Raw genomic sequence first — 208,281 nt, forward strand, 5'->3', positions numbered from 1 at the left:
AAGATATGACATGTAGCATTCTGCCATTTTACTAAGAAGCAACTTTGAACCACACACTGGTGTGCGAAGGCCAGTCATGAAGATGTGCCTGGTGTGCGCACTGAGACAGGGCTCACTGAGAAGGCAGAGTTGGCTTTTTCTGTAGAAAAACTTTATCATTATCTTTGTAATGACTCCTATAAAGTTGTGAAGGAGAGGTTTCTTTGTGGAAAAGTGGGCTCAAAAAGTCAGCCTACAAAGCTATAGCAGTATTCATAAATTTGGGAATTCAAAAAATGATTTGGGACAAATCCCGAGTAGATATTAAGGCTATACCATATAGAATGTGATAACTGTGAAAACTAAAATCAGGTCAAGTTAAAGCTACCCAGTTGGAAGACCAAATGAATTGCCAAAAAATTCTGGTGCAAACTTTCAAAACCTAGTTCATCTTTATCTTGTAATTTTTCTAAGTTGTGTTATGTTCATGATTTTCCATTTAATTATCTTCAGAAACTTTTAAAAAACTGTTACAACATTTTTGCATTTTCCAAAGTAGTACAAGCAATCTGATGTCAAACCAACTATAATAAAGGATTTAAAATGTGCATAAAGAAAATATGAAATTGCTTTGCATTATAACATTAACTTAACCACATTAGAGAGTAAATATTGTGTTCTTTGAACATCATAAGAGTAAACTAATGGCTCAGAAACAACATGTGTGATCTGACTAAATTAGTGTAACTATGGAAACGTGATATTTTCAATTTCCTGACCCTTAAGATTGATTTCAACACTGCAACATGCTGTGTTTTCCATTTTGCTGCTATAGTTTAGGACAATAGAAATACATACTGCAAATCAAAGTTATTAAAGATTCAGTTTAAGCTGAAACCAGGAAATAAAAGTAGGAAGAACTATATTCTTCTCTTAAAAAGTTCAGTCATATGTCATCTATGGTTTATTCCATAACCCAAGTCCTCATCCGGCTTGTCTTTATTTTTCCCAACAGTTTGCTGGCAGATTCACAAACTCAAAATAAATAGAATTTTTCCACTATCTAATTCTGAATTTGGCAGGGTAACTCAATGATGAATCTATTCCTACCTCAAAAAATGTTTTCTTTTATACATTTCACTCACCCATACTCAAGTCTGTAGACTAGAGAAATAACACAACTTTATCGTGGGAGGTATTTCCATCATGTTTCTCAGGAATAAGTCAAATGCGAATTAAATCTTAACATCTGAAATTGCAAATAGGAATAATCCATTTGTTCCACCATTTTCCATCTTGGACATATTCCAGGCCATCTGAGGAGAAATCCCATAGGCTTTATGACTACGAAGAAGACATTCCTCATATCCCGAACTAGTAAAAGCCATTCACGATAGAAGGTACAAAGGCTCACAGCTTCACTTATCCCACAACCCAATTCTTTTTGAAAGTACAGATATGTTCACAGCTCACACAAACTCTTAACCAGCTAACTTATGTAGGGATTACAGTAGTAAAATAATTTAAACAATATTTTTTATTATTTCCTTCACTATACACAGGTAAATGAAGGATTGTTGTTATTCAAAAATGCTTTCTCTAGTAATTTTTTCTTACTTTTCCTATTTAAACTTGGTCCCAGTCACTCTATACCTACCAAGTCTACTTTTATTTCAAATCCTTTCAAAAGAGTCTTAAAAGCTTATTCATTCTAGTTTGGAATTAATACCAGGAAAGTGACACAACATGAACCACCCTGTTTGTTCCACGTAGGTCCCTGGAAACAACTTATAATTTCTATTTGGAAAGAGACAAACCTGGGTTATATACATGGACTTTTACTGTGGAATCTCTTAGCATTTCTTCTTCAAGCATCACTTTCAGTTTATGTAAGGAAAGTTGTCCCCAGGGTGTTATTTTATGGGAATTTATGGATTCATGCTGTATAGAGCCTCCAAATTAAGTTTACCAAAGCAATTTTGACCATGTCGCTACCTTACTCTAAAACCTTCAATGATCCTCTTTCTTTCCTCCATAGCCTACAGGCTAAATTTCCAAAAGGCCCTCCACAATCTGGCAGAAATTAATGACCAGGTCCCTACTTTCTACACTCTCCATGCAGACTCTGTCTTCCAACCACGGCAGGGAGAACTTACAATTCCTATCCAGCAGAATATGATGTGTGCTGTGGACCAAAGAAAGCTGTGCATTGTATTGTATTCCATCTACTCTTTTTCCAATGGGAGTTTTATTGAAGTTATCCTGTTCTTTCTTCACAATTCCATATTGGTTGTGTAGGAAGTACACTCTTGAAATCATTAGACTGTGAAGAGTTGTATCCAGACACAATGAAGAAGAAGGGAAAAGACCCAGAGAGCCTAGGCTTGGAGCTTGAATTAACTTTAGATGGTCTCCCTTTGGAGAAGGGTTGCAATCCATGAAACAGTGTTCAGGTAGGGAGGAGGACAGGCATGGAGGCTGAGTAACCTGAGACAGACTGTAGAGGACTCTGTGGTTGCCTCCCCAACACACTGTCCACTCCTTCTGTGGAACAGCTATGCTGCTTGAGTGGCAGCAACACAAATCTCCAGCTCTAGGTGTACCCTCGTTTGTCTAGGCCAGTCATTGTCATCCTATCCCCCTTGCAAAAGACATTGGCTCCGTAACCTAAACCTAAGCCGTTCAGTAGCTGTTATTCTTCCAGTCCCTGTGGCTTAAGGATGGTATAATCAGAAAAAATCTGAGAACTCAGTTTAATGGCTAAAAGAAGCAAATTTCTTCTGGGTACGAACAAGGAATCATGTGGCCAGGTGTGGCAGCCAGCCTCCAAGATGGTCCCCAAGGGTTTCCAGTCTCCTGAGATTTATACATTTGAATAATCCCCCTCTCAGTGTATCAGAGTTGGCAGAGTTGGTCTGTATGATCAATAGAAAAGGGTAGAACTGACATAGTGTCACTTCTGAGATGTGTTACAACATCTCGAGAGAGAGAGAGAGAAGCCAGCTGCCATGCCATGAGAAACCACATAGAGAGGCCCATATGACAAGGAACTGAAGTCTCCACTACAGCCATACAAGTTGGCTTGGAAATGGATCCTCCAGCCCCAATAATGTTACAGATGATCTCAGCCTGACTGGCATCTTGATTGCAGCCTCACAGGAGACCTGACACAGAGCCACTCAGCTAAGCTGCACCTAGATTCCTGACACACAGATGCTGTGAGATAATCAATGTTCGTTGCTTAATCTGCTAAGTGTGGGAGTAATTTGTTACTCAGCAATAGGTAACTAATACACCTCGGGAACCATCTCACAACCAAGAACACCAGGCTGAAGGTATAGAGCGAGCCGTGAGGCTCACAGAGAAAGGGAGCAACAACCTGAGTTAACCCACTCCTGCTCACTCTACCTCTAGTTCTCTTTGGTTACATGAACTAATAAATGCCCTTGATTTTTTTAAGCAAGTTTGAGTTAGAGTTTCCAGTACCTGCAAAGAAAAGTATACTGATGCAGAATTTGGGTGGGGGGACTCAATGTCCCCAGATGTAATTTCTAAACTACCCTGATCTCTGCCAGCTTGCTCATGCCAGAGTCCTTTAGTCTCTGCCCACTTATTCTTACCCATCCTTCATGGCACCATTCAAGCCTTACCTTTTCTGACCTGAACCAGTGCCAGAGGGTCGCTAGATAATCTAAAATCATACAGCACTTTTTCTGTCACTCCATTTATTTGGCACCTGTCATACACTACTCTATCTTTAATGAGCATATGTTTATCTAGATTGTCACCTCCTTAAAAGTAGGAACACTTTCATATACCCTTCAGTGATATTTACCATAGAAGGCACTCATTAACTACTGACTGTTTGAATCTATCGGTCAGGACTTCTTAGTGTCCTGGCAGGTCAGATGCCAAGACACCTGCTGCGGCAAAAGAAAAACTCAGAAGAAAAGGGGGGTTACCTTTTTGTTCATTGGCTATATTTTCTCAATTTCATCACTTGCGTATACAATAATAGATTTTTTTAAATGCTACTTGTTTCCTGACAATATCATCCCATAAAACCTTCTACATATCTGAAGAAGATGCAAAGCTGTCCAGGTAAGCTACAGTTGAGAGAAAGGAAGGAGAGAGGGATAGAGAGACAGGTAAATGTAATAGACATTCTGAGTAGCCTGAATTCAGTAAAGTAGGAATACAAAATGTCCTTTCCTCCCATTTGTTACTTTAACCCTGCTCTGCTGAATCTCCCTTTCCCATCCCTTAACAACATTCTAAGCAGCTCCCACAGCTTTGAAATAACTACATTACTACAAAGTCCAATCCAATTTAAAACCTCAATTTCAGCTCCTCCCTCCCCGAGGGTGGCTCAGGCATGTGTGGCCAGGGCCTGAAATAGAGAGGAGGCGTGGTCTCTACCTCTCTTCCCTCTCGAGTGGTAGGCTTTGAGGTGGGAGATAGCAGAGGAAGAGGTAAAAGGGACAAATGTCTCACTTCAGTGCTGCAGTTGTGGTCTTCCCTTGGCTAATGCCGTCGGTGGGTCTCTGTGTGATAGGCATCTCAACACTGGCTGTTCCATGAGGTACATCTGTGAGAGTTTGTTAGCGACCCATGGGAACCCCCCCAGGGGATGGTTTTCTGATGTGGGAGCTCCCTCCACCTTGCTCTTCTCCTGCCCCCAGGTGTTACCCCTAGCATGACCCCCACCGCCTCTTGAGCAGGGTACCGCAGGTCAGCTAAGCCTGGCTACTTCCCATGGTGGCTTCTTGACCCCTGGGAAATCCATATACATTGCCATGCTACAAGCGGGGTGCAGGCCACATCACTGCCTCACTGCTTTCTGCCTCACTTTGCTTCTCCGTTTCTTGACCCTCATAGGCACTGGGGTCAGATCAGCTGGTCTGTTGACTATGAAATAAAATATCATTCTCCTCTTTTAATCCCATTCTTTGTCGGTGGTCCTTGGAGCACCCCTGCTTTGGTTTCAAAGGGGGAGCCACTGTACTTCTCACTCAGCCAAAGACTCACGACTCTAACCATATGTCTGTCTCTCTGTCTCCCCTTGCCTAGTGAAAAGTTTAATGGATTGGGCATGAGGAGTGGTTCAGTTTCAGATGATGATTAGGGGAACGCAGAGTCAGTTTGTCTGACTCTTACTAAATCCTGGAGGCGGTTCCTCGTCTCCAACATTCAGAATATGAGGGACCTGGTGCCTCTCTGTCCTTAGCTTTGGATCCTAGTCACCCATTCTGAGACACACATCACAGAAAGGGAACCTGGTGTGGTGGAAAGAGCGGATTCTTGACTCTGCTTATCAGGGTCAGCTAGCCCAGTACTACTGTGGCAGTCTTTTCACTCTCCATGTCTATATTTTCTCATCGGTAAAATGAGAGTACCTGTTACTTGACCAATTGGCTTCACACATACACAGGCTAAATACATAGAATCACTAATTGTATTCAATATTTAGATTGTGTATATAGCAGAGCATTCAGTAAAAAAATAAATCAGTGAAGCCAGTTTCTTAGCACTGATTTATAATCCTAGCTTGTCACATATTATGTATGAGGTAATAAGACTATTGTGAAGATTAAATGTGATCATGCATGAGGAGGGCTTGGCACAGATGAGTAAGTGCTCAATTAATATTATCCATCATTATTATTTTTATCTCTGTGACCTTAGACAAGTCATTTAAGCCCCCAAGTCTCCATTTCCTCATTTATAATTGAGGATAATAATAGAGTTCTGAAAATTCTATGAAATCATTTTATCTGGAAGCAATTGTAAACTTCTTTATAAATATTAGATAGTATTTATGAACAAGGACATTGAACTTTTAAAGTATTTTCCTCTTCTAAAATGCTGTGCATTTACTGTTTGGTATTTATGAAGAAAGAAAAGAAAAATGTTTCCTTGTCAACAGGGCATGTTGGAGTCATTAATAAATAAAATCAGCAAACACTGCCTCATTTTATCCATGAACTCACAAATTTCCACAGAGAGTAAAAGACTGCTCTTCCCTTATATCATACTTTCAATTCTTATCTGTTTTCCAAAATGTTTTACTTCCTCAATGTATACATTTCAAGCACCTCCACATAAAACAGAAAGGAAATTATTTAATATACAAGGAAAAACTACCAAACAATCAGCCAACAAAATTTAGTTATGGGGGTTACTTGTTTTAATTTTTGAAATCTAAGATCTTACTAAGAAATTTTCTTTCTTCCATCCTCCCTTTAAATATGAACATTAATCATATCATGAATATATTAGCTCCATTTTGGAAATCCAAATTTTACCATATTCCTTTCCTGTTTAGTAAGGCTTAAAGTATATTTTTTTAAAAACTGAGGTATTTTAATTTGCATTCATTGGCCAGTCTGTCAAAAATATCTTGACTGCATCTGCCAATTGAAATTTGAAAGAGACATAAATCTAAGTTTATATTGTCACAACATACCATAATTATTTATTGCAATCTTTAAGTACAAAATGAAACAAACTCTCCAATGTCTGCCTTTAAGAAATAAAGTAGCAGGTATGTATTTGGGCTACTTAAGACATTCTGACTCACAATTATTTCTAATTATTACGCTTTGAAAAAGGAGATTTGTGAACAGAATCGATTTCACGTTTGAAAGTTGGAGCCTCTGTGCAAATTTAATTTGCAAGTGGCTCTATTTTTCCATCAAGCAAAATATCTTCTGAAAGGCCTTCCCTACATATCTATATGGTCCTTTGCAATTTGAGGAGGGTTTTCCTGTGCATTATTTTATTTGATGTGAGATTTTTGGGGAGAGAAGCAGAGTAGATAAGGAAAATGAGGCTCAGTGACTTGTTCCAGATAAGAGGAGCTGGTAGAACAAAAAGGAGAACGTGGATCTCTTCATTCCCAGCCCAGGAATCTTCCCACCATAGCAGGCTGCTTCAGAAATCCATGAAGTTATCTGAATCCTGAGAGAATGTCTCATCTATCACCTGCCGTCAACCAGTTAAAATCATGCCAGTTAAAAATCAGCCATTTAGGGGCCAGGTGCAGTGGCTCACGCCTGTTATCCTAACACTCTGGGGCGCCGAGGCAGGAGGATCGCTTGAGGTCAGAAGTTTGAGACCAGCCTGAGCAAGAGTGAGACATCCATCTCTAACCGCCCCCTCCTCCAAAAATCAGCCATTTAAAATCATGCCCCCCAAAAAGTAATAATAAAATCACATCCAGCATTAAAAAGTTCTCACATTTTTCATGTATTTATTCACTCATTCAAAAATTATTTGTTGAGGGCGCACTATGGGCCTAGGCTCGCACTGGCACTTGGCATGCAGTGGAGTAAACCAGTTCCTACTCCCTTGGAGCTTACAGTTCATGGAGACAGAAGCTACTCACATCATCCACAAGTCAACAGATAATTCCAAACCGTGAGGAATGCTGTCCAGAATGAGCGCAGCATGTTTTGAAAGCATCTGACAGGGAGACCTCACCTTCTCTAAGTATCAGGGATGGCTGGGATATAAGGAAGCCATAGAGAAAGGAGGCGCATCCCAAGCCAGAGAAAGACAGGCCAGGCCAAGAGAATCACATCTAGAGAAGCCCTGAGGCAGGAGGGAAAATTGAACATACTTCATGATAGCAATTTTATTTAAGCAAAGGGGGGAAAGTCCAGTAGGAAATACACCAAAATAATAATGTTTTCTTCTAGAAAGGGACCAGCAGTGTTCATTTCCTCATTTATGATTTATTGAATGTTCCAAATTTTCTACAATAAAAATTTAAGCTTTGGGATCTGGAAGGAGAGAGTCAGAATAGAAAATCTGGCCGAAAAGACTCCCACGTGAGAAAAGAAGGGGAAACAGAACCCTCTCCCCGTCACTCCAGAGACCCAGGGGCCAGAGCAGGAAGCTGGAAGAAAACAGCACAAGAACACAATTTGCTTTGACACTTTAAAAGCGCCCTGAATCCTCAAAATGTATTAAGCTGTGATAGAAAAGGAACTAATGTATCAAGCCCTAGTATATCATAAGCACCACACTACATTCTTTATAGCATTTTCTGGAATAGTAATATACAGATAACGGTGCCTATTTCCACAATTTACCCTCCAATTTTATTCCTTTCTCTCACACTGACCTATGAGATTATAATTATAATCCCCATTTTATAAATGGAAAAAGACAGTGAAATTTAAGAGAGTTTAAGTAATTTGCTCAAAGTCAGACACCTATTAGGTGGAAGAGCTGAGATTAAAAGAAAAGCTCTGACTCCACAGGAGCTCCTAGGATTCCTGGCACCTGGGTAAACGTGATAGGGATTGTTTACATTAAGTTATTCCTGTAAGAATTGGAAAAAGCTATGATTGTGGTTGCTTTGTTGTTGGCCAAAAAGGATAGGATTGTGCTGGTAGGATGGTATGAGGCCTGTGCAAAGCACAGTATTTTTAAACACTTATATAGTGCCAGGGATCATTCTAAGTGAGTTAAAAATCTGATCTGATTTACTCTTCATAACAACTTTATGAGACAGGCATTATTATGTTATTCCATTTGCAGAAAAGGAAACTGAGTTATAGAGAGGTAAAGTAGCTTGCCTAATACCACACAAAGCTGTTATTCAAAGTAGGCAAGCTGACGCCAGAACCTGTAAACACTAAGCTATACTTCATCTCCTAAATTCTTAACCGACTCTCTTGGTCACCTCTATATGTGAATGATCTATTTCCAAAACTCCTTCCATGGGCTGGTACCCCTGCTGAGACCAGGGAAAGATAAGTTTCCTTTAGAAACTTGAAGCAGAGCCAGGCAGTGAATCACAGCTGTAATCCTAGCACTTTCGGAGGCCCAGGTGGGAGGATTGCTTGAGGCCAAGGAGTTCGGAACCAGCCTAAGCAACATAAAAATACCTCCTCTCTTCGAAAAATAGAAAAATTAGCCAGGCATGGTGGCACATGCCTGTAGTCCAAGCTACACGGGAGGCTGACGTGGGAGGATTGCTTGAGCCCAGGAGTTTGAGGTTGCAGTGAGCTACGATGACACCACTGCACTCTAGGCCAGGCAACAGACAACAGAGTTAAGACTCTGTCTCAAAAAAAAAAAAAAGAAAGAAAGGAAGGTGGGTGGGTGAAATGGAATGAAACTTAAAACAGTAGAAACCACCTGACCCTGACTACCATTTGCCTAAGGGTCTGAGATCTAGCCGGAGGGAAGTCTGGCTCCTGACTCTGAGTGGGGAGTAACCAATGAAACCTGGGCTCTGATTGCCCAAAAGAAGTTTGCCTTGTGAAAACCAATCATCTAGCCTAGTGGTTCTCATATGGTAGCTATTACATCAGAATCCCTCAGACGAACTGTTAAAATGCAGATCAATGGGCCCACTCCAAGAAGTTCTGATTCAGTAGGTTTGGGGTGGGGCCCAAGAATTTGCATTCAAACAAGTTCCCAAGTGAGGCTGGTTTGCTGGTGGAGGAACCACACTTGGAGAACCACTAGCAGGACAGTCCTGGGAAGCAGGACTTACAAGAGGGTCAGCACCTTGCATCAAAGCCCTGAAACTGAGAGTACATCTCATCCTAACTCCCTGACCCCATAACCTGGTTCTAGAGTAGGTGAACGATGGAAAAGAAACTGTGGCTCTCAAACCTGCCATGAACCAGGATTGGAAGTGTTTCCTGAAAAACAAAAACAATCAGTTTTGGGGTGATGGAAGTTTGAATGTTTTTCTTTTTTCTTTTCTTTTTTTTTTTTGTTTCCTTTTTGGAGGGAGTTCTGATTGCTATGCCATTTGGGTAATTATTTTTAATCTGAAAGGAAAAAGATTTACCCAAGCTTTAAAATGTTGGAGGGAGTTACATTAATCCCAAAATCTCTAATTAAGTTCACCTACAAATATAAAAAACAATTCCATTTTACAGTTTGAGTAGTCCAAAAAAAAAAAAAAAAAAGTAAAGAAGTAAATTAAGTAACACCCGAGCGCCCTCTAGTGGTAACCGAATGCTCCATTGTCCAAAGGTTGCATACGTGTGTCCTACGCTAAACAATAAATGAGAACTCCATTAATTTTTTTAACCCTTTGAAGTTTATGAGTGTTTTTTATATTAAGGACAAACATAAAGAAAAAGAGTGGTGGGAAGAGGTATTTTAGAGAGCGCTATTATGAAAACAGAGGGAAGTTGAATGTTAGATCATATAAATATGTCACTCCTCAAATCACCTACTAGTTTTAGCATCCATTGATGATTTTGCCAGAATGAACAATTGCCTGAATCAATTATTACTATTACGGCAGAACATATTTTTATTTACATGATAGGCTCCAAAGCACTTTCACAATATGTTGCTATACAAATATAGAATTCTAGCAAACTCTTGAGATTATCTTGTTCTGCTGGTCTCCCTTGAAAATGCCTAAGACTTTTATTGAAGTCACAGGCCTTGTGTCCAAGTACTTGACATTTTGCAAAGCTACATTTTGCATTTTGTAAAGTGCCCTGACCCACTGCATGGACCTCTCTGGATTCAAATTAGTATAGCACATACTTAGATGTTCAGAGCCAGACCAAAGGGTGTCAGCATAAACCAGTTTATCTATTAGATTCCTTTATTTCTATACAAGCAGTACCATCTTCTCAATTCCTTGTCTTCCAATCATCTATAACTTTTGACCTGAGCCCCACCCTCAAATGCAAGGGCTTGCCTACTCTTTTTCGTCACTGGTCCCTCCTCCCCATTCCTGTTTCTAGCATCCTGGTGCAGTGTCCTCACTCTTCTCTGTCTTCAATCTACCTCTAATTTATTTTATATAAATACCTGAGAATATTCTTCCCAAAGCACAGCTCTGTTCAAATCATTGCCCAATGCACATTACAGACAGAACCCCAAGGCTTCTTACGACCTGGCTTCAACTTACCTGGCTTTTGCATACTCTATTGACACACAGGAACTCCCAGTTGTTCCCAAACAATATCCTGAGGGTGTGTGTGCCTTTGCTTGGACATTTCCCTTTCACCATATCCCTGTATCCAAATCTTACCAATCCTTCCAGGCCTAGATGTAATCTTCTTTATGATTCTCTCTCTCCTGACTCTGCAAACTGGAAATTATTTCTCCTCCTCTGAGTTTTGTATTTATTTTATTCTTCTGAGTTGTTTTTATTTCATTTCAAAGTACTAGGGGAATACAAATGTTTTCGTTACATGGCTTGAGTCATGGCTATAAATGTGCCCATCACCTGAATAGTGTTCATTGTACCAGTTAGGTAGGTTTTTGCTCCTCCCCTTCTCCCCCCAGCTTGATTTCCAATGACTTTTACTTCACTCGTTGCACTTGTGTGCCCATCAGTTAGTTCCAATTTATTATAGAGTACATGTGGTGTTTGTTTTTCCATTCTTGAAATATTAATACTTCACTTAGGATAATGATCTCCAATTCCTTCCAAATAGCTGCAAAAGGCATCAATTCATCCTTTTTTATGGCTCAGTAGTATTCCATGGTGTACATACACCACATTTTGTTAATCCACTCATGAATTGATGGGCACTTGGGTTGATTCCAGATCTTTGCAATTGTGAATGGTGCTGCAATAAACATTCAAGTGTAGATGTCTTTTTGATAAAAATGACTTCTTTTTCTTTGGGTAAATACCCAGTAATGGGATTGCTGGATCAAATGATAGGCCTACTTTTAGTTCTTTGAGAAACCTCCATACTGTTTTCCACAGGGGTTGTACTAATTTGCAGTCCCACCAACAGTGTATAAGTGATCCTTTGTCTCTGCATCCATGCCAGCATTTATTGTTTTTGGACTTTTCAGTAAAAGTCATTCTAATAGAAGTAAGGTAGTATCTCATTGTGGTTTTGATTTGCATTTCCCTGATAATTAGCGATGTTGAAGATTTTTTCATGTTCATTGGCCATTTGTCTATCTTGTTTTGAAAAACTTCTGTTCGTGTCTTTTGCCCACTTTTTAATGGGGTTTTGTTTTTTTCTTGCTGATTTGAGTTCTTTATAGATTCTGGATATTAACCTTTATTGGATGTATAAATTTTTTTTTGGATGTATAAATTTTGAACATTTTCTCCCATTATGTAGGTTGTCCATTTGCTCTGTTGATTATTTCCTTATCTGTGCAGAAGCTTTTTAACTTAATCAAGTTCCATACATTTATTTTTGTTGTTGCTGTAATTGCCACTGGGGTCTTGTCTAGACAAATATCTAGGAGTTTTTCCTATATTTTTCCCTAGAACTATTATGGTTTAATGCCTTACATTTAAGTCTTTTATCCAGCTTGAATTAATTTTTGTGAGTGGTGAGAGGTACAGATCCTGTTTTATTCTTCTGCATGTGCCTATCCAATTTTCCCAGAATTATATGTTGAACAGGGCTTCTTTTCCCTACTGTACATTGTTGTCTGCTTCATCAAAGATCAGTTGGCTGTAGATAGATGGTTTTATATCTGGGTTCTCTATTCTGTTCCATTGGTCTATGTCTCTCTTTTTGTACCTATACCCTGCTAATTTTGGTTACTATTGTCTTGTAGTATAGTGTGAAGTCTTATAATGTGATTCCTCCAGCTTTGGTCTTTTTGCCTAGAATTGCATTGGCTATTTGGGCTCTTTTCCGGTTCCAAATGAATTATAGAATTATTTTTTCTAGATCTATGAAATAGGCTAGGTTTTTTTATTTCGAAATACTAAGGGGGTATTGCATTGAATCTGTAAATCACTTTGGGTAGTATGGACATTTTAACAATGCTGATTCTACCAATCCATGAGCATGATATGTTTCTCCAATAGTCTGTGTCATCTGTGATTTCTTTCCTCAGTGTTTCATAGTTCTCTTCTGAGTTTTATTTCTAGTTCCTCTGTGCCACTTATTATTTTCAACCCTGTGTTACAGAACAAGGTAGTTAACAAGTACCTCAGACTTTGTGTCACCAAAGCTGACATCATCTTCTCACATTACAAATCTCTCAAATACCTGGGAGTCATCCTAGAGTCCTCCTTTACTCTCGCCCACTAATTTAATCACCGACCTAATTCTGTTCTCCCTGAACATCTCTAACATTCATTCCCATTGGACCCTCTTGCAATGCTGTAATTCATGTCTCCTCATCAACCACAGAACTACAGCAACTAGCCTCTTTCTTGTTCTCTGATCTTACCCCTTCAAATTCACCCTCCACACTACCACGTGAGACATCTTTTGGAAATTCAGATCTCCATGTCACTCTCCTGCCTAAACCTACAGGAAAACCTGCAGTTTTCCACTTCCTACAGAGTGTAATCCAAGATCCATAGCACGGAATCACCCATCCTCTAGTTCTGCATTGTACCATTTCCACCTTCATTCTACAGTCTAGGTAATAGCAAGCTGATTCCAGTTCCCTGAACAGACACTTATTTTCCAATTCTCTGCCTGTGTTCTGCCTGGATTGCTCTTCCTCTCAGTCCCCCTCTTCCAGAGCTTCCACATTGCATTACCTCTGGGGCACCATTCATGCAGGTTACAATGAGTTGTGACAGCAGTGGCCCCTGATACCTTCAGCCCCACTTCTGTACCTGGTGAAGTCATACTTCATCCTTGTTCCAGTTCAAACTTCACCTTTCCCAGGAAACTTCCCTGGAAATCTTCAGTACTCTGTGCAGAACACTTCTATCACAGCACCTTGCCGTATTTTTTTTTTTAAGTTATCTGGCTGTGTATTACCAGACTTGAGGGCAAAGTCCATGATTTATCTTTGTAGCTCCAACTCATAGCTCAGCACATCATCCATTCAATAAATGTTGGTTAAACTGAAATGTTATGTTCATGCCATCTCACTTTCAGGACAGTGATTTGCTAGAGAGGAGGAATTCTGGCTTATAGTATGTATTTTTACATTCCACAGTCATACACAAAGCTAACTGATATCAGAATCTCTTGAAGAGGTTTGTTTTTAAATACAGTTTCCTAGAATTGAGCATATTACAAAGGTGCCATTCCATATCATGGGGGAATGGATAGCAGCCATTTCTCTAATAGTGTTAATTTTATTAATTTTCTTAGGATATGTGGTCAATTCTTTGTCAATAATTTGATTGTGATTAGTGAGCTAATGCTGAGTAAGTAAAGACGATCTGTAAAAAGCGTAGGACACAGAGCCACTTTGCTGGAATGGGCAGATACTCTGCTGGCATCTCCTATTTATTTATCTGGGCATGTGTTTGCTCTAATGTTTACCTTTTGTGTTTGTGAGATGTGCTGCAAGTAAAATTGCCAGGTCAAGATCCAAGTTTAAAGAAGAGAATAGGGCTCTGGAGTGAGTGGAATGTAATGAACATGAAGAATTTTGTCAATTTTAATATAATTTATTATTTTTAGCATTAAATAACTAAATACATTTATATTCAAAATTCCTTTATTATTGAAATCCCTGCAGCAAAAATAACTTGGTTATTGCCTATCTAAAAACTCTCTAGTCCCTAATTTCCTCTTTCTACTGAAACAATAGTTTTGATAACGTACTTTACATAATGAGAAGTATCTTAGGAATGATACTATTGAGTTATAGCAGAATAGATTATATTTAATAAATGGTGTTGGCTAACTTCATGGAACTTACAGATGAGGGGAGAAGGAAATCATTAACATCAATAGGACTAAACCCGAACTCATCTTTTTTTTCCCTTAATCCGTCCTTCTTCACACCTGAGAGAGGAATATCCTGTCTTATTTGACTCTTCCCATTCCCTCTTTCCTATGTTCAATGTATCACCTAGTGCTATTGATTCTACCTCCTAAGCATCTCATGAATCTGCCCTCTTTTCTCTAATGAACTTCCAATAGCTCAAGTTAGACCCCGATCATCTCATATCTGAATTTCTGCAATAGCCTCCTAATGAGTTTCTCTCCCTACATTCTTGCACTTTTCCAATCCATTCTTCCAAACCATAGCCAGAGTGATCCTTCTAAACACAAATCCAATCAGATCATTCCCCGGCTACACTCCTTCAATGGCTCCCATTGAAACTCCTTAAGGAGGCTCACAGAACCCTGACTTTTCTGGCTCCTGCATATTGCTCCAGCCTCATGTCTTGCCACTTTCTCCCTCAAGCATTCCTTTCCAGATATAATGAAGTTATCTCAATTCTCTCACATCCTAGCTTTCGTATATGTGTTGCCTTTGTGTTAACCCCCCTTTTTCTATCCCTTTATCACTTGCCTCCTTACTTCCTTGAGAAAGCTTGACCTGACACCCCTCCCTGCTGGTTTGTGTTGGATTCTGATCTCTCTGCTCCTTAAGGCATCTTATATTATGCCCATTACAGTTGCTACTGCCCTAAATGGTATTTATCTGTTTACTTCTCTCTTTTCACCGACCAGGATATAAACCCACTGATGGTAAGTATTGTGCCTCTCATGTTTACTCCCATACCTCTAGGCTTAACACAATTCAATAGTTAATTGGTTGAACGAATGGATGGATGAATTAATAAATAAATGAACAGTGTGATAAGTGTTATGATAAAAAATTATCATAGACCACCCTCAGGTTTAATGATGCACTAGGCCTCACAGGACCCAGAAAAGCCATTATGCTTATAGTTATAGCTTACTACAGCAAAAGAATACAGATTTAAATCAGGGGGAAAAAACGTTCATCCGGCAGGGTCCCAGAAAAACGAAGTGCAAGCTTCCAGTTATCCTCTCCCAGAGGAGTCTCACAGACAGCACTTAATTTCCCCAGTAGCAATGTGTGACAATACATGCAAAGTGTTGCCAACCAGGAAATCCCACCTAAGCCTTGGTTCCAGGGTTTTTACTGGGGGTCAGTCACAAAGGTATGGAGCATGTGCATGACTTATCTTACTCAGTCTCCTGCCCCACCGCCCCCCACCCAGAGGTCATACTGATACAGTGTGGTCCAGGGCCCCAGGTACATAAAAACAGACATTCACCACAAATCACATTATTAGCAGAAACTATTCGGTATGGCCCAAATTCTAAGGTATAAAAAGATACTCTTTATCAGAAAGTATATTTCAAGGGCTCAGAGGTCATCTCCCAGAAGCCATTCAAGGACCAATCCTGAAGACCCCTGGCATGTGCAGGGTTTGGGCAACCCGGGCCTCCTGAGTTAACCCCTTACTTATTACAGAAACTCAGTAGACTATGGTGGGCTAAGAAAGGCCTGCCAACAGAAGTAACATCTGAGCTGTATATTAAAAGACAAGTGTTAGCCAGAAGAATTGGAGATGGGAAACACTTCAAGCAAATGTAGAAGCAACATGAGCAAAGCCACTGAGACATAAGTGAACATGGCTCTTTAGGGAACTGAAAGTAGCTCCTGTGGCTGAAGTCCCCTCTACTCACAGATTCTCAAGCTTCCATGAAGTTCCTATTGTTGCCCCTCCCCAATCCAAGTTTATCTTCTCTTTAGGCTGTCTTTTCTTTTTTTTTTTTTTTTTTTTTTAATTTTTTTTTTTAGAGATGGGGTCCCTTGCTCAGGCTGGTCCCAAACTCCTGACCTCAAGCAATCCTCCTGCTTTGGCCTCCTAGAGGGCAAGAATTATAGGCATGATCCACCACACCCGGCCAGGCTGTCTTTAAAAAAAAAAAAAAACTGGAAAAATAATTCCTACATAATGCCATATTTTTTCTAATCTTTTTAGAAAATTTTTTCTAATCTCTAATCTTTTTATCTAGTCATGAAGATAGAGCCATGCAGAACTTTATACGCTCAGTTTCTCAAATAGTTTCTTTCAAAATATGATCTACATTTATTTTGAAACTCAAAAACTAAGTATCATTTTCTTTCTTCTTTTTAAACAATCTCTCCTATAGGTAGTTAGATCAATGTGCCCTAGTTACTTCCTGAGTGGGAAGAATGGTAGGATAGCAGAAAATATCAGGAAAGAGGAATAAGCTAATATCTCAAATATAATCTCATTACATTTATGTATGTCCCTGCCAATTTCTCAAGAGAAGACAGAGTCTTCCATATCATTTGAATTCCCAATAGCACGTTGCTCATGAATTTATACTAGGCCAAGTCTGCATGGCATGCTCTACTATTCTACAATTAAATAAAATGATAAATGTGAAATCAGCATATTGCCTATACCCAACAGACTCAATAAATTATTGTTGAAACAGAACCCCAATACTTTAAGTACCATTTCAAATTTATCTCTTCATCAGAAAGGGTAACAACTTGAGTGTATATAGAATTCAAGGCTTGAATGAAGTATACTATCTTACCAATGTTTAAAAAAATTAATTAGGGCCAGGCTTGGTGGCTCACACCTGTAATCCCAGCACTTTGGGAGGCCAAGGTAGGAGGACTACTTGAGGCCAGGAGTTCGAGACCAACCTGGGAAACATAGTGAGACTATCTCTACAAAAATATTTAAAAATTAGCTGGGTGTGGTGGCTCGTGCCTGTAGTCCTAGCTACTTGGAAGGCTGAGGCGAGAGGATTGCTTGAGCTCAGGAATTCAAGGTTACTGGAAACTATGAGCAGTTCACTGCACTCTAGCCTGGGTAACAGAGTGAGCCTCTGTCTCCGTAATTAAAAAAAAGGTGCATGGGCAGCATATGTAGCCTGAACTTTTGTACCCCCCATGATAAGCTGAAATAAAAAAAAATTAATTAGGAGGTCATTAGGCTGAGACAACTCTAGCACCCTGGATTCCTACTAGCAAACCAAAACCCAATTCAATTATAAACAGTAAAATGAAACTTAAGCTTAACCAATCAGAACTGCCAACTAACCTCTAACTAGGGACTTTCCACTTTAGCCAACCAAATATTTTGTTTGTCTTGCTCCCACAAACACCTTATAAAAGTTTTCCCCTAATTCCCCCTTGGTGGAGACCTGGACCAACCACTTGAGGTCTGGCACTGCCCAATTCATGAATCTCTGCCTGTGCAAATAAATTCTTTAAAATTTTAATGTGCCTAAATTTATCTTTTAACAAAAGCAACCAAACTTTACAAAAGTTAAAAACTAAAACTAGACTCAAACTGTACAAAAGGAATTCATATAACCAAAACGTTGGTACCCCCATAATATTCTGAAATTTAAAAAAATAAAAAGAAAAAAAAGGGAGGAGATCCTGCTATTTGCACACATGGATGAACCTGGAGGACACTTTACTACATAAAAGAAGCCAGATACAGAAAGAAAAATATTGCTTGTTCTCATTTATATGTGAAATCTAAAAGAAAGAAAAGTTCAATATACAGAGATGGAGAATAAAACAGTGGTTACTATGGCCGGATGGGGGAGAGGAAATGAGGAAATGGGGAGATCTAGGTCAAAGAATACAAAGTAGCAGATATGTAGGATAAATAAGTAAATAATAAGTAAAGGACAGCAGAGGACTATAGCTAATGCAGGCAGACCTCATTTTACTGCACCTGGCAGATATTGCCTTTTTACAAATTGAAGGTTTGTGGCAACCCTGCATCCAGCAAGTCTGTTGGTGCCATTTTTCTAACAGCATATGCTTACTTCTTGTCTCTGTGTCACATTTTGGTAATTCTTGCAATATTTCAGATTTTCTTTCATTATTATTATATCTGTTGTGATGATCTGTGATCAGTGATCTTTGATGTTACTTTTGTAATTGTTTTGGGGCTCCAAGAGCCTCTCCCATATAAAATGGCAAACTTAAAAAAAAAAAAAAAACCTAAAACTAAAATTTTCCTTAAGAAAATATTGGGGTGGGCAGGGGTTGGGGGTGGATGAAACTAGGCTGAATATCTAAGGCCAAAACCAAATTAAAGAAAGCCTAATGAGAATCAAGCAGAGGCCTAAAAGAAATCTCAAATATCCTCTTCACCCTGATATTGCTTTGTTTAGAGTCCATGGGAGTCTGTATTTAAGGGGATAAAATCTGAATGCATGTGCTAAAGAAATTGCTGGGTTTTCTCATGTAATGGTATAGGCTCTGTGAATGGTTAGTGGTATTGAGAATGATGCATATGGAAAGCAGAAAAAAGAGATACGGATTGCTAAAAGACAGAGAAACTGCAAATGTGGGTGCTGGAGCAGAATTTGTGTGAACTTAATAATTTTTGAAAGCTGTATAAAAGACTGAAAATGGCAACCAAATATTAAAGTTAATATTACTCCTCAACTTCAAAGCCTTCTCCCTCGTAAGATGGATGCACATGTATAACCACAAAGAGAGATTTTACTTTAAATGTAAATATTTCAAAGAGTATTGTATGAGCTTGAACGTCATTTCTTTGAAAGAGAATAAGCTGTGCAAAGCTGAAGGTTTGTGATTTTACTGAGAATTAACGCTCATAATGTAGAGCTACTTTGCAAACAATAGTCCATTTATTTAGCAACAGCTCATGCCTGTCTACAGAACCACCTGTTTCATATCCAAGACACAGTAAGTGTATTTTAGTACAAAATATTTAAGTTACTCTAAGACATTCTAAATTTGGACCAACATTATCATCTTATGCAATGAGCCGAAACTCAGATGTGTGGATTGCTTCTCTCCTGATCAGCTTTGTATCAATTGTCAAAGGGAACCAGAGAAAATTGGTGGAAAGATGGTGTCTGCGTTGCTCCTGAGCTAACATTAAAGTTGGCTTATTCCAAAATCAGATAATAAAGACATAATTATTCCGTTACAAAAACACAGAACAATTTTAAGGAGCAAGAGAAAATGTTAATGTGGTCTGAAATTCCCGCTAGCATAATCAACCAAAAACAACTCCAAAAGTCTCCTCCAAATTTTAATTCACATTAATTACAAATGACAAACACAGTTAATAGAAGCCATAATGGTCTGAACTAATTTAACTAAGCATGCAATGCAATGTTGGCAAGGTCAGGCTTTTGTGCTCAATTACTGCTCATTCATGCTGACTTTACAGAAACTGTTTTATTTTGTAAGAAGGAACAATGATCCCACTATCCTAAGAACAATTAACCAACATGAAAAGCTAAATAACAACCCAATGGGGAGGGGGGTTCCTTTAGTTACAATCCTAAAGACACACAAACAGACACAAAAGTCTATTTGTAAATCGATTCCGTTTATCACAAATCTGTAAAACTTTCCATGAGACAGTTTGTGACAATGTATGAAGGCATCAAGAGTGTAGTCAATACAGGAAAATCCATCCACCAGGAAAAACAACAACAATTGGTGGTGGCAGAAGTAACAAATAACCAAAATGGCGATTGGAGTTAGCACAGCACAGAGCAGCATCCGTGAAACTTAGGGTCTGGACTCTGGATACTGAACAAGACTGTTTTAAGATCTGGAAAAATTAGAGGGGATCCCCTCTTTGGGACAGACCCCTTTCTGATTCTCTTTTATTAGGATGAAGGGAAACTTCACCACACACAGGCTAGGCTGAAAGGTTTTTACTATCACTTATTCTCAAAAAAAAAAAAAAAAAAAAAAAAATGCTGCAGCAAGTGTCACCCAAGCATTGTCTGACCTGGTGCTACCCTCTGCCTTAAGGTGGGAGTTTGTAGTTACCCTAATGGTCCAGAGCCCCAGAACTGTTCAGTTGGCTAGTTCCTGGGGAAGGTACAAAAGAGAAGTCTGCTACCTGTACCAGCAAGGCTGGGTGACCACTCCAAAGGAGGGAAATGTTCTCGCCCCTGTTACTGCTTTCCTCACAGCAGAAGCCGTGGGCCGGTGGTGCTGTCTCACAGCTTTCTTAATGAATCCATGACAATGAGGAACAGGTGTTTTCATTTCTTAAATAACAATATTTAAAAGGAACAAAAAATTGAGCAAGCATACTTTTTAGATAAACGCTTACTTTTCACAGACAATGTGTGAACATGCTCTGCTTTGATTGTTCCGAGTACACGGTCTATATTCTGGGCGGTGCAGCACAGTGTCCACCACACGTACAATCCTTATGAAAACTCTGTGCAACTGACATTGTTACAGACATGCACATGCACCGTGTATTATTTGGGACTTTCTTAACTGTAAATGTCAGAAGTCCAACACAATTTTTTTAAAAATATGTCTGTTGATTCACATTTCTGGAAACAACCCAAGTATCCACTAACTGATAAATAGATAAAGAAAATGTGGCATATCCATATGATGAAATATTATTCAGCCATAAAAAGGAATGGCACACTGATACATACTACAACATGAATGAATCTTGAAAACAACCACCATCTTTTATCCCCACTGCTGCAATTCCACATCCAATCCATGGATCCCACCATTTCTCACCATTCATCAACTTTCTCCTGGTTTTATATCCTGAGCTCCTTGTCTAACCTAGATTTCACAGTCCCATCTTTATAATCACTGTTATGCAAATATCCATAACGCCTTTGCCCTCTTGCCCTCTGTCATCTTTGCCTAGTGCGTCAGCTTGGGCTGCCATACCAAAATACCATAAACTCAATGGCGTAGACAACAGAAATGTTCTCACGGTTCTGGAGGTGAGAAGTTCCAGATCAAGGTCCAGCAGGGTCGGTTCCTGGTAGGGGCTCTCTTCCTGGATTGTAAATGACTGCCTTCTCACTGTCCTCACGTGATGAGGAGAGAGAGAAAGAGCCCGAAAGCTGGGAGGTGTCTCTTCTGATATGGATACTAATCCTATCAGGGCCCTACCCTTATGACCTCATTTAATCTTAATTAGTTACTCTAAATGCAGTCACTTTGGGGGTTAGAGCTTCAACATATAAATCTGAGAGGGGACACAATTCTGTCCACAGCACCTAGTAAAACCCGAACCTTAGATGAATCCTAACCCCCACTTATTTCCATGCCTGCATCAAACAGTTAAACTTTGCTTGAAAAAAATTCACCCAACTGAGTAGTTTCCCTTGAAGTTCATGATTACAAACCTCAAAGGGCATGCCGCAATGCACCACTGTCTGGGCATGCCCTGGTGTTTACTGAGTAGACTTACTCCTCCATTCCCCAAAATAACTTTTTTCCTAAACTTCACTCACCTTCTCTTCCCTACCTCCCCTACTCTCAGCTGCTGCCCTTGCCTCAAACTTCATTAGAGATTGAAGCTAAATAAATTTCCCCGATCCCCCCTTAGGCAAACCTTCCAACTCACCTGCATCTGTTTCCAGCCTCACATTCTCTCCCACTACAGGGACGGCAACTTTCCTCCTCCTGGGTGTATACCAGGATGTTGAATGAGGGCTTTTCATATAATATCAAAATTTGAGTTAAGGCTCCCAAACTGAAAACAGTGAGTGATAATTACCCCCACAGTCTATAAAATATAAGATAGCAGAACGAGTCCATAATTATCAACTCCCATCACCCATTCCAGACAAAAAGAACACTAGAAATTTGGAAGTGGGATTGAAGAGAGTTACTGAGGTAGAGAGTTACCGGCCTACTTAGAAATGATGTGGCATTTTTCTTCCCGTCCCTGTGGAAGAAGACACTCCCCCTTGGCCATCCCCACCCTCAGCCAAACCAAGCAATGGGAGCCCAGGAGAACCACCGGTAGAGAATGAGGAAAAGATTGGCATCTCCCTCCCCAAACAGACATTCAGTAAGCCGTGCAATAGTCCTGTGTTACCATGAAATAGGAGCCAAGCCCAGGAAGCGAGTTCTCAGGAAGACCTGACATATGTCCCCTAGAGCTAGAGGACCTGGTAGAGTTTAAATCCATTTTTTTATGTTTGATTGCTGAGCACTTTAAACCCCACCACTTTGTCTTCCTTGTGTGCCCAACCTAGATCTGAGCAAGCTGACGAGAAAGCTCAGGTGCTCCTTCCCTTGGCAGTGGTGGGAGAGTCAAACCACGGAAGCTTCTGCCCACCCTCACACACGGCCTCTCAGCTTAGCCCCACCCCATAACCACAATAAAAACTCCAAGCCAGTCTCCTCTTCCTGCTCTCTCAGGCCGTCTTCAGACCAGGTTGTGAAGCCTTTCATGCTCTCCCAAAAAGCCTCATTATGTCAGTAATAAGCCTTTCTGTAGTCTCTCTCTCCATGTATGTGTGTATGTGACATCATCAGTCTTCACATCCAAACCAAATTTGGGGTGAGAGTCCGTCCTGCTACTACAAAGTTGCCATAACAGGGACACTTAAGATATAGACACTAAGGCCTGCTTCCCACATAGAGAATTTGGAAGGCAGAAGTTGACTGGAGCCACCTGAAATGTCAGAGCAAGCAAAGAGTTCACTAGTTGAGACAAGCCACAATTCTACCTGTTTGCGGGGCAAGGATGTATGAGTCTCCAGGCCAAGAGAACTTCAGAAATCCATGTGGAAGGTACCTCACCCAAGAGGGCTAAGAGCCAAAACAAGAGGATCTCAGCAGTAAGAAGCTGTGCCACAGACCACGAGAAGCAGAAGTTGGGAGGTTAAAAACGGTCACTCAGAGAGCACCCACATTAGAAAACTGTGCAGTTTGCTGGACCCAACAGAGGTCACCCGAATAACTCACACCTATATCCCACATCATGGCCAACTTTTAGATGTCTGCAGCAATGGCAGAAGAGCCATAAAGATCATGGGGGAAGGTCAGGCAGGCAGCTCACACCTGTAATCCCAGCACTTTGGGAGGCGAGGTGGGAGGATTGCTAGAGGCCAGTAGTTCGAGACCAGCCTGAGCAACATGAGACCCCCATCTCTACAAAAAATAGAAAATGTATGCGGGCATGGTGGTACTCACCTATAGTCCCAGCTACTCAGGAGGCTGAAGCAGGAGGATCACTTGAGCCCAGGAATTTGAGGTTGCAGTGAGCTGTGATGATGCAACTGCACTCTAGCCTGGGCAACAGAGCAAGACCCTGTCTCTTTTAAAAAAAAAAAAAAAATTATGGAGATAAAAGGAGGCTAAAAAATAGTGAAAGAACAAATTATACCCTTTCTTCACCTCTCTGGAGGTGGAGAGGAGTGGTCTTGAATCGCATGTGAGGCCTCTGGCTTCTGCTTAGGCTGTAGAAATCTGGAAAGAGTATCCCACCCTTACAGCAATAACAGTAACAACAAAACCAGACAATCTGAAAATTCACAACTCTTCTTGACCCCATGAGAGAACTGAAGTGATGAGGCAACCAACTAGCTGGAAATCTTAAGAAAGATGGACGCCTCCAAAGAGAGGTGGGACATGAACTCTTACCTGGCACAGTCACCACTAAACACCTTGGCAAGAAGAAGAATTCTACCACATATTTTGACTAATTGCTAACTGAGGGTGAGATATTGCTATGGACTAAATTGTGTCCCTCAAAATTCATATTTTGTAGCCTTAACCCCCTATATGATGGTGTTTGGAGATGGGGCCTTTGGGAGGTAATTAGATTTAGATGAGGGCACGACAGTGGACTCCTCATGATAGAATTAGTACCCTTATAAGAAGAGACCAAGGAACAATCTCTCTCCCTCCTTCCGTCTCCCTCCCCTGTCTTTCTCTCTGACACGTGAGGACACAGAGAAAGTGGCCGTCTGCAAGACAGAAGAGGATTCTTACCAGGATCTGAATCAGCCAACCCCTTCATCTTGGACTTCTCAGCCTACAAAAGTGTGAGAAATAAATTTCTATTGTTTAAGCCACTCAGTCTGCCCCAAGCCAACTAAGAAAGCTGCCTAGAGAATATAGAACCCCCAGGGGACCCAAACACAACAGGAATTTGCAACAACTCACAAGCTCTTCTTCATGGACCTCGTTGGGTAAGGGCTGAGACAGTGTGTCTCATGGCACAGGCCTGAAGAGGGAGGACAGCAGTCACCATGGGAAAGGCAGAAGCCCCACTGGACTCCTTCCTCCCTCCTTCTTCTCCAAAGGAACAGATGCCTTAGAAACTGTGGGGAGACAACAAACTCTGATACCTTTAAGACACCAGGAGAACCCATTGCAGCTGGGGGAAGAAACAGAACACAACCCTCTACCCCTTAGGAAGGGCAGAACACAGACTCAGAGCTGGGAGGGGCATGAGCACTAAAAACGCTACCCCCAACCACGACCCCAGGACAGGGTGCCTGCCTGAGACTGAGGGCTAATCACAACAGACAGCAGCAAGCCTCTTACCTCCCAACTCCCGGCTAACAAGCTTCTAGTAACAAGTAACAATGGTCTACTGCCAGGAGAGAGGCATGCAGGAGTATGGAGAGACCGTTTCTGAGGCACAGTGCCAAGGGAAGCAGGAATCAGAGAACACAGTCAGGTGAATTCTAAAGAGAATTTAATGAAAGGGCTATGTACAGAGGGGAGGACAGGTCCCACGGCTAACGAGCAATGCTGCAGCACTGAGGGACTAGCAACAGTGGGAAACTCTTATGGCCTGAGCAGCAAGGAGGAGAAGCAGTAGAATTGGAGTGAGAGCTGGAACCAGGAAAGCCGGGCTGCCTGGTAGGCACTACAGCAGCAGAGAGACAGCCATTGCCATGCCATAAAGAATTATGGCTCCTCATTTTTAGTTTCTCTCTCCTCTTGCCCTCTGATCTCCTGCTGGTACATCCCATTGGCTGACCCAACCAAAGCCAGAGGACCAGGGAGCTAGTGCATTGCAATCCATAATGATCAGTGCTCTGGGGCACAGAGCAGAGCCAAGAAGGGTGGAGAATTGATGGAGGGGGCAAACGGAAAATACCCAGTATAATGCATCTTAGCGCTCCTCCTGCATCAATGCTGGCTCCAACCCCACAGCCTTGGCAGCTTCTCTCTCCTCATTTCTTTTCTCTTTTCTCTCTACTCCCTCTCTAAGTGATGTCAAGCATTTCCATGGTTTGTGATGTCAATGGCATGATGGTTACTTTTATATTTATATTACCTTAGTCCTCTCCTCTGAGTCCTACACTCAGATCCTACTAGCAGTTGACAGCTACTCTCAGGTGCCTCAAACATTGAATTTCTGACCCACCTGAGCCCAATAGTCTTAATTCCTCCCTCCTTGTATCCAATTCATCAGCAAGTCCTATCAATTCCACCTCTAAAATATATTCCAAATGCGTCCATCCTTTCTCCTTGTCACTCCGTGCCACCACTTTACTCCTGATCGCTACACTTCTCCCTCGTCCTCCTCCAATCCATTCTAGACTTAGCAACCAGATGGACCATCTCAAAATAAGTAGATCATGCTGCTTCTCTATTTAAACTTTCCCGTGCTTTCCCACATCCTGTACCATGCTCTGTCTTCCTCTACCTCATATCCGCCACACTCCTGCTTACAACTCTACACCTACACTGGCTTTTCCACATCCTCACAAAAGCCAAATTCTGTCCTGACTCAGGGGCAACCCTTCCCTCACAAGTCACCGCTCCCATGTGACCCCCATGTTTCAGAAGCTGTCTTCCTCTCATCCTTCAGTTTGGTTTAAATATCTCCTCCTTAGGAAGGTTTTCCCTGATCACCATATTTGAAGTTTGTTTTTCCTCCATCCCATTATTCTCTCTCTTTTATCTCATTTAAATCCTTCTTAGCATTAACCACATTCTAATTTATCTGCTTATGTGTTTGATTGTGTTTTTGTCCATCTCTCACACTATATTGCAAGCTCCATAGAGCAGGGATTGTGCCCTATGACTGTCTTGACACCTCTGTATCCCCTAAGCCTAGCAGAGTGCCTGGCATAAAGCAGATACTCAATAAATATTACTACACCTTATCATGTTTTCCACGTGCCAGGGACTATGCTTAGTTCCACAAAAAATAAGATTGTATTTAAATATAGGAGCCCTAGGAGGTAGGTATTATCACTCTCATTTACAAATGAGGAAACTGAGACATAGAAAGGGGTAAGCAACTTACCAATAGTCATGTGTGTAGGAAGTGAAAGAGGTAGTCTGATGCCAGAGCCAGCACTTTAACTACTATGCGATACCTATGCCCACATTCACTTCCACAGATGAATTAATGACTATATAAATAATTAGGTCATTAAATATGAAATGTCAGATTTCAAATCAAAAGTTTAGTTTATTATATCTCAAACAAGAAGGAGTACAGTTAATCAAAGTATGCACCTACACTATCCACACAGTTTTGCCATCTTAACAGTAGCTTGTTTATGCCAGCAGTGAAGAAGTCTGGAGAGCAAGTGGTGCTGAAATCAGTAAAGGTGTTTTCCACAGCTTGTTGAGAATCTAATATTTTTCCTTGCAACAAGTGGTCTAAAGCCTGGAAGAAGTGGTAGTCAGTTGTTGCAAGGTCTGGTGAATACAGTGGATGACGGAGAGTTTCCAAGTCCAGCTTCTGTAGTTTGTCCAGCATCGTTTGTGCCACTTGTGGTTGAGCGTTGTCTTGCAGGAGGATTGGCCTGTCTCTATTGACCAATCTCAGCTGCTTCATCACAAGCATCCTCATCATTTTGTCCAGTTGGTTGCAGTAGACATCCACTGTAATCAATTGACCAGGTTTCACGAAGCTGTAGTGGATAATACCAGCACTGGATCACCAAATAGACACCATTAGCTTTTTTTGATGAATATTCGGTTTTGGACTGTGTTTCAGCACTTCATCTTTATCAAACCATTGTGCCCAACGCTTGTGATTGTCAAAAAGAATCCATTTTTCATCACACGTAACAATACAGTATAGAAATTGTTCACCTTTATGTTGTGACAGCAAAAAAAGGCAAGCTTCAAGAGGATCTCTCCTCTGATACTTGTTTAATTCATGCGGTACCCATCTATCCAGCTTTTTTTACCTTGCTAATTTGTTTCAAATGCTCCAATATTGTTGGATAGTAACATCAAACCTTGCTGCTAATTCACACGTAGGTTGAGATGGATTCGCTTCCACTACAGTTTTCAGCTCATTATCCACCTTGGTCTCAGGTCGCCCATGTGGCTCATGTTCAAGATTAAAATCACTACAATGAAACTTCTCAAACCATCAATATACAGTGCGTTCATTAGCCACATCCTTCCCAAACATTTTATTGATACTTCAAGCTGTCTATGCTGCATTGGTTCCACAACGGAACTCGTATTCGAAAATAATGTGAATTTTTGGCTTCTCCATGGTTTCACAAAAATTGCTCTAAAAATAAATTTTGAAAGATAATCACAAGCCAAAACATACATTTGCAAGACTGAGGATGTACATTCACAATAAAAACAAAACAAGAAGTGTCAAAGTGAAATGTCAGAGATATCAATTGTCAAACTTAGTACTTAAGGAAATCAGACATTTCATACCTACTCTAAGAATACAGTGGAAGGACAGACATAGATTGTACCCATAGGTCTGCCTGGGGAAGTCAAAGAGGAGAGTACTGAAGACTGAGTTTCCAGATCGACACATGGGAGGAGTGTGTGCCAAGCACAGAGAATCATACATGCAAAGGCACCGAGGCAGAAGAAAGAGTGGCATGTTGCAAGGGAACAGGAAGTTTAATGTACTTGGAGTATGAAATGAGAAGATGTAGGCAGGAAAATAGGTAGTAAATAGAAGTTGATGAGGTTAAGTAGGAAAGATTTACTCTACGCAAAGCAGTTTAAATTGTATCCTATAAAGACTTAGGAAGCCACTGAAGAAGTTTCGTCAGAATGGAGACACAGTTACATTTGTGATTTATAAAGATCTCTCTGATAGTAGTGTGTAGAGCTTAAAGTTGAATAGGCTACACTGTTTCAGGAGAAAACATTCTCAAGGACTCCTCAGTGTCTGTGATACTTTTAATTATAATGTTACTATATAACTATATAACAAGATATACACTCCATGTTCTTGTAGCTTTCAGACAATCACAAAACTAAAATAAATGTATAAACTGTCTAAACCAAACTACAAACCAAATTAAAATTTAATGAAACATAATTTCATGCAATGATGATGTTTTACTCCAATGAAATTGCTTACTCAGCATGCAATGGTATTAACTATTTTGATGCAGGTTCATTGCAGTTTGAAGAAAAACAGAAAAGGATATCAGAGAAATACTGTTGGTAGATATAAGTTAGATCACTTTTAATGCCCTTTAACAGTCATAGATAAGGAATTCCTTTTAAATTATATTTTGGCTATCAAACCACACTTGGTGTAACTATACTTCTAGAATGTGACATCTCTTAAACTGAACTTCATGGATCACAGTAGTAGTAGTTACAACCTCAAGAATTTAAATTTTTTATATTTTTGCTTCTGTGCTAACCTAAAAATGTTTACTATAAACATATTCTGTATCACCTGTATGAATACTTCATAACAAAGCTCTGCCACAAGATTTTAGTGCCAATGTCTGCTATTGAGTTTATGAGCTTAGTACTACTATTTCAATTGTTTTGGATTTATGTGAGGAAACAGAGCTGGGCTTAAGATGTGAATGCTGCTTTCCAGCATTTCTAGCTGGATGAAAGCTAATTGATTCAAGGAGTTCTAAAGGAAAAAAAGGTGTTCAATATTCTGAACAAAGGAAACTAGAGGAAAAATTAAGAAAAGGCCGGATCAAAGCTGAATCTACGATTTATTGAGTGCTGACAATGTGCTGTGCTGAGTACTGTCATATCCTCTGTTCCATTTAATCCTTACAAAAAACCTGTGCGCTTTATATTATTGCCCATTTTCATGAAGACACTGAGGCTCAGAAACATACGATCACACAACCAGCAAATAACAGAGATAAAAGATTGGAACCATCTGGGACTGACTCCAAGTCTATTCTCTAGCTATAATATTAGGCAATACTGTGTGAATGAAAATGATTATATAGTACTTAAGTGCATTACCAAAAGATAATTTAGTATTCTTGCTCTATAAATCCGAAGTCATGCTGAATTTTGGCAAGTAGATTTTCTGAGATTTGTCTTTATGAAAGGTATCAATGGATTAATTTTGAAAACACTGTGGCAACTCAAGGTAAAGTCAAATGGAGGAAAGGCAAAAACTAACACTAAATACCTATTAAAAAAATTTAATGGTAATACCTTCTGTAAGCATGGAAATCCCAAACCAGTAATAATAGCTCATGAAAGCAAGGTGTCAAAAATCTGCTTTGCCACCAAATCACTCGTTGGGAGCTCAACATTTTTAAATTCTTAAAACTATGGTTGAATGTGTGTTGGGTTTTATTGCTGTTTGGTTTTCTTTGGGGAAGTCGGTTATGACCTTAAAAGAGAAATATATATCCTAATACAAAAATGATGATTCGTTCATTCAAGGAACAAGAATTCCTAACAGAATAGATTAGAAGGGGTGGAAGAAATTTACATACTCCCTAAAATTTATCAAATTCAAATTCCAAAAACTTTTTTATTTCACAAAACATTTATTTTAAATAGTAGCTGACATTTTGCATTTAAGAGTTGGTTTAAAAAATATGAACGTTTGACCAAAAGTGGCAAAGAACTGAATTGCTAGATATCAGAAATAAAAATGAATCAGAAATGACAAAAATTTGTAAAATTATGATGTAGGTCACTGAGAAATGAATAAATTTACTAGATATCAGTTAACACGAACCTCTGCAGTAACATATTTATGTGAAATTTATGAAATAAAAGCCAGGGCGGAGGAGGGAAGAGGGTGATCTCTTTCTATGGCCTACCACACAAATTCTCCTAATTCTTAGTTCATAGAGCCAAATAATAATAATGTGTTGCCCTGTGACTTCTATTATTAGAAATGAACATAAATTTACGCTACTTATTAAACACTTCCATTAGTCTAGGACTTTCTTTTAAAGTACGATAACACACAAAAAAGTATTATTTATCTAATTGCCCTTCGCTAGCGGATAGAGACAAATGACAACGCAATCGCGTTCTGACAAGTTTGACCCTCTCTGGGCTTCGTACAAAGTGGCCAAGGGATCCGCTTCCCCGGCTTCCCTCAGGCACTGGTGAAACGAAACCACATGAAGCTCCGCCCCGCGGCCTGCGCAATGAGCCAATCCGGGAACAGCCCGGGCTGATCGTGTGCCGAGTGTCATGGCGGCCTGCAGGCGCTGCTGCTCTTGCCTCCGACTCCGGCCCCTGGGCGAAAGTCCCCTCCGTCTGCCAGGGCGGGATCGGGCACTCACCCAGTTGCAGGTGCGAGCACTATGGAGTAATGCGGGGTCTCGAACCGTGGCCGTTGACCTAGGCAACAGGTAAGGAACAGCGTGCCTTCCTTGTCTTTTCACAAGGCATCCTGTCCAGCCAGCTCGGGTACATTCATCTCCCAGGGTAGAAATCTGGCAGCCCAGGTCTCTTTAATCTCACTTGACCTCAAACCAAAATTCCAAATTTCCCTTTCCGGGTTTGGAGTCTGTCTTCTCAGACCCTCCCCCTTCCCGCGCTGCCTCTGTGCCCTTTGCTTCTTGAACCTCCCTCTTGCTGTTCCGGGATTCCTTTCTCCAGCTGATTCTGTCTGTCCACTCGACTTCGTTCTCCTTACTTTCAAGGACCCCTAGGCTCTGAAGTGGGAAACATTCAAAGTCGGGAAAACGAGTTGAGTTGACAGTGTGTGCTCACATCATCCAATCCAATGGATTGCCCAAAACTGGCCACTATAACCCTGGGTAGGAAGGGAAAGGAAATGTCAGTTTATTGAATGCCAGGTTGTTTGTTTAGACAGGGTCTCACTCCGTTGCCCTGGCTAGAGTGCAGTGGCATCATCATAGCTCACTGCAACCTCAAACTCCTTGGGCTCAAGCGATCCTCCTGCCTCAGCCCCCGAGTGCCTGGGAGTACAGGCACGTGCGACCACTCTGAGCTAATTTTTCTAGTTTTTTGGAGAGATGGGGATCTTGCTCTTGTTCAGGCTGGTCTCCAACTCCTGGCCTTAAGCAACCCTTCCGCCTCCTCCTCTCAAAGTGCTAGGATTACAGTGAGCCACCCCGCCTGGCCCTAAATTTTTTACATGTAATTTTTAAAAATTTTTGACCCCAGTTAATACAAAAAGCCAAAAAATCTGGCTTTGGATCCAAGCCTTGGTCCCTAACTTAATTAGTGACTGACCTTGAACAAGTTACTTCATCACTTTCTTGTGCAAAATGAGGAAATGAGATTGGATTCAATCAAGGGACTGCAAACTTCTTCTGTAAAGGGCCAGATAATAAATATTAAGTATTTTAGGGTTTGTGGGCTACACAGTGTGTGTGTATGTATGTGTATTTACATACCCTTTAAAAATGTAAAAAACATTCTTAGTTGAAGAGCTGTACAGAAACAGGCCATGAACTGTTGATTGCTGACCCCTAGACTAGATGATCTCTAAGACTCATTCCACCCCTGGCATTCATTCATTCTGATTTGGGGGCGGGGGGGAAGGACATCTTTTCCATTCTTCAAGTACTGCACATTCTTCTCTGAAGAAGTGCCCCAGAACATTTCATTCAACAGACACCTACTATGAGATGGGCACTGGGTACTCAGAACAATGAGATGCAGTTCCTACCTTCCATATTTTCCATAAATAATCCATTTTGACTCTCACTTATTAATCAAGCTGGACATCTTTTGTAGCTAGTTCTTTTTAAACCTGCGATATATGTTGAAATAACTAGATGCATAAATGTCATATCTGCCAGATAAGTCAATTCTTTCATCTTTAAGGTTGTCATATGCAAAATTTATTGAGTGACTACTATGTACCAGGCACTTTATATTTGTTAGCATATGTATTCTTTACCACACTCTGGGAGGTTGTATACTATTGTGGTAGGCATTTTTCAGATAGTATGTTTAATGCTTACAGCATATTGAGCATCTAGTATGTGCAAAGCACTGGGGATACAGGGGCTGATGAGGGAGTGAGAAAAACACACATTCAGTGCTGGGAAGATTAATGTGGGAAAGATGTGGACAGGACACTAAGGGAGCACAAAGGAATACTTATCCAGTCCTAAAGCTTGCCATGGGAGATGAATCTTGAAGGATAAGGAGGAATTTACAATGATTCAAATAGTAAGGACAGAGCAGAGAAAGTAGCAAGTGCAATTGCAGAAAGGTGAGAGTGAATTTGAGAAACTACGGGTAATTCACTAAGAATTTAGTGAATTTGCAACAGACCAAATCATGAAAGTCTTTTTTTTTTTTTTTAGTTTTGTATTACTGAATATTTCTTGGTGGAAGCTGGAGAATGGTGGCTATATTCCATATCACTCTGCAAATGTTTCTAAAATGTTCTTTAAGCATCTCTCCCTGAAGTTCTACTTTCTGTGGCAGATGGCTCCTGTCTTTCCTCTCTCTCTCCCTCAGCTACCCTCTTCTACTCTTTCCACCAATAGGATTTCCCTGTTCATCTTATCATCCTTTTTATTATTTTTTAAAAGTATTTTTGATTAGGTATTTACTCATATGTTTCAACATTTTAAAAGTTCAAAAATCTTCCATACATTTCCATAGCCACCCAGTTCCAATCCCCAGAGGCCACTGATGTTTTATCGATCTTGTGTGTGTTAGGAGGTATTTTATACATATAATATTGGAGAGTAAATTGGTAAGGTGAAAATCAACCATGAAATATAAAAGTAATAACATGAGCCAGGTATCATGGTACATACGTATAATCCCAGCTACTCAGGAGGCTGAGGTGGAAGGATCACTTGAGCCCAGAAGTTTGAGACTAGCCTGGGCAATATAGTGAGACCGCCTTCTCAAAAAAAAAAAAAAAAAAACTTCTCCAAAAAAAAAAAAAAGAGTAATACTATGTTTTTACCAAAAACAAAACTGAAAGTGCATGGACAGAAAAAAATTACATAGGTTAGTTTAACATCAGCTGAGATCATGACATATAATGGAAAGCAATCACCTGGTTCTTTGTATAATGTAGATTGCACATACCTGGAAGAAAAACAGGTTGAATTTGGGCAATAACCAAGATGGGACCATAGGGCTATCTAATCTAATGGGTAACCTAGGACCCCAAAAAGAGAAACTGGTTACAATTCTGGGTAGGTTCAACAGAGGGAACAGAAAGTAGGAGGATTTGGTGTTTGAACAAATATATAAATCCAGCATACATATTAGTGTTTGTGAACATCTGGGGTACAATAGACTTGTTTGTTTTTCTCAGTGATGCAGTCAGTTGCCAGTGTAAATATATAAGCTTTGAAAGCTTTACAGTGCTTTCCTGGCTCTAATTCCCTGCCTGTTGATACCATTGGGAGGCCTGGTTCTTAGGGAGAGGATAGTAAACTCGTTGGCTTGTGCTTGTGAGTACATGTGCTCTCTTCTTCTCTGATACAGTGCTAGTCCTTACATTTAGATGGGGCCATGTAACTGATTTTCATTAGTGAAACCTGAGAAGTAATGACGTATGTCATCTACAAACTAAAGTAGTCCCTTGGAAGGACTTTATTCCAATGAAGCCTACCATTATTCAGAGAGAATTCATGTTCTTGACCTCTGTATTCTACTGCCTTCTCTTGGTTGCCTCTACAAATCATATCACCATTAAAGAATAAACATTTGCCATCAATGAGGATATTCAACGGAATATGCCAACATGGGCAAAATGCTGAGACAGTAGCCCCATTAGTGGAGTTGAACTTTGGCTTTCACAGCTCTTCTTTCCTGTGTCTTAGGACCACTTAGATCTAGTTAGAGATCCTACATTCCCCTTCACAGGGATCACTTAGGTATTCAGAATTCATGTTAGTAGATGGAATGCCAATTCCTGGTAGGTCTCGAGAAGTACTGGTATCATATTCTTTATTCAGTATTAAAATTTCAAGACACCAAATTTGCATTTTGCCACATAAAACCTTAATACTGATTTCAGCTATAGGTTGATGGGGGTCTTTATGATGCTATATAGTATGACTGGCTCTAAGCATCTCATTCCTTTCATCTGTTCCACCTGTTAATCCAGCCTTCTCTCTGCACTTCATCATTCCCATCAGTCGGGGAGACCCATTTTATTATAGGCTGTCAACATTATAACATCTGTGTTGAATAATAATAGAAACCCAACTAGAATTTCTCAAATATTTCCTGCATTTAAAAAAAATCCTCATATTTGAAGGTCAGGGCTGATAGTACAAAAGAATTGCATTTATTAACATACATGCATTAAATGTACATGCTTTGTTCTGACTTTGAAATTTAACAAAATGAGTCTGAGTAGGTAAATATGCCTTGCATTAACTCAGCCTCTGGGAGAGGTATTTAATGGGTGGAATTATTAAGGGTTGTCTCTTCATCCCCTTGGTATGTGAAGGACAGAATAATCTTATTTGGAGCAGGGCATTGGGGGTGTCTGCATGTGTGTGTTTCGTTTGTGTATTCTTAGCACCAGAATATGATAGAATGTTTCTGAAGCTGAGCTCATGGGACTAGAGCATCTTCCTCAGTATCTTCAGGGGTTACTGACTTGCTTTTGTATCACAACACCCTGTGATGAATCTTGGGCTCTTTGACAAGGAGTTTTGCTGGTCTGTTTCAAGACTTCAGTAACCTCTTTTTGCATTCTCAGCAGAAACGGTAATAGAGCTGACAGTGCTGCCTATTTTACATAACTAAAGCAGCTTTATTAGGGTATAATTCACATACCATACAGTTAATTCATGTAAAGTGCAAAACTCCCTGAGCACAGTAGCTTATGCCTGTAATCCCAGCACTTTAGGAGACTGTGCTAGGAGGATCACTTGAGCCCAGGAGTTCAGGGTTACAGTCAGCTATGATAGGTCTACTACACTCCACCCTGGGTGGCAGAGTGAGACTGTTTTTTTTTTTTAAAAAAAAAAAAAAAGAAAGAAAGAAAGTACAACTCGATGGGGCATTAGTATATTCACAGAATTTTGCAACCTTTACTACAATCCATTTTAGAACATTTCGTCACCCCAAAAAGAAACTCACTAGCAATCACTTACCATTTCTCCCTAACCTCCACAGCCCCAGGCAATCATTAATCTATTGTCCTTCTCTATGGATTTGCCCATTCTGGAGATTTCATATAAATGGAACATATTTATGGTCTTTTGTGACTGCCTTTTTCTAGATAATGTTTTCAGGGTTTATTCATGTTGTAACATGTATCAGTACTTTATTCCTTTTTATGGCTTAATAATCATCCATTGTATGGATTATACCACATTTAGATTATCGATTCATCAGTTGATGGACATTCGGGTTCTTTGCATTTGGGGGCTATTATGAATAATGCTACAATGAACATTCATAATAGTTGTGAAGTAGTACTTCATTATGATTTTGATTTGCATTTCCCTGGTGGCTAATGATATTGAGCATATTTTTATGTACTTCTTGGCCATTTGTATATCTTTTGGAGAGATGTCTATTCAAATACTTTGCCAAGTTTTAAAATTGAGTTGTCTTTGTTGTAGAGTTGTAAGAGTTCTTTACATGTGCTAGATATAAGTCCCTTATCAGATATATGATTTGTAAATATTTTCTCCTAATCTGTGGCTTTTCTTTTACTTTCTTGCTATTCTTTGAAACATGAAGGTTTTTAATTTTGATGAAATCAGATTTATCTATTTTTTCTTTTGTCACTTACACTTTTGATGTCATATCTAAGACTCTGTCTAACCCAAATCTATGAAGATTTATTTCTATGTTTTTTTCTAAGCATTTTATAGTTTTAGCTCTTAGCTTTAGGTCTAGCATTCATTTTGAGTTAATTTTTATTTTTACATGAAGATTTATTCTTCTTTTCATATGAATATCCAGTTGTCCCGGCACTGTTGGTTGAAAATACTGTTCTTTCCTCATTGAAGACTAGTCTTTCCCCTATTGTCAAGCATGAAGGTCCTTGTAAGCAATATTTAGGGTTTTTTTTGTTGTTGTTGTTTTCTTTTTAGACAAGGTCTTGCTCTGTCACCTGGGCTAGAGTGCGGTGGTGTCATCATAGCTCACTGCAACCTCAAACTCTTAGCCTCAAGCCATCCTCCTCCCTTAGCCTCCCAGGCCTGTAGTCAGTTACTACACGTGGCTAATTTTCCTAGTTGTTGTAGAGACAGAGTCTTGCTCTTGCTCAGGCTGGTCTCAAACTCCTGGCCTCGAGCAATCCTCCCATGTTGGCTTCCCCAAAGTGCTAGGAATACAGGTGTGAACCACTGCACCCGGCAAGGGGTGATAGTTTATCCTAAAAATAATGGGAGAAATTTTTAAGTAGGGAAATGACCCTGTTTGTTTGCTAAAAGGTTACTGTAGTCAACAAGGCAAGGGGTGACAGGAGACTACACTAAGACAGTAAATGTGAATTAACATTTAGGGAGACAGTTAGCTTCTGAACCCCCAAAATACTTTCTCTATAATTCAGATTAATGCTGTGCCTTGGTTTCTGTATTCCTTAAGCAGCTCATAAATTCCCCTTGTACTTTTGATAATGATCATGAATTCTATCCCTTATGGTTTGTTTGTTGCTGGAGGTTAGTAAGAGGGGACTCAGTAGCCTTTGGTTCTTCTGTTAGAATCTTTCATTATTTTATGCTAAGCTGGAATTGTACTGATGACCTAAGAGTTTTGTATTGCTTTTTTATTTTTAAACAGAAAATTAGAAATATCCTCTGGAAAACTGGCCAGATTTGCAGATGGCTCTGCTGTAGTACAGGTAAAAAGTCCAGGTTTTTAAATTTTCATCTTAAAAATGGTTATGGAGTCTATTATGGAATATCTTTAGAACATCATGTAACTTCTTAGAATTGTGGTACTGGAAATTAATTTAGATATTACTAAGATCATTTCAAATGTCAGAATCATTCCAGACAACCACAGAGTCAGAGAGCTGGATGGCCTTTAAGATCCCTTCCAAACTTGGGGTTCTGTTTTATACTGTTAATAAATCCTGTTGTGCTTTTCTCGAGAAAGTGATTTTGGTATTTTCTTCAATAGTAATACTTGGAAACTTTTTTCTTTATAGTGTAAATTTTCTCATAAGAAATAGAAAATATGATTCAATTCATTGGATGTGACTAAACTACCAGTTAGCTTTTTTTCCTTTTCATTCTATAGTTTTTTAAAAGCTCAGGGATAAAGACTGGATTACTTGTGAATAATTATTTTCATTGTAATCATGTCATAGAATAACAGGTCTGTTTCCTTGAGTTTAATTGGAGTAAGGATTCATTCAGTTGCTACTTATATACTAATATCTGATTTCAAAGGAATTTACCAATGTTGTTCATGTTTAAGTCGGGTGATACTGCGGTGATGGTCACAGCGGTCAGTAAAACAAAACCTTCGCCTTCCCAGTTCATGCCTTTGGTGGTAAGTATTTGCTGATTTATTTGAACTGTAATGTAATATATATGTAGAATTTGTAATCTTTTTATCTAGTGTCTAGTGAGTGAAAAATATAAAGTTTGCATAACAAAGGGTTTTTCTTAGTTGTATGACATTGAGTCATTAGAAGAATGTAAATTGGTTACTTCAGAACCTATTGTCATACTAGTGGTGAGCATACCTTAGAATTTGTAATGTCCAGGTACGTAAGTTGATGTGAACAGTGGAAGTTTGTCAAGTACTTTGACATTGAATAAGCCTTCATAGTTTCCCTTCGGTATGAGTCTGTAAATACAGTCTGCCCTCTGTATCTGTGGGTTCTGCATCTGTAGATTCAAACAATGGTGGACTATAAATATTCGGAAAGACCGGGCGCAGTGGCTCACGCTTATAATCCTAACACTTTGGGAAGCTGAGGCAGGAAGATCGCTTGAGGCAAGGAGTTCTGAGTCCAGCTTCAGCCGGGCATGATGGCATATGTCTCTAGTCCCAGCTACTCTGGAGGCTGAGACAGGAGGATGGCTTGAGGCCAGGAGTTTGAGGTTGCAGTGAGCTATAATGACGCCACTGCACTCTAGCCTGGGCAACAGAGGGAGACCATGTCTCAAAAAAAAAAAAAAAAAAAAAAATTATTTTTTTCAGAAAAAAACAATTGTACCTGTTCTAAACATGTACAGACTTTTTCTTAGTCCCTAAACAATATAGTGTAACAACTATTTATATAACATTTACATTACATTATTTACATTGTGTAATATTAAGTATTACATGTAATTTAGAGATGATTTAAAGTATACAAGAGGATGTGCATAGGTTATATGCAAATACAACACCATTTTATATTGGCAATTTGAGCATCTGTGGATTTTGCTATCCATAAGAGGTCTTGGAACCAATCCCCCACAGATACCAAGAGATGACTCTATGTGTTTAGTGAAGAGTTCCTTAGGATTTTATGCCTTCTTTCCATTATGAAAAGGAGAATGCAGTTTTATCAGAGTTGATGCAAAAAAAGCAATGTTTGACTTGATCAGAATGAGCAACTGTGGGGAATAGTGAGGGTAGGTACTCATCTGACTACTAAGTGGGAGACTTTTTAAATTAATTTGCTGAAACATTTCTGTCACCTCTCCTTCCCCCAAGAGATACAAAATGCTTAAAATAAATAAAATATTCTCTACTCTTAGTCTAGAATATGTTGTTAGCAACCTCAGGAATATGTAATATTATGTATATAATATGTAAATATTATATACATATTAAATATAATATGTAAATATTCGTATTTACATAGTAGTTCTTGGGGTATAGTTTGTTACTTAAAAAAAGAATCATATGGACTTCATTTTTTTATTGCTACTTCAGGTTGACTACAGACAGAAGGCTGCGGCAGCAGGTAGAATTCCCACAAACTATCTGAGAAGAGAGATTGGTACTTCTGATAAAGAAATTCTTACAAGTCGAATAATAGGTAAGATATTAACAGAGGCATTAATCCTCTCTGATATGTCTGTGTTAGCATCTCTTCTTTTCCATCTGTGTTCAAAAGCATTATGTTTATCAACTACTGAAATATGTCTATAACATTCCAAATCTTTGACATCTCTAAATATTGTGGGATTGTTTGTGGTTTTTAGCTGTTCTACCCAGAAATTGCTGGTTTATGTATACTTATATGCATTCTTCAGACACAAAATACCAAGGAAGAACTTTCTTTTTAGTCTGCTATTGGTCTTAGGTCTCTTTCCTCTACTTCTATATGTAAATGATGCCTTTGGAACCAGAAGGAAAAGTTGCCCCGCAATCTTTGCACTTAATGTGCTGCTACCCTGCTTGTTTTTTGTTGTTAGGGCATGGTATGTATTAACTGAAGCACTGACATTTATCTATGTCCATCTTAGTAAATCAGTCCAAGGGGATTTTTTATTTTATTTTATTTTATTTTATTTTATTTTATTTTTGGTGTATGGAACAGCTACCTATATTAGTTCAGAAGTTTTGAACTGTACAGCAATGCTGTCAGTACTATTTAATGTCTTTTTTCTTTCTTTTGGCAGATCGTTCAATTAGACCTCTCTTTCCAGCTGGCTACTTCTATGATACACAGGTAGGTTCTGCTTTAGTTTTATTAGTTTCCAGATCAACCAAAAATTACTTAATTAATCTCTGTAATACTTACTAGGCTAAACATTATAGAGAATATAAAATAAGAATTTTCGATGATGCTGTTGTATTTTACATTCAGTTTTTTAAAAAAGATAATACTTTTAAAAAGCTAACATTTATTCAGTGTCAGTTTGAGCTGACATCTGAATTATGAGTAAGAGTTAGCCAAGGTGTGTCAGGCAGGTGGATGGAAAGTGAGAACACCCTGCGGCCAGAAAGAAATTGGTGAGTTTGAAAGGTCAGCATGATTGAGGTGGGTGGGGACCAGATCAGCCTGGGCCTTGTAGGTAAGTCATATTAGTTATAGACTAAGACAATCAAACACAACTAAGTTTTATTACCTATGTTTATTACTAAATCCTCCAAACCTACTGAATCCTCTGAATAATATACTTTATTATATTTTAAAACTTCCTAGGTCAGGCACGATAGCTCATACCTGTAATCCCAGCACTTTGACAGGCCAAGATGGGAGGATCTCTTGAGGCCAGAAGTTCAAGACCAGCCTGGGCAATATAGCAAGACAGTGTCTTTCCAAAAAGTAGGAGACATTAGCCAGGCATGGTGGTACTCACCTGTAGTCCCAGCTGCTCAGGAGGCTGAGGCAGGAGGATGGCTTGAGCCCTAGATTTCAAGGTTATAGTAAGCTATGAATGAGCCACTGCACTCCAGCCTGGGCAACAAGCAAGACCCTGTCTCTCAAAAAAAAAAAAAACTTTCTGAATATTATTTCATTCAGCATAATGACCCATATACTTTAATTGAATAACCATTTTATTTGAAATAAATAAATATGCCTTGTAAATACATCTTTGCAAGGATGTCACAGCCTCAAGGAGATTATTTTCTTAAGTATATGACATAGGCACATCATTGTAGTACAAAGTAATTCATTGGTTTGTTTCATATATGCTTATAAACAGAAGACAATATTTTTACATACTAGAAATAACTAACCTTTACTGAATACTTGCAACATGGCCAATATCATGGTAAGTATTTTACATACAATATTTCTGTAATTCTCACAAGAATCCTTTAGGAAGATGCCATTATTTTTCCCTTTTAAAGATGAGGAAACTTTTGAGGTTTAGTTTAAGTAATTTACCCAATATCAATGAGCATTTAGTTAAATGATAACCAAAATTAAGGGGTTTGACTAAAAAGCCTATGCTTTTAACCATACAGTGCTCTTACATTTTAGGCCAAGATATTAACCTAAATGATAATTCTCCCAAATCAAGTAGATTTTTTTTTTAAGTGCTTTGAATTTTTTTCCATTATACCAGGTCCTTTGTAATCTTTTAGCAGTAGATGGTGTTAATGAACCTGATGTCCTAGCAATTAATGGAGGTAAGTATAAAAGCAGAGATTAAAATTATCACTGATTTTATAAAGTAGGGAAATATTTTAATGTCAGCTTTTATTTTTCTCTTTTTTTTAAGCTTCTGTAGCCCTCTCCTTATCAGATATTCCTTGGAATGGACCTGTTGGTAAGTGAGAATTTGAAAATAAGAATGTTTTTTCAGTAAATGATGGTGGCATGTTAGAGCATTGGCATTCTATGACTCTTTTTGGGTCTTTCAGACATTTTCATCCTTGCCCTGGGTTTGTTTCTAACAGCAATATGTTTTGATGTTATAGATTTTTTGTTCCTAGATATTTTGACTTCTTAATTGCCTCTTTCTGTTAGAGGACCTTTTTGTTGGACTTGGAAATTGTCAGAGTACATACTCTTTCAGGATAAAACAATCATATATGTAACTTATAGCTCCTACAAGTTGTAACCATGCAACATAAAATGATTCATTGAGTAAATAATTACTGAGTGTCCTAAATGCTATATACTGAGGCGGGCACTGAAGGAACAGGCAGACTAGGCCCTAGCAATACAGAGAGGAAAAAGGCAGTGCTTGCTTTCAGCATAAATAGTAGAGACAGGTAATTATTTACAAATAGTACTGTTATAAAAGCATAGTCAAAGTGCTAAGAAAATGATAGAGAAGAGCAGGTTTAGTTTTGCGGGGTCAGGTTGTCAAGGAGGCCTTCTCAGAGTAGTCCACATTTAAGCTGAATCTTAGAATCAGATGTTAAGCATTTGCCTTGAAGAGAATACAGTCTTGACCAGGAGATGTACATGAGCAGAATTACAGAGGGATGGAAGAAATGGTATATTTTGAGCAATTCAGAGTGGTCCAGTGAAGCTAGAAGGTAGGGTGGGGTAGGATGGTCTGTGGGTCTTAAATACCATGGTAGAAATATGGATTTTGTTCTGGGGTCACAATTAGAGATAGGGGATTGAAGCCATTGTGGGTATAATGTCTTGAAAACTAGGAGTTTTTATTAAATAATTGCCAATTGCCATTTTAGGGGCAGTACGAATGGGAATGGTTGATGGAGAATGTGTTGTTAACCCAACACGAAAAGAAATGTCTTCCAGTACTTTAAATTTAGTGGTTGCTGGAGCACCTAAAAGTCAGATTGGTAAGTAGTTTAAATACTATATTTGTTCTGGATTTTACTTACAAGTTTGAGCTTCTTAAAATGAATTTTAAGGGTTTTTTGTATGTGAGTTTGGTCAATAGCCATAAAGATTTTTGTTTTATCTCTCTCCTATTTTGGTAGTGTTTTTTATTTTATTTTATTTTCAGAGATAAGACCTTACTCTGTCTCCCAGGCTTGAGTGCAGCTTCAAATACCTGGGCTCAAGCAATCCCCCTACCTCAGCCTCCTGAGTAGCTGGGATTATAGGTGCTAGCCACCATACCCGGCTCAAATTTTGATGGTGCTCTTGCTTCGTATCAACCAGTACCCAAAATTATAGAATGTTATACAACTTTTAATTGAAGTATGTAAAAATCTTTATTTACCAAGTTAATTTCAGTAGTTATTTTTAGACTAATAACTTATTTACTAATTTAAATAACTTAGTCTAAAAAGTTCTAAACCTGGTAATAAATTAATTGTTTTATTAATTTAAATATTTTAATTTGGCGAATTCAGTGATTCCAAGCCTGTTTGGTGTGCTCTGACAAAGAGGTGACCTATTTCTGGCAGGTGGAAAACTAACAATAAAATAGAAGAAATGCACTGACCATTTCTTCACTTATTCCTTATAATAAACATGTCATAATTCCATGAATGAAAATCGGCCTCATTCTGTGGAAGGACAATGGGCTTTAGCAGTCAGAATGACCTGGGTTTGAAACCTGGCTCTGGCACTATAACCGTGTGACCTTTGGTAAATTATATAAGGGCTCTTCTCATCGGTTTATTTTACTATGTGACATTTGATGTTGGGGACTTTTTGCCATGAGATGTTCTGATGTGGGAACATTTTGATGAAACATAAACTATTAAACTTTTAGTGCTTTCTTGCATAAATAATGTATGAAACACCTCATTTCCAGCTTCTACATCTGGTATGTTGGTCAGTAATGGAGTTAGAATTAGGTAATATATGATATACAAAACACATTTAACAGGAGTTGTATGTTATTCATCCCTTAGTTGGGGATTGTGTTGTCAAACCAAATAACAAGGCTTACACAAGATGGAAATTTATTTTCTCTCAGGTAAAAGAAATTAAGAGGTAGTCCAGGACAGTAATAGTGGCTCCATGATGTCTTAAGAAATCCAGATTCCTTCTAGCTTTCTGCTCTGCTATACTCAAGGTATGATCTCATCTTCACACTTATGAACTGGCCACCAGAGCTCCGGCAAACTCATCTGACTTGTGGGCAGAGGAAGAAAAGAAGAGGAGGACAGCAGAATAGCACGTGCCAGCTGAGCGAGTCTACCTCCCTTTTAAGGATCCTCCCCAGAAATCCCCACATAGCAGTTTCCATTTATATCTCACTGGGCAGAACTGTGACACACAATTGCACCCATGACTGTAAGGGACCCAAATTTTTAACTTTATATAATTTTAATTAATTTCAGTGCAGATAGCCATATGTGGCTAGTAGTTACTATATTTGACAGTACAAATCTATAGACAAAAAACTGTAAGGAATTTTCTTATGAAGTATTTTTAAAAAAGAATTGCTTTAAAGTTTAATTAGTAAAAACAAAATTTATTTGGGGAGTAAACACTTTTCTTTACCATATTCTTTTCACATTCTGTTTTTAAAATCCATTTATTGAGATATATTTTACACACATTAAATGCAGTATTTTTTTTAAATCTTCAATTTAATTTTGTAAAAGTGAGAGAGGATGTCATGGAAATACAGATGAGAACAAGAATATAGCCATCTCAGTATCATGGTATCAGAGGAAGTTTCTTTATGCCTGGAGTGAAATATTGAAACTTTACCTTCCTTTACCATCCCCCATTTGTAATATAATTGTTTCCATATTCCTCCACCTTTAGAACCACATCAGGCATTGTTATAATTTTTGCTTTTGCTTCAACTGTCAAACATAATTTAGAACTATGGTCCCCAACCCCTGGGCCACAGCCCAGTCCCTTACAGTCAAGAGCACAGTTGTGTGTCACAGTTCTGCCCAATGAGATACAAATGCAAACTGCCATGTGGGGATTTCTGGGAAGGCTCCTCAAAAGGGAGGCAGACTGCATCACTGCCTGAGCTCTGCCTCCACCACCACCACCCTACCCATGCCCCACCCCACCACCATCACCACCCCCCAGTCTGTGGAAAAATTGTCTTCCATGAAACTGGTCCCTGGTGCCAAAAAGGTTGGAGACTGCTGATTTAGAAAGCCCAAGATCCATTTTTATATCTGTTTGGTGGTCCAGCGCTGGTATTATCCACTAGAGCTTCATGAAACTTAGTCAGTCAGTGGATGTCTATGGCAACGAATTGGACAAAATGATGAGGATGAATTAAGCCGCTGAGATTGGTCAGTAGAGACAGGCCTTGACAATCCTCTTGCAAGACAAGGCTCAACCACGTGTCACACAAATAATGCCACTCAAACTACAGAAGCTGGACTTGGAAACTCTCTGTCATCCACTGTATTCACCCAGACCTTGCGCCAACTGACTACCACTTCTTCCAGGCTTTGGACCACTTCTTGCAAGGAAAAATATTCAATTCTCAACAAGCTGTGGAAAATGGCTTTCATGATAGCAGCACCACTGGCTCTGCAGTCTTCTTTGCTGCTGTCATAAACAAGCTATCATTAAGATGACAAAACTGTGTCCATAATTTGGGCGCATACTTTGATTAATTGTACTGCTTATTTGAGATAGATAAACTGCACTTTTGATTTGAAATTTGACATTTCATATTTAATGACCTCATACAATGGTAAAAGCCCAATTTTGGCACTTCCCTACTTTACACAGGAGTTTTATTGTCATAAAACCATAAAAGCAGCTGTAATCACGCCTGTAATCCTAGCACTGTGGAAGGCCGAGGCAGGGGGATTGCTTGAGCTCAGGAGTTTGAGATCAGACTGAGCAAGAGCAAGACCCTGTCTCTACTAAAAATAGAAAAAATTATATCAAGCAGAGTCCTACAGATGGTAAAAAACAAAAAAATAGAAAAACTTAGCTGGGCGTGTTGGCTCGCTACTGGAGTCCTAGCTATTTGGGGGCTGAGGCGGGAGGATCCCTTGAGCCCAGGAGTTTGAGGTTGCTGTGAGCTAGGCCGATGCCACGATACTCTAGCCTGGGCAACAGGACGAGACTCTCTTTAAAAAAAAAAAAACAAACATAAAAGCAACCTTTTTATGATGGTCACTAGGGTCCTCTATTTAGTTGTCTTATTTGAAATAGGATGACTGTGAAGATTTCCCCTCATGTGCAAGCATTAGACAAATGTGACAATAAGTCACAGTTAAGTGGGACATCACGTCAAATAATTGTTAAACAGGAGAGATTTATTGAATTCCTACTGTGTTGCATATTTTTACATTTTATTTAAAATACATATTAAAAGTAAAATAAAATACATATTAAAAATAAATGTACTTGTATACTTTTAAAAGTTGAGTTTTATATTATGTGATTTACACCTAAATAAAACTCTTATTGGCCATGCCAGGCTCATGGGAGGACTGCGTGAGCCCAGGAGTTCAAGACCAACTTGGGCAATAGTGAGACCCCGTCTCTACAAAAAAATTTAAAAATTAGTTAGGCATGGTGGTGCACACCTGTAGTCCCAGCTACTTGGGAGGCTGAGGCAGGAGGATTGCTTGAACCCAGGAGTTGAAGGCTGCAGTGAACTATGATGACGCCAGTGCACTCTAGCCTGGGCAACAGAGCGAGACCCTCTCTCTAAAAAATAAAAATGTCACTTAAAGTATGTGCATAATTTAATTATTTTTTCCTGTTTCATTTTCTATGAGAAATCCCTCATTAAATTTAAGGAGAATATAAACCTAAATTCTAATATCAATGTTTCTTTATTCATTTACTGCTGTTTATGTTTTAGAAGTATGTTGATTCTGAGGAAAGAAATCAAGGTGGATGTATCACTAAGAAATAAAATTGATCTATACTATTTATGTCATATCATGGTATTTTAAAATGTTATATTGGTAAAAGATTCAATGACAGTCATTATTTTTCTTTTCTTCAAATAGTTATGTTGGAAGCCTCTGCAGAGAACATTTTACAGCAGGACTTTTGCCATGCTATCAAAGTGGGAATGAAATATACCCAACAAATAATTCAGGGCATTCAGCAGTTGGTAAAAGAAATTGGCGTTACCAAGAGGACACCTCAGAAGTTATTTACCCCTTCACCAGAGATTGTGAAATATGCTCATAAGTAAGAACATCTGTACAAAAGAAAATATGAAATTGTCACCAGATTTAATTTTCTCTTGGGGGAAAAAACCTTCCCATGGAAGCATTGCCCATGCATTACTTCACGAACAGCATTTTTCTATCTTGTCATTGTCATAAGTATCTATTTAATGCCTTAAAAAGAAGAAATCCACATCCCTCTTCTAGGGCCTAACTTTGAATCTCAAATTAAAGTTAGAATGTGTTTATTGGTTAAGATACAGGTAATCCCCATATCTTTCTTTGTTTTGGAAAAAAGAATAAAGCATAAGATACTTGAATATCTAAGAAAACTATTAGGGTTCTCAAAAAGATATCAGATATAATACCACTACATGCCAAGTGGTTAGAGCAGTGCCTGGCACGTGGGCACTCAGTAAATATGAATCAGTCACTAGAAAATTATTTCATTTTATTGGAAATAAATTGCAAAGATTTGGCCCGGTGTAGTGGCTCACGCCTGTAATCCTAGCACTCTGGGAGGCCAAGGCGGGAGGATCACTCAAGGTCAGGAGTTTGAGACCAGCCTTAGCAAGAGTGAGACCTCCATCTCTACTAAAAAAATAGAAAGAAATTACCTGGACAACTAAAAATAGAAAAAAATGATGGGGTGTGGTGGCACATGCCTGTAGTCCCAGCTACTTGGGAAGCTGAGGCAGGAGGATTGCTTGAGCCCAGGAGTTGGAGGTTGCTGTGAGCTAGGCTAACTCCATGCCACGGGCAACAGAGCAAGACCCTGTCTCAAAAAAATAAAAGAAAAAAGAAAAGGTTAATATTTTCCCTTAATGTCAGTCTCACATTTATCAGTCAGAAATTAAAGAACTGTGTAAACTGTCCCTAACAAAAGAGTTTCCTGTGATAACTGAGCCGAAGTGGACAGAATGGAAGAAAGCAATAGGTTAAAAACAAAGTATGTGTGAAAGGAAAAATCTAACGTGGGAATAACTGAACGATTAAATATAAGAAGAAGGGTGGAACATAGCACCATGTGTGAATGATTCCCCCTGAGAGGTGGGAAGAAAGAAATTTGTGTTCTCAATGAGTGCATTGCGTACCATTTGGGGAATGGTAACACTTGAAGGTGCTGACTCAAGAAGGGGGGGTGGGGAAGGGAGGGATATATACCTACATGATGGGTGCAACGTGCACTACCTGGGGAACAGACACGCCTGGAACTCTGACTTGGGGGGAAAGGCAGTACATGGGCAACGTATGTAACCTGCAATTCTGTATCCCCCATAACAATAAGATAAAATAAAAAAAAAAAAAAAAGAAATTTGTGTTCTATATCATGAAAAATAAACAGTAGTGATAAACAGGTGTATATATAAATATTTTTAATTATTTGTGAAATGGTTATTAAATTTTTCACTTATTATTAAATATTTCAGTTTTGTTTGTTATAGAAACTGCCTCATGTTTCCAAATATTGTTATGCCTAACATTTATTTTGTGCTTAATATAGACTTGCCATGGAGAGACTCTATGCAGTTTTTACAGATTATGGACATGATAAAGTAGGTATACTTGAATTTTGTCTTATATTGTCCTAGGAATACTTTTTTATCATAACTTATGTAATTTTGCTTGTGAATGTTAGTCCTATTTTTATTAAAACTCTAAACAAAAAGCTGAATAAAAGCCTAGTTGTTTCTCCAATTCTTTTGTTTATTAATACAAGTTTTAGGGAAGTGTGCAAATATATTTGAATGAGTTAAATACATAATATTTCTCATAAATCAATGACCCATTCTAATCTTTTAAAGAATATTACCATTAGAGAAATCTGAATACTCTTATAATGTGTTAATTGTATAATAATTAAAAAATAGAAATGCTAAATTTTGCCATTTATATATGATAACTGAACCTCAACTTTCTTTTAGATTTCCAGAGATGAAGCTGTTAACAAGATAAGATTAGATATAGAGGAACAACTAAAAGGTGAATTTTATTTATATTTTTTTACTTAAAAAATTTTAGAACATATAATAGGTTTTTTTTAAAACTTTTGGTTGTAAGGTCTCAAAGAAATCAGTTGTTCTCATTGCTTGTCAGTTTTGTCTTTAATAAACTTGCAATGATACATCACAAAGTTACTGTTAAATTAACTTCTATGAATGTGGCCAGCAGCACTACACTTGATACAGAGTAACCTTGTAAATGTGGAATGTTCCTAATCTTCTGGATCAGACTCTTACCCTCCAAGATCTGTAGCCTTGTATCCTGTCTTTTGAAACCCCAAATATATTGTTAGAAATTCCTGAGTTCTTGATTTGTGAAATAGCAATACTAATAATACTTTGTGAGGATTTAATGAATGAATCATTTACATCTCTGCCTAGCAGGCACATAGTTAAGTTTTCAGTAAATGTTAACTGTTGCTGCTGTTACTCTTAATATGATATGGAATTATAACATATAAGTTTTAGATAATTTAGCTCTGCAGAAATTTTTAATCAAGGGATCTTACTGTATAATATCAGTCTCACAGAAACTGAATGTGAATGAAGCATGACATACAGATCTTGTTAATTTTTCTTATAGACAAACATCCTCACATGAATATCTTTTTTCTAAGATTGAAAATGCTGCTGTTAGCATTGATATTAAGGCCATTATTTGCAATTATCATTGAAAAAGTTTAGTCATTTCTCACTACATTTCATCCTATTTATTAAGAGGGAGAAATTGTATAGCACACGTTGCCTTATTTAAAAAGAAAAGTGACTTGTATTTGTATTATGCATAGACTCCCTGGGTTGATAGGATAATATTTTAAATGTTTTGTTGTTTTCCCTTCCAAGGTCAACTCAGTTAAAGCATAGTAGTTCATATTAAAGTATAATATTAAAAATTATTCTTGTGTGATAGAGATACAATAGTTAATATATTTCTGTGGCCATTTCTTATTGTTATTTTAAAGATATGTTTAGGCTGGACGCAGTGGCTCATGCCTGTAATGCTAGCACTCTGGGAGGCCAAAGCGGGAGGATCGCTTGAGCTCAGGAGTTCAAGACCAGCCTTAGCAAGAGTGAGACCTTGTCTCTAAAAAAAAAAAAAAAAGATTTGTAATATATAAAAAAAATTGTTCCCCAATTTGCAGAGTGAGATAAAGATTCCTAAGGCAAAAGAATGAGGACAACTACTCTTAAAATTGTCAGACCTTTTCATAAAGCTTGGCTGGGTTTGTCAGGTAACATAATACAACAGGGAGCTGATTTCAAAACACTATTGTTCTGGTAGAAAGCAAACTAAGTTCCCAAGAACACATTTGAGGTACTAGGTGTTCCTCACTTGCTTGAAAATGTTTTGACTTCTCTACTTTGTTTACCTGAGAACTAAATGTTCAGAGTCAGCTCCCTTGGTTTATTCCTATAATTAATTGATTTTAGGCTGTGAACTTTAGAGAAACTCTATCTTCTAAAAAGAGAATACCTTTGTTTTGGTTTGTCTTTTTTCTATAGAAAAATTTCCAGAGGTCGATCCATATGAAATAATAGAATCTTTCAATGTTGTTGCAAAGGAGGTTTTTAGAAGTATTATTTTGAATGAATACAAAAGGTAAATATAACATTTTTGATGGAATTGAAGCGTTTGCTGTCTCTGCAAGTGGGAATTTACTCAAAAACTGGCTTTTTTCAAGTGAACAGTAAAGAATTATATTTGTTTTATGAATGGGCACCTATTAAAGAAAGAGTATGTGGCCTGTGTGGATGTGTGACCATCTCTCTGGGCCTTGTGTGCAGAGCAGTGCTTCACAGTCTGACTGCACATCAGGATTACCTGCAGAGCTTTTTAATAACACAGGTATACAGGTCACAGCTCCAAACACACTCTGATTCAGTGGGACTTCAAGTGGTACCCAAGTATCTGTATAATTTTTTAAAGTTCTGCAGGGGATTATGATATGCACCTGCAGTTGAGAACTTTGAGATAAAGAAATGATGTGATTTTTCTGATTTCCAGCATAGCTTTACGTATTTATTTCCTTTATTACTGTAGGTGTGATGGTCGAGATTTGACGTCACTTAGGAATATAAGTTGTGAGGTAGATATGTTTAAAATTCTTCACGGATCAGCATTATTTCAAAGGGGACAAACACAGGTAATATATGTAAAAAGTTACAATTAATTACTGAATTAAGATCGCTTCATTAGATCTAATAGCAGTATATTATGTAGATGCTATGGGGTTTTATTATATGGTGTGCATTATTTATTCAGATCAATATCTGGGTTTTTTTAATATACTTTAACAAGTATATTAAAAGGTAAAATTGTATTTTTGAGGTAAAATTGCCACACAATAACTGCACATGTTTTAAGTGTATGATTTGATAAGTTTTCACATGTATACAACTGGGAAACTGTTACCACAGTGAAGATACTAAACATACCAATCACCCCCAAAAGGGTCCTCATGCCTCTTTGTAATACCTTCTTCTTGCTCCCTTCTTCCTCTAGGCAACTACTGATCTGCTTTTGTCTCTATAAATTAGTTTGCGTTTTCTAGAATTACCTGGTATTTTTATTGTAGTTTTCTTTTAATATTAGGTGTACAAAATTGAGTCACTCATATTCTGCAGTTTATGGCATATTATCATCATGGGTCTGTTAATGGCCCTCATTTGTTTTCTCTGTTTAGCCTGTAACTCAGTCCTGTTCTTTTTCTTTACATAGGCACCCACTCTTTTATATTTAACATATATTATTCTAGTTCACCTTCTGTTCATTTATTTACCTATATGTTTATCCATGGTTTATGGTATTATACTTTATACCTTTGTTTTTATTACATTAATCACTGCTTTAAATTCTCTAATCTGATAAGTATAAAGTGATATCTTATTGTTTTAATTTGTATGTCCTTGATTACTAATAAGGCTGAACATCTCTTTATATGGTAGCCAGTCAGCATGGTCACTGTATAAACCATGCTCTGGAGGGACTGAACACTTCTGGGCACTATTTTCGCATAGATGGTATCCCCTAGAGTGATACAGGACGGTGGCCCTGCTGCAGGTTTGCTCTTTTGTCAATTTTCTGTTCACATCTTTTGGCCAATTTTTTTCTTTTGTTAATATGGTTTACTGTATTTTACCTGCTATTTTGCAGTAATTTCCTGTATGTTTTAAATATTTATCCTTTTCAGTAACAAACCAGACTTTATATAAATGTCTGCCTCTTTGTTGTTTGCCTTTTAACTTTGCCTGGTAGCCAACTGTATGTCTACAGTAGACTTGAAAGCTTTAGTTTTGATATAGTTAAGACTTCCCCTTTTCCCTTTTGTGGTTTGTATTTTTAATACTTGTTTTTGTTTTTTATTTTTTTGTTGTTGTTGTTGTTTTTGATACAGAGTCTCGCTCTGTTGCCCAGGCTAGAGTGCTGTGGCATCAGCCTCCCTCACAGCAACCTCAAACTCCTGGGCTCAAGCGATACTCCTGCCTTAGCCTCCCAAGTAGCTGGGACTTCAGGCATGCGCCACCATGCCTGGTTAATTTCTTTCTATTTTTAGTAGAGACAGGGTCACACTCTTTTCAGGCTGGTCTTGAACTCTTGACCTCGAGCAATCCTCCCGCCTCAGCCTCCCAGAGTGCTAGGATTACAGGCGTGAGCCACCGCGCCCAGCCTGTGGTTTGTATTTTTAAAGTTTTATTTAAGAAATCCTTCCTTACCTCAAAGTCACAATATTACCTACCTCCTTTTTCTTTTTATTAGCTTTCTAGTTTTAGCTATCAAATTTAGACTGTCAATCTATCTTGCAATTTATTCCTACACGTGGTGTAAAGTGGAAAACCTCCATAGTGATCCAATTTTACATCATTTACTAATAATTTATTTTTCCCACTAATTTGTGATGTCACCTTATAGTCAAAGTTTATAATACATTTTTTTACTATATCCTCTTCCACTGTTTTGTGAATTTCCTGGGCCAATGTCAAACTGTTTTAACTATTATGATTTTGGGGTATAATGTCTTAATGTCTGAGAAGCAAATCTTCCCAATTTATTTCCTCCTCCCCAAAACTGTCTCACAATTTAGGTACATTTGCTCCTTCACTGGAATTTTAATATTATATCAAGTTCTCAAAAAAAATCCTTCCAGGACTTATGTTGAAATTGCAGTGAATTGATTAATTTGAGGGAGAAATCATATTTTTACTGTTAAAATCACAGTCTTTACAATGAATATAGTCTATGTCACGTTTGATTCAGGTTTTCTTTTATGCCCTTTAATGAAGTTTTTTAAGTATCTTTATTAAGATACTCTGTATACCTTTGTTATCCATTCTGACAGTCTCTGCCTTTTAACTGGAGTACTTAGTTCATTAGCGTTAAATTTAATTATTGTTGTGATTAAATTTAGATCTGTTTATTATTTGTTTTTTTATTGGCCCCTCTATTTTTTGTTTCTCTATTCTTACTCTCTGCTTCTTTTTGGATTAATTGAATATTTTTTAGAATTTCATTTTTAGACATATTCAAATCATTGTTTCTTGTATGTTATTTATTGTTTTCATATGGGTACTTTCAAGATTTGCTCTTTATCTTTGGTTTTCAGTGGTATGACTTGAAAGGTGTGATTTTCTTTGGATTTATCCTGCTAAAGTTTCCTGAGCCTGAATCTGTAAATTTGTGTCTTTCATCAAACTAGAGGAGTTCCAGCTATTATTTCTTCAAATATTTTTCCCTACCTCATTCTCTCTCTTCTCCCCTTTGGGGATTACAAGGGCACATATGTTAGTTTTTTTGATATTGTCCCACACATACCTGAGATCATGTTCTTTTCCCCTCTTCTTTGAATTGGGCAATTTCTATTAATTCATCTTCTTGTTGATTGACTTATGTTCTTTCCAGTATGAGATAACAAATTTTTCAGTTCTAGATTTCCACTGATTCTTTTTTATGTCCGTGACTATAATTATAATGGCTATTAAAAATCTTTGTCTATTAATCCAACATCCTAAGCAACTCAGGGTTGGTCTTCATTGTCTTTTCTCTTGAGAGTGGGCCTTTTTCCTGTTTCTTTTTAGGTTGTATTCTGGATCTTGTGAATGATACATTTTAGAGAGTCTTAATTATGTCTCTCTAAAGAAGTTTGGGTTCTTGTTTTTTTGTTTTTTTTTAATTTTAAGCAGGCAGTTTTATTGTCTGAACTTTTATCAAGGCTTCCTCTATGGGCTAAGACATAGTATTTCTTCCTCTTCCTATCTTCCTTCCCCAGAACTCTTAGTGCAGTGCTTTACATATATGTAGTCTGTATGATGTTAAACCATTAGATTATTGAGGTTTACATTTAGCCTGAATATATATAAAATGAGTAAATATTTATAATATTAAGTACCATGGCAAACTTTGTATAAAATGTATTTATCCCATTTGTTAAGACCAAATTGGATTCTTCAAATACTTTTAGTTTTCATCTTTGTGGTGAGTATTTTAAAGGCTAAGTAATTTTTTTTCTTCTTTTTTTAGGTGCTTTGTACTGTTACATTTGATTCATTAGAATCCAGTATTAAGTCAGATCAAATTATGACAGCTATAAAGTAAGTTATGTTTTTCTGATGTTATGTTTTATGATGTTCTGGTATATAATTAAAGTTCATGTGGTATGTTATTAGTCATTCTTACTTTTTTTAACCTATATTTTTGTACTCATTTTTCTATTTACATAGTCATGATTTCAAGGGATTTTTTTGTGTAGTGTGTGCATATTGTCTTCTAGATCATTGGTTTGGAACAAATATTCATAAAGCATTTAATTCTTTAATATGAGTACATTTAGCTTATTCTTTGTCTCTAGAATCATTTCTCAGCACAGATTTTCTGGGTAATCTTGAATGATTAAGTTTTTCTTTTAGAAATGAGAGCAAATAAATACATGAAAGTCCTCGTTGCTGAAAATAATTTGGAGGCTGTTAATGCAAAACCTTATCTAATCCCAAACCACATTGTGATTTTGTGTTCAGAAATACTTGGCTCCCCTTTCTTTCTGAAAAGTCAGGCCGGGCACAGTGACTCACACCTGTAATCCTAGCACTCTGGGAAGCCGAGGGTGGGAGGATAGTTTGAGGTCAGGAGTTCGAGACCAGCTTTAGCAAGAGTGAGACCCTGTCTCTACTAAAAATAGAAAGAAATCAGCCAGGCATCTAAAAATAGAAAAAATTAGCCAAGTGTGGTGGCGCATGCCTGTAGTCCCAGCTACACGGGAGGCTGAGGCAGGAGGATCACTTGAGCCCAGGAGTTTGAGGTTGCTGTGAGCTAGGCTGACACCACAGCACTCCAGCCCAGGCAACACAGCAAGACTCTATCTCAAAAAAAAAAAAAAAAAGGGAAAAAAAGAAAAGTCAGCAATAAACTCATGTTGATCAGTTTTGATAACAAGGATCTGTATTGCAGTCCCCACTAGCATTACTACATCAGAGTCCTGAGACTCACAGCCAGTTCTTTCTTTCCCCAGTGCCCAATATGACTGCTTGCCTTTCCCTGGTTAAGGGTCTCAGAACACCATAGGACTCCACCTCCTTTTTCCTACTGCCCAACTAGTGATAATCCCCAGTATCTTCTAGGTAGCTACTCTAATTGTTTTTCATGGGTTGAGAAAACTGACAGTGCAGCTCTGTGTTTAAGGATGGACTGCTCATCTTAATAATTCTCTTTTGGAAGTTCTTCTACTTTGTCTATAGTTGCATCTGGGCCAAAACTTGGTTGCTCTGCCCTTCTTCACTTTAACTCCTGTCTTTTCTAGAAGGCAACACAACTCAGTAAGAAAGAGCACTGGGTTTGGCCAGGGTTCCTCCATATTCTAGTCTTAGGTCTGTAACTTCTATAAATGAGAGGGCACACATCACCCAACCATGCTAGCCCTTCGTTTCCATTTCTTTACAAAAATGCAGGTATTAAGCCATGGATGCCTATCTTCCTCTCTGGCCCCCCAAATCTTTGATTCCTGTAGTCTTCTGAAGGAGTTTAGCATTTGGATTTCTTTTTCCAAGGCTGCAGTTTATGATTATGCAGATTCTGCCCGACCCCAGGCCTTTTTCTAAATCCTCTTCACAGAGAAATTCCTTTATAATTTCACCCAAAGGGCAGCACTATTTGTGCTAACACCCTGTTATATACCTGTCTTTTCATAGGTAAATCTGGTTTCTTGCTTTCACGAATTGTGTTTTTTCTCATCCTTAATTTTTTCCATTTTTCTAGACACTTTCACAGCAATTCTCTTTCCAAACTCTGAAAAGAACTTTGCCTTTCAGATCTTCTGATTGCTCTCAGCTATGTCATTTCAGTTACTGATCTTCATTTTATATGTTGACTGTGAGAAAGAATGTAACTCTGAGATTTAACTAATTGTGGTTATAACATTTAGGATTCTCTCAATTGTTACATATGTTTTTGTCTTAGTATTAAAATCTAGATTTTTAAGGGCTTGTATTTGAAGCAAAATTGATTTTCTAAATCTGTATAGAATTCATTCATAAGCCACAGAAAAAAATATCATCTCTCATTCATCCTTCTAATTCTTCTGGTTTTTAGTTTTAGACCAACTCTCATTAATGCCCAATTGTTTTTAAAAATCTCCTGAAATCATTTTTAGTTGTTTATTGAAATAAATTTGTTTGTATCCATATAATGTTTTTAATATTATGCCTTTTGTTTGTAGTGGGATAAAAGATAAAAATTTCATGCTGCACTATGAGGTAAGGTGAATTTTTTCCCCAACATTTTATTTTGAAAAATTTCCAGGGTACAGTAAAGTTGAAAGAACTGTACAGTAAATAACCATATACCCACTACCTGGATTATGCCATTAACATTTTACTGTGCTAGTGTTAGCATATATCTGTTAAGGTCGATTTGGGGGCTATCATTTTATTGCATATAAAAGGGATTTAGAGAGATAAATAATAGTTTTCCACTCAACAGCTTCCTGTCCTAAGTCATACATAAAGGTTAAAGAAAGTATAGCAAACAATGTTTTTTTTTAGGCAAGAAAGAGTGGTGTCTGTATACATGTGTTTCAAACAAAAGTGAAGCTTTTGGCCGGGCGCGGTGGCTCACGCCTGTAATCCTAGCACTCTGGGAGGCCGAGGCGGGTGGATCGCTCAAGGTCAGGAGTTCGAGGCCAGCCTGAGCAAGAGCGAGACCCCGTCTCTACTAAAAATAGAAAAAAATTATATGGACAACTAAAAAAAAAAATATATATATATATATATAGAAAAATTAGCCGGGCATAGTGGCGCATGCCTGTAGTCCCAGCTACTCGGGAGGCTGAGGCAGGAGGATCGCTTGAGCCCAGGAGTTTGAGGTTGCTGTGAGCTAGGCTGACGCCACGGCACTCACTCTAGCCTGGGCAACAGAGTGAGACTCTGTCTCAAAAAAAAAGAAAAAAAAAAAAAAAAAAAGTGAAGCTTTTCAAATACTTCAACTGACAAATCACCTCCCATTAGCTCATTTAAATGTCCATATTTTTACTCAGTTAATTAGAAGTAGAAGATCAGAATAAAGTAACATTTAATGTTTCTTTGTATGAGATCATTATATTTAATTGAGTTCATGATTGACTTTATTCACACCTAATCCTAAGGGACCACATATAACACATAGTACTTCTAATTTTATTATTTGAAGAACACAGCATGGGAGGCTAAAATAAAGTAGCAAGTCACTTCACTTTTGATTAACTCTTGTTGGCTGCCCAGAATCCCAACATTTCAGTTTTGTTGAACCTGCTGTAATCGGTAGATAACGTTTTATGTAGAAAGTGTATGCTACAGAATATCCATAAACATGGAGATTCATACAGGTCTTAGATCCCTTTTAAATATCCTGTTCTGGATATACCCAGATGCTACAGAAGCCAGAGAGGAATTGTAATTGAGTAAAAGCACATTCTTTGTCATGAGCTGGAGAGCATGTGGCAATCTAAAAAAGGGCAGCTTTAGCTGATTATTGGGTGAGGGGATGAGGGAGGGAGCTGGAAAAGGATATGGGCCATTATTGCCACATTATCCCATTTTTTTAAAACCTCTTTATTGTAAAATAAAGTACAGGTACTGAAAACCATATACACCAAAGGATGGCTTAATGAGTTTTTCATAAGGCAAACACCCTTGTCACCACCACCTAAGTCAGGAAGTAGAACCTTGCCAGCCACGTCAGAAGCCCCTTCATGTTTTTCATCCCAGTCCCAACCCCCTTCGTCCCCTAAAAATAACTATGTTCTTGTAAGTTTCAGAGTAATCACTTCCATGTATTTCCAGTATTTCCAGTGTACAGCTCTACATACTACAGTTTAGTCTTGTCCATTTTTTTTAATTTGATATTTATTTCTTTCTTTTTTTTTTTTTTTTTTTGAGACAGAGTCTCACTCTGTTGCCCAGGCTAGAGTGAGTGCCGTGGCGTCAGCCTAGCTCACAGCAACCTCAAACTCCTGAGCTCAAGGGATCCTCCTGTCTCAGCCTCCCGAGTAGCTGGGACTACAGGCATGCACCACCATGCCTGGCTAATTTTTTCTATATATATTTTTAGCTGTCCATATAATTTATTTCTATTTTTTTAGTAGAGATGGGGTCTCGCTCTTGCTCAGGCTGGTCTCGAACTCCTGAGCTCAAACGATCCGCCCACCTCGGCCTCCCAGAGTGCTAGGATTACAGGCGTGAGCCACCGCGCCCGGCCTAATTTGATATTTCTTTAAGTCTCTTTTAATCCATACATTTTTCTTCCATTACATTCTTTTCTTTATAGTCTGTCTGTTGAAACCCCAGAGCCATTTGACCTGTAGAGTCCCCCACAATCTGGGTATTAGTGATTGCACATTCATGGTGCAGTTCAGCATGTTTCTCTGTCCTTCCTGTTTCCTACAAATTGACTGCTAGATCCAGAACCTTTGTCAGATTCATGTTCTGTTGCTTCTTTTTAAAATTTTTTTCTTAAACTGGAATTCCAGATTTTTATGGGTAATCTCCCAAATCTTAAGTGATCACAACTAATTCATATTCCTTTAAGATAACATTTCCATCAAATAAAATGATTTGTAACCTCTGGCTAAAATAAAACCCTTATGAAAAAGATCTTTGTTTCCTTCATATATTTTTGTCATTACATTTTGTTTGAGAAGGGCTTTAAAATACGCAACTCTCTGTCCGTGTATTTTTGTTTTATATCTGAAAGAGGTGGTGAAGAGAGACAAGTCCACAAAGTATGAATTAAATTGCAATCTAATGAAATAAAAACGTGGGCTTTGGTATGGAAAAAAAGACCTGTGATTCCTCAATGTGTATTTCTTTATAAATATGTATACGCTTTTCCTTATTACAAAAATATAATATTTTGTTATTGTTAATAATTTAAACGTTCTAGATATTTATGGTGTAAATTTTCATAACCATCCACTTCCCACCCCCTAATTCACTTACACACTAGAAATAGCTACTGTTAGCAATTTGGTATGTATTTTAAATTTACACCAGACGTTTTCTATGTATTTATGAACATACTTTTTTTAAGCAAAATTGGTATTCTACTGTTTTATAACTTGTTTTATTATTTTGGCAATATATCTCGACCATCTTCTCATGTCAGTTTTATATGTGTTTTTTTTCTTTTTAAGTTTCCTCCTTATGCAACAAATGAAATTGGCAAAATCACTGGTTTAAACAGAAGAGAACTTGGGCATGGTGAGTAAATCTATAAATTTATATGGTGTTCTTACAGAGACTTGGTACATTTTTTGCTTACTGTTTTCTATTCTAATTTAGGTGCTCTTGCTGAGAAAGCTTTGTATCCTGTTATTCCCAAAGATTTTCCTTTCACCATAAGAATTACATCTGAAGTCCTAGAGTCAAACGGTATGGTATTGAAGTATTTCTTTCCTAGTAGAAATGACTAGATTCCCTATTATATTCTTAACTTTTCAAAGGTAATAGCCAGGCAAAGTGGCTCATGCCTGTAGTAATCCCAAGACTTTGTGAAGCCAAGGGAGAAAGAATGCTTGAGACCAGGAGTTTGAAACCAGCCTGGGCAACATAGCGAGACTCCATTGTTACAAAAAAATTTTTAAAGATAATGGCACGCGCTTGTGGTTCTAGCAACTCAGGAGGCTGAGGTAGGAGGATCACTTGAGCCCAAGAGTTTGAGGCTTCAGTGAGCTATGATTGCACCACTGTACTCCAGCCTGAGTGACAGAGCAAGACCCTATCTCTAAAAAAGAATGAAAAATTACAAAAGTAATGTTACATTATGTTTATTACTACAGGGCATAAGCCTATTGCAAGAGAAGATATGTTTAATTAATCATAAACTTGTCTGAATCTCTGTTCTTAGCTAATGAGTTGTTTTGAAAGCAATATAAAACAAGTATTTCTCATATATATCTGTTATAATAGATCCAGTTTGGGTTGTTTCTTTATTTTACAAACAAACCACAGAGCAAGACTGGCTTGGAGAGAGGAAGGGCCAAAATAGAGTGATCGTTAGGTAGGGCATACTTACCATGTATCAGTATCACACATAAAAAATAAGTGGACATCACAGAACAAGTCTGGGATAAAAGGTCAAATTTAAATAAAAAATTAGTCCCTGGGTCAAAGCAAAGTGCAACAATTAAAGGCAGAAAAGGCACAGAGTTCTTAAAGGTATATCAGATATAGATCAGATGGTCATAGGTTTTGAGGGAAAAACATCAAAGTAATCTCAGAATATAAATTAAAGACTTTTCTGTTCTCTGCTGGATGTGACTAAACTAATGGGCTTATGGCCCAATAAGAGAGCCAGAGCCCTGTATCTTTAACTACTTCTGATTAGGCAAAAAATGAAATATTCTAGTACTTCTGGGCTACTTCTTAGAATCGGAATCTCTGTAGTAATACTGTCCAATAGAACTTTTTGTGATGATACAAATCCACTATATCTGTGCTATCCAATTGAGGAACTGAATTTATTTCAATGGACTGCAGCTCTGTAGTTTGTTTATGGCTTAGGAGAGCTTGCCTTAAGTGATTTAAAGAGGAGGAAAAAAAGATTATTGAATATGTATGTTATAATTGAATATTTGTGTGGAAGTAACCAGTAGGAATAATTTTCTACATCTTAAAAATCAGTATAATATAAAGTAAGTATTTTCATTTTATAGGGTCATCTTCTATGGCATCTGCATGTGGTGGAAGTTTAGCATTAATGGATGCAGGTAAAAGAATTATGTCTCAAAATTGCTAGTATTTTATACACATCTGATTAGTATAAAATATGAGATTTCTTTAATCGGATTTTAGTAAGACTAGAAGTCAGATACAGATAACCAAACCAGGCAAGAGGCAAAATAGTTGCAAAATAGAGTTTCAAATATCAACATATCTGCTGGAATTCTTATTTTTAGCTAAAAGGGAGTACACTGAAAATTATTTACTTGCCTTGGTGACCCAGTGAACTTTCTTACCTCCCAAAAGGTAAAGAGCTCCAGAATTGATTTCAATTACCAAGGAAGTTTTGATTAGGAAGCAGTTTTAGGACCCATAAGAGAAAGCAACTACGTAATCTTCCTGTCGATTTATATAAGCCAGGAGAAGAACCACACCACTCAGAAGTGTACATAGAATTTTAGGAAGGCAGACTACACTGGTTCAATATAATTCCTCAATCTGAAACACTTAAAGGGAAAGAGTTAGCATCTAGGAGGTTCTGCAAACCAATTTCTGCCAGTCAACAATGATGCTATTTGAGAATTAAGGGAGAAGGAACCTAAAGATACTAAAGAGGATGCCCAAGTTCTCTGATAAATTCACACATTTACAATACAGATATGAAAGATGGGAAGGAAGATATAACCAAGGATAAAATGAAAAAAATAGTGTGAGTGTATAATAATATGTAGAAAAAATATTAATAAAACAATAGAACAGGCCAAAGCAAAAAAATGCTAAAGGCACTTTTCTAGTCGTTTTTAGTGGCGGAAACATAATCTGATATTTAACATAGCTAGTAAAATACCGCTACTATTTTCATTTTCACACATTCATTTAACAAATCTGTGTGACACCTGTGTGCCCAAGTACTGATCTAACCTCTTGGGACATGGTCATGAACAAAGCAGTCCTTGTCCTCCTCATGGAGCTTGTATTTCTCAGTCTTCCAAATCTCATAATGGGAAACACCGAACAAATTCTGAAAAAGATGAACTGAAAGGTAAAATAAAAGAAGACATCGTAAGAAGATCTTTAACTATTTTTAATGAATTTAGGTCTTTTGGTCTAGACAAAAATCCATCCTCGGTAATGATGAGAACTTCAGGATGAGATTACTAAACCACGATCACAGTCTTTGAGAAATTAGAGACTAGTATACCAGGGACAGAAAGGGTATTATTGGAACAAAAAAAAAGGATTTTCTCTAAAGTATAACCCACTGAACTTGACAGTGACCTTTGACAAGATTTTTAATAGCTTATTTTAAAATTTTGTTTATAAGTATTTTAGAAAGGAAAGGGGCTACAGAGAGGAACCAGAACAGACTCCCCAGAAATAAGTCATGTCCTAGTAAACTCATTTTCTGTTTTGAAAAAAATTACTAGATTTGAAGTGAGGGGGTGATGCTGTTGATGCAGTGTATCTAGAGTTCAGCTTGACAATTTATGATATCTTTGTGTAAATGTTGCAGAACCTTAGACTAGATGGTAGGCTCACCATCCATAACCAGTTGAAGGATGAGCAAAGGGGGCTGGTTAATCTAATCAGGAAGTCGGAGCGGTATCTCAAGTGGAAGACTTGAGGATGCTCAAGTCTTGAGCATCCTCAACTCTATCCCTTTCAATGATTTTGTTATTGAGAACACTGGCCTGCCAATAAAAAGGATACTGATAAAAAGGAATGGGTGACTGATTTGTTAAATGACAAAATAGAGTAGGATTTAAAAAATATGGAGCCAAGGCAAGGCATGGTGGCTCACGCCTGTAATCCTAGCACTCTGAGAGGCCGAGGCAGGAGGATCCCTTAAGCTCAGGAGTTCAATACCAGCCGGAGCAAGAGTGAGACCACATCTTTACAAAAAATAGAAAAATTACCCGGGAATTGTGTGTGCACCTGCCCAAGTCCCAGCTACTCAGGAGGCTGAGGCAGTAGGATCACTTGAGCCCAGGAGTTTGAGGTTGCCGAAAGCTATGATGATGCTACTGCACTCTAGCTGGGACAACACACCAAAAAAAAAGAAAGAAAGGAAAAAGGAAAAATCCTAGATTTTGTATGGACCACAAAGACCCTGAATAGCCAAAGCAATCCTGAGCAAAAAGCAAAACTGAAGATATCATACTACCACACCTCAAAATATATTACAAAGCTGTTGTAACCCAAACAGCATGGTACTGGCATAAAAATAGACACACAGACCAATGGGACAGAATAGAGAACCGAGAAATTGATCCACATTATCTACAGTCAACTGATTTTTGACAAAAGTGCCAAGAATACTAATTGGGGAAAGGGCAGTCTCTTTATTAAATGGTGCTGGGAAAACTGGATATACATTTTGCTGAAGAATGAAACTACGCCCCCACCTCTCACCCTTTATAAAAATCAACTCAAAATGTATTGAACACCTGAAACAATAAAACTACCAGAGGGAAACATAGGGAAAACACTTCAGTAAATTGGTCTGGGAAAAGATAATATGACTAAGACCTCAAAAGCATAGTTAACAAAAGTAAAAAAAAAAAAAATGAGATTATATCGAACTAAAAAGTTTTTGCACAGCAAGCAATCAACAGAGTGAAAGGACAACCTACAGAATGGGAGAAAATATTTGCAAACTACTCATCTAACTGGAGATTAATATCCAGAATACATAAGGAACTCAAACATCTCACCAGCCAAAAAAAAAAAAAAGAAAGAAAGAAACAATTAAAATATGAGCAAATGATCTAAACAGAAGTTTCTAAAAAGAAAATGTTCAGATGGCCAACAAATATATGAAGGAATGCTCACCATCAGTAATCATCAGGAAAAGGCAAATCAAATCCACAGTAAGGTATCATCTCACTCCAGTTAAGATGGCTATTAAAAAGACCTAAAATAACATGCTGGCAAGGATGCAGACAAAAGGGAACTCTTATACACTGTTTGTGGGAATGCAAACTAGTACAGCCACTATGGAGAACATTATAGATGTCCCTCAAAAAACTACAAGTAAAACTGCCCTATGATCCAGCAATCCCACCATTGGGAATTTATTCAAAGGAAGGGAAATCATTATATTGAAGTGACATGTGCACTCCCATGTTCATTTATAGCACTATTCACAACAGTAGCCCAGATGTAGAATCAACCTAGGTGTCCAACAACAGATGAGTGGATAAAGAAAATGTAGTAGGTATACACCAAAGAATACTATTCAGCCATAAAGAAGAAGGAAATCTTGTCATTGTGGCAACATGGATGGAACTGGAGGACATTATGTTAAGTGAAATAAGCCAGGAACAGAAAATTAATCACTGCATCTTCTCACTCATGTGAGAAGCTAAAAAATAATCTCATAGAAGTAAAAAGTAGAACAGAGGATACTCAAGTCTGGGAAGGCTAGGAAGAAGGGAGGGATAGGGAGAGATGTGTTAAAGGATACAAAATTACAGCTAGATTGGAGGAGTTAAGTTCTAGTGTTCCATACCACCATAGGATAACTACAGTTAACAATAATATATAGTTGCAAATAGCTAGAAAGAGGATGTCACCTCTTCTCAACACAGAGAAAGGATGTTTGAGATGATGGATATGCTAATTATCTGATCTGATCACTACATTATATGTATCAAAACATCACTGTGTACCCCATGAATATGTACAATTTATTATTTGTCATTTAAAATTATAAAATTAAAACCAAAACATACATATCTAGGGAGAACTATGTAACTATTCAAATGAATGAGGTAGAGCTTTGTGTGGTGACACGTGTCAATATCCGAAATATCTTATCAAGTGAAAAAGGCAAGGTACAGAATAGTTAATGCATGTGGTATGCTGCCATGAGTAAAGAAAAGATTATATTTATATTTATACTTGTGCACAGAAATTTTCTGGGAGAATACATTAAAGATGGACTGGGGTTCAGGGTGGAAGAATTTAGCAAACACTTTGTAACTTTTCAACAAAAAGAAGAAAAAGAAGGCATCAAAAGCAAAGCAACAGATAATTTAAGAGTCATGAAGTCTGCTGTTATTCTAGAGGTTTTTGCTGAATATAGTGATTATTAAAGTTGGTTTAAGTAGCTTTATTATATGCTCAGAAAGAAATGAGGTAGTCAGATGACCTCTTAAGACCTCTCCAACTCAGCTTTGGTGACTGTCAATTCACAGAACATCATCCATGTACATTAAATGTCAACAGAATGACAAATATGTGTGTTGGGTTGGTGTACACATTACATATGAAAGTACTTTTTTCCAATTATAGGAGTTCCAATTTCATCTGCTGTCGCAGGTGTAGCAATAGGATTGGTCACCAAAAATGATCCTGAGAAGGGTGAAATAGAAGATTATCGTTTGCTGACAGATATTTTGGCAAGTATATTCCCAGTTTTAAATGTTTGATGGTGAAGACTGTACATACTTTACAGGTATCATATGCTTAGAAGAATGCTGGTACTCAAGGAATAGAGGTACTTGTTCTTACTTTCCTCCTCTGCACCTCAGCATTGGACTTTATAGGATATGACTTTAAAATATGTATTACAGTATAAATATTCATAATGGCTCACTTTAGGATAATTGTAAATTAATCCTTATGCATTTATGGAGAGGAACATGTAATCTAAAAATAAAGTAATATTTCTAGTAGCTTAAAAAGTCACAAATTGGAAGCAATAGTTAATGTAAGAGATATTTCTTTGTGTTTGGTCTTAGAGCATATGGTTTACTTCTAAAGCTATTTTTTGAAATTCTTCTGTATTGAGTATGGGTGAGTTTTATTTTTGTTTAAAACTATAATTTCTTAAATTTCTGAAGGGAATTGAAGATTACAATGGTGACATGGATTTCAAAATAGCTGGCACTAATAAGGGAATAACTGCGTTACAGGTATTTTTTAAAACCCATTTTGTTTCACTTTTGTAATATTTATATTATGTCATAAATAAATACTTACATAATATTTTGGCTTTTTTATGTTAGGCTGATATTAAATTACCTGGAATACCAATAAAAATTGTAATGGAGGCCATTCAGCAAGCTTCTGGTAAGACAGTATGTCTGATTCTCTTTCATTATTTTCTGTAATACCCATTAGGCTTATTATAAAATAGTGCTTTAAAAAATGGAATTTCATATAACTTAACTTAGATTGCCAAGTATTAACTTATTGGGCACATGACTAACCACCAAAATAGATGACTAGTGAAATTTCAGTTTTTATAAATTAACTCTCTTAAGATAGGACTTATGGAAAAGAAAGTATGAGTAGATTTTCAAGGTAATTGGGTCGGGGAGAGCTTTGATTATTAAGCTAAAAAAAAGTTTGGATTTTACCCCTTAAAAACTAAAAATGCATCTATTTCAGATCACATTTATTTTATGTAGTTATAACTTTGATTATGTTTTTATCTCTTCTAGTGGCAAAGAAGGAGATATTACAGATAATGAACAAAACTATTTCAAAACCTCGAGCATCTAGAAAAGAAAATGGACCTGTTGTAGGTAATACATTAAAATTATTACTGATCATAGGAAGGTAAACATAAATATGTGAATGTATTTTACCATTTTTAATTTTTTTATCCCATATGCAAAATAAAAATATTCTAAATACTTCTATAGTTAGAATACTTTAAATTTGGGGGAATATTCTTGGACATTTTTCTGTCATTTTATTCAAATAGCAAACTGTTTTTTCTACTTTATAGTGAAATATTTTTATATGTGTCTAGGGAAAAAAAAAATCCTGAGTGATCAAGACATGGTTGAGGTTTGAATTGTTTAAATATTTGTCTGTATTATATTTCAGAAACTGTTCAGGTCCCATTATCAAAACGTGCAAAATTTGTTGGACCAGGTGGATATCATCTAAAAAAACTTCAGGCTGAAACAGGTAAGAGTTGTGTGAAGTTTGGGGTTTTTCATTAAATGCTGGATCAGGCCAAGCACAGTGGCTCATGGCTATAATCCCAGTACTTTGGGAGGCCGAGATAGGAGGATTGCTTGAGGCTAGGAGTTTGAGACCAACCTGGGCAACAGAGCAAGACCCCACCTCTAAAAAAAAAAAAAAAAAATTTTTTTTTTTTTTTTTTTTTTTTTTTTAATAAGCTGGGTGTGGTGGTACATGCCTATAGACCTAGCTACTTGGGAGGCTGAGGCAGGAGGATTACTTGAGCCCATGAGTTTGAGACTTCATAGAGCTGTGATCACACCACTGTACTCCAGCCTGGGTGACAGTACAAGGCCCTGTCTCTTTAAAAAAAAAAAAATTCTCGATCATTTAAGTTTGCTCTTTCATCTCTACTGTGTTGCTTTAAATACACACACACACACACACACACACACACACACACACACGAGGTCTGTCTGGAAAGTAGCCATTGTTCTCATTATATTAACAATGCCTGGATACTTTCCGGACAGACCTCATTTTTGAGAACTGAAAGAAAGACCAGGAGAAAAGGGTGTGACATGTCCGGACTGTAAGTTTTCTGTGTGCCTCTTAATAAATCAGCAAATTATGGTCCTTAACTATATTCAGGAAGGATGACTAAGAATTCATCAAGGGTTTTGTTAATTTGGTTTGGGGGGTTTTTTTGCAACATTTAAAAATTGAACATCTAGAATAATTTTTAGTTTTTCATGTTAGAGAAGTTATGCTCTAATTGTTTCTTACTATTACTTCTGCTACTTTCACTTAATTTTATTTAGACTCTGATTTACAGAGTATATGTAGAAATAGCATGGTTTGTTTTTTCTGGAAGCAGTGTTTGGGTTACCTAGTATTAATACTTACCAGCTTTGAGGCTATTGAAGGAGGGTGAGAAGCAGAGTCATTTTAGCTAGTTTCTAAGACTGAGAAACTGACATGATTTCATCCCTCATCCAAGGGGTAAGACGGAAAAAGAAAAAAGGGTGAAGAAAAAGTTCTAGTATAGTTTCTACTCATAATTAAGAGAGCAAAACCAGACCTTTCAAAATTAGTACTGATATATTTGATCCTACCAGATGGTGGGCTCCAAGAAAGCAAGCATGTTGGTTCACTATTGTATCCCTAGGGCCTAATGAAATGCCAGATACATAGCAAGCGTTTAGTGTGTGTTGGTGAATGAATCCCTTCATTCGTAAATGAATAACTAAACATGGCATAACTCTGCCCAGCTGCTTCCAGGTGTTCTCACATCTGCTTTTAAGACTAGTCTCTACTGGAATGAGCAAGTTAACTTTAATATGTTAAATTATCTCCTTAAAAGGTGTAACTATTAGTCAGGTGGATGAAGAAACATATTCTATATTTGCACCAACCCCTGGTGCTATGCATGAGGCAAGAGACTTCATTACTGAAATCTGCAAAGATGATGTAAGTATAGATCTTTAGCTGCTTTTTCTACTTTTTGTTGCTGTTTTCTTTATGAATCTTATGGCTTATTTTGTACTTACAGCAGGAGCAGCAATTAGAATTTGGAGGAGTGTATACTGCCACAATAACCGAAATCAGGTAATATCAAGTAATATTCTATGTTGGTTTTTAAAAGATTTATATTACAAGCCCAGGTTAACTTCACATTTGCTTTATTTACTTTGAAATCATAAGGTGTTTAGATTATGTGTCAGTTACCATGTAATAATAATCATGTTATTTTTTAAGGTATATTTTATTTTTTATACCAGTTTGTAGATTTTCAGTAACATGATTCTGTGGTTATAATTATGATAAATTCTTGTAACTAAATTGGTTTTTTTTTTTTTTTTAGTTTTACTGTGGAGGGGAAGATAAATTGTTTTCTTTAACCAAATTTTCTACCATTTTCATTTTCCCAATAAACAATCAATAAACAGGCCCAAAATAGACTTAGCAATATTTCCTTTTTTAAAATATTTATTATTATCATTATCATTATAGATGGGGTCTCATTATGTTGCCCAGGTTGGGCTAGAATTCCCAGGTGCAGACACACACCACCATGCCTGGCTTTGGTGGCTTTTTGAAAGATAGTACTATTACTTAATGCTTAATTAGCACATATTTTTAAATGCCATTTTCAACCTCGAAGCATTTTTTTTTTTTTTTACCAGCTAAAAAGATTATGTTTTGAAGATCAGGAAATCCCCTTAAGAAAAAAAGGAGATTTTCTGATGCAGCAAGAATGTTCAAAGCTATTTGAAATGAATAATAAAGGACAATGGGATAATTTGTTTAATCTCGCAGGTAAAAATAAATGGGATGGCTTATTTTAGTAGACTAGAGGAAAAAAGGCCAAGAAGCTTTTTAATGAAATAAGCATCCCAGTTTATCTAAGCACCTTCTGTAAGTCACTACCTAATAGGTTAATGATATTCTGCACTATTTTAAAATATTTAATGTCATTTCAAAAATTTTTAGAAATTATGAAGACATACAGAACAAGAATATATATTCTAAAAGCTTTTTTACTGCACATCTTTTATCTTTTCTTTGTCCTTTGATTCACAAGTATGTAAATATAGGTTATATCTTCAATGGAAAAGTAAATATCTGTTTTAAGTAACTATACTTTTTATAGTTAAAAACATATGCTACAGTTGATTTTTTTTTTTTTTTTACTTTTTTCTCCTATGAAAACATAATCAGTTTTATTTGTCAGTTGAGATACAGATACTTATTGTTTTAACCAGGCTTTTTATTTCCTTTTTGTAGAGACAGTGGAGTAATGGTAAAATTATATCCAAATATGACTGCAGTACTACTTCATAACACACAACTTGATCAACGGAAGGTAAAAAGATTGATAACTACCTTAAAATTACCATATTGAAATTACTTAGGTTGGTGAGATTTGTACACTTTACCTATTGCTAGCCTAAAGACAGAAAAAAAATGGCAGAGATGCTACTGGCAAAAGGTTTTACAATATTTACCACAAATACTTAAGTTTCTCCTTCCATGATGGAATAGAAACATTCTGAGTGTTTTGAGGTAGAAAAACATCTAGACCTAGCTCATAGCAGTTACTAAAAATACCTACACATAGCCCTGTCTTCCACTGACTAAACAATCATGGCAACGTAATTCTTAGGGTGTTTTAAAATTTAATTTTTGTTATAATTCATACATCTGGAAGAATATGAGACAATTCAAGAAAACAGTGGAGGAAGTAATAGGAGTGTCTATTTTTACCATATATTAAAATATAATCTAAAGTTATAGAGAATAAAATAGTATATTACTGGCTCATAAATATATAATTCATACAACAGAAAAAAGGGACCAGAAACAAACCCCGTTGTAGACATGGGACTATAATACATGCTAAAAGTTGTATTATAGTCAGTGAAAAAATAAACTTTATTTAATAAATCATATTGGCACAGGTGATTACCTTAAAGCAGGGTCTCTGCTCATTTTTATGCCAAAATCCTATCTGGATCAAAGAGATAAATGTAAAAAAAAACAAACAAACTGAAATTTAGTACTGGGGAAAACTTTCTCAGCATGATATCAAAATATAAACAAATTGATAAAATTTGACCTCATAATTTCTTAAAGTTAAATGGCAAAAATCACAATAAGGTTGAAAGATGGTCAATAACCTAAGAGAAGAATGCTTATAACATATGACAGAGGCTTAGTATACAAAGGGCTTTTGTAGATCAGTAAGAATGATGATTATCAGTAGAAAAATGAGCAAAGAACATGAACAGACAAATCATTTTTTTAAAAAGCCAACCAAGATACTCAAGATCAACAGCAACTTTTTAAAATGCAAATAAAATCAAGATATTTTTAACTTTCAGATAGTTGAAAATTCCCAATGTCGATAAGAAAAAAAAATGGACATTTTCATTCATTATTATAGGAGTATAGATTGGGATAAACTTTTTGGAAGGTGTTTGGTAAATGTCTATGAACCTAGAAGTTCCACATGTAGGACTTTTTTCAGAGAGGATAATTAGAGTAGATGAATATATGATCAGTGCTATACTGTAACTTTTCCTCAAGTTTTTATTTTGAAAAATTTAAAGCCTACAGAAAAGCTGAAAGGATAATACACTGAACACTTATATACCTTTCAACTAGATTCACCAGTCATTAACATGTGCAGCATTGGAATTTAAAACAAATTAAATGACCATCTCTAGGAGATTGGTTAATTAATTTATACAGTTTGAATGCTTACCTGTAATCCTTCAGGTATTAATTGCAAAAGACTTCCTTAACCTATAATTGAATGAAAAATGAGCAAATTATAAAACAGCAGCACAGAGAGGTCCACTTTTATAAATGCAATATAAACCTACTAAACAGAAATTTGAAGGGATACTCATTGAAGTGTTAATAGTAGTTATCTCCAGTAGAGGGGTTTTGGATGATTTTTACATTCTTCTGAATATATCTATATTTTAAATCTTTGTAATTAACAGATTTTACAAACAGAAGAATCAATAAAGCTGTTTTCCACTTAGGGAAAAATTTGTACTTCTGTAGACATTAGATAATTATGCACAACAATTAACATATTAACATGTTTTCTTTCAGATTAAACACCCCACTGCCCTGGGATTAGAAGTTGGCCAAGAAATTCAGGTACCTGTGTTCAACCTTTTAGGCTAATAGTTGTACATTGTACTTGAAGTTTCAATTATTTTTTTCAAAAAGTAAGTTGAAAGAATAGAATCAACATCTTTGATGTACATTATTTAAATGCTTTTTTTTTTTTTTGAGAGATGAGGTCTCTGTATGTTGCCCAGGCCTCAAACTCCTGGCTCAAGTAATCCCCCAACTCAGCCTCCCAAGTAGCTGGGACTGCTATGCCACCGCACCCTGCTCAGTGCTTCTTTTTTAACCTCATGGTTGCTTAAACAGACTCATAAAGGATTTAAGACACAATTCTTTCCCTCAGTTAGCTTACAGTTCAGCTAAAACAGTAGTCATCTTCAGAGCTTTTAAAAAATACATGAACAGGAAAAAAATAATAATAATAATAAAAATAAAAAAATTCATGAACGGGTCAGGGTTGGCTTTGCAGACTCAGTAATTTGGAGACAGACATGAGAAGTCTGGTAATTTAACTTTACTGAAGACTCTGAATTTTATCTTTGAGGAGTTGAGACTTTGTTTCTCCACTACTTGAGGCCGAACGTTTTTGAATTTGCTATGAGCCATGTTGTTCAGGCCTAGAATTCTGATAATGAAATTGATCTTTTTTTTGTAGTCCTTTATGAGTAGATGAAAGAAGTCATTGCCAATCTGGGTTTTTCTGGCTGTACCACATTCTGTTCCAGTTATACCTAATACTCATGACCTAAGTAACTTAAGGCTTCTAGTTTATTTCCAAGCCGTAGTCCCATTGTTCAAGTAGCCTCCAGAGAAAGATAAGAACTAAGACTGTATAAGGTTTTTTTGTGTTTGGTTTTTTGTTTTTTTTTAAACATCAGAAGGGACTTTAAACCTACTATGTTTTCCCTGACTTTTCATTTTTCAAGGTGAAGCCAAATGAACACTAATGTGATGGTTTTTTGAGCAGTAGTAAAAATCTGAGTGACCTAAGCATAATCTTGTATATTTTGTAGCACAATTAGGCTCAGAAAGCCCTTGCCTAGGATCATTCCCCATGGCTTTGACTGTTCTTCCAATATAGCACTTGGCCTGGAGAGAATAAAAATGCGCAGATGACTTTAACAGATTATAATTGGACAACTAAATGCCCCTGTCTCTTTTTTTTATTATAACTACTAAGTGTATACCTCCACTTAGCACTGAGCTGTGCTTTCAGTGAATAAGTAAAAACAATCATTGCCTTATCTGGACCATGTAAATTTAAGTGTCTTTTAATTTGGATGTCACTCAATGTGCTGTGACTTTAAAAGTAGATCTATTTCTTTGACATAGGTGAAATACTTCGGACGTGATCCAGCCGATGGAAGAATGAGGCTTTCTCGTAAAGTGCTTCAGTCTCCAGCTACAACTGTTGTCAAAACTTTAAATGACAGAAGCAGTATTGTTATGGGAGAACCTATTTCACAGACATCATCTAATTCTTCCCAGTGATTGTTTTTAAAGAGAATCCTAGGGTGATATGCTGTAGAGAAAAATTTTAGTATCTTCTGATGTGTAGATTTATACATAATATAAATATATTCTAATTATTTGTATTAAAATGCTCATTTACACGTGCCATTTTTTATTTCAAGAGCAACTCATATTCTTTTAATCTTATTTACATCACAAATCAATAAATATTTATTATTAAAAGTAAATCATGTATACATCTTAGGAAAGATTACCCTTTTGTTTCTGTAATTCTTAAACATCTGAATCTATTCTATTCTATTCTAATCTATTCTATTATATATGCTATTATAATGGATCTCTTCCTATATATCTCATTTTTCTTCATTATATACACCAGTGACAATATACCCTTGGTCATCTTACGGCTCACAAACTGGAACATGCCATGTTCAAAACCAGTGCCTATCTCCTCAGAACAATTACCAGATATTATAAGTTGAGGGAACTAATTCGACCCATTTTTAATAATAAGATGCCTTTATGTATGTGTGGTGGCACGCACCTGTAGTCCCAGCTACTCTGGAGGCTGAGGCAGAGCTTGAGCCCAGGCCAGGGGTGTACAACTTCCAAGACAGAAATGTTCTATTTTCTGGGCTCAAAATACATTTTGTCCACGTCAATCACAGCAATTATCGGGCTGTATTTTTATGTACTATATTATAATGACTTAACTCATTTTCTGAGGTCCCCTGTAGATTAAAATAAACTATGAATCCAGATTTTTTAATTAGAATTTGTTATGTTTTTCGTCAGGCGCCTGCTCTGTGTAAGACACTGTCACGTGTTTTAGTGTACTGCTGAAGGGTGTCCACACGTAAGTGGTCTAGTCAAAACATAAACACGTTTTGACAAGACCATTGATAAGTTATGACTACAACTCCCAAGGTGCACTGCAGGGTCAACGTGCGCACCTCGCCCGGTTTTCACTTTTCAGGCTGCTGGGTTGTAAAGGACTGGCGGCTGAACAAGCTGAGCTTCTATTAAAGAACGAATAAAGGGATTCTCCTAAGAACGAACAGGGATTGAAATAAATGACAGACACGCTACGACGCCCAGTGCGTGACTCGTATCCACTGCACAATGTGTGACAAGCAGCGTGAATGCTGAGAGAATTCTTCCCTCGGCTATTCAGTGCACAAGACCCGTCCATAGATAATGCAGGAAATGCCCTCAGGAAACTAAAATATCAACACAATGCTCGCAGATGTGTTAGGGAGGTAGCTCTCTGCCACTTCCCTAAACTTCGCAGATTTTCTGAGGTTGCAGACACGGTAAGAGCACTGTATTCTCCCGAAGCGGAGAGTGCTTTTCAATGGCCAGCTACTAAGAGCCAGACCGTGAAACGGTTTGGCGGGAAATAGGAAACCGTCTACATACTTGTACGACAGTCAAATCGCCTGGAGATTTTAGCGTCCAGACACTTCCTGGGCAGCTGTTTAATTCTAACATATTCCATAACAAGTTTTAGTGGATTTCGGTTCAGCTGAGAAGACTCAACATTCCTTCGTCTTTACAGAAAGAGGTTTAAACCGCACCCCCCGCCCTTACAGGCTGACAGGGTAAACCTGCCATTAAGGAACGTGAGCAAATTATGCTCCTGGTTAGTCTCATTCAAGGCTGCGTACATCCCCGGTTTACTTCCCCGGTTTGCTTTGTCTTCAGAGCTGAGTCCCAGCACACGTCACATGCCAGAAATCCAGCAGCGACTCAACGAAACCCCTACCACGACTCTGCTTCTGCGGTCTTCCACAGACAAGCGTCTCCTGACGCAAGCGAGCACCGACAAATCGCGAGAACCTTCCGCTCCACCGAGATCCCAGGCTAGGAGGCGGGGCCGAGAGAGGAGGAAGTCCCCCTTAGACCCTCCCACCTCAATCGCGTACCCTTCCTCGCGAGAGTGCCTAGCATTCCGGCCTGTGAAGCGCGTGCAGAAGAGGAGGTCTGTTCGTTGGACTCGTCGGCCGCCGTAGCCCCTGATAGGACAGCCCGTGTGAGCCTGCTGGAGGAGGAAGAGAAAGGCAGAGAGAGTCGGATTACAAGATGGCGGACCTGTAGTAGTTACCGCGGCGGCGGCGGCGGGAGAGCGAGCGAGCTCTGGGGGGCAAAGAGAGGGGAGGCGGGTGTATGCGGGGGTGAAGTGAGAGGTAACGGGGACTCCCAGCGGGGGTGTCTCGGTGGCTCTTGTCATCGTTTCTCGTGGCTGAACCTTTGGAGCCATGGTGAACTCGGGCCTCTTCGGAGCCGCAGCCGCCGCCACCGCCACCACCACCGCCGCTACCGTCTCTCAAGAGTGAGGGGCGTGGACGAGGTGAGCGAGGAGGCGGCGGCTGAAGCAGAGGGGACAGCAGCCACCATGTCGGATACGCGGCGGCGAGTGAAGGTCTATACCCTGAACGAAGACCGGCAATGGGACGACCGAGGCACTGGGCATGTCTCTTCCACTTACGTGGAAGAGCTCAAAGGGATGTCGCTCCTGGTTCGGGCAGAGTCCGACGGTAAGGTTATTGAAACGGTAGGATAGGGAACAGTGCGTCTGGTTGAGGCACAGCCTGGGGTTTAGGCCTTGGGCTCGGCTACTGTTACTACCATCTCTTGGGACAGCGCATTGGTCTTGAGCTTGCCCTTATCTACGGTAAAAACAAACTGTCCGGATTTGAAGCTGATTCTCTGTTCCCCCGCCTCCCATCCCTATTAAGGATTTGACTCCTTCCTCTCCAATTCCTCCTTTTGAAGAGGGGAGGGCGTGAGAGAGATGGAGGAAGTAGTGAGACACTACGTAGTGACTGCTCGCTCTAGGAAGCTAACATCCCGTCCCCCTTTATTTATCTTCTCATCCATTATTCGTCTAGTACACAGGATTTAGCGAAACTTTTCTGAGTGTCCTTTTTCTCTGGATTTTCCTTGCGGGCCCCGGTTGCTGCAGTCGACAGGTGCTGGGGAAAACCAAAAGGCACCTTTTCCTGGAGTTATTGCTGACTGTTGCCACGATACATGCACGCACAGGCACATACATCTTTAGTCTGGGATCCCTCCAGGCGGTCTTTGTAGAAGGTGCTATGAAAAAGTGAATACCTTAGAGTCTAAACAAGTTAGGACACCAAAGCAGATTGTAAACTCGTATTCGTTGATTTATTGTAAAATATTTTAAAATTATAAAATGTAGAGTCATAATTAAAACACCTTTTACAGTGCCACCTAGGTGTCTCGATTTGAGCAACTGATATGTGCAGTTAACAGAAAAATAACCACCTTTATTCTTGGCATATTTTGTATTCTTGCACTTTCTCTTTTATTTTAAATAGTCACAGACATTTATTCTTACATAAGGTGTTCCTTTGTTCTTAATGAGAAAACGATAAATGCAGCACTGTAATTTGTGTACTAAGTATTTAGATCCCTGTCATGGTTCTTTGTAATGTGTTTTATTTGGTAAACTGGGAATGCAATAAACGTTTATTACGAAGAGTGGCTTCAAGTAGTCATTTAGACCTTAAAATTTTCATTTCAGTAAAACTTTAATAGTCATCTATTCTCATCTTCTTGGTCTGCATGTTGGTTTTAGGTGGATTTTCTTCTTTAAAGGTTTATCAGAATAGAATGAAATATTTTAAATTAAATAAGCCTACACCTGGAAACAAGATGTGAATTGGAAGACATTTTATTACTTCAGATGTCTGGCTGAGGAGACATGAAAAGTTTGGTGGTTTTTTAAACGTATATTTTTATTCAGGGTTTTATCATTTAAGATTTACAATATATTATTTTTTTTATCTTTCAGGATCACTACTCTTGGAATCAAAGATAAATCCAAACACTGCATATCAGAAACAACAGGCAAGTAGTTGTTTATCTTTAATTTGAAAGACTTCATCTGTGATCAAGAAGTATTAATCTGACAAAGATGGGAAAGCTTTCCTGACAAGAAAAAAACATGTTTGGTAAACAAAGTTACAGACCATTTGTATTTTCTTTGCAGGTTAAAAGTTTCAGACTGAAAAGTGAAAGTTTTTTGTACTGGCAATAATTTATTATGACCATTGAATTGAGCCACTGTTAGTTTATGTTAGAATACAATGTATTCATTAGTCTTATTTTACTATAGTTAGACAGGTCTCTTCTGTACCTTGTACTCTAAATCTTTTATTCTGAATCATGCTTAAAGGAATGGCATAAAAGAAAATTCAAAGGGATACTCTTTAAAGCAAAGAAAGCCTATTTGTGGTGTGAAATTAGATCTTTGACTCAAGTAAAGGTAGAAGTTTTGAAGTAGAAGCATTTTTGATTATTGTATTTTTTTAATATAGTAATCAATGGATACTTTATGAAAGTGTACATTGCCAATTATGTAACATTTTCTGTTAATATTTATTGTCTTATTTGGGAAAGAAAACCTGTGTTGTGTTTTAGCATGCCTAATTAATCTGAAAATGGTAGCAGTGATTCAACCTTTTTTTCTGTAAATGTTTTTATTTTTATTATGAAATATATCAAAATTGAAAAGTACAGAGAATAATATAATTGGTGTCTGTAACACCACCAGATTTAACAATGTTAACATTATATCATACTGTTTCAAATCTTTTTGTAATGTTGAACATTATGGATAGAGTTTAAAGCCCCTATGTATCCATCCCATTCTATCCATTCTCCATCCTCCTCATAGGTAACCACTATTCTGAAGTTGATGTGTATTCTTTCTGTACATGCTTTTATACCTTTTCTGCATATGTATGTATCCATAAATAATATGTAGTCTTTTGTGTGTTTTTAAACTTTACACAATTGGTATCATACTCTTACATGTATTCTGCAGCTTGCATTTTTCACACATTTATTTTGAAGATTTGTTCATGTTAACAATGTAGATCTAGTTTTCTTTTTAAACACTGTATGGTATTCTGATGTATGATATACACCTATTGTTAGACATTTGGATTATTTCCAGTTTTTGTGTGTGTGTGGTATGTAAAGTCAATATGGCAGAGATTATTGAAGGAAAACAAATTATTTTAGGATGATACTTACAGCAACAATGCCTACTTTCTTCAAGGTCTATGAAAATTTGGATGCCCAGAAACAAATACTTCATAGTTGGAGGAATAAAATTGTTTATTGCACAGTTTATTAATAGTAAAATCTTACTGTTAAATAATTGTTTTATGTATGCAATACATTCTTAATCATTTCTTTGAACTATTTTAAAATTTTCCATATTCAATTAGTAGCTTTTTCCTCTGTTTAAAAAATGTCATGTGTTCTTTTTGGTGAAGAATCAAATTAAACATTTGTCCTGAATTGAACACCTGAAGATGTTTCCTATACCTTAGATATTTTAAGGTAGACATTTAAGTAAATTTTTCTAAGTCAGCCAGGCAAATGGTTACTCTCTGTCTTTGCACTAAATTTTACCAGATAGTCACTTTTGGTTTGTTTTTGTTTGTTTGCTTGTTTGTAGGGAAGGAAATACTAATATTTTATTAGCATTTTTCCCTTACCTGCATGAATATAAAATTATCAGGAACTTTGTTCTTAAATGTGACTAAGTCATAAGCAGTTCCCCACAAATTTAGTTATAATATGGGTTCTTCTCAGATGGTATATAAGACCATTAGCTGTTGTTACTTTGGAAAGTTCACATTTTGGCAAAGGTTCATACATAGGATAGTCCCCAACATTAAAAATACACAATGGTTCTATGAATATTTTTTAAATGTTTGGACATAGTTTCCTGTATAATATTTACTACTAGAAAATTGGCTCTAGATAAGTGGCATTTTTATATAGTAAAAAGTATTGGAGAAAAATGCTTTGTTTAAAAAAATTTTACACCATCATTTGAAAATGTTTTGTTACTAATCACGTTTAAATACTCTTAGGGCTTTTTTTAATTGTTGTTTTTTAGTTGAGGCTTTTTTTTTAAGTAAATAACATTCAGGTATAGAATGGAACTCTGGTAAATGAGAAGAATATGAAAAAACTTTGTATATAAAAATGAAAAACCTGTGTGAATAGGGTCACTCGTTTTATTTTATTTAAATGGGGTGAAGTTTTTATATAGAAATCAGAGAGCCATTTAGGGGTTATGTAAAACACAATTTCCTTGAAATAGATTCACTTTTTTCATATTTTCACCCCAAATCTTGTTCATTTTGTACTTTTTACCAAGTTACACAAATTGGGATTTCTGAAAGCATTTAAAATTTTCTATTTGTTAGAATTATCCTTTATAAAATGCCGTCATTTAAGTTATTCAATGAATTAGTCTCGAAAATTATCCATTTCCTAAATTTACATGAAATACATTGTTCATTAATGGCTTTATAAATTTTTTAAATTTTTATTGTTTTAGAGACAGGGGTTCTTGCTCTGTTGCCCAGGCTGGCCTCCCTCCCGGGCTCAAAGGATCCTCCTGCCTCAGCCTCCCAGATAGCTGGGACTACAGTAGTGGGTTTTGTTTTTCTGAGACGGGGTCACCTGGGCTAGAGTGCTATGGTGTCAGCCTTGCTCACACCAACCTCAAATTCCTGGGCTCAAGCGATCCTCCTGCTTCAGCATCCTGAGTAGCTGGGACTACAGGCATGCACCACCACCTAAGTTTTTCTGTTTTTAGTAGAGATGTGGTCTCGCTCTTGCTCAGGCTGGTCTCAAACTCCTGACCTCAAGCGATCTTCCCTCCCACCTCAGCCTCCCAGAGTGCTAAGATTACAGGCGCCAGCCACCGCTGGCCAGCAGTGGTTTTTTTTTTAAGTTTTTTTCATTAGTGGATTTTTAACAAAAATCTTGAGTGAGTGAATAAGATGTTTATAGGGTATTTTGCTACATTAAAATACATTGAATAAATTCAGAAGGGAATATATAACATTCTTTTAACGTTATAGTTTTAAAATGAGCTAAGTACTAAATTATGTGCTCAGAATACGTTTTTTTTTTTTCCCCAGAAGTGAAGTACTGAATTGTGGGCTTGAAATAAGTTAGAATGAGTGCAGTTGAATGTATCAAATGACTGAATAGTGAAAAGGTCATCATTGATTCACATCACTTTCTTCCTTACGGTGCACAGTAATGAAGTAGTTAATGGGAAGGAGAAGATATACTTACATACTTAGCAATAAACTTGTTAAGTATTTAAATAAACACACGTTGCTTAGGTTAAAATGAGGTCTTTAGGGGGAAAAAATAAGCATGTTGGAAAGAGAAAAGAATAACTACAACACAACATGAAATAAAGTGCCTGGTATGTGCATCAGATTTTTAAATTATTTAAAATCAATCCCATGTTTTTTTGTTTTTGAGACAGACTCTTGTTGCTCTGTTGCCCGGTCTAGAGTGCAGTGACGTTGTCATAGCTCACTACAACATCCAACTCCTGGGCTCAAGCAAACCTCCTGCCTCAGCCTCCCAAGTAGCTTGGACTACAGGTGTACACCACCACCCCTGACTAATATTTCTATTTTTAGTAGAGAAGGTCTCGCTCTTGCTTGGGCTGGTCTCAAACTCTTGAGCTCATGAAATTCTCCCACCTCAGTCTCCCAGAGTGCCAGGATTACAGGCATGAGCCACCGTGCCTGGCCTAGTCCCGTGATCTTGACCAAATCAAAAGCAGAGTCAAAGCCAGGCATAGTGGTGGACACCTGTAGTCCTCGCTACTTGGGAGGCTGAGGTGTGAGGATTGCTTGAAGCTAGGAGTTCAAGGCTGTCGTGCACCACGATCATGCCTGTGAGTAGTCATTGTACTCTAGGCTAGGCAACATAACGAGACCCCATCTCTTAAAAACTAAATAAATAGAATCATAAGAATATATACCTGTTAGATTTAACACAGTTTTGCGTTACTTGGTTTAGGAGAGTCCTCATCCCAGTTTTATTGGTAGACAAATAAGTGGAACTCTTAAAGAATAAGATAGCTGATAAAACCCAGTCCTCATTCAAAGGAATGCATTTCACAGATTAGGCAACTAAAGTACAGAAAGATTTTTGACAGATTATACAGCAGGTATTTTCAACACAAAATATTATAAAAGTAAGTTGTATTCCACAGACTTGAGCAGTAGGCAAAGAAGGGAGAGGTTGATATAAGCAGGAATCATTAAGAAAAACTTCACTCTTGGTAGTGGTGGTTGCTGAAAGAACTGTGGTAGGAAAGGAAATAGTACACTGCTACAAAAGGTACTAAGCCTGTTTGCAGCAGAGGTTTCTTATTTAACAGCTTGCTTTGCTAAAGAGAAGGGAGCCATTATAGGTTCTTAAATAGAGGCCTAAAATGATGAAAGTGATACTGTATTTAGGGAAATGAGTGTGGCAGTGTCATGAGTAATAAGGGAGCAGGGTAAAGCAGAAGAGCTTTGGGTAGCAAGACCTTTTTGTAATAATTAAGATACAAAAAAGATGAGTCTGTGTTAGTGTGATAAATGGACTTGAAAAGAAGGAACAGAGCTCCAGTATATTTTCAAGAAAGTGCTGGAAGATTTGGTGAATGATTAGATAGTAAAGAGAAGGAATCAAAGGTCACCGGTAGTATTTTTGAGTCTTGGGACCAGGAAAATGATGGCTCTTTCCAAACAGTGGGAAGTTAAGCAGGTTTATGCTAATTATTTGGTTTGAGGCTTGCTTATTTATTTATTTGATTTAGTTTTTTGAGACAGGGTCTCACTCTGTCACCCAGGCTAGAGTGCAGTGGTGTCATCACAGCTCACTGCAACCTCAAATTCCTGGGTTCAAACAATCCTCCTGCCTCAGCCTACCTGGTAACTGGGACTACGGGCGTGGGCTACTGTGCCCCTTAGTTTTTCTGTTTTTTGTAGAGGCAGGGTCTCCCTCTTGCTCAGGCTGGTCTCCAGGTCCTGGCCTCAAGCAATCCTCCCATCTTAGCCTCCCAAAGTACTAGGATTACAGGTATTAGGCACTGTGCCCAGCCCTGAGGCTTGCTTATTTTTTTAAAAAAAAACTTACTATGAATGTATAGTGCATTAGCATCGTTAAAAATTCAAAAGATACATAGTGAAGTCTTTTCCCACCACAGACTTTTCCCATACAGTTTCCCTTACTAGAGGCCACCCACATTACCAGATTCTTATATATCTTCCTAGAGGTATATGTATATAAACAAATATGCACATAATTCATAGTCTCCTTTTTATTGGCATAAATGGTAGCATACAATATACTGTTCTGTGCTTTGAAGTGATAGTAAAACAGATAGAATGAACATCTGAGTTTAGAGGTAGGGTAAGAGTTCTGGCAGGAGAGATTCTAATTTAAAAATCCTCAAAGCCAGCACAGGTGTGTGCCTGTAGTCTCGGCTACTTGGGAGGCTAAGGCAGGAGGATTGCCTGAGACCTAGAGTTTGAGACCAGCCTAGGCAACATAGCAAGACTCTGTCTCTAAAAAGAAAAAAGTCATCAAATGAATTTTTAGCTGCAAGAGGAGACATCCATTGAGGGAGTAGATATAAATTGAGAGAAGCAAAACAACAGAGCTTAAGACTGAGCCTTGTTGACCTGTGCACGTTTATTTATTCATCCAGTAATACCTGGTTGAGTGCTGCCTATGTGATGGTCACTATCTTTAGTGTGGACTTTTAAAGTGCAGTTGAAAGCCTTTGAAGAGTTTTTAGCATAGCAATGTCATGATCCAAAATACTTAATAATATCAATCTGTGGAGCTGAAGAGAGGCAGTAAGTGGGAAACTTGTAGGGAGATTGCTGCATAGTTCAAGTAAGAGATAATGCTGGATTGGATTAGGGTGATGGAGATGGAAAGAGGTGGATGGATTTTGATATATATATATATAGAAGATAGAATTGATAGAGCATGCTGATGGATCAGGTGTTGGTAATCAGGAAGATCCAGTAAAGCAGAAGAATAAGCAATTAGAAAGCTAGAGAACCAGGAAAATGCCTTGTCTTTCAAACCAACAGAAAACAAAATTTCAGTAAAGGAAGGAAGGCCAGTCGGTAAGTAAAGGCTTTCACATCCAGCAGGGTAAGGTTGAGAGTATGCTAGGTTTTGGTTGCTGAGCTGAAAATGGCCATATCTCATTGTAATCCAATAAAATTGAGAAAGTTAGGGGTTCCACCTTATAGTCGTGGTGGCAGATATACAAATGAGTATACAAGAAAGAGATTTCTACAATTTTGAGTGCTGCATTTAAATCACATAAATTTGTAATGAGTTCTCCGCGTTTAGAACTGTAGTTCAGGTGCAAGGATAAAGTGAATGATTAGGTTGGAAAGATTGGGTAGAGGGGCTTTCTGGGTGGTGGTTTGAAAGAATCTTTGGAATTGGATGGGGAGAGGTCTCTTATTTAAGGGTCTAGACACACTTAGAGAAACATAGAAAATTGGGAATCAAGTGGTTAAAGACTTTGTCTTCTTTTAGAATTGGTTCACATTTCATATATGACATAGTAGCAGGACTGTGCATTTAGACTTAGACAAAGTTTTTGAATTCCATTAATTTCCAGCTATGTGATTTTTAAATCCATTTTCCCTGAACTTCATTTTCTTCTTCTTTTTTTTTTTTTTTTTTGGAGACAGGGACATGCTCTGTCACCTCAGTTAGAATGCAGGGGCATCATCTTAGCTAATTGCAAGATCAAACTCCTGGGCTCAAGCAATACTCCTGCCCTAGCCTCCGGTGCCTGGCTAATAGAGACAGGGTCTCACTATTTTGCCCAGTCTGTTCTTGAACTCCTGGCTTCAAACAGTCCTCCCACCTCAGCTTCCCAAAGTGCTGGGATTACAGGCATGAGCCACTACACCCAGGCTGAATTTCACCTTTTAAATGAAGATACTACCTACCTCATATGATAGTTGTGAGTTACGTATAAAAAATGCTTCAGTGTAGTACCTGACACATTAGCTCAATAAGAGAACTATTGAGAACTATTATAAGATTCATAATAATCTTATAATCCTGACTTAGGCAGGATTGTCCCCTTTTCCAATGAGGAAGATCAACAGAGGTTGAATAATTTGCTGAAGGTCACAAAAATGGACAGTGAAGCTGTGAGTGGTGCTCAGGTTCTAATTCTAATTCAGAGTTATTCCCATTGTATCACAATATATCACAGATGTTAGAAAGATAAAATATTGCTACTATTTGTAAGCAGTGTCATCATGTCTTGAACTATACATTGTACTGTTCTATATTTTTAAAAATCAAGTTCAGAAAGCGTTTAGGTCAGGAAAAGGAACTACTAGAGGGTTAGAGGTTGCATTGTTAGGTTAATCTCACTCATTTTCAGATTTTAAAATTGATTCTGAATCTGTAAATTGAATTTTTAAAATATGCTGTTATTTCAGTTTATTTTTTTAAATAAGTATTCCTTTTAGAAAAACAGCTTTGTACTGAAATTTTGTCATAATAGTTAGGGGCAAAGATAGGATTAGTTTGGCAAGTAGTAGGATCTCAAGTATTTAATGACTCTGAACTTTATACCTGTTTATGAAGTGATTCAGTACTATGGGGGAAAACTGAAATAAATAGTCCATTGATGTATTAGACCCTTTTAAATGTGTCACAAATGGTTTTGTGAATATGATTTAGCAACTGGAGACCCGTTGCCCCGAAAGGTGTTATACACCAAGTTGTGTTGTGTTTTGTTTTGGTTTTTTTTTTTTTTTTTAAGAAAGGGTCTCGCTCTGTTGCCTGAGCTATGGTGCACTGGCTTCATCATAGCTCACTGCAACCTGAAACTCCTGGGCTCAAGCGATCCTCTTGACTTAGCCTCCCAAGTAGCTGGGACTACAGGCATGCTCCACCAAGCCCAGCTAAGTTTTCTACAGAGTCTTGCTATATTGCTCAGGCTGATGTTGAACTCCTGGCTTCAAGCAATCCTCCTGCCTCGGCCTCCCAAAGTGCTAGGATTATAAATGTAAGCCACCATACCTGGCCCAGATAATATTTTAAATCAGGGATTCTTAATCCAGGGTCTAAATGACACCTTACAATTGTATTTAAAACTTGGTGTATGGCTGGGCATGGTGGCTCACCCCTGTAATTCTAGCACTCTGGGAGACCAAGGTGGGAGGATCACTTGAGCTCAGGAGTTCAATACCAGCCTGAGCAAGAGCGAGACCTCCGTCTCTACTAAAAATGGAAAAGCTGGGCATAGTGGTGTGTGCCTGTAGTCCCAGCTACTTGAGAGGCTGAGGCTACTTGGGATCACTTGAGCCCAGGAGTTTGAGGTGGCTGTGAGCTAGCCCAGGCAACAGAGTGAGACTCTGTCTCAAAAAAAAAAAAAAAAAATACAATGTAATCCTAGCACCTTTGGGAGACCAAGGTGAGAGGATTGCTTAAGGCCAGGAGTTTGAGACTAGCCTGAGCAAGAGTGAGACCCTGTCTTCATTAAAAATAGAAAAATCCTGTGTCCAAATAGATAGATAGATAGAGATCCTTTGTCCAAATAGATAGATAGATAGAGATCCTTTGTCCAGATAGATAGATAGATAGAGAAAGAAAGAAAAGAGAAAAGAAAGAATTGGGCTCTGGAATGTGTTCTTAGTATAGAAGTTTGAAAACAACCATTTCTTATAATAAAACTACATTATGACAACCTAATTCAGTAAGGGCTAAATTGTCAAGCTTCTCCAGCCCATTTTTTACTCCTAGCATGGGCTTGCACATAATCACCTTTTTCATCTAAAGGACCTGACCAAATGTAACTGACTTATTCTCCCTGAAAGCTCATTTAAAATCTGATTTCCATAGGGACATAGTGGTGATTAAATGTTTTAGTTAATAGAACAAAACTGTAAACTTCTTTTGGTTTAAACAGAGACATTAATAATGTCCCAAAGAGATGAAATCATTTGCCATGCCCAAATGAGTAGAAAATGTAATAGCACAAAACACAAGGGTTGGAAACAGACTTTGTTGTGAAAAATTGAGCTTGGCTGTATCTAGGTTTTTTGGATTTGCAGGACACCCTGCCATTTGACACTTTTCATTCTGTTTTAAGTATTCTTGTGCAAGATCTATGCTCTCTCTCCCAGGAGCTTTTACTCTGACCCTTGTAATAAACAATTTAAGCAGCACTCCGTCTGGGTATTTTATTACTGAAGTGGTGGGGAAGGTAGGTAGGATAGGATTTATGATCCATTGGGTATATAAACGTAGAGCTAGAAGGTCCCTACTCTGATGACACTTTCCTACTCGCTTTTAACCAACTGAAGATACAGTTAGATCATTTCTCAAATTTGATTTATCAAAACAATTACCTGGGACCCTTGTTAAAAATAAGGATTCTTGGCCTTCACTCCAGACCTGTCCCCAGGGGAGAGGCATGGGAATCTTGTTTTTAACCATTCCCCAGGGACCATCCTCTTTGCATTGAAAAAGAACTCTAAATATAAATCCCATTTAGTGCTGGGATTTTTGACTAGATCAGGGAAAAGAATTTAGGTTAAGAATGAGAAGGAAAGAGCAAAAGAAAAGGATGATGAAAAGGGGAGTTTAGTTACCATAATTCAGATTTCATTGTTTACCTGGACCTTCTCTCAGAAAGTGGATTGAAGCCAAAATGGAAAGGGTCTTCATTGGCTAGATAAAGGGTTTTGGATTTCATTCTGTAGTACTGTCTCCATCTGTAGATAGACTATCTATCTGTAGGATAGTCCAAAGTGGAATGCACAGTAGGAGCATTGGGGTTTGAGAAGAAACCTTCTGTTTAATATATCAAAAGAAGATACTGAGTTTTGTTAATATTTAATAAACAGTATGTCAGGTGGTGAAGAGTCAAAAATATACATGGTATTCTAAGCAGAGAATAACATTTCCATGAAAAGTGTTCCCTACTGTGATATTTTGAAATACAATTTTGGTCTTTGTCCAGTTTGGTGGCATAGAACTCCTAAAATCCTTGGAATCTTCAAAATGGTAAGTGTCTTTTTGTGTGCTAATAAGTTGACTGGTGACTGGAAGCCCCTAGGTTGCTTCAGAAAGGGGACTGGTCACTGGAAAGATCAAGGCATGATTTGAAGGTTGAGACTTTCAGCCCTATCCCCTCCCCAGAGAGATTGAAGGTTAAGTCTTTGACCAGTGGCCAGTGATTTAATCAGTCGTGCCTCTATAAAGCTCGCACATACTGGGTTCTGGGTTAAGAGAGCTTCCAAGTAGCTGAACAGGTGAAGGTTCCTAGACGGCGGTATGCCTGGGAAGCCCCTTACCCCATACCTCACCCTGTGCCTTCATATGTATCCTTTAAAATATCCTTTATAGTAACCGTGTGAATGTGAGTTAAGTGTTTCTCTGTGAGCTGCTCTAGCAAATTAATTGAACCTAAGGAGAGGGTTGTGGGGATCCCGATTTATAGCTGGTTGGTTGGAAGCACAGGTAAAACAACGTAGGGCTTACAATTGGCATCAGAAATAGGGGGCAGTCTTGTGGGACTGAGCCCTCAACTTATGGATCTGATGCTATCTCCAGGTAAATAGTGTCAGAATTGAATTGGAAGAATTCTGCAGCTGGTGTCCACTGCAGAATGAATTAATTTGTTTTTGGTGGAGAGAAATCCCTACACACATCTTGGTGACCAGAGGTCACAAAAGTGATTTGTGTTGTGAGAGTGTGATAGGAAAAACTGAGTTTATTCCTGTATTCTCAGACCTACTGATGGTGAATTATTGTAGCCCATGTGTGCAGATAACTGTTTACAAATTTTTGTTTAGTTTATCCTAACCCAAACAAAATGGACAAGTGCCTTAAAAAGCGTTGATAATAATGTAAGTGCAGATGAACAAGACAATGGTCAAACTGACATTTATACTCTTACTGGAAGCTATTTGTCAGCCACATGACAAAACAGAAACAATGATATAATAGATCTGACAAGAAGTTGCCCCTCCCAAAAAGTTTAGAGTTATTAAAAGGATAATTTTAAATACGGATTTGTATCCACTGTCATGTATGGTTGTACTAGGCCCTAAGGGTACACTGGGTCTTAAAATGCTAACTAATAATATAGAACCATTACAGTTCAAACATTGAAAAATTTTGCTCATATTATCTTTATATAAGCTTTTTCTATTTTAGTTTGTGTTTTATAATGTATTACTATGAAGTCTCTGAGAAGTTCTGAGTAAAAGTTTGTTTGTAAAAGGGGTTCCAAAAAAGTTTGGTTTTTTAAAAAGATTTGAAAACTTCTGTAGATGGGGGGAGCAAATGAAGAATTTTAGAATACCTCTGGTAGCAAATTTCCTTTTCAGAAAGCATAGCCAGAAAGAAGGTAGAACATAGATTTCCAGCTATTCGTACCAGATTACATAGCAAATAAGAAGTGTTCATCTGAGCTTTGGATTAATTAAAGAGTATTTTTCATTTACTGTTCAGAGCTAAAAAGTACTGAAATGTTTCCATTGTCAAGACTTTGTACTAATCTGGGGTTCATTTTTAGTTTTATGTTTCTTAATGTTAGGTCATAATATTTATAAGTACTACTCAGATGGACAAATCATCAAATATAAGGTATTTTGTAGATTATATTTTTGGTAGAGTATAAACTCAATTTATATGTTTTTTTTTTTGAAAATAAAAATTTTAGCCATTTTAAACATTCATTATTATGTAACCTTAAAAGAGTGTTCATTTTATTGTGTAGTGACTTCAGTGTTTAAATGTGTACATTTGTGTATGTGTGTTTTCATTTAAACACAAGTCTTTTACAGGGGATAACAACCTTTTCCTAAAAGCATAACTGATCTTTCAGTAGGGATATTCCTGAGGACATTCTAGGAGAGTGCTTATGTGAACCTTGGGTTGATTTTTCTACGACCTAGAATGCAGAACCTGGATGCTGTTGGTAGTACTTGTAGGTAGAGCAAATAGCTTCATTTCACCATTGTATTGCATTTCTTAAGATCCCGAATTCTTTTCCAGATTTAAAAAAGAAAGACAAAAATAGAAAGAATTAAGCCTTAAATATTTCCAGGTAGTAGTTACCTTACTTTTAACCAGTTGACAACCAAAGTAACTGATAGGTAGTTAGCGAATGGAACAACTGTTTTTCTGGAAACAACAGAAAGTAGATGGTTGGAATGTCTATGTTACAGTTTTGGCCAAGAGTGGCTAACCATTCCATTACATATTATCTTGATAACATGAGCCAGAGCCTACTAACCTGTTTTAATATTTTTTGTTTTAGAAAATTGCTCAATGTCATTTTTAGTACCAAAGCTATTTCATTGCCAATATATTACTAAAAATGTCAATTGAGTATATATTAATTACATTTGTAAGAGGGCATTTGTCATTGCTATGTTGTTTCCAGTTCACTTGTTTTTTATTTATATTTCATAGATATTTCTTTTCTAATGTGATAATGTAGAAATCTGTATTTTTAAACAGGATACATTAATTGTTTGGTCAGAAGCTGAGAACTATGATCTGGCTTTAAGTTTTCAAGAAAAAGCTGGTTGTGATGAGATCTGGGAAAAAATTTGTCAGGTAAGGTAGTTTTTATAATATTTAACTTATGTTTGCATCTGGTCTTGAATTTTTGTTTCCTTTTTACTTTAAAGACGTGTACTAGAATGTGGGAGACATGTCTTGATGTGAGACTTTGACAACCTAACCTGGAAATTTTTTATATTCTACCGCAAATTCTTTTACTTAAAAATTAAAAAATAAAAGAACAACTTTGTCATAATTTTGTTTTACCACTTTAGATTATGATACATTGTATTCATAATTAATACCCTATAGAATTGCAAGATCTTTAAACAAACTAAGAGAAGATTAAATAATGATGTTGAAGCTCTTAGGGTTTTTTTTTCTTTAATATTTGATCATGTGTTTGCCTAATGTTTATGGATACTGTGCCAGGCAGTAATGATCAAAAGTACCCCATGACTTAGGGTAGTCTGAAGGTAGTGAGTTATCTCAATTGATTGTTCACAGTCATTTACAGATAGAACTCCTCATTCTACTCATTCCCCCTTGTCACTACTATACTTGGCTAATCTTAAAAAAATGAAAGTACTCACAACTTCAGCTCATGTTGAACTTGGAGTGTAACAGAATAGATAGGATATGTGGTAACTCTTAGGTAATTAGAGTTTTTTTTTAAATAAACTTTTTATTTTAGAACAGTTTTAGGTTTATAGAAAATGTGAACAGAAAATACAGAGAGTTCCTGTATACCCTCCTCCCTGGCACCACACCCTCCCAACTGCACGTAGTGTAGTAAGATTAGCATCTTATGTTAGTATGATATATTTGTTACAGTTAATGAACTAATATTAATACATTATTATTGGCAAAAATCCATGCTTTATTCAGATTTCTTCAGCTTTTCCCTAATGTCCTTTTTCTGTTCCAGGATCCCATGTAGGATACCATGTTTCATTTACTAGTCATGTCTCCTTATCTCCTTAGGCTTCTCTTGGCTATGACAGTTGGTATTTGGAATTTTCAATAATCATGACATTCATTTTAACTATCATTTTCTATAAATGGGAGATCACTGTGTTTCAGTAGTTGCCTAGTACAATACTTTGTAATTGTTTTTTTTTTTTTGGCTACTGTTGTGTTCACTTATATGAGCTTTACTGTCTAGTGATTCTTATCACTGAAGGTTCTTGAGCTAGTTTTTTGGATATGACCACAGTCATTTTTTTTCTCTTCATCCTTCCAATGACATTGCCACATAGTGGCTCAAGAAAAGGATGTGTGAACCTTCCTATTCTTTATAAGGCTTATTTGACATGTGGCCCTGAGTTACTAAACTTGTCTTAACTGGGAGTAGTTTGTTTCTTTCTTCGTATCTTACTGTGCATCAGATATTGCCAGAGCATTATTAGCATAAATGATTAAATAGCAGAATTGCAGTTGATAAACAATTAAAATCAGTAATCAGTAAATATGATTTTGCATAATTCATGCAACATACATAGAATAAAATCCAAATTGTTATTGTTTTGCCTGTTTTTAAACTTACGGATGGTGATAATGAGAAGGTCCTAATTTTCACTCTTTTATTTATTATTACCCCATGTGTTTCCCAAGTATGGAGGTTGAATTTTTTGTGTGCAGAGTTTTCTATAAAATGGTGGCCAGGCACAGTGGCTCACGAATCCTAGCACTCTGGAAGGCCAAGGCGGGAGGATCACTTGAGGTCAGGAGTTTGAGACCAGCCTGGGCAATAGCAAGATGCCGTCTCTATAAAAAATAAAAATTAGCTGGCTGTGATGGCACGCACCTGTAGTCCCAGCTACTTGAGAGGCTGAGGCAGGAGGATTGTTTGAGCCCAGGATTTGAGGTTGCAGTGAGCTATGATGACAGTGCTGCACTCTAGCTTGGGCGACAGAGTGAAACTCTGTTTCAATAAAAAAAGAAAAAAAAAAGTTTTCTGTAAAATGAGACAATTTAAAACCCAAAAATGACCTCACTTATAGACTTATAAGATGTATTCAACAAATATTTGCTTTCTGTTCTTGATTCAAGATAAGTTTAGATCATGTATTCATCCATGAAATGGCAAAAAAATGGATCCAAGCAAATAATAAAAGCATATTAGGCCAGGTGGGGTGGCTCACACCTGTAATCCTAGCACTCTGGGAGGCCAAGGTGGGAGGATTGCTTGAGCTCAGGAGTTCAAAACCAGCCTGAGCAAGAGCGAGACCCCATCTCTACAAAAAACAAAAATTAGTCAGGCATGGTGGCTCACACCTGTAGTCCCAGCTACTCTGGCGGCTGAGTTAGGAAGATTGCTGGAGTCCAGGAGTTTGAGGCTGCTGTGAGCTCTGATGATGCCACTGCACTCTAGCTGGGGTGACAGAGTCTCGCCCTGTCTCAAAAATGAAAAATCATATTAAAGGGTATAAAACTATTAAAATCATTACTTTATTAAAAAAGAGAATGTTATAGTAATATGTATGAGGCTGTTCAGAATATTAACAATATATAAAAGATAACTTTTTTTAATTATAAATTCCTGAAGTGATATTTTATTTTGTATTCTTCATCTTCTTCTAATACCAGCATGGTAACTGACACATATTGTGCGTGTACTCACTATACATTCAATGAATGAATAATGCAGAAGACAAGCATCTTATTTAGAACTAGATTGTTGATTTACATTACTACTAGAACATAAATTTATATGGCAGGTAATATTTTCCAGTGATTAGCTTTTTAGATTGTACCCTGTCCTATCACAGTGATGTTAGAGGTTGCTTTAAGAGTCACACTTAGTGATTTTGAGATAAATGGAAGAGTTACCTTCAGCAAAATTCAAAATTATTAGGCATAGTGAAGTTATTAAACAACTGTTTGTGGTTATTACATAACTTAATACCATAAATCTACATAACAGCTGAAAATTTCAGGTTATCAGAGATTAGAGTTAACCTTAAGTTATAGGTTGGGAAATTTGTAGGTGAAATTATCTGGAATTATTTACTTAGACTCAAATAGTTGACTCTAAACCTTGTGTATTTTCCACGACTGTACTTCACTGTTGATTAACAGTGACTCTGAAGTTCAATGGCCAGTGATTTGATTTACAAGATTTTTAATTATTTTGTATGTTAAAGTAACTAGCTACACTTGGGTATTTTTAGGTTCAAGGTAAGGACCCATCAGTGGAAGTCACACAGGACCTCATTGATGAATCAGAAGAAGAACGATTCGAAGAAATGCCTGAAACCAGTCATCTGATTGACCTGCCCACGTGTGAACTCAATAAACTTGAAGAGATTGCTGATTTAATTACCTCAGTTCTCTCCTCACCTATCCGTAGGGAAAAGCTGGCCCTGGCCTTGGAAAATGAAGGCTATATTAAAAAACTACTGCAGCTATTCCGGGCTTGTGAGAATCTAGAAAACACTGAAGGCTTGCACCATTTGTATGAAATTATTAGAGGAATCTTATTCCTAAATAAGGCAACTCTTTTTGAGGTAATGTTTTCTGATGAGTGTATCATGGATGTCGTGGGATGCCTTGAATATGACCCTGCTTTGGCTCAGCCAAAAAGACACAGAGAATTCTTGACCAAAACTGCAAAGTTTAAGGAAGTTATACCAATAACAGACTCTGAACTAAGGCAAAAAATTCATCAGACTTACAGGGTACAGTACATTCAGGACATCATTCTGCCTACACCATCTGTTTTTGAGGAGAATTTTCTCTCTACTCTTACATCCTTTATTTTCTTCAACAAAGTTGAGATAGTCAGCATGTTGCAGGTAAGTATACTGAGGTATTCTTCACAATTCTGTTTTCAGATATTTAGTTCCCTTAATCGTTCAAGCTGGTGTTCATTCCCTTTTTTAAAAAGATTTCTTCTGTTTACTTTAAATGTACTGTTAGCATAAAAAATCAGACTTTAGCTGTGGTTTTATGAAGGAGAATACATTTTTAATGAAACTTTTTATATTAAATGATTAATGATGCAGCTGGGGTTTTTTTAATTTAGTTTTTATAATTTTAAAATTGAGATAGGCTGGGTGCAGTCGCTCACGCCTATAACCCTAGCATGTTGGGAAGCCGAGGCGGGAGAATCACTTGAGCTCAGCAGTTCAAGACCAACTTTAGCAAGAGCGAGACCCTGTCTCTACAGAAAAAAATAGAAAAATGAGCCAGGCATGGTGGCGTGCATCTGTAGTCCCAGCTACTGGAGACGCTGAGGCGGGAGGATCACTTGAGCTCAGGAGTGTGAGGTTGCATTGAGCTATGATGATGCCACTGCACTCCAGCCAGGATGACAGAGTGAGTCTCTGTATGTATGTATGTATGTATAAATAAATAAATATCATATCTATATAACATAAAATTCAACAGTTTACAAAAAAATAAATAAATAATAAAGTAAAATTGAGATCGTATCTACATAACATAAAATTCAACAGTTTACCCAATTTTAAGTGTACAATTCGGTGACATTAAGTACATTCACAGTGTTAATGTAACAATCACCACCATCTATTTCCAGAACTTTTACATCATCCCAAATAGAAACTCTGTACCCATTAAACAGTACCTCCCCATATCCCCTACTCCAGCTCTTGGTAACCACTGTTGTACTTTCTGTCTCTATGAATTTGCCTGTTATAGAAACTGATGAGTATCTTTTAATCCATTTTGAGAGACATAGTTATTATTAGAGTATGTATGTATGCTTAAAGCTTCCCAAGTAATTCATATTTACAACCAGGATTGAGAAACACTCAGTAATTTTCAGGAAATTTTCAGGTTGTTTGCTATGTGAAAGTGATTTTATTTTGTCTCGAGTTGTAAAGTAAGAGTTTTATGCCATGTTTATCATGTTAATAGTGTACATCCTAACAGTATAGTAGAATTTGAAGAATTTGCATGACTTGTGGTATTAGATTATACTCAGTTTTCTACATAACTACTTTTGTTATTTCCTTAACGGTTACTAAGTGTATTGAGCAGCTACTGTATACTTAGTGTTGTGGTTCTCAAAGTGTGTTCTGTGGACCCTCAAGGTTCTTGAAGCCCTTACAGAGGAGTCTATGAGGTTTTCCTTTTCCCACTTCATGTCAGCATGAGGCTGTATTTTTTTCTTATACCTCAGCCCAAAGAACTGAAAAAGACAGAAGAATCTAGTTGTCTTTTTGTTAAGCCAAACCTTAAGGAGATTGACAAAAATGTAAGAGAGCTACTCATCTTCCTGAATTTTTAAAATTTTGGATTGTATAGTTTCTCTTAAAAATATTTATATAAATATAATGACTTATTTTAAAAATGAATTTATAAATATTTCCACGTGCTCAGTCTTAATTTTAATTGTGGTAAATACTGATAAGCATAATGCACGTAATAAAGGCTATTTAGGGTCCTCCATAATTTTTAAGAGTTTAAAGGGGTCCTGAGACCAAGTAGGTGAGACTATCTGTCTTAGTGTTAGCTATTAGACTCCATTTTATGACATTTCCAACCAATATTCATCTTTCTATTACTTTATTTTTTTATACAGGATTTACTTTTTCAGATCATTCTTTCTCTGAGCAATTTTTCACTGTTCCCCAATAATGAGTGTGAGGGAGGATAGATGTTCACATTAGGTTCTTTTTATAATATATGGAACTTATTTGTGGGTTTTTTTCTTTTCTTTTTCTTTTTTGAGACAGTGTCTCCCTCTGTAGCCCAGGCTGGAGTGCAGTGGCACAATCATAACTCACTGCAGCCTCGACCTCCTGGGCTCAAGTGATCCTTCTACCTCAGCCTTCCGAATAGCTGGGACCACAGGTGTGCGCCAACACACCCAGCTAATTTTATTATTTTTTGTAGAGACAGGGTATTATTCTGTTGCCTATACTGGTCTTGAACTCCTTGCCTCAGGCAATCCTCTCGCTTCAGCCTCTCAGAGTGCTGGAATTACAAGCATGAGCCATCTCGCCCAACTAGGTCCTATTTTTCTAAAAACCATACTGTATAATTCAGGGTGCTGTTTGACTTGCTGACAGAAAAACCATTATAGTCTCAGGAGGTTGGAAATAGAGCTACACTCTGTCGTTGACGTAAAGGACCCAGTGACAGAAGTTCAAATGTAGCTTTCAAATGACTGCTTTTGACTTCAGAAGGGTTTCCAAATCCATCATAGTAAAATCATAAGTAGTTTTTAATATTTAAAATGAAATTATGCAAATTAATCTAAATATCTGTAGCACTTTACGTCATTTTATATATTTTGTCATAGGTTTATTTGTGAAGGCTATAATTACATAAATCAAATGCAGCTTTAAAAAGAAAGGCATTAGCTGGGTGTGGTAACTCAAGCCTATAATCCCAGCTACTCAACCTGAGGTCAGGAGTCCAAGGCTGCAGTGAGCTATGATCGTACCACTGCACTCTAGCCTGGGTGACAGAGTGAGGCCTCACCTCAAAAATAAATAAATAAAATTAATTAAAGTCTCACTCATTTCTGGTCCATTTTGTGAAATAGATACTGTGAACCACAACATTGTTTTTATCTAGGGTTTATTTGTAATTTTATTTATTTTTTTAGGGACAGTCTTGCTCTCTCACCCGGGCTGGAGTGTGGTGATATGATCATAGCTCGCTGTAACCTTGAATTCCTGGGCTCAAGTGATTCTCCCACGTCAGCCTCCCAAGTAGCTAGGACTTGCACCACCACACTCAGCTAATTTTAAAAAAAAAATTTATGAAGTCAGGGTCTTGATACGTTACCCAGGCTGGTCTTGGACTCTTGGCCTCAAGTGATCCTCCCTCATTGCTAGGATTACAGGGTGAGCCACCATGCCCCAGCCTATCTAGGGTTTAACACTTAATTATCTCCTGTGTGCCAGCAGTGATGCTGAATTATGTTTTCAACAATGTGTGAAAAGGAAAGTAATTAAGATTGTGGCTAGTGGCTTCTAAATGCTCATTTCCTAAAGCCCAACTATGAGGTTTCCATACAGAAATTTTTTTGGCTAGGCATTAGGTGTTTCCAGACACCCTTCTGGCTATCTAGTATATGTATCTGTGGCTTCTGTTTTTCTTTGTTTTTGTTTTGAGACAGGGTCTTGCTCTGTTGCCAGGGCTAGAGAGCGGTGGCATTATTATAGCTCACTGCAATCTCAAACTGCTGGGTTCAAGCAATCCTCCTGCCTCAGCCTCCTGAGTAGCTGGGACTATAGGCATGTGCCATGGAGCCCAGCTAAGTTTTCTATTTTTAGTAGAGACAGGGTCTTGCTCTTGCTCAGGCTGGTCTCACACTCCTAAGCTCAAGCAATCCTCCTGCGTTGGCCTCCCAGAGTCCTGGGATTATAGGCATGAGCCACTACGCCTGGCCTCTGTGGCTTCTTAAATGAATACTAACCTGCTGTTTCATGGGTTACATAAGGCAGATGAAAATGTAAGCATTTTATCTAACTGGGCCAAAGTGTGGTAGTACAAAGGTACTTACCATAAATCCTAGCTTAAATTAGATTAATTAACTGAGAAATTATATGAGAGCATTTAGTGTAGTCACTAACTCCTAGTATGTACACTAATATATGTTAACATTCTCTTACAGCATGATGGGGCATTAAATTTTAGCTAATCTGACTTTTCTAGCTCATTGCGGTTCAAAATCCCCTGTGCCCAGAATTGAACAATACACTTTAAAAATGTTTTACAAATTAAATTCCTAAAAGCCAATAAAGGAATTTCCACACAAACAGCTATAGAATAAGATCCTTTTCAGAACAGAAAGTTTTCGATTCCCCCCTTACTAGAAATGATGGAGGACAGGAATCTCAAATTTGACATTTTAACACATTTCATGTTTCCATTGTTTCATAGGTAACAGTTAAGATTAAACCCAGCAAGATCAGTGGTTTAGTTCTTTTTCTTAACTTATTTTGCAGATAATAAGTTTATAGCACCAAAAGAGAAAAATTTCTAACTTTTCATTCCAGTTACTAATTAAATATGTAAAATCCTCAAATGCCTTTTATTTTTTTATTTCTAGTTTTTATTTTTATTTTTATTTTTTATTTTTTTTATTTTTTGAGACAGAGTCTCACTCTCTTGCCCAGGCTAGAGTACCGTAGCATCAGCCTAGCTCACAGCAACCTCAAACTCCTGGGCTCAAGTGATCCTTCTGCCTCAGCCTCCTAAGTAGCTGGGACTACAGGTGCTTACCACCACACCTGGCTAATTTTTTGTTTCTATTTTTAGTTGGCCAGCTAATTTTTTCTATTTTTAGTAGACATGTGGTCTCACTCTTGGTCAGGCTGGTCTCAAACTCCTGACCTCAAGCGATCCTCCTGCCTCGGCCTTCCAGTACTAAAGAGATGTGGTCTCACTCTTGGTCAGGCTGGTCTCAAACTCCTGACCTCAAGCGATCCTCCTGCCTCGGCCTTCCAGTGCTAAGATTACAGGCATGAGCCATCATGCCCAGCCTCAAATGCCTTTTAAAAAACTGTTCAAAGTAATAATGGTTTTTTTGTTTTATTTTTAGGGACTTTGTTTTGAACTCATGTAGGATTTGACATATTAAATTTTATATTATTAGATTTGATCCATTCTACCTTGAATATATTTTCTTTGATTTGATTCATAATTTTGAACTATGTAGAAACCTATCCTTTAGTTTATTTGGTATGAGTGACAAAAACCTCATTCATTATTTTGGGGACATGGATTCTAAATCCATCTCTGTCACTAGATAGCCTCGGATGAGTTTACTCTTTGCCCCTCAGTCTCCTAAAATTTAAAATGGGCTAGGCTGGCCAGGCAAGGTGGCTCACACCTACAATCCTAGCACTCTGGGCGGCTGAGGCCTGAGGATTGCTTGAGCTCAGGAGTTGAAGACCAGTCAACACCAGCCTGAGCAAGAGCAAGACCCTGTCTCTACTAAAAACAGAATAAAATTAGCCAAAAATCTCCTGTCTCTATTAAAAACAGAAAAAATTAGCCAGACATGGTAGCATGCGCCTACAGTCCCAGCTACTAGGGAGGCTGAGGCAGGAGGATGCTAACACCGTAGCACTCTAGCCTGGACTACAGAACGAAGACTCTGTCTCAAAAAAAAATTTAAAAATAAATAAAATAATAAAATTGGTGAGGCAATCTCTGTATAATGTTGTAAAGTCTGATCTGATTCTAAAATTCTGTATTTATGTGATTCTAAAAATGATGAATGGGTTCTGTTTTGTTTTGCCTGTTTTTACATTATTGCAAAGAGAGTTTGATTGAGAATTTTTAGTAGTAACCCTTCTCTTTTCCCCCACAAGGTTTTGTTATGTTATCCAGAAAAGCAGCCACACACAATTTGACATACATATTTGTATTTATTAAAACAAAAGCTCTTAAAACCAAGTGGAAAACAAAAACTAAAATGATCTAAAGAAATTTGTTTAATTATTTGGAGAACTAAGAATTTTGGAGTAAACATTCCAATTATGTGATAGGCTTTAAGTAGTTGATCATTTATTTCCTTAGTACATATATTGGAACAGAGTGATTTTGTCGCTTAAAGAATATTATCAAGAGTAATGTTGGAAATCAGGAAAAAAAACCTGGAATCAGAAAGCATTTTCTCAATAAACTATAATATTTGAAATTATCTCTATGTATAATATTTTATGCATTTCTAGCTGTCAGCTCACAAGTACTGAATCATAAGAAGAGTTTAAATGAAAAATTGAGTTTATCAAAGAGTTAGAACTTTTTCCTATGAAAATATTCTGAAAAAGTTAAACATTTTCAGACAGGAAAGGAAGCAGATTTAATCTGGGAGAGATGCAGGAAGATAAAAATTTATAGAAGGTGTAAGTGGAGGTATATATGTATTTATTCACTCAAACCTAAAATATTGAGACTAAAACTATTTGGAAAAAAAGTGATTTGAGGGATAAGTAAAAAATTAAGTATGCATATGAGCTCCCTTAAAAGGTGGATGGTTCAAGCTGTAGTGAATAAGGTCCAAAAGGAGTCAACAAAATAAATAAGAAAGCAAACATCATTTTAAGTCAGACTAGTAGGTTTATCTCCTACTGTTTTGTTTTTCAGTAGCACCAATTGATGTTTCGTGGGAGAGCATGTTATATACTCCATGATTGTATCTAGTGGTTTTCGTTCATTTGTTTTTTCATACATGCTCTACCTTATTTCAGAAAGAACTTAAAGGATTGATAGCATTTAATGGATGTTCCTCAATAAGAAAAAGGGCAGGTATTTGAGGTATATCCTTTACATGTTACAGTTTGGTTTTACCATCAACCATACAGGTACTACTGCTACAGGCTTTATTTAGACTACGCTACTTTAATTAATTAAAATTAATGGAAATTGGGCACAGTGGCTCACACCTGTAATCCCAGCCTTTTGGGAGGCCGAGGTAGGAGGATTGCTTGAGGCCAGGAATTCAGGACCAACCTGGGCAACATGGGAAGACTCTGTCTCTAAAAAAATTTTTAAGTCAGCTGGGTGTGGTGGTGCACACCTGTAGTCCCAGCTACTCAGGAGACTGAGACAGGAAGATCACTTGAGCCCAGGAATTCCAGGCTGCAGTGAGCTATGATCGTGCGACTGAACTCCAGTTGGGATAATAGAGTGACCCTATCTCTGAATGAATGAAGGAAATTGCATTTCATAAAAGTGAATTTTGAAGAGAACTGAAGCTTAAAAGCACCAACAATTTTTCACCACTTTTTAGCAGATTTTAATGGAAATCATCTCTAAAGTGGGTTTCAATATTTATGTCAGTTTTTTCCTTTGCAATTTTATAGTCCATGCTTGTAAAAAATTAGAAAATAGATAAGCAAAAAAGAAAATTACTCATTATCTATCATTAAGAGATAACCACAGTTAACATTTTAATGTGTATCCCTTCTAGACTGTAACTCACAAATTTATATTTAAAAGATAAAAATGCATACTCTATTTTTGTCCTTTTAAACAATGTGTAAGGAAATTAACAGTTATCTGTCTTTTAATACCTCAGAGTCCGCAATATAAAAAGCAGTTATTGTAGTATTTTGTCACCTAGTTATATCCTTGGGGACCACAAGACCATGTAAGACTCTGTACCAGTTGGCTGTAGATTATTGTATTTCATGAGTTCTTGAGTTTTAAAGGGCTTTGTAATTTTATCTGCTCACAGAATTCAGCCTCCTTTACTGCTTTCTGTGTTGTGTCTTATTTTTTGGCTGGGTGCTATGGCTCATGCCCGTAATCCTAACACTCTGGGAGGCCAGGGCAAGAGGATTGCTTCAGCTCAGGAGTTGGAGAGCAGCCTGAGCAAGAGCAAGACCAAGACCCTGTCTCTACTAAAAACAGAAAATTTAGCTGGGCTCTACAGCACGTGCCTGTATTCCCAGCTATGCAGGAGGATTGGTTGAGACCAGGAGATTGAGGTTGTGATAGATCACTACCACTGCACTCAGGGCAACAAAGTGAGACTCTCTCTCAAAAAAAAATAAAAATAAAAAACAATTCTTATTTTTCTAATCTGCTATGGACTGACAATGAGATCCTCAGATTTATTTGAATTGCGTTTAACTTAAGAGTAAATAGGGCCAGGCGGGGTAGCTCACACCTGTAATCCTGGCACTCTGGGAGGCCGAGGCGGGAGGATGGCTTGAGGTCAGGAGTTCGAGACCAGGCTGAGCAAGAGGGAGGCTAGTCTCTACTAAAAATAGAAAAAAAATTAGCCAGTCAACTAAAAATAGAAACAAAAAATTAGCCAGCGTGCTGGCTCGCAGCTGTAGTCCCAGCTACTCGGGAGGCTGAGGCGGAAGGATCGCTTGAGCCCAGGAGTTTGAGGTTGCTGTGAGCTAGGCTGACGCCATGGCACTCACCATAGCCTGGGCAACAAAGGGAGACTGTCTCAAAAAAAAAAAAAGTAATTAATTAATTTAGAGTAAATAGACCCTCAAAGGGGGCTAGACAGGCTATCAAAGTTAAAGTAAATGAATTTTCATGTAACACCTCTAGAACATCTAGTTTTGTTTTCCAAAGAGTCCTTTATAGTTGAGAAGTATAAATTAGGTATTAGTGTATATATAACTAGAATTGAATGGTGTCATCAAATTTTGGAAAATTGTAACACAGATATACCCTTCAATTTTTATTTTCATGATGAAAATGCTATTGGGTTTTCAGCTATTTGTATTAATGTAAGTTGTATAAATCACATAAATAAGTGTAATTTTATACTTTTATTAATATTTCATAGTAATTTCCTCTCATGCAGGAAGATGAGAAGTTTTTGTCTGAAGTTTTTGCACAATTAACAGATGAGGCTACAGATGATGATAAACGACGTGAATTGGTAAGTTATTCATGAAATTCAGAGTCTTAAAGAGCACTTACTCTTTTGGCATGGACAGCTTTTAATCTTGAATTTGTTAACTTAAGAGATAGTTTTTTATAATTAGTGTGAGATGAAAGATATGTATTTAAATTGAACCATAAAATGGTTATTCAAAGTTTCTAAAATTTTTGTTTTGTGTATTTTAGAAAACTCTTAAGATATTCTAATGTATCTTCCCCCCCCCCACCATGCAAGAATTTGTATGCCTTATAAATCCCCAAATCAGACAATTGGTTTATGTTAGGACAGAAATACAAACTCATACATTTTTATGGTTGTAGATGTTAAATTATAGAGATGCTTTTCTTTTTAAACAAGAGGTAAGAAGAATGCTTCTTGAGTAAATGAATGATAAATAATTTGGTTCTTTGGAAATGTTTTTGGTTTTCAAATGTGTTTATAAGCACCTTTTTTGGGATATAAACTGTATTTTCGGAAGATAATAATCATTGCTATTTACCAGATGTTTGTCATTTTTCAAACAGTATAATCAGATATTTAGAATTTTATAAAATAATGAAAAATTGCTTACTTAAAACAACCAACCATCTAAGTCATCTTTCATGTATTTATTATTAGCCTACTCAGTTTTCTCGCTTGAAAAATTAGTGTTTTCAACTAAGGAATCTCTGATGTCCTTTTCAGTTCTTAAAACTATTGTTATGTTTTTGAACCCAGCCAGAGGGAGCCCCCAAAACCATTATAGGATGGTTTCTGCAAAAATGTGTGTTCTTAATTCAAAACAAATGCCTTACATGGCATTTTCTTTTTTTTTTTTTTAATATTTTAATTAAAATTTTTTAATTTTTTTTTTTTTTTTTTTTTTTTTTTTTGAGACAGAGTCTCACTCTGTTGCCCCGGCTAGAGTGCCGTGGCGTCAGCCTAGCTCACAGCAACCTCAAACTCCTGGGCTCAAGCAATCCTCCTGCCTCAGCCTCCCGAGTAGCTGGGACTACAGGCATTTGCCACCATGCCCGGCTAATTTTTTCTCTATATATTTTTAGTTGTTTGGCTAATTTCTTTCTATTTTTAGTAGAGACGGGGTCTCACTCTTGCTCAGGCTGGTCTCAAACTCCTGACCTCGAGTGATCCTCCCGCCTCAGCTTCCCGGAGTGCTAGGATTACAGGTGTGAGCCACCGCGCCCAGCCCTTACATGGCATTTTTGCACTGAATGTCTTTGGAGATTTCATTGGTCAGTGTTTGAGAAATAATGCAAGCTTTACTATTAATGGGTTGCTAGTTTTTAATGTAGGTTTTAAGGAGCCAGTTTACTCTGAAAAGATGAGATCCTTCAAAAGGGTGAATTCCACACTGTGGTATATCACATTACAGTGTACTCCAAGTTTATTTTTATTTTTATCAACTTCTCATTGTAATTTCTAACATTACAGGTTAATTTTTTCAAGGAGTTTTGTGCATTTTCTCAGACATTACAACCTCAAAACAGAGATGCATTTTTCAAAACTTTGGCAAAATTGGGAATTCTTCCTGCTCTTGAAATTGTAATGGTAATTATATGGTTTCTTTTTGTTTTTGAAATTATAAATTTGTAATATATTTATATTATGCATGGGAAAGTATTATAGTAATGCATATTGAATTCTGTAACTTAGTTTATTATTTACCTGATAACTGAATTATTACAAGAATATCTTCAGTTTTCAGATTTTTATTAATTTAATTTGTAGTATCAATATGTAATCACTTGCATATAATATAACCTCAACTGAATAAAAACTCCACATGATTTTGCAAGATTATTATCTTTTCTGTAACAATATTAAGTGTATTTCTTAGAAACCAGTAAAATATCTTTTAGATCAGTGAGTGGACTAAGGACAGACTGAAACAAGGGGGCTTGTGCTGCAAGATAGGGTTAGGGCGTATTTCTTTGACTTTTGTTTATATGAGTTTTATCCATTGATACTTACTATATGAAAAATTAAAACAAAAATTTTAAGTATTCATTTTAAAGTGATAATCCATTATATGTTAACATAAATGACATAACTTTTATGAAAAAATAATTTTTCCAAAACAGAATTTGATGAGAAGAGTGACATTGTTATACCTTTTTTTCTCTACTCCCTCTAATGTCTAGCCTAAGAGAAGATGGCTAGATTTATATAGCAGCTTCTAGATTTAATTTGTTGAGATATCACATGTCATGTAGCCTCTGGAAAACCCCACTATACTTGTGATTGGGAGTGAAAAACACAAAAAGTCTTAGTATTATTTATTATTATGAAAGTAGTTTTAATCTTGTACACTTCTGCAAAGGATGTTAACCCCCCTTGCCAGAATTCCCTGAACCACACTTTGAGAACAGCTGGGTCAGGGAATGTTTTCAGAATCACCTGAAGATTTTGTAAGTTACAAATCGTGTGTCCTTCATTATGTTGGAGGAGAAAAAGCATTCAGGATCATTACCTTAGAAAACTAAGTTGTGGGGAAAAGGGTAAAAATGTCCAAAAGAAGTTTTCAAAAGCATCCTCTGTTAGATGAGTAATGGAAGATAGGATCTGTTATTAAGGAATAACTCTGGCAAATCCAGGACAGAAGAGAGATTCTGAAAGACTGAGGCCTTAGCTAGCAGACATTATTCAAAGTTTTGTATATCTTTAAATAAATCTCTTCCCCAGATTTTTTACAGCATTTTTAAATCATTGCTTTATAAACCTGTGCTGATCCTTATATTTAAGTTCTCTGAATAGTTCTTTGCTGTGGTAAAAACCAGTAGAAACTAAATATTGAGCTGCCTAAAAGTTTTAATATTTGTGAAATGAAAGAATGAAAAGGTTGGAGAGGTTATATAAATATGTGTGTGTGTGTGTGTGTGTGTGTGTGTATATATAGACAAAAAGTCTTAGTATTATCTATTATGAAAATAGTTTTAATCTTTTGCACTTCCTGAAAAGGAAATCTGTATATTGATTGCAGTGTAACGTCTTAATCCAAAAGTTGAGAGGTAGTGCATGGATTTGGAAAAGAAAAAGGAAATGCAAGAATAACTCTTGTTAATAGTTTCTAAGTAACATAGTTTTCCTTTTATCAGGGCATGGATGATTTGCAAGTCAGATCAGCTGCTACAGATATATTTTCTTATCTAGTAGAGTTTAGTCCATCTATGGTCCGAGAATTTGTAATGCAAGAAGCTCAGCAGAGTGATGACGTAAGTAATTATGTTTGATTCTGTATGAATTACCTGTAGAGTAGTGTTTACAAACTATTGCAAGAAAAGACATAATCATAATCTTAGTCTTTTTTTCTAATAAAATAATAGATTTCTGATCTGTTGTGACTTTGGCAAACTTAAAATGTGGCAATTGATTTTGCTTATTATAAAGAAAAAATAGATATTCAAACCAGTATTAAGATTATAATTGAATCAGATTCTTAAATGTTGGTCTTTAAAACAGTTTGAAGTGTTAACGAAACGTACTTTAAAGCCCTTGGGAGATTTGCAGGTCAGGTTCTTACCTAATTTAACTAAAAAGTTGCTTTCACTTTTTCATTTTATTTTTTAAGTAGGAAAGAAAATTTAATGATGAGACCAATGTTGTGTTTTCCCACTACAAAAATATTTAAACTTTCCCTTAAACTGTTTTAAGAACAAAATGAACATATAGCGCTAATTTAAAGTACACTTTTTTTATATTAAAAATATTTTAATGTTAAGTAGAAGGTAATTAAAATCTAATTATATCCCTTTTTAAGGAAGGTTTTTGATTCCCAATTTTAATTTGATACTTACATGAATTACTACGAAATTAAATTACAGTTGTTTTATGTGTTTTGTGTTTAATATCATAATGTCTACTTAGATTTGTACTTTCTATCTTTATTAGTTATTTCCATTTTTTATTTAAAGCAATTTTATTTTAGAGTCAATTTGGGCTAATGCTATAGTTTAGGTAGTAGAAAAGTAATATTTTGTATTAAGTATATTTTAACTTTTTTCAAATATCAAATGATACAAAATCTTTAAAGACTTTAAAGAAATAAATACCTGATTTGTTTAATCAGTTTATAATTTCACTGTTAATATTTTTATCTTAATGCCACCCACCCTTTACAACAGGTAACTTTGAAGTTAACATTCCCATTGCTCCATCCTCAAGTGATGTAGGTGGTTAAAGGCATTCATCATAAAATGACCATGAATCTCTCTGAGACCATACTAATAATAAATGATTAACTTCTAGAATTCTTAAAGCTTTGATTTTTGTTTTCATTAGAAATATGTCCTTGTTTAATTGATACGCAAGATTTAGAGAAGCAGTTATTGATTTTTCACTATAAAAAGTCTCTTTCTCAATTTTATTTTTCCTATAACCACAGTCTTCAAGGTCTCAAGGTCTTTGATTTTCCTGAATTTTCTGAGCTCTAACTCAGAACTTTTCTTTTCTTTTTTTTTTTTTTTTCTTTTTTGTGAGACTCTGGTGTTGCCTAGGCTAGAGTGCCGTGGCGTCAGCTTAGCTCACAGCAACCTCAAACTTTGGCTCAAGTGATCCTCCTGCCTCAGCCTCTGGAGTAGCTGGGACTATAGGCACGCACCATGATGCCCAGCTAATTTTTCTATTTTTATTAGAGACAGGGTCTCGCTCTTGCTCAGGCTGGTCTCAGACTCCTCTCCTGCCTCGGCCTCCCAGAGTGCTAAGATTACAGGCTACAGGCATGAGCCACCAGCCAGGCCTAACTCAGACCTTTTGTTTAAATTTTTACAGTTTAAAAATTTTGTTGCCTCAGAGTAATTGAGCTAGTCTACAAGAGAAGATAAATTTTAAAATATTTTTTTCAAAATTAAGGATGCTGAATTCCAAAACAATAATATATATTCAGTGGGCGGTTGATATTTTAATGCCCATTGAAGTAAAATGCTCAGCATTCAAACGTTTCCTTCTAGTATAGTACTATGGAGCAGATTTGGTTTTAGCACATGGATCACAATATTCAAATATGGATTAAGATAAAAGGAAATATTAACATTTTTTACTGTAGTAAATTTAAGCTAGAAGAGCCAATGTAGGAATAATTAGTCTTTTTGTTATATCACAGATTGCACATATTTTTCTATTAATGGCCTTTGAAACCTTCAGTAAAACTTATAGAATCTGGATAGGTAATGCAGTTATTACTGAGCTACCTATTTTGGCAGGTATTTTCTCATTTAAGGGTAAATTTGTATGTTAATTTCTTAGATATAGTAGTAGCATTAGAGTTATTATTTTAAAAGAGTCCTTATTTTTAAAAAATTTCTATTGAAATCTTTCTATTATTATTTATATGTAGTTTGCATCAAAAATTCTGGAGGGTGGGATAGGTAGACTAAACAAGATTGGCCGTGAGTTATTAATTGTCAAAACTGGGTGATGGGTATATGGGATTTATTATTCTCTCTAGTTTTGTATATATTCAAGATTTGGCATAAAAAGAAATTAAAAAAATATGTAAGCTAATCTCTATTTGTTGACTGTTCAGTATTTTGTATTAAACAAATCACATTTTATTTCTTAAAATTTTTCCAAATTTTTAAATATTTTATTTTGAAATAATTTTAAGCTTACAGAAAAGTTGGAATCATAGGCTGGTTGTGGTGGCTCACACCTGTAATCCTGGCACTTTGGGAGGCTGAGGCAGGAGAATCTCTTGAGATGAGTTCAAGACCAGCCTGAGCAAGAAGAAGAGCAAGATGCCATCCCTACAAAAAATACAAAAATTAGCTGGGTGTGCTGGCTGCCCCCTGTAGTCTCAGCTACTCAAGAGGCTGAAGCAGGAGGATCACTTGAGCCCAGGAGTTTGTGGTTGCAGTGAGCTATGATGATGCAACTGCACTTTACCCAGGGCGGCAGAGCAAGACCTTGTACTCCCAGATACCCTTTACATAGATTCCCCAATTGTTAACATTCAGGAAATACCCCCAGCTTTTAAAGAACTTAAGTTTTCTTTCTTCAGGCTGTTTTGCCATTTCACTGATTTAAGGAGTTAGACCATTAACTTTTGTAGAATTTGAGGAGCTACTGTTACACTCTTCCAATATGTTAGAATGGGTTGAAAAAAGTATTGGATTTTATATATATATAAGGAAGTATTGGGTTTTTTTATATATACACACATAAAGTCAGTCATCCCTTGATATCTGTGGGGAATTGGTTCCAGGTTCAACCCCCTACACCCCCCCCACCCCAGGTTTCCAAATTCCACTTTTGCTCAACTATTCTTAACAAAATAGTGTAGAATTTGCATATAAGCTGTGTACATCTTCCCATGTACTTTAAATCATCTCTAGGTTATTTATAATACCTAATGCAATATGAATGCTGTATAAATAGTTGTTATACTGTATTAGGGAATAATGACAAGAAAAAAAAATCTGTACATGTGCAGTATGGATGCAACCATTTTCTCCCCGCCCCTGAGTATTTATTTTCTTTTATTTTCGTTCTTTCTTTTTTTTTTTTTTTTTTTTTTTGAGACTGAGTCTCGCTTTGTTGCCTGGGCTAGAGTGAGTGCCGTGGCATCAGCGTAGCTCACAGCAATTTCAAACTCCTGGGCTTAAGCGATTGTACTGCCTCAGTCTCCCAAAGTAGCTGAGACTATAGGCATTCACCACCATGCCCGGCTAATTTTTTCTATATATATTTTTAGTTGGCCAGATAATTTCTTTCTATTTGTAGTAGAGACGAGGTCTCGCTCTTGCTCAGGCTGGTCTTGAACTCCTGACCTCGAGCGATCCACCCACCTCAGCCTCCCAGAGTGCTAGGATTACAGGCGTGAGCCACTGCACTCGACCAGTATTTATTTTCAATCCGTGGTTGGTTGAATCCATAGGTACAGACTCTGTGAATATGGAAGGCTGACTGTATTACACACACACACACACACACACACACGCAGGCATGCGCACGTGTACACACAATACCAGTAGCATTCATTTAGGTTGCTGCTAAGAATTATTAAATTACATACACAGACTTTTTATTAAATTCTTGTGTTTACATTAAAAAAACAAACTGGAAATGTTTCCACAACATCCGTCAGTTATTTTTACCCTACTAATTCAGAATATTCTTCGATCTTTTCATTTTTTTCTCTCTCTTATTTAGTGTATTCATCAAAGCTAAGATCCACAGATGCTAATGTTTTCTTGATTTTACCAGAAAATGTCAGAAGATATTCATCTAATTTTGTCATGATTACCACTTAGCTGATATTGACAATAGAATGACATTAATTACAAAATGAATCTCAATTTTAAGAGGTTAAAATTTTTAAGAAACCTGTCTTAGAATCAATTAAATAAGATATGTTCTTTCTTTTTTCCAACCAGAAAATAGAGATGTCAGCACAGAATCTGAATAAATTCTGAATTACGTACATAGGTACCCCAGATTTCCCCTGTGTTGGTAATCATTTTGGTGATTATTGCAATATCTTAAACCCACTTAAATGTACTTTAAAAACAAAGAAAGTATGTGCTTCTAAGAATGGTTTGAGGTTGGAGTGAATGAAACCAAAAGGAGCATCATTTTTCTAAAACTTTGATTTAGAAAGAACTAACTCTGAAATATCTCCCAGCAACTGTGGTTAAACTCACTTAAATGTTGCTATTCTCCAAGGGCCAGATAATAAATATGACTTTGTGGGCCCTATAGTCTCTGTCACTACTACACATTCTCTACTGTAGCATGAACTGGCTGTTGACAGTTTGAAAATGAATAGGCATGGTTGTGTTCTAATAAACATTTATTTACATACATTAATTTACAATGAATAAAACTTCATTTACAAAGCAGGCAACCAGCTGGTTAGTTTTGTAGTTTGCCAACTCCTGGTTTAAGACTCCTTTCTCAGAATATTGTAGGTAAATGACAGTAGCATTTAAAGGCTGATTTTGAATCGAAGGTTATACTTGCAGAAGCTACAGTAGCGGTTTGAGAGAAGTAAATCAAAGAAACCATAGGAATAAGCAAGCACTAATAGGAAGGAAGTTGTTAGAACCTTTTAAGACTATATACTAAGAGGGTGTTCTCTAGAATAGATTTTGGTGCCTTGGGATTGGAATTAATTCACTGAGGTTACTCTATAATGGTTTATTTTAAGGTCACTACTTGAGGCCAGGAGTTTGAGACCAGCCTGAGCTACAAAAAATACAAAACTTAATCACCACACCCAGCTAATTTTTCTGTTTTTTGTAGAGATGGGGTCTCGCTCTTGCTCAGGCTGGTCTCGAACTCCTGGCTTCAAGTAATCCTCCCACCTTGGCCTCCCAGAGTGCCAGGAGTACGTACAGGCATGAGCCACCTCACTTGGCCTGCCTGCAAATTTTTGAAAAGCCAAATTGTAATAGTTTTACCTAATAAAAATTTTGTTTTATTCATGTCACTGCGCAGCTCCATGATGCCAAATGCTCCATGATGTGCCCTTCCTGTCTCAAATTTGAGTACCTTGAAAAAGTTATAAGGAATAATATCCAGTAGTGTTTATATCTTTGGCAGAGAATTCTTATCTCTTGAAAAATATGTAGCTCTCTCTAGCTGTGTTTCACTACAAAATAATATACATTGTCTTTTTTCACTTCCACAAGTCACCACATTATGGGACTGTCAGTCATCACTTATCTCAGTCATCTCAGTCTTTTCCCCTTTTATCTTTGCTTGTACACCCACAGAGTTTTGCCATTGGTACTTACGGGAAGCAGGATTTGTCAGAAACTATATTTGAGAGAGAAGACACTAGTCAAAAATTTGAAGAGTGTATGTGGAAATAACATTTCAGTATATAAGCTACACCTTAAGTCTTCTTGACACTGTTTCTATTTAGATGTAACTTAAATCTATCATTTGTGATTATTTTTGCCTAGTTTTAAATGAATGAATTTATGTAAGAGGATTATTGTTATATATAGTTGAGCAAATTATTCAAAGTGCTAATTAATTGGTAGAGTCCAAGTTTTGTACACTGATGTAAACTTAAAGTAAGAAAATATCATAGTACTGGTCTGAAGAAAGCTCATTGACTTTCTTCACCTTTTTGTAATATCTTAATATTTTATATGAGGTATGTTTTGGTAAACGTGCCAGAATAAGAAGCTGAAGCAGATTAATGTGGACTCTGCTTTTCCCCCTCTAATTGAAATAGGCTTGTGTCTAGATTTAATAATGTAGTTCTGTGAATTTTATTTCATAATTCCTCTTTGAAGAAATTCGTTCTGTTTCTGATGCCATGATAGAATTGATTCATTGGCATTCAAATTTTGAAATATAATAGAGGGTAAAGTTCCCATTTTAAACAGTGAAGATGCTGTAGTTTGGTTGATTCTTTGCCTTTGAGGTCAGATACAACTTCACAAGGGAATATTATTTTTGGACAGCATAGTGTGCAAAATTTGCTTTTTGCTAGCAAAACAAAATTAGCAGTAACAAAAAGTGTGTTATGCCAAGAGTTTGTTTTTATGACTTTGTAGAATTCTCCCAATTTCAGACATTTATCTTGATTTCATGCAGTTCCCTTATTTCATTCTCCTTCATTTACCACCTTTCTTCCTCTAGTAATAAACATATTCTCAAATTTACTGAATTGATGTCAAAACTTTTTCCTTTGGCATGTACAATAACTTTTTGTCTTAGGATTTCTACTCAAAAAAATATATAGGCAGAATACAAATACATTTTGTAACTGCAAGCTGCTTTGTAGCCCTTTATTCCTTAATTAACTAATTAATTTTTGTTTAGATAGCATCTCATTGTCATCCAGGCTGGAGTGCAGGCATGATCATAGCTCACTGCAGCCTTGAACTCCTAGACTCAAGTGATCCTCCTGCCTCAGCCTCTTGAGTAGCTGGGACTGCAGACTGGAACCACCATGCCTGGCTAATTTATTTATTTATTTATTTATTTTTTATGTTTTGTACTCATGCTATATTGCTCAGGCTGGTCTCCAGCTCCTGGTCTCAAGCAATACTCCCACTTCGGCTTCCCAGAGTGTTGGGACTACAGGAGTGAGCCACCATGTCCCGCCTTTGTAGCCCTTTAGTTTTTGTTTATTTATGTTTTTGTTTTGTTTTGTTTTTGAGACATAGTCTTGCTCTGTCGCCTGGCTAGAGTACAGTGGTGTCATCATAGCTCACTGCAACCTCAAACTCCTGAGCTCAAGTGATCCTCCTGCCTCAGCCTCCCAAGCAGCTGGGACTACAGGTGTGAGCCACGTCATCTGGCTCTAGCCCTTTATATTAAGACCCAAGAGCATGTTACTGATGTAACAGCAAACCTGTTTGACATTAGATCATTGTGTAGCATACTGTTCGCTTACTTCCTATGGAGAGTTTTGGATTATTTTTTGTCATTTTTTTTTTTTTTTGCTAGGAAGGATTTTCTAGTTAGAGGCTGATATAATCTATGTTTTAGGGTCACATGGTATGTGATCTTGCTTGTTTAGTCGACCTGTAAATTCATGCCTAAGGCTGAAACCTAGAACAAGAATCTCTTAGAATCTCCAGTGAGCAAGAATCACTAGTAAGTGATTTTGTTTTCTGCTTCTCTGTAAGCCTGGGGCATGCTCTGCCTTTTTTTTTTTTTTTTTTTCCCCTTCCCCCGCCCCCCTTTTTTTTTTGGAGTGGGATTTTTCATTCTACTATGTTTATAGAACTTTGAAAGCATTAGGAAAAAAAAGGTTAAGCTCTTCCATTCTTTGTTTTTGCTCTATGTGATTCTGATTTTGTTCTTTCAAATGATGTATTTGTCTCATATCCAAACCAGGTCTAAAGGAAACTTTTTTCTTTCAGGATATCCTTCTTATTAATGTAGTAATTGAACAAATGATCTGTGATACTGATCCTGAGCTAGGAGGTGCTGTTCAGTTAATGGGACTTCTTCGTACTCTAATTGATCCAGAGAACATGTTGGCCACAACTAATGTAAGAAACCCTGAGATAAAAATGTTTTGGCCTAGTCAGTTTTAGATGGTTTTATAATAAAATTTTGAGAAATAGCAAATACTTAAGTTATTTGTACATTTGGTATTCAGGTAGCAGTGGTATTCTTTTAGCAATTCATTTGCAGCAAAACACAAGATAGTAATCTATTAAAATCTTAGTAAATTGTTAGGTATTCTGTTTATGGCCCTTGGCCTCTGTGTGTTAATTTCTTAAAAATTAGTGCACAACATTGTGAATATACTTAACACTACTGAACTGAACACTTAAAAATGGTAACTTTTCAAATGGTAAATTTTTTGTTGTTTGGTTTTATCAAAATTTTAAAAGGGGAAAAAATTAATGTATACTGAGTGAGCTCAGCTGCGTATTGTCATAAAAAATATGTAAGGATTAAGTCCTTAAATCCTTAATACTTAAAGATTAAGTACTCCAGAATATTAATAGTGGTTATCTCAATGTAGAGGAATTTTTTTCCCATATATAGTATTTTCTCTCAATCACAGAATATGTACATTGTTTTTAAATCATTACAAGTTTATGGTCTCAATTATGTAAAAAATAGTAGCAAAAAATCAAAAGACATTGTTTTCCAATTATAAACTTTTTAAATTAAAAAAATAGATCTAAATTTCATCTATTCATCTAGTGGCTTGATAAATTGATCCAATGGGTTTTAAAATTCTTTCTGGATTCTTACCAACTTTATGTTGGTAAAATCTGGGGTTCTGATTTTTAAGCAGTTAAATTGCTATCAAATGGCTTGATTGCATTTTTTTTCTTTTTTTTTTTCTTTTTGAAAGTGTTTGTTCTTCAAAAACAGATTGAAATATTCTTTCCTTTCACTTGAATGTTATTATTTTTAAACATGAGAGAATTTTATAAAGTCCCTTTTTTGGTTACATTCTTGGAGAAAAATCAATACACTGTGCAAAGAAAGGAATTGATCAATAGTGGTGATCATGGTGCATGCTGTTCTGACTTACATATTATTTGTTTTTTGTCTGTGTTTTTTATTTATATGTGATGAGAACACTTAAAATCTATTCTGTTAGCAATTTTCAAGTATATGATACATTGTTATTAACCATAGTCGCCATGTTGTACAAGATTGATTGGTTCTTCATTGCATTTCAAATCACACTTTCTTTTGTTTTCTTTTCTTTTTTTTTTTTTTTTTTTTATGAAGACAGAGTCTTGCTCTGTCACCCTGGCTAGAGTGCAGTGGCGTCATCATAGCTCACTGCAGCCTCCAATTCCTGGTCTCAAGGGATCCTCCTGCCTCAGCCTCCCCAGTAGCTGGGACGATGCAGGCACGTCACCACACCCAGCTAATTTTTCTATTTTTTGTAGAGACAGGGGTCTCTTGCTCAGGCTGGTGGCAGTCTCCAACCTCAGCCTCCCAAAGTACTAGGGTTACAGATGTGAGCCACCATGCCTGGCCACTAAGACCTTTTGAAAAGAAAATTGATTCGAATAATTTTCCTTGGAAAAATTTTTATGATGCTATCTGATACTTATCTTTCTTTCATTTTTATTTAGTATATAATGTGAAGTAGACTTGATTTTCAGTTATGTAGAAATAAGATTAAAGTGAATATAACTCATTTTTTGGTTCTTTCACAGTATATAACTACTTTTTGGTTTTTTCACAGTATCTTAAAGTATCTGTAAATGATCTGCACTGCTAATTCTTGAAGATGTTTTATTACAAAATTAACAAAGTATTTTTTTTAATTCTGTATGTTTCAGAAAACTGAAAAAAGTGAATTTCTAAATTTCTTCTACAACCATTGTATGCACGTTCTCACAGCACCACTTTTGACCAATACTTCAGAAGACAAATGCGAAAAGGGTAGGGTTTCTTATTTATCTGCTTATGGTTTCTGTTTTTAAAGAAGGATAAAATAAATATTAAAGCCAATAGGCTGTTTACTTGGTGTTTTATATGACAGGGAAATTACTACTAAAAAATTTAAACTGTAGCATAAAATCATGATTTCCCTTGTTTCTTAGTGGCTATGGAAGAGAATGATAAAGAAAATGTGGCAAGGCTATACTTCCAGTCATCATTTCTAATTCATTACTAGAGAAGTTTTTCTGACCATGTAGAGCACTGAAAAAAAAAAAGGAAAATGAGGCAAAATGTTATCTCAGTGTGAGAGAAATGTAGACACATAGCAAAAGGAGGTTGTTCCAAGTTGTCAGAGTTGATAACTAGAGTGAGTAGGAATAGACAGTATAAACATTTTAACATAACCTCTAAATGCACAATCATATGCCTAGATATATATATAAGGGGCAAGGCTTTTTAGTATGTATTTTTAATTGCATTTCCATGTTATCTTTCTTATATAAACTATACATCATTAGCTGCAATTTTAGGTTTCAGGTTCCAGTTTACTAGAATAGAGTGAAAACCTAAAGGTATTTCTAAAGCACTGTGAGTGCAAAATCCTACTATGGTTTTAAATGTATCCATCCAGTATTCATAGTTGTGTATTTCTAATTTGGAGACAGTTTTTTGAGTTCTACTGTATTCATCTTAGCCATAGATATTATAGTTCTCTTAGATTTCATCAGTCTGCAATATTTAAATTATCATACTACCATAATACATACTAACATAAACAAAGTATTTTTATAAGCATAAAACTCAATTGGTGAAATCAGAAATATGTGGGGGCGTTATAGAACATTAGCCACTATCTGTGAATGTTAGTTAACCTGATGAGTCAGTTAAGAGGAGGTCAGTTAAGAGAATCTTTACAAAACTAATAAAGTTGTAACGTGAGCACACACTACATAATACCATCAATTCCATTTCAGAGTATATGGGGATTCTCAGGAATGTGCATATCCACGACAGATATAAGAACATTGCTGCATTGTTTGTGGTAGGAAAATGAATAGTGTGGTATAGTTGGTATGGTCATATGATGCCATAATATACAGCAGTTAAAATAATTGGATTGAATTTGGGTATATCAACCAAATGATTCTCAGAAATATAAAGGTGAATGGGTAAAAAGCACATCACAGAAGGTTTTATTGCAGAATGGTTCCATTTATATAAATTAAAATAAATGCATTTCTAATGTTCATTTTAAAATAAAATACTTCCAGGATACAGGAATACAGTGATAATAATATAACAGACACCCATATACTCCCTGTTGGCTTTATCAAAACTAACTTGCCATATTTTTATTCAGATTCTTTAAAAAGTAAAAAATGTTACAGATACAATTAAAGTTTCCTTTGTGCCCCTTCACATCCTTATTCCCACCCCCACTCCGCCAACTATCAGGGTATCCTGAATTTGGAGTTTATCACTCCTATATTCGCTTATGTTGTTATGATATGGTATTATTTTCCATATTTTCAATGTTGATATAAATTTACTGTTATACATATTCTGCATTTTTTCTTTGTATCCACTATTTTTGAGATCTAGTCATATTGATACCTAAAATTTTTACTTATTTTTAACTCATACGTAGTATTCTCTTACGTGAGTATGCTGTAATTGGGATATTCTGCTTCTAATGTCCATTTGTTTCTAGCTTTTTGCTATTACAAATAGTGTTCCAGGATACATTCTTGTGTTTCTCTCTGCACATGTGCCTAGATGTGCTCTAGGGTGTGTACCTAGAAATCAGAACTTATTTATAATGGCCTACTTAATTTATTTTTTTAAAAAATTCAAAGCATAAATACAGTGTTAACATATGTCTTATTGTGGAGATTTAAAAATTCCTGTATTTTCTGTTTTTAAAAATGAGATGCGAAGACATATCCTAATTGTTGGATGGTGAATAGGAGAAGGTAAAACAAGATACGTCAGTTTTATCTCTGGTTATAATCTTATTTTTTTATTAGAACATTTTTGGTATGTTATCTTAATAATTTCACATCTGTACCCATTTCTGTAAAAAATTGCAGAGATAGGTATAGTATTCAACCAAAGCAACCAACTCTTGATGGTTATTTTGAGGGTAAAAGGAGATTATGAATGAAGACATGCATTGTATATTATAAAGTACTTAAAGGGAAATGTGAGATGATATTACTGAAGTAGCTGACTTTAATTTTTTTTATTAGATAATATAGTTGGATCTAACAAAAACAACACAATTTGTCCCGGTAAGTATAAATTCATATTTTATGAACTCATGCAAATTATAAGCTTTTTCCTACTCAGATTATAATGCATTATATGAGGCTAAGAAAAGCATACTTTAGCATAAAAACAAAACCCAAGCATAGATTTTTTTTCTTTATTGTAAAGAAAAAATTGCACTTTGTCCAACATAAAAGATAGAAAACTAGTTGGAATTTCTTTGGTTTTTTCTGTAAATTTATAGCTTGCTTTTTGACATTGTTTTGAGAGACGTTTTCTGAAAGGTGAGGATTTAGTTCCTATTTTTGAAATCTAGTAAACAAAGACTAGTTAGTTCGGAACTAGTCTTTATGACCTCCTTACACTTATTATTCAATCTGAATCTGAACTCAGTTGCTTCTACTTAGAACATACATACCAGGTATGGGCCTGATATTACTGAAGATAAGTGTGTTGTGTATACCTAGCATCCTGTCTTTTCTATCATGCTTGTCAAAGCTCCAGGAAAGCCAGTTTCAAATAGGAAGCTGTTTGGAAATTGGATTAATTAGAGATGTGGGTAATTTCTTGTCCTAATTTAGAAAACTGAAACAAGACATTTATTTAACTCTGTAGATCATTGTTAAAAAAGTCTTTTGTAGGCCTGGCGCGGTGGCTCAAGGCCTGTAATCCTGGCACTCTGGGAGGCCAAGGCAGGAGGATTGCTTGAGTTTAGGAGCTCAAGACCAGCCTAAGCAAGAGTGAGACCCATATCTACTAAAAGTAGAAAAATTAGCCAGACGTAGTAGCACACGCCTGTAGTTTCAGCTACTGGCGGTGCTGAGGCAGGAGGCTCACTTGAGCCCAGGAGTTTGAGGTTGCGGGGAGTTGTGATGACATGCACCACTGCACTCTCCTCGGAGCGACAGAGCGAGACTCTGTCTCAAAAAAATAAAAAAATAAGTCTTTTGTAAATAAAATTTGGGAATTAAAGAGGAATTGTTTTTAATGATGAGGGTCTAGTTCAAATTTTGGCTATAGTCCTGGCTGTTATACAAATTGGTCTGGAGCAAGTGAAACCCTTTACTTGCATTTAAAGTAGAAATGATTTTTGAAAAACCAGAATTGTTATTTTGTGTATTTGATGGCTATTCTGTTATTAAAAATTATGCTGATTTATTCCTGATAGCATTGTAGTTTTACAAAATATTTATGTCTATAATTTTGAGTAAATAAAATAGTTGTACTAGATGATGTCAGTTATTTTTTTTATTTTCTAAGGCTATGATTTCATAATTTCTTCACAGTAATATTTCTTTATCTAAAGCATTTGTTGTAGGGTAAATGATTGTCCATATAAGCCCCTGACATACATTAAAATTTGGTATTCAGGAAGCAATTCAAAACTATTCCATAAATGTGTAAACCAAAGCCTCTTGAGGTGGGGGAAAAAGTTAGTTTATTAGCCTCTCTCTGTGGATATCATGTGAGTTGATGTTTAAAAAATTGTTAAAAAGTCTTGATGTAATATTTTTCACTTGATATTCAGATAGCCAAAAATATCCTTTTCTTAAAAACGTCTTTTTAAAAAGCATATTAATTTTTCTTGGGAAATTTGTATAGAGTCACTTTAAGCAAAATGTGTGAGGTATTTTCTGTTTCCTATGGACCCTTTTATAGATTTATTAATATTAATGATGACAGCACTTTTATTAAGGAAACATTACCAAGAAAACCTCAGTGGAGTGAAGATTTTATCATCATGTTTATAGATTTTTATTGAGATTTTCTTCCTGTTAGTATCATTTAATATTTTATACATATAAGAATCTTAGAAAAATATCTGTCTAGTAGGTAAAACTGATAAGATACTGCTGGAGATTCTGCTTAATGAAAAAATAAAAATCTATAGCATTTTTAATTGATATAATGAGGAAATACAATTTAACTTCTCTAAAATATAGGATGTAAGCTTTATTCTCTATTTAGATGTATCCAATATTTTATTTTCATGAGATGACTTTCTTTTGTAGATAATTATCAAACAGCACAGCTACTTGCCTTAATTTTAGAGTTACTCACATTTTGTGTGGAACATCACACATATCACATAAAAAACTATATTATGAACAAGGACTTGCTAAGAAGAGTCTTGGTCTTGATGAACTCAAAGCACACTTTTCTGGCCTTGTGTAAGTATAAAAATGTTTTAAGAAACAATATTTTTAATAGAGATAAAAGCTGAAGTTACTAATTTATGTTTCAGCAGTGTATATTCTATTGAGATGATTGTGAGAAGTCCTACTCTCTTGTTTTCTGTTCTTATTTAAAGGTAGGTTGTAGTAGTTCCCCACTCACATTTAGATTAAGTTAGCATAAGTTTTGTTGTGATACAACACCATGTGCAATGACAGCATTTCACTAAGAGAACCAGTCCTGGTGTCTTTTATATATGCTTCATCCAACTGTCATTTAATAGTGACTATGATTATCCTTATATTTGCTTCAGTGTTGGTTTTTGGAAACTGTAAACTTCTCTTTCATCTTCACAATTTCACATGCAAATGGAGATAAGGAAACAACCCTCTCTGCCCAAATGAAAAGAGCTTTATGTCTTTATCCTGACCATAAAGATTATAGTTAAAATGTAAACTGGGCACAGAGGCTTAGGCCTGTAATCCCAGCTACGCAAGAGGCTGAGGCAGGAAGATCCCTTGAGGCCAGGAGTTTGATACGAGCCTGGGCAACATAGTGAGACCTCACCTCTAAAAATTACACACACACAGACACATATTTAATTTAATGTATAGAGAAAATGTTAATCTCCCAAGCCTTCTTAAGTTTTGTGGCCTTAAGGTAGCCAGTGTTAACTGCCTGCATTATTTCTTTTCATTCTTTTTTCAATACTTGTACCAGTTAATATAAATACATTCACACATGTATATGGAATTTTTTTTTGTTTTTTGTTCTTATGAAAACAGGATCACACTAACACATTCTCAGCTTCTTGATACTACTCTAGGTTGATTTATATGGTGTAGACTAATTTTGTTCCTGAACATAGCTGAGTAAGATTTCATAGTGTGGCTCTTCCACAAATTGTTCTACTGTTCTCCAGTGGATGGATTACAAGATTGTTTTTGCTTTTTTGCCACTCCAAACTACACTGTAGTAAATAGTATAGCACATACATCTTTTAAATACTGATTTATTTATTTCTGTAAGATAGATACTCAAAAATGGGATTGTCAAGACAAAATGCTTATATGTTTTATACTTTTTAATATATCCTTTTAAATTTTAATTTAACTTGTAGCTGCCAGATTACTTTCCCAAAAGATTGAACACTTGACATTCTCCTGCTACTTGACGTTACTGCTTTTTAAAATGTTATCAATCTGATGATAGAAATGCGGTATGCCATTTTTGTTCTAATTTGCATTTTCCCCAACAGCATCTTTTTATGTTTTAGTGTAATTTGCATTTTTATTTGTTGTGAATTATCTGTTGTCTTTTTCTTAGAGCTCTTTGTATATTAGAGATATTAACAATTTATCATGTTTTGGGGAGGAGAAAACGTCTTTCTTGTTTATCTTTTGTCTTTGCCTTTTATTTATGGATTTTTCATATACCTTCAAAAATTATTTATGATGGCAAAAATATCTTTCTTTTCCTTTTATGACTCTTGAATTTTTTTGTCTTATTTAGGAAAGTCTTCTATGTCCTAAGATTATATAGATATTATCATTTTTCTTCTAATATTTTTATTATTTCCATTATTACATTTATACATGTAATACATCTGGTTTATTTTTGCATATAGTTTAAAGTGAAGGTCTAGCTTTATTTTTTTCTATACATATTTAGCCAACTATCCCAGCACCTTTATTAAAGAAACCATATTTTTCCTTCTGAATTGAAATATCACTTTTGTCATACAATAAGTTAACATATATACTTGTCTTATTTCTGGACTGTCTATAATTTCACCAGATGAAATAAGGGCAGTGTTTATCCTTATGCCATTATAGTGTCTCTCTTGTAAGGTTATTACCTACTGAGCCCCCCCTCACTTTTCTTTTTCATAATTTTCTTGGTTCTTTGACATTTGTTCTTCCACAATAACTTAAAAATAATTTTATCCAATTCATCTTGATTGGAATTATATTTTTAGATTAATTTTAGAAGGATTGATAGTCTTATGTTTTCCTACTTGGCTTTCTATAAATAGTCCTTTTTCATGACTGCAGAGTACTCCCCTTAGTATGGATATCTCATAATTGAATGAATTTCCGGTATTTAAATGTTTATATTGTTTCAGAATTTCCTTTATTATAAGCAGTGCTGTTGTAACTATAGTTTTGTGTGCATCTCAGTTCATTTTCCAGCAGTGTCTGAGAGTGCCTGTTTGCCCATACCTTTGGCAGTACTTCAGTCTTTTAAGTAAACTATTCTTACCCTGCCACAAAAAGAGGTGATATAAGTCTAACTCATCTCCTCACACTTGTTTGGTGTACAGTTAACATACATTTATATTATACCTTATGTGGTCTATTTCTGTTTTATTGTCAAACAATATTTAGAACGTTTTGTGACAGTCACAACTTCTTCATTTAATGACTTCCATCTATGAACAGAGGATTGGAATGAGAGACTGACTTACAAAATCAGAAGCTTTGTGTTTTAAAGATTTGGCCAGTGGTATCTGTAGAAAAAATTAAACTAGGGGAAAGGTTACAAGTTAAAGGACCAACAAATTTTAAAATGAAGGTTTGAAATTATAGTTCTGTGTTTTCCATAAGAATTTTTAGCTTTAATATTGCTAACTTTATTTAGCTAGGGAAAAGACTAGTTAAAAGGGAAATTGCTTTTTAATATTCTAAAATGTGAAAAGCTAAATTATACTGCCTACTCATTATTGTTCTTTTACAAATACAGTCTGATCTGCCACAACACATGTTTACCTAGGCAAAATAGCTCTCACAAGCAGTTGGTAAACAAGAGAATGATGTCATTATAATATGGAGGCACTGTTGGTTCACAAATGATTTTTCCAAGACAAGGGGGAGGTAGAATAGTGGGAATGGAACTGTAGCTTCATCAGAAAAGTAAAAAAAACTTTAGATTTCCTGTTACTTTACAGTTATTAGGAGCCTCGTTGGCTGTTTTCAGAAAATTAAAAAGAAGTATCTGTCTCTAAAACTCCCTCTCCCAGAGAGGCAGGGCAATCTTGGCTCTTGGCAGGTTGCACCACTCCTGCGCCCACCTTAATGACAGCCCCCTCTGATTCTGAGCTGCCTTCACTGCATAGTCTCAGCATCCACCAGCACTGCTCTGAGTACTACAAGCAGTTGCATTCTGGGGGTTTTGTGTATTTTTTAATCTGTCTGCCATCCAGCTGCCTACCTGTGTAGTTTATTTCTCTCCCAGATACCAATTACTTCTTTTTTTTATTAGGTCTGGCTACAAAGTTATACAAGTTTTGAGCAGTCTTCCCCCAAGGCTGTTTTTCTCAAAGCCCAATTATTTTTAGTGTGCAGTTTTAATTTTTTTTAGAAGAACATATACATTGCTTTGTACATTCTTTATATTTTAAAATATCTGTATAATAATTAATATTAGTAAGATCATCAACTTTTTCCCTGTATTATTTTTAATTAGGTGCTCTTCGCTTTATGAGGCGGATAATTGGCCTTAAAGATGAATTTTATAATCGTTACATCACCAAGGGAAATCTTTTTGAGCCAGTTATAAATGCACTTCTGGATAATGGAACTCGGTACAATCTGTTGAATTCGGCTGTTATTGAGTTGTTTGAATTTATAAGAGTGGTAAGTTTACATTAAAGAACTGTTAGTAATTATATGTAAAGAAGTAATTATATAAAAATAAAAGAATTATATGTAAGCAAAGTGATTTCTTCATTCCCCTTTTTCTCCTGAAATTGTTTATTCCATGTGTCTTAGAATCTATTTCTAATAAACTGAAATTTTAAAAATTGGTTACTTTTTTATTCTTATTTGCCACATGGTTATAGGTTAGTAATGTTAATGTTTTAAATTGTGAAATTCAGCATAGTAACCCATATTTACTCAATTTTTTCAGTTCCATTCTTATTGGCCAAATGTTCCAGGATCACATTTGGCATGTATAGACATTTCAGTCATTCATCTGATCTTTTAGGAAAAGGTGGTTTTCTCTTGTAGGGGTAGTGATTAAAAAATGGATAGAAAGATTAAAAAATAATCCCTGTGGTAGACATTGATACAAAATGCATAAAAGGATGGAATGCTAGAATTTTAAGTTGAAGAGACCAGGAAGTTACTACTTTATTCTATAGATGAGGGAATTAGGAGACCTAAAGTGATTAAGTGACCTATTCAGGAACATCCATTTGGGTAGTGGCACAGTTAGGGCTTGAAGCTGTATCCCAGCTCAGTTTTAGGCAACAAAAGATTTGTCAGAAAACTGTGTGGAGAGAGGTCTGTGTGAATAACTGGGATAAGACAGATAACTGTGGAACCTGTACACCAGATTTTCCTGCACACATACACACTGAAATCATTCCACTGAGTAAATGGCCACATGGTTAGAAGGAACTTGAAAAAAGTAAGTCAAAGCTGGAAATTCATTCTCTAGTTTTACTTCTTAGAAATCACAATTCTACTGATAACATTCTATCCTCATATGAAGATTATTTGTCCAAAAGGATGAGGAGGTTAGAAGTGTAAAGAAGGAACGGAACATGGTTAACTAGCTTACTAGGTATCTGAATCCAGGTTCACAGTGCACTGTTCTAATGAATCAGAACTTTTTATATTTTTATAAGCTTTATTTTTTAATTTATTTTATATTTTTCTCCTTTAAAATTTTGGTGAGATACTGACAAAATGAATTATAGGATTATTAACCCCATCCCTATTCCCATGATTGAATTATGTTTTCGGAGAATAAGTTTGCGTATTTGGTAAGTGTACATTGAATCCCAAAACTCAGTTTATCTTTTTCTTCCATATATAACACGGAACCATTTTATCTAGGTTTCTTAATTTTTCTTCTTTGCATGGTTTTTGATTGTCCACGGGAACTAGCTTAAAGACTTAAAAGACCTTAATGCAACTGGATTGTGGTGTATCTTTCAGAGAAGTTGCCTTTGTATTTCTTGCTATCAATTAGTTTATTTCACAATTATACTGCTGGAAGACTGCAGGAATAGAAAAGTGGAATTTTGGATACTTTATCAGATCTGCATATGTAATATAGTCAGAGGAATCTATGCTTATTATTTAGATAAGACATTGTTTTCTTTATCTTCTTTTTATTTAGATAAGACATTGTTTTCTTTATCTTCTATTTCCACATGTAGGGAGCCAGTCTCTTATGCAGGAAGGGCTTGAGAGAGCTCTCTTTGTCTTTAAGCCTCTGCCAGGTTCTATATAATATATGTGGCAGAGGTAGGCCCCTTTCAAAACTTAACACATGTGCGAAAACTTTTTTCCAAGTTTTCTGTGGAGTCCTGACTTATGAGTAAAGAAACTAGGACATTTATTTTTGGAAGGTGATTTTGAAAAACTTTTTTTGATCAGCTTTGGAACTACAAAAAAAAATTTTTTAAGTCTGTCTCCTAACAAGCATTGTATTATATTTAAATGTAAATTTTGTGCTTATACAGGAAGATATCAAGTCTCTTACTGCACATATAGTTGAAAACTTTTATAAAGCACTTGAATCGATTGAATATGTTCAGACATTCAAAGGATTGAAGACTAAATATGAGCAAGAAAAAGACAGACAAAATCAGAAACTGAACAGGTATTGTTTAAGTATATTGCATTTATAGCCTACGAAACTATGTCCAAAATTATCTGTAGTTTAGATCTTCCATGTGAAATTTACTGAGGGATTTTCTTTCCATCACTCGCTAGTACAGGGTTGTACAGGAGGGTAGGTGCCCTCCCTACCCAGAATCCTTACATGATGAATTACTACTCCGTATTGTAACTCAAGATGAATTTTTAGTTTAATTGACAACCTAAATATTTTGGAGTATTCTCTGGATTACATCTTCTTCATGACTGAGGTGATTTTGATATAAATTATACTCAGTTAAAATTACTTCAGTTCCTCTTGGTTATATATAGTTTTCCCCTTAATTAGATCATGAACTTTAAATCATTACTCAATATTTGTGATGTATTTCTTACAGTGTACCATCTATATTGCGTAGTAACAGATTTCGCAGAGATGCAAAAGCCTTGGAAGAGGATGAAGAAATGTGGTTTAATGAAGATGAAGAGGAGGAAGGAAAAGCAATTGTGGCACCAGTAGAAAAATCTAAGCCAGAAGACGACTTTCCAGATAGCTATGAAAAATTTATGGAGACTAAAAAAGGTATTAAAATTTTGAATTTTTGTATAGTACATCCCCTTATTTAGTTCAGAAATTATTCAATTGCTTGTGAAGATTTGGTCATAGTTTATAAAGCAAAAAAGACATAAATTTTATGTCTTCCATGAATATGAATCATGTTGCTTTAAAATTTTGTACTTTTCCAAATATGTTTAGGAATTCTTTTCATGTTTAAAATGTTTTTCTTGAAACTTGCCATTTTGTGATGCTGTTCATTTGCTATTTAGAAATTGCATTGTCTACTTATGCTTTTCTTTATGTGAACGGTCTTGGCTTTATTTCTATACTAAAATCCCCAATAATAATAGAGACCACGTAGATCCACAGAAACCTCCTGCAGCACTCTGCCTAAACCTTTTACAGCTGAGAAGACTGAGCTCAAAGAAGTAACTTTGCTCTTTGAAATTTTAAAATTATTATAAAAGTTGCATAAAGATACACTATCAAAAGAAGTGAAAAAGTAAAATTTCTCCTGCTTTTTAACTTGTTTTATAATAACTAATCACTTTAATTGTGGCCCAAAGCATTATGATTTTTTTGGAATACTGTCCTACATATATCATTTCAATGTTTAATAAAAACTTACATCTTGAAAGACAAAAGTATTTCCTGGATTTATTATATATAAGTTTGTGATTTTGAATATGACATTTGCTAAAGGAAGTCCTCATTAGAGAATTAATTTCGGCTGGGTGCGGTGGCTCACGCCTGTAATCCTAGCACTCTGGGAGGCCGAGGTGGGCGGATCGTTTGAGCTCAGGAGTTCGAGACCAGCCTGAGCAAGAGCGAGACCCCATCTCTACTAAAAATAGAAAGAAATTATATGGACAGCTAAAAATATATATATAGAAAAATTAGCCGGGCATGGTGGTGCATGCCTGTAGTCCCAGCTACTCGGGAGGCTGAGACAGGAGGATCGCTTGAGCTCAGGAGTTTGAGGTTGCTGTGAGCTAGGCTGACGCCACGGCACTCACTCTAGCCTGGGCAACAGAGTGAGACTCTGTCTCAAAAAAAAAAAAAAAAAAAAAAGAGAATTAATTTCATTGATTTATTACATTTTCCTTGAAACTGTTATTCCCAGCCTCACTCATTTTCTACTCATTAATGCAATAAGTTTTATTTGACTTTAGCCTGGGGGAGCAAATAGCCTACTGAAATGTCCTAAGGAATGGGTATCATTGGTAAACAAATTCTTCTACCTTCATTCATTAGAGGTACTTCCCTGGCTACTGTCAAAAGAGGGAGTAAGGCCATGTTCAAAGTACTGTATCCAGTGTTGAGTGCCTTGCTGTTAAGAATCATATACAAAAATAGTAGCAACCAGATGTTAAAGGGGATGGACACCTATGTCATAAAAGAAAGAGAAAAAGGAAACTGGAATACTGGGAATAAGACACAGATTTGATCATTATCTTTGGGTATTTGAAATATTGACTTGTAGGAGAAATTTTTAGATTTTACCAATGGGTAGAGAAGTGTACAGTTAGCAGAAGCAACAGAGAGACAATAAAAGGAAGAGTTAGGTAGCTAATGAGTCCTTGGACGTACACACTAGATACTGCAATGTAGGATTCTAGCTAATAAAGACCACGACGCACATCATGCTCTTTTAGCTCCTAGAAAGCAAAGGCAGTGTTCTATAAGTTTTTAAATTATTGTTCTTTTCAGATGCTTTAATTTAGTAATATTTATAGTTCAAAATTTTACTTTTGCTTTAGCAAAAGAAAGTGAAGATAAGGAAAACCTTCCCAAAAGGACATCTCCTGGTGGCTTCAAATTTACTTTCTCCCACTCTGCCAGTGCTGCTAATGGAACAAACAGTACAAACAGTAAATCTGTAGTGGCGCCGACACCACCAGCAAGTTCTAATGGGTCCTCTTCCAAAACCACAAACTTGGCTACATCAGTACCAGCCACCAAGGTATGTGAAACAGCACTATACACAAACTTTGCTTTTTCCATCTGTGAAATTATTTCATGTTTACTGAAGAAAATTTGGAAAATCAAAACAATTTCAAAGAAGGAAGAAAAGTTGCAGATGTTGTCATCAGAAAACATGACTGCTAAAATTCTATTGATTTATCTTCAAATCTGTGAGTTTTTCTGGCACATAATTGAGATCCATCTATAAACACAGTTTTGTATCCTGCTTTTATTATTTGTTATAAGAATTTTTCTGTTACTAAAGCATTGATGACTATAGAATTTCATTTTATTTAGCTGTATCATATTATATGTAAGCATATATGCATATATGTAAGCATCCTCCCCTCTAGCCAGTTCTATTTTGGAGCACTTAAGCTGATTCTGATATTTCACTGATCTGACTACTAGTGTTATTGCATTTTAAGTTACTTTTTTGGATAGGTGAGTAGTAGAATGTCTTCACACATAATTAAATTACTCTCCAGAAAGTCTGTACCGTTTTCTGCAGTCTGTCAGTGTGCTTGGCTCACTGTAGTTTGCCAATACTGTTATAATTATTTTTAATCTTTGCAAGTTAGGTATGGAAGATAGTATATAATATCTGATTTCCAATTGTGTGTCCTTTTTACTGGTAAGGTTGAATATTAGCCTTTTGAATTTGCTCTTCTGTGTATTGTCTGTTCATTGTATCTTTTATTATTATTGGCTGTTATTCTTATTGTCAATGTTTAGTTAAGGATATTATCCTTTTTGTCATTCTCATAGCAGATGTTTATTTCCCATGGGTTACTTTTTTATATATAAAAGTTTAAACTTTATATGAAACTTTTTTCTTGTTCATTTACATTTTTTATTATATGATTATTAACCATCCTTTTTTCTCCAAAATGGGGTGGCTTAAAATAAAAAGGCATAAATATAGGACAACTGTTAGTATAAGAGTAGAAAGATAAGAGGAAAATACCATAGTAATATGAAACCTAACCGTAGGAATTCATCTTGTTTTGAACACAAAATATAAGTCTAAGTTTATTGTTTTACAAAAATATAGAATCTTTATTCAGTTTTATAGGGAGTTAGGTTCTCCCTATTAAAGATCACAGCAGAAACAGCATTTTCAATGAGATTATACTATGCTTGAAATACAGTTTATGTTTTTTTAACTAGAAAATTTTAAAATTAATTTATACTTTATGATAGGACAATTTAGTGTAATATTGTGACATTACATTAAGAATATTTTCCATATGGTTGTATTGTCTGGGTTCAAATCTTGGCTCTGCCTTTTTCTATCTGTTTCACCTTGAATAAGTTATTTAATCTCTCTAGGTTTTTTTTTTTTTTTTTTAGAACAGGGTCTTGCTCTGTTGCCAGGACTAAAGTGCAGTGGTGTCCTGATAGCTCACTACAACCTCAGACTCCTGGGCTCAATTGATCCTCCTGCTTCAGCCCCCAAGTAACTGGGACTACAGGCATGGGCTTTTTGTAGAGGCAAAGGCCTTGCTTTTGCTCAGGCTGGTCTCAAACTCCTGACCTCAAGGGATCCTCCTGCCTTGGCCTCCCAAAGTGCTAGGATTATAGGCATGAGCCACCACATCCAGATATTTTCTCATTTTAAATGGGGATAAGATGTCACCTGCTTTATAAGCTTGTTGACAAGATTAGATTATTAATAAATGTACAGTGCCTAGAACATGGCTTGGTACGATCTCAGTGTATGTGAGGTGTTTTTTTTGTTTGTTTGTTTTTTGGGTTTTGTTTTGTTTTGTTTTTTTATGAGACAGAGTCTCACTCTGTTCCCCTGGCTAGAGTGAGTGCCGTGGCGACAGCCTAGCTCACAGCAACCTCAAACTCCTGGGCTCAAGCAATCCTACTGCCTCAGCCTCTCGAGGAGCTGGGACTACAGGCATGCGCCACCATGCATGGCTAATTTTTTCTATATATATTTTTTAGTTGGCCAGATAATTTCTTTCTATTTTTAGTGGAGACGGGGTCTCGCTCTTGCTCAGGCTGGTCTCGAACTCCTGACCTCGAGCGATCCACCCGCCTCGGCCTCCCAGAGTGCTAGGATTACAGGCGTGAGCCACCGCGCCCGGCCGGGTTTTTTTTTGTTTTTTTTTTAATTAAAGTCATACATGCACTTACTTTCAAAAGTCAAATATTACTGAAAGGCAAGTTTATATTGGGAAAAAAAACAGTCCTCTGTTCCTTTCCACAAACATAGTTGTAGACTCTTCTAGCAGTTTCTTCTATTTCTAAATAATACGTCATACTGCTATGTTTTTTTACTAAGTTTAGACTTAATTTGTTAATTTCGTACTGTGGTAGATGAGGATTTCGCTTTCTTATATACACACAAATTGAATACTCCTTACCACATCCTCACCCTTAGATCCCCCCCATGTCACAATTTTTTATTAAAATATTTGATAATTTCATAGTTATGACAATATATTGTTGGTTTTTCGTGTTTTTAGTTTTTCTTTATAACGTTCCATCTTTTCTAGAATAAATAGTTGCCACTGTTTTCATTTGTTATAGTAGTTATGTGCCTCTTGCTAATTCTTTAAGTACCTCTCAGGTTAGTTTCTATATAATCTCCACTTGGAGACATCTCTCTTGAAATCTCATCTCTCATCCTGTTTAGTCTAGATTGGTGGCTCTCTAAACTTGCTACACACCTGTTGTCTACAGCAATGGTACCTAACCTTTTTGGCACCAGTGAGTGGTTTCATGGAAGACAGTTTTCCACAGAGGGGGTTGCGGGCGGAGAGGCAGGCTGAGCGTAGACAGTGATGCCAGCCATGGGGAGCAGCTATAAATACAGATGAAGCTTCCCTGGCTCACCCACCACTCACCTCCTGCTATGCAACCAGGTGCCTAAGTTTCACGGAAGACAATTTTTCCTTGGAAGGGGAAGTGTGGAGGCAGAGCTCTGGCGGTGATGGGCCACCTGGTTCCTAACAGGCCACAGACAGGTACCACCAGGCCACCACCCTGGGGTTGGGGACTGCAGGTCTAGAGGCTTCCTTGGCCATCATCCTAAGACTTCCTTTTGCTTCTCTCCTTCCTTGCACTATTTGTTTCCTGAATCCCATGTCTCTCTTCTCTTTCTTGTTTTTTCTCATTTTGGTGGAGCATATTTTCTAATAGTTTCCTGAGAAAAGAATCATATGAAAGGTAAAATTTTGAGACCTTGCATGTATGAAAATGTCTCTGTTCAAACCTCATGTTTGACTGACTATCGACTCAGTGCAGAGCCAGATTAGAAATAATTTTCTCTCAAAAATTTGAAGTTATTGCTGTCAAGAAGTCCAAAGACATTCTTGTGGTCTTTTTGTGTGTGTGATTTTAATTTCTTCTTCCTGGAAGCATTTGGAGTTCTAGCCTTGCATCTGAAATCTTATGCTGATATGCTTTGGGCATTCCTGAGTTAAATAGTCATGGTCCTTCAATTTTGGAATATTTTCTGCCTTCACTATAACTTACTGTTTGGATGGAGCTTTCTAGGTTGGTATTATAATTTTCGTAACTTTTCTCTCCTGTTACTCTTTTTTGTTTTGTTTTCCTGTTCTATTTTTTGTGCTATTTCCTTGAGTTTTTAATTTACTATCTTTCCAGATAATTTTTTACTTTTAAATGAGCAAAATTAAATGCAAGCACAAACACATTTTTCACCCTTTTTGACACTAACAGCAGGTTACAAAATATATTTGTTCTACATCTTTTTTAGAGATGGGGATAAAAACAGTGATTGTTCTTGGAAGACAAATTGTTCAATCATTATAGGTAGAGAAATTTGAAATTAAGCAAGATAGGACTTCACAGAAGTAAAGCACCAGTTTAATTGGCTCTCAACCTTCTTAGCAAACCGTGGCCACATTCCTAAGTGGTAGCAGGTTCTTTATCGTCAATGGCCCTTTGATTTAGCCAGTTTCACCATCAGTGTTAATTGCTAGAGTTGAAGGCTTGCAAGACATTAGCTACTAATGAAATTAAAGATTTTTTTAAAGATACGAATGCTAAAATATACAAAATATTTCTTTAGTTGTATAGTTATAAAACGTGCATATTTCCCATGAGGAAAAATATTTATAAAATCAGAATAAGATGCCATTGGCTAAAAATAAGCACTACTTTTGCCACAGTTACACAGTAGAGAAACTAGCATCTTGCTTTTTCATGTCACATATTTACTTAGGTGAGCTCTCCATATCAGGACATTAAAAAATTTCATGCATAGGATTCAAAGTATGGATATACCTTAATTTATAATTGACCCTACTGATGGGTATTAACGTTGTTTCCAGCTTTTTGTCATTATAATCACTGCTGCAATGTGACGACCTACAGACATTATTTCACACACATGGGTGTTTCTATATAAAACATACAGTTATAATTTTGATAAATATTTCCAAATATAAATGCTCAGTAAAGTTGGAATAAATGGATAATTTCTTAACATGATATTATGTTTATGATACCAAAAGCTTAAGAAATAATTTATTAGAAGCATTCCCACTAAGTCAGGAACAAGACAGGATGCCACTGTTACAGCTATTATTTAACCATTGTTCTGGGGTTATTGGCCAATGCAGTTAGGTGAAATAAAGAGATTAAATTATAAAAATCAGAAAGAAGATACATAAACTATCATTTTTGCTAATGATTTTAAAAACTTTTTAAAGTCATGTTTCAGTAAGATCTCTTTCATTGAGTAAAGGATGATTTTTGAATTCCATCTCCTTTGATTTGTTAATATGAATTATATATTATATATATATAACATATATGTAATTATATGTTATAGTTTCCTAACTTTTGGATGTTGAAACATCCATCCTTACTTAGCATAAACTCCACTTATTTCTTTGATTGGTTTGTTTCAGGAAAAAATTTTATTGTCTCTACAGAGGTTATTGTTAATTGTCATTTGTTTTGATCCCTTCTTTCATATTGTAAATTTTATTCAAATATCATATAAGCACATGAAAAGATGTTCAGCATCTTTAGTCAATTAGGGAAATACAAGTCAAAACCATAATAAGATACCACTTCATACCCTCTAAGATAACTATAATAAAAATGATAGACAAAATCACATGTTGGCAAGGATGTAGACAAATTGCAACCCACACACATTGCTAGTGAGGATGTAAAATGGTGCAGCAGTTGGAATACAGTCTGGCAGTTCCCCAGAAAGTTAAACATAGTTAACATATGACCCAGCAATTCTACTCCTAGGTATATACTCAAGAAAACCGGAAATATATGTCCATTCTATAATGTGTGTACATGAATGTTAATGCAGCATTGTTCATAATAGCCAAAAAGTAGGAACAACCCAAATGTCCATCAGCTGGTGAATGCATGAACACAATGTGGTATATTCAAACAATGGATATTTTTTGGCCATAAAAAGGAATGAAGTACTGATAATGGGTCTGGGGACCTTTTTTTTTTTTTTTTTTTGGTGTGTGGAATGATACAAACGTTCTGGAATTAGTGGTGATAGTTGCACAACTTTGTGAAAATACTAAAATATCTGAATTGTATACCTTAAAAGGATGAAGTTTATGATATGTAAAAATTGTACACTTTAAAATGGTGATTTTATTGTATGGACTTAGAGCAGGGCCTTACTTTTTTGAAATGTTAGTTATCTGTAGTTTCCCCCCAACTCTTTCTATGAAGCCGCTAATTTTTACCGACATGGCTAGTCTACTATACCTGGGAAGTATAAGCTTGGCTGTTATGTTCTGAGAGCCTGCATAGGAGAGATTACTGTTGGGGGTAGGGGTGTCTCTGCTCAGTAAGCAGAATTTAAGTTTATTCTTCCATTTTCAGCCTTGCCTTACCCTTGTCATTTACTGTGCCTAAAGTTCTGAAGTGTAGAGTCCTTCTCTCTGTAGAATTCATTGTATTCTCTATGAAGTTCATTCTTTATTTTATAGAGTCATTTTCTGTATAGATTACATTTTTTCTATACTTGGTGGTGGTGGAGGAACAAGAATTTACTGGCTGTTGTAGGAGGTGAGCGTAGAATCAGTGACCCAGTTATCTGTTGTACCAATTTAACTGTGTTCTCTGCTTTCCCCAGTATTTTGTTGTCTTTACTGCCTTGTCCTTTCTGGGGTTCTTTAAAACAAATCAGTTCCTCATTCCTGTATCCCTCTGCAGATACTTAGTTCTTGGCTTCCTCCTGTTATATGAGTTACCTTGCTTCTGATTTTTCTTTTCCAAAAATGCCTTGTTAGCTTTCATCAGCTATTTTCTCCTCTCCTGTTTTCTTTCTTGGTATATACTTTTAAAAATTTCTTTACTTTCATTTTAGTGAAGTTTCAGAACACAATGGAAGTAAATGCATTTATCAGTCTTCCAACGGCTTTAGTCATTGTGAGCTCTCCTCTAATTATACAAATAATAATGCTTTAAAAATACTAGCACTAAAAAAGAAAAAACTCTAGAATTTGACTTACCAATACAAATGCAAAAATCCTTAACAATATAACATATCTCATCCATAAACAAATTTTTTAAAGAGTACCCTGCAAAAACAACTCATATGTCCAACAGGGAATTTAAGTATATGATGACATTTATACCATGCATATGAGAGTTTAAAAGAATGACATAGAACTTTATGTTCTAACATTGAAAGCTTTTTATAATGTATTTTTTTAAGTGAGCATGATTGTGTAAGGGTGGGTATAAAAATTGCAATCTGATATTTTTTAAAAATACATTTCTAGGTACTTATTAAAAGTCTGGAATTTACCTCCTTCACAGGGGGCATCTCTGGATTACAGGCCTTTTTACTTTCAACATTTCACATTTTGCATTTTTATTTTTACTGTAAACATTTTTTAAATGTATATTAGTTTATTGTGTACATACACATGTATAAGTAAAATTCAAAATTGTATAGCTGAGTTTTTCAGACAGTTAAGCAAAAAAATCATTTTAAGTGTTAACCATTAGAGACCAAAATACTTGTACATTATGATATATAATTCTAACCATAATTGACACTTCTTAGTAACTTGCTCTCATCTTTATGAATATCAGATTTGTGCCTTTTTATGCTGGAATTATTTCTTCTTTCCCCTCTCTTCCAATTTCTTTGGCTTCGAAACCAAATAACAGAAATAACGATAATAGTAATAGCAGCTAATGGCACTTACTGAATACTCACTACGTACCAAGCACTGTTCCAAAGTACTTGACATGTTTTGTTCTAAATACTGTTATGCAATGCACAGATGAAAAAACTAGCCATAGAGATATTAAATCACTTGCCCAAAGTCTTTTAGATAAAAAGTGGTAGCATTGAAAGACAAGACTATAATCAATATTTTCTTAACAATTTAGCCATACTGCCTCTTGCATATCCAGACTTATAAAAATATGTATGATTAAGCTGAGAAAGGATTCTCACACAAGTATATAAGTTTTATTTAGTTCATAGACTCTTTGATAAGTGTGTCTAGCCAACTAGAGGCCTTTTTTGGTTGACTAATATTATAGTGTTTTGGTTATATTCTGGTAAAGTGCTAATGCCAGATAACTGGGTTGGTTGGGTATGAAACAACTTAGATACGAAGTATGAATTACTTCGGTTGTATTTGTTCATCTCCTAGACTCTAGGGCCTAGAGGTCTGAAGCATTTGAACTAAATAGTGTTTGTAGTAGCCCTCTTAACCTATAGAACATGTGTGTAAATTTTCACAGGATTTGTTAAAAATGAATGGAATTGCCGGGCGCAGTGGCTCAACGCCTGTAATCCTAGCACTCTGGGAGGCCGAGGCGGGTGGATCCCTCGGGGTCAGGAGTTTGAGACCAGCTTGAGCAAGAGCGAGACCCTGTCTCTACTAAAAATAGAAAGAAATTATATGGACAGCTAAAAATATATATAGAAAAAAATTAACCAGGCGTGGTGGCACATGCCTGTAGTCCCAGCTACTTGGGAGGCTGAGGCAGAAGGATTGCTTGAGCCCCACAGGAGTTTGAGGTTGCTGTGAGCTAGGCTGATGCCACAGCACTCTAGCCCGGGCACCAGAGTGAGACTCTGTCTCCAAAATAAAAATGAATGGAATCCTGTGGACATGGGTAATTTTCTAGAAAGTTCTCAGAGCTTTAATAGGATTTTCAAAGGGGTCTATTATCATAAAAGGCCAAAACCCTGAATTAACCTCATCCTTATTTTTCTTTTGGTTAGAGAGCTAGCCTTAAATTTTTTAGTCATTAGTTTTTAGGAACCATTTCATGTGTTTATTATATTCAGCCATTTATACTGTTCTTCAAAACACATGGTGAACAGACTACAAGGAGACTTCTTGTCATTGACTGGCTGTTATCCTCTCTAGAGTAAAATTAGACAAGTGAACTAGTTCATCTCCAAGGTCCTTTACAGCTTCCAAATCTTGTGATTCTTTGTTAGTCCTACTATATGGAAAAAGCAATTTTCCCACAGTAAAATTTTGCTGCATTGAGTTATGAAGTATCATTAAAAGTCCAAGAACCAAATAGAAAAGTTGAGGGTTACTGAGAGTGCCACCAGTTACTTAGTATTGTTCATGATTACGTTCCTCTATCAAATTCGAATGTGTTAATTTCAGATATATGATTTAGAAAAATGATTTTTGATATCTTTAAAAGTGACTAATTGTACTATGTTACATATATTAAAAAAAAAATTCTTTTTCAATTCTTCAATAGGGAAGTTTGGTTGGCTTAGTGGATTATCCAGATGATGAGGAGGAAGATGAAGAAGAAGAAACATCCCCCAGAAAAAGACCTCGACTTGGCTCATAAGATATTTATTGGGGGACCCTCAACATGTGGTCTTACTAAAATGCTGCAACTGTTCAATGAGCTGAAAATCTGAATCAGAACGCTTTCTCACTTGAATTTATAAATATACAAGGAGTAGCAAAAGACACTCAGTATATCAGCTAGGAGAGTTTAGTTCTGTAAAAAAACAGGCTTCCCAGGAACTTGATTGCTTGCTAGTAATTAAGGGGTTTGCCTTTCAGGCTGTCCAAAAAAAAAAAAGTTAGTAACCAGAACCTGGGAGAGAGCTTCTCAGCAAGGAAAGTCCCAGGTCAGGTTTTGGGACGGTTTAGGGGAGGGGAAAGGTTGATAAAATAATATTAATGCAGGGTTGTTCCACGGGGGTATCCAATCTAGAAACAATTATAAAACTTCAGTTGCAAACCCAATAACATTACTTGTTATAATGGTGCTGGGCCATGTTGTTGTTTTAATCAGTTGCCTCTTTTTAAAAGAAATTTTTATGGAAAACAAATTCAGCTATCATAAAAAATGAAATTAAACTGTTGGGACCATTTCTTTAAAGATTTAACAGAAATTCAGCCTTTTAGGTAGTTGGAAGGAAGTACACCCTGTATTACAGCACATGTTGAGTTTTCAACACCAGGAATTTTCTGTATGTATTTTGATGAGAACAAGCTGGATTCAAAATGGACAGTTTTGTTAATATAATGTAAAATTCAGCACTTTTAGAGATAACAGAGGCCAAGAATCAGTACAGTAGTATTCCAAAATGATTTTCTCTAGAAACTTGGGAGTGGATAGAACAAAATGCTTTCAGCCACCTACCAATACAATCTTTTGTGGAAGATACTTTGAAGTCACTTTCTGCTGTGTTAGTAAAGTTGTCGCTTTACTCCAGAGCTGCAGGCAAGTTTTAAAGTGTAATTTATGAAGACTAATAAAGAAGTGCTGAATTAAGTGGCATTTAATATCTAGAAGCCATTTTGATCCAAGAAGTTACTTAAGTAACTTAAAGTCAGCATGCAGTACGTGAAACTTTTCCATAAACAAGGGTGTAATATATATGAAAGCTGCTTTTTAAAAAAGAATAAAAGCACATTCCATGTACGTAAATGAATTTAAAAAATAAATTGAGGCAGTTAAAAGGTTTTATTTTTAGAACAGCAAGTTAACTGTAAATATTTTAATGTTAGTTTGCTCATCTATGATCTGAGATCATGCTGAAGTGAGAAAAATGTCCCCAAACAACAATTTAATGGATTGGGAAAAAAAAATTAGTAATTCCAGCTACAATCTTTAGATCACCCTTATAATGTGTTATGGGTCCATTTTTCCTGGAGTAGCTTAAACTGAAGCAGTTTCCCTGTTTTGGAGATTTTGTAGTTAATTTTAATTTTGGCTATTGTTTGGAAAAGATGGGCTGTCTGTGTAGATATGAAGTATAGTTTTTCCATAAAACAGATGTTTATTTTGTATTAAAAATACCACTGTACTTGTTTTACACCATTTGTATACATGTGGTGATATTAATGCTGAACTGTAAAATTCAGGAATTAAAATGTGACCCTGTAATTCCATGATCGATGCTTGTGTTTGGTTTGTTGTAAATATAAATTAACTACATTTTGAGATATGTCCATTTTACAATATTTTTATAAAAGCCAATAAAATGATCCATAGATATTTTTTATAAACCACTAGTTCATACACCAATCAGAATGAAAGAATTCTAAACAAATGAGGGTCAACTGCACTTTAAATATCACTGACTACTTATAGAAGGTGAGCCTTGGGCAAATCTCAGCACCAAAGGATCACAGCATGGAGCTTTTGTCACCTCTTTGATTAAAGATATACATATAATAAAAAAGACCTTCCATCTCATAAGCAAGTGACTCAGGATATTTTAAACCAAGATCAGTAAAGTTACCATATAAATACACTTACTTTCAAGCAAGTTTTATCAAGGTCCTTCTCCCTTACTAAATTTCTTCTTATAATCTAAGAAGCCCAGGCCTAAAACATGTCCCTATTTACTCTTGACTCTTGTTAAATAACTTCAAATTCCAGTAGGAATATTTCCTTTGTGTCTTATGAAGACTTCCCTTAATTTTCCTTTCTGAAAAACTGCCATAAATCTTAAACTGTTTTTTTGAGGCAGGATCTCTGTCACTCAGGCTAGAGTGCAGCGGCATAACTCACTCAACCTCAAATTCCTGGATTCGAGTGATCCTCCTGCCTCAGCCTCCTGAGTAACTACTGTGCCCACCTTTTTCTATTTTTTGTAGAGAGGGGGTCTCGCTCTTGCTCAGACTAGTCTGGAACTCCTGGCCTCATGCAATCTTTCCTCCTCTGCCTCCCAAACCCAAAGTGCTAGGATTATAGGCGTGAGCCACTGTGCCCAGACAGGAAACTTTTCTTAAAGCAGAAATGTGAATGTTTTCTTGAAGTACAGGTAACAGTTTCATGGTACATAAGCTTACCCACAACAGTATGAGAACAAGACTTGAAATATTCCTTGAAAAAATAACTATGAAGATTCCATGTTAGCTGCTGTCTTAAATGACTACCCTCAGGCAGATCTGGGTTTTTATATCTTTAGCTTCACTCAGTGAAGCAAGCCAGAGCCATTTGTGTGCCTTAGGTCCTCTTAAAATGGTATCTGTGAACATGTATCCAATATTAAGTCTATTTTTTAATAAAAAGTTACGTGAAACAGATTTCTGTGTTTTAATCACTAACTTTTCCTCTTACCCATTTATTGATGAAAATGTAACAAATGTAGAATACTGGTTTTTCTGCAAGTTAAAGGTTGGAACTATGTAACTGAAGTGAGCAAATTTAAAAAAAATAATTTTGGTATCGCTTTTTAAAAGTATATAATTTTTAGATATAAGAAGATTAAATGGAATTATAAATTAAACCTCAGTCATCTTATAACTAGAATATGGTGGATGTGGGATGTCAAAACACTGGAAGTTCCAGAAAGTTCTCACTCCTATTCTGGTTTCTCTTTAAACAAACAGACGATAGAAAACTATTCCAGGGACCCTTATACAAAAGACCTACACCCAATGGTAGCATTGCCTTCAACAGGCTGGATCAGCTGTTCCCTTTGTTTTAAGAATAGCTTTTCTAGAAAGAGTGAGTAGTTGAGTATTTTTACTATCCCCCACATCTATTTTCTAAGTCCTGTTTGCTCCTGCCTCAAATACAAGTCTAAAGTGGTAAATGTAAAATCCATCTTACGACTGCCCGAGATATCTACTCTTGACTGGATTGCTTCAGACCTGGTACAACCACAACTACCCACACACTGGCCCACACACTAGTCTCCACACAGCAATAAAAATGAAAATTTTGATCATATAACTTCCCTGTTTTAAAACTTTCCAGTGACTTGCCACTGCCAGCATTACAAAATTTAAAATCCTCATGTTCCCTACAAGGTTTTGTACAATCAGTACCCCACCTATCTCCAATTTCACATGCTAGCCCTCTCCACTCACTCTATATATTCTCCAGTTCCTCAGTATGTACTTTATTCTCTCCTGCTGCAGAACCTGAATTGTTCCCTTTCCTCTTCCCCCTGCAATTATCCTTCCATTCAGCTTGAGTATCACTTCCTCAAGGAGGCTTAGCCAGCCCTGATCCTAGCACTCTGCACTTTTCCTTTCTAACACTGCTCTTTGGGCCTGGTTCACTAGCTCCATGAAGGCAGTGACCGTGTCTCTCCAGTTGACTGCTGTGTCCTTAGTGCTTAGCACGATGCCTGTCACAAACAGTAGGTAAACAAGTTTGAATGAATGAATGTACTATCAACTAGTTTCTATACCCTCTCTCCAGAGATTTGTATTAAACTGATAAGTATAAGTAGCTGTCTTCGCTACCACCCTTTACACTAAATGTTTAAAATAATGAGTTTATATTTGCATTTACAAAACCAAAAGTATTTGTTTGAAACTAAAAGGCTCCACGTAAGGGTTAAATAATTTATTTTTAAGAAAATTTGAATTTCTGTTTTGCTAAATTTCTTAAAATTATTACTTATTAATAACTTCTTCTTTAAGTTTCTCTGCAAGCAATTTCCTCTTTAGTAATGTTTGCTTCTCCTCTGCTGTCATTTCTGGTTTCTCTGTCATTTCCTTTAAAAAGAAAAAAAGAAAAAAATTGGCTACAGCATAAAATGGGTTCATTTGTATAAAATTCCCACCATATTGCCTCAAATGAACAAAGATTAAGGGCATTAAGGGGAAACTAGACACAGACTAGGTTTCCTAAATCTCTTCTTTGTAAAATCAGACTTCTTGATGAAGCCTGTTGGAGATGGTGACTGGGGTACTGATGCTGCTTTATGACGAAACATTTCGAACATTTCAGAGGGCTCATAAAGACCACCGACCCTTACGCATTTAGAGCAGGGCAAGTGAAGAAACACCTTAAGAAAACAATGCATAACGAAACTGCTATTATTTCTACCTCACAAAATCCTCATCAACACTATCTCACTTCGTAGAAAGTACTCAGCAGCTATTGCACTAGCAGGGTGGTTACTATGAATGGATCTACAAGCAAAATTCCTCACAAGCTTTCTTGTACACATTCTGATTTTGAGAATTCCATCTCTAGATTTGCAGATTTTGACACATTAAGGCTGGCCATACCTCTGCCTCCCCAGGTTTTCCTTTCTGCTCCATGTTTTGTTTCTGCTTAGTCCTCATATCCTTTCTCATGGACATCAACTTATCTCTCTTCTGCTTGAGATAGTGTTCTCGTTGCCGAAGCTCTTCTGTTCCAAGTGCTGATAAATTCTGGGTCAAGTAAGAGAAGTAACTATTTAAATTCAAGTCTACATAAGAAGTGGCACAGATACCCACTGACTGATTCAGTTAGAAATTTGAGTTCAAGATCATAACAAGACTCAGGTGTATGGCTGTTTATATTGTTTGTTCCTAGTGCCTTGCCATTTTGCTCATAGTTCTTAAAAAGTGATGTCTTTTACTTACTGCTATTGGTCCTTCAATGCTTGCATGTTCTAAGCCAGGAATCTTCAGGCCTTTTTGTGGGAGGGAGGAAGTTTCAGGCAATAATTCCACCTTTCTTGCCAAGGGTTGTACTGGCTGATTGGCAAAATGCACTTTAACTTCTGGTAGTAATTAGACAATGAGACCAATTAGAATATTATAAGAAATACTAAGTATCAGTCTAGGTTCACCAAAATGAGCTAATGTTAATATTTGTTTTTCTTCGTATTCATTCAGTCAGCACATATTCGGTGCCTACATTGTGCCAGGCAGTGGATAAGAATAATAAACATGGTCTCTGTCCTTAAGGACCTTGAAGTACAGTTTCTCACCTTATGAATAATGACATTTCAACAAGTACCAAGCTCCTGTTTGTATAGTACTATAGCTATAAAAAGATAGAACCACACTATAATGTAATCAAGGTTGCTACATAAGCCAAATAAACAGTACACTAAACCTTTACTAATAATGTAATCAGTTTCCAAACTTTTGCTTGCAGGTAGAAACTGTAAATCACCATATATTTTCAGAACAATTAATGTAATGCTATAATTTTTTGTATTGCAAGTGCCAGTAATACCGATAATTTTTGTTTGTAATTATGTGTTGAAGATAACTATAAACCCTCCAGTGTATTAAAAAAATGTAAAGATTTCTAAAGCAAGCAGAACTTGGAAGCACATATAAACATGAACGTTCAATTACTTTCCAATTATTTGGTGACTGTGCCAAGAGATAGAATTAACATTCTAATTGCTTCTCTGAGCCACTTTTTATTATAGAATTTTTTGTAAATATAAAACATTTTCAGTGTAAGTACATGGGCTATGAAAGAAAGCACAGTGAGACAAGCAAAGACTTACATTAAAATGATGCTAAGAACTAAAAGCATGATGGAAGACCACAGTACACATGTCTCTAAATGATTAAAAATCATGCCAGCATATATACTAGAACTGGAAACAGAATTTGCCTGTGCAAGAAACTTGGCAGCAGACCACTGCTCTAGCGTGGAGTAAGTGGACCGACTGCAGTGCCAGGGAGTGTGGAGCAAGAAAAGCGCTACAGGCCCTTGGACGGTAAGGGAAATCTCCACGGAAGAAATGAGCTGGAGCCAACACTCCAAACTAACCTAGACAGGGAGCTAAAGAACTAACTTAGACAGAAATAAAGATGAGCCTAAACAAATTGGTCATAATACGCAGAGAGAATGAAAACACTGCCATTCTTACTGATGGTGACTTTAGCAGGGGTAACGTTAGCCCCCAAAGATAAAACCAGAGGGCTGGAGAAGGGACAGTTCAATTTATTCCCAAGGAGGGAGGAATTCATACATATAAGCATTTAAATTCAACTCTACTACTTATTCTGAACAGTTCTTGCCTTGAGTTGGTTAATTATGAACATATTGTGCACTCTCAGACCTAGAGAGGAAAGTACTTGAAACCAAAATACTTAGCTTCTCTGATTTCTGGGAAAAGAGGATCAGAAAGCCAGAAACCCTAAAGAAAGATCCTCTCATCTCTGGCAACTCTTAGCATCAATCTGAGAACATATGCTATCCATTGCTAGCAGCAACCAGGGAAAGATGTCAACAAAGGGACAAGACAGGAGGTTTAACACCTTCATGATTCTTCCAAAATTAAGTCTTCATAATCAGTTTCCATCACTTTATATGGAGTGATTCCCTGAAATATCAGAAATGCCCATTTTTGGAAAAAAAAGTCATGAAAATTAAAATCATTACTTTTGAAATTATCTGCCATTCTGTGCCATTAATGTGCATAATTATATGTGATTTGAGATCAAGTTTTCTATAGCTTCACTTAATAGATAAGGAACTAGACAAAGTAAATTTATTAAAATTACATCAGACACAAGATTTAAACAGTATATATACTTAGGGCAGTATGAAACAAAGTTAAATTTGGGTAAGCAAGTTAAAATAGAGCACAGACATCTAAAGCATGAACTTCATAGATATAATTCAAATGAGGTGATTTCTACTTACAATCTGCAGAATATGAAAAAGAAAAGAAAGAAATGGTTAGACTTCCTAGGAAGAAAGAAGCAAGGTGACTTTATAAACCTGCTTCTGGTTCCATATGCCCCCATTATTTCGTTAACTAAGAATACAGTTCCTTAAAATCAACGGGTACTCTCAGTAAACTGGGAATAGAGGGGAACTTCCTCAACTTGATAAAAAATATCTACAAAAAAACTACAACTAACACCATACTTAATGGTGATACACTAGAAGCTTTCCCACTAAGATCAAGAACAAGGTAAGAATGTCCCCTCTCACCACTCTGATTCAAATCATGCCGGGCGTGGTGGCTCACGCCTGTAATCCTAGCACTCTGGGAGGCCGAGGCGGGTGGATCGCTCAAGGTCAGGAGTTCGAGACCAGCCTGAGCAAGAGCGAGACCCCCGTCTCTACTAAAAATAGAAAAAAATTATATGGACAACTAAAAATATATATATAGAAAAATTAGCCGGGCATAGTGGCGCATGCCTGTAGTCCCAGCTACTCGGGAGGCTGAGGCAGGAGGATCGCTTGAGCCCAGGAGTTTGAGGTTGCTGTGAGCTAGGCTGACGCCACGGCACTCACTCTAGCCTGGGCAACAGAGTGAGACTCTGTCTCAAAAAAAAAAAAAAACAAATCATACTAAAAGTCCTACTAATCCAGTAAGACAAGAAAAGGAAATAAAAGGTACATTGGGAAGAAATAAAACTGCCTTTATTTGTAGAAGACATGATTGTATATGTAGAAAATCCAAAAGAATCAACAAAAAAATGGAACTAATAAGTAACTATATAGCATGGTAACAGGATACGAAGTTAATATACAAAAGTCAATCACTTTCTTTTACACCAGTAATGAACAAATGGAATTTGAAATTAAAAACACAGTATCACTAATACGTTAGCATCCCAAAAATGAAATAGATATAAAATCTAACAAAACATGCACAAGATTTATACAAGGAAAACTACAAAAGTCTAATGAAAGAATCAAAGAACTAAATAAATGGAGACATATTCCATGTTTATGGATAGGAAGATTCAATAGTGTCAACATGTCAGTTTTTTCCAACTTGAGCTACAGATTCAATGCAATCCCAATCAAAATCACAGCAAGTTATTTTGTGGCTATTGTCAAACTGATTCTAACATTGATATGGAGATGCAAATGACCCAGAATAGCCAACACAATACTGAAGAAGAAGAACAAAGTTGGAGGACTGACACTACCCAACTTAAAGACTTCAAGCTACAGTAATCAAGAGAATGTAGTACTGGCAAAAGAATGGACAAATAGATCAATGGAATAGAATAGAAAGCCCAGAAATAAATCCACATAAAAACAGTCAATTGATCTGTGGCAAAGGAGCAAAGGCAATAAAATGGGGAAAAGATAATCTTTTCAAGAAATGGTGCTGGAACAACTTAACTGGACATCCACGTGCAAAAAAAAAAAAAGAATCTGGACACAGAATTTACATCCTTTACAAAAATTAACTCAAAATAGATCAAAGACCTAAATATAAAATATAAAACTATAAAAATCCTAGAACATAGGAGAAAACCTAGATGACCTTGGGTATGGTGGTAACTTATTAGATACAACACCAAAGTCACAACCTATGAAAGAAATAATAAGCTGAACTTCATTAAAATTTAAAACTTCTGCTCTTACAGAGCAATACCTTACATAGGACAATATCAAGAGAATGAAAAGACAAGCCACAGACTGGGAGAAAATATTTTCATAAGACAAATCTGATAAAGGACTGTTATCTAAAACATAAAAAGAATTCTTAAAACTCAACAATAAGAAAAAAAACAACTCAATTAAAATAATGGGTCAAAGACCTTCACAGACACATCACCAAAGAAGATATACAGATGACAAATAAGCTATGAAAAGATGCTCCGCAACATATGTCATCAGGAAAATGTAAATAAAACGACATACCACTACACACCCGTTAGAATGGCCAAAATCTGGAACACTGACAACACCAAATGCTGGCAAGGATGTGGAGTAACACGAATTCTCATTCATGGTTGCTGGGAATGCAAAATGGTTCAGCCATTTTGAAGACAGTTTGGCAGTTTCTTACAAAACCAGACATACTCTTATTATATGATATAGCAATATCATATTTACCCAGAGGAACTGAAAATTATGTCCTGGGTATTTACCAAAAGGAATTGAAAACTTCTATCCACACAAAACCTGCACAGGGATGTTTATAGCAGCTTTATTATTATTGACAAAACTTGGAAGCAACCAAGATGTTCCTCAGCAAATGAATGAATAAACAAACTGTGGCACATCTAGACAATGGAGTATTATTCAGTGGTAAAAAGAAATGAGCTACCAAGCCATGACAAGACATGGAGAAACCTTAAATGCGTATTACTAAGTGAAAGAAGCCAATCTGAAAAGGCTACATACTGTATGATTCCAACTATATGACATTCTGGAAAAGGCAAAACTATTGTGACAGTAAAAAGATGAGTGGTTGCCAGGGATTAGGAGAAGGGATGGGTAACAGGCAGAGAACAGAGGATTTTTTAAGGCAGTGAAACTACTCTGTATGATGCTATAATCATGGAGACATGCCATTATACATTTTCCAAACCCACAGAATGTACAACACACCAAGAGTGAACCCTAATGTCATCTTTGGATGGTAATGTTGTGTCAGTGTAGGTTCACCAATATAACAAATGTACCATGATAATGGGAGTGGCTATGCGTGTGTGGGGGCTGAAACTACATGGGAAATCTCTGTATCTTCTGCTCTATTTTACAGTGAACCTAAAACTGCTCTAAAAAAATAAAGTTTTTCCCCAACTTACATAAAAAATTAATGGGTAAACATCAAACTTCCCTCAATTATAGAAGTTCTTCTGAAGTGTAGAATGCAATATTTAGAGTCAGAAGACCAAGGGAAATCACAATTGTACCATTTAAGAGCTCAGTGATCTTAGACAAGTCACTCAGCTTTTGTGAATTTCTTTTTTCAAGAAGATAAAAGTAAGGATTATATTTACCTCACAGGTTTTTTTCTTTTTAATTGATAAAAGGATATTTATTCAAAACCATAGGAATCCATGATAAAATGAACTGAAATCATGACCATGATTCAATTTCTGTTTCAGGAAATTGTTTTCTTATACAAGAAATCAGAGCATCTTGGAAGCAGATTTGCTACATATTGAACAAGTTCATCCACTAACATTTCCTACAAGGATTCTCATCAATTTTGGTTTCAAAGATATAATTTCTGACTAAATATTTGGACAAACTGGCTACATCTTATTTTCTACTTGTGCTTTAATTCATTAGGAAAGGAATTTAATATTATCTTTCCAAGTACAATTTCTCATTCATAAACACCCTATAACTGTGAGCAAGGAAAAGAATATCAAATGTTATATGAACTTATCTTGTATACTGTAGCCATGGCACAAAGGCTGGTGGCTCTATCAAGGAGTTTTGCTCACTGCTCTGGGTTCCAGCATTTACTTGGAAATTTGGGGACCACACCCTATCTTTCAGCTGAATATCTCTTACCCACAATTCTTTTAACTAAATTTACAAAGAATTTTAAATACCAAAGCCATTCAATACTCCCTCCCAGGGTTTTTGAAGGTTAAATATATGTGAGAAAGTAACACACTCCATACAATGTTTACGATTCATATTATTAGACAAAGTTCAGTGTACCTCAACCTTACCTGAGGCTGGGTGTGCAAAATGCTCACCATCTCCTTGGTAATTACTCAGTTTTGTAGCTTCACTATTATGCACTGTGGGCTCTTCTGTTTTAGCCTCTGATAACTTCAGGATTCCATAATACAGTTTTTAAAAAACACAATTTAGATTAATTTTGACTAATCTACTACCTTAAAAAATCCAAAAACATTTTTAAAAAAATTATTGTCTACTGAGAAGATAATGAAGAAATTCTACTTCCAAAGTTTTTAAGATGCTGCTAGCATTTTACATTTCCTAGTTTGTGAGGTAAGTAAACATTTCATTTCCAATCATGCAGTGCTAAGGGTAACTAATATGGTTAGGACTTTGGATTTAGCAAAAACTGGGTTGAAACCCAGGCTCCACTCTATTCATGTGACCCTGAGCAAGAAACTGATATACTCCAACAAAAATAAAATCACTGAATATTTATATAAAGTGTTTTTCTACTGAAAATAATACATATACCACTACTATAAAATGCTTAGAGTAGTCACAAATTGCTTTATTTCCATTTTTAAAATGGAACAGTATAAAGCAAAGAAATCATTTAAATCTTGGAAAGAAGTAAGCTGACATTAATTCAATTTTCCTTAGAAATAGAGGAAAATCCAACCACACGTACTTATTAGGCAGTTCATGGATATCTAAACCATAAGCCCCTATATGCTGCGTGATGGACACATGGGAGTTCAGTATTATTACCATCTCTACTTCTGTATGTTTGAAAATTTCCACAACAAAAGATCTCAAAAGAAAAAAAACCAATTGTATGCCCCCCTAAAACATAATTTTATTCAAAAAACCTCACATAGTTTACATATAAATCAGAGAGTTAATACTAATGTCTTCTATAGTAGTTTTCTTTTCTTTTCTTTTTTTTGAGACAAAGTCTCGCTCTGTTGCCCGGGCTAGAGTGCCGTAGCATCAGCCTAGCTCACAGCAACCTCAAACTCCTGGGCTCAAGCAATCCTTCTGCCTCAGCCTCCCGAGTGGCTGGGACTACAGGCATGTGCCAGCACGCCTGGCTAATTTTTTCTATATATTTTTAGTTGTCCAGCTAATTTCTTTCTATTTTTTTTAGTAGAGACAAGGTCTCACTCTTGCTCAGGCTGGTCTTGAACTCCTGAGCTCAAACAATCCCCCTGCCTCGACCTCCCAGAGTGCTTGGACTACAGGCGTGAGCCACCACACCCGGCCTTCTGTAGTAGTTTCAAATTGGTTTTTGTTCTACACCCTTATATTTAAAAATCCTTATTAATAGCTAAGAACTTCACTTCCATTTACTAAAAAATTATTTACTCAAAGATACTAAATCACCTTTTAATCTTAAAACATATCTCCTCCTTCTGCTCTTCATTGGGTACCTTGGAGTAAAATAGGTTTTTCAAAGACAGTGAAATGATACAAGCATGTATCATAGTGATTCAGAGTAGGGGAAAAGGGAAGACAACTCTCAAGTGATTGAGAGTTTATATTAGGTTTCTCTTCCCTTCAGGGAGATTGGGAAAACATGGAGAGGCAGCTGGAGAAGGGGAGAGGAAGGAATAAATACTAACTTCCCTCACCTCAGCCAGATACATGTTTAATTTATCCCCAGGCATGATTAGGCAGTTTATGGAAACGGTTGTTAATGGAAGAACAGTATGCCAGGGAATATGTTACTGAATCATTCAGCTTTAAGCTGATAATATTAAAGCCCACGGGGTACCTTTGGCAGTTGTAATTGCTGTTTCAACATAGTAAAGTAGTCAAGGAGAATGGGAAAGTAACAGGTTTTTCTTAATCTCCTTTTATTCATAAAATTTAGGAGAATTTTTATAAGGAAGCTCCCAAAATCACAATGGTATTACAGTTTTTGAGTTAATAATCTTGGTCTCTATTATGAAACTTAAAAGCTAGGTTGCTGGATGAATTATAAAGTGAATAAAGTTATAAAGAAAGTAATTTGCTTTAAAACAAAGTATACATTCTTATAAGAAAGTATATACTTTCTACATTAAAAATATAAAAAGTTAAATATAAATGCTTAGAACTTGCCAGGACAATATGAATACTCTGAGGTGTATTTCCACATAAGCTTAAATTTTAACAGCAAAAATTAGGTGTAAACTTAATAAGAGTAACAGCAATTCTGTTATATGTTCTGCAAGCACCTGTTTTTTTCTCTTCCTTTCTTCTTCCTGGTCATATTCCTCTTTCGATTTTCTGAAATATACAAAAATAAGGTAGAAACGTAAATTTTCCTTTTTAGTCGAAGAACAAATATGCAACATACTAACCCAAGTAAGCAAAGCATTCTGGACACAAGATGGGAAATAATCAGGCCTTGCTCTAAAGTAATTTACAGTCAAATGCGAAGGACATATGTAGGCATACACAGCATAATACAGTTAGCAACAGGAAATACAGGTCTACCCATTTCTTCTAGAAATTTGAATGCATCCTAGCTGATCAAAGACCACCAGATTTGAAATTCTAAACCCAAATTTGAATGGCAAATCCTGTGAATGAAGACTTTGATCTTCCTTTAGAGAGATCAGTTATACCCCGCCTGATAAGCACCACTGCTCCTCTCATTCTAGCTTTTTCCAGTGGCATCTGAGCTATCATAAAGTACTCCCGGTGCCACTATGCCAAACTCACTTTTGTAAACAGCTCACTGAGACAGTCTGATTTAGGAAAATAGCCAAGGTCAACTGTTGTACGTGTTCATAACTATACTTACACAGTAGTATAGACCCTCAGTAGTATAGACCCTCAAAAGCTCTTAGAAAATAAAACCTAAATGTACAGTGCTGACCAGTTTTCAGACCACCAATCAACCAATGCAACCAGTCCAAGTCAAAACTTTGCCAGTCCTCTGAAGCAAATACCCTTACCTCTTTTTAAATCTATAAACTCAAAGCATTCTGTGTTGTCTCAGGCTCCCATTTGCCCCTGCCACCCAAAGGAGGATCTCGCGGGAAAGGCTGAGTTCACCCACACATCTGCCTCCCTCCCATAATCACGCAAATCCCCTGAAATTACCCACTAAGTGCTGGAGCTCCTGCCATAGTTTCCCACTAGGCCCATCCTCCTAACCATCCTTCCTATCCTCTCTTCTGCTTTGGAGGTGGGACAAGATGGATAGGTAGGGGGACTAGAGAATGCTAGAAGATGGTCATTTATGGTGGTACAGCTAGAGAGGTATGCCCAAAGGCCATAGTCCTACTCTGCAGGTGACACAGTGACTGCAAGTGTCTTTTTGCCCTAAACTTAGTACATTCTCACTGGAGATTTAAAAATTAGGAATTGCAATTGCCCCTTCCTTCCAAAATTCCCATAGAGGTCAGGACACAACAGGCCCAAGGAAAAAATAAATGTCCACTAACCTTTCCTAGTTCTGTGTGGGCCCCATTAGTGGGCTGCAAGCTCCATGCCAGGCATTTGACTGAGAATCATGTAACCGGGAAGAGGAAGAGACCAGCAAGATATTCATCTGGGATAGACGCCTCTTGCTGTCCTCCCTCCCTTGCAGGTCACTGTCACCCAGTCAGATACTCTATCTGTGGAGTCTGGATGTCTAGCCTCCTACTGTGAGACACCTAGAATGAGCCACTTCAATACTGAGATCCAGAAGCCGTGGAGTATGCTGCTTAGCTCAAGTCACTACATCCTTCTCCAGGGATCAGGCTGGGTCTACTGCAACTTTTTCCCATTGGTGGCTACTTTCCTAGTCCTATGATGGGGGTGGGAAGAGACTCCCTCATTTGAGATGACCTGGTATGAGTCATCTGAAAATAATTTTTTCTACCCATTAAGAAATATATACATAGTTATAAAATGATAAATTGCTTCATTAGCCTTAAAAAATAAAAGTTTTAAAAAATAAAATAAAATGACAAATCATTTTGATGGTCTTCAGTAGAGAATTTAGCTATTTTATTAGTTCATAATATTTTCTGGATAAAAAACATACATACAGATATAATATTACTAATTATTCAATTAAAAAATAAGAAGGGTACCTAAGAACTTCCCTCAGGATTTTCATCTCTTCCTGTTCAAGGTCACTGACCACGTCAGAACCATCTGTTAAGCAGTCAGGTAATACACCTGTTTAAAATCAAAGACCACATGAAAGACTATCAACTCAACCAAAAACAGTTCACTGTTCATCAAGTACAAATTAGCATAAGATCACTTTAAAAAACATTTCAAGCTCTTACCTTTTGAACTGTCATCTTTTTAACCTTTTCTCATTTTATGGAATAATCCCCACCAAAAATGCCATAACTTTACCTGGAAATATCTCTTAGTAATTATTTGTATTGGCTATGAAAAATAACAATGATATATGGCAGTACAAATTAATTAATATAAGCTATTCTCTTCCATAATCGTATAGTGTCTGAGGATACACCATGGAAATTATTAACCTAAGGTTAATAATAAAACTATGCTCTCAAAGGTGTCCCTTAAATGGGAAGAGTTAACAAAACAAAATATAATTTTGTTAATTGAAACAGCATTTACTACTCTTCATTCTTACGACAACAAATGCTATTGAAAAGGGCCTGCTTACGATATGCAATAAAAGCATGGTGCTAAGCACCTTGGAGGGATATAAAGTTGAATAAAACAATCTTTGCCCTTGCAGCTTCTGTTCCAATATTGGTCTAATAACCATAAACTAGGGCAGTACCAACTTCAGCCCAAGAAAATAAAAATTCATGGCAAGTAATTTAAAATGTTAGCTTAATTTACTTTATTACTTATATCTTCCTGAGAAGCAGGTAGAGTGGCAATAAGTGTTCTGTTCATATCTATAATTATATTCCACATTAGCAGAATGTCTCTTAATTTTTTTTTACCTTCCATTTCTTTATCCATATATGACTATAGGATTTTGGATCTGCTCTAAAGTGGCTTTATTATTCTAATCCCCTTGATGTTTAAATGTGTTTTTAAAAATTAAACATTTGAGATAACTGTAGATTCACATGCAGTTGTAAGAAATGACACAGTAAGATGCCACATACCTTTTACCCAGTTTCCCCCAGTGGTAACATCTTGCAAAACTATAGCAATACAATATCACACAGAAAACTGACATCTATACATTCAATTAATCTTAAGCGCATTTTTGCTCAATCAAAAGATACAAAGTTATTATTCCCCTGACAATCTTTCTAAGGAAAATTAAAACTATTACAGGAAGAATAATAACAGTACGAAGTACTTCAAAACCATCAAAATAATGCTCTGATTTTCATTTTCCTGAAATTCTTTTATAAGATACAACCAAGAATCCAGAGAGCCTTCAAATTTTCCTCACTACAAAGACAATTTTCAAACAATCTGCAGTTTTCAGTACAATCAACATTGATGTAAGGTACTCACCCAGGCTCTAAGTTAATCAACATTCTTAAATACGTGTTTTAAAAATTCTGTAGCAGAAATTAAGTATTAGTTTATGCTTAAATGTAAGCAAACTGTCCCACACTATCGTGTGACAGCAGCCACTATTCCACATCATTCCCCCCTCCTCCTCCCTTGCTAACATAAGCCAGGTTTTGTGCAGTTATCAGGCAGCTAATTACTTAGAGGCAGGGCCCTCCCCAATCCCAGGACAGTGACTCGTGGTTGGTTTAATCCAATCATAATGATCTCATTTCTCCTGCCAGATGGTTTTAGAAAGGCAAATGACCCCAATCCTGATCAACAAGACCTGAGGAGAAAACTCCTAGAGGGCTTCCATGAAATTGCTGTCTTGCTAACAAAACGAGTACAGGAGGAAACATTCCTTTGCTTCATGAAAACTTGTTAAGTCTGCTTTCAATGCAGCCAGAGTACAGTCATAAGAGAAGATCCTGAGAATGGAAGAGTATAAAGAGGGAAAGTGCCAGGGTCTTTGATAATATCACTGAGCCACTAAGCTAACCCCAAACCTATCTTCTTTCCCTCCCTTCCTCTGGACTTCTTGTTCTGTGAGATGATAATTTCAAATTGCTTAGGCCATTTTCATCGGGGTGTTCTGTTACTGGCAGCCTGAAGTATCCAGATAATACAAGCTATATGTATTTATTCCCTTTTTATTAAAATCTCAATAAGTTTCCAGTTAAATTCCAAATTGGAAACTAGAGTGCCAATGTCAAGTTCACTGTTTATTTTTATCAAAAATGATCCCCACAAAAAAAATTTACTAACATAATTATTAAAATTCTCTATCCCAAAGGTGAGAATAAAGCATAGTTTCTGGAAAATTCAGAGGAAAGAATTTTATGCAGCAAACCATAGTAGAAAGACAAAGAGCCTATTTTCCAAACTTATTTACACCAACATAACAACACTGTGTCATGCATTCTTCAGGTTTAGAATGGTGTTATCTCCTACCCAGAGACAACAGCTCTATTACCTGCTGGGGCAAGTGTATTAGGATTTTGGTGGATGGTTATGATGGTGGCTGGCTCTAAGGGACAAATGAGAAGGAAAATCCCAACTGGGTACTGCAACATTCTCGTTTGCCCTATAACAACAGAAGCCCTATTGTTGTGTGCTCTAGATCCTTAAGAGCAAACAATACAACTGAACTGTAGCTCTTGTATCTTCAAGAAACAATTAAAGGAAAGGTCCTGATGCCAATCCATTAGAGAGGTTACAGACCATGGTAAAGAATGTCAGTGGTAATCCACCGAGCAAAGGAACACAGAGGAATTAAGGTGAGATTACCAGAGCCAGAAATCTGAAATAGAGATGATAATCTGGGTTGAAAAGGAGATGGCACAATAAGAAGTACAGTTAATTCGGCTGTTTTGAGTTAGGATGTCAAGTGTAGTTCAGTTACTCAAGAAGTGAACAAAAGCAGGAAGAGCTAGAGAAAGTAAGTTTGAGCACAGAGTCAGGGAAAACATAAAGCCAAGAAGAGTTACTAGGACTTTGAGTTCTGTTTCCTCTTCTACCTGACACTGGTGCAATAGTATCTGCCCGCTGCCCTAGAACAGTGGGTCTCAGTGTAGTCTCAGGACCAGCACCTTCAGCATCACCTGGAAACTTATCAAAAATGCAAATTATCAAGTCCTACCCCAGACCTACTAAATCAGAAACTAGGAGGCAGCCATATGTGTTTCAACAAGCCCTCCAACTGTTTCCAATGCTTGCTAAGGCATAAGAACCATTGTCTCCTACAATGTCTTAATGATAAGCCAGGAGGAAAAGGGTAGTCACCTTCTCTCAACAGTAACTGTAACTCTGACCACCAGAAAATACTGAATTTATAATCACGATGGCTGGGCAGAAAATCGAGCTCTCTGAAATCTGAAACATCATTAAATCAAATTCTGGTCTGCTTTCTTTAAAATGTCAAATACACACAGATCAGGAGGTTTACACTCTTAAATCTCTTAAGTCAGCCAAAGATTTTTGAACTTGAAATAAACGTATACAAGGCAGCTACATTTAAGACTATATTAGAATCAGAATAGTCAAAACTGTAAAAAAAAAAAAATGCATTTAGCATTTAGATTTCTAACTTCAACATTTTACCATTTCTCTCTTGAATTATTCGAATGGCTTGCAGCTGCATTTCAATGTTTTTCTGGACCATCATTGCTTTAAAGATAGTAAAATCTTCTGCTGCCAACACAGGTTGCAAGATAGCCTGTGGAAAGAAGCCTGGAAGTTAAATGAAGATTCAAGTTTTAAAGCTATTTCCCACACATGCAAATCATTTCCACTACAAGACAGTGCATTAATTCAAGAATGTTGCATTATTATTTATAATTAGGTGACTCAAAGGGACACTTTTTAAATTTTATTTTAGAAGTCTTTAAAATAGGGTTCTCAAGAGGTTGACTCTCCAAAACCCCACGCATGCAGAAGCTGAGGTTGTCAGTGACGCATCTTCCAAATAAGCCAGTGCTAAGTGACTCTGAAAAACAACACAGGAATCTGGCATACTTCTTTAAAGTTATCGCTTCAGTATATGGATTGTTTTTTAGCCAAAACAATAATATCTATTTGGCTTATATTCTGTCATTTGAAATGTACTGTTTAACACATTGACTGACACACTAGAAAAAAATTTTTTTTCCTTGGGGCCATGATGTTAATAACTAAAATAGAATAAAAACTTCAAAAAAAAAACAATCCTTTTTAATTAAAAATTTGCTATTTTTTATTGTTTTCTGTGCGTGAGTTATATGTAACTTGAGCAATAGTTCATTTGGCTCCCAAGGTAAAGAGATGTGGGAGTTACGTATGCTTCATGAGGCCCCAAGATCAAAAACTAGCATGAGTTAAAAACAATTCACATGTCAGTTAATGTGTTCAAAGTGTAACAAATTAAAAATAAAGGTGTCTACTGTACAGTATCCACATTAATACTTCCTTAACTATTGAGAACATTACATAGTCAGGCGCAAACCAATTCCCAAGCCAATCAATAAGTAGAATAAGATTTGAAATGCATGAAAACCCAAACAAAAACTCAGATCATCTTTTTTTCAGCTTTACATGAGATTAATGGAAAGGCTGACCACACGCAACCAAGGATGTACTATTTACTAGGCAGACAGCAGCCATAATGTCATAAAGCACACCTTGACAAAAGCTTCATCAAAGAGCTCCATTCGGAAGAAGAAAGAGTACTTCCCCCAGCAACCAGCTCATATCCTAGACATCCGCAGTATAGCAAAACAATGGTAAAGTGCAAAAACATTTCTCTGTGACAGGGAGTCAACTGCAGGGGAAAAAGATGGAACGTTTCTTTTCTCTTAAATTCACAAATACTGTCCAAAAGGCCCCAAAGCAGGGGATGGGAAATAGGCTTCATCTGTGTTTGACTGAAAGTTGCAGCCCAGAGCCTGGTACTGAAAACAATTGTGGGCAGCCTCTGTGATTAATCAGCAATGTCCGCTAGAGCACCTTTATGGGATTATGCCACCACATAACTTTGGGGCTTCACAGATTTCTTATTAGTAATACTATGTACCGTATCCTCATCACTAACACCTGAAAGTATTTCTATTGATGGCAATGTGTCAACCAGAGCTTCTATCAACAAGTCAAAGATAGAACTGATACTTAAAGTTATAATGCAGGGCTTCTCAAAGTGTGGTCCTTGGTGGGGCACAGTGGTTAGGCCTGTCACCCTACCACTCTGGGAGGCCGAGGTGGGAGGATTGTTTGAGCTCAGGAGTTCGAGACCAGCCTGAGCAAGAGTAAGACCCAGTCTCTACTCAAAACAAAAAAAATTAGCCAGACGTGGTGGCACATGCCTGTAGTCCCAGCTACTTGGGAGGCTGAGGCAGGGGGATCACTTGAGCCCAGGAGTCTGAGGTTGCAGTGAGCTATGATGATACCACTGCACTCTAGCCCAGGTGACAGAGTGAGACTCTGTCTCAAGAAAAAAAAAAAAAAAAAGGAAAGAAATGAAAAAGAGGCTATACTACTGATCCCATGAACAGTAAAAGGAAAATAAAGAAATACTATGAACAACTCTATGTCCACAAATTTGATTAACTTAGATGAAATGGACCAATTCCTTGAAAGACACAACCTGCCAAAACTCATACAAGGAGAACAGATAATCTGAATAGGCCTATATCTATTAAAGAAGTAGAATCAATAATTAATAACTTTTCAAAACAGAAAGCATGAGGCTCAGATGGGTTCAATGGTAAGTTCTACCAAAAATTTAAGGAAAAAATTATACCAATTCTCTACTATCTCTTCCAGAAAATAGAAGCAGAGGGAATACGCTGTAACTCATTCTATCAGGCCATCATTACCCTAATACCAAAACTAGACAAAGACATTACAACAAAGGAGAACTATAGATCAACATCTCTCATGAACAGAGATGCAAAAATCCTCAACAAAATATTAGCAAATTAAATCCAATGTTGTACAAAAAGAATTATATACCACAACCAAGTGGGATTTATTCCAGGTATACAAGGCTGGTTCTACATTTGAAAATCAATCAATATAACAGACATCAATAGACTAGACAAGTACCATATGATCCTATCAATAGACACAGAAAAAGCATTTGACAAAATTCAACACCAATTCATGATTAAAAAAACACAAAACTCTGAGCAGACTAGGAATAGAAAGGAATTTCCTCAACCTGATAAAGAATATCTATTAAAAAAAAACCCTACAGCTAACATCATACGTAATGGTAAGAAGCTAGATGCTTTCCCACTAAGATCAGGAATAAGGCAAGGATGTCCATCCACTCTCATTATTCTCATTCAACCTCATACTGAAAGTTCTAGCTAATACAGTGAGACAAAAAGAGGAAATAAAAGGCATCCACATCGAAAAGGAAGAAATAAAACTGTTTTTGTTCACAGATGACATGACTATCTGTAGAAAATTTTTTAAAAAAATCAATTTTAAAAAAACTTCTGGGCAGAGCATGGCTCACACCTATAATCCTAGCACTTTAGGAGGCCATGGTGGGAAAATCCCTTGAGGCCAAGAGTTCAAAACCAGCCTTGACAACACAGCAAGACTCTGTCTCTACAAAAAATTTTAAAATTTCATAGGTATGGTGGTGCATGCCTATAGTCTCAGCTACTCAGGAGGTAAGGCAGGAGGTCGATTATGTCCAGGAATTCGAGGCTGCAGTAAGCTATGATCATACCACTACACTCCAGCCTGGGTGACAGAACAAGACCCCATCTCAAGGAAAAAAAAAAAAAAAACTTCTAGAACTAATAAGCAATTAAAGCAAAGATGCAGGATACAAAGTTACTACACAAAAAACAATTGCTTTCCTATATACAAGCAATAAACAATTAGAATTTGAAATTAAAAACAATATAATTTATATTAATACCACAAAAAAGAAAGTACTTAGAAATAAATCTAGGCCAGGCTCATGGCTTAAAGCTGTAATCCTAGCACTTTGCTCCCACACACACACCCCGCTGCACCCCCTACCCTTACTGCCTCTATAAAAAAATATTAATACAAAAATTAGCCAGGCATGGCGGTCCGGGCCTATAGTCCCAGCTACTTGAGAGGCTGAAGGGAGGAGGCTGGCTTAAGCCTAGGAGTTTGAGGTTGCAGTGAGCTATGATATTATCATCATTGCACTCTATCCCTGGCAATGGAGCAAGACACCTGTCTCCAAAAAAAAAAAAGAAAAGAAATCTAACAAAATATGCATAAGAGTTATATGAGAAAAACTAAGGTGCTCATGAAAGAAACCAAAGGTGACCTAAATAAATAGAAAGTTATTCCATCTTCATAAATAGGAAGACTCATTGTTAACATGTCAGTTCTTCCCAACTTGATCTACAGATTCACAAAAACCCCAGCAAGTTATTTTGTGGATATTGATAAACTGATTCTATCATTTACATGGAAAGGCAAAAGACTCAGAGTAGTCACACAATATTGAGAAGAACAAAGTTAGGGGACTGACACGACCTGACTTCAAAGCCAAAAAGTTATTAATACAATAATCAGGACAATGTGGTATTGGTTACATAGCAGACAAACAGATCAATGGAACAGAACAGAACCCAAAAATAGATCCATACAAACACAGTCAATGGATCTTTGATAAAGGAACAAAGGCAATTCAATGGAGAAACAACAGTCTTTTCAGCAAATGGTGCTGGAACAACTGGACATCCACATGCTAAAAAATAAACAATGACCTCACACCTCTCTCAGAAATTATCTCAAAATAGAGCATAGACTTAAATGTAAAAAATAAAATTATAAAACTTTTAGAAGGTAACATAGGAGAAAAACCAGGTAACCTTGGGTTTGGCAATTACTTCTTAGACACAACACCAAAAGCATAATTCATGAAAGAAAAAAATTGATAAATCAGACTTTATTAAAATTAAAAACTGCTCTGTGAAAGATACCACTGTTAACAGAATGAAAAGACAAGCCACAGAAGAAAAATTCTGCAATTTGCAAAACACTTATCTGATAAAGGACTTGTCTCCAAATATGCAAAGAACTCTTAAAGCAACAATTAGAAAACAAACAATTTAAAAATGGGCAAAAGAAAACAATGAAGTACCACTACACACCTATTGGAATGGCTAAAATCCAAAAAAACCAACAATACCAATTGTTGGGTATGATATGGAGAAACAGGAACACCCAGTCATTGCTGGTGGGAACACAAAATGGTACAGACACTTTAGAAGACAGTTTGGCAACTTCTTACAAAGCTAAACTGTCTTACCATGTGATCCAACAATCCCACTCCTAGGTGTTTTTTTTTCTCCTCCAGGTCTGTTTCCTCTGAATCCTTGGTGTTTATCAAAATAAGCTGGAAAATTTAAGTCCACACAAAAGCCTGCATTTTATAGCAGCTTTATCATAATTGCTAAAGACTAGAAAAAAACAAGATTTCCGGCCGGGCGCGGTGGCTCACGCCTGTAATCCTAGCACTCTGGGAGGCCGAGGTGGGCGGATCGTTTGAGCTCAGGAGTTCGAGACCAGCCTGAGCAAGAGCGAGACCCCATCTCTACTAAAATAGAAAGAAATTATATGGACAGCTAAAAATATATACAGAAAAAATTAGCCGGGCATGGTGGCGCATGCCTGTAGTCCCAGCTACTCGGGAGGCTGAGACAGGAGGATCGCTTGAGTTCAGGAGTTTGAGGTTGCTGTGAGCTAGGCTGACGCCATGGCACTCACTCTAGCCTGGGCAACAGAGTGAGACTCTGTCTCAAAAAAAAAAAAAAAAAAAACAAGATTTCCTTCCAAAGATAAATGGATAAACTGTGCTACATCCATAAAATGGAATATTATTCAGTAATAAAAAGAAATGAGCTATCAAGGCACAAAACAATAGAACCACCTTAGTGCATACGGATTAGTGAAAGAAGCCAGTCTGAAAAGGGTATATACTGTATGTTTCCAATTTTATGACATTCTGGAGAAAGCAAAATTATGGAGACAATAAAAAGACCTGTGGTTGCCAGGGGTTTGAGCCAAGGCCAGAAGAGATGCATATGTAAAGCACAAGAAATTTTTAGGACAATGAAAACTATTTTGTATGGTATCATAAGGGTGGATACATTACAGGAATTTGGCAAAACCCACAGAACTGTATGACAAAGAAAGAACCCTAACATAAACTATGGACTTTAGTGAGCAATAATGCATCAATGTTGGTTTATGAATTGTAACAAATGTACCAACTGATGCAAGATGTTAATAAGGGAAACTCAATTTTCTATAAATCTAAAACTGGTCTAAAAAATAAAGTCTATTAATTTTTAAAAATCAAAATCTTACTAGCACTCACACAAAATATTGTTAATTATTCTGTGCAGATTTTTAGAAACTGAATGGTAACATCACATATGTAATCTTTCAACAATGCAAATTATTGGGAAAAAAGAACAATTTTCCCAAATTACTATTATTATAAAACAAGCATGTCTGAAACTGTTATTTCCATCTTATAAAGGTCAAAGCAAGTCAAGTAAAAAACAAAAACAAAAATACCTTTTGTTTCTTGCCATTAGAAGTCCCTGGCTTTGGCCATACATTGAAATTAATGATAAGCTTTATCCTCACCAAAAAATCACAAGCAATGAAGGAAGTCATTTTTGTCTATTTTAATTGGGAAATACCACAGCTTTTCACACTGGCTTCTTTCACTAATCAAAATTCCAAAGTTCAACTGAAGACAGTTGAAATAATAAATATTTCAGTATTTATTATATTATCATATTTTTACAAACATATTTAGAATTATATCCTAATTCATGGGTATTTTTTTAGAAACCGTACATATATAACAAAAAAACACACTGTTAAAAAGTTGGGTTTTGTTGGGTTTTTTTTTTTTTTTTTTCCTAGAGCTCTTTAGCTGATGCACTCCTGCCTCTCCTGCTGGCTTTAATACACAAAGAGTATGCCAGGATCAGTGGTCTAGGTGTAATGATAAGCAAACCAGGTGAAAAGAATTTTGGAAGTCTGCTCTAACAGTACTCAATGGGAGGAGGCAGCTGGTTTAGAAAATCAAAACCAAACTAAGCAAACCAAACCAAAACAAAAATTACCTCCCAAATTACCTAGGGCACACAGTTGGTTTCTTGAGTTCTTAGGAACCTCATATTGGCATAATCTAATCTTCGTGTATGTGCCTCAAGCTGTTTTTCCAGTACCGATGATAGTCTTGTGCTGATTCAGTGTTGCTATTTGGTATCTAAAAGTTTGCACCAGTAAAGAATAATGTTAACTAGTCCACAGAGGGATTGAATCTGTGATCCTGGCCTAATTAGCACACTGCTAATCAACCACCAGAATAGCTACCATTAATTAAGAGGTGCTTCCATTTATTTATAGACCACCTGATATACTCCAGGCATTGTGCTAAATGTTTTATGTACGTTATCTCTTAAATGTCACAAAAATCTTTCAAAGTAGATTCTATCCCTATTTTATGGATGTGGAAACTGAGAATCAGAATGGTTAAGAAAATAAAACTGTAAAACAGCTTTTGTCTGAGGTCTGACAGCTAGTAAATGTAAGCTCTAGGACTCAAATGCAGGTCTGTTTCAAAAGGCTTTCTAATTTGTATATAATAAAATTGTGCCACCAATCATCTCCAAATCAATCAAAAGGTGTATAGGAGAATAAAAGAGAAAGGCGTGCTGATCTTGATCCGAAAACATTATTTTAAAACTGTGAACATCTAGCTTTACAAATAATATAAAGTTATCCTGATAATGCAAACAAAAGACAATTGTATCTACAATTACTACAAACATCTTCATTCATGAATTCAGATTCATTCACAATAGCTTAAGAGGTTAACAAATTTTAACCAAAGCACAAAAGTATTCCTGAAAAAGGAAAATAAAAACAAATACCAGTGGTTTAAAAGAAATTTAAATGTCAGTTAATAATTTTCCATCAAATTCTTCCTATTCAACTAAAAAGAAGAAAATAATGCCTGTTTTTATTTCTTAGACTAAAACTATCGTACACATAGAACAAAAACTACTGCTGAACTGTAAAACAACTTTAGCTTTATAGAATTATAAACTAATAAAATCTGACTTTTTTACATTAATTGGGCATACCAATTGCATTTAAATATTATTTTTTCAAATGTCATGTTATATTAAGATTTTCTATCTCTAGAATTAGAGGTCATTAAATGAGAAGTTGTGCAAAAAAGAACTGTACCAGGAAGTGCTGGATTAAACAGTAGTCAAAGCAATCTCTTCTAGGCCATAATAACAAGATAATTTAACATGCATTTATTGAGAACTACCTGCTAGGAACCAAGTTTTCACCTCTGTGCAAGTAGCTGGGGATACAAAGTTACTAAAAACAGCTCAAAGGACTTACAACATAGTAGGGCAAACAGACTTGTAGCAAACTGTAATTCAATACCAAAGTGGAATACCAAAAATATCAATGTAAAAGTACCTAGTAGTAAGGTAGAATGGTTCTGGTCTGACTAGAAGAAATGGCAGAGTTGCCATAACCAGTAGCATTTCAGCCAGGCCCCTGAGAAAGATTTCTCTGAATTAGGGAAGGGATGGTGGAGTGGGTTGGGGAGGGGGCTGTACATTACAGGTTAAGGGATAGCATGAGCAAAGCCAAGTACCTATCAGATGCTTATAAGAGTGAGTGGCTTGGAATAATGTATTACACAATGTATTGGAGAACTACAGCATGAGATCAAGGCTGAAAATGCAACTTGGGGTCACATTATATTATAGATAATCTTCACTGTATCTTGTCAAGGAATTATAGTTTATTTGGTAGAGCATGGGAAGCCAAAGCCAGTTTTTGAGAAGAAGGCTACTTGGGTTGTAGCAACATATCCCTATTCTCAACTTCAGAGCAAGGGCTCTCAGTTGGATTGCTTGGGCTCATTTACTGGCTCTGCTAATACTTATTTGGCTGTGGACTTTGGACTAGCTGCTTAGTATCTCTGTGCTTCAGTTTCCTCCTTTCCATATTGAAGTTAAAGAGTACCCATATTGTAAGAGGTGTTAGTAAGATTAAATGAGATAATACATGTCAAATTCCTAAAATATCAACTAGCACAAGTTTTCAATAAACATTAGTTATAAATAAACATATCTACTTCATCCCAGCTCTGCACAACTGAGACAAAAAAAGAAGTTCCAAGAGAAGGAAGCCCCAGGAACTAACAGACTCTGGATCTGCTAAGATTAAAAAAGAAATGCCTAAAAAATAAAAAACTGCAGAATTATCAGAGATCTATATAAATAAAACAGTACTTTGGATAAACCCTGTGATCTTATTATAGTTCTGAGTTCAGAAAGTTCCTTTTTAATTATATCAGTTCATTAATACCTCAAATTATCATTGGTCAAGGTTGCTCTAAAAAGAACCCATATATGATGAATTATCTTTTCACCTCTCACAATGTCTAAAATATTATACTTTGACAATCAAACATTCAAATTTAAATGAAACCCTGGGCATTTTTGTTGAAACTGTATGTTAGCAAAATAACAAAAAGAAAAACCTGTGATGTACGGGTCTTTGCAAGAGGAGAAGTACATGCTTCTTGAAATTGATCTTCATTAATTCCAATTTCTTTTAGGTAATTTTCTAACAGCTTTTCAACCTAAAAAAAGAAAGTTTAACTTGTATAATTACATAGAAAAATTCTAAATGACAGTTTGCATATTAAGTATTGAGTTCAGAAAACTATAATCAAATACTTTTTTGTAAATATGAATCTACATGGTATTATATTACATTGTAGTGACAATGTCTTTCACCAAAAAGTTAATGTTTTTTCAGAAAATCACATGAAATTTTATTTCCTCTACTAGAAATAAATCCTGAAGTCAGGATTATGAAGTTCAGCATGACATAATTCTTCTGCTACCTAGAGGCATTTTTAAAAATCACAAGAAAACCATGACTAAATGAATAACATCCCTGAATGCATTAGCAGAATAAGAATAAAATTTAAAGATTAGATGCAAGAACCTGTAAATAGCTGTTGTAAAACCATTTCTTAGATGCTTGAGTAGAAGAGATAAGAAGTCATAAGGTTATCATGAATAAAAAAAAAAAAAGAAAAAGAAATTAAGGCTTGAATTACAGTAAGATATTTGAGTAAATCAAATATCTTGAATATTTTAATTGAGTACCTAATGAAATAAATATTCCAATAGAATGTAAACTCCATTAGAGCTGGATTTTTTGTCTGTTTTCTAGAGCCTAGAACAATGCCTGGAGCATAGTGGGTGCTCGATAATATACTAAAATGCTTTTTAGATGATTGGTTCTAATAAATGAATAGCTTTGAAAAAAACGAAACCTACTTAGCACTAAAATGGTACTGATTGTAATCCACTTTTGAATAATTCAGAATTGGTATTATGGCTATCACATATTCTGGTATTATAAAAGTGTTTTGATATTGAGGTGCCAGAATATTATTTTAGGGTTTGTACTTTTATGAGTCGATGAGAATGGAGTTTACTGGGCTTTAACCTCTGCTTAAAAATTTCCAGAGACGAGGAGCTACTATGTATTTGTTTAAACTTAGACTTGTTATTAATACTAATGTAAGTGAGACTATTTTACATGTGATTCACTGGGGCGGGGGGAGGGAGTGAAAGACCAGGAAATATGATTTAATTATAAGTAGCAAAATTTTGGCAGCAAACTATCAAATAAATGTACTCATTAATCAAAAAAAAAAAAAAAAAAAAAAAAGAAGTCATAAGGGTAAGATGCTCAGAGAACCCATGGAGCCTGATATAACTAGAAGTAATGTTAGGGTAGACTGGATTTTTGTAAAATTAAAGAATTTTAATGAAAAAAAAATTCATTTTTTAAATTGAGAAAAGCTACAAGTAATGTCCTAATTACCTTTAAAAATCAATGAAAAAAAATACTCACTAGTTCTTTGTATTCCTGATGAATCTCTGTATAGGTCAATTTGCTTTCCTCTTCATCATCAAAAACTAAATTTAAAAGAAAATATTGCATAGTATAAAAAAACAAATCCTTTCATTAATACAAATAAATATAAAAATCTACTCCTTACAAATAGAACTATCATTCTTATAACCTAGCTCTTCAACTTTGAATTCCTTAAGTTTTTCTTTAAAAAAATATATAAACGAATATATATATAAATATATACTACTAATTGTAAACAAATTTTTTTCTCCTACTTGAGAAAAAACACTACCTCATATTTAAGACAAACACTAATTTTCCACTTTTCAATCAATAATATAAGGCAACAATGTCTTCATAAACTTTTAATGGAATATTAAATCAGGCTCCAGATTACTTTACTGTACTGGAACTTTGCTGATACAAATTTTAGTGAAAGTGATTAGGCCATTTATGCTATGGCAGATCAATAATGAAGTTAAAATAAGTAAAACCACAGCAAATGTTTACTGAATGATCTTATGTGTGAAACAATGTAGATTAGAAAGATAAATATTCTCTCAAGAAGCTACAATCTAATTAGGGAAACAGGACAAACCCAGGAATTGTAAACAATAAACATTTTTTTTCATTCCCCCAGAATCACCTTTCTAAAATGCAAAACTAACTTCTGCAATTTTTGGTTTAAACCTCTTCAACAACTATTCATTGCCTAGAGAATAAGCACAAAAGCCTTAGGTCAGACAAGGCTCTCCATAATTAGATCCCGTGTCTAATCTCCCACCACTCTTGAAACCCAAACCTTACACGCCTAACAATACAAAACTGCTTGAAACATCTCCAAACATAACACACACCACTTCAAACCTCCATGCCTCTGCTTTACTCCACTCCCTTCTCCCTTTCTCTCCCAACCATTCTTCAAAATATTGCCAAGTGGCACATTCTCCATGACTTGCTACCCACTCCCAACTGCAAGGCTAGTTAGATCCCTTCCTCTGAACTCTTGTAAGATACAGCACCATGCGCCTACCATTATTATAGCACCTACCACTCTATTTTATTGTTTACCTGCCTGTCCTCCCCACTAGACTATAAACTTCTCAAGCACGGGATTTTGTTTTATTAATCTTGCTATCCCCAGCTTCTGACCCAAGGACACAATAAATGTTTGTAGAAATAAAGGCTGATGTCACAAAGTTGTATAAAACTAGTCTTTAAATGATCTGAGGTAGAGAAGAGCACAATGACAACCCCAAGTCAGTGAAGTATAAACAGTTATTTCAAGTGTCACTGGCATGTCACTTCTATTAATATTTACCCTGGCATCAGCTCTATGTAACACTGTACATACAAGCAATACAGCAGCTACTTAAGCTATTTTCAGTTTATTCTGAAAGCAAATCACCACAGTACATGTTTATAAGGCTGTAAATTACTGCTTCCCCATAAAAATCACACAATCAGATACGTTATTGTTGAGATGCGGCCACTTTTGACATTTGGAGATAAAAAGATGAACAATGCTTTAATTTTTTTCCATTCCAGCATTTAGTTTCAGTGGGGTAAATGGAATCAAAAGGTGACATAATTTCTTCTCTCTTCTAAAGGAGGTCAGTATTCCCCATGCCTTATCAGTCTCATAATAGCATTTTAAATTCTCAAAAGGAGTACAAATATAAGTTATTGTGTTTTTGAACATCCTTAAAAACTATAACACTTAATAATTATTATTTGCATTTTGATTATGGCAATGAGAATGTAATGAAAACATTCAGTGGTCAAACTAAATTTCATCTTTACCAGATTCATGAAATCCTAGGGTTGAAAGAGGTCTTAGAAGGTCATACAGGAAAGCCAACCGTTGGATAACCGAATCTCCTCTATCTCAACATAAGACAGACGTGTAAATGACAAATGGACATTACTACCCTCTAAGTCTTCCCAGGCTAAACCACCACAATAACAGTTGTTCATATGACATGGTTTCTGGGTCATTTGGGCTCCAATTTGTCTCCAAGAATTCAATGTGTTCCAAGCGTGAACTGATCAGAACCCGAAGGTGTCAGTCCCTCACAGGGAATACTATGCCACACCTATACGTCTCATTTGTTAGAAGATAACCACCACCACCATTTTTGGTATAGCCAAGAATCAGAGAGATCAACAAGGGGAATACAGGCCACCGAGATCACTGGCTCTGGGCCTGCTGGAGTAATCATATGCCCTCCTTTGCAGTCAACTGTTGGTCTGGGGTGAATCATTTCGCATTTCTTAAACTGACTACACAAGCAAAATGCTAGAAATAATAAGGAATTCAGAGGTAAAATGACGCTTCTCCCCCCAAATCACTGGGAAAGCTGTTAAAGATGCCCACCCAAACAGTCCACTTACCCAGGGCAAAAACCTGCGATATGGTATGAAAGACTGAACATAGGATTAAAGTCTAATGTTTTTTGGACCTGAGCTTGGGCCCAGGGAGAGGGGAGTCTCGGTCCCCATTTTCAGGTCCGCGAAGGAAAACACCAGCAGAGGGAACGCAATTCCTCCAACGTAACCAGCTCTCAACCTGGCAGACAGGGGTGGAGACAGGGATGGGGAGAGATGGTTTGTGCAGACCATCTTCCTTCCGACCGTTGGAGTGAGAGCGGGGAGAAAGGATTGTCAATTTTACCTTCACATTTTTGCTCCACAAAGTCCAAGATGGGGATGGACCAGTCCGGGCCTCGCAGGAACCCCGCGATGCTCTCCACCACCCATTCTACCTCTTCCTCTTCTTCCGCAGCCATCCCCCCACCCCGCACTGGGCAACGCGGATCCCTAGGCCAGACCCCCTGTGTCTGCGAAGGACTTCCGGCCGCGGTGGGCTAGAGGGAGTCGCGGAAGAGTTGGCCCCGCAGTCGCCCCACCGCCTGGATGGAAGCTACAAACCAATTAACGTAAAACGGTCGCTATGGCAACATGCGTAGCCGTCCAGACTGCAGCCCGGAAGTGATGCCAGTTTTCCCAGATCCTGCGCACCTCAGAGGAGGGAGACATTTGAAGAACGTTTCTGATTGGCTGGTAAAGAACAGTAAACGAATGAAAAAAATAGTCCTCCGCCTATTGGCCCGGAGTTGCCAGAGTTGAGCGCAGAAGCGTAGCCATGGGCTGGAAATCACCGAGGCAATGTCGAGGTTCCCTCTTTTGAGAAGTGAGTGGAAGCCAAGGCTTGGAAATCGCTCAGTAAGGAAGAGCGGTGACCCGGCGTCCGATGGACAGGGCTTCAAAGGCTGTTCACCGCTGTATCGGCAGCCCCTTATTTTCAGACCTGCTGGCCCAGAAATGTTTGTAATTAAAGGGTTGTCTGAAAATACAAAGCCAAGCAAAGTAGCTCCGTAAGACTGACTGGCTCTGCAAGTCAATTTGCTTCTGTATGTCCAGGCGGGTCTTTAACCTCTCATGCATAGATAAGGATAACTAGAATTAGGGGCTCTTCAAGGGCAAAATCAAAGTTAATATTCATTTAAATATTAACTGAAATTCGGAACCGAGTCTATGTCAAATAACTCCAACTCAACTTTTAGATTGCGGTCCATTGTGGAATGGGGTCTTCAAAGGTCATTGTCAAGGTCCTTGGAGTGCCAAAATACCTTCAGACAACCATGTATATATATATATTTTTTTTTAAAGATAGAGTCATTTATTATACAGTTTTTTCACTTAGTATATGTTGTATCTTTTTATTTAAAATATAAAATTGTGCATTCTGTACAGCTGCATAGTATTCTATAAACTACCCTTTAGTCTATTTTTATTTGTGTGTGCACACACGATATCTTATTTGAATACCTGAAGGTGATTATTAGTGTGCAAATTTTTTTCTTTTTCTCCCTCCATGGAGTGTGTGTGTGCTGTAAATTATTCAATCATTTTTTGCGTCTACAAACTGCTGAAATAAATGTTTGAGTCTCTAAGAACTGTTGATTTTATTTACTATTCCAAGGGATAGATTCTAGCAGAATTGCTAAATGAAAGAATACATACCTTGATTTATTTGACCAATCCTCAATTGCTAGATTAAATTACTTCAATTTTTTAACCTATAAACAGTTATGTAATATATATACTTCCACATATGTTTTTGAACCCTAGTCTCATTATTTTCTTTGAATAAATTTTCAAGGAAAAGTTACTGAATGGATTTTTTAAACCTTTTTAAAAAATATCTTTGCTGATCTAGGTTAGAAACAATTCATAAATTTAATTTGCATTCCTTTATTGAAATTAAACAGTCTCGTGTTGATTAGCCTTTGTGTTTCTTCCTGTGTTATTTTTTCATATTCTTTGACCATTTTGTATTGAAATATTTGGGGGGGGTTTCCTAACTGATAAGAGCTTTTTATGCAGTATTTTAAGAATTTTAACCCTTTGCCATATATTGCAATGACATTTTTGTCATTTGTTTTTAATCTTCAGAAAGCTGTTTCTTTTTGGAAACAAGAAATTTTTTGTTTTAAATGACAACTAAAAATTGTATACATTTATTGTGTACATGTTTTGAACTATGTACAGACAGTCCCTGACTAACGATCATCTGACTTAGAATTTTTCAACTTTACCATGTTGAGAAAGCAATACAAATTCAGTACAAACCATAACCCTATCACAAGTCGAGGAGAGTCTGGATACATTGTGGAATGGCCAAATTGAGCTAATTAACATATGCATTACTACCACATATTTATCATTTTTTGCAGTGAGATGTCATTTGTCCTTAAATTTAGTTCATTGTATCTTTTGCTTATAGAAGTTTTATATTTTCTGTGTAGCCTTTCAATGGAAGGTAATAAGTTAATTATTTCCATTGTAGATAGCCATGCTCCAAACACCACTTACTGGAAATGGATGTGGTAAAGTGTTGTGGGTTTTGGATTACTGAGAAAAGGTAAAAGGAAAGAAGGACATGGGCATTCTTAGGCTAAAATATTGTGACTCCCAAGGTGGATTACTGTCATCTATTGTACTGTTTTTCTGTCTTCAAAACCAGCTTAAAATAGAAATCCCACCTTGTTTTTCTGCCAGTTTCTTCCTTTCATAAATAAGCTGCTTGTATGGTTTCTAATGAGCGTGGAGGCCACAACCACTATCCAACTTCATTCCTGATTTCTTGACATTAGAGTCTTTATCTCCAATCTCTTCCAAGTGCTCTTCAATTCCACTGGAAGCAGATAACTGTGATGTACAAGCTCTCCTGTCTTTTATTTTCTTAGTTTTGTTCCTAAATGTGGGCAATGTGGATTCCTTCAGGCCTGCAAGTTCTCTCAGTTATTTCAAAATATTTTATGATTTTAATTTTCCCCTTAAAATGTAAGGCTTTTCTTTTTATTCTCCACTTGCGATTCTTATAATCAGGATGCTTACACAGGTTTGAGATAATATATTCAGTATGCTTACCATGAAATAAACACAAACTCAGAAGAACAGTATGCACACTCTTAGGGCAATGCATGTGGATGTGCTGGAGTGAGAGGAAGAAGATGGCATGAGTGTGTGTTTTGTATTTTACCACAGGTCATGTCATTCAGTCAGTGGTGTTTTCAGTGTTTCACAGTAATGCAAAGCATACTGTCGGAAAATCACAACTTCTCATTTTGGAAATTTTATTACTCTTTTTATTTACTGCATATAAACAAGTTTTCATGTTAAAGATACATGTAACTGAAGAGACTGAAATAGATGCACACACATAAACATATACATACAATACAGTACACACATACACACATGTACACACACACACAGCACTTTTGCCATAGGGTCCATATGAGAGTTAGGGAACACCTATAAAAGGTACTTGGAATCATGCTTGATACTTAGTAAATGCTTAATAAAGATTAGCTATCATAATCATATGTAGTTTTAGATGTTGCTTAAAAGGTTGCAGCAAGGATGTAAGGAACTATTATTTTTCTTTTTCTTTTTATTTATTTATTTATTTTTTTTGAAATAGGTCTCACTTTGTTGCCCAGGCTGGAGAACAGTTGTGTCATCATAGCTCACTGCAGCCTCAAACTCCTGGGCTCAAGGGATCCTCCTGCTTCAGCCTCCAGAGTAGCTGGGAGTACAGGCATGAGCCACCAAGCCTGACCGGGTTTTGCTCAGGCTGGTTTCAAACTCCTGGCCTCAAGGGATCCTCCCACCTCCCAAAGAGCTAGGATTACAGTCACGAGCCACCGAGTCTGGCCAGGAACTATTCTTTGTATTTTGCCTTTCCTTTCACTGACAAATCATTTGTGTTCTTTACTGCAGCCCTACACAAATCTGCTTCTGCCTATCCCCTGTGGTACTGAGCCTCTGCCCTATTAATGGGTTATCAAGTTCAAGATGATTGCATTCCTCCAGGATTTTCAAGAACCATGTGAATAACAACTGCTCACATTTATGTGGTGCTTTACACTTTACAAAGGGATTACATCTATTTGACTTAAAGCAACCTCGTGAGCTAAATAAAGACGGTATTAAAATTTTCCCCACCTTATAAATGATGTATTACTAATAGGACTGCCATAACAAGGTACCCTAGACTGGTGGCTCCAACAACCAATGTTTATTTTCTCAAAGTTCTGGAGTCTAAAAGTCTGAGATTGAGATGTGGGCAGGGTTGGCTTCTTCTGAGGCTTCTCCCCTTGGCTTGCAGATGACCATCTTCTCCACGTGTCTTCACATGGTCTTACCTCTGAGTACTGTCTATGTACTCGTCATCTCTTCTTAAAAGGACATCAGTCATATTGGATCAGGGTCCCCTAATAACTTCATTTTAACCTAATTACCTCTTTAAAAACCCTACTTCCAAATACAGTCACATTCTGAGGTACAGAGGATTAGGACTTCAACATATGAATTTGGGGGGGACCCAATTCTACCCATAACAGATGACAGAACTGAGACTCTGTGAGGTCAAGTGTCTTGCCCAGGCTCAGAGCAAAGTCTGGGCTTGTATATTTGTGTACTTGACACTTAAGCAACAAGGTAACTTCAGGTTTTCACTTTATAATATATCATGGAAATTTTTCCAGGTCCATGAAAATACTTCTACCCAATCCTTTTTAATGTTACCTAGTTTTTCATTGTGTGAACATAACAATTTATTTTCACAGTCCTGTATTGATCTAGGCTGTTTCTTGGCCTATTTAAAAAATAATTCTAACAATTCTACAATGAGCAACCTTGTAATTAAATCTTTGCAGCTAATCTTTATCACTTTGTGAAAATGAATTCCGAAAAGTGAAATTGCTGACTCACATACTATGCAGTTCTTGAAGACATTTGTACCTGTTTTTGTTTGTTTGTTTGTTTTTTAGAATAAGCATTGCATATCATGCAATAATCATGGTCAAATGTTAAGTAATTCTTATCCTTTTCATAGTAATGTCTTACATGAATGAATCTACACATCCATACACATGTACAGCTATATCTCAGATAATTTGGAGACTGCTAAGTTAATCAGGGGAGTACTAGAGAAATTATTGTGAATTCTGGAGGAGGCTGACCGTTTTATTTCACAAACGTATTTCCAACTCCAACACAACGCTTGGCACTAGACCCTCAATGAATGTTTGATTAATACGTGAAAAATGATCTGAGCATATAGTGCCTCATATTTGCCTAAAAATAATCTGTTTCTCTTTACTGCCCTTAGGGGAGATGGTAAAGGTGTGGCTGTTGGCAGAGCAGGGTTTTGGTTTTTTTTTAACTCTAACAAAACATGCTTACATTCTAGATTAGATGGCCTAAAGTTACTGTTAGCAATCGGCTTAAAAATACTGATGCAACAGAAGTGTTATTTTCAAAAGTAATTTATAGACCATATAAAACATCACTAATGAATACAGCTTTCAAGTAAAGAGAGGGAAAAAGGTCACTGCTTTAATCCTGTTAATTGCCTTTATTCCGGCTATAGAAAGACCTTTTAGAAGTTCTAAATTATAGGTTCTTTGCAAATATTCTTACTTGGTTATTTGGCTTATATAACAGCAAAGGGATGTTTCCATGAGTTGGCAAATAAATAATTACCTGCCATATCTTCAGATTTTCCCAGTGAATCCTTAGATATTTTTTTATTGCATTTGCAAATGTAGCATCCCAGACTTTCCATTCTGTTTTCAATTTCTTTTGTTTTCCATTCCTTATGATCTATAAAATATTCAGCAGCTCAATTTAAAATAGAAGAAGAGAAGTAACAAAAATACATTGGCTTTTTGAATTGTGGCTAAACACATTCATTTGGTATAAAATGCCATAAGCTAAAATCCTTTCTTTCTTTACTTACTGAGTGCATACTTTGTGTGAAGCTTTATGCTGGACACTGAGAATACAGAGCTTTGGACATGGTATATTCTTTTTTTTTTTTTTTTTTTTTTTTTTCTTCTTTTTTGGAGAGCGGGCTGGAAGACGGCCCAACCCCACCTCATGGATGTGGTATATTCTAAATTCCAACTGTATGACAGTTTGGTTTTTTTCAGGATAGGATGTGGTTCTCTAAATTCAGGTTCTTTGTGGATTATTCTTTCTTTTTAATTTACTTCTTTTTATTCATTAGGGTTTTTTCATTGTTTTATTGTTTGATTTGTCTATATGTAAATAATTATTCTATCCCTTTTACTTTTTCTCTTCCTTTTTACCTTTTATTATTTTCTAAGTTGACTCTTCCATCTGACTTCCATTGTGTTTTCCTACCTATTTTTCTGAGTATTTTTTCTTTTGGCTAATGTATTAGTGACTTTGGGGAGGACAGCTAATTTATAGAAACTGTTTATGTATACTTAAGCTGTGATTCTAGTTCTCTTGAAAGCATCTGTAGCCTAGACTAATGGCCCCTAAACTTTTTTGATTAGATACTCCATCAGTAAAAAAAATTTTTAACATTTCCCTTAATATATGAACATATATTTATTTGTGTTCAATACAATTGTATTATAACACATATGCAATGCATATATGTATCATATTAATACATATATGAATGTAAATAATTATATAATATATACTTTAAAAACAAAACTCACCAATTGAAATTAACAAACGATAAGATAAAAATATCTAGGTTGAAGTTCTAATAATTTTTCCCTGAGCACCAGTGGATCATTTTGCACACCCACTGTGGAGGCCAGTAGTTTGAGTTTTACTCTCCTAAGACAGTAAGGAAGCCAATGAGTGTCCTACTTGTTCTAGTCCCTTTTAGAATATTCTGGGATAAATAGTGAAGAGCATTTTGAGATTCATATATGGAACCCAGGATATCGAGCTCAAGACTTTCAAACAAAAAGCCTCTTTCACCTTCAGAGTGGGGCTGGGAACCAGTCCTAAAATGGGAGATAGTGGGGATTGGCCTTCATAATGGAACTTTTTCAGGGATGGCAGAGAAGCACACTTTTATATATTTTTAAATTTTATCTTTATTGCTTTTTCTGTTGGAAAAGTAATATATATGCATTTAAAAAATTCAAACATTACATAACTACACAATAAAGAAAGTAAAAATCTCTCATTTTTCCTACTATCTAAAGAAAACCTCTATAATTGTCTGGTTATTGGCTGCCAGATTTTTTTAAAGCACATGCTAACAGGTATGATCACCTTCTTTAACCAAAATGAAGCCATTCTCATTTATACAACTTGTTTTCTTTACTTAATTTTCCAAGGAAAATTTTTCTATGTTCATACAAACAGGTCGTTTGTTCTTTTAAAATGAAGCATGGTATTCATTATATGGTGTGTCTTTCCTTCTTTAATGAATACCTTATTTATACTCATCCCCACAGTTTTGCTCTTATAAACAATGCTACAATCGGCCGGGCGCGGTGGCTCATGCCTGTAATCCTAGCACTCTGGGAGGCCGAGGTGGGCGGATCGTTTGAGCTCAGGAGTTCGTGACCAGCCTGAGCAAGAGCGAGACCCCATCTCTACTAAAAATAGAGAGAAATTATATGGACAGCTAAAAACTATATATATAGAAAAAATTAGCCGGGCATGGTGGTGCATGCCTGTAGTCCCAGCTACTCGGGAGGCTGAGACAGGAGGATCCCTTGAGCTCAGGAGTTTGAGGTTGCTGTGAGCTAGGCTGACGCCACGGCACTCACTCTAGCCTGGGCAATAGAGAGAGACTCTGTCTCAAAAAAAAAAAAAAAAAAAACAATGCTACAATAAACATTCATGTACTTGTATTTTTGCCTAAGTAGTTTCATAAGAGAGAAGTGGAATTCTGGGTGTAAGGATAAGAAACATTTTTGGAACAATAAAATTTTCCATCGGTATTACTAAACTGCCCTCCAAGAGACAGTCCAACCAATACTCTCACCAAAAGCTTGTGTGCCTATTTTCCCACAACCTCTTCAGCATTAAATATTATCAGTGTTGTAATGTTCTTTTTGGTCTGAAAGGTAAAAAAAAATTTACTTGTTTTAATTTGCCTTTGTTTAATTGTTAACTGAGGATTCATTTATATAGTAATTGGCCACTTATAGTTGTAGGGGCAATGATTTTTTTTTTTGTTTTTATTTTTAACTTTTATTATGGAAATTTGCAAACATAACACAAAAGGAGTACCATGCTTCAATAATCAGCAACATTTTTGCCAAACCCAGACATCATGTCATTTTATACAGAAAGGAAGGAAGATTGGAAGATGCCATTTAATGTTCTTTAACCCAGGCACTCACCTCTAATTCCTTGGCTAATTCAGAAAAAGTTGTTAACTAAAAGCAGCAGCAAGCAACCAACCAACTCCAGGCCTCTTGCAATAGTTGAAACGTAGTTGCTGATTCAGGCCACCAGATGGCAGACCACAGGAAAAAGAAAAAAAGAAGTAGGAGAGGAAATCTACATCTATTAATACCAAGATCCTGCTCTGCACCGCCCAGAAGTATTAGGGAACTTGCTTTCCCACTAGCATTGAAGGGCAGGGGAGATTAGTCAGAAGCATTGTGTTAAAGCATAGTAATATATTTTATTTTATTATCAGATAACATGCGGTATTTGGGGGGTTTTTTAATGAGTTTTATTATCATTCTTAAGGCCGCCAAAAATAATATTTTAATTAGAATTATACCAAATCTGTAAGATTATTTGAAAAAAAATCCAGATCCTTATAATATTTATTGTTCTTATTGAAGAACATGTTTTCTCCATTTGTTTGTCTCCATTGGTATCTCTCAATCAGTAATCAGTTTTCCCTATAAAGATGCAGTTTTCCTTATAAAGAATTTTACTTGGGAATGGGTTTATTTGACATATATTCTAATAGGGTTTTGATGACTTTACAGAAATATATTGACTTTTGCAGAGTTAACGTTTAATCTCTGTATTCTTGTATTAATTCTAGTAACCATGAGTTAATTCTTGTTAATTTTATTTTCTTACTGTGCAATCCTATATTCTGAAAAATATCATAAAATTTTGTTTGTGACTTCACACTGTTTATTTCTCTTTTTTCTATTTCATAGTGCATTACATTGACCCAGCAATATTAAATATTTAATAATGATTAAAAATACATCTTTACTAGATATAATTGAGAGTTTTTTTGTAGAGACAGAGTCTCCCTCTGTCACCCAGGCTAGAGTGCAGTGGTGCAATCGTATCTCACTGTAACTTCAAACTCTAGAGCTCAAGCGATCCTCTCACCTCAGCCTCTGGAACAGATAGTACTGCAGGCACACCACCATACCCAGCTAATTTTTTTTTTTTTTTTTTTGAGACAGAGTCTCACTCTGTTGCCCGGGCTAGAGTGAGTGCCGTGGCGTCAGCCTAGCTCACAGCAACCTCAAACTCCTGGGCTCAAGCGATCCTCCTGTCTCAGCCTCCCAAGTAGCTGGGACTACAGGCATGCGCCACCATGCCCGGCTAATATTTTGTATATATATATTTTAGTTGTCCATATAATTTCTTTCTATTTTTAGTAGAGACGGGGTCTCGCTCTTGCTCAGGCTGGTCTCGAACTCCTGACCTCCAGCGATCCACCCGCCTTGGCCTCCCAGAGTGCTAGGATTACAGGCGTGAGCCACCGTGCCCAGCCCCAGCTAATTTTTTTAAATTATTTTTTATAGAGACTGGGTCTCACTACGTTGCCCAGTCTGGTCTCGAACTCCTGGACTCAAGTGTTCTTCCCACCTCGGCCTCCCAAATTACTGGGATTACAGTCATAAACCACTTCGCCTGGCCTATAATTGGACTTTTTATTCAGAATAGATACTCTTCATTATGTTTATTTTAATTTTATATTGTAATATGTTTTTAGTAAGAATATAAATGGGTGTTGAATTTCGTTGGGTGACTTTTTAGCATTTACTCAGAGAATCATGTAATTTTTCTTATTTAGTCAATTGATATGGTTATCTTATTAATAAGTTTCCTTATATTGTCAGTTTTCCATTCTGAGGTAAATTCTCCTTGACCTCAATGGGTTAAAGTTTTAATGTATTTTTGAACATTTTATATGTTTTGTGCCTAGCAGTCATAGTAAGGTTTGTCTTACTAAATTTTTTTTTTGGTGTATCACATCTTTATTGGATTATAGGGTCGGAGCTATGTTTAGCTCATAAAAGAACTGGATAACATCCAATCATTTTCTGTGTCTTATGTTCAAGAATAACTATATGGTGCTTTTTATCTATTTCAATATTATTATTATATTCCTAAGGCAGTTTCAAAAAGAATGCTATTTTTAAAATTTAAAAATGAAGATAAATAAATGCTTATATTACAGTAGAGATGTTCTATAATTCAAAACTGTAAAGAACTGTTAATAAATGTTATTTTTTTCTATCCCAACATGTTAAAGAAATGCCTGCCAAACCCATTATAAAAGATTATTTCTGTCTGGGTGTGCTATTACATAAAGCAGACAAAATCCTTTATTTTTCTCAGCTGTTCTGCTCAATCATGGAAAGAATAAAATGATGCCTAGTGATTCAGCATCTGAAATGTTATACCAAGCCAAAAGTTGCTGCATACTTATTTTTCACAATGTTATTGCACTTCTTAGGTGCTGTTAGATAATATCCACAATAAGCCATTACATATCTTACTAGCTGGTAGATAATAATATTCCAAGGAAGTCTTTCTTGGAAGAAAAAAATCATTAAGGAATTTGACCTTTTTTTTATCTAATTGTATATGTTGCCTCTAGAAGTAACTCATGGGTTGGATAATAAAACTTAGTTGTGGTAAACTGCAAGATGAATAATATCGATAGAGTTTAATTATGACCCTTCCTCTCACAACTGGTCATATTCCAGGCAGCATCATTCAACAGAACTTTCTGCTATAATGGGTATGTTGTATTTCTGTGTGTCCAATGTGTCTCTGTGTCCAGTGTGGCTCCTGAGGACTTGAAGCTCATAGTATTGTGGAACTGAATTTTTTAAAATTTTATTTTAATTAATTTAAATTTAAATTTAAGAAACTACATGTGGCTAGTAGCTACCATTTTGTACAATGCAGCTTCAAAGTATGAAATTTAAGCAGTATGGTTACATTAAAAACTCAGAATGTTTCACCGCTAAACGTTTCCCTATTATGCATAAATAAATTTCATTTGCCAGTATTTTGACAGCTGAGAATCAGTATCTGCTTACTTCTCTAAAGTTATTTATAATTGCATTTTTGGTTTAATACTTACCTCCTGTCTGAGACACCTTCTTTGCCATTCTGAGGAGTATTTGTTTTTCCTATCATTGGCGTTTTGTTGCTGCTGTTTCTCTTTGTTTACATGCTTTTAGTTCTGTCTTTGTAATTTTGCATCTAACCCTACTGAATTTTTGCTGGTTTGTTTTAAAAAATAAATAAATCATTTGGTTTAAATACTGGACATGAATGTTTTGTCATATACAAATGATAGCTAATTATATCAAAAATGGTCATGGGTAAGAAAATTATTAAGAAGAGTTTGTAAAAACATTTAATGAGAATTTTAAGAATAGAATCAGCACTCTAGTATGGAAATTACAGCTCTATCATTGAACTGCAGCCAGGCACGGTGGCTCAGGCATGTAATCTCAGCACTCTGGGAGACCGAGGAGGGAGCATTGCCTGAGCTCAGGAGCTTGAGACCAGCCTGGGCAAGAGTGAGACCCCTATCTCTACTAAAAATAGAAAAATTAGCCAGGCGTTGTAGGCCATGCCTATAGTCCCAGTTACTTGGAGGCTGAGGCAGGAGAATCGCTTGAGCCTAGGAGTTGGAGGTTACAGTGAGCTATCATGATGCCACTGCACTCTACCTGGGATGACAGAGTGAGACTCTGTTAAAAAAAAGAAAAGAAAAGAGAAATGAACTCCCCTCTCCATTCCCGCCACCTTTTTTTGGGAAAAAAAAAAAAACACAAAAACATTGATCTGCTTTTTGAAGATGAATCCATTTTACTGAATCCATTACCATAATTATACTTTAAACTTGCTAGAAAATGTGCACTTCAGTTTACACCACTTTTACATGTAATCTTCACATCCGGCTCCTTTTTTAAAAAACTTTAAGATTTATTGCTTATACTATTGCAATAATCTTGCATATATTGTTTCTTATGTTTCTATAGGAGCAGTTTAAATGTGTATTTGAAAAGCATTATAGTTTCAAATGACCTAGTAGGATCAAGAAATTATTTTAAAGAATTATCTCATGATTAACAGAACTCAAAGTACTACTTTTAGAGAGTTTGGGGCAATCATTCATTTGATACTAAAGCTTCATCACTTAATAAATTAAGTCATCATTTAAGTCATAATCTTCAGTAGTTCAGAATAATGGCAGCTTCCTTAATATAAAAACACCAAAACCTAATTTTAAATGAAATTATCTGTGACTGGAATCCAGATATTGAAAACATTGAAATACGGGTTTGGCTGGATACATAAAAATTCAAACTGAAGCTCTGAAATATACATTTTCCATCATGCAGAAAATTGCCTATGAAGATGCTGAGTCTGGAGGTGAGGGCCATTCTAGGTGGTGTAAGATAGGTGACTCATCAACTCTTCAGAAAGAAGCAGACAAGAGATACTACTTCATTCAGATCAGTAACAGAGGGTTAGCCTAGAGTCCTGATAAAATATATATTATTACCTTGGTCCACACCAATTCATAATTTATGGTATAAAATTTAATAGCTGGATGTGGTGGCACACACCTGTAGTCCCAGCTACTTGGGAGGCTGAGGGAGGAGGATCGCTTGAGGCCAGGAGTTTGAGCTTTCAGTGAGCTATGGTTACACCACTGCACTCTAGCCTGGGCAACAGAGCAAGATACTCTGTCTCAAAAAACAAACAAAAAGAATGTTCAAAATTTGTTGCTATCAACTTCCGAAACTTTTGAAGAAGTTATTGTTATGTTGATGTTTGGGGAATAAAATAGGCATTTAAATTAAAAAAAAAAATGGGAGGGAAGACAGGGTCTTGCCTTGTCACCCAGGCTGGGGTGTAGGGGCCCAGTCATAGCTCACTGCAGCCTCAAACTCCTGGGCTCAAGTAATCCTCCTGCCTCAGCCTCCCAAGTAGCTGGAACTACAGGCACGAACCACCATGTCTAGTTAATTTTTAAAATTTTCTTTAGAGATGGGAGTCTCACTATGTTGCCCAGGCTGGTTTCGAACTCCTGGCCTCAACTGATCCTCTGGCCTTGGCCTGACCTTCCAAAGTACTGGGATTACAGGGGTGAGCCACTATGCCCCGCTCAGGCATTTAATATTAATTGAACCAATGAAAGACTGAACGAGTATGTAGCACCTTGCTATATCCTGAGGGTAAAAACAGACCTCAAGAGGGCGATATATATTAAGTAAAAACCCAGATAAATGTATCATCTGGTCCTGGAGTGGAGAATTTGAGGATCGCAGCAATTGTGGCAGCCACAGTGAACCTCTCCAATGTAACTTTAACTGCCCACAGGAAATCTAACCCTAATTAGCACTATTCCCATTGGGGCTTCCCATCCAAGTTCCTGGTCTGTGAAACAAAAGCCAAAATAGTCCTACTGGACACAGTTGTCAAACATTAGAAGACCTATGTAGGAGAGCAACTAAACTACCACTCAACCTTCTATTGTATGACCAACTTCCTTCCTCACTTGCAAATTACTAAATATTCTCAATGAGTTTTCAAGGAAGTACCAGAGTCTGAGACCTCAGTCTGGGCTGTCCCTGAGCAGAAGATAAACCTAGCTATTTGCATTGACCAAAGGCCAAGGACTTCCACTGTTGTCCATAGCCACTTTCCAGGGTGCCCAAAGCACACACTGGGTATCCTATGTGTACCCCTGAAACAGGAGCCAAACTCTATAATCTATATTGCATTTGGGTAGAATCTCAAGTGCTTTAGACTAAGAACTGCATAAAATTTGCAAGATAACAGTTTAGGGGAAGAAGTGGATTCCAGAGAAGTGTTACACTATTTTCATTTATAAACATCTTGACTTCCCAAAGCTCTGGTAGCTATGGGAATAGTTTGGTCTATAATCAGTCCAGTAAGGAAAACAGAAGTACTGTACGTAGTTCAAACAGAAAGGGATTTAATTCTGGGAAATGTTTACAAAGGTGTTGTAAGCACTAGAAGAGAAAGGGAGAGAAAGGAAGGAATGCTGCCTAGAGATGAGAAAGCTCTTAGGCTGGAGCCCTGTAGCTGAATTTGCTGCGGGAGATCACCTGTGGCCAGTGCGGAATCTGCCATTGAGACAATCCCCACCATTGGTGTGGTCAGACCAGAATTGCTTTTCTCCCACCAGTAACTGTCGTTGGCTAAACTTAACTGGAAGCCAGGTGGTAAAGGATTCTGGGAAATGGACTATACAGGCTTCTAGCCCTGCAATTACAAAACAGAGTACAGAAAGGAGAGTGTGACATGGAGCCAACAGGAAAATAACTGGCACAATATTATCAGTCAATCAGGTGGATGTTAAATAATTTTTAATCAATTACATTTGATAGAAAATTACTTCTGAATGATTGGAGAAGTGTATAGCACTAATCACTTTCTTTCCAACCATTTCTTGGGACATCTTGCTGCTGAGGCTTGCTAAGATGGCAGTAGCACAAGACCAAGATAGGGACTCAAGGATGGTTGAGACAGGGAAGAATGAACAGCATAGGTCAGGTCCGGGGGTAGATGCACAGATAACTAACTTGACAAAAGGACAGATTTTGAAAAAGACTCCATCTTTCCAATTAAACATTTTGTCTTCAAAATTGGAGATAGGCGTAGGCAAGCAACAATAAAAACCTTTCCTTTCGTCTAAGTAGCAAGAGCCAATGAGATTCACATGAAAAAAATCCAGCTTGCTAATTACACGGAAAGTCTCCTTTTATAATGGAAGAAAAATGAGTCAACCAAAAATATAAAAGCTACATAAATTAGCATCCTTCGATGTCCTTAGACAACTGAGTAAAACAGCATAATAGAGTTATGTCTCCAAATTAACTTCCTTTCATATACCACCCAGGCATATCCAAAAGCATTTATGAAAGGCTCACATTACCATCATTTGATACCTGATGTGGAATTTTTTTTCACTTCTATTTCCTCCACCCTCACTCTGATTCAAGTGCTTTGTTAGAGTTCACTGGGGTTTTGTGGCTGGAATTAAATGACTCAAAAATGAGTTAATTCCTATTTTGTCAGTTGACATAAAAGACATGCAATGAGCAATGCTGAGCACAATAATTGCTCTAATACCAAACATGCATAGATCATTTCAGAGATTGTTTTGAAAATTTACTGTACAGTAAAGCACATTTAATTTTAAAAGATCTTATGAACTTAAAACATTAGTTTTTAAAATGAAATTTGCTCCTTTCCAGGTTGTATGTATATGTGCACAGACACTTAATTTATGACGATATTTTGTGGGGTACCACTCTGAAATGCTGTTTCAGAGACTTTTTTCCAGAATTATGAGACGGTTTAGAATTATAAAAGTTGAAATAGCTTTCTGGAACTTCATTTTTTAAAAGCTACTACTTGCCATCATTATCAAATGCATACTATATGACTAAGAGAAATTAATATTTATAAAGATAATAAAATAAGCTCATATATATTGTACATTTCAAATTATCACTTGTGATAAAAGGAATATTTCTGTTAGATACTTAAGTTTGTGCATAATTCTCTCCCAATTCTCCTGAGTCTGAGGTGATCAATCCTTTTCCTAGTTAAACCTCCTAAGAAAATACTGAAGATGTGAAAGCAATGGACTGAGTTATATCAGTTTGTATAGCTGAAACTTCCCCTCTCTCCTCTTGGAAGAGATAGGGTGAATGAACATTCAAGACACATTCATGGAGTGTTGCATAGAGATTCCCAATGGGTCATTTCACAGATGACCTGTCTTTAATTCCACTCAGGCAGTATGCACAGGTGTGGCTGTGCTGGTCATTCAAATAATGACATTTTTCCATACCCATTGAGGCGGGCAGAATAATGGCCTCCAAAGACATCCATTCCCTAATCCTCCGGAATCTGTGAAAATGTTATTTTACATGGCAAAAGAGACTTTGCAGATGGGGTTAAGGTTAAGGATCTTGAAATGGGGAGGTCACTCTGGATTATCCAGGTGGTACCAATCTAACCACGTAGATCCTTAAACGTGGAGGACTTTTCTCAGCTGCAATCAGAAGAGCTGGTGTGAGTATGGAAGAAGGGCCAGAGGGAGACACAACATTGCTGACTTTGAAAATAGAGGAAGGAGGCCATGAGTCAAGCAATGTGGGCAGCTTCCAGAAGCTGAACAAGGCAAGAAAAGATTTTTCCTTAGAGCCCCCAGGTTGAAATACAGCCATGTCAACAGCTTGATTTTAGCTCAGTGAGACCCGTGCCTGACTTCTGACTTATAGAAATGTAAGATAATAAATTTATGTTATTTTAATCCACTAAATTTTTGGTAATTTATTACAGCAGCAATTGAAAATTAATACATTCCTAAAGCCACAAATCCACTGCTGCCTCTGCCACCCTGATCCTTCCCTTGGGACCCTCACTCCAGCATAAAAGGGGTAACTCCTGAGATCCCAGGGTTCCAACATTACAGCCAGCTTTAGTTCTGACTGGACTATACCCAAGTTTTACCAGCTGTGAAATATTTGAACATCACATTTGATTACAAGGGCCTAAGTCAATGACTTTTAAGCTTGACTTTAATCCACCTGGAGTAAAATATACATTTTACTCTTACCCTAGGACACACACATACATTATAGAACTAAAACTAAAGTTTCATGAAACAGTACTTATCTTAACTGCATGCATCACACTCTATTTTCAAATTCTATTCTTTCCTATTTTTTTAATGTCAATTGTAACCCATTAAACTGATTTCATGATTTACCAGCAGGTTGTAACCCTCAGTTGAAAAACACTGACCTAGGGCCGAGGGTGGTGGCTCATGTCTATAATCCTAGCACTCTGGGAGGCCGAGGCGGGAGGATCGTTTGAGCTCAGTAGTTCGAGACCAGCCTGAGCAAGAGCAAGACCCCCGTCTCTACTAAAAAAAATGGAAAGAAATTAGCTGGACAACTGAAAAATAATATAAAAGAAAATTAACTGGGCATGGTGGTGTATGCCTGTAGTCCCAGCTACTCGGGAGGCTGAGGCAGTAGGATTGCTTGAACCCAGGAGTTTGAGGTTGCTGTGAGCTAGGCTGATGCCACAGCACTCTAGCCTGGGCAACAGAGTAAGACTCTGTCTCAAAAAAAAAAAAAGAAAAAAACCCACTGACCTAGGTCATGACAACTATATGGGCAAGACGTAGAGTGTCTGACAGAGAATATTTTCTGTTTTATTTTTTAAGGAAACATAAATATATGTTCAGAATTTAAATAGAGTCTATATGTAACCTTAATTAATTGTTAAATATTATTAATGTGCCAAAAATGTATTTGTTTTCTCAGAATAAACATCAAACCCATGCCAGTTTGGAAATTAAGCCTCATAGTAAGACAGTGTGGCCACAGCAGGGAGAGGGTCACTCTAGAAACCATTTTTAAGCAAATAAGTATAGTCACTAGGAACATGTATTTCATGTTCTGCTTTTCCGTTACTCAATTTGTTCATTTCTGCTTTTGTTTTTAATATTTCCCTTTTTCTCACTTGCCTTTAAGAAATTACCCATTTTCTTTTCTAGATATTTTTCAGGTTTATTACATTTCTCTTTTTTCATATTACTATAATATTTAGAGCTGTGGCCTCATAGCAAGAGCTTATACTTTATTTCAGTATCCCCTTCCTTTAGAGGTCGTGGAGATTTCCCTTACTTTCTTCGGAGTTTATGCATTGAAAATTATGTTTGCTATAATTTAGCTTTTCTGGGTGTTGGTAGCAAAAGGATTTTAAGATGATGCTATATGATAGTTAGCTTTCACTACATTATGTTGTGGAACAAAAAAATCCCCCAAATCACAGTGGCTTGACAACAAGAAAGGTTTATTACTCATCCACTATACATGGCGGTTACGAGCTCTGTTCCAGGATCTTCATTCCAGGATGTAGGCTGAAGGAACAACCTCTGTGTAGGGTATACAGGCCTCATGTCTGCACTGCCAGATGTCTGTCTGCTCAGATGTGGGGCATGAATCACTCGTGCACACATTCCATAGGCCAAAGTAAGTCATAAGGCTGACCTTGATGGGAATGGGTTGGTGAACATAATCCTTCCTAGGGAGGGCAGTAAATAACAGGGAATAATAATATAATCTATCCCATGTTATCCCCCATAATGCTGCACCCGGAAAGGTTTATCCTTGCCTCTCTGTCAAATCAAAACTCTATTTCATTGCTGGATTATGTTTGAGACTTATCATTATAGCATTTATATTTTCATTTTTAAATGTATCTTTAATCATGGTATAATGCTGTTTGTCTCCCTTAATGCTTTTTGCTATAAAATCAGCAGCACTGATCATGTTTTTATGGGCCACCAGGCTGTGGCTACTATGGGTTATAATAACGTAAGAGAACAGTATATACCTTCTGAACCTGTTTCAAAAATAAATAAATAAAGACAACAGTATTTTTGTAGTTTAGCCTATACCCAGAGCAAAGCCTCATCTCTCCCTCAAAATTCACCAAGTGCTGCATGTGCTTCTGCAAGGAGTGTCCTGGTGCCCGGGAGGATTCTTCTGGGTACAATATCCAGCCTGGGTCCCTAGTCTGCTACGACAGCAATGTTCGCTGCCACCTCCAGACCTCTACTGAGCAGTGTTGCTTTGTGCAACTCACACTTTCAGAGACTCCAGGGATTTCACTCTTTTCTAAAGTAATAGCTATCTCTCCCCTGAGCTTTGGTCCAAGTTTCTAGTTGCTGGGACACAGTTGGATAGATAATGTGATTAATACATTGTATTATGCTCAGAATTACCTCTGACAACCAAACCTTGTATTTGAAAAGCCTTTATTTCCCTGTCACCCCACTCACCCTTCTCCGCTCTCCCTCCTCCTCCCTCCCCTCCCTCCCTACTTCCCCCTTCCTCTCCTCCCCCGTCCCCTGCCCCATCTTCTCTCTCCCTTTTTCCCTCTCTTCTCCCTTTACATGAGGCTCCTCTGCTGATAGATCCTCTAAAAACCAATCCTACCCTGGAACCTCTGTGCAAACTGATATAATTTCATCACCAGGCATTATGAATTGTAAGTCATTCCCCTTTCTTTATTAGAACTTCCTTGTTTTAAAACATTTTATCACAGTAATTACACACATGGAAAAAAACAACAAGTAGGGCTTGCAATGAAAAAACATAATCAACTGCCCCACCCTCTGCCACCCCTAATTGAACTTCCCAGAGGAAACCACTTTTAACTGTTTCTATTGCAAGGCTTTTCTTTTTTTCCCTTTTTTCCCTTTTTTCAAAGAGACCTAGTCTGGCTCTGTGGCCAGGCTGGAGTGCAGTGGCACCCCATCATGACTCACTGCAGCCTCAAACTGCTGGGCCCAAATGATCCTCCTGCCTCAGCCTCAGTGTTGCTGGGACTAAAGGCATGCACCACCGCCCCAGCTTCCACCAAGACTTTTTAATGGTTACTTCTCTAATTTTAAACAATGGACCTTTACTACTGTTTCTTGATTTACTAATAAATCACTGCATGAGATGAGATAAGTTTCCTTCTTCATCCCATCTTCTCCTTCTTCCTCTTGCTTTCTGTGCTTATACCGTTAGTTTCACATTTACGAAGCTGGCATTTCTATTTTCACTAGTGACCATATTTAAGTTTTGTCTGTTTTGTTCTTAGACTGCTAAAAATTGAAAACCATGAACAATCATTTACATATTGTAACTATGTAAATATTGCCAACAAAAAAATTAGGTAGCGGGATTTCATTTTCCTCTCCACAGGGACTCTACAGGTCCTGTAAAAGACTGTTCAGATTTAAGATCACAGTTTTATGTGGCTGGTTTGATTTTTTATTTCCATCTCTTTTCACTTATGTTGAAAATCTTGGTTCCAGTGCTATTAACATAATGATCAGTAGCTCATAGGTCTATGTTACTTTTTTCCTCCTAAAGTTTTATTTTAAAACATGTCAAACCTACAGGAAAAGATTAAAGAATAGAATAAAAAACACCTGTATCTTTTATCTCAATTCACAAATAGTTAAAATTTTGTTACCACATTTGCTTTATTTCCTTGTTCTTTGTTTTTGCTGAGTCATTTGGAAACACATTGCAGACAGCATGATAATTTGTCACTTGCATGTTTCTCCTAGAACAAGGGCATCTTACAATGACAGTCCCCAACTCCTGGGCCAATATCAGTCCATGTCCTTTTAGGAACTGGGCCACATAACAGGAGGTGAGCAGTGAGTGAGCAAAGCTTCATCTGTATTGACATCCGCTCCCCATCACTCCCGTCACTGCCTGAGCTCCGCCGCCTGTCACGTCAGTGGCAGCATTAGATTCTGCATTATGGCGAGTTGTATAATTATTTCATTATATATTATGATGTAATAATAATGGAAATACAGTACACAGTAACTGTAATGCGCTTGAATCATCCTGAAACCATTCCCCCTTCCCCTCGTCTACAGAAAAATTGTCTTCCATGAAACCAGTCCCTGGTGCCATAAAGGTTGGGGACTGCTGTCTTACAAAACCAAAGTCCCATTAGAAGACTCAAGAAATTTAATACCTGTTTTATAATGGTTATCATATAACTTGTATCCAAATTTCGCCAATTATCTCCCAAATCTTCTTTATAGCTTTTTTCCTATCTAGAATTCAATCGAGTCTCACTCATTGCATATAATAGAAATGTTTCTTTAGTCTCTTTATTGTCCCTTGCTGTTGGTTTTTTTTTTTTTTTTTTTTTTTTTTTTTTGTCTTTCATGACATTGACATTTTGGAAGAATACAGGCAATTGCCTTGTAGAATATCCCACATTCTGGATTTATCTAATTGTTTTATCATTATTAGATTCAAGTGAAACATTTTTTGCAAGAATATCATAGATGTTATACTTCCCATTGCATCACATCAGAAGGCCCATAATGCCAGTCTGTTCCTTTGCTAGTGATGCTAATGGTCATTTGGCTCAGATGACGTCTGCTAGATTTCTCTAGTGTGAAGGTACCCTTCTCCTTTGTGATTAAAAGCTTGTGGGCTAAATCCTGTGAAAAGAATGGAAGAGGAAAGAAAAATAAAATTAAAAAAAATAGTCTGTGGGGTGATTCTTTGAGGCAGTGTCAATATCCCGTTTCCCAACCACCTTTCACTCAATGGTTTTAGCATCCATTGATGACCCTTGCCTGAATCAATTGCATTGGGATTTTAAAATGGTGATTTTCTTTTCTTTCTTTTTTTTTCTCTTTTTGAGATGGAGTCTCCCTCTGTCACCCAGGCTGGAATGCAGTAGTGTGAGAACAGCTCACTGCAGCCTTGAACTTCTGGCGTCAAGCAATCCTCCCACCTCAGCATACCAAGTAGGTGGGACTACAGGCATGTGCCACCTCACCCAGCTGATTTTATTTTTAATAGAATTAGTGGTACAAGTTGAACCCCATTACATCTATATATTGTATAATGGTGAAGTCTGAGCTTTTGGTGTACCCATCACCTGGATAGTGTACATTGTATCCCATAGGTAATTTTTCATCCCTTACCCCATCCCATCATCCCCTCTTTTGAATCTCCAGTATTCATTACACCACTTTGTGTGTCCTTGCATAAATAGCTTATTTATTTATTTATTTTTGTAGAGACAGAGTCTTGCTATGTTACCCAGGCTGGTCTCAAAACTCCTGGCCTCAGTTTTGAGCCTCCCACCTCAGCCTCCCATAATGCTGGGATTACAGGCATGAGCCACTGTACCCAGCCTAAAGTGGTTTTCTAAATCATTCTTTTGTAATGGTTGTTCAGTAAACCAGTGTAGAGTTGTATCAATAGTTATTAAGTCCCTTATTGCTGGATATTTAGGTTGTTTCCAGTCTTTTGCCGTTATAAACAATGCTGCAAAAAACACACTGGTATCTTTTACACAAATATGCAACTATAACTGTTAGATGAAGTCCAGGAAAAAGAATTGCTAGACCAAAGGCATTTAATATTTTGATAGATATTTCCATGTTGCCCTCCACCACAAAAGAGGTGATACTAATTTACATTACCACTATCAGTACACAAGACTGTATATTTCCCCAGTTCACTTAACTTTAGGCTATACATTGTTGCCTTAAATTACCACCACCTTCTATTTTTCCAGCTCACTCTCACTATTTCTTGACTCCCACAATTCTTCCACTCCCTCTGAAACCTACAGGCCATTATCGTGTTTTCACTGCCCATAACTCCTCCCTTGTGTTTTCTCTTTTCTACTTCTCTAGTTTGTATTTCATGGTCCATCATTATAATTACTCTGTTGCATACTCTCTCAAACCCTTTACCTCTCTCCCTCTTTGCTGTACTTTATGGCCAAGTTAAAGCCAACTCTCTTCCTGTGTCACACCCAGCAGCTAAATGTGACTGGGAAAAAAATAAACAACCATGCAGAAGATACTCACTGCAAATTCATGGCCCCAGCCTTAAATGGGCCTTTAACAGAGTTCCAGTACATTCCCTAGCCCACTTCATCTTGACTCTCCTAGGGGGCTATTTCATGGCTTTTCCTCTCTTCAACTCTCCAACATCTCCGGATTCCTATGCTGACGACTTTGTTTCCTATTTCACTGAGAAGAGAACTTCCACCACTCCCACCACATTTACTGACCTACCAGCATCAGGGCCCCCATATTCTGCCTTCTCTCCTGTTACTACGGATACCCTGTCCATCCTCCTGTCTAAAGACACCATCTGCAGTTGTGCACTGGATTCCATCCCCTCCTACATTCTCAAGGCCCTCTCTGTAGCAATTGTTCTCTCTCTCTCCTGCATCATCAATGTTTTCACCCTATGAAATCATTCCTATTAATATCAAACATGCTGCAATATTTCCCATTTGGAAAAAAAAATAATCCATTGGCTCCACATCCCTTCTAGTCAATGCCCCACTTGTTAGCTTCCCTATGTGGAAAATTTCTCCACAGACTTGTTTATATTTTCTGTTTCTACTTCATCTTCCTATTCTCTCCTGAAGCCATTCCAATCAGACATTTGCCTCCACCATTCCACAAAAGCAGCTTTAGTCAAGGTACCCAAGGACACAATTTGCATTTGACACAATTGATCATGTTCTCCTTAAAACACTATTCCAATTTCTGCTCAAATGTCACTTTATCATGAAGGACTTTCCTGAATTCTGGGTTAAATAGCCAATCAAATAGTCTCTTTTACTTTGCACTGTCTACCCCTCACTCTGCAGTATTGATTACTACTTGACATATTTTATATTTAATTGTTTATTTTGTCCCCTACTTCAATCTTAATTTGAACAAAACAACTGTAAAATGGCGTCTTTAAAATAATTAGGGATATTTGAATACAGACCAGGTCTTAGATGATATTAAAGAATTACATTAATTTTGTTAGCTGTGGTGTTTATATGAAAAAAAAAATAAAGTCCTTATCATGTATAATGAAGCATCTATGAATGAATTGGCATAATGTCTGAAATTTTCTTTAGATTACTCAAGAATGAGTCCGAGATTTTTGGCTTGAGCAATTGAGAGAATAGGGTTGTTATTTGTGCAGATTTTTGAAGACTGTGGGAAGAGGCATTTTTGCAAAGGATGGGAGTGAGGGAAAATAATAGGTTTGGTTTGAACATGTTAAGTTTGAGGTGTGTATAGATACCTAAGTAGAGACATTGAATAAGCATTTGGATATGCTAGCCTGGAGTTCAAGGAAGAGATAAACATCAGTGAGTCATCAAGGTATACATGATACTTAAAGCTGTGAGACTAGATGAGAACATTTAGAAAATGAAAGTAAATTTTTTTGAAAGATAAAGAAGAAGAGGTCTGAGGACTAAGCCTACTGAAGCACTCCACAATTCAGAGGCCTGAGATGGGGAGAAGTCATCAGAGAACATGAAGGAGTGGCCAGTGGTGGGGGAGGAACACAAGTTCGGCAGCCTGAGAGCCAAAGAAAGAAACTGCCCCCACAAAAGCGTTCCAAAAATGGTGGTATAATTAAAGGGTTTAACAAGTGAATATAACACAGTACTTTATTTTCCTATGTCAAAATATAGAACAACTGATATCAGATAATTTCAAATATTATGTATAATATCAGATGCCAGAACTTTTATGGTAATAACATTTTAGAATTTTATAAATACAATATCCATGATATTATGCAAATTATGGTTTGAAAATAGCTAAGTGTCACTAATCTCAGGATTGAATTGTTTTTTATTATTGTAATGGATACTGTTGTTCTCCGTTGAGAGTTTCTTTTCAGGGCCAACACTCTCATCTCATCACTGCTAGGAATTTCAGCTGCTGTTGTCTCACAGCTGCATCCCTCACTGGCAACACCCCCTGCCTGCAAGGAACTGCTTCCTACAAGGCAGCCCCCATCAAATGAGGGCAGGAGGGATTCCTGGCTGAGGGCAGGAATACATAGTCCAGCCCCCTTGCTTCAATTTGGGACAACTCTGAAGGGTCATCCCCACTCCAAAACTGCCCATAGGATGACCAAGGCCACCGCTGGCACCTAACTGGAGTCAGCTTCTTCAGGGTCTACTCCCACCTTCCTCACAGAGGTCTCTCTCTAATAAACTTCCACATGCAACTCTCCACCTCGAAATTTATATCTAAGGAACCCAGCCTAAAACGATGGTCTACAGGGGGACACCATCCTCCAATGTAACTGTAGAATTACAAAATAATTCTAGAATGTGTTATTTGTTGAAAATGCCAGGTCATTTGTTCTGTAGAATTTTCCATATCATGGATTTGGGTGATTGTATCCCTGTATGCATTCTTTTTTTTTTTTTTTTTTTAATTTCAAAATATTAAGAAGATACAAATGTTTTCTTTACATGGCTAGCTTTATACTGCTTTAGTCAAGGCTGTAAGTGTGCCCATCACCTGATTATTCATTGTACCTATTAGGTAGTTTTTTTACCCTTCCCCTCCTCCCCTTCTCCCCCCACCCCTTCTTGACTTCCTGTGTGCATTCTTTATCTGACACTTTCCATAAACTGGTAGTAACTCTAGAGGCTTGATTAGATTCACCTCCACCCATTTAAGCCTGATATTCTGAAATCCTCTTTTAATTCTCTTTTTCAACCTAGTGAAATTTAAATGTTGATTATCGGATGCTAAGAAGAGAAAAAATGGAAGCTCCCTAGAATCAGGGGAGATCACTTATGGTTGCATGTGCTCTCCCACAACACCAGCCCCCCAAGTGGTATCTGCAACTGAAAGGCCTTCCAGATACACACCCAGGACTGGGAACAAATGACTGGAGAATGTGTTTACCTACAATTTACAGCCTTGAACACTAAATAGCTTCCTCCCAAAGCAGAGTATGATTATCTTATTCTCGTCTAGGAATGGAACTAAAGACAGCAACACCGTCTCTGGATTATTTGCATGTAGAATTCAATGTTGTTACTAATTTTAAAAGCCATCCTGGCTTTCTTCTGTCAAATGGTTTGATTGTGGATCACATTCTTTCACCGACAGCTGGTGTATTCTAAATCAATTAATCAACATGCATTTATCAAGCACCTGCTGTGTGATCAACGTCATTTTTGGAGAATTCATGCTGATTAAGTTCTCTGTAAAACAATTAGGAAGCTGTATCTTGTTTTTGCTCTGCCCCTCCCCCATCCCCAATTCATACAAATGCATTCCAAAACCAAATAAATGCTCTTTTTGTATCAATTTACTGTTTTGAATGATTATTGCTCCATTCTGTTGAGAGTTGATAACACCCCGGACAATTATGAGTTTTCTAACGTAGTCAAAGCAGCTTTGCATAAATGTGTACATGTCTGCATAATTATGTTTTTTTAATGTATCTCTTCTTAAGGAAATTTATTTGCTAAGATTTTTATCTATTTATTTAAATTAATATTACAAGGAACAGAAACCAACTTGAGCTGGCACAAGAAAAAAGAACTTATTGGAAATATATTAGGCTCTCACGGAATCCAAAGGACTGAACAACCAACCATGAACAGAAGCTAAGGAAGCTTGGGGGACCCTGGCAACAGCTGCTCACAAATCTTCCCTTGGAATTCTGCCACTAACATGACTCAGCGGCAAACTTCTCTAGTCTCTGTTTATCTCAGTTCAAAATTCAAAGTCCTGGGGGGAAGAATCTGATTGGCTCAGCAGTGATTGATGGCTGCTGATGCTCCAATTAGGTTTGCCCTGGAGGCAGAGTCCCATACTCTATATCCCACCCACTGCCAATACAGAAGCCACCAGACACATATAGCAATGGAGCACTTGAAATATGGCTAGAATGACTGAAGAACTGAATTTTTTATTTCATTTCATTTTTATTGATTTAAACTTAAAAAACTGAAGCAATGTAAAATATGTTCGCATTACACCAACTTTATTATTTTGGTAGAACTACATTTCACTTTGATTGTTACAATTTACCATTTGAATTCAGATATGCTGCTAGTGTGAAATACTCATCAGATTTGAAGACAATATAAAAAAAAAGAATGTAAAATGTCTCATTAGTAATTGTATTTCCAGTGATTACATGTTGAAATGATAATACTTTGGATATACTGGGTTAAATAAATTAAAGAAATATAAATTTTTTAATTTATAAAAAAGCATTTTTATAAATCCCTGTTCTCCTCATATTTAGAGCAGGCAACAGCCCGCTCCTGACCTTTGATGACTGTCCCATGTCTTGAGTTCTCCACGTAGCCTTCAGTCTGGGCAACTCAGGTGGAGGGGCATCCAAATGTTCTTGACCACCATACTTTTCCAGGATGCTTTCTTTCTGCTGTTCTTTGAAGTCTTCTTTTTGACTTTGAAGGACTTACACAACAGCTCTAGTTTTGTAGAATCTGCCTGCAGATACACTTCATGCAGATCCTTGTCATAGGCTTCCCAAGCAAACAACTGTGTCTGAGCCACTGAAATGGTGTCTCCTGTGTATCTAACAAAGTTATCTCCTGCATAACTCACTTCATCTGGATTCTTTCCAGCATTGGCATAAGGATTCTCTCTCATCACTCTAGTTTTTGGATCATAGTAGGTGGAATTTGGATCTAAATTCCTTAAATATTTTGCAATATCTTCTCAAATCCTGAGACTCCGGACAGTAATTCGTCTCTTAGAGTCAAAATTCTGTCCAGGCATGTCAATATCATCTGCATATTTCTCTTCATCCTCATCTTCACTATTACTATCTGTCTGAGAATTTGGTTCCTCTTCTCCCCACTGGTGTTTTGGAGAATTAGCCTGTTCTACTTTCCCGGAGTCTAATTCTTCTTGGAGTTTCTCAGCTTTCAATGTTTGTTTTGCCAGATCAACTTTGTCATATTCTTCTATAATTTTCATGTGTTCTTCTGGATTGTAGCCATGCCACCTATCCCTCTTCCCATCATAGTCAAACATCAGTTGAGGTTGGACATGTTCATCTGGAGCTATATTAGTACCAGATGGTTCTAACTCGCCTGGGTCTCTCAAAGCAGTCTTTCTTATTGTGTGTCATGGTCCCACAATTTTCACATGCTCCTTTGCGGTACTTCGTAATTATGGAATTCTCATTTACACCCCTCTTCTACCATTCTCTGGATGAGTTGTACTGCTTTTGTTTCTGTGGTTGTGGTTTCTGGTGCTTTAAAGTAGGTCCTTTTGATGGATCTATATACCATGGCACTGAAGAAATATACTGAGGAATATGAGAGATGATGTCTTTTCCTTCTTCATCAACTTCTGCAAGGGCATTGCCCAATTTTCACTGTTCTTCTAGCCCCTTCTTTCTCCAGTCATTTTCTTTGATTCCTCCAAACTCATTTCTTTGGACCCCAAAGGGGTGCAGCATTAACTGCATCTACAACTATAGCTGTCATGGTTACCTGGCCTCCCCAAGTCCTGCCATAGCTGACCCCAAAACCATACGACAGAAATGAAGCCAATGGCCGGGCGCAGTGGCTCACGCCTGTAATCCTAGCACTCTGGGAGGCCGAGGCGGGTGGATCGCTCAAGGTCAGGAGTTCGAGACCAGCCTGAGCAATGAGCGAGACCTCGTCTCTACTAAAAATAGAAAGAAATTATCTGGCCAACTAAAATATATATAGAAAAAAAAAATTAGCCGGGCATGGTGGCGCATGCCTGTAGTCCCAGCTACTCGGGAGGCTGAGGCAGTAGGATTGCTTAAGCCCAGGCGTTTGAGGTTGCTGTGAGCTAAGCTGACGCCACGGCACTCACTCTAGCCTGGGCAACAAAGCGACACTCTGTCTCAAAAAAAAAAAAAAGAAAAAAAAAAGAAATGAAGCCAATGGTGCAATGTCTATTTCCCGGCTTCCGCCCCACTCCAGGTAGCCACTGCAGTAGCTTCCAGATGACCAACACATGGGCACTAACAACTTCCTGGGGCTCTGGCTGTCCTGTGCTGTGAGTCTCGTGGCATCTCGAGGTGTGCCTAGTGCTCTATTTACTCCAAGGTCGGGGTTATGGAGTTGAGCACCTTATTTTTGGCTTCTGTTGGTGAATTTATGTTTCTGGGGAAGGAGGAAGCACTCTACAAATCTGCCAGTCAAAAATAACTTTAAGACAAGGTAAATTACTATAAACAGTAATTCACTCAACTACCTAACACACAAAGAAACAGACACCCATAGAACTTAAAGGCAAGCATAAAGGAGACATGAACGCAGAGATACATAAATTCCTAAAGCTTGCTAAGCAAGTGCATAAATAATCTATATACAAGGTATAGATGCATAGTAACTGCTAATTACACATAACAACTGGCACTTTTGAAACAGTTACTACACTCATTTACCTATGACTGTCTGTATTGGTTTGCTAGGGCTGCCATAACAAAATACCAAGACCGGATTGCTTAAACAACAGGAATTAATTTTCTCACAGTTCTGGAGGCTAGAAGTCCAAGATGAAGGTGTTGGTAGGTTTGGTTTCTTCTGAGGCTTTTGGCTTTCAGTTGGCCACCTCACTGTGTCCTCACATGGTCTTTCCTCTATCTGCACACATCCCTGCTGGCTTGCTGTGTATCCAAATTTCCTCTTCTTATAAGGACACCAGTCATATTCAATTGGGGCCCACCCTAAAGGCCTCATTTTAACTGAATCACCTCTTTCAAGGCCATTTCTCTTTCCAAATAGTCACATTCTGAGATACTGAGGGTTAGGGCTTCCAATATGGATGGGGGACAAAATTCAATCTATAACATGGTCACTTGCTTTTTATGAAGATTAAAAGTTGAATAAGATGGTATTCTTAAATGAGGTGATAATGTGATAAGTGCTATCATAGAAATATGTAAAATTAATTGGTTGAGTATCTTGGGAGCAAAGGGGACAGAGTACTGATTCCACCCTCAAACTGGAGCTGGGAAGAATCAGAAAGCCTCTCCGACAGAGGAAGTGACATTTGAAATGGCTTCAGGGGACAATTAGACATTGTTTACTTTGTGCCAGCAGCCATAGTAGCTGTGCCTAAAATATAAAGTCACCAGTTAACTATTCAAGATACCATGGATAAGCAAGTCATTAGGAAGCAATAAGGTGCTATGTATAATAAATATTCTGTTTTATTTTCTTTTTTATTAATTAGCTATATTCCTTATTCCTCCAGAAAACAAAGTGCTAAATGAAAACCTAAATATGTAATATCTTTATTTGCCTTCTTTATATTCTAATAGTGGGAAAATATTTTGTTGTTCTCTGTTGCATTCCTCCTCCTCTATCTTTTTTGTTTTGTTTTGTTTTTGAGGCAGGGTCTCACTCTGTCACTGGAGCTAGAGTGCAGTGGTATCATCATAGCTTACTGCAACCTCAGACTCCTAGGCTCAAGTGGCTCCTCCTGCCTCAGTCTCCCTAGCAGCTGGCACTACAGGTGCACACCACCACATCTGGCTAATTTTTCTATTTTTTTTTTTTTTTTTTTTTTTTGTAGAGATGGGGTCTGGCTCTTGTTCAAGTTGGTCTCGAACTCTTGAACTCAAGAAATCCTCTGCCTTGGCTTCCCAAAGTGCTAGGATGAAAGGTGTGAGCCACTACACCTGGCCTCCTCCTCTGTCTTTGCTTTCTTTGGGTTTTACAAAATAACTTAGGTAAGTCTTAAAAAATTTTTTTTTCTCGGAGAGAGAAACAAAGAGAGAGAGAGAGAGAGAGAGAGAGAGAGAGCACCTTCTATAAGAATTTCACATACCATCCTGTGTTGGATGATAGCAACTGAAGGTAACCGTTAATTGTGGCAGGAACTAGATATACTATACACTTAGTGAAGTGCTGTATTTCTCTTGGATTGGATAAGTCCTTAAATTGACTTCTAGTAGAATTCTTTACAGCTCTTTTGTTTAAATACCTAAAACATTAGTTTCTTAAAATGAAAGACACACGTAATTTTTTTCAAAAAGGGTCTTGAATATAAGATAGCTTCTACAGGTCTGAAAATGTCTTTATTTAAAATTGTAAAGTAACTTTTACTTTCCCCCAAATTACTCCAGATTATTACTCCTAGAGACAGATTCTGGGTTTTGTTGGCAAGTGTCCTTCCCCCTAGAGAAGTTGGTTGGACAAGAATCTGTTTCTGTGGTCTTTTGAGGTTTCTGTGGCTCAGACTGTGATGATTATTATAATGTATTAATAAGTTATATTCACACTATCCTTATAGCATGACATGGGAATAAAATCCTAACTCTACTAATTACATTAGGAAGAATGAGATTGTTTTCCACTAAAAATTAGAATGCTGTGAATTTTCTGTACTTCTCTGGACTGTTACTGCTGTGAAAACTACATCCTGTAGAGAATGTATGAAGCTATATATAGCTAGAATGTGCCAAATAAATAATAAGAGACTCTTCCTAGAGGAGTCATAATTACAAAATAAGGGGCATCTTGACAACTTGTGTTGCTTTTGCTAATGAATAGTTTAACTTAAATATTAAAATGCCACATTCGTCATAATTGACATAACTGGAAATGACTTGAGAAAATAACTTGTTTCAAAATTTAGCAGACTAAATGAAATGTGCTCTCTTGGATTGGATCCTAGAATAGAAAAAATCATTAGTGGAAAACTGGTGAGTTCCATACAGGCTGGAGTTCAATTAATAGTAGTGTAACAATGTTAATTTCTTAGGAGTGTGGAGGAGACTATTCTAGTGAACAGTTTGCAAACAGGGGAGATGCAAACTCCAGTGTAAAATAAATGTGTGCTCCAGAAAACAAAGGGAAGGCTTAGGTTTTATAGCAAAAGTGCCCATCCAGTTTCCCAATCATGTCCATTTATGCAAATGAAAGATCGAAACTTGCTTTGTTCTGATTGGTTGATACAGCTGAGTTCCGATTGGTTGAGACAGATGAGCCCTTATTAATTGGAGTAGGTGAGCTCTGAAAGTCCCAAAGTTAAAGAGGTACAGGTTTTCAGGGGACTCAGAGTATGTGTGCGACCTCTAGAAAATGGACGCTTGGCTCTTTTTTAATTTAGGCCCAGTTAGACACTTGGGATCTGTCTTGAAGGATTGGTTCTTTCAGGTTCACATTTGTTCACAATTTTGACAAATGTACCCTAGCTATGTAAGATGTTAACATGAGAGGATACTGGATGAAGGATATAAAGGGATTCTCTGTACTATCTTTACAACTTTCTGTAGATCTAAAATTATCCTGAAACAAAAATTTTATTTTTATAAAACTCAAAAAAAATTAGCAACATGTTGAAATTGTATTTTCCAGCCTATTTCCAAAAGGGGGCTAGGCTCACTATGCCAGGGATCTGGACTGGACTTGGGGTTATGGGGGAAAACAATATAGAGAACCAAGATGTAAAACCAAAAAGGCTGGGGACCAAGAGTGGTTCTGGATAATGGAGTTCAAAGCTGGCAGAAAGTTCTTGACTGGAGAGGAAATTCTCTAGGTTGGGAATATAGGTATCCACTAAATGATAATATAAACCTAAAAATGAGGCTTTAAAAACACATATTATAAAAACAAGGCATATATGTAAATGAAAATGATGGATATAACATTGAGTGAGGCATCTTCTAAAAGTGCTTTTGAAATTTAGACTCTACGTGTTAATTTGGAAGCTGTCAGAAGTTAATGAATATTTACAGGATTGGTTCTTGCATTTCTCATGGCGTGAAGACAGGGTGGCAAAGTCTTTTGCTGTTTTCCTTGTTCTATGGCTCCGACTATTTTCTTGTTCTGTTTGAGATCACCGTGTAATTTTTAAAGATTAGGGTGTGATCCTAAGAATCTTCTCTACGCATACATTTGCAGTTTTAGTTTGGAGGACTTTTATATAAAGTACTAAATTCTTTTAAAAATGAAGGTTACATGGTGGCTTGCAGTCTACTTTAGCATGTTTTCCCACTCCTTGTCCCTTTCTCCAGTAAATTCTGCCCTTTCAGAGCTGGGCACATGACCCAAGCCCAACCAAACATGGTATACCACTTTTCTGAACATACTGGCAAACCGCAATGATGCAAACATGGAGATGCCAGGTGGCAGCCCTGCTAAAACTATAATAGGAAGAAAGGACAAGTTTGAATCTAAGCTCACTTGTCTGAAAGCAGAAAGGCAACCGCATATGGGGAGGCCTGTTCTGCCTCTAGACAGCAATCCAGAACCACTGAAGATCAAATAATTCTTCTTGATGACTTGAAAAAGCTGAACTCTGTGCTCCAACCTGAATTAATACAAAGGAGAGAGGCAGGGAACACACTGGGGACTTAAGAGCCTACAGATTAGGGAACGCTGTTTTGCTCATCACTTCCTTTCAACTCTGTTATTATTCCCTGCCAAACATTAAAATTCATGCCCGTGGCAAAACACTATCCACTGGGATATAGCTAGGGGCAAGTTGACCATTATGGGAGGCCCTAGGATGGGCAGATTGAGAGCTGATATTATAGGATAAGCAAAGCTGAGGTCTGTTGCTAAGAGACAGAAACTGTGAGGGAAGGGTAAGATTTCTGGTGTTGGTGCCCAGTTTATGCATGAGGTCAGGAGTTTAAGACCCGCCTGAGCAACATAGAGAGATCCCCATCTCTACAAAATACAGAAAATTAGCCAGGCACGGTGGCGCTTGCCTGTAGTCCCAGCTACTGTGGAGGCTGAGGCAGGAGGGTACCTTGAGCCCTAGTTTATGGAATAAACTTGGCAAAAAGTATAAAATTGGCAAAAAGTTAGCTGAGGTCTGAAGAGAGACCCCAGAAAACCCTAACTTGGAAATAAGCCTGTACTTGTTCAAAGTCTAAGACAATACCCAGGGCTCCATAATCAGTCCAGCAAGAAGTTGGTGGCTAAAGTAGTGCAATCCTGGAATAGGATAGACAAGGGAGATTTGCTCCTCACCAGTGCAAAACCAGGGCAGCAAGATTGACCCACCAAAGAGCTTATTTCACTGCCAGGGAAGAAAATGTAGATGACATTTGCATTGCAGGACCATAAAGAGCCCTATTTCCACCTCACTAAGAGGAAAGAATATGGCCCACAGTTACTAGACTTTAAGACAATGTGGTTACTAGGTGAGACTTTGGATTGTCTCATTGGGAGATGAACTGTACCTAAAGATGTTACATTAAAATCAGAAAGGGACATTTTTGGAATTGCATAGGTGGAAAGACAGTGTGGATGATGACAGTGAACTGTGGTACTAATATCTTACCAATATATATTTTTTTCTTTTTTTGGAGACAGTGTCTTGCTTTGTTGCCTGGGCATGAGAGCAGTGGCATCATCATAGTTCACTGCAACCTCAAGTTCCCTTGGGTTCAAGCAATCCTCCTGCCTCAGCCTCCAGAGTAGCTGGGACTACAGGTGTGAGCCACCACACCCAGCTAATTTTTCTATATTTTGTAGAGATTCAGGTCTCGGTCTTGCTCAGGTTGGTCTTGAACTGCTGACCTCAAGCAATCTTCCCTCCTTGGCTTCCCAAAGTGCTAGTATTACAGTGCACCATCATGCCCCGCCCAGTATCTTTCTTTCTTTCTTTTTTTTTTGGTGTGTGTGTGTGTAAATGAGAGTTTATTGACGAAGACACAAGGTCAAGTTTCCCCCAGCCCCCACCCTCCCCAAGAACAGATCCCAACAACAACAGAAGAATGAGAAGCATTCTTAGGGCAACATTTACCCCTCCCCCCTCCCCATTTCTCTCCAGAGTCCCACGCTTCACAACACAGACACACGGAACTGGTTTGGGTGAGGACAGACACTCAGGGGATCTCTGACCAGCAAGAGTTCTGGGTGTTTGCTTCCCTTGCCCTTGGTATGATGCCAGCTGATGTACAAAGATGCACTCAGGTGGAGGAGAGGGGGATACAGGGCAACCTCCACCCTGCTCCCCCAGTGTGGCCAAGCTTGGAATGGGCCAAAAGGGAAGCTGTGGTGGAGGCAATGGGTCCTGTCTCTTCAGGAGAGAGGGCCTTTTCTGTGAGTAGAACCCTTCCCTCCCCCTGCTCAGGGGTGCGATGGGAGGCAGCCTCCCCAGGGAGCGACGAGTTCATGGATTGGCTCAGTCAGGTCAGCTGAGAACAGTAGCTGTTATCCATCACTGGTGGGGAGGCTGAGAGAAGCCTACTTTCAGGGATTGAGGGACATATCCTGGTGCAAAATTGTGTTGTATGCTTGCCCTGACATTCTCTTCCTGCTGGAACCAGTATCTTTCTTAACTTGGCTGGCCATCATCCTTTTTTTCTCTTCCTGTACCAGATTCTCTTCTCTGGGACAGATGTGGACATATATCACAAGCCTGCCCAATCTTAAAACTCCATTCCCCAGACCCTGTGATTAGTATAGGGGTGGGCAGATGGCCCAAGAAGGGTTTATAAGAGTTCTTCTCTGGAATTGATATAGAGACATTGGGAGACAGCAGTCTCTTTCCACTGGGACTCCTAAAGCAGATGATGTAAGCCTAGAGCTGTGGGCAACCTATTTCTCTGGCAGTCTGGAAAATGGAAGAAAATGAGGTCACCACACAGAGGAGCCTGAGCTGAGATATTGGGGGAGGGGAAAAAAGAGAGAGCTGATGATATAATTTCCATCTGGGCCTGAAGCCAAATTTATCCAGGAACTAACTCTCTCTCTCTCTCCCCCTCCCCCCTACTCCCTTCAATTTCTCCCTTTTTGGCTTAGAGTTGTCTGAAATAGTCTTTGTATACTTTCATTTTTCTAAATATGAAAGTACTACATGTTCACTATAAAAGAAATTTGGAAAATACATATAAGTATCAAGAAAAAAATCGTCTATTCTCTCATGATTCAAGTAGAACCAGGTTAATATTTTAGAGTTTTTGCAGTATTTTAAATGCTTATTTTTCATAGTTATATCATAATAAATTTATTTTATATAGTATGATCATAATAAATATTCAAGCTTATATACTGCATTTTAAATTTAACATTATAACGTTTTCCTACGTTCTTAAACCATCTTATAAATATAATCTTCTTTTTTTTTTTTCTTTTTTTGAGACGGAGTCTTGCTTGTCACCTGGCTAGAGTGCCATGGTGTCATCATAGCTCAAATTCCCATGCTCAAGAGATCCTTCTGCCTCAGCCTCCCGAGTAGCTGAGACTATAGGTGCACACCACTGCACCTGGTTAATTTTTTTTCTGTTTTTAGTAGAGACGGGTCTTGCTCTTGCTCAGGCTGGTCTCAAACTCCTGACTTCAAAAGCGATCCTTCCACTTTGGCCTCCCAGAGTGGTAGAATTACAGACATAAGCCACTGCGCCTGGCCCTATTTGTGTAATTTTAAAATATTCAAACCATTTTGGATTACAGCCCTAGTATTTGTTTTAAAAATATAATTATTGGCCCTAAATATTAGAACATTTTAATGGCTCCTGATATATTTTAGATATGATTCCTTATTTAGATGAATACAAGTACACACATATGAGAAATTTGTCCTTCATGGGCAATCAGAATGAAATGAATCAAATATATAAGGTTAAGTAAGAGAAAAACAAGACACCATCAAGCCTTCAATGAATACTTCTTTTTTTTTTTTTTTTTTGAGTCACCTGGGCTAGAGTGCCATGGCATCAGCCTAGCTCACAGCAACCTCAAACTCCTGGGCTCAAGTGATCCTCCTGCCTCAGCCTCCCAAGTAGCTGGGACTACAGACATGTGCCACCATGCCCGGCTAATTTTTTTTTTTTTTATTTTTAGTTGTCCAGCTAATTTCTTTCTATTTTTTTGTAGAGACGGGGGTCTCGCTCTTGCTCAGGCTGGTCTCGAACTCCTGAGCTCAAGCTATCTTCCCACCTCTGCCTCCCAGAGTGCTAGGATTACAGGCATGAGCCACCATGCCTGGCCTTCAATAGTTCTTTTTAGGGGCAAAAGCTATCCTGAATTAAACAAATTCAAAATTTAAGCTGCACACCTTTACAGGAACAAAAAGAAATAAAAACACTGATATTCAACTATGGCACCTGATATACATCTCTTCCTAATCAATATAATCTTTTAAAAATATAATTTTAGCATTTTTCCACTATGAAAGTAATATATAAAGCAACACGAAATACCACTGATACCTATTTCCTAAAATGCAGGTACAAATAAAATGCTGGGAAAAGTGCAAATTAATATAACCCTTTGGGCACATCTTGTCAACTATTTTATTTTTTGTATAAATGAAGAAATAACCAGGTATATAAATTTATTTATAATATTCCATCAAGTACCTGTATTTACTTTATCAGTACTCTATTTTTAGACATTCAGATTGCTTCCACTGTTTTACTATTATAAAAATACAATAATATATATTCACTTATATGTTCTAATATACTATGGATTATTTTCATTGGATTGATTCCCAGAAGTGAGATTACTGAATCAAAGGTCATTGAATTAAGATTACAAAATCAAACATTTCTGGATCTTAATGTGGATTGCCATATTACTTTTCAAAGAAAGTATATCAGTTTATAATGCCAACAGCAATAAATGAGAGTATGCATTTCAACCCACCCCTTCTAATCTATTAAATTATTCCAATGTATTGCTCATTTAAGACATAGAAATTGACATCTTGCTTTAATTTAAAGTTTTAAATTACTAACTGAGATACTTTTTGACTATTTGTGTGAAATTATGTTAGTCTTCACTACCATAATACTTTAACCAGTAAGAAGGTATTTTTTTTTCTCATGTTTCTGTCATATTAGGAAGAAATATCCCAGGCTCTCTGTCTCTTTGCCTAAAAGTGGGAGGTGGGTCTAACTAATCAGCACTCACAGACACTGTGGTCCTTAATGTCAGTCCAAAAAACTGGCAAGACCACTGCAGAAATAACAGCTGGGAAATCTATTAAAAACACAGTTTCCTGGATCCCACTCTCGGAGTATCTGATTCTGCAGGCCTGCAGTCGATCCAGAAATCTACATAGTTTAATAGTTCTACAAGTGAGGCTGATATGTTGTCAGATTTGGACCCCAATGCTCCAAAGCAGAGGTTAGTGAAGTGTGATCTCTGCACCAGCAGCATCAGCATCACCTGGGAACTTGTTAAAAATCCAAATTTTTGGCTGGGTGCTGTGGCTCACACCTATAATCCTAGCACTTTGGGAGGCAGAGGCAGGCGGATTGCTTGAGGGCAGCCTGAGCAAGAGCGAGACCCTGTCTCTACACACAAACAAACAAACAAACAAACAAAAAAACTCAGAAAAATTACCCGGGCATGGTGGTACGCATTTGTAGTCCCAGCTACTCAGGAGACTAAGGCAGGAGGATTGCTTGAACCCAGGAGTGTGAGGTTGCAGTGAACCATGATGACACCACTGCACTGTAGCCTGGGTGATGGAGTGACACTCTGTCTCAAAAAAAGGAAAAGAAAATCCAAATTTTCGGGCCCCCACTTTAGACCCACTGAAACAGAAACCCTAAGGGTGAGACCAAGCAATTTGTGTTTTAACCAGCTCTTCAGCTGATTTTGATGCAGAACCACTGCTCTAAATATTATTGTAAGATAAAGAGTTGAGAGTCATACAAAGTATACCACCTCCTGCTTGGAAAGTCAAGGGAGATGACATCTGAATTGAGTCTGAAGGATGAGCAGACTTTCATCAAGAGACAAGCAGCAGAGGGATCTATCAGGCAGAAAAAAAACCACATGGGGAGGCACAAAGACAAGAGAGAGCAGGGTGCATGAAAGGGCAAGGTGGCTAGTATGGCTGGTGTGCAGGGCACAGCCGGGGGACAGGAGATGAAGGAGGAGAGTTGACAAAGTGCCCCATGTATTATTCAAAGGAGTGGACATGTGTCATTATATGGACACCCAGCCTCCATCCCTCTTCCTAACTGCACCCCAATGTCTGTCGGGGGAATTACCTCACCCCTATTGTGAATCACTGTACAGGAGGATAAACCTCTCCTGGTACAGAAACCAAAGGAGTCCCTGCAGGCTTCTTCCTCCAGACTTTCCTCTCACCTCCCTGGCATAGTCAAGGGGTGAGCATGTGACCTAAGTATAGGTCATTATACTTAGCACATGCTAAGTATAGACGAACTATACTCTCTGTGCCAGGGCTTTTTTTTTTTTTTTTAAGGATTTACAATTTTTTTATTGTGGAGGATTCAAACAAACACAAAGGTAAGAGGAATAATGAATCACCATGAACCCAAATTCATTTTCAAAAATGATCAACTCAGTCTGCTTTTTGTGTGTGTGTGTGAAGATGGGGTCTCACTGTGTTTCCCAGGCTGGTCTCAAACTCCTGGACTCAAGTGATTCTCCCACTTCAGCCTTCCAAAGTGCTGGGATTACACGCCGGAGCCACTGTGCCTGGCCTCCATCTAGATTTTTTTAAGAATTGTGCATTTACTTGTGATAGGTATGAATTTGCTTCAAAACACAGGTGTGCAATAAATATGACTGTGACCTTGGAGTAATACAGGAAATGGTGGGAGGGTAATTACACACTCCAGAACATTTAGGGAAGGACCCTGGTCCTCAGGCCATTGTTGCTGCCACTTCAGATGCTCTATAACCGCTCACGGTCCTTTGAAATCAGGTGACTCTGCTCCCTCCATGCCAAGGGTGGGCTTGTGCAACTCTCCCAGAGCTTCCAAGCCATAGCACCTAGTGTCCACCTAGTTTGAGACTCCATTCAGGCATCTCCTCACCCACACACTGTGTGTAAGTGGGACACAGGTCTCTGCCAAAATCATACCCTCCACCCCATTCCCTTAGGGGCAGCTTAGTTTAATTCCTTGTATATTTTTTCTTCAGGCTGATAATACAAAGAAGCTAAAAACACCCTCTGATAGTGAGAAGAGCCCACATGTAGTTTTCCTGATGGAGATGGAATCACATTTCCATTATTTTCAGTCTCCTAAGGTGAATGGCTAAGAAGTAGATACTACTATATCAATAAATTAGGCTGCCTCCCAAAAAAAGGTATCTACTTCGAGAATACACTATGGCTGAAGCTTAAGAAATTAACATGGTGAAACATTATTTTGGATTAAAGGATATTTTTGAAAGGTTTATAAATTCTGTCTTTATGTAAAAGTGCAGGATGCTCTAATTATAGACAGATTATTGTTAATCATATGTACAATAATAAAGATTTGCCATATTCAAATTAGAAATGAACACTTTCTTTAATGAAATCGATCTAGGGGTATAAGGGGAGGGACAGAGCTGTGTGGTGTTCAAATGTAGGTGTGAGTTGGCCTAAGTCTAAATCCAGAAGTGGACTACAAGCAAACACAGAAACTAAGACCCAGGAACCAAACCCAGTTAGAACTAGCAAGAAGAGGTCATAGAAGTATGAATCTAAAAGCAGGAGTCAAGGCACCAAACTGACGAAAACCCAGGAAGTGTTCAAGAATCTAAGTCATAAGAGGTCGTTGAGCAGCTTCTGTCACCTTTGAGACCTAACCAAAGCCACTTTGTCTGTTCAGTGATTGTCCATTTCTTCTAGTAAAAATAACAGTACTTCCAGAGGTTAGAGGTGGATGGGATCCATGCTTCCTCTTCTATAATATTGTTCTATGACTTATTACCCTGAAAACTAGTCTCAGAACAAAATTTTCCACAGACATAAGTGTGTATTAGCAAAGAGACCAAAAGAAAGCAGTCATACAAATGGTTCCTTCAAACTCAAAGAAGTCCACACCCCTTGTTCTTGGCACTCTAACAAACACCTTGCAGCCCCATGTAACATATTCTGACAAAAGTCACCTCAAATGAAAGAATCCTGGATTAAGAAGGGTGACATGAAAGTATACAAGTTCTAGACCTTGGGTGCTACTTGAAAAGCTGTTAGGCAGCCGGGCTGCCACATTGTTATTCTCCATTTACACAGAGTCAAAGAACCTGTACGGTGTATCTGGAACACTGCTCATTTCACTATGAAAAAATACATCTCTTATGGTCAGGTGCAGACAGAGATATCTAAAGCCCTACACTAGCCTCCTCGGGAGGGTGGCCTACTGCTTAGGGTCCTTACATGGTTAGCTATTCCCTCGGCTTTGGGGTGCGAACTCCTGATCTGGGTGTTAAAACTGTTAAATAATTGTCTCTGGGGTATGAATTAATTTATGCACGTGCACATGAAATCGTACATTTACCAGAAAATTCCAGACAAAATCTCAGACATCTTTAGCTAATAATGTTTAAACCTAATTTTATTTCCCACAGAATTTTTTTTTTTTCCTCCTAGGTGTCTAGATGTGGGAGTAAGATTGATTTTAAAAATAGTTGCCATTACTCAGAAATGGATAAAATGTAATAATGTCTTACTAGTAGTCAAGGGGCAAAAATCCTACTTTAATTAAACAAAGCCGAATTTAGTGGTTCGTGGTCCCTGAGAGAATAGGGAAGGCCCTGACTGGCCATAGGCACTCTGGACCAGGG

General features: G+C 36.9%; 3 protein-coding genes, 1 non-coding gene and 2 pseudogenes across 10 annotated transcripts; 3 read left to right on the plus strand and 3 right to left on the minus strand.

Moving 5' to 3' along the window:
* Positions 1–30,713: 30,713 nt before the first annotated feature.
* PNPT1 (polyribonucleotide nucleotidyltransferase 1) lies at positions 30,714–73,216 on the plus strand. 2 transcript variants are annotated; one of them, XM_069494110.1, is made up of 28 exons: positions 30,714–30,971; positions 37,321–37,381; positions 37,963–38,037; positions 39,418–39,523; positions 40,110–40,159; positions 41,508–41,571; positions 41,664–41,711; positions 42,589–42,702; positions 46,774–46,960; positions 48,443–48,494; positions 48,864–48,921; positions 50,445–50,541; positions 50,983–51,085; positions 54,457–54,527; positions 56,645–56,681; positions 59,594–59,660; positions 59,742–59,831; positions 61,115–61,168; positions 65,418–65,524; positions 65,969–66,040; positions 66,134–66,197; positions 66,572–66,655; positions 66,963–67,046; positions 68,407–68,513; positions 68,596–68,651; positions 69,831–69,909; positions 71,670–71,717; positions 73,023–73,216. In XM_069494110.1, exons 1-28 carry the CDS (start codon positions 30,811–30,813, stop codon positions 73,179–73,181), a joined length of 2,355 nt encoding a protein of 784 aa, XP_069350211.1. In that variant the 5' UTR covers positions 30,714–30,810; the 3' UTR covers positions 73,182–73,216. The 2 variants fall into 2 exon arrangements, with proteins under 2 accessions (XP_069350211.1, XP_069350212.1); XM_069494111.1 differs by lacking the exon at positions 30,714–30,971 and having other exon boundaries at positions 37,337–37,381; positions 37,935–38,037.
* A 1,945-nt stretch (positions 73,217–75,161) lies between these two features.
* PPP4R3B (protein phosphatase 4 regulatory subunit 3B) lies at positions 75,162–138,798 on the plus strand. Of its 5 annotated transcripts, none has more exons than XM_069494023.1 (16): positions 75,162–75,700; positions 76,984–77,039; positions 89,550–89,648; positions 92,768–93,391; positions 101,860–101,937; positions 103,372–103,488; positions 105,036–105,152; positions 112,764–112,895; positions 114,666–114,768; positions 117,018–117,059; positions 119,049–119,207; positions 122,677–122,846; positions 124,688–124,827; positions 125,222–125,406; positions 127,143–127,345; positions 136,072–138,798. In XM_069494023.1, exons 1-16 carry the CDS (start codon positions 75,559–75,561, stop codon positions 136,165–136,167), a joined length of 2,463 nt encoding a protein of 820 aa, XP_069350124.1. In that variant the 5' UTR covers positions 75,162–75,558; the 3' UTR covers positions 136,168–138,798. The 5 variants fall into 5 exon arrangements, with proteins under 5 accessions (XP_069350124.1, XP_069350126.1, XP_069350125.1 ...); XM_069494025.1 differs by having other exon boundaries at positions 125,243–125,406; positions 136,072–137,710; XM_069494024.1 differs by having other exon boundaries at positions 103,372–103,482; positions 136,072–137,710.
* LOC138400068 (putative uncharacterized protein encoded by LINC00269) lies at positions 81,512–84,013 on the plus strand (annotated as a pseudogene).
* On the minus strand, positions 124,374–124,520 carry LOC138400453 (small nucleolar RNA SNORA12). The gene has a single exon (XR_011236333.1). It is a non-coding gene; the product is annotated as a small nucleolar RNA SNORA12 (small nucleolar RNA).
* A 1,328-nt stretch (positions 138,799–140,126) lies between the features above and the next one.
* Positions 140,127–167,715, minus strand: CFAP36 (cilia and flagella associated protein 36). 2 transcript variants are annotated; one of them, XM_069494597.1, is made up of 12 exons: positions 167,516–167,715; positions 167,010–167,083; position 166,773; positions 164,839–164,903; positions 163,445–163,546; positions 154,477–154,591; positions 150,960–151,047; positions 149,106–149,157; positions 146,931–147,033; positions 141,156–141,295; positions 140,814–140,960; positions 140,170–140,294 (listed from the first exon to the last, which is right to left on the minus strand). In XM_069494597.1, the coding sequence occupies exons 1-12, from the start codon at positions 167,628–167,630 to the stop codon at positions 140,193–140,195; spliced, it is 1,104 nt and encodes a 367-aa protein (XP_069350698.1). In that variant the 5' UTR covers positions 167,631–167,715; the 3' UTR covers positions 140,170–140,192. The 2 variants fall into 2 exon arrangements, with proteins under 2 accessions (XP_069350699.1, XP_069350698.1); XM_069494598.1 differs by lacking the exons at position 166,773; positions 167,010–167,083 and having other exon boundaries at positions 140,127–140,294.
* A 77-nt stretch (positions 167,716–167,792) lies between these two features.
* LOC138399483 (pre-mRNA-splicing factor SLU7-like) lies at positions 167,793–195,285 on the minus strand (annotated as a pseudogene).
* Between the last annotated feature and the right edge of the window lie 12,996 nt (positions 195,286–208,281).

Source organism: Eulemur rufifrons, chromosome 19, assembly GCF_041146395.1.
Source record: "Eulemur rufifrons isolate Redbay chromosome 19, OSU_ERuf_1, whole genome shotgun sequence".
Lineage (NCBI taxonomy): Eukaryota > Metazoa > Chordata > Mammalia > Primates > Lemuridae > Eulemur > Eulemur rufifrons.

Coding starts and splice junctions, on each gene's coding strand:
- PNPT1 (XM_069494110.1), top strand. CDS start 30,811: ATGGCGGCCTGCAGGCGCTGCTGCTCTTGCCTCCGACTCCGGCCCCTG. Junction 48,922..50,444: donor TATAGAGGAACAACTAAAAG/GTGAATTTTATT, acceptor TTTTTTCTATAG/AAAAATTTCCAGAGGTCGAT. Junction 51,086..54,456: donor TTCAAAGGGGACAAACACAG/GTAATATATGTA, acceptor TTCTTTTTTTAG/GTGCTTTGTACTGTTACATT.
- PPP4R3B (XM_069494023.1), top strand. CDS start 75,559: ATGTCGGATACGCGGCGGCGAGTGAAGGTCTATACCCTGAACGAAGAC. Junction 75,701..76,983: donor GGTTCGGGCAGAGTCCGACG/GTAAGGTTATTG, acceptor TTTATCTTTCAG/GATCACTACTCTTGGAATCA. Junction 117,060..119,048: donor AAACAACACAATTTGTCCCG/GTAAGTATAAAT, acceptor TTTCTTTTGTAG/ATAATTATCAAACAGCACAG.
- CFAP36 (XM_069494597.1), bottom strand. CDS start 167,630: ATGGCTGCGGAAGAAGAGGAAGAGGTAGAATGGGTGGTGGAGAGCATC. Junction 167,084..167,515: donor TGTGGAGCAAAAATGTGAAG/GTAAAATTGACA, acceptor CCAGACCAACAG/TTGACTGCAAAGGAGGGCAT. Junction 149,158..150,959: donor ATCCTGAGGGAAGTTCTTAG/GTACCCTTCTTA, acceptor TGTATATTTCAG/AAAATCGAAAGAGGAATATG.